We start from the raw sequence: 288358 nt of genomic DNA, 5'->3' as shown, positions 1-288358 counted from the left end.
TATGTTCGCCATCAATTTGATGTAGACTAAAAGTGTACCAGTAAACAAACGCAATAATAGATAATAGTCTAAAACCGATAATAGTTTGAGTCAAAGACTCGTCTTCCAAGTGGTCGACATAAACATATACAATATTTACAACATGGAATACTCGTAAAAATCGGAGTACATATATAATGTGCGCTATTTACGCTCGCGGAAACGCTTCTTTTACATAGAAAAATGTCTTCTGGGGAGCGTACGTTCACGAAATCCAAAAATGCAAGTAGCCCACGGAACAGAAGAGTTATTCACCATTGCGTAGAAGTAAAATTGATGTTTTATTGTATAATACTTTGTCCTGTATTTCGTGCACAGTATAGACGGGTATGTCATATCATGGTTGAAAAGTGTTGATTTTTGTTACATATTCAAACAGATATATATCTAAACGAGAGACAGAGATGAAACTGGATTCAGTTTATAAAATTATCACAGATTTCAATGATGAGTTGACTTTTTCTTGATTTTGTTTGATTCATTAATAATAGTTTAATTAAGAAGATAAAAGAACGAAAAAGTGATGAGTTTACTTAAAATGTTAAGAAGCAAATGATACAGTGATTATTAAGATACATGTAGAAAGTAGGACGGCCGACAGCGGCTGGCAAAAACAACTCCTACAAAATGTTTTTCGTACCTAACCATCCATTGGTATTTAAGTAAAATTGTATTTTCTAAAAATATGTTTAGTCATGACAAATGATTAGGTACAAATAATTATGTAAAAAAAAACCCAGGTCTGATGCTAAGACCTTTATGTAAATGGGATCCTCCAATTCTCAGGTCTGACATACAGCAGGTTAAGCTCTTCCCTCGAAGAGCAATGAAAAAAAATTCATCGTCATTTTAACCATCAAAATCAGCCAAAAAAGGAAACTTACCGATTTGGCCGGTGTTACGTTGAAAATGGACCTCCGTTGAAATTGACTTCGGGTCATTTTTCAATATTGAAAATGGACCCCGAATGCCGTTGAAAATTGAACTTGCCGTTGAAAATTGACAGCGTCTAGGGTCAATTCTCAATGGCAGGTCTGTCGAAAAATGACCTTGGCAAATTCTCAACGGATCGTCTGTTGAAAAATGACCTTAGTATATGTATACACATATATAGTTGTTGCATAAACATTTTTTTTTTTTTTTATTTTTTTAAATTATTTAAATTACGTAATCACCTCGATGTGAATTGAAATTTTGTATTGTTATCATCGTAACAAATACCTCATTTAATTTATTGTTAGTGTTGTGTGTTGTTGGGTTGTGTGTTGTTTTTGTGTGATGTGTTGTTGTGTTGTGTGGTGTTGTAGTGTTGTGTGGCTGTATAGTGTTGTTTTGTGTGTTGTTGTGTGTTTTTGGTGTGTTGTTATGTTGTGTGTTTTTTGTGTTTTGTTGTATTGTGCGATGTTGTGTGGTTGTGTGGTGTAGTGTTGTCGTATTTTGCGTTGTTGTATGGTGTTCTGTGGTTGTGGCGTGTGTTGTTGAATGGTGTTGTATTGTTGTGTGAGGTTTTGTTGTGCTGTGTGATGTTTTGTTGTGCAGTGTGATGTTGAGTTGTGCTGTTGTTTTGTTTTGTGAGGTTGTGTGTTATGCTGTTGCTCTGTGATGTTGTGTCGTGTTATCGTATGATGTTGTTGTGTGTTGTATCATTATGTATTGCGTTGTTGTGTTGAACATTGTGTGTTGTGTTGTTGTTTGTTGTGGTGTTGTTGTGTGTTGTGGTGTTGTTGTGTGCTGTGTTGTGTGTTATTGTATGTTGTTGTGTTATTGTATAATGTTTTGTTGTGTGTGTGATGTTGTATGTTGTTGTGTGTTATGCCGTTGTGTGTTATGTTGTTGTGTTGTGTTGTTGTGTGTTGTTGGTGTTTGTTTGGTGTTGTTGTGTTGCGTGTTGATGTGTTGTGTTGTCGTATGATGGTGTTGTGGTGTTGTTGTGTATTGTGTTTTGTGGTGTGGTGTGGTGTGGTATGTTGTGTGGTATGGTGTGTTGTGTGGTGTGGTTTTTCTCTAGGTACTCTGGCTTTCCACTACCTCCTAAACCTGGCACGTCCTGAAATGACCCTGAAAAAAAATCGAAAAAAAACGATAAAAATGTACAAAAAAAAAATAATCTTGGCTTCTGATAAAAATAACGACCTGGCATTTTGGCATTCATTTTTCCCAAAGCAAGATAGATACATAGTCGACTGAGGCCAGTCATCGGGAAAGTTGGGTTACGTAATTTAAAAAAAACGAGTTCTTATGGGGTCACCTTTCAACGGGGTCCATTTTCAACGGGTCGATGTGAAAAGTGCGCTTAATGTTCGGTTTTCAACGGTTTTTGTGGTCATTTTTCAACGTTGAAAAATGACCCGAGGTCAGTTTTCAACGGGGGTCCATTTTCAACGTTACACCGGCATCCATCTTTGGTATATTACGGTCACCAGTGTACATAGTGCACAGTAACCAATGAGGTTTTATTTCCCTATCAATGTAGATAGATAAATGTGTATTATTTCTGCCTGTACGAACCCGGCTTAATTTTAATGCATTTACTTTTATATAATACCGGCTCAAATTTAGTTAATGGATATTTAAGGCAATTTTGATGTCTATATTTCTTTTGGTTTTAATTCTGTTAACCCGGATAATTTGGCTATATTTTACCGTAGTTTTATGATTTTCTCAAAACATATGTTTTCACTTTTTCGAAGTAACCTATTTCTAATTTTTCTTTTGATTCTATCAATAAGCTCATTCACCGCAGTAATACTCAATAGGGCCATTCAAGCTGACGTCACACTGGTCAGAACAACAGTTTAGGCCACCAGTGGGCGGACCTTAACTGGCCATTGTGACGTATGAATGGGCTTATAAGTGGCGTCACAATGGCCAGTTAAGGTCCGTCCACAGGTGGTCTTACAAACTTTGGTGGTTTGGCTTTGTATTACTATATAGTGTCATTTTTTGATTAACAGGTTTTTCCTTATTTTCCGTCCGATCCTTAAATGTCACACACCAAAATGGCATGAGATGAGATTATTCCTTTTCCAAGGCTGATTGTTGTCTTCTACTGTTCGTTGACATTTCTGTGTCGATAGTTATCAACTTAGGCCATAGTTGTGGGTTTTTTTTCTCTGTTTTGCGTCCGTGTGCTGGTAGGTTTTAGGGCTCTTGATTGAAAAAACAAACACAAACGGTTTTTTTTCCGAACTGGGCAATAAAAGAGGTGTGTAACAGGGTAAGTAATGCTTCCCACAATTTCCATAGATACAATATCTATAAAATGAAAACCCTTTTTTAAATTTTATCATTTGAAATGAAATAACTTATTTTTGTAGAAAAAATGTACGAAATCAGTATCAATTTGAACCCCCATAAAACATTTATTCCTTACTGAAACACTGTCTTGCTGGCTGGAAATTCAAACTTGAAATTCAAAATGACGCAAAACGGAAACAAAAGGATCATGGGCCTTAACGATCATCTGAAAATCATCTCCACAAATAAAAACAAGAGGGAGGCGTGGTCAGAGCCATCATTTATACAAAATCTGTTCACATTCCCCCAAAGATGTTATTGGCCAAATTTGGTCAAAATCCTGAACTTTATGACTAGTAGCGTTTTGAAGGAATTTTCCTCTATTTCCCCTCTTGGGCACCGCCCCTTCTGCCCCTGGAGGGTCAGAGTAACCATTTATACAAAATCTGTTCCCCTTGCCATAAAGATATTTTAGACCATATCTGGTTGAAATGCATTCAAAACTTTATGACAAGTAGCGTTTTAAAGAATTACCAAAATTTCCCCTATTGTGTCCCGCCCATCCTGCCCCAGAGGGGTCAGAGTCACCATTCATACAAAATCTGTTCTCTGTCCCCTAAGAATGTTTCTGGCCAAATATGGTCAAAATCCAATAAGAAATTAATAATAAAAAGCGTTTTGAAGGAATTTTCCTTTATTTCCCCTATTGGGCCCTGTCCCTCAGGCCCCAGGGGGTCAGAGTCACCATTTATACAAAATCTGTTTCCCTTCCCCTAAGAATGTTTCTGGCCTAATTTGGTCAAAATCCAATGAGAACTTTATGACAAGTAGCTTTTTGAAGGAATTTTCCTTTATTTCCCCTATTGTGCCCCGCCCCTCAGGCCCCAGGGGGATCACAGAGTCATAATTTATACAAAATCTGATCCCCTTCCCATAAAGATATTTTAGACCATATCTGGTTGAAATTCTTTCGAAACTTTACGACTAGTAGCATTTTGAAGGAATTTTCCTCTATTTCCCCTATTGGACCCCGCCCCTTCTGCCCCAGAGGGATCAGAGCCATCATTTATACAAAATCTCTTCACATTCCCCCAAAAATCTTTCTGACCAAATTTGGTCAAAATCCAATGAGAACTTTATGACTAGTAGCGTTTTAAAGAATTATCAAAATGTCCCATATTGGGCCCCGCCCATCCTGCCCCAGGGGGGTCAGAGTCACAATTTATACAAAATTTGTTTCCCTTCCACTTAGAATGTTTCTGGCCAAATTTGGTCAAAATCCAATAAGAACTTTATGACAAGTAACGTTTTGAAGAATTTTCCTCTATTTCCCCTATTGGGCCCCGCCCCTCAGACCCCAGGGGGATCAGAGTCACCATTTATACAAAATATGATCCCCTTCTCCAAAGAATGTTTCTGGCTGGCCAAATGTTTAAAATCTGTTAAAAACTTTTTGACAAGTAGCATTTTAAAGAATTAACAAAATTTCCCCAATGCATGGGCCCTGCCCCTCAAGCCCCATGGGGGTCAGAGTCACCAGTTATACAAAATCTGTTCCCCTTCCCTGAGGATGTTTCTGGCCAAATTTGGTTAAATTCCATTCCAAACTTTTTGACAATTAGCGATTTAAAGGAAAAGTTTACGCACGGCGCACGACGGACGGTGCACGATGACAATAGGTCATCTTGACCCTTCGGGTCGAAATTCGAAATTCGAAATTCGAAATTCTTTATTTCCGTAAGTATACAACTTATTGGAATATTAACATAAAATATACATATATACAATCAACAAGGGTAAACATTAAATTATCATAGACCAATTGAAATGCACATATGTGATTAAGTGATTCTGCTGTTGTTTGCCTCAATTATGTACTTGCCTAATAAATTAAGATCTTTTATGTTATGTGTATTTAGCAATTCAATAACTTTGTAAACAGATGGCTTTACCCAAAAATAGTTTTTAATATATTTTCTCCGAATATCTGAAAATTTTGGACAAATAAATAAAAAATGATATTCATCTTCTATTTCGAAGAGTTCACAGTTTCTACATAATCTATTATTCCTTTCAACCTTTCTATATCTACCTGTCTCGATTGCAAGATTATGAGCTGAAAGACGGAGTTTGGATACAGAAATTCTACGTTGTTTTGAAAGAGACTTCGTTAAATAAAATTGTAATGTTACGTCATCTACTAGATATCTAAAGAGATCACATTTACTGGAAGTGCTTATTGATGCCAACAACAGTTGTTTAGCCTGATCATCAATTCGTTGTTTAATTAACGGAAGTAAAATGATATCAGCAGGAGACTGCCTTAACCATATATAACCTAACCCAAGTTCAGATAGTTTCTGTTTAATAAACACTAAAAAATTATGTTTTGGAAGTACTTTTTCAGTTTCCTTAAAAAAGAACTGATATATTTCCTTCAAAATACAGTTATTACTATTCAATAGTTTAAACCAATACTTGAAGGCTTTGAAGATTTGTTGATTTACCAAAGGAAAACGACCAAGTTCATAATAAACCATTGCATTACAAGTTGATTTTTTTACACATAAAATATTTTTACAAAATTCTAAATGAACCTTTTCAACTTCATCAGCTTTAAATCCCGCCCATGTTTCACAAGCATAATGAAGGATGCTAACAATATATGTATCAAATAAATGTAATAAAGTTTTAATATTGAAATTTACTTGATTGCACTTTGCCCGCAAGGCAAAAACGGCCTTGCGAGCTTGACTAGCTACGTGTTTAATAGTGGTTTTGAACTTGTTATTAAATCGTAGTAAAACGCCTAAATAACAAAATTCATCAACAACTGAAATACCGTTTCCATCATATGTCCATGATTCCGATTCCTTAATAATCCCCCCATTTCGAAAAACTACAATTTTGGTCTTTTCAGTGTTAACAGTTAGCTTCCATCTTTTAGTGTAGTCACATAAACAATTAAGCAAACTTTGTAAACCTTCGACAGATTCAGAGAAAAAAACCAAGTCATCGGCATATAAAAGTAAAAATAGACTGAGATCACCGAATTCGTATGTACTTGCACCATTTTCAATAAAACTATTTTCAAAATCATTTATAAACATGGAAAAGAGTAGAGGGGATAAAATTTCCCCTTGCATCAATCCAATATGACTAGTAAAAAAATCAGAACATTTCCCATTCACAAAAACACATGATTTTACTAATGAACACAGACCCTTAATAACTTTCAAGAATTTCCCTCTGATGCCCAGTTTGATTAACTTATACCATAAACTTACTCTATCAACAAAGTCGAATGCTTTCCGAAAATCAACAAAACAGCAATATAATCTTTTTTTGGTTGATAAAGATTTGGAAATTATAGATTGTAAAGCAAAAATTGCATCAACTGTACTTAAACCCGATCGGAAACCAAACTGCGCATCCGTAAGAATGTCTTGATTAGTCCGCTAAACCTGCCTATATTATTAGGCTTTTTTATTTATTTTTTTTTTTTTTTGCCTAATATATAGTCTATATATTAGGCAAAATTTTTTTTTTAAAAAAGCCTAATAATATAGGCAGGTTTAGCGGACTATGTCTTGATCAGAACAAACATTTGCAAGTCGTTTGTTAAGAATAGAAGTGAATAATTTACACAAACAGCTTATTAAACTTATTCCTCTAAAATTGTTAGGGTCTGTAGTAACACCCTTTTTATGAATAGGGACAATAAGTGCTGACGACCAGTCTGCTGGAAAGCATTCAGCTTCTAAGATATTATTGAAAAGAGTGTGTAATGATGGAATCAGCATATTTTTACAGAAGATAAAACATTCGTTGAGCAGACCATCCGGACCATGAGATTTACCCTTCTTAAGATTAGAAATTGCAAGCGTTATTTCTTCCATAGAAATTGGAGAATCTAATTCATTATAGATGACGTCATTTTCGCAATCGCTGTTATCAGTATCGGATACGAAATTACCATCTCCATTACCGTGACCTGCTACGTTTTTGAAATGATCAAAAAGTTGATCCATTGGCATTTGAGGAGCTTTTGTTTTTTTCTTTGCAAAAAGTTTGTAGAAGTATTTTGGATTATTTTTTTCTTAAGTACTCCATCATGTCACCCTCTTCACACACATATTGACGCTTTAGTCTACATTCCATTACTTTATACTGCTTTTTCTTAGTTTTGAGTACATCGTGAGTTAAATAATTTTTATCATAATTGAAATTATATAGGGCGTCAAGATATTGCGTTCGTAAAAATTTTAATTCGTCGTTAAACCATGGTTTGTCTTCTCTTGTCATTAACCTTTGCCTCTTATCACAAGTATTTTTTCTAGTATCATAGCACGATTTCATAAAAAAAGGTTTCATTATACTTTGTAGTTCAAGCGTAAAATTTTTAACACTTTCATCAATGGAAATCTGATTCAGGTCACCTCTTATCAGTACATGATTATGCAGCCTGTCTAAATTTACATTAAATGACTCCATAAATAAATGTTTTGATTCATCGTTCCATACAAATTTAGGACGATCTACGCCATTATAAGAATCATTTAAGATATCAGCATTAACATTACGTTTAGCACATAACTGAATATGCAAAGGTGAATGGTCCGAGAATTCAGTAAAATTACCAACAATAAATTTCTTTACCACTGGAAACAAAGACAAGAGGCCCAGAGGGCCTGTATCGCTCACCTGGTTTGTAATGTCAAGTCATGTTCTGAATACAGGTTCATTGTTTCTTTTCTGAAGGAATTTGAATATTTACCTCTTATTTCCCTATTGGGCCCCGCCCCTCCTGCCCCCGGGGGGGTCAGAGCCAAAATTTATACAAGTTCTGTTCCCCTTCCCCGAAGGATATTTGTGGCCAAATTTGGTTACAATCCATGCAGAACTCTAGGACAAGTAGCGATTTATAGGATTTACCTCTATTTCCCCTATTGGGCCCCGCCCCTCCTGCCCCCGGGGGGTCAGAGCCAAAATTTATACAAGTTCTGTTCCCCTTCCCCCAAGGATGTTTGTGGCCAAATTTGGTTACAATCCATGCAGAACTCTAGGACAAGTAGCGATTTATAGGATTTACCTCTATTTCCCCTATTGGGCCCCGCCCCTCCTGCCCCCGGGGGGTCAGAGCCAAAATTTATACAAGTTCTTTCCCCCTTCCCCCAAGGATGTTTGTGGCCAAATTTGGTTACAATCCATGCAGAACTCTAGGACAAGCAGCGTTTTATAGGATTTACCTCTATTTCCCCTATTGGGCCCCGTCCCTCCTGCCCCCAGGGGGTCAGAGCCAAAATTTATACAAATTCTTTCCCCCTTCCCCCAAGGATGTTTGTGGCCAAATTTGGTTACAATCCATGCAGAACTCTAGGACAAGTAGCGTTTTATAGGATTTACCTCTATTTCCCCTATTGGGCCCCGCCCCTCCTGCCCCCAGGGGGTCAGAGCCAAAATTTATACAAGTTCTTTCCCCCTTCCCCCAAGGATGTTTGTGGCCAAATTTGGTTACAATCCATGCAGAACTCTGGGACAAGTAGCGATTTATAGGATTTACCTCTATTTCCCCTATTGGGCCCCGCCCCTCCTGCCCCCGGGGGGTCAGAGCCAAAATTTATACAAGTTCTGTTCCCCTTCCCCCAAGGCTGTTTGTGGCCAAATTTGGTTACAATCCATGCAGAACTCTAGGACAAGTAGCGATTTATAGGATTTACCTCTATTTCCCCTATTGGGCCCCGCCCCTCCTGCCCCCGGGGGGTCAGAGCCAAAATTTATACAAGTTCTGTTCCCCTTCCCCCGAGGATGTTTGTGGCCAAATTTGGTTACAATCCATGCAGAACTCTAGGACAAGTAGGGATTTATAGGATTTACCTCTATTTCCCCTATTGGGCCCCGCCCCTCCTGCCCCCGGGGGGTCAGAGCCAAAATTTATACAAGTTCTGTTCCCCTTCCCCCAAGGATGTTTGTGGCCAAATTTGGTTACAATCCATGCAGAACTCTATGACTAGTAGCGATTTAAAGGAAATGTTGACGGACGGACGACGGATTGACGACGGACGACGGACGCCGCGCCATGACATAAGCTCACCGGCCCTTCGGGCCAGGTGAGCTAAAAAAGGCAAAATTAAGTAATCAATAACACTCATTCCATTTGACCCACAAAATGTTAAATCATTCGAAGTACCGTCAGGATCTCTGCCGTTCATAATACGAAGGCCAGTCGATTTACATAAACTGATCAATCTGTTTCCGAAATCGTTAACAGTTGTATCCGGGTTAATTCTACGGGGTAAATCTTTAACATCATCACACAAATAATTAAATACAGAGGCTATGTGATTCTGGATTCGATCAACCAGTGTCATTTGCAATAAAATCGTCATTTTCACGAGTACGACTATTTAAATCATTTGCAATAAAATCGTCATTTTCACGAGTACGACTATTTAAATCTCCAATCAACATAACATTGTGACGTTCCATAATGACAGACAGCAGACCTGAAAACTCAACTATGGCCTTACCTGTATTTTTCTCACGGTTTAGACACCAGTAGGCGTGGCCTAATCTATCATTCTAACCCGTGAGTCGGAATGGCCCTATATATAGATCTTGACAGGTAGATTCTAGACTAGTTACATCCCCTGATACATGTGTGCAGTAGATTGATCGGCAAGTGTGCAGTTCGGCGACATTGTGATACAACTTTATACCGGTGAGGTATTTCAAACAAACGCTTTGTTTTAAACAGGTATGGTAGCAGAGGTCCATTATCAAGTGAGAAATGTTGCTTTTAGTAAATGTTTCGGCTAGAGGCTTGCACTAGGCCAAATCAACGTCAAGATTTTGACCTAGATTTTACCAGGGATATATGTACATTTATGTACGTAGGCCGACGGCAGTCCCGCAAGTGTAAGATTTGATTTTAGGGTTAGGTATACCACTGTTGCTCAGTTAGGTTGCCTAATCAAATTATGATTGAAAACATGCCTGGGGTCAGTTAGATGTAACAATTACGTGTGTGACGTCATTAGTTTGTTAGCGAAAATTTAATTGGCTGGTGGTCTAGTGGTTCGATCCCCAACACAAAATGTCACAAAGGTCACTTGAGTTTTCCCCGGGCACTCCGGTCTACTCCCACTCACATGCTTACATCTGGGCCACAGTTATATATTTTGTTTCACAATCTATGTAAAATCAGTTAAGTACATAGAAAGATATGCTGTGTCAGTCACAGACTGTGATGGTCTCACATTATAACACATAAATATAACACATGACGTAATTATAACATATGATGTATATACAACACATGACATAAATATAATACATGAGGTAATTAATTATAACACATGATGTTAATATAACACATGAAGTAATTACAACATAATTATAACACATGACATAATTATAACACATGACATAATTATAACACATGACATAATTATAACACATGACATAAATTTAACACATGATGTAATTACAACATAAATACAGAGGCGTAGCTAGAGGCTTTTACAAGTCCAGACAAGGGGTCTGGGGGCCACCTAGGGCCCCAGCAGGTCCAGGGCAGCGCCCTGGTTTGGGGGTTCAGGAGGGGAGGGGCGGCGAAGCCCACCGACGGAAAACGGTTTTTAGGAATTGTTTAGCCCCGAAAATGATGTTTGATAATACTTGGTATTGCTAAACTAGAGTTTTTAAAATTAAATGAATAGGTCTGTTTTCTACATGTACCTGATAATTATGCGTTAATGTTTTACTCGCTTCTGTTTCATTTGCAAATACAAAGTGTATGAATTCATGATTCATGATAAGTCCTATGTATCTTGAGTAACTCTAAGGGGATTTTAGGCTAGATGGACGGAACTTTCTTACGTTACGAAATGTTTTCATGTGTAAAAATCGAATTTTGAATATGTGAAAAAGTGAATGAATATAAAAACAGCGCCTCGTATTATAGAGCATAAAAGTCGCACTGATAGAAAAATACAGTATACAAAATTATGTCTTCATAAAGTCTATCTTGACAGGAAGTTTCATTTCTCTATATCGTACAAACAAGAGTACGTGTCAGTAGATTGTGCATTTACTCTGGGTTGGGATTTTGAAACCATAATCCATATGGAGATGATCAGTTGGCCTATTCCTATTTAGATGACTGAATAGAATCTTGTTCCGAAACTGCACGGGTATATATTTCAGTATCATTAAATTTAGATAAATCATGTACGTTTAGGTTATTTTTTACTTTGAGTTTACATTACATTCAAGACTTTGACGGATTGACATAGATGTTTTGCCTTTACAAGACCACAAATAACTCATACTAAGATTTTTATGTGCAAGCCCGGGCTTTTTTTTTATAGAGCAAGCTACGCCCCTGATAATACACGAGATAATTATAACACCTGATGTAATTACAACACATGACGTGAATATAACACATGATGTAAATATAACGCATGACATAGATATAACACATAACATGAATATAACACATGATGTGAATATAACACAACATAAATTTTAACACATAACATAAATATAACACATGATGTGAATATAACACATAACATTAATATAACATGTGACATAAATATAACACATGACGTGAATATAACGCATGACATAAATATAACGCATGACATAAATATAACGCATGACATAAATATAACACATGATGTAATTATAACACATGATGTAATTATAACACATGATGTAATTATAACACATGATGTAATTACACGATAAATATGATACATGACATAATTATAACATGTGATGTAATTACCACACATGACGTAAATATAACACATGACATAAATAAAACACATGACATAAATAAAACACATGACATAAATATAACACATGACATAAATAAAACACATGATGCAAATTCCAACATAAATTTGATACATGACATTATTATAACATGTGATATAATTACCACACATGACGTAAATATAACACATGACATAAATATAACACATGACATAAATAAAACACATGACATAAATATAACACATGACATAAATAAAACACATGATGCAAATTCCAACATGAATTTGATACATGACATTATTATAACATGTGATATAATTACAAGACATGACGTAAATATAACACAGGATGTAAAGATGAAAATATAACATGTGATTTAAATATAACACAGGATGTAAAGATGAAAATATAACATGTGATGTAAATATAACACAGGATGTAAAGATGAAAATATAACATGTGATTTAAATATAACACAGGATGTAAAGATGAAAATATAACATGTGATTTAAATATAACACAGGATGTAAAGATGAAAATATAACATGTGATTTAAATATAACACATGATGTAATACAATAGTTCTGAGATCCCAAAACAACGTGGGTTAAGAACAATTTACCGTCGATTAGTCTCACCATCCTGTGATTATGATGTCATCATTTGATGTGAGTTTTGTAATGGAAGGTGGGACTAATCAACAGTAAATTGTACTTTACCCACGTCATTTTGGGATCTCAAAACCCCTGTATTTTAACATATAAATGTAACACATGATGTAAATATAATATAACACATGACATAACATGGTGTAAATATAACACATGACATAACATGGTGTAAATATAACACATGACATAACATGATGTAAATATAACACATAACATAACATGATATAAATATAACATAACATGATATAAAATATAACACATGATGCAAATTCCAACATGAATTTGATTATTATAACATGTGATATAATACAAGACATTACGTAAATATAACATGTGATATAAATAATTAACAGACATGAGTAAATATAACACAGATGTAAAGATGAAAATATAACATGTGATTTAAATATAAACACATGATGTAAAGATGAAAATATAACATGTGATTTAAATATAACACAGATGTAAAGATGAAAATATAACATGTGATTTAAATATAACACAGGATGTAAAGATGAAAATATAACATGTGATTTAAATATAACACAGATGTAAAAGATGAAAATATAACATGTGATTAAATATAACACATGATGTAAAGATGAAAATATAACATGTGATTTAAATATAACACAGGATGTAAAGATGAAAATATAACATGTGATTTAAATATAACACAGGATGTAAAGATGAAAATATAACATGTGATTTAAATATAACACAGATGATGTAAAGATGAAAATAAAACATGTGATTTAAATATAACACAGGATGTAAAGATGAAATATAACATGTGATTTAAATATAACACAGGATGTAAAGATGAAAATATAACATGTGATTTAAATATAACACAGGATGTAAAGATGAAAATATAACATGTGATTTAAATATAACACAGGATGTAAAGATGAAAATATAACATGTGATTTAAATATAACACAGGATGTAAAGATGAAAATATAACATGTGATTTAAATATAACACAGGATGTAAAGATGAAAATATAACATGTGATTTAAATATAACACAGATGTAAAGATGAAAATATAACATGTGATTTAAATATAACACATGATGTAAAGATGAAAAATATAACATGTGATTTAAATATAACACAAGATGTAAAGATGAAAATATAACATGTGATTTAAATATAACACATGATGAATAACATAATTGAAATGTGATTAAATATAACACATGATTAAACAAAACAACGTGGGTTAAGAACAATTTACCGTCGATTAGTCACACCATCTGTAAATGATGTCAACAATTTGATGTGAGTTTTGTACTGGAAGGTGGACTAATCAACAGTAAATTGTACTTTACCCACGTCATTTTGGGATCTCAAAACCCCTGTATTTAACATATAAATGTAACACATGATGTAAATATAACACATGACATAACATGGTGTAAATATAACACATGACATAACATGGTGTAAATATAACACATGACATAACATGATGTAAATATAACACATGACATAACATGATGTAAATATAACACACAACACAACATGATGTAAATATAACACATGAAATAACATGATGTAAATATAACACGAAATAACATGACATAATATGATGTAAAATATAACACATGAAATAACATGATGTCATTATAACACTTGACATAACATGATGTAAATATAACACTTGACATAACATGATATAAATATAACACTTGACATAACATGATGTAAATATAACACATGACATAACATGATAATATAACACATGACATAACATGATGTAATATAACAATATGACATGAATACATGATAACATGATGTAATCACTACATAACATGATGTAAATCACTGACATAACATGATGTAAATATAACACATGACATAACATGGTGTAAATATAACACATGACATAACATGATGTAAATATAACACATGACATAACATGATGTAAATATAACACATGACATAACATGATGTAAATATAACACATGAAATAACATGATGTAAATATAACACGAAATAACATGACATAATATGATGTAAATATAACACATGAAATAACATGATGTCATTATAACACTTGACATAACATGATGTAAATATAACACTTGACATAACATGATATAAATATAACACATGACATAACATGATGTAAATATAACACATGACATAACATGATGTAAATATAACACATGACATAACATGATGTAAATATAACACATGACATAACATGATGTAAATATAACACATGACATAACATGATGTAAATATAACACTTGACATAACATGATGTAAAATATAACACATACAACATAACATGATGTAAATATAACACATAACATAACATGATGTAAATATAACACATAACAGACACATAACATGATGTAAATATAACACTTGACATAACATGATAAAATATAACACATAACATAACATGATTAAATATAACACATGACATAACATGATGTAAATATAACACTTGACATAACATGATATAAATATAACACAACATAACATGATGTAAATATAACACTTGACATAACATGATATAAATATAACACATGACATGATATAAATATAACACATGACATAACATATGTACATATAACACTTGACATAACATAAATATAATATAACACATACATAACATGACACTAACATAATGATAAATATAACACATGACATAACATGATGTAAATATAACACATGACATAACATGATATAAATATAACAAACACATAACATGATGTAAATATAACACATGACATAACATGATGACATAACATGATATAAATATAACACATAACATAACATGATGTAAATATAACACATAACATAACATGATGTAAATATAACACATACATAACATGATTAAATATAACACATGACATAACATAAATATAACACGATAAACATGATGTAAATATAACACAATAACATGACATAACATGATGTAAATATAACACATGACATAACATGATGTAAATATAACACATGACATAACATGATGTAAATATAACACTTGACATAACATGATGTAAATATAACACATGACATAACATGATGTAAATATAACACATGACATAACATGATGTAAATATAACACATGACATAACATGATGTAAATATAACACATGACATAACATGACATAAATGATGTAAATATAACACATGACATAACATGATATAAATATAACACATGACATAACATGATGTAAATATAACACATGACATAACATGATGTAAATATAACACATGACATGACATAACATGATGTAAATATAACACATGACATAACATGATGTAAATATAACACTTGACATAACATGATGTAAATATAACACATGACATAACATGATGTAAATATAACACTTGACATAACATGATGTAAATATAACACATGACATAACATGATGTAAATATAACACATGACATAACATGATGTAAATATAACACATGACATGACATAACATGATGTAAATATAACACATAACATAACATGATGTAAATATAACACTTGACATAACATGATATAAATATAACACATAACATAACATGATATAAATATAACACTTGACATAACATGATGTAAATATAACACAATGACATTACATGATGTAAATATAACACACAACATGAGTAAATATAACACTTGACATAACATGATATAAATATAACACATGACATAACATGATGTAAATATAACACATGACATAACATGATTATATAACATGATAAACACATAACATAACATGATGTAAATAAATATAACACATGACATGACATAACATGATATAAATATAACACATAACATAACATGATGTAAATATAACACTTGACATAACATGATATAAATATAACACATAACATAACATGATGTAAATATAACACATGACATAACATGATATAAATATAATACATAACATAACATGATGTAAATATAACACATAACATAACATGATGTAAATAATAACGATAACTCTGTAATACAGAATAATTATGGTACTAATGTATGATGCAGTGACAGTTTAGGTACAAAAATTCAGATCCAGTAGGGATGGGTGCCCACTCCACATTTATGCAGCTGGTGACTGAAAAATTTGTCTAAAATTAAAGAAACCCTCCATAATTATCATAGAGTAGATTATTTGATAAATTTGTTATCAATATACAAGGGAACATATTTGTATAAGGGGAATTCTGATATATCCCCTGGACAAAACCAAGTTTCTAATAATGTTTCCCAATTACGGCAATAACAATGCGGTCCAATAGGGAAAATACATGGAAATCCTTTGAAGTGGCTACCCAGTCTAGCTTCCTCTATACTCCAATGGTTACTATCACTGACATTATATCCATCCTTGAACTATCTCTTATTCAAACTGGAGGCAACAGAAGATGCATGTAATTTGATATTTTGAAGTCTGTGACTTTAACTTTTTTCATTGCTAGTCATTTTGACTAGTAAACCCCACAATTTTACTAGTCGGACTATTTAATCACTAGTCCAAATGAAATATACAGCTGTTTTGCTTCAGCAATTCAGTCGTGATAAGTTTACGAGTTTTGACAAAAATTACAGCCTGGATGCGTTCATTAACACAAATTTTAACAAAATGATATATCCGGACTGAAATAATTGGATACACTATGCACTCAAAATGTGTTTAAAAATGCATTTGACGACCCGTCTTGTAAATATAGTACAGTTTTGTATATTTACCGATTTTCATCGGGTGGAGAGCCACTTGTCCAATTGGACTAGTTAAGTTCATTACAATTGGCACTAGTCTGGCTGTAAAATTACTAGTCATGGGCATCAGACTAGTGCTTAAAGTCACAGACTGATTTTGATGTACAATTGACTTACAGTACATTGTGTGTTGACTGTTGTGCTTTGAAGTTGGATGTCCTGTCTCTGTAAATCTTCAAATTAAGACTCTGCAGGCCTGTGATTGGTCAGTTTTTTTCTCTCCTGAAACCGTCTACCAGTTTTACTATGAGATAGTCTAGAGGTGGATATTATATCGGTGATAGTAACCCTTGGAGTATCGAGGGTGTAAGCACAGTGGCTTCATAGTTTGTAATTCACTGAATGGTGTTTAATCAAGATCCTTAGGGAAGAAGGGGAATTTATTTGGAAGGTGAGTGACAGGAGTAGGGGTTGGGGGGATGGGGTTGTGTTCCAAAATAGAGATTAGTCAGTAAAATATTATCCAGGGGGTGTCAGGCCACATATAGACCCATAGAACGAATATACGTACCTGGCCTACTTACCTTTCGGCCGGGTACGAATTGGTTCCTATGTGTCGTAGTGGAGCACTGCCTCAGAAAATCACTCGGGCACAGTTTTCTATACTTTTTTGTAGGTTTCTGATTTTTTATGCGTATGCATGCATTTACATATTATTTTGTCCAAAACAAACATAAATTCCATTCTTTATATCTACCGTACCGCTCACAAGACGTCAAATTCACAATTTGTGGACTTGCCGTATACATTTCCTTCAGAAAGACCTTCATATGTATTATGTAAAAAAATAATGCCTCAATGGGAATTTGATATTCTATGTGGTTCAGTTTTATCGTTGAGTAGGTAAGCGATATCAAACAAGTACGATATAATGCAAACAGACGTTTTATAATGGTTTGCATAATCATTACTTTGCTCCATTAGCAGTAATAGGCACAATTGTAGCTCTAAAGACAACATCATTTTCTGTCTAAAAGTCTTTTGAGCTACAATATTGCAGCTAATAGACCCACAAAGACCTATCCTTGATAGGAAGGAACAAAAGCTTCTGTTTCACACAATTTGTACTTACCTGGATCAATATATGTTTTCTTTCTCCATACAGATTCAATAAGATGGAGCTTATTTACTTTCCATTAAAAGGTAAGTGAATTTTCTACTAGCCTCTAACTGATGCATGGAAGGGGTGGAAGGTCTCTACTGGTACTAATGAAGAGTGAAATGTTCTTAGTCTCTACTGGTACTACTGAAGAGTGAAATGTTCCTAGTCTCTACTGGTACTTCTGAAGAGGGAAATGTTCCTAGTCTCTACTGGTACTACTGAAAAGTGAAATGTTCCTAGTCTCTACTGGTTCTACATAAGAGTAAAATGTTCTTAGTCTCTACTGGTACTACTGAAAAGTGAAATGTTCCTAGTCTCTACTGGTACTTCTGAAGAGTGAAATGTTGCTAGTCTCTACTGGTACTACTGAGGGATAAAATGTTCCTAGTCTCTACTGGTACTAATGAAGAGTGAAATGTTGTTAATCTCTACTGGTGTAAAATGTTCCTAGTTTCTACTGGTACTACTGAGGGGTAAAATGTTGCTAGTCTCTACTGGTACTACTGAGGGGTAAAATTTTCCTAGTCTCTATTGGTACTAATGAAGAGTGAAATGTTGCTAGTGTTTACTGGTACTGCTGAAGAGTAAAATGTTCCTAGTCTCTACTGGTACTACTGAAGAGTAAAATGTTCCTAGTCTCTACTGGTACTACTGAGGGGTAAAATGTTCCTAGTCTCTACTGGTACTACTGAGGGGTAAAATGTTCCTAGTCTCTACTGGTACTACTGAAGAGTAAAATGTTCCTAGTCTCTACTGGTACTACTGAAGAGTAAAATGTTCCTAGTCTCTACTGGTACTACTGAAGAGTAAGATGTTCCTAGTCTCTACTGGTACTACTGAGGGGTAAAATGTTCCTAGTCTCTACTGGGAGGGGTACTACTGAAGAGTAAGATGTTCCTAGTCTCTACTGGTACTACTGAGGGGTAAAATGTTCCTAGTCTCTACTGATACTACTGAGGGGTAAAACGTTGCTAGTTTCTACTGGTATTACTGAGGGGTAAAATGTTCCTAGTCTCTTCTTGTACTAATGAAGAGTGAAATGTTGTTAATCTCTACTGGTACTACATTAGAGTGAAATGTTCCTAGTCTCTACTGGTACTACTGAAGAGTAAAATGTTCCTAGTCTCTACTGGTACTACATAAGAGTAAAATGTTCCTAGTCTCTACTGGTACTACATAAGAGTAAAATGTTCCTAGTCTCTACTGGTACTACTGAAGAGTAAAATGTTCCTAGTCTCTACTGGTACTACTGAGGGGTAAAATGTTCCTAGTCTCTACTGGTACTACTGACGGGTAAAATGTTCCTAGTCTCTACTGGTACTACATAAGAATAAAATGTTCCTAGTCTCTACTGGTATTACTGAAGAGTAAAATGTTCCTAGTCTCTACTGGTACTACTGAAGAGTAAAATGTTCCTGGTCTCTACTGGTACTACTGGTACTACTGAAGAGTAAAATGTTCCTAGTCTCTACTGGTACTACATAAGAGTAAAATGTTCGTAGTCTCTACTGGTACTACTGAAGAGTAAAATGTTCCTAGTCTCTACTGGTACTACTGAGGGGTAAAATGTTCCTAGTCTCTATTGGTACTCCTGAGGGGTAAAATGTTGCTAGTCTCTACTGGTACTACTGAAGAGTAAAATGTTCCTAGTATCTACTGGAACTACTGAAGAGTAAAATGTTCCTAGTCTCTACTGGTACTACTGAGGGGTAAAATGTTCCTAGTCTCTACTGGTACTACATAAGAGTAAAATGTTCGTAGTATCTACTGGTACTACTGAGGGGTACAATGTTCCTAGTATCTACTGGTACTACTGAAGAGTAAAATGTTGCTAGTCTCTACTGGTATTACTGAAGAGTAAAATGTTGCAAGTCTCTCTTGGTACTCCTGAGGGTAAAATGTTGCTAGTCTCTACTGGTAACTTACTGATAGGGGTAAAATGTTGCTAGTCTCTACTGGTACTACTGAGGGGTAAAATGTTGCTAGTCTCTACTGGTATTACTGAAGAGTAAAATGTTGCTAGTCTCTACTGGTACTACTGAGGGGTAAAATGTTGCTAGTCTCTACTGGTACTACTGAGGGGTAAAATGTTGCTAGTCTCTACTGGTACTACTGAGGGGTAAAATGTTGCTAGTCTCTACTGGTACTACTGAAGAGTAAAATGTTGCTAGTCTCTACTGGTACTACTGAGGGGTAAAATGTTGCTAGTCTCTACTGGTACTAATGAAGAGTGAAATGTTGCTAGTCTCTACTGGTACTACTGAGGGGTAAAATGTTCCTAGTCTCTACTGGTACTACTGAGGGGTAAAATGTTGCTAGTCTCTACTGGTACTACTGAAGAGTAAAATGTTCCTAGTCTCTACTGGTACTACTGAGGGGTAAAATGTTCCTAGTCTCTACTGGTACTACTGAAGAGTAAAATGTTCCTAGTCTCTACTGGTACTACTGAGGGTAAAATGTTGCTAGTCTCTACTGGTACTACTGAAGAGTAAAATGTTCTAGTCTCTACTGGTACTACTGAAGAGTAAAATGTTGTTAATCTCTACTGGTACTACTGAAGTGAAATGTTGCTAGTCTCTACTGGTACTACTGAGGGGTAAAATTGTTGCTAGTCTCTTCTGGTACTACTGAGGAGTAAAATGTTCCTAGTCTCTACTGGTACTACTGAGGGGTAAAATGTTCCTAGTCTCTACTGGTACTACTGAGGGTAAAATGTTCCTAGTCTCTACTGGTACTACTGAAGAGTAAAAAATGTTCCTAGTCTCTACTGGTACTACTGAAAAATGTTCCTAGTGTAAAATGTTCCTAGTCTCTACTGGTACTACTGAAGAGTAAAATGTTCCTAGTCTCTACTGGTACTACTGAAGAGTAAAATGTTCCCTAGTCTCTACTGGTACTACTGAACTGAGGGTACAATGTTCCTAGTCTCTACTGGTAAAAATGTTCCTAGTCTCTATTGGTACTACTGAAGAGTGAAATGTTCCTAGTCTCTACTGGTACTATCCTGAGGGGTAAAATGTTCCTAGTTCTACTGGTACTACTGAGGGGTAAAATGTTGCTAGTCTCTACTGGTACTACTGAGGGGTAAAACGTTGCTAGTCTCTACTGGTACTAATGAAGAATGAAATGTTGCTAGTCTCTACTGGTACTACTGAGGGGTAAAATGTTGCTAGTCTCTACTGGTACTAATGAAGAGTGAAATGTTGCTAGTCTCTACTGGTACTACTGAGGGGTAAAATGTTGCTAGTCTCTACTGGTACTAATGAAGAGTGAAATGTTGCTAGTCTCTACTGGTACTACTGAGGGGTAAAATGTTGCTAGTCTCTACTGGTACTACTGAGGGGTAAAATGTTGCTAGTCTCTACTGGTACTACTGAGGGGTAAAATGTTCCTAGTCTCTACTGGTATTACTGATGAGTAAAATGTTGCTAGACTCCACTGGTACTACTGAGGGTAAAATGTTCCTAGTCTCTACTGGTACTACTGAGGGGTAAAATGTTCCTAGTCTCTACTGGTACTACTGAAGAGTAAAATGTTCCTAGTCTCTACTGGTACTACTGAAGAGTAAAATGTTCCTAGTCTCTACTGGTACTACTGAGGGGTAAAATGTTCCTAGTCTCTACTGGTACTACTGAAGAGTAAAATGTTCCTAGTATCTACTGGTACTACTGAGGGGTACAATGTTCCTAGTATCTACTGGTACTACTGAATAGTTAAAATGTTCCTAGTCTCTACTGGTACTACTGAGGGGTAAAATGTTCCTAGTCTCTACTGGTACTACTGAAGAGTAAAATGTTCCTAGTCTCTACTGGTACTACTGAGGGGTAAAATGTTCCTAGTCTCTACTGGTACTACTGAAGAGTAAAATGTTCCTAGTCTCTACTGGTACTACTGAGGAGTAAAATGTTCCTAGTATCTACTGGTACTACTGAAGAGTAAAATGTTCCTAGTCTCTACTGGTACTACTGAGGGGTAAAATGTTCCTAGTCTCTACTGGTACTACTGAAGAGTAAAATGTTCCTAGTCTCTACTGGTACTTCTGAAGAGGGAAATGTTCCTAATCTCTACTTGTACTACTGAAGAGTAAAATGTTCCTAGTCTCTACTGGTACTTCTGAAGAGGGAAATGTTCCTAGTATCTACTGGTACTAACTGAAGAGTAAAATGTTTCCTAGTCTCTACTCTGGTATTACTGGTAAGAGTAAAATGTTCCTAGTCTCTACTGGTACTACTGAAGAGGTAAAATGTTTCGTAGTCTCTACTGGTACTACTCTACTGGTAACTGAAGAGTAAAATGTTCCTAGTCTCTACTGGTACTACTGAAGAGTAAAATGTTCCTAGTCTCTACTGGTACTACTGAAGAGTAAAATGTTCCTAGTCTCTACTGGTATTACTGAAGGGGTAAAATGTTCTAGTCTCTTTGGTACTACTGAAGGAGTAAAATGTTCGTAGTCTCTACTGGTACTACTGAAGAGTAAAATGTTCCTAGTCTCTACTGGTACTACTGAAGAGTAAAATGTTCTAGTCTCTACTGGTACTACTGAGGAGTAAAATGTTCCTAGTCTCTACTGGTACTACTGAAGAGTAAAATGTTCCTAGTCTCTACTGGTACTACTGAGGGGTAAAATGTTCCTAGTCTCTACTGGTACTACTGAAGAGTAAAATGTTCCTAGTCTCTACTGGTACTACTGAGAGAGTAAAATGTTCCTAGTCTCTACTGGTACTACTGAAGAGTAAAATGTTCCTAGTCTCTACTGGTACTACTGAGGGGTAAAATGTTCCTAGTCTCTACTGGTACTACTGAAGAGTAAAATGTTCCTAGTCTCTACTGGTACTACTGAGGGGTAAAATGTTCCTAGTCTCTACTGGTACTACTGAGGGGTAAAATGTTCCTAGTCTCTACTGGTACTACTGAGGGGTAAAATGTTGCTAGTCTCTACTGGTACTACTGAAGAGTAAAATGTTGCTAGTCTCTACTGGTACTACTGAAGAGTAAAATGTTGCTAGTCTCTACTGGTACTACTGAAGAGTAAAATGTTGCTAGTCTCTACTGGTACTACTGAGGGGTAAAATGTTGCTAGTCTCTACTGGTACTACTGAGGGGGTAAAATGTTGCTAGTCTCTACTGGTACTACTGAGGGTAAAATGTTGCTAGTCTCTACTGGTACTACTGAAGGAGGGAAATGTTCCTAGTATCTACTGGTACTACTGAAGAGTAAAATGTTCCTAGTCTCTACTGGTACTACTGAAGAGTAAAATGTTCCTAGTCTCTACTGGTACTACTGAAGAGTAAAATGTTCCTAGTCTCTACTGGTACTACTGAAGAGTAAAATGTTCCTAGTCTCTACTGGTACTACTGAGGAGTAAAATGTTTCCTAGTCTCTACTGGTACTACTGAAGAGTAAAATGTTCCTAGTCTCTACTGGTACTACTGAGGGGGTAAAATGTTCCTAGTCTCTACTGGTACTACTGAAGAGTAAAATGTTCCTAGTCTCTACTGGTACTACTGAGGGGTAAAATGTTCCTAGTCTCTACTGGTACTACTGAAGAGTAAAATGTTCCTAGTCTCTACTGGTACTACTGAGGGGTAAAATGTTCCTAGTCTCTACTGGTACTACTGAAGAGTAAAATGTTCCTAGTCTCTACTGGTACTACTGAGAAGGGTAAAATGTTCCTAGTCTCTACTGGTACTACTGAAGAGTAAAATGTTCCGTAGTCCTCTACTGGTACTTCTGAAGAGGGAAAATGTTGCTAGTCTCTACTGGTACTACTGAGGGGTAAAAATGTTCCTAGTCTCTACTGGTACTCTTATTAACTGAAGAGTAAAATGTTCCTAGTCTCTACTGGTACTACTGAAGAGTAAAATGTTGCCTAGTCCTCTACTGGTACTACTGAAGAGTAAAATGTTCCTAGTCTCTACTGGTACTACTGAAGAGTAAAATGTTCCTAGTCTCTACTGGTACTACTGAAGAGTAAAATGTTTCCTAGTCTCTAACTGGTACTTATGTTTGTTCTAAGTCCTCTACTGGTATACATAAGTAAAAATGTTCCTAGTCTCTACTGGTACTACTGAAGAGTAAAATGTTCCTAGTCCTCTACTGGTACTTACTGAAGAGTAAAATGTTCCTAGTCTCTACTGGTTTACTGGGGGTACATGTTGCTTAGTCTCTACTGCCATACTGCGGGGGTAAAATGTTGCTAGTCTCTACTGGTACTACTGAGGGGTTAAAATTGTTGCTAGTCTCTACTGGTACTACTGAGGGGTAAAATGTTTGCTAGTCTCTACTGGTACTACTGAGGGGTAAAATGGTTTGCTAGTCTCTACTGGTACTACTGAAGGGTAAAATGTTGCTAGTCTCTACTGGTACTACTGAGGGGTAAAATGTTGCTAGTCTCTACTGGTACTACTGAGGGAGTAAAATGTTGCTAGTCTCTACTGGTACTACTACTGAGGGGTAAAATGTTGCTAGTCTCTACTGGTACTACACTGAAGAGTAAATGTTGCTAGTCTCTACTGGTACTACTGAAGAGTAAAATGTTCCTAGTCTCTACTGGTACTACTGAAGAGTAAAATGTTCCTAGTCTCTACTGGTACTACTGAAGAGTAAAATGTTCCCTAGTCTCTACTGGTACTACTGAAGAGTAAAATGTTCCTAGTCTCTACTGGTACTACTGAAGAGTAAAATGGTCCTAGTCTCTACTGGTACTGCATAAGAGTACAAATGTTCCTAGTCTCTACTGGTACTACTGAAGAGTAAAATGTTCCTAGTCTCTACTGGTACTACTGAAGAGTAAAATGTTCCTAGTCTCTACTGGTACTACTGAAGAGTAAAATGTTCCTAGTCTCTACTGGTACTACTGAGGGGTAAAATGTTCCTAGTCTCTACTGGTACTACTGAAGAGTAAAATGTTCCTAGTCTCTACTGGTACTACTGAAGAGTAAAATGTTCCTAGTCTCTACTGGTACTACTGAAGAGTAAAATGTTCCTAGTCTCTACTGGTACTACTGAAGAGTAAAATGTTCCTAGTCTCTACTGGTACTACTGAAGAGTAAAATGTTCCTAGTCTCTACTGGTACTACTGAAGAGTAAAATGTTCCTAGTCTCTACTGGTACTACTGAAGAGTAAAATGTTCCTAGTCTCTACTGGTACTACTGAAGAGTAAAATGTTCCTAGTCTCTACTGGTACTACTGAAGAGTAAAATGTTCCTAGTCTCTACTGGTACTACTGAAGAGTAAAATGTTCCTAGTCTCTACTGGTACTACTGAAGAGTAAAATGTTCCTAGTCTCTACTGGTACTACTGAAGAGTAAAATGTTCCTAGTCTCTACAATGGGATACTACTGAGTGGGTAAAATGTTCCTAGTCTCTACTGGTACTACTGAAGAGTAAAATGTTCCTAGTCTCTACTGGTAACTCAGTGTTCAATCTCCGATATTTTTATTTTTCGTGGGTCCTTTTTCAATGGTTTTTATACAACTGGATAAAATTGGATAAAAAACAATGGGTCCCCCAACTGAGTGTTATAGATACCCCTATTCCCAGAAATTTCATGGGTCCTTTTAAAATTCTGTGAGTCCAGGACTCGGGATGTGCATGTAGATTGAACACTGCTGGTACTACATAAGAGTAAAATATTGTTAATCTCTACTGGTACTAACTGAGAGTAAAATGTTCACTAGTCTCTACTGGTACTACTGATTTTAAAAATCTCTACTTCATTCCTGATCAGGGATTTATAATTTACCAACTTGTGTTTGTAAAAATGTAAATGAAATGTAAATGATCATAGTAAGATGATGATGGTGGTGTGCACATGCTGTCGTACTTTGTTTTGAACAGGGAGAGGTGAGACCGCTCGTCTGATTATGGTAGATCATGGTGTCAAATACACTGAAACCAACTGTGCTAATAATTGGATGACTGAATGGAAACCTAAAATGGTAAGAATGATTTATACATGTAGCCATGGTAAACACTAGCTTAGGGAGATCTTCTATTTAATTTACAATTGTAATAGGTTGATAGTAAGACTAGTAAACCAGAGACTTGATCGAGTTCAGTCTCTAGTAGAGGTAGCCATTTAATACAGTAAATGAGATAATTTGCACCTGTATAATAAATTGTACATATTACATTTTGTTTTGGACAGTTGCTGCCTTACTGTACCTGTTTTATTTATACAGAGTTTTGGACAGTACATATTACATTTTTGGACAGTTGCTGCCTTACTGTACCTGTTTTATTTATACAGAGTTTTGGACAGTACATATTACATTGTTGGACAGTTGCTGCCTTACTGTACCTGTTATATTTATACAGAGTTTTGGACAGTACATATTACATTGTTGGACAGTTGCTGCCTTACTGTACCTGTTATATTTATACTGAGAGTTTTGGACAGTACATATTACATTTTTTGACAGTTGCTGCCTTACTGTACCTGTTTTATTTATACTGAGTTTTGGACAGTACATATTACATTTTTGGACAGTTGCTGCCTTACTGTACCTGTTATATTTATACAGAGTTTTGGACAGTACATATTACATTTTTGGACAGTTGCTGCCTTACTGTACTTGTTTTATTTATACAGAGTTTTGGACAGTACATATTACATTGTTGGACAGTTGCTGCCTTACTGTACCTGTTTTATTTATGCAGAGTTTTGGACAGTACATATTACATTTTTGGACAGTTGCTGCCTTACTGTACCTGTTATATTTATACTGAGTTTTGGACAGTACATATTACATTTTTGGACAGTTGCTGCCTTACTGTACCTGTTTTATTTATACAGAGTTTTGGACAGTACATATTACATTTTTGGACAGTTGCTGCCTTACTGTACCTGTTTTATTTATACAGAGTTTTGGACAGTACATATTACATTTTTGGACAGTTGCTGCCTTACTGTACCTGTTTTATTTATACAGAGTTTTGGACAGTACATATTACATTTTTGGACAGTTGCTGCCTTACTGTACCTGTTATATTTATACTTAGTTTTGGACAGTACATATTACATTTTTGGACAGTTGCTGCCTTACTGTACCTGTTTTATTTATACAAGTTTTGGACAGTACATATTACATTTTTGGACAGTTGCTGCCTTACTGTACCTGTTTTATTTATACAGAGTTTTGGACAGTACATATTACATTTTTGGACAGTTGCTGCCTTACTGTACCTGTTTTATTTATACAGAGTTTTGGACAGTACATATTACATTTTTGGACAGTTGCTGCCTTACTGTACCTGTTTTATTTATACAGAGTTTTGGACAGTACATATTACATTGTTGGACAGTTGCTGCCTTACTGTACCTGTTTTATTTATACAGAGTTTTGGACAGTACATATTACATTTTTGGACAGTTGCTGCCTTACTGTACCTGTTTTATTTATACAGAGTTTTGGACAGTACATATTACATTTTTGGACAGTTGCTGCCTTACTGTACCTGTTATATTTATACAGAGTTTTGGACAGTACATATTACATTTTTGGACAGTTGCTGCCTTACTGTACCTGTTTTATTTATACAGAGTTTTGGACAGTACATATTACATTGTTGGACAGTTGCTGCCTTACTGTACCTGTTATATTTATACAGAGTTTTGGACAGTACATATTACATTGTTGGACAGTTGCTGCCTTACTGTACCTGTTATATTTATACAGAGTTTTGGACAGTACATATTACATTTTTGGACAGTTGCTGCCTTACTGTACCTGTTTTATTTATACTTAGTTTTGGACAGTACATATTACTTTTTGGACAGTTGCTGCCTTACTGTACATATTATACGAGTTTGGACAGTACTATACATTACAGTTGTGCCTTACTGTACCTGTTTTATTTATACAGAGTTTTGGACAGTACATATTACATTGTTGGACAGTTGCTGCCTTACTGTACCTGTTTTATTTATACAGAGTTTTGGACAGTACATATTACATTGTTGGACAGTTGCTGCCTTACTGTACCTGTTTTATTTATACTGAGTTTTGGACAGTACATATTACATTGTTGGACAGTTGCTGCCTTACTGTACCTGTTTTATTTATACTGAGTTTTGGACAGTACATATTACATTGTTGGACAGTTGCTGCCTTACTGTACCTGTTTTATTTATACTGAGTTTTGGACAGTACATATTACATTTTTGGACAGTTGCTGCCTTACTGTACCTGTTTTTATTTATACTGAGTTTTGGACAGTACATATTACATTTTTTGGACAGTTGCTGCCTTACTGTACCTGTTTTATTTATACAGAGTTTTGGACAGTACATATTACATTTTTGGACAGTTGCTGCCTTACTGTACCTGTTTTATTTATACTTAGTTTTGGACAGTACATATTACATTTTTGGACAGTTGCTGCCTTACTGTACCTGTTTTATTTATACAGAGTTTTGGACAGTACATATTACATTTTTGGACAGTTGCTGCCTTACTGTACCTGTTTTATTTATACAGAGTTTTGGACAGTACATATTACATTGTTGGACAGTTGCTGCCTTACTGTACCTGTTTTATTTATACTGAGTTTTGGACAGTACATATTACATTGTTGGACAGTTGCTGCCTTACTGTACCTGTTTTATTTATACTTAGAGTTTTGGACAGTACATATTACATTTTTTGGACAGTTGCTGCCTTACTGTACCTGTTTTATTTATACTGAGTTTTGGACAGTACATATTACATTTTTGGACAGTTGCTGCCTTACTGTACCTGTTTTATTTATACTTAGTTTTGGACAGTACATATTACATTTTTGGACAGTTGCTGCCTTACTGTACCTGTTTTATTTTATACTGAGTTTTGGACAGTACATATTACATTTTTGGACAGTTGCTGCCTTACTGTACCTGTTTTATTTATACGAGTTTTGGACAGTACATATTACATTTTTGGACAGTTGCTGCCTTACTGTACCTGTTTTATTTATACTAGTTTTGGACAGTACATATTACATTGTTGGACAGTTGCTGCCTTACTGTACCTGTTTTATATTTATACTGAGTTTTGGACAGTACATATTACATTGTTGGACAGTTGCTGCCTTACTGTACCTGTTTTATTTATACTGAGTTTTGGACAGTACATATTACATTTTTGGACAGTTGCTGCCTTACTGTACCTGTTATATTTATACAGAGTTTTGGACAGTACATATTACATTGTTGGACAGTTGCTGCCTTACTGTACCTGTTTTATTTATACAGAGTTTTGGACAGTACATATTACATTGTTGGACAGTTGCTGCCTTACTGTACCTGTTTTATTTATACTGAGTTTTGGACAGTACATATTACATTGTTGGACAGTTGCTGCCTTACTGTACCTGTTATATTTATACATGAGTTTTGGACAGTACATATTACATTTTGGACAGTTGCTGCCTTACTGTACCTGTTTTATTTATACAGAGTTTTGGACAGTACATATTACATTTTTGGACAGTTGCTGCCTTACTGTACCTGTTATATTTATACAGAGTTTTGGACAGTACATATTACATTGTTGGACAGTTGCTGCCTTACTGTACCTGTTTTATTTATACAGAGTTTTGGACAGTACATATTACATTTTTGGACAGTTGCTGCCTTACTGTACCTGTTTTATTTATACAGAGTTTTGGACAGTACATATTACATTTTGGACAGTTGCTGCCTTACTGTACCTGTTTTATTTATACAGAGTTTTGGACAGTACATATTACATTTTTGGACAGTTGCTGCCTTACTGTACCTGTTTTATTTATACAGAGTTTTGGACAGTACATATTACATTTTTGGACAGTTGCTGCCTTACTGTACCTGTTATATTTATACTGAGTTTTGGACAGTACATATTACATTTTTGGACAGTTGCTGCCTTACTGTACCTGTTTTATTTATACAGAGTTTTGGACAGTACATATTACATTGTTGGACAGTTGCTGCCTTACTGTACCTGTTTTATTTATACAGAGTTTTGGACAGTACATATTACATTTTTGGACAGTTGCTGCCTTACTGTACCTGTTTTATTTATACAGAGTTTTGGACAGTACATATTACATTGTTGGACAGTTGCTGCCTTACTGTACCTGTTTTATTTATACAGAGTTTTGGACAGTACATATTACATTTTTGGACAGTTGCTGCCTTACTGTACCTGTTTTATTTATACAGAGTTTTGGACAGTACATATTACATTTTTGGACAGTTGCTGCCTTACTGTACCTGTTTTATTTATACTGAGTTTTGGACAGTACATATTACATTGTTGGACAGTTGCTGCCTTACTGTACCTGTTATATTTATACTTAGTTTTGGACAGTACATATTACATTGTTGGACAGTTGCTGCCTTACTGTACCTGTTTTATTTATACAGAGTTTTGGACAGTACATATTACATTGTTGGACAGTTGCTGCCTTACTGTACCTGTTATATTTATACTTTTTGGACAGTTTATTACATTTTGGACAGTTGCTGCTTACTGTACTGTTTTGGACAGTTTTCTTTACAGTTCCTGTTTTTTATTTATACAGAGTTTTGGACAGTACATATTACATTGTTGGACAGTTGCTGCCTTACTGTACCTGTTTTATTTATACAGAGTTTTGGACAGTACATATTACATTGTTGGACAGTTGCTGCCTTACTGTACCTGTTATATTTATACAGAGTTTTGGACAGTACATATTACATTTTTGGACAGTTGCTGCCTTACTGTACCTGTTATATTTATACTGAGTTTTGGACAGTACATATTACATTGTTGGACAGTTGCTGCCTTACTGTACCTGTTTTATTTATACTGAGTTTTGGACAGTACATATTACATTGTTGGACAGTTGCTGCCTTACTGTACCTGTTATATTTATACTGAGTTTTGGACAGTACATATTACATTGTTGGACAGTTGCTGCCTTACTGTACCTGTTATATTTATACAGAGTTTTGGACAGTACATATTACATTGTTGGACAGTTGCTGCCTTACTGTACCTGTTTTATTTATACAGAGTTTTGGACAGTACATATTACATTGTTGGACAGTTGCTGCCTTACTGTACCTGTTTTATTTATACAGAGTTTTGGACAGTACATATTACATTGTTGGACAGTTGCTGCCTTACTGTACCTGTTTTATTTATACTGAGTTTTGGACAGTACATATTACATTGTTGGACAGTTGCTGCCTTACTGTACCTGTTATATTTATACTGAGTTTTGGACAGTACATATTACATTTTTGGACAGTTGCTGCCTTACTGTACCTGTTTTATTTATACTTAGTTTTGGACAGTACATATTACATTTTTGGACAGTTGCTGCCTTACTGTACCTGTTATATTTATACAGAGTTTTGGACAGTACATATTACATTTTTGGACAGTTGCTGCCTTACTGTACCTGTTTTTATTTATACTGAGTTTTGGACAGTACATATTACATTGTTGGACAGTTGCTGCCTTACTGTACCTGTTATATTTATACTTAGTTTTGGACAGTACATATTACATTTTTGGACAGTTGCTGCCTTACTGTACCTGTTATATTTATACAGAGTTTTGGACAGTACATATTACATTTTGGACAGTTGCTGCCTTACTGTACCTGTTTTATTTATACAGAGTTTTGGACAGTACATATTACATTGTTGGACAGTTGCTGCCTTACTGTACCTGTTATATTTATACTGAGTTTTGGACAGTACATATTACATTGTTGGACAGTTGCTGCCTTACTGTACCTGTTTTATTTATACTTAGTTTTGGACAGTACATATTACATTTTTGGACAGTTGCTGCCTTACTGTACCTGTTATATTTATACTGAGTTTTGGACAGTACATATTACATTGTTGGACAGTTGCTGCCTTACTGTACCTGTTTTATTTATACTGAGTTTTGGACAGTACATATTACATTGTTGGACAGTTGCTGCCTTACTGTACCTGTTATATTTATACTGAGTTTTGGACAGTACATATTACATTGTTGGACAGTTGCTGCCTTACTGTACCTGTTTTATTTATACAGAGTTTTTGGACAGTACATATTACATTGTTGGACAGTTGCTGCCTTACTGTACCTGTTTTATTTATACAGAGTTTTGGACAGTACATATTACATTGTTGGACAGTTGCTGCCTTACTGTACCTGTTATATTTATACTGAGTTTTGGACAGTACATATTACATTGTTGGACAGTTGCTGCCTTACTGTACCTGTTTTATTTATACAGAGTTTTGGACAGTACATATTACATTGTTGGACAGTTGCTGCCTTACTGTACCTGTTTTATTTATACAGAGTTTTGGACAGTACATATTACATTGTTGGACAGTTGCTGCCTTACTGTACCTGTTATATTTATACAGAGTTTTGGACAGTACATATTACATTTTTGGACAGTTGCTGCCTTACTGTACCTGTTTTATTTATACTGAGTTTTGGACAGTACATATTACATTGTTGGACAGTTGCTGCCTTACTGTACCTGTTATATATTTATACTGAGTTTTGGACAGTACATATTACATTTTTGGACAGTTGCTGCCTTACTGTACCTGTTTTATTTATACAGAGTTTTGGACAGTACATATTACATTGTTGGACAGTTGCTGCCTTACTGTACCTGTTTTATTTATACAGAGTTTTGGACAGTACATATTACATTTTTGGACAGTTGCTGCCTTACTGTACCTGTTATATTTATACAGAGTTTTGGACAGTACATATTACATTGTTGGACAGTTGCTGCCTTACTGTACCTGTTTTATTTATACTGAGTTTTGGACAGTACATATTACATTTTTGGACAGTTGCTGCCTTACTGTACCTGTTTTATTTATACAGAGTTTTGGACAGTACATATTACATTGTTGGACAGTTGCTGCCTTACTGTACCTGTTATATTTATACAGAGTTTTGGACAGTACATATTACATTTTTGGACAGTTGCTGCCTTACTGTACCTGTTTTATTTATACTTAGTTTTGGACAGTACATATTACATTTTTGGACAGTTGCTGCCTTACTGTACCTGTTTTATTTATACTGAGTTTTGGACAGTACATATTACATTGTTGGACAGTTGCTGCCTTACTGTACCTGTTTTATTTATACTGAGTTTTGGACAGTACATATTACATTGTTGGACAGTTGCTGCCTTACTGTACCTGTTATATTTATACAGAGTTTTTGGACAGTACATATTACATTTTTGGACAGTTGCTGCCTTACTGTACCTGTTTTATTATTTATACTGAGTTTTGGACAGTACATATTACATTGTTGGACAGTTGCTGCCTTACTGTACCTGTTTTATTTATACTGAGTTTTGGACAGTACATATTACATTGTTGGACAGTTGCTGCCTTACTGTACCTGTTTTATTTATACAGTACATATTACATTTTTGGACAGTTGCTGCCTTACTGTACCTGTTTTATTTATACAGAGTTTTGGACAGTACATATTACATTTTTGGACAGTTGCTGCCTTACTGTACCTGTTTTATTTATACAGAGTTTTGGACAGTACATATTACATTGTTGGACAGTTGCTGCCTTACTGTACCTGTTTTATTTATACAGAGTTTTGGACAGTACATAATTACATTGTTGGACAGTTGCTGCCTTACTGTACCTGTTTTATTTATACAGTTGGTTTTTGTTATAATTATTTCTCAGCCCACCATCCATCAACAGTTTTTGTTATGATTATTTCTCAGCCCACCATCCATCAACAGTTTTTGTTATAATTATTTCTCAGCCCACCATCCATCAACAGTTCTTGTTATAATTATTTCTCAGCCCACCATCCATCAACAGTTCTTGTTATAATTATTTCTCAGCCCACCATCCATCAACAGTTTCTTATCATTATTTCTCAGCCCACCATCCATCAACAGTTTTTGTTATCATTATTTCTCAGCCCACCATCCATCAACAGTTCTTGTTATAATTATTTCTCAGCCCACCATCCATCAACAGTTTTTGTTATAATTATTTCTCAGCCCACCATCCATCAACAGTTCTTGTTATCATTATTTCTCAGCCCACCATCTATCAACAGTTTTTGTTATAATTATTTCTCAGCCCACCATCCATCAACAGTTTTTGTTATAATTATTTCTCAGCCCACCATCCATCAACAGTTCTTGTTATAATTATTTCTCAGCCCACCATCCATCAACAGTTCTTATTTATTTCTCAGCCCACCATCCATCAACAGTTTTTGTTATGATTATTTCTCAGCCCACCATCCATCAACAGATCTTGTTATAATTATTTCTCAGCCCACCATCCATCAACAGTTCTTATCAATATTTCTCAGCCCACCATCCATCAACAGTTCTTGTTATAATCATTTCTCAGCCCACCATCCATTCAACAGTTCTTGTTATCATTATTTCTCAGCCCACCATCCATCAACAGTTTTTGTTATAATTATTTCTCAGCCCACCATCCATCAACAGTTCTTGTTATAATTATTTCTCAGCCCACCATCCATCAACAGTTCTTGTTATAATTATTTCTCAGCCCACCATCCATCAACAGTTCTTGTTATCATTTTTTCTCAGCCCACCATCCATCAACAGTTTTTGTTATAATTATTTCTTGTGAAGGGGTCTGCCTGATATTTGATATGTATATGTAGGTTTTCCTGGAGCCCAAGTTGTGCATATCTTTCTTTGGTGGGTGCCGAGATCCCTCAAGGATCTCATGTTTATAGAATATGATTGCTTGTTTATTCTAATTATACGTATACAACGTATATTAAGTGATAAAGATGTCATCCATCCGGGAATGTATGTGACATCAGTATACTGTTCTGCTAAAAGCAAGTACTCCACTTAGTAAGCAGTAGAATTACTGAACTTGTCAACATTAAAGTACTGACAGCAGGTGAACATGTTGGATCTTTATACAGATTTGTATGGAGATTGTGAAAAGGAAGCCTGCCGTGCCGATATAGTTAACGACAGTGTAGAGGATCTCCGCAGTGGTTATGTTAATCTCATCTACAGGAATTATGTAAGTAGAAACAATCCACATAATATACAGGAATAATGTAAGTAGAAATATTCCACATCATCTACAGGAATTTTGTAAGTAGAAACAATCCACATCATGTACATGAATTATGTAAGTAGAAACATTCCACATCATCTACAGGAATTATGTAAGTAGAAACAATCCACATAACATACAAGAATAATGTAAGTAGAAATATTCCACATCATCTACAGGAATAATGTGAGTAGAAATATTCCACATAATCTACAGGAATTATGTAAGTAGAAACAATGCACATCATGTACATGAATTATGTAAGTAGAAACATTCCACATCATGTACAGGAATTATGTAAGAAGAAACATTCCACATCTTGTACATGAATTATGTAAGTAGAAACATTCCACATCTTGTACATGAATTATGTAAGTAGAAACATTCCAAATCTTGTACATGAATTATGTAAGAGAAACATTCCACATCTTCTACATGAATTATGTAAGTAGAAACATTCCACATCATCCAGGAATTATCTAAGTAGAAACATCCACATCATTACAGAATTATGTAGTAGAAACAATCCACATCTGTACAGAATTATGTAAGAAGAAACATTCCACATCTTGTACATGAATTATGTAAGTAGAAAACATTCCACATTATGTACAGGAATTATGTAAGTAGAAACATTCCACATCATGTACAGGAATTATATATGTAAGTAGAAACAATCCACATCATTTACAGGAATTATTTTAGTAGAAACAATCCACATCATGTACAGGAATTATGTAAGTAGAAACATTCCACATCTTGTACATGAATTATGTAAGTAGAAACATTCCACATCTTGTACATGAATTATGTAAGTAGAAACATTCCACATCTTGTACATGAATTATGTAAGTAGAAACATTCCACATCTTGTACATGAATTATGTAAGTAGAAACATTCCACATCATGTACAGGAATTATGTAAGTAGAAACAATCCACATAATTTACAGGAATTATGTAAGTAGAAACATTCCACATCATTTACAGGAATTATGTAAGTAGAAACATTCTTCATCATGTACATGAATTATGTAAGTAGAAACAATCCACATCTTGTTCATGAATTATGTAAGTAGAAACATTCCATTTCATGTACATGAATTATGTAAGTAGAACATTCCACATCATGTACAGGAATTATGAATGTAGAAACATTCCACATCATGTACAGGAATTATGTAATTAGAAAAAATCCACATAATCTACATGAATTATGTAAGTAGAAACATTCCACATCATGAACAGGAATAATGTAAGTAGAAACATTCCACATCATGAACAGGAATAATGTAAGTAGAAACATTCCACATCATGTACAGGAATTATATATGTAAGTAGAAACAATCCATATCATTTACAGGAATTATTTTAGTAGAAACAATCCACATCATGTACAGGAATTATGTAAGTAGAAACATTCCACATCTTGTACATGAATTATGTAAGTAGAAACATTCCACATCATCTACAGGAATTATGTAAGTAGAAACATTCCACATCATGTACAGGAATTATGTAAGTAGAAACAATCCACATCATGTACAGGAATTATGTAAGTAGAAACATTCCACATCATGAACAGGAATAATGTAAGTAGAAACATTCCACATCATGTACAGGAATTATATATGTAAGTAGAAACAATCCATATCATTTACAGGAATTATTTTTAGTAGAAACAATCCACATCATGTACAGGAATTATGTAAGTAGAAACATTCCACATCTTGTACATGAATTATGTAAGTAGAAACATTCCACATCATCATTCCTGATTGAATATGTATTTATGTAAGTAAAACAATCCACATCATAATACTGTAATCATCCTGTTGAATATGTAGAAAGGAATTATTCACATATCATAACTGTAATAATCCTAAGTAGAACATATTTATCATCTACAGGAATTATGTAAATAGAAACAATTCTGTACATTCATCTACAGGAATTATGTAAGTAGAAACATTCCACATCGTGTAAGGGAATTATGTAAGTAGAAACATTCCACATCATGAACTGTAATAATTCCTAATTGAAGAAATATTCCGACTTAACAATAGTCGAATGCCCACAGCTAGCAATTTTCCAGCCATTGTACTAGTGCCAATTGTAATGACGTGATAGATAGTATTTATGTACAGGAATTATGTAAATATCATAATTCTGTAATCACTCCTGATTGAATATGTATTTATGTACAGGAATTATGTAAATATCATAATTCTGTAATCACTCGTGATTGAATATGTTTTATGTACAGGAATTATGTAAATATCATAATTCTGTAATCACTCCTGATTGAATATGTATTTATGTATAGGAATTATATAAATACAAAATGTAATATCATAATACTATAATCACTCCTGATTGAATATGTGTTTATGTATAGGAATTATGTAAATATCATAATACTATAATCACTCCTGATTGAATATGTGTTTATGTTTGTAGTCATAATCTATATATAAGTATGGTTTAGTCATGTAAAGTATCATATTCTATAATCACTCCTGATTGAATATGTGTTTATGTACATGTTATGTAAGTATCATAATTCTATAATCACTCCTGATTGAATATGTGTTTATGTACATGTTATGTAAGTATCATAATTCTATAATCACTCCTGATTGAATATGTGTTTATGTACATGTTATGTAAGTATCATAATTCTATAATCACTCCTGATTGAATATGTGTTTATGTACATGTTATGTAAGTATCATAATTCTATAATCACTCCTGATTGAATATGTGTTTATGTACATGTTAATGTAAGTATCATAATACTATAATCACTCCTGATTGAATATGTGTTTATGTACATGTTATGTAAGTATCATAATTCTATAATCACTTCTGATTGAATATGTATTATAATTCCATGAACATTCAAGACAAATAATTCTTTTATAGTTCTCATATGTTGTAGAAAAACATTTTGCATGTGGTACATGTACTTTTAACTTCATGATAATTGTTTTATTCCTGATCCTAGGAGGCTGGCAAAGAGGAATATATTAAAGGACTTCCCGCAAAATTTGGCTACTTTGAGGTAGGTTCAAAACCATTTCTTCGAAAAATCAGAACTATGCTTTATTAAAGAAGTACATTAAAGGGGCAATTTAGTCAACAAGTTCAGTGAAATTCCAATTTACATAGGAAGTAATCCTATTCCAATGAAAGTTGGGAATCATAAGGGTATCACTTTTATATGTCCCAAAGTGTCCACTACATTCTTGTCAGTGTGTGCCAAAGCTAGCTTACTCTCCACCAGTATGCATTGATGTGGCTACGTTGTAGACCAAACCCAAATTTGCACCAGTGGAGTAAAGTAACATTTATAGGAGATTTCAGAAAAGATGGCGTGACGTCACAGAAAGTTTACATCCGGGTCCTCAAAGGTACAAACACAGTATGGCGACTGATAAAAACAATAACAGATACGTACATCCCTGCTTCATAATCGATACTTTGACAAAAGTTTATACTTTCATACTTGCAAATTCTGATTTTGAAATGGTTTCTTATTGTTTTACATGTTACGGATGTTAACATTTTTATATTTTCATTTGTTTATTGCTAAATATAACAAGTGTAGATTTAATGTCGAAGCCACCTATCGAAGCGCTGCCGGGCCATCACACGTTCCCGATTTTGTTCATACGTATAAATTGAGGTTGTGAAAAAGGTGTTTATGAATAAATGATTTATTTCAATGTATCATGTTTCTGTTAAACATGAAAAAGCTGTTCACAACACGAGATGATATAAACAAAACGTGAACCACCTGACCAGACCACGGCCGCTCGTGTATGGCTTCATCGCTGGTAGATCACCGCAGGCCACAGCATTGTTGGGGAAATAAATCATATGAATGATTACCAACACTTTTATCTAAAAAAGTACTTGTTTAAGATATATATGTTTCGTTATTTAATATGTACATGTTGTTTTGATGGAATGCCCTTGTATCAACTACTGTGTTACACCAGAGATTTATATAATTAATATTACTATTTAAATCTCTGGTTACACGTACACGTACATGTATGGCTGCCGATCTCGAAAAATAATATATGGTGAAATCGTTCAGTTTTCATGCTGCATATTTCATTTTTAATATTTCATTTTCAGCCGCTTTTATGCCATGGACTGCTGTGTTAAGTCTCCAATTGAAATGGTATTAATTTTATATAATTTGAATACATATTAGGTAGACTTCATTTAAATTGAACGTAAATGCCGACCAGGATACATTGCGCAAGGCTTCGAGAATCCTAAATACTCAAAGTTTTGTTTAAAAATATGATATAATGAACCTACAAACTGACTCATTTGTATGTTATAAACTAAATCTTAAAATTGATGACAAAAATATTAACCAGAATACGTAATTTTATGACACTGAAAACGGACGAAATTCGGGTTCTCGGTTGTACTGTAATGGCTGCCGTGGGCTTGGGGTAATCTACGAAAGCAAATGTTTAATTTTGTACTAATCACACATCGTAAGGTGTTTTATCAAGAAACCCTTCGAAAACAGTAATTGCTTATAATTATATTTTGGATGACTTTGAATTTAATTTGTAATTTCAAATTGATATTTGCAATATATCTGTCAATGTTTATACGTAATGGCGACCGTGTTTTCTCGTGGCGGTCGAAAATGGAGTATAAACAGAGTAAAATATATGAATACCATATGTTTAAAATTGTAAATTATTGTAAAATATTTTTATTTACACTTTTCGAAATGTAAATAGCGCAATAGTTCTCGGATTGTCGTACTATTTATTACAATAAAATGTAAACAAACATCGCAAGCGGCTGTGTTCCCTCAATGTTTATGTGTACAGATATAGGAGTTGTACCTTTGAGCGCCCGGATGTACCTTTGTGTGACGTCATCGCCATCTTTTCTGAAATCTCCTATAAAGACAGAACAAGAGGCCCATGGGCCTTAACGGTCATCTGACTCATGGCACTAAACAACAAAGTCACAATATAAAGTATTGGTGAACGATTAATATAAACAATACAAACAAGGAACTCCTTAGTTGAATATGTAAGTTTCTGAAATAGGTAAATGTCGTTTGTTGAACAAACTTGGTAGCCCTTCATCCATATATGGTCGAAACCCATTCAAGGATTAATATAAGGAGGAGTCATATTTTAAAGCCAATTTTCAGCAAAGCTCCCATTTTGGACCTCGGTCATACTATCCCCATGGGTCTAACCTCGGTCTTTTATAAAATATGATTGTCCTTACCTAAAGTTCCCCTTTCTGAATCAATTAAAACCCCTATAGACCAATTTTCATTGAGATCAGAGACTGAAAACAGGAAGTGGGCCAGCGGCCATCTTGGAATACCAAAATCTTTACGAAAATGTTTGCATGTTGTTGGGCATCAATTAAAACCCCTGTAGACCAATATTCATTGAGATTGGAGACTGAAACCTTAAAACAGGAAGTGGGCCAGCAGCCATCTTGGAATACCAAAATCTTTACGAAAATGTTTGCATGTTGTTGGGCATCAATTAAAACCCCTATAGCCCAATTTTCATTGAGATCGGAGACTGAAACCTTAAAACAGGAAGTGGGTCAGCTGCCATCTTGGAATACCAAAATCTTTACGAAAATGTTTGCATGTTGTTCGGCATCAATTGAAACCCCTACAGACCCATTTTCATTGAGAATGGAGACTGAAACCTTAAAACAGGAAGTGGGTCAGCTGCCATCTTGGAATACCAAAATCTTTACGAAAATGTTTGCATGTTGTTCGGCATCAATGAAAACTCCTATAGACCAATTTTCATTGAGATCGGAGACTGAAACCTGAAAACAGGAAATGGGCCAGCTAAAATTAAGAAAATTTGCCCTTTTGGAGCCCCACTCTTCAGCCCCTAGGGGTCTGACCAGACTCATTTATATAAAATATAATTGTGTTTCCCCAATGATGTTTCACAATAAATATGGATAAAATTCATCCAAGGATGAAGGAGGAGTAGGATTTTAAAGCTAAAATTTAGAAAATTTCCCCATTTGGGGCCCCACCCCTCAGCCCCTAGGGGTGGGACCAGGCTCATTTATAATATGATTGTCCTTCCCCAATGATGTTTCACACCAAATATGGATGTAATCCATCCAAGGATGAAGGAGGAATAGGATTTTAAAGCTAAAATTATGAAAATTTCCCCATTTGGGGCCCAACTCCTCAGCCCCTATGGGTCGGACCAGGCTCATTTATATAAAATATAATTGTGTTTCCCCAATGATGTTTCACACCAAATATGGATGTAATCCATCCAAGGATGAAGGAGGAATAGGATTTTAAAGCTAAAATTATGAAAATTTCCCCATTTGGGGCCCAACTCCTCAGCCCCTATGGGTCGGACCAGGCTCATTTATATAAAATATAATTGTGTTTCCCCAATGATGTTTCACACCAAATATGGATAAAATTCATCCAAGGATGAAGGAGGAGTAGGATTTTAAAGCTAAAATTTAGAAAATTTCCCCATTTGGGGCCCCACCCCTCAGCCCCTAGGGGTCGGACCAGACTCATTTATATTAAATATGATTGTCCTTCCCCAATGATGTTTCATACCAAATATGGATGAAATCCATCCAAGGATGAAAGAGAGCTAGATGTAGGATTTTAAAGCATAAAATAGAAAATTTGCCCTTTTTGGCCCCCCCCCCCTCAGCCCCTAGGGGTCGGACCAGGCTCATTTAGATAAAATATGATTGTCCTTCCCCAATGATGTTTCACACCAAATATGGATGAAACCAATCCAAGGGTGAAGGAGAAGTAGGATTTTAAAGCTTAAAATAAGAAAATTAGCCCTTTGGGGGCCCCACCCCTCAGCCCCTAGGGGTCGGACCAGGCGCATTTATATAAAATATGATTATCCTTCCCCAATGATGTTTCATTCCAAATATGGATGAAATCCATGCAAGGATGAAAGAGGAGTAGGATTTTAAAGCTTAAAATAAGAAAATTTGCCCTTTTGGGGCCCCACCCCTCAGTCCCTAGGGGTCGGACCAGGCTCATTTATATAAAATATAATTGTCCTTCCCCAATGATGTTTCACACCAAATATGGATGAAACCAATCCAAGGATGAAGGAGGAGTAGGATTTTAAAGCTTAAAATAAGAAAATTAGCCCTTTCGGGGCCCCACCCCTCAGCCCCTAGGGGTCGGACCAGGCTCATTTATATAAAATATGATGAAATCAATCCAAGGATGAAGGAGGAGTAGGATTCTAAAGCTTAAAATAAGAAAATTTGCCCTTTTGGGACCCCACATCTCAGCCCCTAGGGGTCGGACCAGGCTCATTTATATAAAATATGATGAAATCAATCCAAGGATGAAGGAGGAGTAGGATTCTAAAGCTTAAAATAAGAAAATTTGCCCTTTGGGGGCCCCACATCTCAGCCCCTTGGGGTCGGACCAGGCTCATTTATATAAAATATGATTGTCCTTCCCCACTGATGTTTCATACCAAATATGGATATAATCCACTCAAGAGTTAAGGAGGAGTAGGCTTTTGTATAAATAGTCTTACGCACGACGCATTGCGCACGATGACGGACAAAACATGATGACAATAGGTCATCTGACCGAAGAAGGTCAGATGACCTAAAAATGGTACTTTATCTATCTTTGATAGTCTAGAAATCATTTCTACAATCACATTATATTTAGCTGTGATAGTCTATATAAATAGAATTTCTAATTATTTTCTAAGTGAAATTATGAATAATCTATTTCAGAATTTCATCAAAGACACAAAACCCTATATACTTGGAGATAAGGTAAGTGGTATTGTTTCACCCTCTCCCGTTTTATCTGTCATTTATAGAAATTTTATCATTTTTCACTAAACCATTGATTATTTAAATGTTCCATAATACTCCTCATGTCAACATAATCTTTCAACAATTTCTGAGGGAAATCTAAATGTCCATAGTTCTTCAATACTAATTTTAGTTCTTGTAAGATCTAGTATAGGTACTAGAACAAGAATTAGTGCACCTTTTTGCTTATTTTGAATTAGAAACAAAAGATAGTGTTGAAATCAGTCACAGTATATATATTGTATATTTCAGATCTGTTTTGCTGACTACAGCCTATTTGATGTTCTCGACATCCATTTGATTTTGGCACCATCCTGTCTTGATGGTTTCTCCGCCCTCCAGGCATTTTATAAAGCAGTGGGGTCACGTCCTAAGATCAAAGCTTATAGAGAAACAGATGCTGTCAAAGCAATGCCAGTGAATGGCAATAACAAGCAATAGACATTCCAATATCCATGGAAATAGTCTTGTAGACACCAAAGTACTGGTGTTCAATGGAGAATAGACAAGTAATGTTTGACAGATATGGTGATAGTCCTAGTGTAATTATGATAAGAAATTTCATCATTAATAATCATGTTTCTGATTAAACTGACCACTTGTACAATCAATCATCCCTTTATTCAATCTTGCCAGACAAAAGTCGCCTGACTGGATGACCAACTTATGTGTGTGCCTTGTTAACTGACTAGTTACTAAATGTAGGATTTGAACATCACTTGTCTTCTGGACTACAATTATGTGTAAAACATATGTTCTTTTTGACTTTGTTTTGTTGTTGAAAAACTATAACAATTAAGAAATTGTCAATTACTTTTAGTTTCACATTAATGTCAACACTAATAAGAGGTCAATTTATTTTGTAATTATTATAGACTAATTGGTACATTTGTACTTGTTTTTAGGTCACCTGAAACGAAGTCTCAAGTGACCTATTCTAATCACCTTTTGTCCGTCGTTGTGCGTCGTATGTCCGTAAACAATTTACATTTACGACTTCTTCTCCAAAACTGCTGAAGCAATTTCAATGAAATTTTGCACAAACCTTCTAAGGTATAAGGCCAATCAAAATTGTGAATTATATGGTCCCCACCCCCCAGGGGGCTGTGGGAGGGGCCAAAAGGGGTAAAATTGGGTAAAATTTCAAAAATCTTCTTCTCTACTCACAGATGTGGTAGAATCAAATACTCTTCATAGATAGAAAGGTCTTAAGGTCCTTTACAAAAATTGTGAATTATATGACCCTGGGGTCTCTAGTTTCCCCCTGGGGAGGGGGTTAAGTTTACTATAGTTTATATTGGGAAAACACATTTTTGCGCATTATTTGGTCATTTGTAATAGGAAATGAGTCAAATGTTGTCAGAATTATCAGTATGAGAAGGCCATTTCATCATATTAACAAATTTTCAATGACTGACCCCCAGGGGCCTTAGGGGCAGGGTCAAAATGGGTCAAATAGGCTAAAACTTCAAAAATCTTCTTCTGAAATTCTGGAAATGGTAGAATCAAATACTTTTCATAAATAGAAAGGTCTTAAGGTCCTTTACAAAAATTGTGAATTATATGACCCTGGGGTCTCACGTTTCCCCCCTGGGGAGGGGGTCAAGTTTACTATAGTTTAGATAGGAAAAACACATTAATAAGCATGTTTTGCTCAATTTTCATTGGATACGAGTCAAACTTGGTTAGAATTATTAGCCTGAGATAGCATTTTAATATCATATCCACATTGGTCCTGGCCGACCCCCTGGGGGCAGAGGGGCGGGGCTAAAAAAAGGGTCAAATAGGCTAAAACTTCAAAAATCTTCTTCTGAAATTCTGGAAATGGTAGAATCAAATACTTTTCATAAATAGAAAGGTCTTAAGGTCCTTTACAAAAATTGTGAATTATATGACCCTGGGGTCTCGCGTTTCCCCCCTGGGGAGGGGGTCAAGTTTACTATAGTTTAGATAGGAAAAACACATTAATGAGCATGTTTTGCTCAATTTTCATTGGATACGAGTCAAACTTGGTTAGAATTATTAGCCTGAGATAGCATTTTAATATCATATCCACATTGGTCCTGGCCGACCCCCTGGGGGCAGAAGGGGCGGGGCTAAAAAAAGGGTCATAACCCTGTCAGTAACTAGTCAGTGGTATTCTGACTACCTCCACTTCTAAACCTAGCATAAACATACTAACCCTGTCAGTAACTAGTCAGTGGTATTCTGACTACCTCCACTTCTAACCTAACATAAACATAACCCTGTCAGTAACTAGTCAGTGGTATTCTGACTACCTCCACGTCTAACCTAGCCTAAACATAACCCTGTCAGTAACTAGTCAGTGGTATTCTGACTACCTCCACTTCTAACCTAACATAAACATAACCCTGTCAGTAACTAGTCAGTGGTATTCTGACTACCTCCACTTCTAAACCTAGCCTAAACATAACCCTGTCAGTAACTAGTCAGTGGTATTCTGACTACCTCCACTTCTAAACCTAGCCTAAACATAACCCTGTCAGTAACTAGTCAGTGGTATTCTGACTACCTCCACTTCTAAACCTAACATAAACATAACCCTGTCAGTAACTAGTCAGTGGTATTCTGACTACCTCCACTTCTAAACCTAGCATAAACATAACCCTGTCAGTAACTAGTCAGTGGTATTCTGACTACCTCCACTTCTAAACCTAGCATAAACATAACCCTGTCAGTAACTAGTCAGTGGTATTCTGACTACCTCCACTTCTAAACCTAGCATAAACATAACCCTGTCAGTAACTAGTCAGTGGTATTCTGACTACCTCCACTTCTAAACCTAGCCTAAAACATAACCCTGTCAGTAACTAGTCAGTGGTATTCTGACTACCTCCACTTCTAAACCTAGCCTAAACATAACCCTGTCAGTAACTAGTCAGTGGTATTCTGACTACCTCCACTTCTAACCTAACATAAACATAACCCTGTCAGTAACTAGTCAGTGGTATTCTGACTACCTCCACTTCTAAACCTAGCCTAAACATAACCCTGTCAGTAACTAGTCAGTGGTATTCTGACTACCTCCACTTCTAAACCTAACATAAACATAACCCTGTCAGTAACTAGTCAGTGGTATTCTGACTACCTCCACTTCTAAACCTACTAAACATAACCCTGTCAGTAACTCAGTCAGTGGTATTCTGACTACCTCCACTTCTAAACCTAACATAAACATAACCCTGTCAGTAACTAGTCAGTGGTATTCTGACTACCTCCACTTCTAAACCTAGCATAAACATAACCCTGTCAGTAACTAGTCAGTGGTATTCTGACTACCTCCACTTCTAAACCTAGCCTAAACATAACCCTGTCAGTAACTAGTCAGTGGTATTCTGACTACCTCCACTTCTAAACCTAACCTAAACATAACCCTGTCAGTAACTAGTCAGTGGTATTCTGACTACCTCCACTTCTATACCTAGCATAAACATAACCCTGTCAGTAACTAGTCAGTGGTATTCTGACTACCTCCACTTCTAAACCTAGCCTAAACATAACCCTGTCAGTAACTAGTCAGTGGTATTCTGACTACCTCCACTTCTAACCTACATAAACATAACTGTCAAACCCTGTCAGTAACTAGTCAGTGGTAATATCAGACTACCTCCACTTCTAAACCTAGCATAAACATAACCCTGTCAGTAACTAGTCAGTGGTATTCTGACTACCTCCACTTCTAAACCTAACATAAACATAACCCTGTCAGTAACTAGTCAGTGGTATTCTGACTACCTCCACTTCTATACCTAGCATAAACATAACCCTGTCAGTAACTAGTCAGTGGTATTCTGACTACCTCCACTTCTAAACCTAACATAAACATAACCCTGTCAGTAACTAGTCAGTGGTATTCTGACTACCTAGACATCTATACCTAGCATAAACATAACCCTGTCAGTAACTAGTCAGTGGTATTCTGACTACCTCCACTTCTAACCTAACATAAACATAACCCTGTCAGTAACTAGTCAGTGGTATTCTGACTACCTCCATTTCTAAAACTAGCCTAAACATAACCCTGTCAGTAACTAGTCAGTGGTATTCTGACTACCTCCACTTCTAAACCTAGCATAAACATAACCCTGTCAGTAACTAGTCAGTGGTATTCTGACTACCTCCACTTCTAACCTAGCATAAACATAACCCTGTCAGTAACTAGTCAGTGGTATTCTGACTACCTCCACTTCTAAACCTAGCCTAAACATAACCCTGTCAGTAACTAGTCAGTGGTATTCTGACTACCTCCACTTCTAAACCTAACATAAACATAACCCTGTCAGTAACTAGTCAGTGGTATTCTGACTACCTCCACTCTAACCTAGCATAAACATAACCCTGTCAGTAACTAGTCAGTGGTATTCTGACTACCTCCACTTCTAACCTAACATAAACATAACCCTGTCAGTAACTAGTCAGTGGTATTCTGACTACCTCCACTTCTAAACCTAGCCTAAACATAACCCTGTCAGTAACTAGTCAGTGGTATTCTGACTACCTCCACTTCTATACCTAGCATAAACATAACCCTGTCAGTAACTAGTCAGTGGTATTCTGACTACCTCCACTTCTAAACCTAGCATAAACATAACCCTGTCAGTAACTAGTCAGTGGTATTCTGACTACCTCCACTTCTAAACCTAACATAAACATAACCCTGTCAGTAACTAGTCAGTGGTATTCTGACTACCTCCACTTCTAAACCTAACATAAACATAACCCTGTCAGTAACTAGTCAGTGGTATTCTGACTACCTCCACTTCTAAACCTACATAAACATAACCCTGTCAGTAACTAGTCAGTGGTATTCTGACTACCTCCACTTCTAAACCTAGCCTAAACATAACCCTGTCAGTAACTAGTCAGTGGTATTCTGACTACCTCCACTTCTAAACCTAACATAAACATAACCCTGTCAGTAACTAGTCAGTGGTATTCTGACTACCTCCACGTCTAAACCTAACATAAACATAACCCTGTCAGTAACTAGTCAGTGGTATTCTGACTACCTCCACTTCTAAACCTAGCATAAACATAACCCTGTCAGTAACTAGTCAGTGGTATTCTGACTACCTCCACTTCTAAACCTACCATAAACATAACCCTGTCAGTAACTAGTCAGTGGTATTCTGACTACCTCCACTTCTAAACCTAGCATAAACATAACCCTGTCAGTAACTAGTCAGTGGTATTCTGACTACCTCCACTTCTATACCTAGCATAAACATAACCCTGTCAGTAACTAGTCAGTGGTATTCTGACTACCTCCACTTCTAAACCTAACATAAACATAACCCTGTCAGTAACTAGTCAGTGGTATTCTGACTACCTCCACTTCTAAACCTAGCCTAAACATAACCCTGTCAGTAACTAGTCAGTGGTATTCTGACTACCTCCACTTCTAAACCTAGCCTAAACATAACCCTGTCAGTAACTAGTCAGTGGTATTCTGACTACCTCCACTTCTAACCTAACATAAACATAACCCTGTCAGTAACTAGTCAGTGGTATTCTGACTACCTCCACTTCTAAACCTAACATAAACATAACCCCTGTCAGTAACTAGTCAGTGGTATTCTGACTACCTCCATTTCTAAACCTAGCATAAACATAACCCTGTCAGTAACTAGTCAGTGGTATTCTGACTACCTCCACTTCTAAACCTAACATAAACATAACCCTGTCAGTAACTAGTCAGTGGTATTCTGACTACCTCCACTTCTAACCTAACATAAACATAACCCTGTCAGTAACTAGTCAGTGGTATTCTGACTACCTCCACTTCTAAACCTAACCTAAACATAACCCTGTCAGTAACTAGTCAGTGGTATTCTGACTACCTCCACTTCTAAACCTAACATAAACATAACCCTGTCAGTAACTAGTCAGTGGTATTCTGACTACCTCCACTTCTAAACCTAGCATAAACATAACCCTGTCAGTAACTAGTCAGTGGTATTCTGACTACCTCCACGTCTAACCTAACATAAACATAACCCTGTCAGTAACTAGTCAGTGGTATTCTGACTACCTCCACTTCTAACCTAACATAAACATAACCCTGTCAGTAACTAGTCAGTGGTATTCTGACTACCTCCACTTCTAAACCTAGCCTAAACATAACCCTGTCAGTAACTAGTCAGTGGTATTCTGACTACCTCCACTTCTAAACCTAGCATAAACATAACCCTGTCAGTAACTAGTCAGTGGTATTCTGACTACCTCCACTTCTAAACCTAGCATAAACATAACCCTGTCAGTAACTAGTCAGTGGTATTCTGACTACCTCCACTTCTAAACCTAGCATAAACATAACCCTGTCAGTAACTAGTCAGTGGTATTCTGACTACCTCCACTTCTATACCTAGCATAAACATAACCCTGTCAGTAACTAGTCAGTGGTATTCTGACTACCTCCACTTCTAAACCTAACATAAACATAACCCTGTCAGTAACTAGTCAGTGGTATTCTGACTACCTCCACTTCTAAACCTAACATAAACATAACCCTGTCAGTAACTAGTCAGTGGTATTCTGACTACCTCCACGTCTAACCTAACATAAACATAACCCTGTCAGTAACTAGTCAGTGGTATTCTGACTACCTCCACTTCTAAACCTAACATAAACATAACCCTGTCAGTAACTAGTCAGTGGTATTCTGACTACCTCCACTTCTAAACCTAACTAAACATAACCCTGTCAGTAACTAGTCAGTGGTATTCTGACTACCTCCACTTCTAAACCTAACATAAACATAACCCTGTCAGTAACTAGTCAGTGGTATTCTGACTACCTCCACTTCTAAACCTAGCCTAAAAACCCTGTCAGTAACTAGTCAGTGGTATTCTGACTACCTCCACTTCTAAACCTAGCATAAACATAACCCTGTCAGTAACTAGTCAGTGGTATTCTGACTACCTCCACTTCTAAACCTAGCCTAAACATAACCCTGTCAGTAACTAGTCAGTGGTATTCTGACTACCTCCACTTCTAAACCTAACATAAACATAACCCTGTCAGTAACTAGTCAGTGGTATTCTGACTACCTCCACGTCTAACCTAACATAAACATAACCCTGTCAGTAACTAGTCAGTGGTATTCTGACTACCTCCATTTCTAAACCTAGCCTAAACATAACCCTGTCAGTAACTAGTCAGTGGTATTCTGACTACCTCCACTTCTAAACCTAACATAAACATAACCCTGTCAGTAACTAGTCAGTGGTATTCTGACTACCTCCACGTCTAACCTAACATAAACATAACCCTGTCAGTAACTAGTCAGTGGTATTCTGACTACCTAGACATCTATACCTAGCATAAACATAACCCTGTCAGTAACTAGTCAGTGGTATTCTGACTACCTCCACTTCTAAACCTAACATAAACATAACCCTGTCAGTAACTAGTCAGTGGTATTCTGACTACCTCCACTTCTAAACCTAGCATAAACATAACCCTGTCAGTAACTAGTCAGTGGTATTCTGACTACCTCCACTTCTAAACCTAACCTAAACATAACCCTGTCAGTAACTAGTCAGTGGTATTCTGACTACCTCCACTTCTAAACCTAACATAAACATAACCCTGTGTCAGTAACTAGTCAGTGGTATTCTGACTACCTCCACTTCTAAACCTAACATAAACATAACCCTGTCAGTAACTAGTCAGTGGTATTCTGACTACCTCCACTTCTAAACCTAGCAAAACATAACCCTGTCAGTAACTAGTCAGTGGTATTCTGACTACCTCCACTTCTAAACCTACATAAACATAACCCTGTCAGTAACTAGTCAGTGGTATTCTGACTACCTCCACTTCTAAACCTAACATAAACATAACCCTGTCAGTAACTAGTCAGTGGTATTCTGACTACCTCCACTTCTAACCTAGCATAAACATAACCCTGTCAGTAACTAGTCAGTGGTTATTCTGACTACCTCCACTTCTAAACCTAGCATAAACATAACCCTGTCAGTAACTAGTCAGTGGTATTCTGACTACCTCCACTTCTAAACCTAACATAAACATAACCCTGTCAGTAACTAGTCAGTGGTATTCTGACTACCTCCACTTCTAAACCTAACATAAAACATAACCCTGTCAGTAACTAGTCAGTGGTATTCTGACTACCTCCACTTCTAAACCTAGCATAAACATAACCCTGTCAGTAACTAGTCAGTGGTATTCTGACTACCTCCACTTCTAAACCTAGCCTAAACATAACCCTGTCAGTAACTAGTCAGTGGTATTCTGACTACCTCCACTTCTAAACCTAACATAAACATAACCCTGTCAGTAACTAGTCAGTGGTATTCTGACTACCTCCACTTCTAAACCTAGCATAAACATAACCCTGTCAGTAACTAGTCAGTGGTATTCTGACTACCTCCACTTCTAAACCTAACATAAACATAACCCTGTCAGTAACTAGTCAGTGGTATTCTGACTACCTAGACATCTATACCTAGCATAAACATAACCCTGTCAGTAACTAGTCAGTGGTATTCTGACTACCTCCACTTCTAAACCTAACATAAACATAACCCTGTCAGTAACTAGTCAGTGGTATTCTGACTACCTCCACGTCTAAACCTAACATAAACATAACCCTGTCAGTAACTAGTCAGTGGTATTCTGACTACCTCCACTTCTAAACCTAGCATAAACATAACCCTGTCAGTAACTAGTCAGTGGTATTCTGACTACCTCCACTTCTAAACCTAGCCTAAACATAACCCTGTCAGTAACTAGTCAGTGGTATTCTGACTACCTCCACTTCTAAACCTAGCATAAACATAACCCTGTCAGTAACTAGTCAGTGGTATTCTGACTACCTCCACTTCTAAACCTAGCCTAAACATAACCCTGTCAGTAACTAGTCAGTGGTATTCTGACTACCTCCACGTCTAACCTAACATAAACATAACCCTGTCAGTAACTAGTCAGTGGTATTCTGACTACCTCCACTTCTAAACCTAACATAAACATAACCCTGTCAGTAACTAGTCAGTGGTATTCTGACTACCTCCACGTCTAACCTAACATAAACATAACCCTGTCAGTAACTAGTCAGTGGTATTCTGACTACCTCCACTTCTAAACCTAAACCTAAAACATAACCCTGTCAGTAACTAGTCAGTGGTATTCTGACTACCTCCACTTCTAACCTAACATAAACATAACCCTGTCAGTAACTAGTCAGTGGTATTCTGACTACCTCCACTTCTAAACCTAGCCTAAACATAACCCTGTCAGTAACTAGTCAGTGGTATTCTGACTACCTCCACTTCTAAACCTAACATAAACATAACCCTGTCAGTAACTAGTCAGTGGTATTCTGACTACCTCCACTTCTAAACCTAGCATAAACATAACCCTGTCAGTAACTAGTCAGTGGTATTCTGACTACCTCCACTTCTAAACCTAGCATAAACATAACCCTGTCAGTAACTAGTCAGTGGTATTCTGACTACCTCCACTTCTAAACCTAGCATAAAAATAACCCTGTCAGTAACTAGTCAGTGGTATTCTGACTACCTCCACTTCTAAACCTAGCATAAACATAACCCTGTCAGTAACTAGTCAGTGGTATTCTGACTACCTCCACTCTAAACCTACATAAACATAACCCTGTCAGTAACTAGTCAGTGGTATTCTGACTACCACCCTGTCATACTAGTCTAACTACCTCACTAAACTACTAAACATAACCCTGTCAGTAACTAGTCAGTGGTATTCTGACTACCTCCACTTCTAAACCTAGCCTAAACATAACCCTGTCAGTAACTAGTCAGTGGTATTCTGACTACCTCCACTTCTAACCTAACATAAACATAACCCTGTCAGTAACTAGTCAGTGGTATTCTGACTACCTCCACTTCTAAACCTAGCCTAAACATAACCCTGTCAGTAACTAGTCAGTGGTATTCTGACTACCTCCACGTCTAACCTAGCATAAACATAACCCTGTCAGTAACTAGTCAGTGGTATTCTGACTACCTCCACTTCTAAACCTAGCCTAAACATAACCCTGTCAGTAACTAGTCAGTGGTATTCTGACTACCTCCACTTCTAAACCTAGCCTAAACATAACCCTGTCAGTAACTAGTCAGTGGTATTCTGACTACCTCCACTTCTAAACCTAGCATAAACATAACCCTGTCAGTAACTAGTCAGTGGTATTCTGACTACCTCCACTTCTAACCTAACATAAACATAACCCTGTCAGTAACTAGTCATGTATTCTGACTACCTCCACTCTAAACCTAGCCTAACATAACTACCTGTCAGTAACTAGTCAGTGGTATTCTGACTACCTCCACTTCTAAACCTAGCTAAACATAACTTGTCAGTAACTAGTCAGTGGTATTCTGACTACCTCCACTTCTAACCTAACATAAACATAACCCTGTCAGTAACTAGTCAGTGGTATTCTGACTACCTCCACTTCTAAACCTAGCATAAACATAACCCTGTCAGTAACTAGTCAGTGGTATTCTGACTACCTCCACTTCTAAACCTAGCCTAAACATAACCCTGTCAGTAACTAGTCAGTGGTATTCTGACTACCTCCACTTCTAAACCTAGCCTAAACATAACCCTGTCAGTAACTAGTCAGTGGTATTCTGACTACCTCCACTTCTAACCTAACATAAACATAACCCTGTCAGTAACTAGTCAGTGGTATTCTGACTACCTCCACTTCTAAACCTAGCCTAAACATAACCCTGTCAGTAACTAGTCAGTGGTATTCTGACTACCTCCACGTCTAACCTAACATAAACATAACCCTGTCAGTAACTAGTCAGTGGTATTCTGACTACCTCCACTTCTAAACCTAGCCTAAACATAACCCTGTCAGTAACTAGTCAGTGGTATTCTGACTACCTCCACTTCTAAACCTAGCATAAACATAACCCTGTCAGTAACTAGTCAGTGGTATTCTGACTACCTCCACTTCTAAACCTAGCATAAACATAACCCTGTCAGTAACTAGTCAGTGGTATTCTGACTACCTCCACTTCTAAACCTAGCATAAACATAACCCTGTCAGTAACTAGTCAGTGGTATTCTGACTACCTCCACTTCTAAACCTAGCATAAACATAACCCTGTCAGTAACTAGTCAGTGGTATTCTGACTACCTCCACTTCTAAACCTAACATAAACATAACCCTGTCAGTAACTAGTCAGTGGTATTCTGACTACCTCCACTTCTAAACCTAGCATAAACATAACCCTGTCAGTAACTAGTCAGTGGTATTCTGACTACCTCCACTTCTAAACCTAGCATAAACATAACCCTGTCAGTAACTAGTCAGTGGTATTCTGACTACCTCCACGTCTAACCTAACATAAACATAACCCTGTCAGTAACTAGTCAGTGGTATTCTGACTACCTCCACTTCTAAACCTAACATAAACATAACCCTGTCAGTAACTAGTCAGTGGTATTCTGACTACCTCCACTTCTAAACCTAACATAAACATAACCCTGTCAGTAACTAGTCAGTGGTATTCTGACTACCTCCACTTCTAAACCTAACATAAACATAACCCTGTCAGTAACTAGTCAGTGGTATTCTGACTACCTCCACGTCTAACCTAACATAAACATAACCCTGTCAGTAACTAGTCAGTGGTATTCTGACTACCTCCACTTCTAAACCTAGCCTAAACATAACCCTGTCAGTAACTAGTCAGTGGTATTCTGACTACCTCCACTTCTAAACCTAACATAAACATAACCCTGTCAGTAACTAGTCAGTGGTATTCTGACTACCTCCACTTCTAACCTAGCATAAACATAACCCTGTCAGTAACTAGTCAGTGGTATTCTGACTACCTCCACTTCTAAACCTAGCATAAACATAACCCTGTCAGTAACTAGTCAGTGGTATTCTGACTACCTCCACTTCTAAACCTAGCCTAAACATAACCCTGTCAGTAACTAGTCAGTGGTATTCTGACTACCTCCACTTCTAAACCTAACATAAACATAACCCTGTCAGTAACTAGTCAGTGGTATTCTGACTACCCCATTTCTAAAACTAGCCTAAACATAACCCTGTCAGTAACTAGTCAGTGGTATTCTGACTACCTCCACTTCTAAACCTTACATAAACATAACCCTGTCAGTAACTAGTCAGTGGTATTCTGACTACCTCCACTTCTAAACCTAGCCTAAACATAACCCTGTCAGTAACTAGTCAGTGGTATTCTGACTACCTCCACTTCTAAACCTAGCATAAACATAACCCTGTCAGTAACTAGTCAGTGGTATTCTGACTACCTCCACTTCTAAACCTAACATAAACATAACCCTGTCAGTAACTAGTCAGTGGTATTCTGACTACCTCCACTTCTAAACCTAGCATAAACATAACCCTGTCAGTAACTAGTCAGTGGTATTCTGACTACCTCCACTTCTAAACCTAACCTAAAAAACATAACCCTGTCAGTAACTAGTCAGTGGTATTCTGACTACCTCCACTTCTAAACCTAACATAAACATAACCCTGTCAGTAACTAGTCAGTGGTATTCTGACTACCTCCACTTCTAAACCTAGCATAAACATAACCCTGTCAGTAACTAGTCAGTGGTATTCTGACTACCTCCACTTCTAAACCTAACATAAACATAACCCTGTCAGTAACTAGTCAGTGGTATTCTGACTACCTCCACTTCTAAACCTAGCATAAACATAACCCTGTCAGTAACTAGTCAGTGGTATTCTGACTACCTCCACTTCTAAACCTAGCCTAAACATAACCCTGTCAGTAACTAGTCAGTGGTATTCTGACTACCTCCACTTCTAAACCTAACATAAACATAACCCTGTCAGTAACTAGTCAGTGGTATTCTGACTACCTCCACGTCTAACCTAACATAAACATAACCCTGTCAGTAACTAGTCAGTGGTATTCTGACTACCTCCACTTCTAAACCTAGCCTAAACATAACCCTGTCAGTAACTAGTCAGTGGTATTCTGACTACCTCCACTTCTAAACCTAGCCTAAACATAACCCTGTCAGTAACTAGTCAGTGGTATTCTGACTACCTCCACTTCTAAACCTAACATAAACATAACCCTGTCAGTAACTAGTCAGTGGTATTCTGACTACCTCCACTTCTATACCTAGCATAAACATAACCCTGTCAGTAACTAGTCAGTGGTATTCTGACTACCTCCACTTCTAAACCTAACATAAACATAACCCTGTCAGTAACTAGTCAGTGGTATTCTGACTACCTCCACTTCTAAACCTAGCATAAACATAACCCTGTCAGTAACTAGTCAGTGGTATTCTGACTACCTCCACTTCTAACCTAACATAAACATAACCCTGTCAGTAACTAGTCAGTGGTATTCTGACTACCTCCACTTCTAAACCTAGCCTAAACATAACCCTGTCAGTAACTAGTCAGTGGTATTCTGACTACCTCCACTTCTAAACCTAACATAAACATAACCCTGTCAGTAACTAGTCAGTGGTATTCTGACTACCTCCACTTCTAAACCTAACATAAACATAACCCTGTCAGTAACTAGTCAGTGGTATTCTGACTACCTCCACTTCTAAACCTAGCATAAACATAACCCTGTCATAACTAGTCAGTGGTATTCTGACTACCTCCACTTCTAACCTAACATAAACATAACCCTGTCAGTAACTAGTCAGTGGTATTCTGACTACCTCCACTTCTAAACCTAGCATAAACATAACCCTGTCAGTAACTAGTCAGTGGTATTCTGACTACCTCCACTTCTAAACCTAGCATAAACATAACCCTGTCAGTAACTAGTCAGTGGTATTCTGACTACCTCCACTTCTAAACCTAGCCTAAACATAACCCTGTCAGTAACTAGTCAGTGGTATTCTGACTACCTCCACGTCTAACCTAACATAAACATAACCCTGTCAGTAACTAGTCAGTGGTATTCAGACTACCTCCACTTCTAAACCTAACCTAAACATAACCCTGTCAGTAACTAGTCAGTGGTATTCTGACTACCTCCACTTCTAAACCTAGCCTAAACATAACCCTGTCAGTAACTAGTCAGTGGTATTCTGACTACCTCCACTTCTAAACCTAACATAAACATAACCCTGTCAGTAACTAGTCAGTGGTATTCTGACTACCTCCACTTCTAAACCTAGCCATAAACATAACCCTGTCAGTAACTAGTCAGTGGTATTCTGACTACCTCCATTTCTAAACCTAGCATAAACATAACCCTGTCAGTAACTAGTCAGTGGTATTCTGACTACCTCCACTTCTAAACCTAACATAAACATAACCCTGTCAGTAACTAGTCAGTGGTATTCTGACTACCTCCACATCTATACCTAGCATAAACATAACCCTGTCAGTAACTAGTCAGTGGTATTCTGACTACCTCCACTTCTAAACCTAACATAAACATAACCCTGTCAGTAACTAGTCAGTGGTATTCTGACTACCTCCACTTCTAAACCTAACCTAAACATAACCCTGTCAGTAACTAGTCAGTGGTATTCTGACTACCTCCACTTCTAAACCTAGCATAAACATAACCCTGTCAGTAACTAGTCAGTGGTATTCTGACTACCTCCACTTCTAAACCTAACATAAACATAACCCTGTCAGTAACTAGTCAGTGGTATTCTGACTACCTCCACTTCTAAACCTAGCCTAAACATAACCCTGTCAGTAACTAGTCAGTGGTATTCTGACTACCTCCACTTCTAACCTAACATAAACATAACCCTGTCAGTAACTAGTCAGTGGTATTCTGACTACCTCCACTTCTAACCTAACATAAACATAACCCTGTCAGTAACTAGTCAGTGGTATTCTGACTACCTCCACTTCTAAACCTAGCCTAAACATAACCCTGTCAGTAACTAGTCAGTGGTATTCTGACTACCTCCACTTCTAAACCTAGCATAAACATAACCCTGTCAGTAACTAGTCAGTGGTATTCTGACTACCTCCACTTCTAAACCTAGCATAAACATAACCCTGTCAGTAACTAGTCAGTGGTATTCTGACTACCTCCACTTCTAAACCTAGCATAAACATAACCCTGTCAGTAACTAGTCAGTGGTATTCTGACTACCTCCACTTCTAAACCTAACATAAACATAACCCTGTCAGTAACTAGTCAGTGGTATTCTGACTACCTCCACTTCTAAACCTAACATAAACATAACCCTGTCAGTAACTAGTCAGTGGTATTCTGACTACCTAGACATCTATACCTAGCATAAACATAACCCTGTCAGTAACTAGTCAGTGGTATTCTGACTACCTCCACTTCTAAACCTAACATAAACATAACCCTGTCAGTAACTAGTCAGTGGTATTCTGACTACCTCCACTTCTAAACCTAGCCTAAACATAACCCTGTCAGTAACTAGTCAGTGGTATTCTGACTACCTCCACTTCTAAACCTAGCCTAAACATAACCCTGTCAGTAACTAGTCAGTGGTATTCTGACTACCTCCACTTCTAAACCTAACATAAACATAACCCTGTCAGTAACTAGTCAGTGGTATTCTGACTACCTCCACGTCTAACCTAACATAAACATAACCCTGTCAGTAACTAGTCAGTGGTATTCTGACTACCTCCACTTCTAAACCTAGCCTAAACATAACCCTGTCAGTAACTAGTCAGTGGTATTCTGACTACCTCCACTTCTAAACCTAACATAAACATAACCCTGTCAGTAACTAGTCAGTGGTATTCTGACTACCTCCACTTCTATACCTAGCATAAACATAACCCTGTCAGTAACTAGTCAGTGGTATTCTGACTACCTCCACTTCTAAACCTAAACTCTAACCATAACCCTGTCAGTAACTAGTCAGTGGTATTCTGACTACCTCCACTTCTAAACCTAACATAAACATAACCCTGTCAGTAACTAGTCAGTGGTATTCTGACTACCTAGACATCTATACCTAGCATAAACATAACCCTGTCAGTAACTAGTCAGTGGTATTCTGACTACCTCCACTTCTAAACCTAACATAAACATAACCCTGTCAGTAACTAGTCAGTGGTATTCTGACTACCCCATTTCTAAACCTAGCATAAACATAACCCTGTCAGTAACTAGTCAGTGGTATTCTGACTACCTCCACGTCTAACCTAACATAAACATAACCCTGTCAGTAACTAGTCAGTGGTATTCTGACTACCCCCATTTCTAAACCTAGCCTAAACATAACCCTGTCAGTAACTAGTCAGTGGTATTCTGACTACCTCCACTTCTAAACCTAACATAAACATAACCCTGTCAGTAACTAGTCAGTGGTATTCTGACTACCTCCACTTCTAAACCTAGCATAAACATAACCCTGTCAGTAACTAGTCAGTGGTATTCTGACTACCTCCACTTCTAAACCTAGCCTAAACATAACCCTGTCAGTAACTAGTCAGTGGTATTCTGACTACCTCCACTTCTAAACCTAACATAAACATAACCCTGTCAGTAACTAGTCAGTGGTATTCTGACTACCTCCACTTCTAACCTAACATAAACATAACCCTGTCAGTAACTAGTCAGTGGTATTCTGACTACCTCCACTTCTAAACCTAGCCTAAACATAACCCTGTCAGTAACTAGTCAGTGGTATTCTGACTACCTCCACTTCTATACCTAGCATAAACATAACCCTGTCAGTAACTAGTCAGTGGTATTCTGACTACCTCCACTTCTAAACCTAACATAAACATAACCCTGTCAGTAACTAGTCAGTGGTATTCTGACTACCTCCACTTCTAAACCTAGCCTAAACATAACCCTGTCAGTAACTAGTCAGTGGTATTCTGACTACCTCCACTTCTAAACCTAACCTACAAAACATAACCCTGTCAGTAACTAGTCAGTGGTATTCTGACTACCTCCACTTCTAACCTAACATAAACATAACCCTGTCAGTAACTAGTCAGTGGTATTCTGACTACCTCCACTTCTAAACCTAGCCTAAACATAACCCTGTCAGTAACTAGTCAGTGGTATTCTGACTACCTCCACTTCTAAACCTAACATAAACATAACCCTGTCAGTAACTAGTCAGTGGTATTCTGACTACCTCCACTTCTAAACCTAGCCTAAACATAACCCTGTCAGTAACTAGTCAGTGGTATTCTGACTACCTCCACTTCTATACCTAGCATAAACATAACCCTGTCAGTAACTAGTCAGTGGTATTCTGACTACCTCCACTTCTAAACCTAACATAAACATAACCCTGTCAGTAACTAGTCAGTGGTATTCTGACTACCTCCACTTCTAAACCTACCATAAACATAACCCTGTCAGTAACTAGTCAGTGGTATTCTGACTACCTCCACTTCTAAACCTAGCATAAACATAACCCTGTCAGTAACTAGTCAGTGGTATTCTGACTACCTCCACTTCTAAACCTAGCCTAAACATAACCCTGTCAGTAACTAGTCAGTGGTATTCTGACTACCTCCACTTCTAAACCTAACATAAACATAACCCTGTCAGTAACTAGTCAGTGGTATTCTGACTACCTCCACTTCTAAACCTAACATAAACATAACCCTGTCAGTAACTAGTCAGTGGTATTCTGACTACCTCCACCTAGACATCTATACCTAGCATAAACATAACCCTGTCAGTAACTAGTCAGTGGTATTCTGACTACCTCCACTTCTAAACCTAACATAAACATAACCCTGTCAGTAACTAGTCAGTGGTATTCTGACTACCTCCACTTCTAAACCTAGCCTAAACATAACCCTGTCAGTAACTAGTCAGTGGTATTCTGACTACCTCCACTTCTAAACCTAGCATAAACATAACCCTGTCAGTAACTAGTCAGTGGTATTCTGACTACCTCCACTTCTAAACCTAGCATAAACATAACCCTGTCAGTAACTAGTCAGTGGTATTCTGACTACCTCCACTTCTAAACCTAGCATAAACATAACCCTGTCAGTAACTAGTCAGTGGTATTCTGACTACCTCCACTTCTAAACCTAACATAAATAACCCTGTCAGTAACTAGTCAGTGGTATTCTGACTACCTCCACTTCTAAACCTAGCATAAACATAACCCTGTCAGTAACTAGTCAGTGGTATTCTGACTACCTCCACTTCTAAACCTAGCCTAAACATAACCCTGTCAGTAACTAGTCAGTGGTATTCTGACTACCTCCACTTCTAAACCTAACATAAACATAACCCTGTCAGTAACTAGTCAGTGGTATTCTGACTACCTCCACGTCTAACCTAACATAAACATAACCCTGTCAGTAACTAGTCAGTGGTATTCTGACTACCTCCACTTCTAACCTAACATAAACATAACCCTGTCAGTAACTAGTCAGTGGTATTCTGACTACCTCCACTTCTAAACCTAGCCTAAACATAACCCTGTCAGTAACTAGTCAGTGGTATTCTGACTACCTCCACTTCTAACCTAACATAAACATAACCCTGTCAGTAACTAGTCAGTGGTATTCTGACTACCTCCACGTCTAACCTAACATAAACATAACCCTGTCAGTAACTAGTCAGTGGTATTCTGACTACCTCCACTTCTAAACCTAGCCTAAACATAACCCTGTCAGTAACTAGTCAGTGGTATTCTGACTACCTCCACTTCTAAACCTACATAAACATAACCCTGTCAGTAACTAGTCAGTGGTATTCTGACTACCTCCACTTCTAAACCTACATAAACATAACCCTGTCAGTAACTAGTCAGTGGTATTCTGACTACCTCCACTTCTAAACCTAGCATAAACATAACCCTGTCAGTAACTAGTCAGTGGTATTCTGACTACCTCCACTTCTAAACCTAACATAAACATAACCCTGTCAGTAACTAGTCAGTGGTATTCTGACTACCTCCACTTCTAAACCTAGCATAAACATAACCCTGTCAGTAACTAGTCAGTGGTATTCTGACTACCTACCTCCACTTCTATACCTAGCATAAACATAACCCTGTCAGTAACTAGTCAGTGGTATTCTGACTACCTCCACTTCTAAACCTAACATAAACATAACCCTGTCAGTAACTAGTCAGTGGTATTCTGACTACCTCCACTTCTAAACCTAGCCTAAACATAACCCTGTCAGTAACTAGTCAGTGGTATTCTGACTACCTAGACTTCTATACCTAGCATAAACATAACCCTGTCAGTAACTAGTCAGTGGTATTCTGACTACCTCCACTTCTAAACCTAACATAAACATAACCCTGTCAGTAACTAGTCAGTGGTATTCTGACTACCTCCACTTCTATACCTAGCATAAACATAACCCTGTCAGTAACTAGTCAGTGGTATTCTGACTACCTCCACTTCTAAACCTAACATAAACATAACCCTGTCAGTAAATAGTCAGTGGTATTCTGACTACCTCCACTTCTAAACCTAGCCTAAAAATAACCCTGTCAGTACCTAGTCTGGCATTCTGACTTCCTCCATTTCTGAACCTAACATAAACATAACCCTGTCAGTAACTATTCAGTGGTATTCTGACTACCTCCACTTCTAAACCTAGCATAAAAACATAACCCTGTCAGTAACTAGTCAGTGGTATTCTGACTACCTCCACTTCTAAACCTAACATAAACATAACCCTGTCAGTAACTAGTCAGTGGTATTCTGACTACCTCCACTTCTAACCTAACATAAACATAACCCTGTCAGTAACTAGTCAGTGGTATTCTGACTACCTCCACTTCTAACTACTAAACATAACCTGTCAGTAACTAGTCAGTGGTATTCTGACTACCTCCATTCTAACCTAAATAAACATAACCCTGTCAGTAACTAGTCAGTGGTATTCTGACTACCTCCACTTCTAAACCTAACATAAACATAACCCTGTCAGTAACTAGTCAGTGGTATTCTGACTACCTCCACGTCTAACCTAGCCTAAACATAACCCTGTCAGTAACTAGTCAGTGGTATTCTGACTACCTCCCCACTTCTAAACCTAACATAAACATAACCCTGTCAGTAACTAGTCAGTGGTATTCTGACTACCTCCACTTCTAAACCTAGCCTAAACATAACCCTGTCAGTAACTAGTCAGTGGTATTCTGACTACCTCCACTTCTAAACCTAACATAAACATAACCCTGTCAGTAACTAGTCAGTGGTATTCTGACTACCTCCACTTCTAAACCTAGCATAAACATAACCCTGTCAGTAACTAGTCAGTGGTATTCTGACTACCTCCACTTCTAAACCTAGCATAAACATAACCCTGTCAGTAACTAACTAGTCAGTGGTATTCTGACTACCTCCACGTCTAACCTAGCATAAACATAACCCTGTCAGTAACTAGTCAGTGGTATTCTGACTACCTCCACTTCTAAACCTAGCCTAAAAATAACCCTGTCAGTAACTAGTCAGTGGTATTCTGACTACCTCCACTTCTAAACCTAACATAAACATAACCCTGTCAGTAACTAGTCAGTGGTATTCTGACTACCTCCACTTCTAAACCTAGCATAAACATAACCCTGTCAGTAACTAGTCAGTGGTATTCTGACTACCTCCACTTCTAACCTAGCATAAACATAACCCTGTCAGTAAACTAGTCAGTGGTATTCTGACTACCTCCACTTCTAACCCTAACATAAACATAACCCTGTCAGTAACTAGTCAGTGGTATTCTGACTACCTCCACTTCTAAACCTAGCTAAACATAACCCTGTCAGTAACTAGTCAGTGGTATTCTGACTACCTCCACTTCTAAACCTAACATAAACATAACCCTGTCAGTAACTAGTCAGTGGTATTCTGACTACCTCCACTTCTAAACCTAACATAAACATAACCCTGTCAGTAACTAGTCAGTGGTATTCTGACTACCTCCACGTCTAACCTAACATAAACATAACCCTGTCAGTAACTAGTCAGTGGTATTCTGACTACCTCCACATCTATACCTAGCATAAACATAACCCTGTCAGTAACTAGTCAGTGGTATTCTGACTACCTCCACTTCTAAACCTAACATAAACATAACCCTGTCAGTAACTAGTCAGTGGTATTCTGACTACCTCCACTTCTAAACCTAGCATAAACATAACCCTGTCAGTAACTAGTCAGTGGTATTCTGACTACCTCCACTTCTAAACCTAGCATAAACATAACCCTGTCAGTAACTAGTCAGTGGTATTCTGACTACCTCCACTTCTAAACCTAGCCTAAACATAACCCTGTCGGTACATAAACATAACCCTGTCAGTAACTAGTCAGTGGTATTCTGACTACCTCCACTTCTAAACCTAACATAAACATAACCCTGTCAGTAACTAGTCAGTGGTATTCTGACTACCTCCACTTCTATACCTAGCATAAACATAACCCTGTCAGTAACTAGTCAGTGGTATTCTGACTACCTCCACTTCTAAACCTAGCCTAAACATAACCCTGTCAGTAACTAGTCAGTGGTATTCTGACTACCTCCACTTCTAAACCTAGCCTAAACATAACCCTGTCAGTAACTAGTCAGTGGTATTCTGACTACCTCCACTTCTAAACCTAGCATAAACATAACCCTGTCAGTAACTAGTCAGTGGTATTCTGACTACCTCCACTTCTAAACCTAACCATAAACATAACCCCTGTCAGTAACTAGTCAGTGGTATTCTGACTACCTCCACTTCTAAACCTAGCATAAACATAACCCTGTCAGTAACTAGTCAGTGGTATTCTGACTACCACCACGTCTAACCTAACATAAACATAACCCTGTCAGTAACTAGTCAGTGGTATTCTGACTACCTCCACTTCTAAACCTAGCATAAACATAACCCTGTCAGTAACTAGTCAGTGGTATTCTGACTACCTCCACTTCTAAACCTAACATAAACATAACCCTGTCAGTAACTAGTCAGTGGTATTCTGACTACCTCCACTTCTAACTAGCCTAAACATAACCCTGTCAGTAACTAGTCAGTGGTATTCTGACTACCTCCACTTCTAAACCTACATAAACATAACCCTGTCAGTAACTAGTCAGTGGTATTCTGACTACCTCCACTTCTAAACCTACATAAACATAACCCTGTCAGTAACTAGTCAGTGGTATTCTGACTACCTCCACTTCTAAACCTACTAAACATAACCCTGTCAGTAACTAGTCAGTGGTATTCTGACTACCTCCACTTCTAAACCTAGCATAAACATAACCCTGTCAGTAACTAGTCAGTGGTATTCTGACTACCTCCACTTCTATACCTAGCATAAACATAACCCTGTCAGTAACTAGTCAGTGGTATTCTGACTACCTCCACTTCTAAACCTAACATAAACATAACCCTGTCAGTAACTAGTCAGTGGTATTCTGACTACCTCCACGTCTAACCTAACATAAACATAACCCTGTCAGTAACTAGTCAGTGGTATTCTGACTACCTCCACGTCTAACCTAACATAAACATAACCCTGTCAGTAACTAGTCAGTGGTATTCTGACTACCTCCACTTCTATCTAACCTAACCTCTAAACATAACCCTGTCAGTAACTAGTCAGTGGTATTCTGACTACCTCCACTTCTATACCTAGCATAAACATAACCCTGTCAGTAACTAGTCAGTGGTATTCTGACTACCTCCACTTCTAACCTAACATAAACATAACCCTGTCAGTAACTAGTCAGTGGTATTCTGACTACCTCCACTTCTAAACCTAGCATAAACATAACCCTGTCAGTAACTAGTCAGTGGTATTCTGACTACCTCCACTTCTAAACCTAACATAAACATAACCCTGTCAGTAACTAGTCAGTGGTATTCTGACTACCTCCACATCTATACCTAGCATAAACATAACCCTGTCAGTAACTAGTCAGTGGTATTCTGACTACCTCCACTTCTAAACCTAACATAAACATAACCCTGTCAGTAACTAGTCAGTGGTATTCTGACTACCTCCACTTCTAAACCTAGCATAAACATAACCCTGTCAGTAACTAGTCAGTGGTATTCTGACTACCTCCACTTCTAAACCTAACATAAACATAACCCTGTCAGTAACTAGTCAGTGGTATTCTGACTACCTCCACGTCTAACCTAACATAAACATAACCCTGTCAGTAACTAGTCAGTGGTATTCTGACTACCTCCACTTCTAAACCTAGCATAAACATAACCCTGTCAGTAACTAGTCAGTGGTATTCTGACTACCTCCACGTCTAACCTAACATAAACATAACCCTGTCAGTAACTAGTCAGTGGTATTCTGACTACCTCCACTTCTAAACCTAGCATAAACATAACCCTGTCAGTAACTAGTCAGTGGTATTCTGACTACCTCCACTTCTACCTAGCCTAAACATAACCCTGTCAGTAACTAGTCAGTGGTATTCTGACTACCTCCACTTCTAAACCTAGCATAAACATAACCCTGTCAGTAACTAGTCAGTGGTATTCTGACTACCTCCACGTCTAACCTAACATAAACATAACCCTGTCAGTAACTAGTCAGTGGTATTCTGACTACCTCCACTTCTAAACCTAACATAAACATAACCCTGTCAGTAACTAGTCAGTGGTATTCTGACTACCTAGACATCTATACCTAGCATAAACATAACCCTGTCAGTAACTAGTCAGTGGTATTCTGACTACCTCCACTTCTAAACCTAACATAAACATAACCCTGTCAGTAACTAGTCAGTGGTATTCTGACTACCTCCACTTCTAAACCTAGCATAAACATAACCCTGTCAGTAACTAGTCAGTGGTATTCTGACTGACTACCTCCACTTCTAAACCTAGCATAAACATAACCCTGTCAGTAACTAGTCAGTGGTATTCTGACTACCTCCACTTCTAAACCTAGCATAAACATAACCCTGTCAGTAACTAGTCAGTGGTATTCTGACTACCTCCACTTCTAAACCTAACATAAACATAACCCTGTCAGTAACTAGTCAGTGGTATTCTGACTACCTCCACTTCTAAACCTAGCATAAACATAACCCTGTCAGTAACTAGTCAGTGGTATTCTGACTACCTCCACTTCTAAACCTAGCATAAACATAACCCTGTCAGTAACTAGTCAGTGGTATTCTGACTACCTCCACTTCTAAACCTAGCCTAAACATAACCCTGTCAGTAACTAGTCAGTGGTATTCTGACTACCTCCACTTCTAAACCTAGCCTAAACATAACCCTGTCAGTAACTAGTCAGTGGTATTCTGACTACCTCCACTTCTAAACCTAACATAAACATAACCCTGTCAGTAACTAGTCAGTGGTATTCTGACTACCTAGACATCTATACCTAGCATAAACATAACCCTGTCAGTAACTAGTCAGTGGTATTCTGACTACCTCCACTTCTAACCTAACATAAACATAACCCTGTCAGTAACTAGTCAGTGGTATTCTGACTACCTCCACTTCTAAACCTAGCCTAAACATAACCCTGTCAGTAACTAGTCAGTGGTATTCTGACTACCTCCACTTCTAAACCTAACATAAACATAACCCTGTCAGTAACTAGTCAGTGGTATTCTGACTACCTCCACTTCTAACCTAACATAAACATAACCCTGTCAGTAACTAGTCAGTGGTATTCTGACTACCTCCACTTCTAAACCTAGCATAAACATAACCCTGTCAGTAACTAGTCAGTGGTATTCTGACTACCTCCACTTCTAAACCTAGCATAAACATAACCCTGTCAGTAACTAGTCAGTGGTATTCTGACTACCTCCACTTCTAAACCTAGCATAAACATAACCCTGTCAGTAACTAGTCAGTGGTATTCTGACTACCTCCACTTCTAAACCTACATAAACATAACCCTGTCAGTAACTAGTCAGTGTGGTATTCTGACTACCTCCACTTCTAAACCTAACATAAACATAACCCTGTCAGTAACTAGTCAGTGGTATTCTGACTACCTAGACATCTATACCTAGCATAAACATAACCCTGTCAGTAACTAGTCAGTGGTATTCTGACTACCTCCACTTCTAAACCTAACATAAACATAACCCTGTCAGTAACTAGTCAGTGGTATTCTGACTACCTCCACGTCTAACCTAACATAAACATAACCCTGTCAGTAACTAGTCAGTGGTATTCTGACTACCTCCAAGAACCTAACATAAACATAACCCTGTCAGTAACTAGTCAGTGGTATTCTGACTACCCCATTTCTAAACCTAGCATAAACATAACCCTGTCAGTAACTAGTCAGTGGTATTCTGACTACCTCCACTTCTAAACCTAACATAAACATAACCCTGTCAGTAACTAGTCAGTGGTATTCTGACTACCTCCACTTCTAACCTAACATAAACATAACCCTGTCAGTAACTAGTCAGTGGTATTCTGACTACCTCCACTTCTATACCTAGCATAAACATAACCCTGTCAGTAACTAGTCAGTGGTATTCTGACTACCTAGACATCTATACCTAGCATAAACATAACCCTGTCAGTAACTAGTCAGTGGTATTCTGACTACCTCCACTTCTAAACCTAACATAAACATAACCCTGTCAGTAACTAGTCAGTGGTATTCTGACTACCTCCACGTCTAACCTAACATAAACATAACCCTGTCAGTAACTAGTCAGTGGTATTCTGACTACCTCCACTTCTAAACCTAGCCTAAACATAACCCTGTCAGTAACTAGTCAGTGGTATTCTGACTACCTCCACTTCTAAACCTAACATAAACATAACCCTGTCAGTAACTAGTCAGTGGTATTCTGACTACCTCCACGTCTAAACCTACTATAACTAAGATAAAACATAACCCCTGTCAGTAACTAGTCAGTGGTATTCTGACTACCTCCACTTCTAAACCTAGCATAAACATAACCCTGTCAGTAACTAGTCAGTGGTATTCTGACTACCTCCACTTCTAAACCTAGCCTAAACATAACCCTGTCAGTAACTAGTCAGTGGTATTCTGACTACCTCCACTTCTAAACCTAACATAAACATAACCCTGTCAGTAACTAGTCAGTGGTATTCTGACTACCTCCACTTCTAACCTAACATAAACATAACCCTGTCAGTAACTAGTCAGTGGTATTCTGACTACCTCCACTTCTAAACCTAGCCTAAACATAACCCTGTCAGTAACTAGTCAGTGGTATTCTGACTACCTCCACTTCTAAACCTAGCTAAACATAACCCTGTCAGTAACTAGTCAGTGGTATTCTGACTACCTCCACTTCTAAACCTAACATAAACATATAACTGTCAGTAACTAGTCAGTGGTATTCTGACTACCTCCACTTCTAAACCTAACATAAACATAACCCTGTCAGTAACTAGTCAGTGGTATTCTGACTACCTCCACTTCTAAACCTAGCCTAAACATAACCCTGTCAGTAACTAGTCAGTGGTATTCTGACTACCTCCCACTTCTAACCTAACATAAACATAACCCTGTCAGTAACTAGTCAGTGGTATTCTGACTACCTCCACTTCTAAACCTAGCATAAACATAACCCTGTCAGTAACTAGTCAGTGGTATTCTGACTACCTCCACTTCTAAACCTACATAAACATAACCCTGTCAGTAACTAGTCAGTGGTATTCTGACTACCTCCACTTCTAAACCTAGCCATAAACATAACCCTGTCAGTAACTAGTCAGTGGTATTCTGACTACCTCCACTTCTAAACCTAGCATAAACATAACCCTGTCAGTAACTAGTCAGTGGTATTCTGACTACCTCCACTTCTAAACCTAGCCTAAACATAACCCTGTCAGTAACTAGTCAGTGGTATTCTGACTACCTCCACTTCTAAACCTAACATAAACATAACCCTGTCAGTAACTAGTCAGTGGTATTCTGACTACCTCCACTTCTAAACCTAACATAAACATAACCCTGTCAGTAACTAGTCAGTGGTATTCTGACTACCTCCACTTCTAAACCTAACATAAACATAACCCTGTCAGTAACTAGTCAGTGGTATTCTGACTACCTCCACTTCTAAACCTAGCATAAACATAACCCTGTCAGTAACTAGTCAGTGGTATTCTGACTACCTCCACTTCTAAACCTAACATAAACATAACCCTGTCAGTAACTAGTCAGTGGTATTCTGACTACCTCCACTTCTAAACCTAGCCTAAACATAACCCTGTCAGTAACTAGTCAGTGGTATTCTGACTACCTCCACTTCTAAACCTAACATAAACATAACCCTGTCAGTAACTAGTCAGTGGTATTCTGACTACCTCCACTTCTAAACCTAACCCTAAACATAAACCCTGTCAGTAACTAGTCAGTGGTATTCTGACTACCTCCACTTCTAAACCTAACATAAACATAACCCTGTCAGTAACTAGTCAGTGGTATTCTGACTACCTCCACTTCTATACCTAGCCTAAACATAACCCTGTCAGTAACTAGTCAGTGGTATTCTGACTACCTCCACTTCTAACCTAGCCTAAAACATAACCCTGTCAGTAACTAGTCAGTGGTATTCTGACTACCTCCACTCTAAACCTAGCCTAAACATAACCCTGTCAGTAACTAGTCAGTGGTATTCTGACTACCTCCACTTCTAAACCTAGCATAAACATAACCCTGTCAGTAAACTAGTCAGTGGTATTCTGACTACCTCCACGTCTAACCTAGCATAAACATAACCCTGTCAGTAACTAGTCAGTGGTATTCTGACTACCTCCACTTCTAAACCTAGCATAAACATAACCCTGTCAGTAACTAGTCAGTGGTATTCTGACTAACCTCCACTTCTAACCTAACATAAACATAACCCTGTCAGTAACTAGTCAGTGGTATTCTGATACTACCTCCACTTCTAACCTAGCATAAACATAACCCTGTCAGTAACTAGTCAGTGGTATTCTGACTACCCAAAATCCTTTGGTATTTCAACATAAAATTGTAGCCAAATGTAAATATAAGCATTGAACGTCTTTCAGTTGGCATTCATAGCCAATATGAATGCCAACTCGACAGCAGCAAATTCCATGAAGCACGCTAATGCCACAAACGGCTTCATTGACACCATCAACTATCCACTATATATGATCCTATAAAATACTACCAACCACTCCAATGACACCCCGGCCGTCTGCTATATCCTGTATAATGCCACAGACGACTTCAATGACTCTCGACTGTCCACTATCCTATACAAGAGGCCCAGAGGGCCTGTATCGCTCACCTGGTTTTTTGTTAGTAATTATCACAAGACTCTGACAATTAGAACAAGAGGCCCAGAGGGCCTGTATCGCTCACCTGGTTTGTTATGCCAAGTAATGATCTGAATACAGGTTCATTGTTTCTTTTCTGAAGGAATTTTAATATTAACCTCTAAATCCCCTATTGGGCCCTATTTATAGGATTTACCTCTATTTCCCGTATTGGGCCCCACCCGTCCTGCCCCCGGGGTGTCAGAGCAAAAATTTATAAAGTTCTGTTCCCCTTCTCCCAAGGATGTTTGTGGCCAAATTTGGTTACAATCCATGTAGAACTCTATGACAAGTAGCGATTTAAAGGATTTCCCCTATTGGGCCCCGCCCCTCCTGCCCCCGGGTGGTCAGAGCCAAAATTTATACAAGTTCTGTTTCCCTTCCCCAAAGGATGTTTGTGGCCAAATTTGGTTTCAATTCATGTAGAACTCTATGACAAGTAGCGATTCAAAGGAATTACCTCTATTTTTACTATTAGGCCCCGCCCTTCCTGCCCCTGGGGGACCAGAGCCAAAATTTATACAAGTTCTGTTCCCCTTCCCCCAAGGATGTTTGTGGTTTACATTTGGTTACATTCCATTCAGAACTCTATGACTAGTAGCAATTTAAAGGATTTACCTCTATTTCCCTTATTGGGCCCCGCCCCTCCTGCCCCCGGGGGACCAGAACCAAAATTTATACAAGTTCTGTTCCCCTTCCCCCAAGGATGTCTGTGGCTAATTTTGGTTACAATCCATGCAGAACTCTAGGACAAATAGCGATTTAAAGGATTTAGCTCTATTTCCCCTATTGGGCCCCGCCCCTCCAGCCCCCGTGGGGCCAGAGCCAAAATTTATACAAGTTCTGTTCCCCTTCCCCTAAGGATGTTTGTGGCTAAATTTGGTTACATTCCATTCAGAACTCTATGACTAGTAGCGATTTAAAGAATTTACCTCTATTATCCCTATTTGGCCCTGCCCCTCCAGCCCCCGGGGGGCAAGAGCCAAAATTTATACAAGTTCTGTTCCCATTCCCCCAAGGATGTTTGTGGCTAATTTTGGTTACAATCCATGAAGAACTCTATGACAAGTAGCGATTTAAAGGATTTACCTCTATTTCCCCTATTGGGCCAAGCCTCTCCTGCCCCCGGGGGTTCAGAGCCAAAATTTATACAAGTTTTGTTTCCCTTCCCCCAAGGATGTTTGTGGCCAAATTTGGTTACAATTCATGTAGAACTCTATGACTAGTAGCGATTTAAAGGATTAACCTCTATTTCCCCTATTGGGCCCCGCCCCTCCTGCCCCCGGGGGACCAGAGTCAAAATTTATACAATTTCTGTTTCCCTTCCCCCAAGGATGACTGTGGCCAAATTTGGTTACATTCCATTCAAAACTCTATGACAAGTAGCGATTTAAAGAATTTACCTCTATTTCCCCTATTGGGCCCCGCCCCTCCAGCCCCCGGGGGGCCAGAGCCAAAATTTATACAGTTCTGTTTCCCTTCCCCAAAGGATGTTTGTGGCCAAATTTGGTTACATTCCATTCAGAACTCTATGACTAGTAGCGATTTAAAGAATTTACCTCTATTATCCCTATTGGGCCCCGCCCCTCCAGCCCCGGGGGCCAGAGCCAAAATTTATACAAGTTCTGTTTCCCCTCCCCCAAGGATGTTTGTGGCCAAATTTGGTTACAATTCGTGTAGAACTCTATGACAAGTAGCGATTTAAAGGATTTACCTCTATTTCCCCTATTGGGCCCCGCCCCTCCTGCCCCCCGGGGACCAGAGCCAAAATTTATAGAAGTTCTGTTTCCCTTCCCCCAAGGATGTTTGTAGCCAAATTTGGTTACATTCCATTCAAAACTCTATGACTAGTAGCGATTTAAAGAATTTACCTCTATTTCCCCTATTGGGCCCCGCCCCGCCCCTCCTGCCCCCGGGGGGTCAGAGCCAAAATTTATACAAGTTCTGTTCCCCCTCCATCAAGGATGTTTGTGGCCAAATTTGGTTACAATCCATGCAGAACTCTAGGACAAGTAGCGATTTAAAGGATTTACCTCTATTTCCCCTATTGGGCCCCGCCCCTCCTGCCCCCGGGGGATCAGAGCCAAAATTTATACAAGTTCTGTTCCCCCTCCCCCAAGGATCTTTGTGGCCAAATTTGGTTACAATCCATGCAGAACTCTAGGACAAGTAGCGATTTATAGGATTTACCTCTATTTCCCCTATTGGGCCCCGCCCCTCCTGCCCCCGGGGGGTCAGAGCCAAAATTTATACAAGCTCTGTTCCCCTTCCCCCAAGGATGTTTGTGGCCAAATTTAGTTACAATCCATGCAGAACTCTATGACTAGTAGCGATTTAAAGGAAATGTTGACGGACAGACGGACGACGGACGGACGGACGGACGGACGGACGGACGACGGACGGACGGACGGACGACGGACGACGGACGACGGACGCCGCGCCATGACATAAGCTCACCGGTCCTTCGGACCAGGTGAGCTAAAAAATAAGCAAAATTGACTCCCAAAGTTTAATTTTGAATCACAACCATACAATGATGCTATTGATACCATACAAATATGCTATCCAATACATAGGTTCAGAGACAAAGTAATTTATATGAAAATAGTAGCCTAATTGACCTTTTTGACCTCGCATATATTGCCTTTTAAGGCCAGGGGTAAGCCCTATCATTTGTACAATTTCAAATCCCAACCCTATAAGGATGCTACCATTGCATTATAAGTGCTCTTCCATTCTTAGTTGCAGAGAAGAAGTCGTTTATATGGAAATAGCTAAATTGACCCCTTTTGACCCCACCCTTCAGGCCCCCGGGGAGTCAGCCCCATCATTTGCAAAATTTTGAATCCAAACCCTATAAGGATGTAACCATTGCATTATGAGCGCAATCCCATGTTAAGTTGCAGAGAAAAAGTCATTTATATGGAAATTGACCCCTTTTGACCCCGCCCTTCAGGTCCCCGGGGGTCAGCCCTATCATTTGCTCAATTTGGAATCCCCAGCCTACAAGGATGATGCTACCATTGCATTATGGGTGCTATACCATGCTTAGTTGCAGAGAAGAAGTCATTTATATGGAAATAGCCAAATTGACCCCTTTTGACCCCGCTCCTCAGGCTCCAGGGGGGAGGGGGGTGGGTCAGCCCTATCATTTGCACAATTTTGAATCCCCACCCTATAAGGTTGCTACCATTGCATTATGGGTGCTATACCATGCTTAGTTTCAGAGAAGAAGTCGTTTATATGGAAATAGCCAAATTGACCCCTTTTGACCCCGCCCCTCAGGCCCCCGGGGGGTCAGCCCCATCATTTGCACAATTTTGAATCCCCACCCTATAAGGATGCTACCATTACATAATGGGTGCTATGCCATGCTTAGTTGCAAAGAAGAAGTCATTTATATGGAAATAGCCAAATTGACCGCTTTTGACCCCGCCCCTCAGACCCCCGGGGGGTCAGCCCTATCATTTGTGCAATTTTGAATTCCCACCCTACAAGGATGCTACCATTGCATTATGGGTGCTATACCATGCTTAGTTTCAGAGAAGAAGTCGTTTATATGGAAATAGCCAAATTGGCCCCTTTTGACCCCGCCCCTCAGGCCCCCAGGGGGTCAGCCCCATTATTTGTACAATTTTGAATCCCCACCGTATAAGGATGCTACAATTGCATTATGGGTGCTATCCTATGCTTGGTTTCAGAGAAGAAGTCGTTTATATGAAATAGCCAAATTGACCCCGCCCCTCAGGCCCCGCAGGGGTCAGCCCCATCATTTGTACAATTTTGAATCCCCACCCTATAACGATACTACAATTGCATTATGAGTGCTATCTCATACTTAGTTTCAGAGAAGAAGTCGTTTATATGGAAATAGCCAAATTGACCCCTTTTGACCCCGCCCCTCAGGCCCCCCGGGGGTCAGCCCCATCATTTGTACAATTTTGAATCCCCACCCTATAACGATACTACAATTGCATTATGAGTGCTATCTCATACTTAGTTTCAGAGAAGAAGTCGTTTATATGGAAATAGCCAAATTGACCCCTTTTGGCCCCGCCCCTCAGGCCCCCGGGGGGTCAGCCCCATCATTTGTACAATTTGGAATCCCCACCCTATAACGATACTACAATTGCATTATGAGTGCTATCTCATGCTTAGTTTCAGAGAAGAAGTTGTTTATATGGATATAGCCAAATTGACCTCATTTGACCCTGCCCCTCAGGTCCCCGGGGGGTCAGCCCCATCATTTGTACAATTTTGAATCCCCACCCTATAAGGATGCTACCATTGCATTATGGGTGCTATCCCATGCTTGGTTTCAAAGAAGAAGTCGTTTATATGGAAATAGCCAAATTGACCCCTTTTGGCCCCGCCCCTCAGGCCCCGGGGGGGTCAGCCCCATCATTTGTACAATTTTCAGTTAGTAGCCCATAAGGATGCTACCAGTCAAATTTTGTTGAAATCCGACCAGCAATTATGGAGAAGAAGTCGATTGTTGACGGACGACGGACGCCAGACGCCGGACGAAGGACGCCGGACGCCGGAAGCCGGACGCTGCGGTATCCCATCAGCTCACCTCGGTCCTTTGGACCAGGTGAGCTAATAATACTACCAACAACTCCAATGACACCCCGACAGTCCATTATCCTATAAAATACTACCAACCACTCCAATGACACCCCGACTGTCCACTATCCTATAAAATACTACCAACCACTCCAATGACACCCCGACTGTCCACTATCCTATAACATACTACCAACCACCCCAATGACACCCCGACTGTCCATTATCCTATAAAATACTACCAACCACTCCAATGACATCCCTACTGTCCACTATCCTAAAACATACTACCAACCACTCCAATGACACCCCGACTGTCCACTATCCTATAACATATACTACCAACCACTCCAATGACACCTCGACAGTCCATTATCCTATAACATACCACCAACCACTCCAATGACACCCCGACAGTCCACTATACTATAACATACTACCAACCACTCCAATGACACCCTTACTGTCCACTATCCTATAACATACTACCAACCACTCCAATGACACCCCGACTGTCCATTATCCTATAACATACTACCAACCACTCCAATGACACCCTTACTGTCCACTATCCTATAAAATAATACTACCAACCACTCCAATGACACCCCGACTGTCCATTATCCTATAACATACTACCAACCACTCCAATGACACCCCGACTGTCCACTATCCTATAACATACTACCAACCACTTCAATGACACCCCGACTGTCCACTATCCTATAACATACTACCAACCACTCCAATGACACCCCGACTGTCCACTATCCTATAACATACTACCAACCACTCCAATGACACCCCGACTGTCCACTATCCTATAACATACTACCAACCACTCCAATGACACCCCGACTGTCCACTATCCTATAACATACTACCAACCACTCCAATGACACCCTTACTGTCCACTATCCTATAAAATACTACCAACCACTCCAATGACACCCCGACTGTCCACTATCCTATAACATACTACCAACCACTCCAATGACACCCCTACTGTCCACTATCCTATAACATACTACCAACCACTCCAATGACACCCTACTGTCCACTATCCTATAACATACTACCAACCACTCCAATGACACCCTGACTGTCCTCTATCCTATAACATACTACCAACCACTCCAATGACACCCTTACTGTCCACTATCCTATAACATACTACCAACCACTCCAATGACATCCCGACTGTCCATTATCCTATAAAATACTACCAACCACTCCAATGACACCCCGACTGTCCATTATCCTATAACATACTACCAACCACTCCAATGACACCCCTGACTGTCCATATCCTATAACATACTACCAACCACTCCAATGACACCCCTACTGTCCACTATCCTATAACATACTACCAACCACTCCAATGACACCCCTACTGTCCACTATCCTATAACATACTACCAACCACTCCAATGACACCCCGACTGTCCACTATCCTATAACATACTACCAACCACTCCAATGACACCCCTACTGTCCACTATCCTATAACATACTACCAACCACTCCAATGACACCCCGACTGTCCACTATCCTATATAACATACTACCAACCACTCAATGACACCCCGACTGTCCACTATCCTATAAAATACTACCAACCACTCCAATGACACCCCGACTGTCCACTATCCTATAAAAATACTACCAACCACTCCAATGACACCCCGACTGTCCACTATCCTATAACATACTACCAACCACTCCAATGACACCCCGACTGTCCACTATCCTATAACATACTACCAACCACTCCAATGACACCCCGACTGTCCACTATCCTATAACATACTACCAACCACTCCAATGACACCCCGACTGTCCACTATCCTATAACATACTACCAACCACTCCAATGACACCCCGACTGTCCACTATCCTATAAAATACTACCAACCACTCCAATGACACCCCGACTGTCCACTATCCTATAACATACTACCAACCACTCCAATGACACCCCGACTGTCCACTATCCTATAACATACTAACCAACCACTCCAATGACACACCCGACTGTCCACTATCCTATAACATACTACCAACCACTCCAATGACACCCACTGTCCACTATCCTATAACATACTACCAACCACTCCAATGACACCCCGACTGTCCACTATCCTATAACATACTACCAACCACTCCAATGACACCCCGACTGTCCACTATCCTATAACATACTACCAACCACTCCAATGACACCCCGACTGTCCACTATCCTATAACATACTACCAACCACTCCAATGACACCCCGACTGTCCACTATCCTATAACATACTACCAACCACTCCAATGACACCCCGACTGTCCACTATCCTATAACATACTACCAACCACTCCAATGACACCCTTACTGTCCACTATCCTATAACATACTACCAACCACTCCAATGACACCCCGACTGTCCACTATCCTATAAAATACTACCAACCACTCCAATGACACCCCTACTGTCCACTATCCTATAATAATACTACCAACCACTCCAATGACACCCCGACTGTCCACTATCCTATAACATACTACCAACCACTCCAATGACACCCCGACTGTCCACTATCCTATAACATACTACCAACCACTCCAATGACACCCCGACTGTCCACTATCCTATAACATACTACCAACCACTCCAATGACACCCCGACTGTCCACTATCCTATAAAATACTACCAACCACTCCAATGACACCCCGACTGTCCACTATCCTATAACATACTACCAACCACTCCAATGACACCCCGACTGTCCACTATCCTATAACATACTACCAACCACTCCAATGACACCCCGACTGTCCACTATCCTATAACATACTACCAACCACTCCAATGACACCCCGACTGTCCACTATCCTTAACATACTACCAACCACTCCAATGACACCCCCGACTGTCCACTATCCTATAACATACTACCAACCACTCCAATGACACCCCGACTGTCCACTATCCTATAAAATACTACCAACCACTCCAATGACACCCCGACTGTCCACTATCCTATAACATACTACCAACCACTCCAATGACACCCCGACTGTCCACTATCCTATAACATACTACCAACCACTCCAATGACACCCCGACTGTCCACTATCCTATAACATACTACCAACCACTCCAATGACACCCCGACTGTCCACTATCCTATAACATACTACCAACCACTCCAATGACACCGACTGTCCACTATCCTATAAAATACTACCAACCACTCCAATGACACCCCGACTGTCCACTATCCTATAACATACTACCAACCACTCCAATGACACCCCGACTGTCCACTATCCTATAACATATACTACCAAACCACTCCAATGACACCCCCGACTGTCCACTATCCTATAACATACTACCAACCACTCCAATGACACCCCCGACTGTCCACTATCCTATAACATACTACCAACCACTCCAATGACACCCCGACTGTCCACTATCCTATAACATACTACCAACCACTCCAATGACACCCCGACTGTCCACTATCCTATAACATACTACCAACCACTCCAATGACACCCCGACTGTCCACTATCCTATAACATACTACCAACCACTCCAATGACACACCCCGACTGTCCACTATCCTATAACATACTACCAACCACTCCAATGACACCCCGACTGTCCACTATCCTATAAAATACTACCAACCACTCCAATGACACCCCCGACTGTCCACTATCCTATAACATACTACCAACCACTCCAATGACACCCCGACTGTCCACTATCCTATAACATACTACCAACCACTCCAATGACACCCCGACTGTCCACTATCCTATAACATACTACCAACCACTCCAATGACACCCCGACTGTCCACTATCCTATAACATACTACCAACCACTCCAATGACACCCCGACTGTCCACTATCCTATAAAATACTACCAACCACTCCAATGACACCCAGACTGTCCACTATCCTATAACATACTACCAACCACTCCAATGACACCCCGACTGTCCACTATCCTATAACATACTACCAACCACTCCAATGACACCCGGACTGTCCACTATCCTATAACATACTACCAACCACTCCAATGACACCCCGACTGTCCACTATCCTATAACATACTACCAACCACTCCAATGACACCTGACTGTCCACTATCCTATAACATACTACCAACCACTCCAATGACACCCCGACTGTCCACTATCCTATAACATACTACCAACCACTCCAATGACACCCCGACTGTCCACTATCCTATAACATACTACCAACCACTCCAATGACACCCCGACTGTCCACTATCCTATAACATACTATACCAACCACTCCAATGACACCCCGACTGTCCATTATCCTATAACATACTACCAACCACTCCAATGACACCCCGACTGTCCACTATCCTATAACATACTACCAACCACTCCAATGACACCCCGACTGTCCACTATCCTATAACATACTACCAACCACTCCAATGACACCCCGACTGTCCACTATCCTATAAAATACTACCAACCACTCCAATGACACCCCGACTGTCCACTATCCTATAACATACTACCAACCACTCCAATGACACCCCGACTGTCCACTATCCTATAAAATACTACCAACCACTCCAATGACACCCCGACTGTCCACTATCCTATAACATACTACCAACCACTCCAATGACACCCCGACTGTCCACTATCCTATAAAATACTACCAACCACTCCAATGACACCCCGACTGTCCACTATCCTATAACATACTACCAACCACTCCAATGACACCCCGACTGTCCACTATCCTATAACATACTACCAACCACTCCAATGACACCCCGACTGTCCACTATCCTATAACATACTACCAACCACTCCAATGACACCCCGACTGTCCACTATCCTATAACATACTACCAACCACTCCAATGACACCCCGACTGTCCACTATCCTTAACATACTACCAACCACTCCAATGACACCCTTACTGTCCACTATCCTATAAAATACTACCAACCACTCCAATGACACCCCGACTGTCCACTATCCTATAACATACTACCAACCACTCCAATGACACCCCCTACTGTCCACTATCCTATAAAATACTACCAACCACTCCAATGACACCCCGACTGTCCACTATCCTATAACATACTACCAACCACTCCAATGACACCCCTACTGTCCACTATCCTATAACATACTACCAACCACTCCAATGACACCCCGACTGTCCACTATCCTATAAAATACTACCAACCACTCCAATGACATCCCTACTGTCCACTATCCTATAACATACTACCAACCACTCCAATGACACCCCCGACTGTCCACTATCCTATAAAATACTACCAAACCACTCCAATGACACCCCGACTGTCCATTATCCTATAACATACTACCAACCACTCCAATGACACCCCGACTGTCCACTATCCTATAACATACTACCAACCACCCCAATGACACCCGACTGTCCACTATCCTATAAAAATACTACCAACCACTCCAATGACACCCCGACTGTCCACTATCCTATAACATACTACCAACCACTCCAATGACACCCCGACTGTCCACTATCCTATAACATACTACCAACCACTCCAATGACACCCCGACTGTCCACTATCCTATAACATACTACCAACCACTCCAATGACACCCCGACTGTCCACTATCCTATAACATACTACCAACCACTCCAATGACACCCCTACTGTCCACTATCCTATAACATACTACCAACCAGTCCAATGACACCCCGACTGTCCACTATCCTATAACATACTACCAACCACTCCAATGACACCCCGACTGTCCAACTATCCTATAACATACTACCAACCACTCCAATGACACCCCGACTGTCCACTATCCTATAACATACTACCAACCACCCCAATGACACCCCGACTGTCCATTATCCTATAAAATACTACCAACCACTCCAATGACACCCCGACTGTCCACTATCCTATAACATACTACCAACCACTCCAATGACACCCCTACTGTCCACTATCCTATAACAATACTACCAACCACTCCAATGACACCCCGACTGTCCACTATCCTATAACATACTACCAACCACTCCAATGACACCCCGACTGTCCACTATCCTATAACATACTACCAACCACTCCAATGACACCCCGACTGTCCACTATCCTATAAAATACTACCAACCACTCCAATGACACCCCGACTGTCCACTATCCTATAAACATACTACCAACCAACCACTCCAATGACACCCCGACTGTCCACTATCCTATAACATACTACCAACCACTCCAATGACACCCCGACTGTCCATTATCCTATAACATACTACCAACCACTCCAATGACACCCTTACTGTCCACTATCCTATAAAATACTACCAACCACTCCAATGACACCCCGACTGTCCATTATCCTATAACATACTACCAACCACTCCAATGACACCCCGACTGTCCACTATCCTATAACATACTACCAACCACTCCAATGACACCCCGACTGTCCACTATCCTATAAAATACTACCAACCACTCCAATGACACCCCGACTGTCCACTATCCTATAACATACTACCAACCACTCCAATGACACCCCGACTGTCCACTATCCTATAAAATACTACCAAACACTCCAATGACACCCCGACTGTCCACTATCCTATAACATACTACCAACCACTCCAATGACACCCCGACTGTCCACTATCCTATAAAATACTACCAACCACTCCAATGACACCCCGACTGTCCACTATCCTATAACATACTACCAACCACTCCAATGACACCCCTACTGTCCACTATCCTATAACATACTACCAACCACTCCAATGACACCCCGACTGTCCACTATCCTATAACATACTACCAACCACTCCAATGACACCCCGACTGTCCATATCCTATAACATACTACCAACCACTCCAATGACACCCCGACTGTCCACTATCCTATAACATACTACCAACCACTCCAATGACACCCCTACTGTCCACTATCCTATAACATACTACCAACCACTCCAATGACACCCCGACTGTCCACTATCCTATAACATACTACCAACCACTCCAATGACACCCCGACTGTCCACTATCCTATAACATACTACCAACCACTCCAATGACACCCCGACTGTCCACTATCCTATAACATACTACCAACCACTCCAATGACACCCCGACTGTCCACTATCCTATAACATACTACCAACCACTCCAATGACACCCCACTGTCCACTATCCTATAACATACTACCAACCACTCCAATGACACCCCGACTGTCCACTATCCTATAACATACTACCAACCACTCCAATGACACCCCGACTGTCCACTATCCTATAAAATACTACCAACCACTCCAATGACACCCCGACTGTCCACTATCCTATAACATACTACCAACCACTCCAATGACACCCCGACTGTCCACTATCCTATAACATACTACCAACCACTCCAATGACACCCCGACTGTCCACTATCCTATAACATACTACCAACCACTCCAATGACACCCCGACTGTCCACTATCCTATAACATACTACCAACCACTCCAATGACACCCCGACTGTCCACTATCCTATAACATACTACCAACCACTCCAATGACACCCCGACTGTCCACTATCCTATAAAATACTACAACCACTCCAATGACACCCCGACTGTCCACTATCCTATAACATACTACCAACCACTCCAATGACACCCCGACTGTCCACTATCCTATAACATACTACCAACCACTCCAATGACACCCCGACTGTCCACTATCCTATAACATACTACCAACCACTCCAATGACACCCCTACTGTCCACTATCCTATAACATACTACCAACCACTCCAATGACACCCCCACTGTCCACTATCCTTAACATACTACCAACCACTCCAATGACACCCTTACTGTCCACTATCCTATAAAATACTACCAACCACTCCAATGACACCCCGACTGTCCACTATCCTATAAAATACTACCAACCACTCCAATGACACCCCGACTGTCCACTATCCTATAACATACTACCAACCACTCCAATGACACCCCTACTGTCCACTATCCTATAACATACTACCAACCACTCCAATGACACTCCGACTGTCCACTATCCTATAAACATACTACCAACCACTCCAATGACACCCCGACTGTCCATTATCCTATAACATACTACCAACCACTCCAATGACACCCCGACTGTCCACTATCCTATAACATACTACCAACCACTCCAATGACACCCCGACTGTCCATTATCCTATAAAATACTACCAACCACTCCAATGACACCCCGACTGTCCACTATCCTATAACATACTACCAACCACTCCAATGACACCCTACTGTCCACTATCCTATAACATACTACCAACCACTCCAATGACACCCCGACTGTCCACTATCCTATAACATACTACCAACCACTCCAATGACATCCCTACTGTCCACTATCCTATAAAATACTACCAACCACTCCAATGACACCCCGACTGTCCACTATCCTATAACATACTACCAACCACTCCAATGACACCCCGACTGTCCACTATCCTATAAAATACTACCAACCACTCCAATGACACCCCGACTGTCCACTATCCTATAACATACTACCAACCACTCCAATGACACCCCGACTGTCCACTATCCTATAACATACTACCAACCACTCCAATGACACCCCTACTGTCCACTATCCTATAACATACTACCAACCACTCCAATGACACCCCGACTGTCCATTATCCTATAACATACTACCAACCACTCCAATGACACCCCTACTGTCCACTATCCTATAACATACTACCAAACCACTCCAATGACATCCCTACTGTCCATTATCCTATAACATACTACCAACCACTCCAATGACACCCTGACTGTCCACTATCCTATAACATACTACCAACCACTCCAATGACACCCCGACTGTCCACTATCCTATAAAATACTACCAACCACTCCAATGACACCCCTACTGTCCATTATCCTATAAAATACTACCAACCACTCCAATGACACCCCGACTGTCCACTATCCTATAAAATACTACCAACCAGTCCAATGACACCCCGACTGTCCACTATCCTATAAAATACTACCAACCACTCCAATGACACCCCGACTGTCCACTATCCTATAACATACTACCAACCAGTCCAATGACACCTCGACACGTCCACTATACTATAACATACTACTAACCACTCCAATGACACCCCGACAGTCCACTATACTATAACATACTACCAACCACTCCAATGACACCCCTACTGTCCATTATCCTATAAAATACTACCAAACCACTCCAATGACACCCCGACTGTCCATTATCCTATAAAATACTACCAACCACTCCAATGACACCCCGACTGTCCACTATCCTATGACATACTACCAACCACTCCAATGACACCCCTACTGTCCACTATCCTATAAAATACTACCAAACCACTCCAATGACACCCCGACTGTCCATTATCCTATAACATACTACCAACCACTCCAATGACACCCTGACTGTCCACTATCCTATAACATACTACCAACCACTCCAATGACACCCCGACTGTCCATATCCTATAACATACTACCAACCACTCCAATGACACCCTTACTGTCCATTTTCCTATAAAATACTACCAACCACTCCAATGACACCCCGACTGTCCATTATCCTATAACATACTACCAACCACTCCAATGACACCCCGACTGTCCACTATCCTATAACATACTACCAACCACTCCAATGACACCCCGACTGTCCACTATCCTATAACATACTACCAACCACTCCAATGACACCCCGACTGTCCACTATCCTATAACATACTACCAACCACTCCAATGACACCCCGACTGTCCACTATCCTATAAAATACTACCAACCACTCCAATGACACCCCGACTGTCCACTATCCTATAAAATACTACCAACCACTCCAATGACACCCCTACTGTCCACTATCCTATAAAATACTACCAACCACTCCAATGACACCCCGACTGTCCACTATCCTATAAAATACTACCAACCACGCTAATGACACCCCGACTGTCCACTATCCTATAAAATACTACCAACCAGTCCAATGACACCCCGACTGTCCACTATCCTATAACATACTACCAACCACTCCAATGACACCCCGACTGTCCACTATCCTATAACATACTACCAACCACTCCAATGACACCCCTACTGTCCACTATCCTATAAAATACTACCAACCACTCCAATGACACCCCGACTGTCCATTATCCTATAACATACTACCAACCACTCCAATGACACCCCGACTGTCCACTATCCTATAAAATACTACCAACCACTCCAATGACACCCCGACTGTCCACTATCCTATAACATACTACCAACCACTCCAATGACACCCCGACTGTCCACTATCCTATAAAATACTACCAACCACTCCAATGACACCCCGACTGTCCACTATCCTATAACATACTACCAACCACTCCAATGACACCCCGACTGTCCACTATCCTATAACATACTACCAACCACTCCAATGACACCCCGACTGTCCATTATCCTATAAAATACTACCAACCACTCCAATGACACCCCGACTGTCCACTATCCTATAACATACTACCAACCACCCCAATGACACCCCGACTGTCCATTATCCTATACAAGAGATCCCAGAGGGATCTTGGCACCCACCTAAGAACGCTCTTTGTCTGACAAAGAAAAGAGGGATCTTTTCTCTGCTTTTCAAGCTTTTACTACATATTACTACACATGAAATTTGAGAAAGATCCTTTGACTACTTTCTGAGATATATAACAGTAACAAACTTCAATTATCAAAATCCAAGATGGCTACCTGTCGGCCATCTTGTTCACCATTTGGTCCTAAAATGCAATATGCACAACTAGACCCCTAGAAGAACCTGCACATACAATTTGAGACAGATCCCTTCAGTACATTCTTAGACATAGCGGAAAAATTTTAATTGTTAAAATCCAAGATGGCGTCCTGTCGGCCATCTTGTTCATCAATCGGTACCAAAATGCAATATGCACAACTAGCCCCCTAGAAGAACCTGCACATACAATTTGAGACAGATCCCTTCAGTACATTCTTAAACATAGCGGAAAAAATTTTAATTGCCAAAATCCAAGATGGCGTCCTGTTGGCCATCTTGTTCACCAATCGGTCCGAAAATGCAATATGCACAACAAGGGCCCTAGGCGAACCTGTACATGAAATTTGAGAAGAATTCTTTTGGCACTTTCTGAGAAATAGCAGTAACAAACTTTAACTATCAAAATCCAAGATGGCGGCCTGTCGGCCATCTTGTTTATCGATCAGTCCCAAAATGAAATGTGCACAACTAAGCCCCTAGGGGAACCTGCACATGCAATTTGAGACAGATCCCTTCAGTGCTTTCTGAGAAATAGCTGTAACAAACTTCAATTGTCAAAATCCAAGATGGCGGCCTGTCGGCCATCTTGTTCATCGATCAGTCCCAAAATGAAATGTGCACAACTAAGCCCCTAGGGGAACCTGCACATGCAATTTGAGACAGATCCCTTCAGTGCTTTCTGAGAAATAGCTGTAACAAACTTCAATTGTCAAAATCCAAGATGGCGGCCTGTCGGCCATCTTGTTCACCGATCGGTCCCAAAATGCAATATGCACATCTTGGGCCCTAGGGGAACCTGTACATGAAATTTGAGAAGAATTCTTTTGGAACTTTCTGAGAAATAGCGGTAACAAACTATAAACTATCAAAATCCAAGATGGCGGCCTGTTGGCCATCTTGTTAACTGATTGGTCCCAAAATGCAATATGCACAACTAGGCCCCTTGGGGAACTTACATGTGAAATTTGAGAAAGATCACTTCAGTACATTCTGAGAAATAGCGGTAACAAACTTTAACTATCAAAATCCAAGATGGCTGCCTGGCGGCCATTTTGTTGACCGATTGGTCCCAAAATACAATATGCACAACTATGGCCCTAGGGGAACCTACATATGAAATTTGAGAAAGATCCCTTCAGTACTTTCTGAAAAATAGCGGTAACAAGAATTGTTAATGGACGGAAGGACGGACGGACGGACGGACGGAAGGACGGACCACGGACAAAAAGCAATTTGAATAGCCCACCATCTGTTGATGGTGGGCTAAAAATACTATCAACCACTCCAATGACACCCCGACTGTCCACTATCCTATCACATCCTACCAACCACTCCAATCACACTCCCACTGCCCATTATCCTATATAATAATACCAACCACTCCAATGACACCATGGCTGTCCATTATCCTATATAATGCTACCAACCACTCCAATGACACCCCGACTGTCCATTATCCTATAACATACTACCAACCACTCCAATGACATCCCGACTGTCCATTATCCTATAAAATACTACCAACCACTCCAATGACACCTGTCCATTATCCTGTCCAATGACACCCCTATGTCCATATATATAATGCTACCAACCACTCCAATGACACCCCGACTGTCCATTATCCTATAACATACTACCAACCACTCCAATGACACCCCGACTGTCCATTATCCTATAAAATACTACCAACCACTCCAATGACACCCCGACTGTCCATTATCCTATAAAATACTACCAACCACTCCAATGACACCCCGACTGTCCATTATCCTATAAAATACTACCAACCACTCCAATGACACCCTAACTGTTCACTATCCTATATAATGCTGCTAGCTTCTCCTCATTTATCAAACAAAAATCTAGCGTATACCTGGTTTCTCGACCAGTCCACTAATATGTTAATCAATATATTCTTTAAGAGGGATAAAAGCTTTTTGATCTTCTGACATCTTTGTTCTGTTAATCTTTATAAAGAATTACTGAATCCTTACCCCCAGCTGTGAATATCTTGTTCCAAGAGCATAAAACAGGTATGTTAGAACTCCAAAGCCTACACATTCTCTTTTAATCATATCAGCTTCGGATTTTGCACTGTAAATAAAAAAACATTAATAATTAATGAGATTTAAAATACTTTACATTCAAGTAACAAGTTATACAATACAACTGCTCAAATGTGTTTATAAACTTAAAAGGGGGGGGGGGGGGGGGCAAGATTCTAACATGAAGATATGTATAGTAAGAGCGCAGTTCTCTGCATGGCCGATTATCAGCACGATAATTCTCATTATCAGCACGACGAGATTTGAAATTTTCTGTACTAGACGAAATGTGTCATCGGGATACGCTTTAAAATTACTGTGAGTAGTTTTAATTAACACAAATACAAGAACAACGCAATAAATGTACTGGTCCAATATATACTCTGTATGTTTTCAAGTGCACAGTACCGTCAGCAGTGATGCACAAAAACAGACGTCAAAGATGACGTCACAGATTCCTGCGTAACATGATAACATGGCATATTGCCAAGTTTTCTCTGCATCTGATAAAAACAAGATTGAAGTATATTGAACTAGATTCAATTTGGATTATTTCGAATTCTCTCTAACTTTTGGTTTTATTAGTTTAACGTCCTATTAACAGCCAGGGTCATTTAAGGACGTACCAGGTTTGTTGGTGGAGGAAAGTCGGAGCACCCGGAGAAAAACCACCGACCTACGGCCAGTACCTGGCGTCTGCCCCACATGGGATTCAAACTCGTGACCCAGAGGTGGAGGGCATGTGGTATTATGTCGGTATATCTTAACCACTCGGCCACCGCGGCCCCAAAACTTTCTAACTATTGATATTATGTGCATGTCAATGAAATATATTTTATTGTTAATCTCGTAGAAAAATGTAGACAATATAAAGTTTTTATGTTATAATCTTTTACATGTAGCTGGGCTCTTCTGAGGCTTTGTCTTAAATTCATATTATATATACGATTATACGTATCTGTAATTGACAGTGAAACCAAAGGGTGGGAGGTACATGCAATATTTTGATACCTGCTGTACTTATAAAGATAACAGGATATCCTACATTGATTTTTTTGCCCACGGTAGAACCATTGAAGTAAGTCAAAGGAAAGAAGGATCATGATGTGCTTTCCCAACTCATTTTTTTCTAAACGATTTGTCAAATATATAGCTATAGGAAACCCATTACAAAAAGTGAAGGACTGGAGAATTTTTAATTTTTCATGTACAGACTTTTAAGGTAAAGAATTCATTAAAGTTATTGATTTTGATGATGCTTAAAGGCAAGAGTTTTGAAAATTTAGGTGAATTGGACATGATCAATTACCTAATCCGGTTATTCCAGATCTAGAATAGGTTCAAATGTATAATAAGGGCGCAGCCCTTCGTGCCCAAAGCACTTCTAAGGTAACAGATACATGAAAATATAAGAACAAGAGATCCCAGAGGAATCTTGGCGCCCACCAAAGAATGATCTATGTCTGACAATGGAAAGAGGGATCTTTTCCCTGCTTTTCAAACTTTTTCAAACACACTACATATAAAATTTGAGACAGATCGCTATAGTACTTTCTAAAAAATAGTGGTAACAAACTTCAACAATGAAATCCAAGATGGCGGCCGTTCAGCCATCTTGTTGACTGATCAGTTACAAAATGCAATATGCACAACTAGGGCCCTAGGGAAGCCTACATTTAAAATTTGAGAGAGATCCCTTCAGCACATTTTGAGAAATAGCGATAACAAACTTTAACTATCAAAATCCAAGACGACTGCCAGGCGGCCATTTTGTTGACCGATTGGTCCCAATTAAAGACACAATATCCACAACTAGGGCCCTAGAGGGACCTACATATGAAATTTGAGAAAGATCCCTTCAGTACTTTCTGAGAAATAGTCCTAACAATCTTTAACTATTAAAATCCAAGATGGCCATCTTGTTGACCGATTGGTCCCAAAATGCAATATGCACAACAAGGGTCCTCAAGGGGTACCTATATATGAAATTTGAGAAAGATCCCTTCAGTACTTTTTGGGAAATAGCGGTAACAAACTTTAACTATTTAAATTCAAGATGGCTGCCTGGCGGCCATATTGTGGACCGATCAGTCCCAAAATGCGTTATGCACAACAAGGGCCCTAGGGGAACCTACATATGAAATTTGAAAAAGATCCCTTTAGTACTTTCTGAAAAATAGCGGTAACAAGAATTGTTAACGGAAGGACGGACGGAATGACGGACAACGGACCATGGACGAAAGGTGATTCAAAAAACCCACCATCTGATGATGGTGGGCTAAAAAACACAATCTTCAAAATTCAATCCTACACACTGACAGCTTGTTTGCTCAGTTTGCGGCCGCCATTTTTTCATACATATGGGGAGGTTGTGCGTTGCTCCGGTACTGCTCTCCCAAGTAAATATACATTTAACTAATGCAAATGCATAACAGGGGTAATTAAACATTTTTTATTATTCTTTAAATATTTATTATAACACTTTGAAAATTAAAAGCTATAGAATGCAGTCAAAATATCCACCAAGGCAAAGATGAGCACAAGGAATCATAACCTCACATAACGTCAACAAATGGTGCAAAATCATAGGATTCGCATATGCGGCACTCCAGGCCTTGAATAGACACAGAGAAATCCGAATCTTTGAGTTCATTTCTTTAAATTTATGCTAGACAATTATTACATCATATACTTCTATAGTTTAAAGTGTGTCCTTTTATTTCTAAATGATGTCTTCTACATGAACTAGAAAATAAAATAAACAAGTAGAGCTTCGCTCTTCCTTTGCCGTACAGGATTCATATTAAAACATCTGGCTGCGCCCTTTAACAGGTTGGGCACAACCCTGCATATGGGTATACAGTTACCCATTTGAGTAACAGTTACCTGTTTGCAGTAATCAATAAGTTACCCAATTGACTAATTATGTGAAAAGCAAACGCATAATGTTGTTTTAAAAATTATTATCGAAAAAGGGCGTCATAATTTTTAGAATGCCTTACAACTGGTCAAAGACTTTATGTTTCTGTGGGTGAAATATCAAATTCTGTTGTCTAACTTTGTTGTAAGATGAAAATTTAGGTGCTCTCATTGACTTTAGTGTATAGCTATCAGGGAAATTCAGTGCAAATGTCATCGTTGATTGAGTTTAACCTGTGTTCTATTTTTGGCACCATAGTAAGCAATGGAGGTGGTTTATTTTGTGACTTTTACCAAAATTGAGACAATGAAATTTGTCCCATTTTGATTAATAAAGTACTATGTTATGTTAGTATTGGTGCCATATGTCAAAATTATTACGCCCTTTTTTGATATAAAAGTTTAAAACAACTTCATGCATTTTTCTTGAACAAAATTCCTCATTTGGGTAACTTATTGATTACTCAAACAGGTAACTGTTACCCATATGCAGGGTTGTGCCCAACCTGTTTAAGGCCTTGCCTTCAGTCATATTATATGATGGCACATTCAATTTTGCTACTGTATGAAACTAGGCATCGAATGTCACTAGTAGTAGTAGTAGATTCCTGCTCTATTAGGAGAACCATCCACATGGCTGATGTATATGGACATCAAGGTTATTTAACTATACAAAGAAAGGCATTATTTACAGCTCATGTCACTGTAATTTCTATTTCTAGCTCGACCACATCTCAAGTTAATTCATAAATTGTAACGATGACGGCATATATCTACCTATTTCATAACGCAAAACCACAATGCTTTACAAAAATCACATTGTCCACTTACAATTTGGTGGCATTGGCCATAGTAAACGCCGATTTCGTTACTGAAGCCATACCCTTTGCGGCGGACGACGCCATTTTGTCAAGGACAAATATGTAGCGCAGTTTCGTACGATGCTAAACGATGTTGTTTATTAAGGTTTCCTAATATCAAGAACCTTATCGATACAGTCAGATATTATATGAAAAGGTACACATTTAGCAAAAGTAATTGAATGTGTCATTTAGAAATAATTATACGAAACTAATATCATAACTCCTAGCTCTCGATGAGACTTCCTTGACAACTACATAACAGGTGCTTGTTCTCTGCTGTAAACGGTGTCACTGATAAATATGGTGTCTTCTTACACGATGTAAATGCACCGACATTAAAGGTAAAGCTTCCCTTTTTCAGCATAAAACTTACTATGGTAAATGATAATGTGATCGAATGAAAATTAATAGTTTGGTTTTAATTTGAAACGTTTGCGTCGGCTTATAAGATCAGATAAATACAATGTTGTTTGAATGCCTGACCCCTAAATACATGTATACCTAGAAATATCTATTCAAATATTGAAATATGATATAATCACAAAGAAAAATTTAGGACTTTCAAATCATTTTTTTACATGCAGTGCGGGTGTCCTTTTAAATACGACAGCATATGCATAATACAATTTTCTTGGTCTCATGTTTGACAATAATGAACCTAATTAAACCCTACACTGCTCCAATAAGACTTAACACTATCATCACTGTCATGTCTGGAGAAGTTCAAACCATACAGTATATTATAAAAGTATATATTTTAAACAATTTCTGTGAAACTGATCTGCATGTTTTTTATACATTGACTGCTGAGCTAACACTATAATGCTGACCACAGCAAAACAATTTGATGTGCTCATATTCAAGAACTATGTATGTGAAAGTTGTAACTGTAGGTCATGTTAGTAGCCAAGATTTGTAGATATTTCTTGAGTCAGTTGATGAGATGTGTCATACTTATATCAAATATAATGCTCCTCCCCCTATAAGTGCCCTTCCCATTTTTTGGAGAAAAGTTGAAGTTGTACAAACACACCAATTCCATGGATTTAACAATGTTTTACAACATGTAATGCCTCTAACATTAGCGTTGTATCCCATATTACATGAAGTTGTGAATTTTTTACATGTAAATCATGACAATAATGGGTCTTTAACGATAAAAGGCATATATGCATGTTTACTGTAACAGATTAATGTATCATAAGTACAGAAAAATTTAAATCATGGCTGCAATATTTTCCCACAACTTACATTTTGGTTCACTAATAAGTGTCCCCCTTTGTTACAATTATTTAAGTGCCCTGGGCGCTAATTACGGCAAATACAGTAAGTCCAATTAAAGTAATTATGATCAATATGGGAATATCGATAAGTTTTAAACACAAACATTGCTCACTTCAGCTATGTATGAATATGAAGCTAAACTTCTTTTCAATTGTTTATATTTTTCAGATTTAGGGTAAATCCAGCTGAATATAACAGGCAAAATGGCATTAAAAATAAAAGGAATCCCCACAATCTTTGGGGAAACTTTTGAGAAGAATGTAACGTTCTGTGTGGATACATCTGGCAGCATGTTTAAAGGTCTGGATGTGGTCAAAGAACACTTGGTGGAAACCTTACTAAAGCATGCACAGAAAAGTCAGCCAACTTCATTTAATATAATTGAGTTTAATTCTGAGGTGACACAGTGGGCAGATAAGATGGTGAAGTGTAGTGCTGAAACTGTGGAGGTTGCTGCAGAATGGGTTAAAAGACTTAGTGCAAAAACTGGCACGAATACCCTGGATGCATTGCTGACAGGGCTGGAGGATAGAGGGTGTGATGCTGTCTACCTTGTAACTGACGGACTTCCAGACCAACATCCTGTGGATATCTTGGACCAAGTGACGAACGCTGTGAGGGGACGCCCCATCCACTGTATCTATCTGTGTACAGAAGAGGCCATGGATACAGCCGCCATAGAGTTTTTGGAAGATTTGTCAGTAGAGTCGTACGGATCTTTCCATATCGTCACGTTAACACAGCACGGCTGTGTAGAACGGATCACTCCAATATATAGAGCGGATCATGCTCATGAACGTATCATCAGGACCTTGAATGGAACAATTCATAACCATGCGAAACAGTGTTCAGTTGCTACAACTCTAAAAGTCGACCCAGAAGAGTCCCTCGCCCTGACCCCACGTGTTTCCTTCTTTAACCAGTACCCAATGCACCCCTACCAACCCTTTGTACACCCAGCCTGGGGCAGCTGGTTCATGCAGCCATATCGTTATTACTTTCCTAATGGATGGAGTCGATATCGTCCCGCAAAGGGATGGTTAAAGTCACAGGAGACAATGTTAGATCACATAGAGAATTGTGGTGTTTCGCCAGCTGCTGGGGCGCTTGTCATTGGAAAGAAGGTTCTGGCACGACGCATTGATGATGGATATTTCTACCTTGGAACAGTCAAAAGTCAGGTATGTAAAATCTAAACACTGTATGGTATAGAATATGTATATATATATACACATGTATAATTATCTTATATATTTTATCTTAAAAACTAAACAACTAGCCATGCAGGTGTGGAGGCATATTCTACCTGCTCTGTTGGTCATCTGTAACAGTCATGGTTTTGCTATAAGTTTCTGTGCTTCAACATTTTCTAAAAACAAAAGATAAACGAGCTGCATGATAAAGTATCTGATTGTTAAGTCTGAGTTTGTGTATTTGTTTTTCTCTAGTACTACACATCAGATATTATGATTGATGTATCTTATGTAAAATTGGACATTAAATCTGTGATGCACATGGCAGTGACTGTTACTAGTAACAAGGATCTCATTTTAGTGTTTAAATTTATGCAGAAGTTCATGATTGTGTTAATTCAACTTCTTTGGATTATCAAAATGATGACAATTAAATGTAAGCAGGTATCTAAACTTTGCAAACTCATCATCATGCGTAATTAACATTGTTTATGCTTAGATAAGCAAGTAATACTTTGATGAATTATATAGCATCATTTTTATTGTGTGACCAGTTAACTATCTACATGACTTTACCTTGTTAGCATTAGTAATAGTACATTAGTGTGGAATGAAAGACATTGATAATATCTAATTATGTACCTTGTTTTTGAAGCAATTGTCAATATGTATATATAATCTATGTCAGCCCATGACAACTGTACCAGTAATAGAACAATGCTATCCAGACAACAATATCTGGTTACCATAGCGATGGTGATGTTGCTTCTGTGTAATTACGTAGTACATACAGATATGAAATTCTAACTATATCCACACAGTAATTATGTACATCATGGACACAGATAATTGTTTCATTAATTGTTCCATGTTAAACTTTATAGATGTCAGTAAACCGATAGCAGTCTATCCCAATAAAGTTATATAGAAATTATGTTTTAATATCGTACAAATGCCTTTTAATTCCAAAATTATAGATAAATTTCTCCTTGTGAGACTAAATTATGATTATTTTTACTTACCATGCAATTTATACATGTACATATATTCCCTAAAACTATTGTATTATTTACTAGCATAAGATATCAATGACATTCATTTGTATAATGATATGTAATTGAATGATGAGAGATATTGATTTTATCTATGTCTGTCACTGATTAGAAAAGCTTTTTGTAATGTAGTCAACACATAGTACATTGAGTTGCTTGCGGATCAGTGTATTTTGGAAACATGCATAGATATGCATACAGATTGTGGATATACAGTGTAGTTTCATAGATTGTTTAAAATGTGTATGTAATCTATTGACTTATATGTGGATAGTCAGTATCTTTTTATGGGGATATGGTGGAAAGGGTTTATTTGTGGGTATAGAGCTTATTGTGGAGAAATGGTTAGTTGTGGGTAGCTTATATATAAAGAGGAGTGTATTTGTGGGTATAGAGCTTATTATATAGATGAGGTTATTTGTGGATATATAGCTTATTGCGGAGAGATTGTTATTTGTGGGTATATAGCTTATTCTATAGAGAGGAGATTATTTCTGGGTATACAGTTTATTATGGAGAGGTGTTTATTTGTGGATATACAGTTTATTATGGAGAGGTGTTTATTTGTGGGTAAACAGTTTATTATGGAGAGGTGTTTATTTGTGGGTATACAGTTTATTATGGAGAGGTGTTTATTTGTGGGTATATAGCTTATTATATAGAGAGGAGATTATTTGTGGGTATACAGTTTATTATGAAGAGGTGTTTATTTGTGGGTATACAGTTTATTATGGAGAGGTGTTTATTTGTGGATATACAGTTTATTATGGAGAGGTGTTTATTTGTGGGTATACAGTTTATTATGGAGAGGTGTTTATTTGTGGGTATACAGTTTATTATGGAGAGGTGTTTATTTGTGGGTATACAGTTTATTATGAAGAGGTGTTTATTTGTGGGTATACAGTTTATTATGGAGAGGTGTTTATTTGTGGGTATATAGCTTATTATATAGAGAGGAGATTATTTGTGGGTATACAGTTTATTATGGAGAGGTGTTTATTTGTGGGTATACAGTTTATTATGAAGAGGTGTTTATTTGTGGGTATACAGTTTATTATGGAGAGGTGTTTATTTGTGGGTATACAGTTTATTATGGAGAGGTGTTTATTTGTGGGTATGCAGTTTATTATGGAAAGGTGTTTATTTGTGGGTATACAGTTTATTATGGAGAGGTGTTTATTTGTTTGTATATAGCTTATTATATAGAGAGGAGATTATTTGTGGGTATACAGTTTATTATCAGTTTATTATGGAGAGGTGTTTATTTGTGGGTATACAGTTTATTATGGAGAGGTGTTTATTTGTGGGTATACAGTTTATTATGAAGAGGTGTTTATTTGTGGGTAAACAGTTTATTATGGAGAGGTGTTTATTTGTGGGTATATAGCTTATTATATAGAGAGGAGATTATTTGTGGGTATACAGTTTATTATGGAGAGGTGTTTATTTGTGGGTATACAGTTTATTATGGAGAGGTGTTTATTTGTGGGTATGCAGTTTATTATGGAGAGGTGTTTATTTGTGGGTATACAGTTTATTATGGAGAGGTGTTTATTTGTTGGTATATAGCTTATTATATAGAGAGGAGATTATTTGTGGGTATACAGTTTATTATCAGTTTATTATGGAGAGGTGTTTATTTGTGGGTATACAGTTTATTATGGAGAGGTGTTTATTTGTGGATATACAGTTTATTATGGAGAGGTGTTTATTTGTGGGTATACAGTTTATTATGGAGAGGTGTTTATTTGTGGGTATACAGTTTATTATGGAGAGGTGTTTATTTGTGGGTATACAGTTTATTATGGAGAGGTGTTTATTTGTGGGTATACAGTTTATTATGGAGAGGTGTTTATTTGTGTGTATACAGTTTATTATGGAGAGGTGTTTATTTGTGTGTATATGGCTTTATATAGAGAAGGGCTTATTTGTTGGTACATGTATATAATTTTTTATAGGGAAGAGCTTATTTGTGGGTCTATAGCTTTATATAGAGAAGAGATTATTTGTGGGTATAGAGCTTATTATGGAGAGATGGTTATTAGCCCTATATCCACAAATAACCCCCTCTCTATGATAAGCTCAATACCCCAAAATAACCTTCTTGGGCTTAATTATTTTGAAGAATGGGTTATCTGTGTTAGGAAATAATGATCAAGGATTTCCAGAATACACGATAAGATCATTTGACTGATGTACAGTATAACCCTCAAAAGGCATGGAAACATATCATGGGAACATGGGGTTTTCAAAATATAGTTTTGTAGAATAACCACTAGGTGTTTATTTGCTTCAGATTTTGGCTGATAAATTTCTGGTGGCGTTTGGTCCCTGTAAACACGGTAAATATAAGGAAACTACGTATCAGGATACATTTGTTTATGACTTAGTGGATTACGAGGATGCTAAACGTCACACCATCCTCACCTCTGACAAAGTGCTGGCCCCGTGGGAGCCAGAGGGAGAGAGATATGGGCCTGGAATCGTCATAGAGGGACATGAGAAACGTTGCTCTGAGGGTATGTGGATTTTATAGGATTATTTTGTTCGCATATAATATGGTATAATATCTAGTTATGTATGTTTTATTGTACATCTATGTTTCTCTATCTGACTTTTATCGGTACCTATACAGAATTTTTCTGTACCAATTTAGTGGAATGCTAGTGACATATTACCGGTACACCTAATATTGTGATACTTTAAATGTAAGAAATTTATAATGGTTTCCAACTGTTCATGTTTATAATCACTTTGCACATGATTTTCATTACCAGAAAGAAAGAAATATACTTCATCAAAAGTAAATGCCCGTGTCTAGTAAGTTTAGGAACTTAGAATTAGCTGTGTCGCAGATGAAAATTTTAATTTGAAATGATAAATGACTTGGTAAAAACAGCACAGTGATTGCCTTTGTGATATAGGGATATGCCTATTAGTCTACCAATACAAATGTAAATTTATTGAATTCAAAGTTTAAACACCTGAAGCTTTTTATTGCTATGATAATCAGGGACTTGAATGTTAAGATTTTTATTACCTGATAGTGTACAATGTGTATATTGTATCAAGGTAATCTAACTTAATATTTTACCTTCCTGTCGAAATGTCGATGAAAGTTACACATGCAATATCTTACATGGCATTAATATAAATAATAAGCAGTTGTTACTATGTACAGTACCTAATAGAGTCTTGTGTTTTTAGGTCACCTGAGACGAAGTTTCAGGTGACCTATTCTAATCGCCTTTTGTCCGTCGTCGTGCGTCGTCGGTTGTATGTCCGTAAACAATTTACATTTTCGACTTCTTCTCAAAAACCGCTGAAGCAAATTCAATGAAATTTTGCACAAACCTTCTGAGGCATAAGGCCAATCAAATTGTGAATTATATGGTCCCCACCCCCCTGAGGGCTGTGGGAGGGTCCAAAAGTGGTAAAATTGACTATAATTTCAAAAATCTTCTTCTTCACTCACAGATGTGATGGAATCAAATACTCTTCACAGGTAGAAAGGTCTAAAGGTCCTTTACAAAATTGTGAATTATATGACCCTGGGGTCTCAGGTTTCCCCTTGGGGAGGGGTTAAGTTTACTATAGTTTATATAGGGAAAACACATTTTTGAGCATTATTTGGTCATTTGTAAAAGGAAATGAGTCAAATGTTGTCAGAATCATCCCTATGAAATGGCCATTGAATCCTATTAACAAATTTTCCATGACTGACTCCCAGGGGCCTTAGGGGTGGGGCCAAAAGGGGTCAAATAAGCTAAAACTTCAAAAATCTTCTTCTGAAATTCTGGAACTGGTAGAATCAAATACTCTTCATAGATGGAAAGGTCTTAAGGTCCTTTACAAAAAATGTGAATTATATGACCCTGGGGTCTCATGTTTCCCCTGGGGAGGGGGTCAAGTTTACTATAGTTTATGTAGGAAAAAACACATTTATGAATGTTATCTGCTTATTTTTCATAGGAAATTAGTCAAACTGTGTTAGAATTATTAGCCTGAGATAGCATTTTATCGTCATATCCATATTGGTCATGGCCGATCCCCAGGGGCCTTAGGGGCGGGGCCAAAATGGTCAAATAGGCTAAAACTTCAAAAATCTTCCTCTGATTTCACAGATTTGATGGAACCAAATACTCTTCATAGATTGGAAGGTCTTAAACCCCTTTACAAAAATTGTGAATTTCATCTTCCTGGGATCTCAGATTTTCCCCTGGGGAGGGCGTCAAATTTACTATAGTCTATATAGGAAAAACACATTTATGAACATTTTTTGCTTAGTTTTAATAGGAAATGAGTCAAACTGGGTTAGAATTATTAGCCTGAAATAGCATTTTAACACCATATCCATATTGGTCCTGGCTGACCCCTAGGGACCAGAGAGGCGGGACCAACATGGGTCAAAATGGCTAAAATTTCAAAAATCTTCTTCTGAATTCACAGGTTTGATGGAACCAAATAATCTCCATAGATTAAAAAGTGAAATTTATAAAATCACTGACACTGACTGACTTCTAGTTTGGTTTTGTTGTTTAACGTTAGCAAAGCAAATTGGAATTTTAAGCATAAGGTTTGGTAACATAATACACTAACTATCAGAATGAAAAACAAAAAATCAAAATTCTAATACAAAAGTTCAACTTTAAAGTTTATTTTAATTCGTAAATAATTTTTATAGATTTGAACCAACTTTGCAATGCAGCACTCAGGTGACCGTCAAGGTCTCTTGGCCCTCTTGTTTAATAAGATACAATAAACTATGTAATTTTGCTTTTGCTTTAAAGAAGAAGAAAAAATTAGAAAGAAGTCATGTATAACCATACAAACAAACATTAAATAAATCAAGAAGATACATTTGTATAAGAATGATAAGTAACCATTAAATATGTTCAATCAAAATGATAAATGAAATTAGGGATTTTATAAAAAGGAATATGAATGATAAAGATAAAAATAAAATGTAGATTCTTTATATCATTAATTATGTACAAAATGTACTCTTTAAATATGGGATATATTTAGCCTACATCTGAGGGCTATTGGTACATACCATACATTATATATCCTTTTTCTCTTTTCAGTCAAGAGATAGCTCTAAATAATATATAAGGACATAGAAATATTGATCCCATTGATTTCCTAGCCCTACATGTATCTCGTGTCCATGGTTCCCGACGGGGTGTTTATTAATGTCAACAAACTTCACGATTTACTCCTACAAACCAGTCAGGGCAAACATATCAATATCAGTCGTCTTTTTTGTTCTCAGTTATATATTTGGAACAACAGCAAGTCATGTCGAAATCATTCTGTACTTTAAATCACTTTCAGAAGGGCCAAAGAATTTTTACGGTGCTAGTTTAAATGGCATATGACAGGAACTTTAAACATCTATTCGGTACTTCAATTTGTTCTGTGAATCTTTCACATCATATTTACCTTTCTGAGTGAATAGGCTATTTCTTATTCCAATTATATGGGGCAAGTCTAAAATTAAAATTTCACAAGTTTAAATGTACTTGAGAATAAATAGTTCTTTGCAACAGTAGATATGTAATCACTTTTCCTTTTGCTCTTTATTATTTTGTTTACTTTAGGTTGATTATGAGATTATCCTATCAGAACTATCTGATAATATGACCATGTTCAGTATTAAGCCCCCTCCCACAGGTGTATAACACTCACTCTTGTTTAATTGCTGCACTGTAAGTCTATCTTTGATTTACATGTATACACAGCTTTTTGAAGCAAAATGGTTGAAGTTTGGTTTAGTTTACAAACTCCCCTGTAAAAACGATTATAGAATTTAAACCTGATCAGTAATACCGATAATAAGATGTCAGTGAAAGCAAAAATGATTAACATTTTTATCATAACCATGATTTTATTGAATGGTTTCTTGTTGATTACATAACTACAATTGTATTTGAGAATTGAAAAATGGTGACCCATCAGGACCCCCAGGGATCCATCAGCCCCTAAGTCGTTATGTCATCTCGTCATCTACTGGTCAGCAATATAACATGATATAAAGATGTGATGCTACAATACAACAAAGCATATCAATGTAATGCAAGTTACATACCTACAAAAAATTTTGGTCTTCAATCTTATGGAATTAATGGTAACTGAATCGGTGATTGTGATATCAGATGTGCTTACATGAATCAATGATTACGATATTAGATTTACTTACATGAATCAGTGATTATGACATTAGAGGTACTTGAATCAGTGATTATGATATTAGATGTACTTGAATCAGTGATTATGATATAAGATGTACTTGAATCATTGATTATGATATTAGATGTACTTAAATCAGTGATAATGATATAAGATGTACTTGAATCAGTGATTATGATATAAGATGTACTTGAATCAATGATTATGATATAAGATGTACTTGAATCAGTGATGATGATATAAGATGTACATGTACTTGAATCTTTGATTATGATATTAGATGTACTTGAATCAGTGATTATGATATAAGATGTACTTGAATCATTGATTATGATATTAGATGTACTTGAATCATTGATTATGATATTAGATGTACTTGAATCAGTGATTATGATATTAGATGTACTTGAATCATTGACATGATATTAGATGTACTTGAATCAGTGATTATGATATTAGATGTACTTGAATCATTGATTATGATATTAGATGTACTTGAATCAGTGATAATGATATGAGATGTACTTGAATCATTGACATGATATTAGGTGTACTTGAATCAGTGATTATGATATTAGATATACTTGAATCAGTGATTATGATATTAGATGTACATGTACTTGAATCAGTGATTATGATATTAGATGTACTTGAATCAGTGATTATGATATTAGATGTACTTGAATCAGTGATTATGATATAAGATGTACATGTACTTGAATCTTCGATTATGATATTAGATGTACTTGAATCAGTGATTATGATATTAGATGTACTTGAATCAGTGATTATGATATAAGATGTACTTGAATCAGTGATTATGATATAAGATGTACTTGAATCAGTGATTATGATATAAGATGTACTTGAATCAGTGATTATGATATTAGATGTACTTGAATCAGTGATTATGATATTAGATGTACTTGAATCAGTGATTATGATATAAGATGTACTTGAATCAGTGATTATGATATAAGATGTACTTGAATCATTATTTGAGTGATTATGATATTAGATGTTTGGTTTGTTGTACATTACAGGCCCTCAGGACCAACAAATTACTGTCACTTTCTCTAATGGCAAGACAGAGCGCGTGTCCTCTGACACTGCCCTGTGGGTCCCAGAGGATGTGTATGAACGCCTCGTTCTGGAACTGAAGATGCCGCGAGAGGCTAGGGAGACCCTACAGACTAACCCCCACTACCCACTGGAGAACCTCCCGGGCTACCCTACGTCTGGTCCGCATGCTGAGCCACGGGTATATGAACAGCCTCACCCTGTGACGTTTGACGTGAACAGTACTTTGGGGACGGTATCATGGCAGTATCCCTACACTCCAGGCTACCCTGTACAGCTCAAACAGAGGCAGACCAGTGTCAAGGCCGCCGTCAATAGTGACGATATGAACCAACTGGTACCAGGTAAAGATCAACCTAACAGAGTCTAGCCAGGTAGCCTAACGTGTTGTCGTCCAATGGTCTAAAAGTTATTTTGAGGCTCAGCAGTCACTAGTTATTTTTAGAAAAAATATTGGAAGAAATTCAAATTCTGGAAAAAACTTTAAAAAATGAATGTACATGTAATATTGTAACAAAATCTACATCTTAGTTCGTGTAAAATTTGAATTATTGAAGAATAGCAATTACTTTAAGCTGATAAAGCATTCATTATTTACATTTATAGAATCGGTTCTGAAAAAATAACTTCATATCAAGTAAAATAGAATAGCTGTTATAATTTCAGAATAACAATTAAAATAACTTTTACCAACAGTAAGTATGGTATACATTGTTTGTGTTGTAGGTACAGACCTGACGCGGGGTCAGCTGAACGAAAAAATCACAACACAACTCATGGAACATCAGTTAAGTATATCAGACAAACAGAACGAGGAGAAGGCTGCTCGAGAGGAAAAATCTACAGACGAGGAAGAGAAGGTTTCAAAGGACGAGAAACAACTGATGGAAGAAAGTGAAAAGGTACTGATCATGGCACAGGAAAAGGAACGAACAGAGGAAGAACTCGCACAAAGAATTCAACTACTGGAGCAAGAGCTGGAAAGGGAACGACAGAAGGAGAAAATGCGACAAGAAGAAAAAGATTTACAATTAAGACAACAGATGGAGGCAGATCAATTGGAATATGAAAGACAGATAGAAAGAGAACGGTTACTGAGGAAGAGGGAGAAACAAGAGGAGAACTTACTGAGGAAGTCTGTTTCCTTTAAAGAAGATGTCTTAGTGGAGGATCTCGACAAGTCAGCTGAGGAGGCGATCACAGATCAACAGACGGAGGAAAGACAAACAGGTGATGGACAAATCTTTCTTTATACCCATCAAAGTCTTAAATTTATATTGTCTGGTAAACACAATTTCAGTTTCAATTCCAACCTGTTTTTTCATATTTCTGTATTAAAAAATTCTATTTGTAGAAACCCCTCCCATGCCAAAAGAAAGTTTTGATTACAAATTCTTCGGCGGTGAAGATAAAAGATATACTGAAAATGTTCACTCAGGCCGTCCAAGATGTCGAAGACAATCTCCGACGCGGAGCTCCCATTCTCCACGCCAAAGATCTTTGTCCCCACCTAGAAGAAACAGATCACCTGCAAGGGATTTCAATGTATTATATCGCCGTCCAGGATCAGCAAAGAGGAGCCAGAACAAGGCCCCATGGATAAAGTACTGGGGCAGTGATTGTGCCCCAGAGATGATCAGCCCTAACAGGCCTGGACCTTTTAGGGAAACAGCCCTTCAAGCTCCCTTAGAGGCCAAAGACCACAGTCGAACACCATCGTATAGTGGTATGTGAAAATATAAGCTACAGATACATATTAAATAGTGTGTAAGAGTGATCTCCCCTTGAAAAGCAATATGAAATGAAGTGTAGTAGGGATATTAACTGTGGTTGTTTCAGGGAATCAGAATGTCAAAAAGGCCCAACTCAGCATCCTTACAGTGAATAACAGCCACTTGTTAATTGAAATAGAAATTGGTCCTAGAACTGTATGAAAGCTAATTTTTGATATTCATGACACATATTTTAATTTGATGTTTCTTACAGTTGAATGGACCAATTCTGCATTCAAGTATGTTGATCCATATGCAAAACACAGCCACACATCCTGTGTGGAGACCCTATTGAAACCCAAGTTCCAGAATGGGATGTTCCCTCCCCATCGACCTTCCCAGCCTCAGGTTACCCGCACCATGTCTGCCGATACAAAGGAGGCAGCCAGAAGGGATTTCAGGTCAGTAAATACTGTGTCTGTTTGTTTTTCATACTTTACAGTGTGTACTCACCAAAGCATGGAATTTTCAATTTTGGAACGAAAAGGTCCTTTATCTGGATCACTTGAGTTTCCTATGAAATTCAAATACTAGTAAATACTAAATAGCTTTATAACCTAACTATTTTTACTTCCAGGAGGAAGAAAGTGGTTCAACGTCAGGTTGACTGGAACCAGCGACTTTACCAACAAGACCGGATGAAAGAACTAATGCAGGACAACCATCGGAAGCGTATCGTCGCTCAACTGGAACATGATCGCCAACGTCAAATCAACGAGGAGAGGATGGTTCAGCAGTCAAGAGAAGCTAAAAAACAGATCAGTGCAGAACTTAGGTCAAAACGAGAGGAAGTAAAGAAACAGCAGGAAGAACTACGAATTAAACGAATAGCAGCAATGAGAGAAAGACGAGAAAAGAGAGAAACAGAACATGTGAAGAGAGAGCAGGAGGCCTTAGCTATATCAGAGCAAAGACAGGTATGTCAGACAAAACAGAACAAAGACAGGTACGTCAGACAAAACAGAACATACAGGTATGTCAGACAAAACAGATCATACAGGTATGTCAGACAAAACAGAACATAAAGGTACATCAGACAAAACAGAACATACAGGTATGTCAGACAAAACAGAACATACAGGTACGTCAGACAAAACAGAACATACAGGTATGTCAGACAAAACAGAACATACAGGTATGTCAGACAAAACAGAACATACAGGTATGTCAGACAAAACAGAACATACAGGTATGTCAGACAAAACAGAACATACAGGTATGTCAGACAAAACAGAACATACAGGTATGTCAGACAAAACAGAACATACAGGTATGTCAGACAAAACAGAACAGACAGGTATGTCAGACAAAACAGAACATACAGGTATGTCAGACAAAACAGAACAGACAGGTATGTCAGACAAAACAGAACAGACAGGTATGTCAGACAAAACAGAACATACAGGTATGTCAGACAAAACAGAACATACAGGTATGTCAGACAAAACAGAACAGACAGGTATGTCAGACAAAACAGAACAGACAGGTATGTCAGACAAAACAGAACAGACAGGTATGTCAGACAAAACAGAACAGACAGGTAGTCAGACAAAACAGAACAGACAGGTATGTCAGACAAAACAGAACAACAGGTATGTCAGACAAAACAGAACAACAGTATGTCAGACAAAACAGAACAACAGGTATGTCAGACAAAACAGAACATACAGGTATGTCAGACAAAACAGAACATACAGGTATGTCAGACAAAACAGAACAGACAGTATGTCAGACAAAACAGAACACGTAGAACAGGAAATGTCAGACAAAACAGAACAGACAGGTATGTCAGACAAAACAGAACAACAGGTATGTCAGACAAAACAGAACATACAGGTATGTCAGACAAAACAGAACAGACAGGTTTGTCAGACAAAACAGAACAGACAGGTATGTCAGACAAAACAGAACATACAGGTATGTCAGACAAAACAGAACAAAGACAGGTACGTCAGACAAAACAGAACAGACAGGTATGTCAGACAAAACAGAACATACATATATGCCAGACAAAATAGAACAGACAGGTATGTCAGACAAAACAGAACATACAGGTATGTCAGACAAAACAGAACATACAGGTATGTCAGACAAAACAGAACATACAGGTATGTCAGACAAAACAGAACATACAGGTATGTCAGACAAAACAGAACATACAGGTATGTCAGACAAAACAGAACAACAGGTATGTCAGACAAAACAGAACAACAGGTATGTCAGACAAAACAGAACATACAGGTATGTCAGACAAAACAGAACATACAGGTAGTCAGACAAAACAGAACAGACAGGTATGTCAGACAAAACAGAACATACATATATGCCAGACAAAATAGAACAGACAGGTACGTCAGACAAAACAGAACATACAGGTATGTCAGACAAAACAGATCATACAGGTATGTCAGACAAAACAGACAAAACAGAACATACAGGTATGTCAGACAAAGCAGAACATACAGGTATGTCAGACAAAACAGAACATACAGGTATGTCAGACAAAACAGAACATACAGGTATGTCAGACAAAACAGAACAGACAGGTATGTCAGACAAAACAGAACATACATGTATAATGGACAAAACAGAACAGACAGGTACATCAGACAAAACAGACCATAAAGGTATATCAGACAAAACAGACCATAAAGGTATGTCAGACAAAACAAAACATATAGGTAGGTCAGACAAAACAGACCATAAAGGTATGTCAGACAAAACAGACCATAAAGGTACATCAGACAAAACAGAACATACAGGTATGTCAGACAAAACAGAACATACAGGTATGTCAGACAAAACAGAACATACAGGTATGTCAGACAAAACAGAACATACAGGTACGTCAGACAAAACAGAACATAGACAGGTACATCAGACAAAACAGAACATGCAGATATGTCAGACAAAACAGAACAAAGACAGGTACATTAGACAAAACAGAATTTACAGGTACAATTTGATTGAGACAAGCCATTTCATTTTTCAATGAAATTGTACTAGCAATACTTACATGTGCATATGTATACAATGTACATATAATTAGTAAGAGGCACAACGAGGTTGCTAGGGATGAGCAGTAGTCATTTACAAACATTTCAGTACAATACAGCTCATGTTCACTTGTTCAAAGATGGTTTTTATCTGTTTTTATAGCAAGTACGAGTTCTTAACTCCCAAAAACGATGGGATCAGCATCAGCAAGGCATGGAAGTTGAGGAAATTCAAAACAGGCAGCATCAGTCACAGGTCCTTAACGCTAAGGTGAACAGAATCGAACACTTCAGGAATCTTGAGGAGGAAGGACAACGAAGAAAAGATTTGCGTGTAGCTGTCTCCGAACAACACTTAGCAAACTATCGCTCCCAGGTTTTCCCCTGAGCTTCATATCAATTTTTTTTTGTTTTTTAGTCATTTTTAATTTTTAAATATTCTTTTTAGCAGAAGTAATGAAACTGCTTGCTCAATTCTCAAGCGAAGGAAATCTGTTTAGATGGTGACGGTTAGGCTATTTATCATTCCATCTTATACATCATAAAAACCCATCTCTGTATAACTGCTAGTCAATCTGCTTCCTTGTGAAAACAATACCTGTGAGTTTTCTGTTATAAGTCTGTTATGTATATGTTTAATGGTTAAACTGTCGGTAATCGTTAATGAGTACTCTACTGAACTGTTAGGAGGATGTACCTAGGATGTAGATCTATCAGTCAATCCAGCCATAAAAAATCACCAGTAATTATCAATATCACCACACTTCTCTGATTGTGAATTACCAGGGGATCTCTCTAGAAATCTTACTAGGAGATAATCTAGTGCATAGTAGAATTCAGCTGAGAAACTTCAAACGTCACCAACTTTGGGTCCAGTGTTTTATACAGTTGGGTCCTATAACCAGTTCACTATCATCATCATTGGTCAATCTTTTGGTGTAACTTTGTGATGATGTTGACTTAATTTTCGTGAGCTTGGATCGTGATTGATGTTTCTACAGTTTCCAACATTCATTTTACTGAAGACACAAAATTGTAATCAAATACGACCTGAATGTTAATTGATTCCATTGTTTGCTGTTTTAGGGTCAGATTATATATTCTCAAGCTACTTTTTATTTCAAATTTAAGCAAAAATTTTAATTTGTAATGGTAAAAAAAATCACCATTTATTAACCTGTACTAATATTTTGATGAAACAGTACCATGTGAACTTCTGAATTACATGTATAGTGCCAGAAAGGATATGTCTCTGATAGTGCTGCGGAACTATCTAACGTATGAAATCAGAACTAACAACCAGTTGGTGAATAGTGTGTCAAAACCTTGGTGAAATATTCATATTGTTATATGTTAAACTGTTGTGTAAGTTATAAATATTGTTTTCTCAAATATCTTCCTGTTCATGTAGATTTATGTTAAATATTAAAGTGCCAACTGGTTTGTTAAATTACCAAGTATGATCTTGGAACATTGCCTTAATATGAGTTAGATTGCTGATAATTCTACCTCAGGGTAATTAACTGTTTTTACATCAAATTTTAAACCAATATTTATGTTATACTCCTGTACTCAGAAATCAGGTTATATTTGAGAGGTGATTATTGCTGGAGTTTTTTTTATCAAAAAAGTATTTTCCAAAACTTAAACTCAGCAAAACCTAGCTGTAAATTGTGTCATTGTTTCTGTTTATTTGTTTTGTTTCTTGTTGTTATTGATTCATAATTTATCCTATAGATAATCACAGATGGTCTAATACAAACTGTTTAGCCCAAGTAGTTTACTGGAACACTTTTGTGTTGTTGATATTTTTTCTTGATCTTTTCTGAAATTTTTGTTTATTAGATAGCCTAAATTTTCTTTACGATGTAAGGTAGAAATTGTATTGACATTCATGTATTCTGGGGGTATTAAATTTAATATGATCATGTGATATGTATTTTCTTTATGGCTCAATTTTTGCAGTGAACTTTGAAAATGAATAGATTTATAATGCAGTAGATATAAATATCAGAACATGGCTCTAAAATGAAATAATCAAATGTTCATATTAATTGACTTTTAAATACCTGTATGTCTGCTTATTTGTATGTCGATCAGAGATAATGTCAGCTACCAGTTAATATCAAACTTTGATGACAAATTTAAAATTTGTGTGATGATTAGAACGTAAAAGTGATAAATGCATTGTAGTAGGAGTACAGTTGTTGAACCTTTAGAACCAATAGCCCGGTTGTAGATTGATGGACCATTGTACCCTAGTAGGACTCTCCAGCTGTATCATTGATGTATCTGTCCGTCCAAGTCACAGAGTATTGTATAATTCTCAATTGTTACAGACCCCTGTGATTCTATTACTGTCTTTCTTTGTATATCATGCAGTTATTGTGCTCAAAAATCTACCAAATAAACCATTCTGAATTTAGTGAGTGGAAAACTTTGCACCGATTTCATGATTTAATTTTTTTTTTGTAATTTAATGCTTTGTTGTGTTATATATATATATTATGTAAATTTAGAACTACATGTAGATTAATTAGTTTTTTTAAATGTCTAAATAAAACACCAAAGTTATGACATGCTAAGTCGGCTACTTACGGTATATACATTTGTACAGCAGTTTTAGTATATGTTTTATGATTAAATGTCTACAATTTTACATAGTTGTAATTAGAGTTTCCTCCCTTCTCAAGGAAAAAGTTCTGAATCCCACCCCAAGTAGTACCGTTTCCTCAGTATACAAAGACATTGAACACAGGATCTCCCACTTAATGATAAAGATTCCTTGTGTGGTGTGAATGTGCTCGTGGACATCTAATTTTTTTTTTTTTTTTTTTTATAATTTTTTTTATTTTTGAAATCATTTTCATTTTTACAGACAAAACAGACAAAGACAATTAATTTAACATCATAAATACAAAAACAAAAGTATTTCATTTGTATCAATTTTACATGACATTCACATTTATACTTTTACACACACAAACACACACCCTCACACATACACCAAAGAGTTTACTTAAATTATTATATACATTCAAAGGTTTCCATACACCCACATTCGTTCAGACATACATGACATTTATAAGAGGTTAAGAAAGATAGGTTAGAGAGGAAAAAGTTGTAATCTAACTTGGACATCTAATTTTACTATTTTTATTGTGAGGAGAGTCTCATCTTCCTTTAAATCATTTTTTTCAATTAAATTTTATGAAATTAGTAGATCTACATAAAGAACAATATTTAAGCTGTTTTAATTAATTTTTCACATTAGAATATATTTTGTCCATTCATACCCTATATTTCTAATTCATGAAATCTATGTACATGTGTATCTGTGATATATTTAGTAATTCTATTAAATTCTATTGCATTCTTTGTTACTACTGCATCTAGATGTGACATTTGTTTTGGTTAGAAATGAAGGGTAATTATGTGTGATAGAGATGTGGGATATAACGGTCATCCCTCATGGCTATCTTCCATTCCAATATTTTATCTGGATTAGAACTCAATACTACTAGAGGAGACCGTATAGTGGTAAATTGTCAAAGCATTTTTTTTAGTTTTTCATCATTTGTATGGCTTTTACATTTTTCATTTTTACATGTAACAAAAGAAGGAAATTTTTCCTACATGTTTAAATAGAATTTATAGGAAGATTTAACTGAACAATTCTGTTAACACTGGAAATGCATATTTGCTTTCTTGTGTCTGCAGAAAACATTTAAGAGAGTATTTCTAAAATAACCTAGTTATCTAGAAAAACATTTAAAATACCAATGACCCATTAGATTCATTTTAGCTTTCATACATATAGTTGATACAGTATCCTGTTATGCCCTAATCAAAATGTTTCCCTGTACCGGCTTTAACACTGTTGTATTAGACGTTTTAGACTGTTTTATAAGGAGAGATTTACGTAATGCAATATTATTCTGTGTAGTCTACTGACTGTGATATATCCTGTTGTCTGTTTACTAGACGAGTCGGCTTTCTACAGCAGCTGTAGTGAAACAAATAAAACATCCATCTACATGGAGCATAAAGAGTTGTTGTTTATTCATCAGCATTACCAGATGTTGACTCAATTAGTACCATTATCATTCTGCTTCTCGACCGTCCTCAACAGAGACAGAATGAGTGACATTCCAAGATTGCGGAGCAGATTGTTCTAGATAGAAATCGCATAGGTTCAGTACGTCACAAAAAGCGAAAGTTAGAGCCTCTAATAACTTTATCTTTATGGTTTCTTCAATATTAAAATCAAATGAAGGACTCTATCAACACCGTTACTCTCGCTTTTTGTCAAAACATTTTTATAGTACACCATATCTGTTAACATTCTGTTTTCTGGATTACATTTGCTGGTATCCTACCATTCTGTAAAGGCATTCCTCTTCGAGAAGGGTGCTAATGGAGATGACCTCTACACAACCAGTCACCAAACGTTTACAATGTAAAGCCTAATCCTGGAACTATAATCTTGGGATGACGGTGATCAACTCAATGGCTGTAATGGGTAACTCTTGATCTTCTTTCTTTAGACAGCACACACACCCAAATCTCTGCCCATCACCACCACCAAACATCTATTATACTTGAAGCTTAGAAAGTGCTACCATTCCACAGGAAACGGAAAGTCATCCTTTCTTCTTGCATTATTTTATGAGGTAAAAATACTTCCTAAAATTGGCACATTGTGATTCTTCCTTGTGTTAGAGGCGATTTGGAGCTTGTGTCTCATATAGAAACGTCTTACAATCTAGCAATATCAATAACCAGTTCTGTTATTGTAAAGAAGCTCTCCAGGGATTTTCCAAAGCATCTTTAACCATGCATCTTTGAACAGATGTCAACGTCTAACAAGGTTTAACAGTGTTTCACCTCAGAATGTCCATTCATGTGAACAGTCAATATTAACATTTTTAAATCTGAACACTAATTTTGTTCACACACTGAGAAAGAAAGACAAAGACAATTTTTTATTCTTGAGTCTTTAATGATATATATAGAGCAATATATTATTTACTTTTCATTCACATGATTGTTTTTTGTTTATTTACAATTATGCCCCACAGTCTCACAAGGAGAATCTCCTTGATAAAAAATACATTAAAAATTTGGCTTACATCCTGGTTTTGACCCACAACCGAAGTAGCTAAGGTTTTTAATTTCTATCAGAAACCTGAATAGCAATAACAGCCACAAAAACAATGTCACTGGCTGTAACATCTAACACAAAATAATGATATCATGATTGGTGATGGAAAGAATCCTCAAAAAATATATGGAAACATTTCTGGATGCAGAGGGAATTGTGATGTCCGATTCTATGTGTTAGATGTTACAGACAGTGACACTGTGATCTATATACAGATTGACTAGTGGTGATGAAGGGGAGTAAAACTACAGCTACATGAATAAATAAAAGGATGAAGAGGTGCAGTAGACATTACTACTGACACATGAAATGCACTCTTGCCGACTTGCCAAGAAATCCATATTTTCCTTTCATGGATTCTAAAAAATAAATTGCAACTATATATATATATATATGTTAACTGTAAACATATACAAACAATAAACAAATAAGAACCTGCAAACTATTTATTTGCAAGGTATAAAACAAACAAAAAATCAGAAATCTTCTTAAGGTGTTATATCAATGGGAGTAATCAAGGGCTAAAATTAAACATAATCTGTGGCAGGGTTAATTTTCACATCTTTCATAAACAGATTCACCAAAAACAATAACAACTGTTGTATCACAGCCTCTCCGTCACATCTCCAATAACAAGATAAAATTTCTTAACAAGAAAATAAGTCTTATTGAACAAATTCTTGAATAACAAATAAACCAAGAATAGAGACTTGGTATCAAACACATCAAAATGGTCATTTTTTTGCAAAAAAAAATCTCACAATGAAACTGAAATTTAATCTTCAATCAGAAAACAATTAATGAAAACCAAGAAACCAGCCCCATTATATCTATGTATATCCCGAAGGCTGAAGGTGTTTTATTTTAAATAATACATGTATATTTTACGATATACATGTACACGGACAACCTGAACAGAAAATTTCTGAATTTTACACACAAACACATAAACAAGTTTATCACAATAAATCACATGTATTTATATCTGAACTGGCAGCGACTTTTGGATTAGCATGCAATTTAAAATTGTCCTTACATAATAGCGAAGCTGCTCCTTTAACAAAAACTATACTGACCAATAGTAACAAAGCAATATATAAAGTTTTGCGGAAATCTTAAATGATTCTCTAAATTGGATGCTTTTGGTGATTTAGCTTTAAAAACACCACCACTTTAACTTTGTTTTGTTTGCATTTTTAAAGAACTATATACGGGACATTTTTAATGGAATGAATCGAGATTCAAATAAGCCCAGTTTACAGCTGGTCAAAGCACCACCAAGTTGACCTATAGGAAGACTCCCATCGATTAAGCCAGCATGCTGTCAAGGTCAATACAACTCCTTAGCAACACGCACATCTTTTTGTCATTTTTTGTTGGGTTTTTTTATATAAAAAAATATAATAAGTACGAGACAAAACGTGGACAATTTTCCCATACCAGTTGCACATTGTCAGGTTTCAAGGGACATAACTCTGTAAGTGACAAAGATGGAACGAGACAATGTGATAAAGAAAGAGATGAAGGAGAGAAGAGAAAAAGGACATGTAATTTAAGGGTCTCCAGCTTTCTATGATTTGCATGCTTATGAATGACATGAATATGAAAATGAAGCAATGTAAATGTGTCAAAATTGGTCCATCAACTTCATAAAATTTCCCAAAATGACTTAATAATTAAAAAAAAAAAACAGCAGAAAATTTCATTTTCAATAGCTGAATATAATAATAATTATAACATTGAGTCAACATTCTTTTCAAGAATCCTACTGTATATACACCGATAGGGAGGACTCCCCAGTAGAAGTAAGAATCCTACTGTATATACACCGATAGGGAGGGAGGACTCCCCAGTAGAAGTAAGAATCCTACTGTATATACACCGATAGGGAGGACTCCCCAGTAGAAGTAAGAATCCTACTGTATATACACCGATAGGGAGGACTCCCCAGTAGAAGTAAGAATCCTACTGTATATACACCGATAGGGAGGACTCCCCAGTAGAAGTAAGAATCCTACTGTATATACACCGATAGGGAGGACTCCCCAGTAGAAGCACTAATCCTACTGTATATACACCGATAGGGAGGACTCCCCAGTAGAAGTAAGAATCCTACTGTATATACACCGATAGGGAGGACTCCCCAGTAGAAGTAAGAATCCTACTGTATATACACCGATAGGGAGGACTCCCCAGTAGAAGCACTAGTAAGTTTTACACATTTCCCCTCAACAAACTTTCAACAAATGTCCTTCGGCATCATAACAACGTCTTTCAGCGTACACAAACGTCCTTGCTTATAAATATATCCCATACGGTGTCCATATGGCTCTAGGTATTGCCAATTAAAATCTCAATTCACTTTTATCAGGTATAGAAATTGAATTTGCCAAAAAGCAATATTTTAACCAAGTTCCATTTTGTGGAGTTGGTATCCTTGTATCAGTAGGATTTTTCTGATATTTAGGAGGTTTCCACGATATTCTCCATCTGTGAATGGAAGCCCGCTGTGGCTTGAATGTCCGGATGGAGCAGCGATTGGTCCTGGGCTTTCTCCGTGTTATTTGGTTGATGTACACGATGGTCCACTGTCACGACCTCCATGACCTTTGACTCTTCACCGGATGTCATATCCAAGAGTGCTGGCTTGGTCGTCATGGTATTCTTCTCTTCAGGAACATCCTCCTGAGGTTCGTACTCCTGCATGGCATACGGCGCGTACGGTTCATACCATGTAGAGTCTTCGCTTTCTTCTCGCAAAGATAATAGCACTCTTGATTTCACTGAAAACAAAAGACAGTTTTATTAGTCACAAAATTTACATAATTTGATATTCAAATTTTTTTTTTTTTTTAAATAAAAGCAGGAAAATAAATCGCTGCACTACCATACAAACAACAAATAAGTCCCGTTCTTCTTGTATGAAGAGTATTTTTATCAAATGCATTTGACATAATACTCAACATTAAAGAACAAGGCGGACTTGCAATTGAGAATAATGGTATAAGATAATGTATACATATAAAGTTTTCGCGTAACATCATCATCAGAATTGAAATCATGTCGTGGAGTCGACACTTACTATTTGGAGTGGAGTAAGCGTCCACTTTAGCATCCTGCAAGGGTGGGCCCATCCGGGGGGAGGGCTGCATCATGCGAGGATTACCGAAGAAAGCCGCAGTGTGCATGGCACGAGAACCAGAAGAATAACCCACATTTAAAGAGGAAGGGTTCCATCCACCTAGGAACACCGCGAAACAAAGAACCAACACCTGCCAAAAACAAACATGCAAGCATTTAGCCTTAACAGTGCCAAAAATGGTTTATTCTTACAAAAATATTCTCTTAAACTAAATCTAAAACCTTGTACTTGTATTTCGGCTGCAAACTCTTAACACGATGAAGTTTCAAACTGAACAACTATTATCAGGGAATAATTTGGTAACTTTGCATCCCTATTCAATTCTAATGAAATTGTAACATTGATAAGTGGCTTTTTAAGTTGATATTTCTATCTGCTTTTTTTCTCTCTTAATGACAAAAATCATCAAAAAAAATAGATATTATGATGGGGAAATCCAGTAAAAACATTTATATCAATATTGTTTCATTCATATATCTTCTATCTCATATATCTATATCTATTTTACTTCACTAAGAAATTATAGGCTTAAAGTGTTGGTAAGTTTATGTTGATTTATTGTAAGTTTTTATCAGTTTAATTACACCAGTAGAGAACCATATGTGCACATTGTAATCAACACTTTAACTACATTTGATTGGGAGTTGAGATTTCCAACAGATAACAAGCTTTTAAAACAAAAGTTTTTTTATGAATATTATCTGTGAATCTCAACTCTGAATCATTTACCACACCTATTGATATACAACCAATCAGAAAATCTAGCATTGTTAAACTACATTTTTTTTTTTTGTAATGTAAAAATTTTAAATCTTCCCAGATAATGCTGAATGTCCCATCATGAAGAATTGATGTGGTATATTTTGGTGAAAAGATATCTACTATGGTCTGATATTATAATTGGTTGTATTTCAGTATTTGACCAACAAACATGCGCAAGTTAATATTAGTTATCTCCCTTGTGCAATTTTTACCATCAACACGGTGCCGCCGGTCTGTGACGTTGCAGGGCGAGCCACTTTGCCCACTAGTGACTGTAACTTGTGCAGTTGGCCCAATAATGATTGGTTGTTGTGTTCCAGTGAATTCACTTTCTTTTTCAGATCATTATTTTCCTGAGAAAATGCTTCAACTCTTTTTTCTAGCTGTTCTAAATATTCTTTCTTTTTTCGTCTGCTTTCTTGCGCTGAAATCTGCAATGGAAAAATTAAGTTAGTAATAAGCATATTACTGGCGATCTATAAGCCATTTTTAAGCCAAGTTTCAAAATGATCATGTTTTTACTTTGAGAAAAATAAAATAAAAATCTATTATTTTTTCCAATAAATATACTTACTTTGTTTTTAATTTTCCGTCTGATTTTCTTTAGGTTTTTCTCTTCCTGTTTTGTGAGGGGGAGTTTACCAGGTATGGGATAACCCTCCGATACAAGTGTTCTCTTTTCTTCTTCCGTTAGTAATAATATTCCTGATTGTGGGATCTGTAAAACATGAAACAAAATCTTACTACGTATAATACAGCTAATATTTCTCATAGAATATTTTTAGGATGTACAATTTGTTATCTTCTGAACTTCTGAAAATGTTACTCGTTACACAATTACATACATAACTTTAAAACATTTACAACAATAGATCAAAATGCATGTAGACTAGAGAACTTACAGGGTTAGTAAATAGCGGTTGTGAGAATGATTTGGATGAAGGTGAGGTGGCGTATGGCAGTTGACGTACTGGACTAGAAGGAGCAGAGCGTGATGGACTAAGACTGCCATCACTGTCGCTCGAGGCACTGCTGGGGGGTGTGGGGGGCATCATCAGCGAGTCCATGTTTACTACAAATATAATTACAACACATTATATACTTCAACAACAAACTAAAATAGCTAAATGGAAATATCAGTCTCCAGAAATTCTCAGTTATCACCCTGTCATTTTTGCAATTATAATCACCAACGGTTATTTTTATTAATGTTTTGATAACAGAATACCTTTAAATTTACATAATGAAATGACTTGTACCTGTTTGCTCCATCTGATTATCGAGGAGTTCGAATGGCTCTGCTTTGATGGTTACTGTTGGGGCGAGGACTGATTGAGCTGCCTGAGTGATGACTGGGGTCGACGAATCACTAGTATACTGGATCTTCGATGCCGATGATGATGTAGTAGCAAGTATAATCGTTGGTTGGCGAGTGGAAGTCGAGGTTCGGGTCGTCATGGTTGTTACCGTGGTGAGCATTGGATCGGCGGCAAGCTCTAGGGATTCAGACTTGAGGGGTGACTGTGTTGTGGCTATGGTAGATAGACAGGGAGTTTTACTACTACTCAGGTCAAGGGCCTGGGTCGTACTGAAGAACGTCGAGTCCAAATCTGTAAAAACAAAATTAGTAATGTTACAATTTTCGAAAATGTATTCCAGCCATGAAAGATGTATTGTCTGATATGTATATATTTATTTGGACTTGAAGTAAACCACCTAATTATAACATATCTTATATCACATTATTTTAGTGTTCATGTGTTTGTGAGTTAAGTTGATTTGAAAGGTTCAGAAATACCTTGGACATTATGATACATTCTAACATATATTAGAACTACAATTACCCCCACTACCCCTTAACCCCCCCCCCACACACACACACACTACCCCTTACTCTCCTCCACCCCCCTACCCCTTATCCCAAGACTTCCTCTAGTGGTGGTGTAATTTTCTGAATTTGTGTTTATCATCATATACAATACAAATGACGTCCAAAATTAATTGTGACATCAACATCTGAGGTAAATGCTGATATTTTATAAAAACTAATTGGTTAGAGATGACCAATAGGTTAATGCATGATCAGATTAAATATATTTTAGCGTCACTGTTTGATTTCTGACAACAAACATGAGTAGTTTGTGTCCATCAGACGTCATTCCTGTCCTCTGTACACACTCGTTACAGGTATCTATCTGGTATACACTCGTTACAGGTGTGTAGGCGATAGCCCAAAGGGTCAATTATATTACTCTCATTCTTATTTAAAAGTCACTCAACTGGAATCAATATCAATAGCAATCAGCACTCTCTCCATATCACTTCTCAACTGGAATCAATATCAATAGCAATCAGCACTCTCTCCATATCACTTCTCAACTGGAATCAATATCAATAGCAATCAGCACTCTCTCCATATCACTTCTCAACTGGAATCAATATCAATAGCAATCAGCACTCTCTCCATATCACTTCTCAACTGGAATCAGTATCAATAGCAATCAGCACTCTCTCCATATCACTTCTCAACTGGAATCAATATCAATAGCAATCAGCACTCTCTCCATATCACTTCTCAACTGGAATCAATATCAATAGCAATCAGCACTCTCTCCATATCACTTCTCAACTGGAATCAGTATCAATAGCAATCAGCACTCTCTCCATATCACTTCTCAACTGGAATCAGTATCAATAGCAATCAGCACTCTCTCCATATCACTTCTCAACTGGAATCAATATCAATAGCAATCAGCACTCTCTCCATATCACTTCTCAACTTGAATCAATATCAATAGCAATCAGCACTCTCTCCATATCACTTCTCAACTGGAATCAATATCAATAGCAATCAGCACTCTCTCCATATCACTTCTCAACTGGAATCAATATCAATAGCAATCAGCACTCTCTCCATATCACTTCTCAAGCTCATGCTCAATTCATTCTCTCTAAAAGTAAAATTTAAAACCCATATTCAGTTTCCTTTATAATGTACAATTATCAAACATTCAATCAATTCAAGAGGTTTTCTGAGGTGAACAGTTCTGTGTAAATTCGAGGGCATTAAGCTTATTTTTAGGTCTTTCTCTTTTCTTTTTCCTGAAAGAGCCAAAGCCATGAACCTTTCTATGCGACAATCTTTCTGTTTTAATAAAATAATTTCTTTCAGTTCAATAATGATGTATACCCTGTTTCTGTTGATTTTACAGTTATGAAAGGTACATGCCTAGACATACATTAGAGGTCAAAGGTCAACACACACAAACAGATAGGTCACTTTATCAAAAGATATTTAAGCAGTTCTTATTACCGGTACACTATCCGTAATGTCCACAAATACTGCACGTATCATCTGGACAAACGGTGCTCCTTTGTATTGAGGCTTTACTATGTATTACAGATAAGGACCTGTATGTCCTGTATCTGTTTTATTCATCATCATAGGAGACATTTGATGGTAGTAGTGAAGTTTTGTGTATGTGTGACAGCCAATCAACATCTGCTATCAGCCATTTTGTTTACATAAAATTTCCTGGCATATACAAATCTGTTCATGTGTAAGTTGCAGAAAGGAGGGGGTCACTGCAGGGGCAATAGATGGGAGGGGGTTGGCTGTTTACATTACTGGGAGGATGAGCGGTCAGTAGATTAGGACAAAGATCACCTTATCAACCTTTGGTCAAATGTCAGTCTTACCTACTAGAAGCCAGGCTATACACCTTGACCCTACAGTCTGTCCTACTAGAACCCAGGCTACACACCCTACCACTAACAGGAGATTAGAACATGTGTTACTAACACTAGCTTATAGAGATTTACCTCATATCATTCTCAAATAAAAAGGTGAAGAGCAACAGTGTTGAGAAAGATGACAAGAGAGAATGAAAGTGGAGAAGGGCTGAGAAAGTTGAGAAGAGAGGGAGAAAGTTGAGCCATTAAAAGTGAGGCTTCTTATCTACTAAGTCTGAGGCAACTCCTTAAGTCAACAGTCTTAGAGAGATGATGTATCAGAGCTGTCAGATCAGCTACTGTGTATGCGAGTCTAACCTGAGATAACATTCACACTCACACTATACACTCTCTCTCATAATGAGTACACCCTACATCTTTTATACTCTAAAAGCACACTTACTGCAATCTTTTCAAAATTAATCTTGAAATTGTTTGAGTGAGGAAGGGTTACTTTAAAAGGTAAAAAATAGAAATGTTTTTGTTTACTAATACTTTATCTCCATTACAACCAGGAGATTTTAACACAGTGTATGTACACCAAAGGTGTTTCAGTGCATCAGTTCCATCACCAACAGTGATCTGTAGGCCTTGGCAGCGGTTCAAACAGGTGATCAATGCTCATTGTTATGTAGTTGTGTTTTTGTATGAAATAAATGTATCATTATACTAAATTGTGATCTCTTACATAATGGATCTAACAAGGCCAGAAATATTATAAATCTTTTTTTTTACGACAACTTTTCAATACAACTTGAATCAATTTCTGTTTCAATTTCGATAATTATTGAGCTTTATATATTGCTCAGGTGTTTCACATATCTGGACGACCTTTAGTAGAGGTGACTCCTCTGGTCCATATCAAATCCCATTATAATGTACACAAAGGCAGAGAAAGACATACTGTCCTTGAATGTATTGTAATTAAAAGTCTGAATACGTCTGCCAACTCGCCACAGGGCCGTTCAAAGAGAAACATTGGGTATACAATATAAGTTTAGTTAGAACATGTCGTGTTTAAACATCTACTTGATCTCAGTATATTAACATCACCTACAGTACTTCAGCCTGCTACAGTGGCCTTGTAATTCTCATTATTTTACAACACAAGTGTCACTTCAAATTTTGTAGTTTTTCACCATCACACACACATGTCAACTGTACGAGAATCTAATCAAGCTTGACTTAATTAAGCTCACAGAGGAAATGAAGCGAGAAATCATTACAAGTTCATTATCTGTCATTCTACAGCCTTTCTGTCTTCAGGGCAACATCTTACATATACTCATCTGTTCACTATCCAGCCATGTTTCTATTTATTTAACAAAATCTATCTGTCTGTAGGGACCAGATTCTAACAGCTATTCAAAACTATTTTCAAGTTATTATCACCAGACACAAAAATGTAAGTTGTGCATTAATCAAAGTTCAAATGGAGTGTATCAGTACTGTTGGCACTGTGTATATATCTACTATCACTAGTCGTTGACATACAAAGTGTAATTCCATCCGTCATCTCTATCTCGATTTAATTAAACACCTGTCTTACTAGGAGCATGTAAAACAGATGATGTCAATCTTATTCCAAACATTATTTTAACTTTGTCATCAAATTTTACCTGACTATTTTAACATATGCTTTGTAGATTTAGCAATTCAATATGTCCCATCATGATCATAATACATTATTTCTATGTGGAGCACACAAACCTTCCATATTTGAGTCCATATTTGGTAGTCCAAGGGGTGATTGGGGCAGTTCATTGTTGATAGAATAGCTGTGTTCTGACTGAATCCTTGGTGATGGAACAGCCTCTGTGATCATCTTATCGTTGAGGACAGGATCCTCAAATAAACTGTTTAACCAATCGTCCATGTAGCCTCCTTCTGAGCTCTGGAAATAGACAATAGAAATATTGTAACAAAGCCAGTTAGTATAGAGAGTCATTTGTGGTGTAACATAAGTCTCATAAACGTTAATAATTAATTACACAACTTACATAATTCCTCACATATGGGAAATCTATTTCGCTTTTTTCAGCAAAAGAAATAGCATGATGTGACCATTTTTTAGACTAGAGCTGTCGATACCGTCGGTACTTTGTCTTCTCACCTGCAGATATCTTTATAGATAGCCAGTCAATAGATACGTATGGTAATATCATTTACACCCGTCTCACACTTAACAACCACATGTACAGATATATTAATGCTACAGTTTCATTATATATTGATTAATTTGAAGACAAGTGTATCAATTCCACACCTGTACAAAATTTACATTGAATAAATAAATAAATATCTTGTACCTTGAATCAGAATAAATATACTGATAAAATCCAAAACCAACCTAACAGAAAGGCTATAAATAATAGACGATGCTTGCCTGAGATCGTCATTCCAAGACTCTGATCAATCAATCGAACCTACATTTTACATACTAGTTGCTATAACTATACACCTCGTGTGTTTTGGGTGTACTAGTACTGAAGACCACATGATCAGGTGACGGACAAGTTTGATTTATCGATCGCGAGGGTCAGACTGATCAAGACAAAATAAACAATAATATATAGCATATGTTTTTATAAAAGAGCAATCACTACAATTACAGACACAGCTGGTCCTCTATAGGTAATGAAACAGGTGTTAATGACATACCCCAGCAGTCAGGTAAGACACACCATATCATCTATCTCTAAAAGGTGTTCAAACTGATAATGTATCTAAATAACCTATATAGACCAGTATCTATGTAGTTAAGATAAATATATACTGATCTAAATATCACCTGAATTTCCTTTTTTATCAGATTACATGACCTAAATACAGTTCTATCTACCATTTCTAGTTGTAAATATATCATATTAGAGCTTTCCGTAATCAGACAGTAACACTTTAATGATAAGTTATTCATAATTGTTTGTTGTTGTCTACAGATTTTAGGCCGACAAATCTCCGAGACATCCATAGTATTATGTAAGTTCTGTCAACAAGTATTTCTACATGTAGTAATTATGTAAACACCAAAAAATCTGAAATGTAAGATTTGGTGGAAATTTAATGTCTTTATGAGCGCCATTACCCCATATAAACTTTAAATAAATACAGCAGGTCGAGGTCAGCGATGTTAGGATCATTAGCAAGACTTGCCGTTCACAACAGTCAGGGATTGATCTAAAACCATATGACGTCATTTTAAGTGTCCAACATAATGACAGGGAAAATATGTCCATAGGACACTCATAATAACAAAGGCCTCCTTCATGACTCGCCTGTGTGTGAAGAGGAGCTACATTCTACTTCTAATATAATGAGTTCACTTAGAGCTATACAGACATTTAAAATTGACAGCTTACTGTTACAAATTCTGGATCTGCCAGCCTTGTCCTTTAGTTGTAAACAAGTGTTTGTTAAGTTGTACAAGATGTGCTAATTATATAATCTGTAGTTATACTTCAATCAACATTTCAGACTGGACTGATTCACCGTGACAATGATGACCTTGGATTTTTATTTTTTATTTTATGACAAGGAGTCTGCACACTTCATTATTATATGTTAACAAACAACAGAAAACTAGCTATAGGGTGAGCTAGAAACTGTCACAAAAACAAGAGCCGTCCCGACCTGATCATTACTGTCATGGCGGTGTCATCAACATATAGGACTAAACTTGTATATTGTTGTTCCCCACAGAAACACTCAAAATGCAAATTTATAGTGTAATGTCACATCTCTAGGTGGTGACAGTACAAGTGAACTCTATCACTGCATCTTGCCTATTGACAGATATATACTAATTACCACATGGATATCTAAGTTCCTTTATCTAAAACATTTTTTACAAACATTTTAAAGATGTTGCCCTGTTTATGTATTCTCACTCTGATAAATTAACATAAATATTTCATGTCAGTTATGACAGGCAAATTTTTTCCTATTTGACATGTAATTTGTTTATTAGTTATGGCTGGCCTTTTATTTTCTATATAAACCCACCCTACTATATAATGAATCCTTAAGGACACGCTTAAATCTGTATTAAACTGATGGTACATAACTTGGTCACGCTCTCTCGCATCTGACACACCCTACATATTATTAAAAGGGTACATTTTATCCCAGTCTCATGCATCGCTGACGACTCAATATGTTGTAAATTGTGCTACCCAATGCCACACCCTCCTCTCGGTAGTGTCCAACCTCACGACCCTTACTTTGACATTTCAAGTTTCACTGTTGTTTAAGTATGCGTATAACCTAATCCACCCATCTCTGTGATCAGCTGTATAAAATTACCTCGCCATTCAGGGGCAGACAAGTCTTACTTTGTATTGTCATACTCCTGTCTGATAATCCCTCATCTAGAAACCTCAAGTCATCCACAAGAAGTGTAAATATGTTTATCATGAAGTTCAAGGTGATGCCTAATCATTTTCACCAACAATTGATGCAGTGATCGGAAAGAGGAATTTGTAGATGACACAGCTAACTGATATTGCTCCGTCAGTCCATTATACTGCCCACTGATGTGAGACTTGTTTTATAATATCTCACCTCAAAGATATGTTAACATATACCATACCTGTGTGTGCCCCGATTCCCACCAGTGTACCTAGAACGTCCCCTCCACACCCGAGACTAACCCAACCCCCAATCCTAATGTACACCCCTCCCTCCATCCACATCTATATCTAGACAGGACCTACCAGGATTTAAGTAACTGAACTGATTATGCAACATTTACAGCTAAACCACAAGTGTTTTACTACCATTTTATAACTTTTTACAATGTATTATATTACATAATCAAGTGTACATGTTTTATACACCAAAGACAATATACTTCCATAATGATTTTATACTAAACCAGTTTTGTTTTTAGAGTGTGTATAATAAGTACCCTTATAATTTTAACCAAGATAACAGACATTCTTGTCCTCCTAAACACATCAGTATATATATATATATTGTACATATCCCCCCTCAATGGTCCCCCTCCATAACAAGCCTACCATAACATAAAATCCTAATTATGCACTATGCATGCTATTAGTGACAATTACTTTGATAATCTAGAGGATAATTAGCCAGTCAAAGTGGAGCATGTCTCAAATTACTGTTACTATGGCTACTAGCCTACTGCCTAAAACTACCAGAATCCACTTAAAACCAGGAACATGTTAAGGGTTTATGTTACATTAAAGATCTGTATTAAAGTTATCTTCCCTTGAAATACAAATGTAGGATTCTTTTTAAAATTTTGTAATAAATCAGACAATATAAACAAACAGGCTTTCAATGAAATTTGGCAATTAAATCTTTGAAATTTGTCTCACTTCCTTAAACTGTTTACCCATATGTTATAAATCACAGTTTTAGATATTAATTACCAGTACTTTGAAAAATCTTCAAAGTTTTAATTATTTGTATGATTGCTATAGAGAACTCCGTTTCAGAGGCTTGTTTTGTCAGCCAATTCAGAACTGCAAGCCAAGACTATTGTGTCAGTTTTTTAAATCTTTTCTGCTGTGACAGCATTTTTGCTTCCCAGCTGATGAAACTGGGGTTTGATTTGCATCATGTGTAAATAAAAGGCAAGTCATCGAAAAGAACTTTCATCAAAAGTGTATCCGATACTTGAAACGCTCCGTCCATGCTTTCCCACAGAAATCAAAGTTTTATTAAATTTTTGGCAGTGAGTGGTTTTTCATCTGTAATTGCAATTCTCGGTACACAAATCATGAAGAGGAAACATGATACGACTCTCTGCTATGGTCCTATATGTAACATGCTTTACTGTTTCACTGAAAAAAGATAAACTGCTTCGTCTGTCTGAACACACATGTTTTAAATAAGTGTCGGTGTAAATTTGACAGAAACGTGCTAACATGAAACACAACACTGGTTACTGGGGAGCACTCAACTTAATAACAAAATGATGATAAAGGTGTTCTTTTAGAAAATATAAAACCCAACTCAAATGAAATATTTGTGTTACAATTTAGAAAAGAAAACTGAGAGGTAATTCATCAGAGTATGTAAATCTATACAAATAGACATGGGTCCTCTTACAAAATCAAACATACGATATAAATGATTGTTGGAGAACAAAACAGCACTATGGCCTCTGACCCTGAACATCAACCTCTGACCCTGAACCCTGACCTTAGGTTTAGAGGTCATTGTTCCCCAGGGCTATTGCCCTCTAACAGACTCCCATCAATACACAACACCCGTCCTGTACCAATCAAATCTCAAGGTTGTCAAAACAACACATTTATATAAACAACTGTATAAACTGTGCCTTGTTAAAAATGTATCTTTTTTGTTGTAATACAAGATTTGTTATATTTGTTTATGATAGCTTGAAGGTAAATATTATTTACACATTTTATCTTGTTTTAATTTGTTTTTCTATTTGGTGTATAAGCTCTTATAAACACATATACATATTATTCTTGTATGGACAAAATCAACAGAAATACACACATTAAAACAGCATTTCTCTGTCAGTCGATCCTTAGCTGTGCCTCTTATGAATATCTAAAGGTGTAAATCATTGATGTAGCATTTATCCTCAGAATGTCAAGCAAGGGATTGCTGACTGGTCGGACAGACAAAACTTCTCATTGTTCAGTGCTAATTATCACATATACAACAATACATCACCAGAACACTATCTCTCAAACTCCTCCCTAAAACAGTAGATCTTTATACAACACCCTGACCAGTTAATTATCCACTAAAACTCTTCCATCAGTTTACTGTCAGACTTCAACTCTGTCCCATCAAGTATTGTCCACATATTCAGTGATGCTTAATATCAATTAGCACAACTTATGTTAATTGTTTAATAAGTCATTGTATGGTTTTATACCTGATGTGAGCTGGCCAACAGGAAGTCCTGGGCCAAGGTAAAATAGACAGCAATAGACAGGGTCAAATGTTCTACAACTCCTATCAATATTTCATTGACACATGTTTGTGGAGCATTCTTATAGATTTTACACTACTTCTGTAGGGAACCTCAATCACTATACCATGACTCAAAAGCATCAGGGAATATCAGGTCGAATGCTCCACATACAGAATGTAGTTACAGATAACTGAAATAAAACGGTGTCCCATCTTACAAACATCATCAAGTATCAGCTACATCTTTCATTTAATGTTGCCTAGCTAATAATGTTGTGCTTTCTTACCTCATGATCAGTATATGGTCGAGTTGTTTGATTGACGTCCTTGTTCCAGTTATGGTATATACAAAGGGTCCTATATATATTACAAGATAAATCTATCATAAACAGGACATAACATTGTAGCTGGTCTATGACATATGTTTTCATTAAGTAGATTTTACCTGCTGATGTAGTGATAATGAACAATTTAAATATGTATGACCTTATTATTGATCCCTACAAAAAACAGCTGCTTCAAGGGTAGATAACTCCTGTCATATATCACAGATCTATTATTTACTAGAGGAGACACCCTGCACAACAAAAGGAATGATCTATTAAAGAAAGCTTCATTAATTGTTCTAATGTCTACCTTTATTGGTTACCAGTTGGATCAAACTACTAGACTTGTCTATATCAAAGTAATTAGCAGGCCCAAACTTTAAGTACACTTTAATTTGAAGTAGTTTTCAGTGTCATTCCGGACTTTCAAAAACAGTGAGGTTATTAATTGACATACGATACATTAAGTGCTTTAAAACTCTATCAGCAAATCATTAATTATGTAAAGCTATTCTTTGCATCCAGGAGCTGAACTAACAATCCCTAATGTCCCCTACATGGTTAACCTTTTACTTTTACAAAGAAGACAATCTTTTGATTATATCAGTAAAAGGATGTAAACATTCCTGATACCACAAAGTACTTCATGGGCCAAAAACAAAAGGAGCATTAATGTTTGTACTCAATGTATACATAATATATACAGAATGAATACTGAGGGACCATTTGTTAATACACATACAAGAACGTACTTGGAAATTTGTCTGAAATATAAATCTATAGACATCACACAAGTGGATAATACCAGACTCCATTTATAGTTTAAATCAGACTCAATTTTCTAATCACCTAAAAATACACTATCATGTTTCCATGTATCAGAATTGTAAATAATGTTTGGGGTTGTTTCAACATGACAATATCATGTGACCGTGTCAGCATAAGACAAATGTCATCAACTCATTTCTCCTCTAACACCTTTCTGGTTCTCAGGGTCCCGGCCTCCTTGTGGGAGTAACTATCAAGCTTGGAGGAGGTCCTTGTCTGTCACCCACAGGTTCTGACATCTCAGTGGACCAGAATAAAACTTTGTACTTACTTTCATAAGAGGTTACCATTTAGATCTGAGATTTTACACTTACAGACGCTGAGTTTTGAGATTGGTAGAGATATTTTCGGTACTTCCATGACATGTTGCACAGCTTCCAAGACTTTCTTTGGATAGTAGAAGATTGACTTGGGTGGGGAGTGTGGCAGGAAATAGTGTGATTGATATAGACAATACAGAACCAAATAAAAATCACGAGACACAGCTTAGACAGTGCCGACAAAACTAAGACAACGATTCGACCTGAACAGCTGGCACCGGTATCTGATGATTTCAGACCATCGTTCACATGATGTACAATCAAAATTTGTAACCATACACTTTTATCAACCACACAGTTTCACAATATAAAACAAACAAAAAAACACACAGAAAGAGAGAAAAATCAGATATATTCTCTTGCAAAATTAATGAAATATTCCTTTTAATGAAATTGAACTCATGTTTAGCCTCTCTTTGGATTTAAAGCTAACCAATCAGAATTTAGTCTCGAAGACATGTGTTTCGTTCCCAGGTATTTCGACATGACTAGATAGTAACATATATTCCTTAAACTGTATTGATACCAGCCAAACTTTAGATAAACACATGCCTTCTCACTGATAAACCAACAACCAGTTCCACAGTGTAACTGCACGGCCCGATTCATTTCCAGAACTTTCCCCTTACAGATTTCATCAGATCTTGAGAAAACAAAGGAGACTATAGAATGATATACAATATGGAATCTTATCTTACAATCTTTCACAAAATCACCGATTTCTGCTATTTTAGTCTTCATAGATATACTGTAGTAATTGTGATCATTATAAAATACATGTGTAAATGATTTATTGGCAGTTTGTCTGATCAGTTAAAATTGATATCTATACAGTACAGAAAAAATGTAATTGCTTTTCAACTTAAGCTTTTAATATCAGGAAGTTTTAATGTATCATTGACTAATATATGTGCAATTTATCTTAGGTTTAAGAATTAAATGGTCTCCCACATATTGAAATCTTTTAAGATTTTAAAAAGTTTAAAATGACAACTATAAATCCATCAAGTTTTCAATATACCAATCTCATTTACTATTAATATTGCATTGAATTTAATCTTGCAAAACTCATTCTGTAGCTTATTCAGGTAAGACTTTATAAATGGGCAAACATCAGTTTAGTTAACAACGAAAGATTTTTCAAATTTGGCAACAAAAAGGTTCGCAATGTTGCAAACAATCTGAAATAGGTGCTTTTGTAAATTCTGTTGAACAGGACTAGAGGTAGAAAGGGAAATGTGCTGGATATTAATGAATGCAGAGTTAACAGGCACATCCGATCAAAAAAAAAAACAGTCCACAATTGTAAACAAACTCTTAAGGGACCAGGATTAATATTGCTAATTTTGGTTCAAAGAGGCTAAGATGACTCGCTCAGGTAAAGTAGCATATCCTGCTCCAGTAAGATTAATGGCCATGTTTATGGGGCCTGCTACCTGACAGTTTCCACTAATACGTGATGTAATAACTTATAATGGCTATATATCACCAAACAAGGTCTAGAAAGCATGTGTCCTATTCTCAGTAATCATCAACACTACAGGTAATGTGTGTGGAGTTACCTGGACCATATTTACCTGTCCAATCACAATCAAAACCTCTCACCCAGCACACAGACAAGAATCAACTCCCAAAGAGTACACAGACCAGAATCAAACCTGGGCCTTTGACCTTACCATTTGGGTCCCAGAATAAGAAAATAGGAGCGAGCTTGTGCTTCTTGTTGTAGTACCAACATGGACCCCAGTTTTCTGTCCTGTAACATTACCTAATAGTATACCAATACCTTTGTTGAGGACTGTACATGACAGTGTCAATAATCCAGTCAGTAAATATCGGGGTAGGAAAGGTTACTACAACAGATTAACCCCATGGAGCCAGGGACACCCATCATGTTACACGGCAGCTTAGCGATCTATAACTTTACATTTCTATATACATAACAGTGAAATCTATTGTTTGTGCTTACAATATCATACTTACTAAATTATCTCCCTTTTCCCTAGTTCATAAAGAATTGAAGAAAATCTAAGGCCAGTTTAAATAGTTAGGTGTAAGTTTGTAGATCTAACACCTACATACCTATATCCACACAGATCTAGATTTCCTTGTATAAGTTCATACGTACATTCCCCTAACAATTTCTCCTAAAATATACAGAAAATGAAGTAAAATATTACTTTCTTAATTCACATTTTGCACAGTTAATTGAAAATCTTCCCTTCTGATTCATGATTAATTTCATGTTTTCAAGTTGTATTTCATAAAATCATTACAATCAATTCAATTTTTACAAGAATTCAACGTATACACCAATGAATGAAAACTAAACAGGAATTTCTACACCTTGTTTAGGGATTCTACTAGACTGTCTACATATGAAAGTATACCGGTTATAATCACAGGTGTTCTAATGATAGGTCAACACCCTAAAAGTGAATATATACATGACACTGTTGACCCAAGTCAAGGTTCAAAATATCAACATAAATTTGTACAGAGTACATCCTAGTAAACACTACAGGGATTGCCCCTGGACTTTGGTGATTACACTGTACAGACTTTGTACAGTGATGTAAGCTGCTTACATACACATATGGAGTTAATTCAGAAAATATACAAATATTGACATCATGTAGGTGTGGGTTTGCTGATAAGCACATGTTACATAGCTATATTACATACATATTATATACTCTCAGGTAAAAATGGCAATAAAATCAATAAAGTCTACTAATTTGATACAAGTAAGCATATATACACGAAACAGACCAATCTGTATACCAGTGATGTAGTTTTGGGTTCATCTCATTATCTATATATTAGTGACACAAAATTCAAATTTGGATACAGGAGAATGTCTATACCTGGGCCCCGTCTCTCCCACAGACAATCATGATCAGGAACAGGTGCTTCCTGTTGCAAAAGAACTTGATTTGACAGGAACACGTCTTTTATAAACCGCCCATCTCTTCCGTTATTATAAATAACATAACATCATCAAATGAAGTTAGAATTAACAAACATTTGTCACATTTAATCATTAACAAACTAAGATTTTAAATGTATTTTTAATTCTAACTACCATTCAAAACAGCCAAAGTGACACTGCTGGTATGCATGGCAAATTATGTTAATATAAATAGAAAAATAATTGCTTCATTAAAATTTTTTTTTTTTTTTATATATATTGAAAATTCCACTTTCTCAATTAAGTCAACATTCGTTTCCAATTATTTGCTTTAAGTACACGAGTTTGACTAACTAAAAGAATGTCACAAATGGTATCTATAATTCAATTTCATCAAGGTGACTACAAGTTTCTACATCATAACCAGTATGTTGAGGAAACAGTAGACATGGGGATGTTTTATTGTTAAAACCGGAACCTCCAGCTGGTGATAGGAGGAAGGGAGTATATCATTGGAGCTGATCAGGGGGCTGCCATGTTATGATTCATTACCCTCTACACTAGGGCCTGTCAGCCTCAACAGCTACTGATGCCGACAAATAAAGGAAGCTTTGACAAACAACCATGTGTTGATATCATACTCCGACACAACAGGGGCCATATAGGTGCTTCAGGTTTTATCTCTAGGAGGGTAGAAACACCTGTCCTGTCTCGTTAGGGAATACAAAGGTACGCAAAGGTATATTATACCTGTCTGATTTTGTAAGGGGATCCAAAGGTATGCAAAGGTATATTATACCTGTCTGATTTTGTAAGGGGATCCAAAGGTATGCAAAGGTATATTATACCTGTCTGATTTTGTAAGGGGATCCAAAGGCATGCAAAGGTATATTATACCTGTCTGATTTTGTAAGGGGATCCAAAGGTATGCAAAGGTATATTATACCTGTCTGATTTTGTAAGGGGATCCAAAGGTATGCAAAGGTATATTATACCTGTCTGATTTTGTAAGGGGATCCAAAGGTATGCAAAGGTATATTATACCTGTCTGATTTTGTAAGGGGATCCAAAGGTATGCAAAGGTATATTATACCTGTCTGATTTTGTAAGGGGATCCAAAGGCATGCAAAGGTATATTATACCTGTCTGATTTTGTAAGGGGATCCAAAGGTATGCAAAGGTATATTATACCTGTCTGATTTTGTAAGGGGATCCAAAGGTATGCAAAGGTATATTATACCTGTCTGATTTTGTAAGGGGATCCAAAGGTATGCAAAGGTATATTATACCTGTCTGATTTTGTAAGGGGATCCAAAGGTATGCAAAGGTATATTATACCTGTCTGATTTTGTAAGGGGATCCAAAGGTACGCAAAGGTATATTATACCTGTCTGATTTTGTAAGGGGATCCAAAGGTATGCAAAGGTATATTATACCTGTCTGATTTTGTAAGGGGATCCAAAGGTATGCAAAGGTATATTATACCTGTCTGATTTTGTAAGGGGATCCAAAGGTATGCAAAGGTATATTATACCTGTCTGATTTTGTAAGGGGATCCAAAGGTATGCAAAGGTATATTATACCTGTCTGATTTTGTAAGGGGATCCAAAGGTATGCTCAGAAATATATAAGGAAGATCTAAACACTATCTAAGTTTATACATATCAAATCGTAAAGATGACAAAACCGCTATAACAACCGCTATAAAAATAATCATTACCGGTACCTATTTCTGTATGTACAAGGCCACATATTCACACAAATCTAACACCCGAAAAGTCTTTTATAAATAGTTGATGACATGAGGCCTACTGAAACTCTAGAAACTGCCTTAATGTGTGTGTAAACCCCAGATCAGGAAGTATTACTAATCGACTTCCTCTAAAAATATCCAGCTTAGTTATCTGGAAGATATCATTGAACAAATGTCAGCTTTTTAAAAAAAAATTCTCACCAAAACTCTGTTATTAGTCCATCATGTTTGTTTTTAACAAACAATAAAATAAAGATAAAATTTATCAATTGTATGTTTTCTGATATAAGGTATCTTTTATGTATATTTTTCTAATGCTTCCTTAATTCTTATAATCATTAAAGCAGCAAAAATTCAAGAATTTGTCTCGTTTTCATTTCATATGTAATCATACATACCATATATATAAGAAATATATGACCAGAGGATGACAATGTTTGCTATGCTATAAATAGGAACAGAGGTAGCTATCTAGTCTACCTAACACATCTATCTGTACACCTGTCAGTAAAACCTGTCAACATTACATCACCCAAACAAAAACATTAACAAAGGCCACAGCAGCAGGGCCATGAAGGTGTCATCAACTGCCTCTTACTGACCCACTGGTCATCAGAGGAATGACCTCAGGTCACTGTGGTCAAGATGATAGAGGTTATTATTGGAAATAACAGTTCCCTGTCCCCCCAGGCTTATACATGTCAGGAAAATGTAAACAAAAAACATCACCTGTCATAACTTCTATCAACGCCTTCAACTCAGCTATTGTTGGTGTAAAATTTAAACCATATTGAGGTTTGCCAATTACATGTTAAATGTTGATATTTTAAAACTTAATTTTCACCAAATCTATTATGTCTACCTACTATGAACTTCAGAAATGATCAATAAAAAATTTATTTAAATATTTTGTGTTGCCTAGTAAAATATAACATGCATGGAATAAAATTCACAACCCAGCACATACAAGATGCACATAGACATAGGTTTCTGTAGAGATATACAACCTTTAAACAAACCTTTATGATAGCTCTATAAGGAACTCAAAATATGTTTTATCTTAAATAATATGGCATTAAAATATAATTTACTGCTAGACTATAAACGTGGCTATTGCCTACAACTTTCTAATGTACCAGATATGTATATACTCTAATCACAATAAAAGTATGCACATCACCCCAATGCACACTGCAGATTTTTGCAAATTCACTATTTTACAGCATAATTATCTGTAAAAATATTGTAACATGGTTGACTCTGGGAATAATTTATATTTAAGCAAGCTATGTGGTCGAGGTAAATAGAGCAGGCCTGGTCGACTGGGCTTTAACCACTATATAAACAGAAGCACGTAGAAACATGAAAATGATAATACATTAGATATTTATAGTACGTGAGCTGGTATATGGATAGAAAGTATCGCTTCACTGCACCCATGATTGCGAAAGGACGTTACTAAAGCAGAAGACCAAACACGGGTGGAACGATTCACAACTCACACACGATTCTTTTCAACTATTTAGTTTAGTGTTTTATTTTTGACTGAATGGAATTTTAGACAGACGTCAGTTTGAACTTGATTATGTACACATTAAGCTCATTTCCAGAGCATAATGTTTAAACTGAGCAATGAAAAAGTAGTCAAGAGTTAATTTGGTTCTCATAATGAGGAAAAACGGTATAAAGCTAGTATATTAATAATCCAAAATAAAAGGCCAAAATAAATTCAAAGTAAAATCAAAATCATTTCTATGGAATATATATTCAGCCACTATAGGGCCTTATTCAGTCCGAAATAACACTAACACAACGTGTTCGTCTAATTTGGTTCTCCATCTTACAATATTAAAATTTCTTGGTTCTCCATCGTACAATATTAAAATTTCTTGATTCTCCATCGTACAATATTAAAATTTAAAATATAATGTTAATTACTGAACAAGTTAATTTATCTGTACCAATAACAGATAAATCACATTTATTATATAAAGAAATCAGGCTAAGTAAACCAAGATCATTTAAAAGTCTCTTCACAAGGAAAATACATAACATACTGAAATGGACACCTGTTCATTGTTTCTGCCCATTGTTATTTAATGCTGATGCATTGTTATCTACAGGTAAGTAATTAAGTAAAGCGTCTCCTGGGGAGGCACACACTATACAGACCAGGGTTTGCCTTAATATCCCTACAGGTTTGTTTTATTTTACAACATTGTACCAGTATATATACTTCCTTTTTATAAAGGTTTAACATATATTTAACAAATATTGTAGTATAAACATTAAATATTTATCAGCCTGGACACATGTGCCAGACCTCTAGAGTAGAAACTACTGGGAAATCCCTAAGTATCCGCCATGTGACACATTAGTTGGTGACAGCAAGGTGAAATAATTTATAGCTATTTTTACTACCTGGTCCAAACTTACCTGAAGAAATATTGATTAAAAAAGTGATAAGTTACCAAAGAATTATCAATAATTAAAATATAGGCCACTGTCTGTAAAAGCAACAATGTATGACCCAGTCAATATAGAGTGACATTGTTATACAATGTTGTACAATACTATTGGTAACTTTGTAGTCCATATAAACACTAATATATGTAGTATCATTCTTTGTAATACAAAGTTGTAAGTTTCCAAATATGAGAAAACCATATTAAGATTGTTAAATATTAATTTAAAACTATGTCTATTGAAACTTTAATTTTATCGTCTTTATTATACCATGCTACAAGTTGAACTGATAACCTTAAAAATCCCACTGTGGGAATGTTTTGGTTTGGCTGCTGCAGCTGGCCTGGTTGGTGGCGTGTTATCAAATTACACAGCCAGACCAGAACCACTAGACTGAGGTGGTTTATTTTATGTCAAGTCAGGAGAATTTTCAAAAATCAGCTGACGGAACAAAACATTTCTCTCGGAAGCTACTAAATCAACAGATATTAATTGGTATTTTCCAGTCAAACTTTGAAATAGTTTTGTTAATTAATGCAGTAAAATATATGTACGGTACATGAGTATATTAAAAGTGTGCAAGCCAGTTATCACGAACTCTGAATAATTTAGAAATCATTTCTATAACGGTTAACACACTGACATAATGTATAAATAGCTGTCTTCATTTATAACTGTGTATTGGCTCCTAGCAAAGTCACGCATGGTTACATTCACGTGAGCGTCCAACAGATAGGAAACCATGCTGGGTCTGTCCACTTCAGTATTCAAGCATTAACACCGGAACTAAATGTTTAAATAAAATCTCTTGACATGGCCCCACCCGACCAACACCCCTCAAACGGGTAGTGACAGGGTTACCCATCCGAAACCTAACGAGTGGGCGTGGTGAATTGAAACATGAAAACATATGGTCGTAATGTCAGATTAAAATTCACAAGTTCAAATTTACACAATAAAAGGGACAATACAAACTGACAACAATATAAATAAAGTTTAAATTAAAGTTGAATTCTTAAGTTTCTGTCCATAATTTAAAACTTCAATAAAACTTTGAAATTTTAACTCCATATGGGAAACACCCATCAGTATTATTGTAACTTACAGTTGATGAAGGGGAGTGAAATGCGTCGTTATCCAATATTTCGCCCATATCTGGGTCTTCCAAGTCGCAAATGTTATGGTCGCTTTCGTATAGCAGGTCCATGGTCGTTTGTCCCGATAGGGTTCGTTAAAACCCCGAGGGATGGGTCAGAAATCCCGTGGGTCAGACAGTTGAAAAAGACTTCTTTTCCTCCACCTTGTGTCAGTGTAAGTGGGTTCGCATAAGGACCGAAGCACACAGACGTAATATATGAGTACGCACAAAAGGGACTATTTTAGTAAATGTAACCTTTTAAATTTTCTTGTATAATCCACTGAATTATATATCCAAAAGCATCATATTCACAACAAATGCCACTAACTTATTATTTTTTGCTTTTTTTTCTAACGTCACATTACTGCTTAATGTGTGTGTAAACCCCAGATCAGGAAGTATTACTAATCGACTTCCTCTAAAAATATCCAGCTTAGTTATCTAGGAAGATATCATTGAACAAATGTCAGCTTTTAGAAAAAAAAAATTCTCACTAAAATCGTTATTAGTCCATCATGTTTGTTTTTACAAACAATAAAATAAAGAGATAAAATTTATCAATTGTATGTTTTCTGATATAAGGTATCTTTTATGTATATTTTTCTAATGCTTCCTTAATTCTTATAATCATTAAAGCAGCAAAAATTCAAGAATTTGTCTCGTTTTCATTTCATATGTAATCATACATACCATATATATAAGAAATATATGACCAGAGGATGACAATGTTTGCTATGCTATAAATAGGAACAGAGGTAGCTATCTATCTAGTCTACCTAACACATCTATCTGTACACCTGTCAGTAAAACCTGTCAACATTACATCACCCAAACAAAAACATTAACAAAGGCCACAGCAGCAGGGCCATGAAGGTGTCATCAACTGCCTCTTACTGACCCACTGGTCATCAGAGGAATGACCTCAGGTCACTGTGGTCAAGATGATAGAGGTTATTATTGGAAATAACAGTTCCCTGTCCCCCCAGGCTTATACATGTCAGGAAAATGTAAACAAAAAACATCACCTGTCATAACTTCTATCAACGCCTTCAACTCAGCTATTGTTGGTGTAAAATTTAAACCATATTGAGGTTTGCCAATTACATGTTAAATGTTGATATTTTAAAACTTAATTTTCACCAAATCTATTATGTCTACCTACTATGAACTTCAGAAATGATCAATAAAAAATTTATTTAAATATTTTGTGTTGCCTAGTAAAATATAACATGCATGGAATAAAATTCACAACCCAGCACATACAAGATGCACATAGACATAGGTTTCTGTAGAGATATACAACCTTTAAACAAACCTTTATGATAGCTCTATAAGGAACTCAAAATATGTTTTATCTTAAATAATATGGCATTAAAATATAATTTACTGCTAAACTATAAACGTGGCTATTGCCTACAACTTTCTAATGTACCAGGTATGTATATACTCTAATCACAATAAAAGTATGCACATCACCCCAATGCACACTGCAGATTTTTGCAAATTCACTATTTTACAGCATAATTATCTGTAAAAATATTGTAACATGGTTGACTCTGGGAATAATTTATATTTAAGCAAGCTATGTGGTCGAGGTAAATAGAGCAGGCCTGGTCGACTGGGCTTTAACCACTATATAAACAGAAGCACGTAGAAACATGAAAATGATAATACATTAGATATTTATAGTACGTGAGCTGGTATATGGATAGAAAGTATCGCTTCACTGCACCCATGATTGCGAAAGGACGTTACTAAAGCAGAAGACCAAACACGGGTGGAACGATTCACAACTCACACACGATTCTTTTCAACTATTTAGTTTAGTGTTTTATTTTTGACTGAATGGAATTTTAGACAGACGTCAGTTTGAACTTGATTATGTACACATTAAGCTCATTTCCAGAGCATAATGTTTAAACTGAGCAATGAAAAAGTAGTCAAGAGTTAATTTGGTTCTCATAATGAGGAAAAACGGTATAAAGCTAGTATATTAATAATCCGAAATAAAAGGCCAAAATAAATTCAAAGTAAAATCAAAATCATTTCTATGGAATATATATTCAGCCACTATAGGGCCTTCTTCAGTCCGAAATAACACTAACACAACGTGTTCGTCTAATTTGGTTCTCCATCTTACAATATTAAAATTTCTTGGTTCTCCATCGTACAATATTAAAATTTCTTGATTCTCCATCGTACAATATTAAAATTTAAAATATAATGTTAATTACTGAACAAGTTAATTTATCTGTACCAATAACAGATAAATCACATTTATTATATAAAGAAATCAGGCTAAGTAAACCAAGATCATTTAAAAGTCTCTTCACAAGGAAAATACATAACATACTGAAATGGACACCTGTTCATTGTTTCTGCCCATTGTTATTTAATGCTGATGCATTGTTATCTACAGGTAAGTAATTAAGTAAAGCGTCTCCTGGGGAGGCACACACTATACAGACCAGGGTTTGCCTTAATATCCCTACAGGTTTGTTTTATTTTACAACATTGTACCAGTATATATACTTCCTTTTTATAAAGGTTTAACATATATTTAACAAATATTGTAGTATAAACATTAAATATTTATCAGCCTGGACACATGTGCCAGACCTCTAGAGTAGAAACTACTGGGAAATCCCTAAGTATCCGCCATGTGACACATTAGTTGGTGACAGCAAGGTGAAATAATTTATAGCTATTTTTACTACCTGGTCCAAACTTACCTGAAGAAATATTGATTAAAAAAGTGATAAGTTACCAAAGAATTATCAATAATTAAAATATAGGCCACTGTCTGTAAAAGCAACAATGTATGACCCAGTCAATATAGAGTGACATTGTTATACAATGTTGTACAAATACTATTGGTAACTTTGTAGTCCATATAAACACTAATATATGTAGAATCATTCTTTGTAATACAAAGTTGTAAGTTTCCAAATATGAGAAAACCATATTAAGATTGTTAAATATTAATTTAAAACTATGTCTATTGAAACTTTAATTTTATCGTCTTTATTATACCATGCTACAAGTTGAACTGATAACCTTAAAAATCCCACTGTGGGAATGTTTTGGTTTGGCTGCTGCAGCTGGCCTGGTTGGTGGCGTGTTATCAAATTACACAGCCAGACCAGAACCACTAGACTGAGGTGGTTTATTTTATGTCAAGTCAGGAGAATTTTCAAAAATCAGCTGACGGAACAAAACATTTCTCTCGGAAGCTACTAAATCAACAGATATTAATTGGTATTTTCCAGTCAAACTTTGAAATAGTTTTGTTAATTAATGCAGTAAAATATATGTACGGTACATGAGTATATTAAAAGTGTGCAAGCCAGTTATCACGAACTCTGAATAATTTAGAAATCATTTCTATAACGGTTAACACACTGACATAAGGTATAAATAGCTGCTCATTTATAACTGTGTATTGGCTCCTAGCAAAGTCACGCATGGTTACATTCACGTGAGCGTCCAACAGATAGGAAACCATGCTGGGTCTGTCCACTTCAGTATTCAAGCATTAACACCGGAACTAAATGTTTAAATAAAATCTCTTGACATGGCCCCACCCGACCAACACCCCTCAAACGGGTAGTGACAGGGTTACCCATCCGAAACCTAACGAGTGGGCGTGGTGAATTGAAACATGAAAACATATGGTCGTAATGTCAGATTAAAATTCACAAGTTCAAATTTACACAATAAAAGGGACAATACAAACTGACAACAATATAAATAAAGTTTAAATTAAAGTTGAATTCTTAAGTTTCTGTCCATAATTTAAAACTTCAATAAAACTTTGAAATTTTAACTCCATATGGGAAACACCCATCAGTATTATTGTAACTTACAGTTGATGAAGGGGAGTGAAATGCGTCGTTATCCAATATTTCGCCCATATCTGGGTCTTCCAAGTCGCAAATGTTATGGTCGCTTTCGTATAGCAGGTCCATGGTCGTTTGTCCCGATAGGGTTCGTTAAAACCCCGAGGGATGGGTCAGAAATCCCGTGGGTCAGACAGTTGAAAAAGACTTCTTTTCCTCCACCTTGTGTCAGTGTAAGTGGGTTCGCATAGGACCGAAGCACACAGACGTAATATATGAGTACGCACAAAAGGGACTATTTTAGTAAATGTAACCTTTTAAATTTTCTTGTATAATCCACTGAATTATATATCCAAAAGCATCATATTCACAACAAATGCACTTATTATTTTTTGCTTTTTTTTCTAACGTCACATTACTTCTTAAGTGAATATTTCATCATCTGTTCCGCACGCGAGTGAACTAGCGAATGAATTCTCCATTGTAGAGTGATAGAAGACTATATCGTCATAAGGCTTCAAATCGACCAATCAGAATCCTCGGTCTAAAAATAATGCGTTCCCCATCAGAAACCACCTGTTACGCCGGGCCTCCCGAGGCAGTAGGGGCTGACACCGAAAGGTGCTATCGCTTCAAGGGTTAGTCCACCAAATTATGTTTGTTTATCAAAATAATCTGAAACTGGAAATATTTTACCTGCCAAGTGATAAGTGTTTTTATTTATATTTGAGATTGATGAATATCATGTTCATGTGTCTTACAGACGGCCTTTAATAAACTTACAAGTTATTATATCAGAGACATAGATACACTTATATACTATCTACGGCGCGGATAATTTTAGATTTATTTATAAATAAGTCTCTGGAAATGTTTACAACTCCGACAAGATTGTTGATTCCTGCGTGTCTTTATACAATATATCTGTGTTTGCCTGTGATTATTGACAATCATTAAACTTTTAAATCCTCGTGCAACTTCTGTCGACTCTGTGGTACGTACATCTGTCCATGATTTACGATCGTTATATCGTATTGTATTGTACAATGACATGTACTTTGATTTTATTACTAAGTACGCGTATTTTTATCATTAAAAAGCATACAGTAATCAAAACATCTTAATTACAGTAGGCTTTCTGGATTTTTTTCGCATCAATTAAAATAATATAATACATCCATTCAATGTAAGTTTTTTTTTAGCCATCTAATTTCTATATTCCTTCAAATTAGTTGTCGCTTGTTTCCTTTTGTTGCAAAGTTTTGAGGATGATGTTTTTCTGAGAGTCATCCTCAAGTGGAAAATTTTCAACTAACGAAACGCGCCTTCTGGACTCATTCCAATGAGCTGGGAACAAACTGTGAATAATATTGTATTCATATTTCCTTTTTTCTTTACAATGACATTCGGTTTTTTCTCGAATTTGTTGTATTAACTAATCTCCGTAAGGGGAAATAAAGATTGATTGACTGATTGATTGATTGGTTCTCACAACTGCATTATATCATATCAATAGGAATGATATACTTTGTAGATAGTACCATGAATATTGTATTTGTGGCCCACTATAGGGCCATGCACTAATGAGTCAGTATAACACAGAAACATCTATACATCTAATATATATATACTATAGACTCTAATTCATAGTTATACAGGAGACCGCAGTTGGCCAGCCTGCGACAGACATCTTTCTCGGTTAAAATATTTCATAAAAAGGGAAATGAACCACTTGGTACCATGAGAAAAAGAAGCCATTCATATAGGATATAAGTTCGGTAGTACTTTCTTTATCAGGTGTCTGTCCCTGCCGATTTGCGACAGAGCTAATATTTCTAGTTTGATAAACACCCACGACACTGTCACCGAAAGCTCAAGTCGTGATTTTGTTAAAGATGTATCTCTATCTACCCTACATAGTAAATATAAAAATATAATTCTACGTCATGACCATTAAAAGCGTCACGCACGACTGGAGGCGTGTTGAAATATACTTGATACTGATCAGGAGACATCATAATCTAATACTGAAGGAAAATGAGATGACACAAGAAAATGAGGATGCTGCAGCAAGAGTTAGATTGCAGACAAAATTAAATATTGAAACTTCCCGGGGTCTTTTTTCACGAAATCTTGCATGAATTTACAACAAAACTAATAAATCATTGATTGTATTCATTTAAGAATGGTAAGCCGTCTTGATGTAATAGGTCATTTTGAAATCATCAGTATTAATACTGTAGAACGTGTACTTCTACTTCCCAATTCTTTAATCAATGTTTTCACATTAGGTATTACCAAGGATTATAAATCACTTATACATCCTTGGTAGTGCGTACTCGCGTCACTTGTAGTTAATGATACCACGCGCTTTGGAAATGCTGACATATATATATATCTGGAAAATGCAAGTAATTTTGAAAGTTACATATTTTGACAAGTTTTTCTATCGCGAGTCGTCTGAAGTTTGTTTCTGTTATTTGATGTTTGCATCGATTCGTATCCCGTTTATCGGTATTTGGTCATCTTCATCACTTACCAGCCATAAGGGCAACCCTTTGTGAGGTTGTCCGAAGTTCTGAGCATTCCACAGTTATCTCCCCTGAGAACAGCCATCCTGGCATCTGATTAACGATTTTGGTTAAAGTATACAAATTACACAACTGCGTCATTAACATTTTATTAACGGGTTTAGTCAAATTAAATCAGAAAGGCCATGCAGATAACAGTATATTCTAATATTCACCTCGGATATCTATAAAATAAGAAGAAGTAGGCTTTTATATGATTTTTGCTTGATTTGTCTGTTGCCGCCATATATTCTCACTGTAATTAATTATGTTTCGATATGAAGAGCAGACTTAACCAAATAACTCTGTATGATACGTAATCACAGACTTATATTTTCCTACTCTTTTCGTCCGTCTGACCGTCCGTTCTATCAATACGACAATATAGCTATCTAGATCAGGTCGAGATGTTTTATATTTCACAATACTTTATATAGTGCAATACAACATTGGGAAATTCGAAGGCGGCCGTGTCTGTAATCTACGGTGGCTGATTTGTGCCATTTCGTCTTTTCGTCTTTTCGCCCCGAAAAGACGAGAATTAAGAAACCTTAAATTTCGTCTTTTCGCCCCGAAAAGACGAAATTTAACAAATTTAAATTTCGTCTTTTCGCGGCGAAAAGACGAAAAGATGAAAAACTCAAACACGAAAGACGAAAGTGATACACGCTAATTAGCGACTTTAATTCTCGTCTTTTCGTCTTCAAAAATCTCGTCTTTTCGTCTTTTCGCCCCGAAAAGACGAAAATTAACAAACCTTAAAATTCGTCTTTTCGCCCCGAAATGACGAAAATTAACAAACCTTAATTTTCGTCTGTTCGTCTTTTCGTCTTTTCGCCCCGAAAAGACGAAAATTAACAAACCTTAATTTTCGTCTTTTCGTCTTCCGGTCGGGTGTGGAAGTCATTTTGAAATCTTTTTATCTTAATATTGACTTAATTGTTCAATATGGAAGCATCAACGTAGTTTATGATAACAATCGATTTATTAAATTGATAGTATTACAAGTATGTTTACAGCAGTTACGTAGATTTCTCACACGTGGCATATGCCACGTGCCACTAACAGATTCATCATTCCGCAAATCTTTTAGCGTGATTGATACATTTTCTAAAATTCATTAATATCTTATTTTTTGTGTTCTAATCGCCCTATTTAGCAATTACGCTTATCAAAACATTGCCGTGTATATGTTAGGACATAATGAACTTAAGATGCTAAACATGGTACTTACAGGAGTTGCCTCCCCTACACAACTTGAAAAAAGTTGTCGGCGGGTAATATTTGAACGCGTTTGAACCACGGATCAACTTGTTAACAAAATATTTTTATGAAAGACAACTCGTGAAGACTTTGAGTTTAAAGGAAGGACTTGAACCAAGAAATTGCTCAAATACAGTTAATTATAACAGTCAATCAGTAGGTATAATGTACTGTATATTATTTGAAAAGACATTTTGACTACATACATGACATGGTCTTCATCATAATTGTACATTAGAAATTACATTATAATCTCCGTCGTATATGAAAGATGACAAAGTATATCTGTAATTTGTAATTTTTTCGGAGCGAAAAGGCGAAAAGACGAAAATTAAGGTTTGTTAATTTTCGTCTTTTCGGGGCGAAAAGACGAAATTTAAGGTTTGTTAATTTTCGTCTTTTCGCCACGAAAAGACGAAAATTAACAAACCTTAAATTTCTTTTTTCGCCTTTTCGCTCCGAAAAGACGAAATTTAAATTTGTTAATTTTCGTCTTTTCGGGGCGAAGAGACGAAAAGACGAGAATTAAGATATTTAATTTTCGTCTTTTCGCCCCGAAGACGAAATGGCATAAATCAGTCACCGTAGTAATCAAATTAGTATATTCATATTTGTGTGTCTGTCACAGTAACTGAACAATCTGCATTTAAAATGCATTAACTATAATGTGTTAAGGATATGTATGCTATTCGAATGAATTAAAATCACGTAGATTACCAGTTAAACCACGATTTACGAGACTGAATTAGAACTACTTATTAACTATTCATAATTATATACCACAACTACGGCTTGTAATGGTTATATCAATTACAATAAAACATGTTTATAATTACTTGCTCCAGTTACACACCAAGGCAAATTAAAGGCAGTTACTTATTTATGTATGATAGTATACCAAACAGACCATTTATCTTTACTGTTACGATGTTGTAACACTGTATTTAGTATACCGACAAAATTTCTGTCAGAAGTCGACAAATATTAGCATACGCCTTATCAAAATAATTCAAATCCTTTCACGGAAATGAAAATATTGTTGGAGCGGTCTAAATTATGACCCGAGGACGGTAGCTACCGGCACTGCGGCTAACACACTGAACTGATGTCAAAGAAGAAGAAGAGAACGCTAAGTTCATTACTGTATATAGATAGTATAAGATATGGTAAATAAACATTATTCAATTAAGGTGTTCTAGCCCCAGGTGTGTCCAATAAAAGGACCGCCGATGCATTCAACCATATTATCGGTATTAATTTACATTATATCGTAATCAGAGAAATATACCGACATAGACAGAGACCTACATGAAGTGATAATGATAACAATTTAGTCCGTAACATGGAATTACGTTATGTCGTGAAATTATTCATTTTCAAATTTTCTTAACAGCTGTCTCGCTGACGAGCTTTACATTTAACAGTTAAACCTTGATCTCCTTGTGAACCTGTTCGGGTTTTAACGGACTGATAATTTGGTAGTTAACTTCAATATCCTCTGGCGTTCCTTCCCAATATTGTTTAGCAACATGGTTACATATGTTTATTTTAACTCCCCCTATTCTCTCTCTAATTTTGTACATGTTATCTCATGCTGTTATCATATGGTTTTTCCCCCATATACATTTGTATTATCATTAAAGATAATAATAACATCCCAATAAGGAGTGGCCTCAACAAACTAACATATTATGTGTCCGACTTTGTTTCATTGTTTGTTTGTGATTTCCTCGGTGAATACATCCTGTTCCAGTTATAACATTTTGCATTTGATAAAGTAAAAGGTTTGCTAGATTTGACATAAACATTTAAGTACAAGATACCAAATCACAGGTCGTCACTGACACACGGCTGTTTCTAGTCCACATTTTGAGCACAGGACCTGGCACGAATTTCTAACCAACGGTACTATAATATAAATAAATACTGTTGGTTAGAAATTCGCACCAAGACCCTTTGGTTTCGAGTAGGCCTATATACCCTTTTAATTTTAAGATTTGACCTATGGTCGCGCTGTTGAAACAATACGCTTCTCAACACCCAAGGGTTAAGGAGTTCCCTGAAAAATCTGTTATTTCAGACAGAAACATATAAGGTCTAAAAATTAAAAAAAAATGCTGATCAGTTCATTGAATAAGCGGCTGTATGGAAAATCGTTCAGCGATTCTGTCGTTGATCACCCGAATTTTATAATTTTCAAAGTCGGCTGCCTCTGGGAGGCGCACTGTATATCATATACAGGATGACAGAGCGTTACATTATGGGAAGTCTGGTGGCGTATGAACGTTGATATGATGGTGATTTGTTTAAAAATTCGAACATGATATCTTGTACCCGTAGATCACTCAATGGTGGACAAGAACGCGACATCTGGTACACCCTTGATCACTCAATGGTGGACAAGAACGTGACATCTAGTACCCATAGATCTTCCAATGGTGGAAAAGAATGTGAAATCTAGTACCCATTAGTTTCCCAATGGTGGACAAGAACGCAACATCTAGTACCCGTAGATCTCTCAATGGTGGACAAGAAAGTGATATCTAGTACCCATAGATCTCCCAATGGTGGACAAGAATGTGATATCTAGTACCCATAGATCTCCCAATGGTGGACAAGAACGTGACATCTAGTACCCAAAGATCTCCCAATGGTGGACAAGAACACGACATCTAGTACCCATAGATCTCTCAATGGTGGACAAGAACGCGACATCTGGTACCCATAGATCTCCCAATGGTGGACAAGAACGTGACATCTAGTACCCATAGATCTTCCAATAGTGGACAAGAACACGACATCTAGTACCCATAGATCTCTCAATGGTGGACAAGAACGCGACATCTGGTACTCATAGATCTCCCAATGGTGGACAAGAACGTGACATCTAGTACCCATAGATCTCCCAATGGTGGACAAGAACGCGACATCTAGTACCCATAGATCTCCCAATGGTGGACAAGAATGTGATATCTAGTACCCATAGATCTCCCAATGGTGGAGAAGAACGCGACATCTAGTACCCATAGATCTCCCAATGGTGGACACGAACACGACATCTGGTACCCGTAGATCTCCCAATGATGGACAAGAACGCTACATCTAGAACCGTAGATCTCCCAATGGTGGACAAGAACGCGACATCTAGTACCCATAGATCTCCCAATGGTGGACAAGAACATGATATCTAGTACCCATAGATATCCCAATGGTGGACAAGAATGTGATATCTAGTACCCATAGATATCCCAATGGTGGACAAGAATGTGATATCTAGTACCCATAGATCTCCCAATGGTGGACAAGAACATGATATCTAGTACCCATAGATATCCCAATGGTGGACAAGAATGTGATATCTAGTACCCATAGATATCCCAATGGTGGACAAGAACGCGACATCTGGTACCCGTAGATCTCCCAATGGTGGACAAGAACGCGACATCTGGTACCCGTAGATCTCCCAATGGTGGACAAGAATGTGATATCTAGTACCCATAGATCTCCCAATGGTGGACAAGAACGTTATATCTAGTACCCATAGATCTCCGGATGGTGGACAAGAATGTAACATCTAGTACCCATAGATCTCCCAATGGTGGACAAGAACATGACATCTAGTACCCATAGAGCTCCCAATGGTGGACAAGAATGTGATATCTAGTACCCATAGATCTCCCAATGATGGACAAGAACGTGACATCTAGTACCCAAAGATCTCCCAATGGTGGACAAGAATGTGATATCTAGTACCCATAGATCTCCCAATGGTGGACAAGAATGTGATATCTAGTACCCATAGATCTTCCAATAGTGGACAAGAACATGACATCTAGTACCCATAGATCTCTCAATGGCGGACAAGAACGCGACATCTGGAACCCATAGATCTCCCAATGGTGGACAAGAACGTGACATCTAGTACCCATAGATCTCCCAATGGTGGACAAGAACATGATATCTAGTACCCATAGATCTCCCAATGGTGGACAAGAACGCGACATCTGATACCCGTAGATCTCCCAATGGTGGACAAGAACGCGACATCTAGTACCCATAGATCTCCCAATGGTGGACAAGAACGCGACATCTAGTACCCATAGATCTCCCAATGGTGGACAAGAACGCGACATCTGGTACCCGTAGATCTCCCAATGATGGACAAGAACGCTACATCTAGAACTGTAGATCTCCCAATGGTGGACATGAACGTGACATCTAGTACCCATAGATATCCCAATGGTGGACAAGAACGCGACATCTGGTACCCGTAGATCTCCCAATGATGGACAAGAACGCTACATCTAGAACTGTAGATCTCCCAATGGTGGACATGAACGTGACATCTAGTACCCATAGATATCCCAATGGTGGACAAGAACGCGACATCTGGTACCCGTAGATCTCCCAATGGTGGACAAGAATGTGATATCTAGTACCCATAGATCTCCCAATGGTGGACAAGAACGCGACATCTGATACCCATAGATCTCCCAATGGTGGACAAGAATGTTATATCTAGTACCCAAGGTTCTCCCAATGGTGGACAAGAACGTGACATCTAGTACCCATAGATCTCCCAATGGTGGACAAGAACGTGACATCTAGTACCCATAGATCTCCCAATAGTGGACAAGAACGTGACATCTAGTACCCATAGATCTCCCAATGGTGGACAAGAACGTGACATCTAGTACCCATAGATCTCCCAATGGTGGACAAGAACGCTATTTTCAGCTCAGTAGTATCAAATTGTTTTTAATCATGGTCCATTCTCTTTAGATATGTTAACAATTCTTGTTACCGATATTTCTCATAAAGTACCAAAGGAGCTCAAATTTCCTATGTAGGTTGTCCTTGGGGCCTAGTTGTGCATATTGCTTTTTTGGATCTACCAGTCAACAAGATGGCCTACATGTCGACATCTTGGATTTTGATAGTTTAAGTTTGTTACCGGAATCATTATATCTCATTCATATGTTTCCTTAGGACCCTAAAGTGCATTTAACTGAATAGAGACAGATTGGCAAACAAGATATGGCCAAAAGTCTGCCATCTTGGATTGTGATAGTTGAAGTTTGTTTAGTACATAAAGTACTGTGGGGATCTGACTCAAATTTCATATGTAGGCTCTCTATGGGGCCTTGTTATGCATATTGATATGTGGAACAATTAATATGACTGAGAGATAGCTATCTTGGATTGTGTTAGTAGGAATTTGTTACTGTGATTTTTTGAAAAGTGCTGAAGGGATGGATCTCTCTGAAATTTCATAGGTTTCTCTTTGTCCCTTTAGATTGTCTTTTGTATTCTGTACATGAAAAACACTACCACCGATAAGCAGCCCTGTTGGAAATTGTCACTTTCTCAGAAATTACACATATTTAAAAGGGAGAGGGGAAAAGAGAAAAGCAGAGAAAACGTCCTTAGCATTGAAAGACATAGATAATTCTTCGGTGTGTGCCAAGATCCATGGCCATACCATGGAGGTGCTATATGGACAATAGCCTTTAGAAGTTTAGAAAGTAACACACACCAGACTGGTCTGTGTTTTAGGGCTTCCATCAATGTAGATCTTTTAATTCTGAATTTTAGAAAAGAGATACAGTATCCAAGGAGGACTCACTATCAGTAGGAACCACAGCACAATAAACACATTTAATTTTATGTTTTTTATTCAATTTTTTATCTATTTTTTTTTCAAAACAAATCAACAAGTTATAACATTTGTGAATTTGTATAGCTATGTGTATGATTGTAAATAAATAGCTATTTAGAATTTTTTGGTATAAATAGAAATTATCATTTTCATGATTGCTAAATAAAAATTGCAATAAACATATTTGAAATATTTCTATAAAATAACAATATGGACGGATCTCCAGTTACGCTTTTGGAAGAAATTGGTATTAAATATAAACATTTTTTGGACGGAATGTTTCAATACTCCATTAGAAGAACATCTTACTACCATCAAATCTCTATTATACTATATATCTTATGTACTTAACAAACCAGGCAAATGATGAAAATATGTTACAGATTAACTTGAAAATAATTTCTTATGTAATGTAAAGAAGCATTTGGTTTTCTGGAAGGAAGTTCTGTCATTATACAAAAAGTATCTGCAGTGTAAAAATGAAAACTATCTCAATTTTGCAAGAGAGTACAGGTATTATACATTTAATAGGCAAAATTGACAAAGAAAAAACTGCTGATTTTATCCTATTTTAATCACATGGTGATTTATGAAGTAAATATTCATGAAAATGTCTTGAGAATATGATGACATGAATGTGCCATTTGCATCATATGTTTATTCTATACATTGATTTACTCAGCAAAGCTGTGACACGAGATTATAAACAGTCTGGTAAATCACTGTAGGGCTCAGCAACAGATGGACAACAAAATCACTTTAAACCATATCTATTAAAAAAAGATCAATATTCTATTTGTTAACCTCTTCTTCTGTACTTTGTTGAGATATTGATATACACTGAAGGTAAATAGTGTAATTATTTTGGTGAAAAGGCATATTTCTGTACTACCACTAACAAGAATCTGTTCATCTCTCTTGTACATAGAACAATTATTGGACACAAATATATATATTCAAATCCAAAATTAATCTTTTACTTCACAAAAATGTTAGAAAACCATAATTTACTTGAAATAATACTGTTATATTTCGAAGTGTATATTTCAAATGTGAGTTTTTTTAGAAACACTTTCTTCCACAATAATAACCAAAAGACTAGTAGGCACTGTCAACATAAAATTATGCAGCAATATGAAACCAGAATAAAATAAGCTTAGAGATATTTGGCAAAATAGTTTGTGAGTTTCAAGGCCAATCTTTAGTAAATACATGTTTATCATCACATAATATATCACAGTTTATAAGTATTATAAAAATAACACATTACATACACTTAACCATTTATCTGATATTCCTTTTTGTTGTTTTTCGTCTGCTATATATATGCAGAGTTCGGTATAAGATCATTGTATGTATTTGTAGATTTTTTCTTCTGTCCTTTCATTTAATTAAATATCCATGAATAAATAAATATCACAATATGTGTATTCCCCTTGAAGGGGGAGACAATCCAAGGGAGATAATCAGTAGTTGAGAGCACACAACATGGCCACCCCCCGTTTGATCCAGTGGTTCTGTATTTTGTCTGTAGGTAACTCTACAGAAAACACAAAGTTGGTAGAGTGACCGGTAGTGGACAGAGTACCTGAAACAGAAATGGAATGGTCAGTGTCTTCATACAATTACACATTTTACATGGAGTACATTCTGTCGGATGAGTACAGATATGTATTTCTGTCCAAAGTAGGAAATTACTTCAATTTTTAAACCTTCACCATAATCTGATATCATAGATATCTCCTGACCTCTTATATATGGGTCTTTCTACAGAAATTGCTATATTCTTGTCCGCTGTGGTCCCTGTAGAAAGGGACCAGCTAGAGTAATGCAATTGATGTTAATAACAGCAGATCATAGTCTTCTTCAATGGTAAATCAAGACATATGTGATTTTTGTTGAAATTTTTCATTTTACAGCAACTTTAACACCTATAAATGACCAATTCCTAATGTCCGTATTGCTATATAACTTTTTAAAGCTTTACAAAAAGTATTTATAAGACAATCTACAAATAGGTAACACATTTGAATAAAATGCAGTGATGCAGGGATTTTAACAAAATATAAAAGATATTGTCAAGGATTTTTCTATATACATTTTTTTCTGCATTTATATCTGTCTGCAATATTGCAGTCATTCCTGTTACTGTTTTTTAATAGTCCATAACAGAAAAGTTCCCCTCCCTTAGAACTGTTTTATGCTAGTACTGAGTAGTGTATGCACTCCCTCTCTAGAAAATAAGATAATCTTAGATGTAGATGAAAGTGCTTTGAAAGGAGGATTTTGATTAGATAAAGTCAGATAAGGAAAGAATCACTTTTATATGTCAGTCCTGTTACTATGGGCATCTCATAAACATATGTAGCTAAACTATGAAATTTACCATTATCATTTTCAGATTTGGTTATATTTTCAAGAAATATAACTTAATTTGATATGACATGTGAAGATTATATTAGAATGAGTGAAAATGTTAAGATCAGTTATTCCTGTTACTGTCATTCCTGTTACTGTCATTCCTGTTACCATTGGAAAGGTAACAGGAATTACACAATGTGGTAACAGGAATGATAATTGATATGTAAAAGTTCCATACCTTTCTTGTTTATGAAATGATCTTGTTGATCATTATACTGTTTTGACTTTTAAAGTCTTTATTTCAAATTTGAAATGCATAGTAATGTATAAGAAGTTGTTTGGGTCAACTTTTCATCCATGGTAACAGGAATGACAAGAAGTTGGTAACAGGAATGATTATTTCTATAAAATTAACTTTTATTGGTCTAGTTTGATATCATTTTGTTAAAATAATATTCTTAAATTAAAATTAGTAATAATCATAACCAAATGATAGCAACAAAAATATTTGTACAACTGTATGACTATGAAAATATTCAGAATTGAAACCAGGTAGCAGGAATGACATTTGGTAACAGAAATGACAAAGTAGCAACAAAAATAGTTTAACTGATATAAAAACACATTTTTTCTACAATACTAGAGACTTAACATTAAGAATTACTTAATAAAATAGATATTTCTATTTTTTTGAAAGGAGATGAGGATACTTTAAGTACAATCTATCACTCCTGTTACTGGATATCATTCCTGTTACCAATATCATTTTTAAGATAAATAGTTAGTTTCATAACAGAGCTATCACCTTTCTTCATTTATTGCAAAAAGATAACAAAATTGACAATCTATATGCTTTTTATCAACCATTTGACAATTATTTATCAAAAATATCCTAAATGTAACATCCTAATTTTCAATTTAAAATCAATTTCTAACATTAGAATGATAAAAATTGACATTATATCTATTTTAATTGAGCTTTTTTGGTATCCTTTGATAAGTTATGTTGAAATTTTATGGAAAACAGTTTAAAGATTATATATTGAACTATCTGCATAATTTCTCTCGTCATTTAAAAAGCAGTAACAGGAATGATATTTTTACTGACCTTGCATAACATAATTTGTAATATAGTAAAAATTAATTTTTGGCCTTTTAGGCCTTTTTCAATTAAATTAAATGTATTCCTTCTACTGTGATAAAAGCAATTAAATTGCTTCAAGTTTTAAATTTCCATTTAGCTATGCTTAAAAGTGTCAATTTCTGTAGAATGAAACATATATATATATATACAATATCTGATTCTGTGAAGTCAATAAATGTAAGAGAAACTAACAATGTAAATCAGAACAAGAGGTCCATGGGGCTGAACAATCATCTGACTATTGGTACAATACAACACAGTATAAATTGGTGGAAACAAACATAGGATAAAATAAACAAGAGGTCCATGGGGCTGAACAATCATCTGACTATTGGTACAATACAACACAGTATAGATTGGTGGAAACACACTTAGGATAAAATAAACAAGAGGTCCATGGGCCTGAACAATCATCTGACTATTGGAACAATACAACACAGTATAGATTGGTGGAAACACACTTAGGATAAAATAAACAAGAGGTCCATGGGCCTGAACAATCATCTGACTATTGGTACAATACAAAACAGTATAGATTGGTGGAAACACACTTAGTTGTTAGTTTCCAACATATTTTACCACTGTTACCTTGACTTGAAGATGGTAAAAAAATTCATGTAAAAAATAGATTTGAAAGTGTTTCATCCAGCATGCTACAGGCCTAATATTGATATCTTTTAGGCCTTTCACTTTCTCATATTTGACCTCTGTAAGTATGCTAGCTCTGTAAGTATGCTAGCTCTTCTTCCTATACTACAGGCCTAATATCTTTTAGGCCTTCTACTATCTCATATTTGACCTCTGTAAGTATGCTAGCTCTTCCTCCTATACTACAGGCCTAATATCTTTTAGGCCTTCCACTTTCTCATATTTGACCTCTGTAAGTTTGCTAGCTCTTCCTCCTATACTACAGGCCTAATATCTTTTAGGCCTTCCACTTTCTCATATTTGACCTCTGTAAGTATGCTAGCTCTTCCTCCTATACTACAGGCCTAATATCTTTTAGGCCTTCCACTTTCTCATATTTGACCTCTGTAAGTATGCTAGCTCTTCCTCCTATACTACAGGCCTAATATCTTTTAGGCCTTCCACTTTCTCATATTTGACCTCTGTAAGTATGCTAGCTCTTCCTCCTATACTACAGGCCTAATATCTTTTAGGCCTTCCACTTTCTCATATTTGACCTCTGTAAGTATGCTAGCTCTTCCTCCTATACTACAGGCCTAATATCTTTTAGGCCTTCCACTTTCTCATATTTGACCTCTGTAAGTATGCTAGCTCTTCCATCCTCCTACACTACAGGCCTAATATCTTGAGGCCTTCCACTTTCTCATATTTGACCTCTGTAAGTGTGCTAGCTCTTCCTCCTATACTACAGGCCTAATATCTTTACGGCCTTCCACTTTCTCATATTTGACCTCTGTAAGTTTGCTAGCTCTTCCTCCTATAGTACAGGCCTAATATCTTTACGGCCTTCCACTTTCTCATATTTGACCTCTGTAAGTTTGCTAGCTCTTCCTCCTATAGTACAGGCCTAATATCTTTACGGCCTTCCACTTTCTCATATTTGACCTATGTAAGTATGCTAGCTCTTCCTCCTATACTACAGGCCTAATATCTTTTAGGCCTTCCACTTTCTCATATTTGACCTCTGTAAGTATACTAGCTCTTCCTCCTATACTACAGGCCTAATCTCTTTTAGGCCTTCCACTTTCTCATATTTGACCTCTGTAAGTATGCTAGCTCTTCCTCCTATACTACAGGCCTAATATCTTTTAGGCCTTCCACTTTCTCATATTTGACCTCTGTAAGTATGCTAGCTCTTCCTCCTATACTACAGGCCTAATATCTTTAGGCCTTCCACTTTCTCATATTTGACCTCTGTAAGTATGCTAGCTTTTCCTCCTATACTACAGGCCTAATATCTCTTAGGCATTCCACTTTCTCATATTTGACCTCTGTAAGTATGCTAGCTCTTCCTCCTATACTTCAGGCCTAATATCTTTTAGGCCTTTCACTTTCTCATATTTGACCTCTGTAAGTATGCTAGCTCTTCCTCCTATACTACAGGCCTAATATCTTTTAGGCCTTCCACTTTCTCATATTTGACCTCTGTAAGTATGCTAGCTCTTCCTCCTATACTACAGGCCTAATATCTTTTAGGCCTTTCACTTTCTCATATTTGACCTCTGTAAGTATGCTAGCTCTTCCTCCTATAGTACAGGCCTAATATCTTTTAGGCCTTCCACTTTCTCATATTTGACCCCTGTAAGTATGCTAGCTCTTCCTCCTATACTACAGGCCTAATATCTTTTAGGCCTTCCACTTTCTCATATTTGACCTCTGTAAGTATGCTAGCTCTTCCTCCTATAGTACAGGCCTAATATCTTTAGGCCTTCCACTTTCTCATATTTGACCTCTGTAAGTATGCTAGCTCTTCCTCCTATGCTACAGGCCTAATATCTTTTAGGCCTTCCACTTTCTCATATTTGACCTCTGTAAGTATGCTAGCTCTTCCTCCTATAGTACAGGCCTAATATCTTTAGGCCTTCCACTTTCTCATATTTGACCTCTGTAAGTATGCTAGCTCTTCCTCCTATACTACAGGCGTAATATCTTTTAGGCCTTCCACTTTCTCATATTTTACGGACAAGTCTAAGTTAATATTTAAGCCAACCTGGCTCCTGTGTTCTTGAAAGAAGTCCAAGTCATTCATTTGAAGAGACTGTTTAAAGTAGCCATTTATCTCTGCATGCTTCAAGCATAATATCAGTACTATGATCTTTTTAGTTATCGAGAAGAAATTGTTTAAATGAAAGGTTTATGAACTGTGAACAATGCATGAGACTATGAACAAAGCATGAGGACTATACAGATGACCTAAAAATCAGGCATATTCCTTTCCTATTCAAATGACGATCAACTGAAATCACAAGCAATCCCTTTCCCTAGACAATCAGATTAGAGTCAGATATCAGTATATAATTGAACATGTCCCTCCGGTCCTATAGTGTTGACATGAAACAGTGATAAACTTCAGGTTGTGGTGGAGCCTCACTGTGTGTGATACCCCATTACCAGGCCATTACAAAGCTCAGATCTACCTGTCCAGGCCCTGTGGTGGAGCTTCACTATAGTGTGTGATACCCCATTACCAGGCCATTACAAAGCTCAGATCTACCTGTCCAGTCCCTGTGGTGGAGCTTCAATATAGTGTGTGATACCCCATTACCAGGCCATAACAAAGCTCAGATCTACCTGTCCAGAGCCCTGTGGTGGAGCTTCACTATAGTGTGTGATACCCAATTACCAGGCCATTACAAAGCTCAGATCTACCTGTCCAGGCCCTGTGGTGGAGCTTCACTATAGTGTGTGATACCCCATTACCAGGCCATTACAAAGCTCACATCTACCTGTCCAGGCCTGTGGTGGAGCTTCACTATAGTGTGTGATACCCCATTACCAGGCCATTACAAAGCTCACATCTACCTGTCCAGGCCTGTGGTGGAGCTTCACTATAGTGTGTGATACCCCATTACCAGGCCATTACAAAGCTCAGATCTACCTGTCCAGGCCCTGTGGTGGAGCCTCACTATAGTGTGTGATATCCCATTACCAGGCCATTACAAAGCTCAGATCTACCTGTCCAGTCCCTGTGGTGGAGCCTCACTAGTGTGTGATACCCCATTACCAGGCCATAACAAAGCTCAGATCTACCTGCCCAGTCCCTGTGGTGGAGCCTCACTAAAGTGTGTGATACCCCATTACCAGGCCATAACAAAGCTCAGATCTACCTGTCCAGTCCCTGTGGTGGAGCCTCACTACTGTGTGTGATACCCCATTACCAGGCCATTACAAAGCTCACATCTACCTGTCCAGGCCCTGTGGTGGAGCTTCACTATAGTGTGTGTGATACCCCATTACCAGGCCATTACAAAGCTCAGATCTACCTGTCCAGGCCCTGTGGTGGAGCTTCACTATAGTGTGTGATACCCCATTACCAGGCCATAACAAAGCTCAGATCTACCTGTCCAGTCCCTGTGGTGGAGCTTCACTATAGTGTGTGATACCCAATTACGAGGCCATTACAAAGCTCAGATCTACCTGTCCAGTCCCTGTGGTGGATCTTCACTATAGTGTGTGATACCCCATTACCAGGCCATTACAAAGCTCAGATCTACCTGTCTAGGCCCTGTGGTGGAGCCTCACTATAGTGTGTGATAACCCATTACCAGGCCATTACAAAGCTCACATCTACCTGTCCAGTCCCTGTGGTGGAGCTTCACTATAGTGTGTGATACCCCATTACCAGGCCATTACAAAGCTCACATCTACCTGTCCAGTCCCTGTGGTGGAGCTTCACTATAGTGTGTGATACCCCATTACCAGGCCATTACAAAGCTCAGATCTACCTGTCCAGGCCCTGTGGTGGAGCTTCACTATAGTGTGTGATACCCCATTACCAGGCCATTACAAAGCTCAGATCTACCTGTCCAGTCCCTGTGGTGGAGCCTCACTATGTGTGATACCCCATTACCAGGCCATTACAAAGCTCACATCTACCTGTCCAGGCCCTGTGGTGGAGCTTCACTATAGTGTGTGATACCCCATTACCAGGCCATTACAAAGCTCAGATCTACCTGTCCAGGCCCTGTGGTGGAGCTTCACTATAGTGTGTGATACCCCATTACCAGGCCATTACAAAGCTCAGATCTACCTGTCCAGGCCCTGTGGTGGAGCTTCACTATAGTGTGTGATACCCCATTACCAGGCCATTACAAAGCTCAGATCTACCTGTCCAGTCCCTGTGGTGGAGCTTCACTATAGTGTGTGATACCCCATTACCAGGCCATTACAAAGCTCAGATCTACCTGTCCAGTCCCTGTGGTGGAGCTTCACTATAGTGTGTGATACCCCATTACCAGGCCATAACAAAGCTCAGATCTACCTGTCCAGGCCCTGTTGTGGAGCTTCACTATAGTGTGTGATACAACATTACCAGGCCATTACAAAGCTCAGATCTACCTGTCCAGGCCCTGTGGTGGAGCTTCACTATAGTGTGTGACACCCCCATTACCAGGCCATTACAAAGCTCAGATCTACCTGTCCAGGCCCTGTGGTGGAGATTCACTATAGTGTGTGACACCCCATTACCAGGCCATAACAAAGCTCAGATCTACCTGTCCAGGCCCTGTGGTGGAGCTTCACTATAGTGTGTGATACCCCATTACCAGGCCATTACAAAGCTCACATCTACCTGTCCAGTCCCTGTGGTGGAGTTTCACTGTGTGTGATACCCCATTACCAGGCCATAACAAAGCTCACATCTACCTGTCCAGTCCCTGTGGTGGAGCCTCACTATGTGTGATACCCCATTACCAGGCCATTACAAAGCTCACATCTACCTGTCCAGGCCCTGTGGTGGAGCTTCACTATAGTGTGTGATACCCCATTACCAGGCCATTACAAAGCTCACATCTACCTGTCCAGTCCCTGTGGTGGAGCCTCACTGTGTGTGATACCCCATTACCAGGCCATTACAAAGCTCACATCTACCTGTCCAGTCCCTGTGGTGGAGCTTCACAATAGTGTGTGATACCCCATTACCAGGCCATTACAAAGCTCACATCTACCTGTCCAGTCCCTGTGGTGGAGCCTCACTGTGTGTGATACCCCATTACCAGGCCATTACAAAGCTCACATCTACCTGTCCAGTCCCTGTGGTGGAGCCTCACTATGTGTGATACCCCATTACCAGGCCATTACAAAGCTCACATCTACCTGTCCAGGCCCTGTGGTGGAGCTTCACTATAGTGTGTGATACCCCATTACCAGGCCATTACAAAGCTCAGATCTACCTGTCCAGGCCCTGTGGTGGAGCCTCACTGTGTGTGATACCCCATTACCAGGCCATTACAAAGCTCACATCTACCTGTCCAGGCCCTGTGGTGGAGCTTCACTATAGTGTGTGATACCCCATTACCAGGCCATTACAAAGCTCACATCTACCTGTCCAGGCCCTGTGGTGGAGCTTCACTATAGTGTGTGATACCCCATTACCAGGCCATTACAAAGCTCACATCTACCTGTCCAGGCCCTGTGGTGGAGCTTCACTATAGTGTGTGATACCCCATTACCAGGCCATTACAAAGCTCACATCTACCTGTCCAGTCCCTGTGGTGGAGCCTCACTGTGTGTGATACCCCATTACCAGGCCATTACAAAGCTCACATCTACCTGTCCAGTCCCTGTGGTGGAGCTTCACAATAGTGTGTGATACCCCATTACCAGGCCATTACAAAGCTCACATCTACCTGTCCAGACCCTGTGGTGGAGCTTCACTATAGTGTGTGATACCCCATTACCAGGCCATAACAAAGCTCAGATCTACCTGTCCAGGCCCTGTGGTGGAGCTTCACTATAGTGTGTGATATCCAATTACCAGGCCATTACAAAGCTCAGATATACCTGTCCAGACCCTGTGGTGGAGCTTCACTATAGTGTGTGATACCCCATTACCAGGCCATTACAAAGCTCAGATCTACCTGCCCAGTCCCTGTGGTGGAGCCTCACTGTGTGTGATACCCCATTACCAGGCCATAACAAAGCTCACATCTACCTGTCCAGTCCCTGTGGTGGAGCCTCACTGTGTGTGATACCCCATTACCAGGCCATTACAAAGCTCACATCTACCTGTCCAGGCCCTGTGGTGGAGCTTCACTATAGTGTGTGATACCCCATTACCAGGCCATTACAAAGCTCAGATCTACCTGTCCAGTCCCTGTGGTGGAGCTTCACTATAGTGTGTGATACCCCATTACCAGGCCATTACAAAGCTCAGATCTACCTGTCCAGTCCCTGTGGTGGAGCTTCACTATAGTGTGTGATACCCAATTACGAGGCCATTACAAAGCTCAGATCTACCTGTCCAGTCCCTGTGGTGGATCTTCACTATAGTGTGTGATACCCCATTACCAGGCCATTACAAAGCTCACATCTACCTGTCCAGTCCCTGTGGTGGAGCTTCACTATAGTGTGTGATACCCCATTACCAGGCCATTACAAAGCTCACATCTACCTGTCCAGTCCCTGTGGTGGAGCTTCACTATAGTGTGTGATACCCCATTACCAGGCCATAACAAAGCTCAGATCTACCTGTCCAGTCCCTGGGTGGAGCTTCACTATAGTGTGTGATACCCCATTACCAGGCCATTACAAAGCTCAGATCTACCTGTCCAGGCCCTGTGGTGGAGCTTCACTATAGTGTGTGATACCCCCATTACCAGGCCATTACAAAGCTCAGATCTACCTGTCCAGGCCCTGTGGTGGAGCTTCACTATAGTGTGTGATACAACATTACCAGGCCATTACAAAGCTCAGATCTACCTGTCCAGGCCCTGTGGTGGAGCTTCACTATAGTGTGTGATACCCCATAACCAGGCCATTACAAAGCTCAGATCTACCTGTCCAGTCCCTGTGGTGGAGCTTCACTATAGTGTGTGATACCCCATTACCAGGCCATTACAAAGCTCAGATCTACCTGTCCAGGCCCTGTGGTGGAGCTTCACTATAGTGTGTGATACCCCATTACCAGGCCATTACAAAGCTCAGATCTACCTGTCCAGGCCCTGTGGTGGAGCTTCACTATAGTGTGTGATACCCCATTACCAGGCCATTACAAAGCTCACATCTACCTGTCCAGTCCCTGTGGTGGAGCTTCACTATAGTGTGTGATACCCCATTACCAGGCCATTACAAAGCTCAGATCTACCTGTCCAGGCCCTGTGGTGGAGCTTCACTATAGTGTGTGATACCCCATTACCAGGCCATTACAAAGCTCACATCTACCTGTCCAGTCCCTGTGGTGGAGCTTCACTATAGTGTGTGATACCCCATTACCAGGCCATTACAAAGCTCACATCTACCTGTCCAGTCCCTGTGGTGGAGCTTCACTATAGTGTGTGATACCCCATTACCAGGCCATTACAAAGCTCAGATCTACCTGTCCAGTCCCTGTGGTGGAGCTTCACTATAGTGTGTGATACCCCATTACCAGGCCATTACAAAGCTCAGATCTACCTGTCCAGTCCCTGTGGTGGAGCTTCACTATAGTGTGTGATACCCCATTACCAGGCCATTACAAAGCTCAGATCTACCTGTCCAGTCCCTGTGGTGGAGCTTCACTATAGTGTGTGATACCCCATTACCAGGCCATTACAAAGCTCAGATCTACCTGTCCAGTCCCTGTGGTGGAGCTTCACTATAGTGTGTGATACCCAATTACCAGGCCATAACAAAGCTCAGATCTACCTGTCCAGTCCCTGTGGTGGAGCTTCACTATAGTGTGTGATACCCCATTACCAGGCCATTACAAAGCTCAGATCTACCTGTCCAGTCCCTGTGGTGGAGCTTCACTATAGTGTGTGATACCCCATTACCAGGCCATTACAAAGCTCAGATCTACCTGTCCAGGCCCTGTGGTGGAGCTTCACTATAGTGTGTGATACCCCATTACCAGGCCATTACAAAGCTCAGATCTACCTGTCCAGTCCCTGTGGTGGAGCTTCACTATAGTGTGTGATACCCCATTACCAGGCCATTACAAAGCTCAGATCTACCTGTCCAGACCCTGTGGTGGAGCTTCACTATAGTGTGTGATATCCAATTACCAGGCCATTACAAAGCTCAGATCTACCTGTCCAGGCCCTGTGGTGGAGCTTCACTATAGTGTGTGATACCCCATTACCTGGCCATTACAAAGCTCACATCTACCTGTCCAGTCCCTGTGGTGGAGCTTCACTATAGTGTGTGATATCGCATTACCAGGCCATTACAAAGCTCACATCTACCTGTCCAGTCCCTGTGGTGGAGCTTCACTATAGTGTGTGATACCCAATTACCAGGCCATAACAAAGCTCAGATCTACCTGTCCAGGCCCTGTGGTGGAGCTTCACTATAGTGTGTGATATCGCATTATCAGGCCATTACAAAGCTCAGATCTACCTGTCCAGTCCCTGTGGTGGAGCTTCACTATAGTGTGTGATACCCCATTACCAGGCCATTACAAAGCTCAGATCTACCTGTCCAGACCCTGTGGTGGAGCTTCACTATAGTGTGTGATACCCCATTACCAGGCCATTACAAAGCTCAGATCTACCTGTCCAGTCCCTGTGGTGGAGCTTCACTATAGTGTGTGATACCGAATTACCAGGCCATTACAAAGCTCAGATCTACCTGTCCAGGCCCTGTTGTGGAGCTTCACTATAGTGTGTGATATCGCATTACCAGGCCATTACAAAGCTCACATCTACCTGTCCAGTCCCTGTGGGGGAGCTTCACTATAGTGTGTGATATCCAATTACCAGGCCATTACAAAGCTCAGATATACCTGTCCAGTCCCCCGGGACAATCAGAAAACAATTATTAAATACTGATAATGAAGATTTGGGAAAGATAAACTGCTCTGTCAATTATCCTATGGCCCTGCCCAGTCTGTGAGTAGGTGGCATTAAGGCCAAGGTCCAGAGTATATATACAAGTATATAGTTATGCAAGCCATCCCAAATAGCATTTTAACGGCCAGTAATCCTATAAGAGTTGGGATATCAGGCCTGTGGAAATGATCAGCCTACCAGCCCTGGTCAGTGTCTTGTAAACTGGACAATCATAAAATCCAGTATCTTTGAGTTTTCGATTAGTGATGGGTTTGAGCCAGATGATGGGGACCTCAGTGAAGAGTTCTTTGGGTCGAGACTCGCCCAGCTGGTGGGTGGTACTGTCCCATCGAGCACCCTCCAGGTACAGCCCTCGAATGTAACATCCATCCTCAGGACTACCCTTCAGTTCCTCCACTGTCTCACGCATCACCTGTCATCAAAATATAAATATAATAAATCATCACCTGTACATCAAAATATAAATATAGTAAATCATCACCTGTACATCAAAATATAAATATAGTAAATCATCACCTGTACATCAAAATATAAACATAGTAAATCATCACCTGTACATCAAAATATAAACATAGTAAATCATCACCTGTACATCAAAATATAAATATAGTAAATCATCACCTGTACATCAAAATATAAACATAGTAAATCATCACCTGTACATCAAAATATAAACATAGTAAATCATCACCTGTACATCAAAATATAAATATAATAAATCATCACCTGTACATCAAAATATAAACATAGTAAATCATCACCTGTACATCAAAATATAAATAAAGTAATTTTTTTTTTTCAATTGTCCAACCCACACATAGCTTGACAATTGTACAATCCCCATATAGTTTGACAATTGTAAACCCACACATAGTTTGACAATTGTACAATCCACACATAGTTTGAAAATTGTACAATCCTCACATTGTTTGACAATTGTAAACCCACACATAGTTTTACAATTGTACAATCCACATATAGTTTGACAATTGTACAAACCTCACATTGTTTGTCAATTTTGTTCAATCCTCACATAGTTTGACAATTGTAAACTCGCACATAGTTTGACAATTGTACAATTCACACATAGTTTGACAATTGTACAATCCACACATAGTTTGACAATTGTAAACCCAAACGTTTGACAATTGTCCAACCCACACATAGTTTGACAAATGAAAACTCACACACAGTTTGACAATTGTACAATCCTCACATAGTTTGACAATTGTACAATCCTCACATAGTTTGACAATTGTACAACCCACACATAGTTTGACAATTGTACAATCCACACATAGTTTGACAATTGTTCAATCCTCACATAGTTCCACAATTGTACAATCCACACATAGTTCCACAATTGTACCACCTACACATAGTTTGACAATTGTTCAATCCTCACATAGTTTGACAATTGTATAACCCACACATAGTTTGACAATTGTTCAATCCTCACATAGTTCGACAATTGTAGAATCCCCACACAGTTTGATAACTGTACAACTCACACATAGTTTGACAATTGCACAATCTCCACACAGTTTGACAATTGTACAACCCTCACATAGTTTGACAATTGTACAATCCACACATAGTTTGATAACTGTACAACTCACACATAGTTTGACAATTGTACAACCCACACAGAGTTTTACAATTGTACAATCCACATATAGTTTGACAATTGTACAAGCCACACATAGTTTGACAATTGTACAACTCACACATAGTTTGACAATTGTACAATCCTCACATAGTTTGACAATTGTACAATCCACACATAGTTTGACAATTGTACAATCCTCACATAGTTTGACAATTGTACAATCCTCACATAGTTTGACAATTGTACAACCCACACATAGTTTGACAATTGTACAATCCTCACATAGTTTGACAATTGTACAATCCACACATAGTTTGACAATTGTACAACCCACACATAGTTTGACAATTGTACACATAGTTTGACAATTGTACAATCCTCACATAGTTTGACAATTGTACAACCCACACATAGTTTGACAATTGTACAATCCTCACATAGTTTGACAATTGTACAATCCCCACATAGTTTGACAATTGTACAATCCACACATAGTTTGACAATTGTACAATCCACACATAGTTTGACAATTGTACAATCCTCACATAGTTTGACAATTGTACAATCCACACATAGTTTGACAATTGTACAACTCACACATAGTTTGACAATTGTACAACCCACACATAGTTTTACAATTGTACAATCCACACATAGTTTGACAATTGTACAAGCCACACATAGTTTGACAATTGTACAATCCTCACATAGTTTGACAACTGTAAACCCACACATAGTTTGATTATTGTACAATCCTCACATAGTTTGATAACTGTACAATCCTCACATAGTTTGATAATTGTACAACCCACACATAGTTTGACAATTATACAATTCTCACATAGTTTGACAATTGTACAACCCACACATATTTTGACAATTGTACAATCCTCACATAGTTTGACAATTGCAAAATCCACACATAGTTTGACAATTGTATAATTCACACATAGTTTGACAATTGTATAATTCACACATAGTTTGACAAATGTACAATCCTCACATAGTTTGACAATTGTACAATCCACACATAGTTTGACAATTGTACAATCCACACATAGTTTGACACATCTGTACAACACACACATAGTTTGACAATTGTACAACCCACACATAGTTTGACAATTGCACAATCCCCACACAGTTTGACAATTGTACAATCCTCACATAGTTTGACAATTGTACAATCCTTACATAGTTTGACAATTGTACAATCCCCACACAGTTTGACAAATGTACAATCCTCACATAGTTTGACAATTGTACAACCCTCACACATAGTTTGACAATTGTACAATCCTCACATAGTTTGACAACTGTACAATCCACACATAGTTTGACAATTGTACAATCCTCACATAGTTTTACAATTGTACAATCCACACAAAGTTTGACAATTGTACAATCCTCATATAATTTGACAATTGTACAATCCTCACATAGTTTGATAACTGTACAACTCACACATAGTTTGACAATTGTACAACCCACACAGAGTTTTACAATTGTACAATCCACATATATTTGACAATTGTACAATCAACACATAGTTTGACAATTGTACAATCCTCACATAGTTTGACAATTGTACAATCCTCATATAATTTGACAATTATACAATCCTAACATAGTTTGATAACAGTACAACTCACACATAATTTGACAATTGTACAACCCACACAGAGTTTTACAATTGTACAATCCACATATATTTGACAATAGTACAATCAACACATAGTTTGACAATTGTACAATCCTCACATAGTTTGACAACTGTAAACCCACACATAGTTTGACAAATGTACTATCCTCACATAGTTTGACAACTGTAACAATCTTGACATAGTTTGACAATTGTACAACCCACATATAGTTTGACAATTGCACAATCCCCACACAGTTGGCAATTGTACCATCTTCACATAGTTTGACAATTGCACAATTCCCACACAGTTTGACAATCGTACAATCCACACATAGTTTGACAATTGTACAACCCACACATAGTTTGACAATTGTTAACCCACATATAGTTGTACAACCAACACTTTACCATAGTTTGACAATTGACCACAGATATACCACAGGTATGATTCTATACAGTATGACCATAGATATACCACAGTATGACCATATACAGTATGACCATATACAGTATGACCATATACAGTATGACCATATATACAGTATGACCATAGATATACCACAGTAAGACCATAAACAGTATGACCTTAGATATACCACAGTATAACCATATACAGTATGACCATAGATATACCACAGTGTAACCATATACAGTATGACCATAGATATACCACAGTATGACCATATACAGTATGACCAGATATACCAAAGTATGACCATAGATATACCACAGTATAACCATATACAGTATGACCATAGATATACCACAGTATGACCATATACAGTATGACCACAGATATACCAAAGTATGACCATAGATATACCACAGTATAACCATATATATAGTAATATACAGTATGACCATAGATATACCACAGTATGACATAGATATACCACAGTATAACCATAGATATACCACAGTATAACCATATAGAGTATTACCACAGTATAACCATAGATATACCACAGTATAACCATATTAACTAGTATGACCATAGATATACCACAGTATGACCATAGATATACCACACGTATGACCATAGATATACCACAGTATAACCATATACACTATGATAATATACAGTATGACCATAGATATACCACAGTATGACCATAGATATACCACAGTATGACCATATACAGTATGACCATAGATATACCACAGTATGACCATATACAGTATGACCATAGATATACACAGTATGACCATATACAGTATGACCATAGATATACCACAGTATGACCATATACAGTATGACCATAGATATACCACAGTATGACCATATACATATACCATAGATAATACCACAGTATGACCATAGATATACCACAGTATGACCATAGATATACCACAGTATGACCATAGAGTATAACCACAGTATGACCATAGACATACCACAGTATGACCATATACAGTATGACCATAGATATACCACAGTATGACCATATACAGTATGACCATAGATATACCACAGTATGACCATATACAGTATGACCATAGATATACCACAGTATGACCATATACAGTATGACCATAGATATACCAATAGAATACCACAGTATGACCATATACAGTATGCCATAGATATACCACAGTATGACCATATACAGTATGACCATAGATATACCACAGTATGACCATATACAGTATGACCATAGTATACACAGTATGACCATAGATATACCACAGTATGACCATAGATATACCACAGATATACCACAGTATGACCATATACAGTATGGCCATAGATATACCACAGTATGACCATATACATTATGACCATAGATATACCACAGTATGACCATAGATATACCACAGTATGACCATAGATATACCACAGTATGACCATATACAGTATGACCATAGATATACCACAGTATGACCATATACAGTATGACCATAGATATACCACAGTATGACCATATACAGTATGACCATAGATATACCACAGTATGACCATAGATATACCACAGTATGACCATAGATATACCACAGTATGACCATATACAGTATGACCATAGATATACCACAGTATGACCATAGATATACCACAGTATGACCATATACAGTATGACCATAGATATACCACAGTATGACCATATACAGTATGACCATAGATATACCACAGTATGACCATATACAGTATGACCATAGATATACCACAGTATGACCATATACAGTATGACCATAGATATACCACAGTATGACCATATACAGTATGACCATAGATATACCACAGTATGACCATAGATATACCACAGTATAACCATATACAGTATGACCATAGATATACCACAGTATGACCATAGATATACCACAGTATGACCATATACAGTATGACCATAGATATACCACAGTATGACCATATATACAGTATGACCATAGATATACCACAGTATGACCATATATACCACAGTATGACCATAGATATACCACAGTATAACCATATACAGTATGACCATAGATATACCACAGTATGACCATAGATATACCACAGTATAACCATAGATATACCACAGTATGACCATATACAGTATGACCATAGATATACCACAGTATAACCATATACAGTATGACCATAGATATACCACAGTATGACCATAGATATACCACAGTATAACCATAAAATCATAGATATACCACAGTATAACCATATACAGTATGACCATAGATATACCACAGTATGACCATATACAGTATGACCATAGATATACCACAGTATGACCATATACAGTATGACCATAGATATACCACAGTATAACCATATACAGTATGACCATAGATATACCACAGTATAACCATATACAGTATGACCATAGATATACCACAGTATGACCATATACAGTATGACCATAGATATACCACAGTATGACCATAGATATACCACAGTATAACCATATACAGTATGACCATAGATATACCACAGTATGACCATATACAGTATGACCATAGATATACCACAGTATGACCATAGATATACCACAGTATGACCATATACAGTATGACCATAGATATACCACAGTATGACCATATACAGTATGACCATAGATATACCACAGTATACCACACCATATACAGTATGACCATAGATATACCACAGTATGACCATATACAGTATGACCATAGATATACCACAGTATGACCATAGATATACCACAGTATGACCATATACAGTATGACCATAGATATACCACAGTATGACCATAGATATACCACAGTATGACCATATACAGTATGACCATATACAGTATGACCATAGATATACCACAGTATACCATATACATATGACCATAGATATACCTACAAATTATACCATAGATATACCACAGTATACCATATATACAGTATGACCATATAGATATACCATAGAATACACAGTATGATATACCCATAGATATACCACAGTATGACCATAGATATACCACAGTATATATACAGTATGACCATAGATATACCACAGTATGACCATAGTATAACCATATACAGTATGACCATAGATATACCTCAGTATGACCATATACAGTATGACCATAGATATACCTCAGTATACCATATACACAGTATGACCATAGATATACCACAGTATTGACATATACAGTATGACCATAGATATACCACAGTATGACCATATACAGTATGACCATAGATATACCACAGTATGACCATAGTATATACCACAGTATGACCATATACAGTATGACCATAGATATACCACAGTATGACCATATACAGTATGACCATATACAGTATGACCATAGATATACCACAGTATGACCATAGATATACCACAGTATGACCATATACAGTATGACCATAGATATACAACAGTAAGACCATAGATATACCACAGTATGACCATATACAGTATGACCATAGATATACCACAGTATGACCATATACAGTATGACCATAGATATACCACAGTATGACCATAGATATACCACAGTATGACCATATACAGTATGACCATAGATATACCACAGTATGACCATAGATATACCACAGTATGACCATATACAGTATGACCATAGATATACCACAGTATGACCATATACAGTATGACCATAGATATACCACAGTATGACCATAGATATACCACAGTATAACCATATACAGTATGACCATAGATATACCACAGTATGACCATAGATATACCACAGTATGACCATATACAGTATGACCATAGATATACCTCAGTATGACCATATACAGTATGACCATATACAGTATGACCATAGATATACCACAGTAAGACCATAGATATATACCACAGTATGACCATATATAGTATGACCATATACAGTATGACATATACAGTATATGACCATAAGATATACCTCAGTATGACCATAGATATACCACAGTATGACCATATACAGTATGACTATATACAGTATGACCTTAGATATACCACAATATGACCATAGATATACCACAGTATGACCATATACAGTATGACTATATACAGTATGACCTTAGATATACCACAATATGACCATAGATATACCACAGTATGACCATATATAGTATGACCATATACAGTATGACATATACAGTATGACCATAGATATACAACAGTAAGACCATAGATATACCACAGTAAGACCATATACAGTATGGCCATAGATATACCACAGTATGACCATAGATATACCACAGTAAGACCATATACAGTATGACCATCTACAGTATGACATGTAGACATACATGTACTCTAATGCCGTAGTATGAGCATCATTCCTATTGCCTGGTACATATCTGCCAAATATTGACAGTTGTACGATGAGATAACATGTGTGGACCTCTTAGGATCAAAAGCTGTTTCATTAATGGTCAGTACAACTGCTGAGGTCAGTCAATGAAACTGACCAGCAGCTGATGTCTGGGGTCAAAAGGTCATCTATTTACCCAGAAGAGACCTAGATATATCAGTGAGAACAGCAGAATGTTTACTATAGAGATTCAATGTATACATGACAAAATCAAACAAACAAATTAGCAAGCATATATCCAGATAGCATACTTTAAAATGTTCAGAAAACAAAACAGTTAACTTATCAACTTTGAAATCAAATTGTGAACAATACTTTATCGTTTTCATTAAACTGAATCATCTGTCCAACCCAATGCTCCGTACTTGTTTATCATAATTCTGGGTCAAACTGTTGAGAAAAACAAGTTGTATATTTGTAAAAACAAGTTGTATATTTGTAAAATTCTCCTTTACATTGAAGTGACAGAATAAGATATTGATATATCAAGTGACACAGGACAGGCCCGTGATACTGGTCACAGGTGAAATTGATTTGGCTGTATGACGACAATTTACTGACGACAAAGCTCGGACAATCCTAAGGCTAATAATACACAACATATGTTACAGATCTATCTTTTCAGTGAGAAATACATCAATAGTATTATAACAGGATTAATACAGACCTACTGAAGTCAAAGCTGGCACATGTGACGGATTGTCTGTATAGATCTATGTGGAAATTGGAGATGATTTCTGATGAAATTTTTACATACATCATATGTAATATTCTGTCATCAGGAAAGTGTTTTACAGATTAAACGTTATTACAAATCTGGATAGATCACTTAACACATTCAACACATTGAAACTCTTTTTTTAATTTTATGGTTATCAAATATTTTTGTTTATTCTTAATCTGTTCCAATTTATTGATTTGTGTCTGTGTGTTTCCACTAATGTACTAAATTAAGACCGACCCCTTCTATGTGTCCCTATATTTAGCCAGTGTATCAAACCCTTTATATAGCCCCTTCTATGTGTCCCTATATTTAGCCAGTGTATTAAACCCTTTATATAGCCCCTTCTACGTGTCCCTATATTAAGCCAGTGTATCAAACCCTTTATATAGCCCCTTCTATGTGTCCCTATATTTAGCCAGTGTATCAAACCCTTTATATAGCCCCTTCTACGTGTCCCTATATTTAGCCAGTGTATCAAACCCTTTATATAGCCCCTTCTATGTGTCCCTATATTTAGCCAGTGTATTAAACCCTTTATATAGCCCCTTCTATGTGTCCCTATATTTAGCCAGTGTATCATACCCTTTATATAGCCCCTTCTATGTGTCCCTATATCTACCTAGTGTATCAAACCCTTTATATAGCCCCTTCTATGTGTCCATATATTTAGCCAGTGTATTAAACCCTATATATAGCCCCTTCTATGTGTCCCTATATTTAGCCAGTGTATTAAACCCTTTATATAGCCCCTTCTATGTGTACATATATTTAGCCAGTGTATCAAACCCTTTATATAGCCCCTTCTACGTGTCCCTATATTTAGCCAGTGTATTAAACCCTAAATATAGCCCCTTCTATGTGTCCCTATATTTATCCAGTGTATTAAACCCTTTATATAGCCCCTTCTATGTGTCCCTATATTTAGCCAGTGTATCAAACCCTTTATATAGCCCCTTCTACGTGTCCCTATATTTAGCCAGTGTATCAAACCCTTTATATAGCCCCTTCTATGTGTCCCTATATTTAGCCAGTGTATTAAACCCTTTATATAGCCCCTTCTATGTGTCCCTATATTTAGCCAGTGTATTAAACCCTTTATATAGCCCCTTCTATCCGTCCCTATATTTAGCCAGTGCATTAAACTCTTTATATAGCCCCTTCTATGTGTCCCTATATTTAGCCAGTGTATTAAACTCTTTATATGGCCCCTTCTATGTGTCCCTATATTTAGCCAGTGTATTAAACTCTTTATATAGACCCTTCTATGTGTCCCTATATTTAGCCAGTGTATCAAACCCTTTATATAGCCCCTTCTATGTGTCCCTATATTTAGCCAGTGTATTAAACCCTTTATATAGCCCCTTCTATGTGTCCATATATTTAGCCAGTGTATTAAACCCTTTATATAGCCCTTTCTATGTGTCCCTATATTTAGCCAGTGTATTAAACCCTTTATATAGCCCCTTCCACGTGTCCCTATATTTAGCCATTGTATCAAACCCTTTATATAGCCCCTTCTACGTGTCCCTATATTTAGCAAGTGTATCAAACCCTTTATATAGCCCCTTCTATGTGTCCCTATATTTAGCCAGTGTATTAAACCCTTTATATAGCCCCTTCTATGTGTCCCTATATTTAGCCCGTGTATTAAACCCTTTATATAGCCCCTTCTATGTGTCCCTATATATAGCCCTTTCTATGTGTCCCTATATTTAGCCCGTGTATTAAACCCTTTATATAGCCCCTTCTATGTGTCCCTATATTTAGCCAGTGTATTAAACCCTTTATATAGCCCCTTCTATGTGTCCCTATATTTAGCCAATGTATTAAACCCTTTATATAGCCCCTTCTATGTGTCCCTATATTTAGCCAATGTATTAAACCCTTTATATAGCCCCTTCTATGTGACCCTATATTTAGCCAATGTATTAAACCCTTTATATAGCCCCTTCTATGTGTCCCTATATTTAGCCAATGTATTAAACCCTTTATATAGCCCCTTCTATGTGTCCCTATATTTAGCCAATGTATTAAACCCTTTATATAGCCCCTTCTATGTGTCCCTATATTTAGCCAATGTATTAAACCCTTTATATAGCCCCTTCTACGTGTCCCTATATTTAGCCAATGTATTAAACCCTTTATATAGCACTTTCATTTTAATCCTCTTATAGACCAGACTGGCTTCTGCATTCCTTAAGACCTTTATCTCGATTCCTCCCTCCCCTAATCATATTTCCTCCAGTTCTCTAGATAACATCATATGACTCCTAATATTTGCTACCTGTTTACTTGTTGTGTGTTTAACATTCATCAATCAAATCCTAATGAACTTTACTAAATATGTTTTCTGCTCACCAATATCCTAGTCATCAATCTACCAATTTTCTGGTCACTGTAAACATTCTTTTCTGTTCCTCTCCAACATTTAAACTTGTACTAGATATTACAGCATATTAAGCCTCCACTAATTAGAATACTGGCAGCTTCATGTTATTATTATTGATCTTATGCAAAAACAAGCATTCAGAAAATAAAGACACACAAAAAAAAAATCAATAAAATAAAGCAACACACTTATCAAACAAATGTGCAAAACTTCTACAAACATGTTTCAATGTCATCAAACGTGCATATTGAACTTACTTGGCCTATCATGAATGCTCAACACAAATCCAAATCTCTTACATCAACCATCACACAGATAAAATTATGTCAAAGTAAATTGAGGATTTTGATGTGAGTGTATAAGGATAGCTAGAACATGTTGTACTTAATTCAATAAGATTTGACAAAGTCTCATTAGTCACAGATACAGAATACTATGTACACTGTATATCAATAACGTATGTCCTAAACACATTCATGACACTTGTCGACAACATATCTGTTCATTTATAAACAGCATACTTGCAAGAAATAGATTTAGGAATGTATTTCATATTTTTGACAAGTGCAACAACACGTGTGAAAAATATCAAAGTTTCCATCTCACAAGATGGAATATTACTGGTATTCATAAAGAAACAAGGAATATTTTATTGATTACATTTGTTTCCTCGCTTCCATTTACAGAATACCTTCACTTATAGTTCCGCCAAAGGTTATTTCGCCATTTTCACAAAGTAATGACATAACATTCAAAATGATATTTTCACTGTCAATGCTGCATTCTAATTGGTCAAAAGTGAAATTGATAATTCACTTGAGTGAAGTATATCACTTGTATGTTCACTGTAAAACAAAAAAAGTAATAAATAACCATAACAAACTAACCTAAAAAGTACAATAGATATTTATTAGTACTCAAATTATCCTTAAATGTTTGGACATATCCTTAACAGTTCACTTTGTGTCGGTAAACACTTTTTGAAAACTTGATTCTGACTAGCTGATGGCTAGTTTGGCCAGTGAGTAATGTGGATGTGTCTGGTGAATTGCATTGTAGTAGCTGGTTGCTAGTTTGGACAGTGGTTAGTCTGAGTGTTTCTGGTGAAGTGTATAGTAGTAGCTGGTTGCTAGTTTGGACAGTGGGTAGTCTGAGTGTTTCTGGTGAAGTGTATTGTAGTAGCTGATTGCTAGTTTGGACGGTGGGTAGTCTGAGTGTTTCTGGTGAAGTGTATTGTAGTAGCTGGTTGCTAGTTTGGGTGACATTGTGGCTGATAGTCTGAGTGTTTCTGGTGAAGTGTATTGTAGTAGCTGATTGCTAGTTTGGACGGTGGGTAGTCTGAGTGTTTATTGTATAGCTGGTGAAGTGTATGAAGTGGTGTCGAGTGTTTCTGGTGAGTGTATGTAGTAGCTGATTGCTAGTTTGGACAGTGGGTAGTCTGAGTGTTTCTGGTGAAGTGTATTGTAGTAGCTGATTGCTAGTTTGGACAGTGGGTAGTCTGAGTGTTTCTGGTGAAGTGTATTGTAGTAGCTGATTGCTAGTTTGGACAGTGGTTAGTCTGAGTGTTTCTGGTGAAGTGTATTGTAGTAGCTGATTGCTAGTTTGGACAGTGGGTAGTCTGAGTGTTTCTGGTGAAGTGTATTGTAGTAGCTGATTGCTAGTTTGGACAGTGGTTAGTCTGAGTGTTTCTGGTGAAGTGTATTGTAGTAGCTGATTGCTAGTTTGGACAGTGGGTAGTCTGAGTGTTTCTGGTGAAGTGTATTGTAGTAGCTGATTGCTAGTTTGGACAGTGAGTAGTCTGAGTGTTTCTGGTGAAGTGTATAGTAGTGGCTGGTTGCTAGTTTGGACAGTGGGTAGTCTGAGTGTTTCTGGTGAAGTGTATATGTAGTAGCTGATTGCTAGTTTGGACAGTGGGTTAGTCTGAGTGTTTCTGGTGAATTGTATTGTAGTAGCTGATTGCTAGTTTGGACAGTGGGTAGTCTGAGTGTTTCTGGTGAAGTGTTAGTATGTAGCTGGCTAGTTTGGACAGTAGGGTAGTCTGAGTGTTTCTGGTGAAGTGTATGTAGTAGCTGATTGCTAGTTTGGACAGTGGTTAGTCTGAGTGTTTCTGGTGAAGTGTATAGTAGTAGCTGATTGCTAGTTTGGACAGTGGGTAGTCTGAGTGTTTTCTGGTGAAGTGTATAGTAGTAGCTGATTGCTAGTTTGGACAGTGGTAGTCTGAGTGTTTCTGGTGAAGTGTATTGTAGTAGCTGATTGCTAGTTTGGACAGTGGGTAGTCTGAGTGTTTCTGGTGAAGTGTATTGTAGTAGCTGATTGCTAGTTTGGACAGTGGTTAGTCTGAGTGTTTCTGGTGAAGTGTATTGTAGTAGCTGATTGCTAGTTTGGACAGTGGGTAGTCTGAGTGTTTCTGGTGAAGTGTATTGTAGTAGCTGATTAGCTAGTTTGGACAGTGGTTAGTCTGGAGTGTTTATGGTGAAGTGTATTGTAGTAGCTGATTGCTAGTTTGGACAGTGGGTAGTCTGAGTGTTTCTGGTGAAGTGTATTGTAGTAGCTGATTGTTAGTTTGGACAGTGGGTAGTCTGAGTGTTTCTGGTGAAGTGTATTGTAGTAGCTGATTGCTAGTTTGGACAGTGGTTAGTCTGAGTGTTTCTGGTGAAGTGTATTGTAGTAGCTGATTGCTAGTTTGGACAGTGAGTTAGTCTGAGTGTTTCTGGTGAATTGTATTGTAGTAGCTGATTGCTAGTTTGGACAGTGGTAGTCTGAGTGTTTCTGGTGAAGTGTATTGTAGTAGCTGATTGCTAGTTTGGACAGTGGTTAGTCTGAGTGTTTCTGGTGAAGTGTATTGTAGTAGCTGATTGCTAGTTTGGACAGTGGGTAGTCTGAGTGTTTCTGGTGAAGTGTATGTAGTAGCTGATTGCTAGTTTGGACAGTGGTTATTCTGAGTGTTTCTGGTGAAGTGTATTGTAGTAGCTGATTGCTAGTTTGGACAGTGGGTAGTCTGAGTGTTTCTGGTGAAGTGTATTGTAGTAGCTGATTGCTAGTTTGGACAGTGGGTTAGTCTGAGTGTTTCTGGTGAAGTGTATTGTAGTAGCTGATTGCTAGTTTGGCAGTGTTGTGGTGTTTCTGGTGAAGTGTATATAGTAGTAGCTGATTGCTAGTTTGGACAGTGGTAATCTGAGTGTTTCTGGTGAAGTGTATTGTAGTAGCTGATTGCTAGTTTGGACAGTGGTTAGTCTGAGTGTTTCTGGTGAAGTGTATTGTAGTAGCTGATTGCTAGTTTGGACAGTGGTTAGTCTGAGTGTTTCTGGTGAAAGTGTATTGTAGTAGCTGATTGCTAGTTTGGACAGTGGGTAGTCTGAGTGTTTCTGGTGAAGTGTATTGTAGTAGCTGATTGCTAGTTTGGAAGGGTGTAGAGTGTTTCTGGTGAAGTGTATTGTAGTAGCTGATTGCTAGTTTGGACAGTGGGTAGTCTGAGTGTTTCTGGTGAAGTGTATTGTAGTAGCTGATTGCTAGTTTGGACAGTGGGTAGTCTGAGTGTTTCTGGTGAAGTGTATTGTAGTAGCTGATTGCTAGTTTGGACAGTGGTTAGTCTGAGTGTTTCTGGTGAAGTGTATTGTAGTAGCTGATTGCTAGTTTGGACAGTGGGTAGTCTGAGTGTTTCTGGTGAAGTGTATTGTAGTAGCTGATTGCTAGTTTGGACAGTGGTTAGTCTGAGTGTTTCTGGTGAATTGTATTGTAGTAGCTGATTGCTAGTTTGGACAGTGGGTAGTCTGAGTGTTTCTGGTGAAGTGTATTGTAGTAGCTGATTGCTAGTTTGGACAGTGGTTAGTCTGAGTGTTTCTGGTGAAGTGTATTGTAGTAGCTGATTGCTAGTTTGGACAGTGGTTAGTCTGAGTGTTTCTGGTGAAGTGTATTGTAGTAGCTGATTGCTAGTTTGGACAGTGGGTAGTCTGAGTGTTTCTGGTGAAGTGTATTGTAGTAGCTGATTGCTAGTTTGGACAGTGGGTAGTCTGAGTGTTTCTGGTGAAGTGTATTGTAGTAGCTGATTGCTAGTTTGGACAGTGGGTAGTCTGAGTGTTTCTGAGTGTTGGTTGCTAGTTTGGACAGTGGGTAAGTGTTTCTGGTGAATTGTAGTAGTAGCTGATTGCTAGTTTGGACAGTGGGTAGTCTGAGTGTTTCTGGTGAAGTGTATAGTAGTAGCTGATTGCTAGTTTGGACAGTGGTTAGTCTGAGTGTTTCTGGTGAAGTGTATTGTAGTAGCTGATTGCTAGTTTGGCCAGTGAGTAATGTGGGTGTTTCTGGTGAAGTGTATTGTAGTAGCTGATTGCTAGTTTGGACAGTGGGTAGTCTGAGTGTTTCTGGTGAAGTGTATTGTAGTAGCTGATTGCTAGTTTGGACAGTGGTTAGTCTGAGTGTTTCTGGTGAAGTGTATTGTAGTAGCTGATTGCTAGTTTGGACAGTGAGTAATGTGAGTGTTTCTGGTGAAGTGTATTGTAGTAGCTGATTGCTAGTTTGGACAGTGGTTAGTCTGAGTGTTTCTGGTGAAGTGTATTGTAGTAGCTGATTGCTAGTTTGGACAGTGGGTAGTCTGAGTGTTTCTGGTGAAGTGTATAGTAGTAGCTGATTGCTAGTTTGGACAGTGGGTAGTCTGAGTGTTTCTGGTGAAGTGTATTGTAGTAGCTGATTGCTAGTTTGGACGTGGGTAGTCTGAGTGTTTCTGTGTATGTATTGTTTTTGGTGAATCTGTATTGTAGTAGCTGATGATTGCTAGTTTGGACAGTGGTTAGTCTGAGTGTTTCTGGTGAAGTGTATTGTAGTAGCTGGTTGCTAGTTTGGACAGTGGTTAGTCTGAGTGTTTCTGGTGAAGTGTATTGTAGTAGCTGATTGCTAGTTTGGACAGTGGGTAGTCTGAGTGTTTCTGGTGAAGTGTATTGTAGTAGCTGATTGCTAGTTTGGACATGGTACAGTGTTTCTGGTGAATGTCTTGAGTAGTTGCTAGTTTGGACAGTGGTAGTCTGAGTGAGTGTATTGTAGTAGCTGATTTGCAGTGGTAGTTTGGACAGTATTGTAGTAGCTGATTGCTAGTTTGGACAGTGGGTAGTCTGAGTGTTTCTGGTGAAGTGTATAGTAGTAGCTGATTGCTAGTTTGGACAGTGGTAGTCTGAGTGTTTCTGGTGAAAATGTATTGTAGTAGCTGATTGCTAGTTTGGACAGTGGTTAGTCTGAGTGTTTCTGGTGAATTGTATTGTAGTAGCTGATTGCTAGTTTGGACAGTGGGTAGTCTGAGTGTTTCTGGTGAAGTGTATTGTAGTAGCTGATTGCTAGTTTGGGACAGTGGTAGTCGAGTGTTTCTGGTGAAGTGTATTGTAGTAGCTGATTGCTAGTTTGGACAGTGGGTAGTCTGAGTGTTTCTGGTGAAGTGTATTGTAGTAGCTGATTGCTAGTTTGGACAGTGGGTAGTCTGAGTGTTTCTGGTGAAGTGTATTGTAGTAGCTGATTGCTAGTTTGGACAGTGGTTAGTCTGAGTGTTTCTGGTGAAGTGTATTGTAGTAGCTGATTGCTAGTTTGGACAGTGAGTAAGTCTGAGTGTTTCTGGTGAAGTGTATTGTAGTAGCTGATTGCTAGTTTGGACAGTGGGTAGTCTGAGTGTTTCTGGTGAATTGTATTGTAGTAGCTGATTGCTAGTTTGGACAGTGGTTAGTCTGAGTGTTTCTGGTGAAGTGTATTGTAGTAGCTGATTGCTAGTTTGGACAGTGGTTAGTCTGAGTGTTTCTGGTGAAGTGTATTGTAGTAGCTGATTGCTAGTTTGGACAGTGGGTAGTCTGAGTGTTTCTGGTGAAGTGTATAGTAGTAGCTGATTGCTAGTTTGGACAGTGGTAGTTTGAGTGTTTCTGGTGAAGTTGTATTGTAGTAGCTGATTGCTAGTTTGGACAGTGGGTAGTCTGAGTGTTTCTGGTGAATTGTATTGTAGTAGCTGATTGCTAGTTTGGACAGTGAGTTAGTCTGAGTGTTTCTGGTGAAGTGTATTGTAGTAGCTGATTGCTAGTTTGGACAGTGAGTAGTGTGAGTGTTTTCTGGTGAATTGTATTGTAGTAGCTGTTGCTAGTTTGGACAGTGGTTAGTCTGAGTGTTTCTGGTGAAGTGTATTGTAGTAGCTGGTTCCTAGTTTGGACAGTGGGTAATGTGGGTGTTTCTGGTGAATTGTATTGTAGTAGCTGATTGCTAGTTTGGACAGTGGGTATAGTCTGAGTGTTTTCTGGTGAAGTGTATTGTAGTAGCTGATTGCTAGTTTGGACAGTGGGTAGTCTGAGTGTTTCTGGTGAATTGTATTGTAGTAGCTGATTGCTAGTTTGGACAGTGGGTTAGTCTGAGTGTTTCTGGTGAAGTGTATTGTAGTAGCTGATTGCTAGTTTGGACAGTGGGTAGTCTGAGTGTTTCTGGTGAAGTGTATTGTAGTAGCTGGTTGCTAGTTTGGACAGTGGTTAGTCTGAGTGTTTCTGGTGAAGTGTATTGTAGTAGCTGGTTGCTAGTTTGGACAGTGGGTAGTCTGAGTGTTTCTGGTGAAGTGTATAGTAGTAGCTGATTGCTAGTTTGGACAGTGGGTAGTCTGAGTGTTTCTGGTGAAGTGTATTGTAGTAGCTGATTGCTAGTTTGGACAGTGGGTAGTCTGAGTGTTTCTGGTGAAGTGTATTGTAGTAGCTGATTGCTAGTTTGGACAGTGGGTAGTCTGAGTGTTTCTGGTGAAGAGTATTGTAGTAGCTGATTGCTAGTTTGAACGGTGAATAATGTAGGTGCTTCCGGTAAAGTGTATTGTAGTAGCTGATTGCTAGTTTGGACAGTGGGTAGTCTGAGTGTTTCTGGTGAAGTGTATAGTAGTAGTAGCTGATTGCTAGTTTGGACAGTGGTTAGTCTGAGTGTTTCTGGTGAAGTGTATTGTAGTAGCTGATTGCTAATTTGGACAGTGGGTAGTCTGAGTGTTTCTGGTGAAGTGTATAGTAGTAGCTGGTAGAGGTGTTTCTGGTGATGTGTATTGTAGTAGCTGATTGCTAGTTTGGACGGTGGGTAGTCTGAGTGTTTCTGGTGAAGTGTATTGTAGTAGCTGATTGCTAGTTTGGACAGTGGTTAGTCTGAGTGTTTCTGGTGAAGTGTATAGTAGTAGCTGATTGCTAGTTTGGACAGTGGTTAGTCTGAGTGTTTCTGGTGAAGTGTATTGTAGTAGCTGGTTGCTAGTTTGGCCAGTGAAATGTAAACTGTCCTTCATTTTATATAGATGTTAGCTACCTATCTTCTAAATTTACTTTTTATATGGACATTAGTTTGTTGAATATCTACAGGCATTCACTGCACATTTATTTTACATCTCAAATCTCCTTAGCAAATTTTCTGCAGGATTTATTTTGTGATTTTTCTTATTTCAAGAACCTTAGATGTTGACAATTTAATACTCAGTCGAATTAGTGGAGAGAAAAATCCTTCATATATAGATTTTTTTTACATAAGGAACAGCTTGACTGACTCTAAACTGATTATTTGTTTTAAGCCGATTACTACCAATTTGAATCTATAAACTATGAAATGATCTACGTCTATCATTTTATATCAGATCTTACAAAAGTTGTTGTACTTCAGAAATTATCAATTTTCTTTCTTATTCTGATGTTTTGTAAAGGCAACTTATATATATATATATAGAATAAATAGATATAAAATTTCCTTGTGATAGAATTAAAATGTTAAAAAACAAAAATTGAATAGGTCTGCAATCTCTAGCGTTTTCGCAGCTTTGCTGCTCATCAGGAGATGTTTAATGATGATGTTAGCACTTTTGCAGTTTCGCTGCTCATCAGGAGATGTTTAATGATGATGTTAGCACTTTTGCAGTTTCGCTGCTCATCAGGAGATGTTTAATGTTGATGATGTTAACAGTTTGATGAAACTTTGGAATGGATGAAATGTAAACTATTTTCATCTTGGTAACAATGATATTAAGATTCCAAATTTAGTCGCCTTTCACAATCATGCAGTAGGGCAGCAGGCATAATTCTAACATCCTATCTCAGTGAAGACGTTGCTTGAAATTAAGCTCATAAAACAAGTCTAAATAGTTTAAAATCCTACTTAAAACATGGGAAAACAGCATATGCTTAGTGGATAGATGATACCATTAATTTAATATGACCCAATTTATGCACGTGACCTAGCCAATGTGACCCTAGGATGTAATCATCTTAAGCAGGTTATGTCAAGATCCTTATGCAGTACTAAACATTAATTTCAAGCTATCAAATCTTTGAAAAATTATAGTTTTCAGCAAAAATATTAACGTTTTTAATGCTAAAATAGAATAAATGCTTAACTAGGTCACTGTGACCTACTTTTTAAACTTTTCATTAGTCTTCACAAACCCAATATTTACAGGCAAAATCTGCAAAAAATGTTATCTCTATTCTAATATTTAATCAATTAGGACTTAAACAATGAAAATGTGAATTTTCACCCTTTGACCTCTGCAATTACCATGAGCGCAGAAAAAATCGGATATTCTGAATTGCATACAATAAGCAGCTGACCCTAAGGTATCTTCATGCAAAATATTTTGTTTATCAATGAGTGGCCGTCAAACGGCCCAAAGTGATACCTCTCCTTTGTTTTTCAAATTCAATCAATTTTTGCTATCGTTGAAAGTGTTTCAATTCATAGTTGAATATACCGGGGGTATCTTAAAAAACTACCACTGCAGTATAATTATTTTTCCCCTCAAATTTGATGCAAATATATGCATTTGAAACTATATGATAGCCTGTTCCTTTCCATATATATAAATGTAAATTCTATTCAAATTTTTTCTGTATAAATAAAATTCTCAATATTCAGTTCCTTTTAAATGACAGATTGATAGATCAAATTCTTCTGACAGTACCTTTAAGTACAATGGTTCAAAATAACTCCAACAATTAATTATCTAATCAGTAACCTAATCAGTGACAAATAATTAAAACATGAATTAAAATTCAAAAGTGGAATTTATAGTTTTCACTCTATTGTCTTCTAATGACAATTATATCATTAATTCTTGAATCTTATATTTGAAAATAGACTTGGTAACCATACAATATTTCAATGTGAAATTTGTTAACAATCAGTTAATTAATTCTACAATGAACTCAAAATACCGTTTCTGTATCGCCCCCAGTTTTAGTGTATTTTCCTCTCTGAAGCTACTACAGAGGTCTTTACAAACCACACTAGTTTTGGTGTATGTGTGTTTGTTAGATTGTGAGAACGTCAATAATAACTCTCATTAATCTGCCAGGCCTACATAATACTGTCAGGTGTTCACCTCCAAGTTATTGGCGGCCATGTTAAAGTGTCTGATGGCCTGAGGGCTAACCAACCACACTATGATCTCCTAACAGGTCCATGCTCGTCATTTTACCACCAAACATTTAACAGGAGTAGTTGTGGCTAAGGCAAACATTTACTCTAGCATGAAAATTGTATTTCTTAACACTTTCATAAATACATGTGTTGAAATCAAAAATTTATAAACTTTCTTATCAAAGTTTTATTTTCTCTGCTAGTCAATAATTCATACACTATGTTTCGAATTAAAGCTTTGAAACCTCATCATAAATATTCTGTACCCTAATTGAGTTTACTTAGCATCATTTTTAGCAGCACATCTGCTCTTTCTCCACAAAGTTAGTCTTTTTTGTCTTATATATGTTGGCCCCTAAAGCATATTTACAGGTTCAGTTTTAGAGGTAAATACATCACAGTTGTAGCTGACAGGGCAATTAAGATGTATTTTATTTCTGGCTTAATTATTAACCGGTCACTATCATCTACTGACATCAGTCAAATGATAATTAAACCTGTCAAGCAAGAGTCTGGGGATTCATTCCTCCAAGGTCAAAGGTCAATGTGATTACACCCATTTATTAATCTTAATTATGCACATCAATACTTGTGTATATAAATCACTGTATATTGATCAATCTTGTTTCTTTAAAAACATCTGATAAAAACAAAGAATGCCAGCATTCAAATTAAGTTAATATCAAATCAATTAGTCACAAGAAATGAATAATCAATTGCAATTTAAATTTAAATTCATGATTTTGAATTAATGAAATGTATCAAACTAACAACAGTGCTTTCCCCACCCCAATGATAATCTACTGTGGACAATGAACAGAAACTGGTGCCACTGTGATGTGACAGAAATAACAGTTAACTGGGGCAAGGGAGATAATTCAACTACAACAACTGCAAGAATTAATAATAAAATTAATAAAAAAAAATTGCACAAATTACTTGAGTATATGTTTAAATATAATTTATCTTCTCTGGAAATCAGATGGTTCTGACTTTAATGAGCTATTCTGACCTATGACCTTTGAACTGGGTTTCAGATGAACTTACTCACCTCGAAATCAAAGGCTATGATGTCGATAGAGGTGATACTTTTCCTGGCATAGTTCTGGAGAGTTCCAGTGAGGAAAGCTTGTGGGAAGAAAAATCCAGAAATCCAATATACCTGCAAGAAAATGCACCAAAATAAGTGGTCTGTGGAATATTGTTGGTGTAAAATTACACACCATTCTTATTTTTATAGACATTTTGTTTTTTTCTGTATACAGTAGAAATTAAAAGAGAAGAAAAGTACAAAAAAAGGCCCACTTACTTTGGGCATTCCTTGGTCGATCCAGTTGTTGATAAAAACCATTCTAGTCTGGAGATCAATTACCCAGGCAGCTAGAGGCTTCAGTGAAGGGTAGGCCTACAACAGATATATCTAATTAGGCATTGTAGTGACGGGTAGGCCTACAACAGATGCTATCTAATTAGTCATTGTAGTGACGGGTAGGCCTACAACAGATGCTATCTAATTAGGCATTGTAGTGACGGGTAGGCCTACAACAGATGATATCTAATTAGGCATTGTAGTGACGGGTAGGCCTACAACAGATGATATCTAATTAGGCATTGTAGTGACGGGTAGGCCTACAACAGATGATATCTAATTAGGCATTGTAGTGACGGGTAGGCCTACAACAGATGATATCTAATTAGGCATTGTAGTGACGGGTAGGCCTACAACAGATGATATCTAATTAGGCATTGTAGTGACGGGTAGGCCTACAACAGATGATATCTAATTAGGCATTGTAGTGACGGGTAGGCCTACAACAGATGATATCTAATTAGGCATTGTAGTGACGGGTAGGCCTACAACAGATGATATCTAATTAGGCATTGTAGTGACGGGTAGGCCTACAACAGATGATATCTAATTAGGCATTGCAGTGACGGGTAGGCCTACAACAGATGATATCTAAATAGGCATTGTAGTGACCAGTAGGCCTACAACAGATGATATCTAATTAGGCATTGTAGTGACAGGTAGGCCTACAACAGATGATATCTAATTAGGCATTGTAGTGACGGGTAGGCCTACAACAGATGATATCTAATAAGGCATTGTAGTGATGGGTAAGCTTACAACAGATGATATCTAATTAGGCATTGTAGTGATGGGTAGGCCTACAAAAGATGCTATCTAATTAGACATTGTAGTGACGGGTAGGCCTACAACAGATGATATCTAATTAGGCATTGCAGTGACGGGTAGGCCTACAACAGATGATATCTAATTAGGCATTGTAGTGACGGGTAGGCCTACAACAGATGATATCTAATTAGACATTGTAGTGACGGGTAGGCCTACAACAGATGATATCTAATTAGGCATTGTAGTGATGGGTAGGCCTACAACAGATGCTATCTAATTAGGCATTGTAGTGACGGGTAGGCCTACAACAGATGATATCTAATTAGGCATTGTAGTGACGGGTAGGCCTACAACAGATGATATCTAATTAGGCATTGTAGTGACGGGTAGGCCTACAACAGATGATATCTAATTAGGCATTGTAGTGACGGGTAGGCCTACAACAGATGATATCTAATTAGGCATTGTAGTGACGGGTAGGCCTACAACAGATGATATCTAATTAGGCATTGTAGTGATGGGTAGGCCTACAACAGATGATATCTAATTAGGCATTGTAGTGACGGGTAGGCCTACAACAGATGATATCTAATTAGGCATTGTAGTGACGGGTAGGCCTACAACAGATGATATCTAATTAGGCATTGTAGTGACGGGTAGGCCTACAACAGATGATATCTAATTAGGCATTGTAGTGACGGGTAAGATTACAACAGATGATATCTAATTAGGCATTGTAGTGACGGGTAGGCCTACAACAGATGATATCTAATTAGGCATTGTAGTGACGGGTAAGCCTACAACAGATGATATCTAATTAGGCATTGTAGTGACGGGTAGGCCTACAACAGATGATATCTAATTAGGCATTGTAGTGACGGGTAGGCCTACAACAGATGATATCTAATTAGGCATTGTAGTGACGGGTAGGCCTACAACAGATGATATCTAATTAGGCATTGTAGTGACGGGTAGGCCTACAACAGATGATATCTAATTAGGCATTGTAGTGACCAGTAGGCCTACAACAGATGATATCTAATTAGGCATTGTAGTGACGGGTAGGCCTACAACAGATGATATCTAATTAGGCATTGTAGTGACGGGTAGGCCTACAACAGATGCTATCTAATTAGGCATTGTAGTGACGGGTAGGCCTACAACAGATGATATCTAATTAGGCATTGTAGTGACGGGTAGGCCTACAACAGATGATATCTAATTAGGCATTGTATAGTGACGGGTAGGCCTACAACAGATGATATCTAATTAGGCATTGTAGTGACGGGTAGGCCTACAACAGATGATATCTAATTAGGCATTGTAGTGACGGGTAGGCCTACAACAGATGATATCTAATTAGGCATTGTAGTGACGGGTAGGCCTACAACAGATGATATCTAATTAGGCATTGTAGTGACGGGTAGGCCTACAACAGATGATATCTAATTAGGCATTGTAGTGACGGGTAGGCCTACAACAGATGCTATCTAATTAGGCATTGTAGTGACGGGTAGGCCTACAACAGATGATATCTAATTAGGCATTGTAGTGACGGGTAGGCCTACAACAGATGATATCTAATTAGGCATTGTAGTGATGGGTAGGCCTACAACAGATGATATCTAATTAGTCATTGTAGTGACGGGTAAGCCTACAACAGATGATATCTAATTAGGCATTGTAATGACGGGTAGGCCTACAACAGATGATATCTAATTAGGCATTGTAGTGACGGGTAGGCCTACAACAGATGATATCTAATTAGGCATTGTAGTGACGGGTAGGCCTACAACACATGATATCTAATTAGGCATTGTAGTGACGGGTAGGCCTACAACAGATGATATCTAATTAGGCATTGTAGTGACGGGTAGGCCTACAACAGATGATATCTAATTAGGCATTGTAGTGACGGGTAGGCCTACAACAGATGATATCTAATTAGGCATTGTAGTGACGGGTAGGCCTACAACAGATGATATCTAATTAGGCATTGTAGTGACGGGTAGGCCTACAACAGATGATATCTAATTAGGCATTGTAGTGACGGGTAGGCCTACAACAGATGATATCTAATTAGGCATTGTAGTGACCAGGTAGGCCTACAACAGATGATATCTAATTAGGCATTGTAGTGACGGGTAGGCCTACAACAGATGATATCTAATTAGGCATTGTAGTGACGGGTAGGCCTACAACAGATGATATCTAATTAGGCATTGTAGTGACGGGTAGGCCTACAACAGATGATATCTAATAAGGCATTGTAGTGACGGGTAGGCCTACAACAGATGATATCTAATAAGGCATTGTAGTGACGGGTAAGCCTACAACAGATGATATCTAATTAGGCATTGTAGTGACGGGTAGGCCTACAACAGATGATATCTAATTAGGCATTGTAGTGATGGGTAAGCCTACAACAGATGCTATCTAATTAGGCATTGTTGTGACGGGTAGGCCTACAACAGATGATATCTAATTAGTCATTGTAGTGATGGGTAGGCCTACAACAGATGATATCTAATTAGTCATTGTAGTGACGGGTAGGCCTACAACAGCTGCTATCTAATTAGGCATTGTAGTGACAGGTAGGCCTACAACAGATGATATCTAATAAGGCATTGTAGTGACGGGTAGGCCTACAACAGATATATCTAATAAGGCATTGTAGTGATGGGTAGGCCTACAACAGATGCTATCTAATTAGGCATTGTAGTGACGGGTAGGCCTACAACAGATGATATCTAATTAGGCATTGTAGTGACAGGTAGGCCTACAACAGATGATATCTAATTAGGCATTGTAGTGACGGGTAGGCCTACAACAGATGATATCTAATTAGGCATTGTAGTGACGGGTAGGCCTACAACAGATGATATCTAATTAGGCATTGTAGTAACGGGTAGGCCTACAACAGATGATATCTAATTAGGCATTGTAGTGACGGGTAGGCCTACAACAGATGATATCTAATTAGGCATTGTAGTGACGGGTAGGCCTACAACAGATGATATCTAATAAGGCATTGTAGTGACGGGTAGGCCTACAACAGATGATATCTAATTAGGCATTGTAGTGATGGGTAGGCCTACAACAGATGCTATCTAATTAGGCATTGTAGTGACGGGTAGGCCTACAACAGATGATATCTAATTAGGCATTGTAGTGATGGGTAGGCCTACAACAGATGATATCTAATTAGGCATTGTAGTGACGGGTAGGCCTACAACAGATGATATCTAATTAGTCATTGTAGTGACGGGTAGGCCTACAACAGATGATATCTAATTAGGCATTGTAGTGATGGGTAGGCCTACAACAGATGATATCTAATTAGGCATTGTAGTGACGGGTAGGCCTACAACAGATGATATCTAATTAGGCATTGTAGTGATGGGTAGGCCTACAACAGATGATATCTAATTAGGCATTGTAGTGACGGGTAGGCCTACAACAGATGATATCTAATTAGGCATTGTAGTGATGGGTAAGCTTACAACAGATGATATCTAATTAGGCATTGTAGTGACGGGTAGGCCTACAACAGATGATATCTAATTAGGCATTGTAGTGACGGGTAGGCCTACAACAGATGATATCTAATTAGGCATTGTAGTGACGGGTAGGCCTACAACAGATGCTATCTAATTAGGCATTGTAGTGACGGGTAGGCCTACAACAGATGATATCTAATTAGGCATTGTAGTGACGGGTAGGCCTACAACAGATGATATCTAATTAGGCATTGTAGTGACGGGTAGGCCTACAACAGATGATATCTAATTAGGCATTGTAGTGACGGGTAGGCCTACAACAGATGATATCTAATTAGGCATTGTAGTGACGGGTAGGCCTACAACAGATGATATCTAATTAGGCATTGTAGTGACGGGTAGGCCTACAACAGATGATATCTAATTAGGCATTGTAGTGACGGGTAGGCCTACAACAGATGATATCTAATTAGGCATTGTAGTGACGGGTAGGCCTACAACAGATGATATCTAATTAGGCATTGTAGTGACGACACATAGGCCTACAACAGATGCTATCTAATTAGTCATTGTAGTGACGGGTAGGCCTACAACAGATGATATCTAATTAGGCATTGTAGTGACGGGTAGGCCTACAACAGATGATATCTAATTAGGCATTGTAGTGACGGGTAGGCCTACAACAGATGATATCTAATTAGGCATTGTAGTGACGGGTAGGCCTACAACAGATGATATCTAATTAGGCATTGTAGTGACGGGTAGGCCTACAACAGATGATATTAAATTAGGCATTGTAGTGATGGGTAGGCCTACAACAGATGATATCTAATTAGGCATTGTAGTGACGGGTAGGCCTACAACAGATGATATCTAATTAGGCATTGTAGTGACGGGTAGGCCTACAACAGATGATATCTAAATAGGCATTGTAGTGACGGGTAGGCCTACAACAGATGATATCTAATTAGGCATTGTAGTGACGGGTAGGCCTACAACAGCTGCTATCTAATTAGGCATTGTAGTGACGGGTAGGCCTACAACAGATGATATCTAATTAGGCATTGTAGTGACGGGTAGGCCTACAACAGATGATATCTAATTAGGCATTGTAGTGACGGGTAGGCCTACAACAGATGATATCTAATTAGGCATTGTAGTGACGGGTAGGCCTACAACAGATGATATCTAATTAGGCATTGTAGTGACGGGTAGGCCTACAACAGATGATATCTAATTAGGCATTGTAGTGACGGGTAGGCCTACAACAGATGATATCTAATTAGGCATTGTAGTGACGGGTAGGCCTACAACAGATGATATCTAATTAGGCATTGTAGTGACGGGTAGGCCTACAACAGATGATATCTAATTAGGCATTGTAGTGACGGGTAGGCCTACAACAGATGATATCTAATTAGGCATTGTAGTGACGGGTAGGCCTACAACAGATGATATCTAATTAGGCATTGTAGTGACGGGTAGGCCTACAACAGATGATATCTAATTAGGCATTGTAGTGACGGGTAGGCCTACAACAGATGATATCTAATTAGGCATTGTAGTGACGGGTAGGCCTACAACAGATGATATCTAATTAGGCATTGTAGTGACGGGTAGGCCTACAACAGATGATATCTAATTAGGCATTGTAGTGACGGGTAGGCCTACAACAGATGATATCTAATTAGGCATTGTAGTGACGGGTAGGCCTACAACAGATGATATCTAATTAGGCATTGTAGTGACGGGTAGGCCTACAACAGCTGATATTTAATTAGGCATTGTAGTGATGGGTAGGCCTACAACAGATGATATCTAATTAGGCATTGTAGTGACGGGTAGGCCTACAACAGATGATATTTAATTAGGCATTGTAGTGATGGGTAGGCCTACAACAGATGATATCTAATTAGGCATTGTAGTGACGGGTAGGCCTACAACAGATGATATTTAATTAGGCATTGTAGTGACGGGTAGGCCTACAACAGATGATATCTAAATAGGCATTGTAGTGACGGGTAGGCCTACAACAGATGATATCTAATTAGGCATTGTAGTGACGGGTAGGCCTACAACAGATGATATCTAATTAGGCATTGTAGTGACGGGTAGGCCTACAACAGATGATATTTAATTAGGCATTGTAGTGATGGGTAGGCCTACAACAGATGCTATCTAATTAGGCATTGTAGTGACGGGTAGGCCTACAACAGATGATATTTAATTAGGCATTGTAGTGATGGGTAAGCCTACAACAGATGATATCTAATTAGGCATTGTTAACACACATACCACCATCATAAAGACAGTAACCATTTATAAAGTCAGATGTATAAAGTCTTTGCAGAAAGACTAATAGGACTTTTAACTCTACTATGGTGTACAGCTAGGTACTCGTTTTTATTGTCAATGAGTCTATCTGATGGTGTACAGCTAGGTACTTCGTTTTCTAATTCTATGTCAATGACATCTATCTGATGGTGTACAGCTAGGTACTTCGTTTTCTAATTCTATGTCAATGACGTCTATCTGATGGTGTACAGCTAGGTACTTCGTTTTCTAATTCTATGTCAATGACGTCTATCTGATGGTGTAGAGCTAGGTACTTCGTTTTCTAATTCTATGTCAATGACGTCTATCTGATGGTGTAAGCTAGGTACTTCGTTTTCTAATTCTATGTCAATGACGTCTATCTGATGGTGTACAGCTAGGTACTTCGTTTTCTAATTCTATGTCAATGACGTCTATCTGATGGTGTACAGCTAGGTACTTCGTTTTCTAATTCTATGTCAATGACGTCTATCTGATGGTGTACAGCTAGGTACTTCGTTTTCTAATTCTATGTCAATGACGTCTATCTGATGGTGTACAGCTAGGTACTTCGTTTTCTAATTCTATGTCAATGACGTCTATCTGATGGTGTACAGCTAGGTACTTCGTTTTCTAATTCTATGTCAATGACGTCTATCTGATGGTGTAGAGCTAGGTACTTCGTTTTCTAATTCTATGTCAATGACGTCTATCTGATGGTGTAGAGCTAGGTACTTCGTTTTCTAATTCTATGTCAATGACGTCTATCTGATGGTGTAGAGCTAGGTACTTCGTTTTCTAATTCTATGTCAATGACGTCTATCTGATGGTGTAGAGCTAGGTACTTCTTTTTCTAATTCTATGTCAATGACGTCTATCTGATGGTGTAGAGCTAGGTACTTCGTTTTCTAATTCTATGTCAATGACGTCTATCTGATGGTGTAGAGCTAGGTACTTCGTTTTCTAATTCTATGTCAATGACGTCTATCTGATGGTGTAGAGCTAGGTACTTCGTTTTCTAATTCTATGTCAATGACGTCTATCTGATGGTGTAGAGCTAGGTACTTCGTTTTCTAATTCTATGTCAATGACGTCTATCTGATGGTGTAGAGCTAGGTACTTCTTTTTCTAATTCTATGTCAATGACGTCTATCTGATGGTGTAGAGCTAGGTACTTCGTTTTCTAATTCTATGTCAATGACGTCTATCTGATGGTGTAGAGCTAGGTACTTCGTTTTCTAATTCTATGTCAATGACGTCTATCTGATGGCGTACAGCAAGGTACTTCGTTTTCTAATTCTATGTCAATGACGTCTATCTGATGGTGTAGAGCTAGGTACTTCGTTTTCTAATTCTATGTCAATGACGTCTATCTGATGGTGTAGAGCTAGGTACTTCGTTTTCTAATTCTATGTCAATGACGTCTATCTGATGGTGTACAGCAAGGTACTTCGTTTTCTAATTCTATGTCAATGACGTCTATCTGATGGTGTAGAGCTAGGTACTTCGTTTTCTAATTCTATGTCAATGACGTCTATATGATGGTGTAGAGCTAGGTACTTCGTTTTCTAATTCTATGTCAATGACGTCTATCTGATGGTGTACAGCTAGGTACTTCGTTTTCTAATTCTATGTCAATGACGTCTATCTGATGGTGTACAGCTAGGTACTTCGTTTTCTAATTCTATGTCAATGACGTCTATCTGATGGTGTAGAGCTAGGTACTTCGTTTTCTAATTCTATGTCAATGACGTCTATCTGATGGCGTACAGCAAGGTACTTCGTTTTCTAATTCTATGTCAATGACGTCTATCTGATGGTGTACAGCAAGGTACTTTGTTTTCTAATTCTATGTCAATGACGTCTATCTGATGGTGTACAGCAAGGTACTTCGTTTTCTAATTCTATGTCAATGCGTCTATATAATGGTGTACAGCAAGGTACTTGTTTTCTAATTCTATGTCAATGACGTCTATCTGATGGTGTACAGCAAGGTACTTCGTTTTCTAATTCTATGTCAATGACGTCTATCTGATGGTGTACAGCAAGGTACTTCGTTTTCTAATTCTATGTCAATGACGTCTATCTGATGGTGTACAGCTAGGTACTTCGTTTTCTAATTCTATGTCAATGACGTCTATCTGATGGTGTAGAGCTAGGTACTTCTTCGTTTTCTAATTCTATGTCAATGACGTCTATCTGATGGTGTACAGCTAGGTACTTCGTTTTCTAATTCTATGTCAATGACGTCTATCTGATGGTGTACAGCTTGGTACTTCGTTTTCTAATTCTATGTCAATGACGTCTATCTGATGGTGTACAGCTAGGTACTTCGTTTTCTAATTCTATGTCAATGACGTCTATCTGATGGTGTAGAGCTAGGTACTTCGTTTTCTAATTCTATGTCAATGACGTCTATCTGATGGTGTACAGCTAGGTACTTCGTTTTCTAATTCTATGTCAATGACGTCTATCTGATGTAGTACAGCTAGGTACTTCGTTTTCTAATTCTATGTCAATGACGTCTATCTGATGTAGTACAGCTAGGTACTTTGTTTTCTAATTCTATGTCAATGACGTCTATATAATGGCGTACAGACCTTGCTGGACCACATGGTGGGCACCATGTTGTTGTAGAGACTGTTGGCCATCTCCTCCAGGGCCTGAGACATCACCACCAGACCTTTCAAGGCCTTCAGCATGTCCCTCAAACTCGTGTGGATTGTACTCAGCAGACGATTATACCTGGAAACAAGAATTCACCAGAATCAAAACAAGTCTCTAGAAAGCATTCATGTCCCTCATGATGCTAGGAGAAAGCACTGTAAGGAAGACTTTAGAAGGAAATCTCCAAAAATGAGCCCTCAATGATTGCCTTCCTCGATTTTCTCAAAATATCTCCTTGTGATACCTCCAGAAAAAGTATTCCTTTAAAAAGAAGCATTCTAATTAAGATCTAAGAACCTGCAGCCATTATGTCTATTGATGAAGGTCTGAGCCCTAAAGTACAACCTCTGTGCAGAAGGTGTCCTATACCTGATAACTTCCTGGATGATGACGGTGTTCATGGACTGTTCGTATATGACCGGATATTTCTCCATCACCATGTTGATATCCACAGTCTTTGGTACTTTTTCCTGAATACTCTTGGCTGTTTCCTCCATTACCTAAATACAAACAATAAACAATGATTTCCTAAACCAAGCTGACAATGAGCTTAGTGAAGCATGTTTATTACAAACTCGCTTACAACAAATTCATGGTTATAATGGAGCACTTGTCATTCCTGGACGAGGTTCATTTAGGATATTTGTAACATGTTTATAACAAAACATTCTTATAACAAAGAAATTTTATTTTTAGTTGTGCCTTAAATACATAATGGAGAGTCACACTAATGCACTCTGGGATATAATTGGTGGAGAGTAAAATTATTTCGTTTGAAATAAGTTATGGACCCTGTCCTAAACCTCTCACCTCCTCTCGGGATTTGCCGCCCCCGCTGGCCGTCTTGGGCTGTAGTTTGAGCAGTCCCTCCAACAAGTTGGCTGTTTCGTTGTTGGCGAAGGTGATGTTGGCGTTGTCATGGAGCGAGAACATCTCAGGGTTGTCGTTGATAGGTAAACTTTTGATATAAGCCATGTATCCCTGTGGAGAGAAAGGTTTGTAATGTCTAGCACTACCTAACTATATTAGGAGCTCAGCACACACTTTATGCAAACTCAACTTAACAAATCAATCTTTAACCTTACATAAAATCCTGAATTGGGAACTCATTTTATGAAATCTTGCCTTCTTTTAATACTTTTTAGGTAATCTATTAGGTAATGAAATTAATATATGAATTGTGAAAAAATATAATTATTAAAAAATATTATCATTAACAGATTTTTTTCCATTTCTAAAAAACTGGTATTTGCCTTTTTTTCTATTTTCAATTATGGTTAGTTTGAAATTTGAAGGTTGTAAAGGAATTGAAAATAAAAGTCACAAAAACTGTAGCAATTATGTAGTGATATGTGCATAGCCAGGAAAAAGAAACAACCACAGACAGATGAAATTGGCCTTGCCTGTTGATAGGCAGACCTGATACTGATGGTTGGACGATTCCTAAACCACACACATATAACTAGCAGACTGTTGTATATAAAACACACAGGCATTTGTTGGATTAGGATGTTAGCCAAACCAAATCACACATGAAAACCAAACAGGAATAGGTCTATCTTAATCCCATGGCCACTTGGTAACCTAACAAATACCTCACTCTCGGCAATCTTATCTCACCGAGTTACCTCTCTACTTCAATTTATAATAAGTTAGGTTTTAATTGTTTATATCTAATGACTTGAGACTTCAATATAGTATTGATGTCATTGTTAAAGTTAAAGATTAATTCTATAATGTCTATCAATACAAAATGACTTTAATCTTTCCAGCTCTGTTAACTGTAATTGCAATGAAATACATGCATTATCATTAATAGTTATTAATTGAAAAAATCTTCCTTGGCTATCACTTGTGTGATCAATATCCATACTTAATATATTACCTGTTGTTTGTCCACACTCTAGGACACAATCATTTACATACTCATTTACATACTCATTTGCATTTAATACTCATTTACATTTCTCATTTGCATGCTCTAATTACTGTTGGAGTAATAAATCCTAAGACTAATGTATTCTAAACACATAGAAGATTTATGATATAACAAGGATTTCCTACTACATACTGACTATATAGACACATACAGAGAATGAAGTACAAATGTTCTACACAGTGAACATGCATCTGTTTATCTCGTGACTAGATCAAATTCTAGAAATAATGTAAGTTTGGATCTACTGGTCATTTAAAGATGCTCCATCGCTGACAAATGGTATTTTTACACGATCAAAATCAGGAGCAGAAAATTTAGTGGGTTTTTTCAATTGCAGAAGTTACTTATTTTACACCACTACCACCTTTGGAAAGTTTGAGATTATAATTTTACTTCAAGTTAAAATTACAAAAAATATTTAATTGCATCCCGAAAAAATTCTGTGACACTACATCTTATATGGAATAAAGTACTGATTGCGCATGCATCAAAGGCAAAATAAATTATTTTATATTATTCTTTGCGTTATTTAGACACATATATACACCATAAAACATCAATTATTGTTCAAATGATATATACCCTTTATGCTCTGCAGGCGGTGGAGCATCTTTAAGATTCATGTTTATAGAATAGAAATATATTTGTGTTTACATCAAAGAGATCAATCAGTAAACTGATAAAACTTATCTCTATCAAGTTACTCTGTAAAGTGTTTATAACCATCAAGTTACTCTGTAAAGTGTTTATAACCATCAAGTTACTCTGTAAAGTGTTTATAACCATCAAGTTACTCTGTAAAGTGTTTTATAACAATCAAGTTACTCTGTAAAGTGTTTATAACCATCAAGTTACTCTGTAAAGTGTTTATAACCATCAAGTTACTCTGTAAAGTGTTTATAACCATCAAGTTACTCTGTAAAGTGTTTATAACCATCAAGTTACTCTGTAAAGTGTTTATAACCATCAAGTTACTCTGTAAAGTGTTTATAACCATCAAGTTACTCTGTAAAGTGTTTATAACCATCAAGTTACTCTGTAAAGTGTTTATAACCATCAAGTTACTCTGTAAAGTGTTTATAACCATCAAGTTACTCTGTAAAGTGTTTATAACCATCAAGTTACTCTGTAAAGTGTTTATAACCATCAAGTTACTCTGTAAAGTGTTTATAACCATCAAGTTACTCTGTAAAAGTGTTTATAAACCATCAAGTTACTCTGTAAAGTGTTTAAAACCATCAAGTTACTCTGTAAAGTGTTTATAACCATCAAGTTACTCTGTAAAGTGTTTTATAACCATCAAGTTACTCTGTAAAGTGTTTATAACCATCAAGTTACTCTGTAAAGTGTTTATAACCATCAAGTTACTCTGTAAAGTGTTTATAACCATCAAGTTACTCTGTAAAGTGTTTATATAACCATCAAGTTACTCTGTAAAGTGTTTATAACCATCAAGTTACTCTGTAAAGTGTTTATAACCATCAAGTTACTCTGTAAAGTGTTTATAACCATCAAGTTACTCTGTAAAGTGTTTATAACCATCAAGTTACTCTGTAAAGTGTTTATAACCATCAAGTTACTCTGTAAAGTGTTTATAACCATCAAGTTACTTGTAAAGTGTTTATAACCATCAAGTTACTCTGTCAAGTGTTTATAACCATCAAGTTACTCTGTAAAGTGTTTATAACCATCAAGTTACTCTGTAAAGTGTTTATAACCATCAAGTTACTCTGTAAAGTGTTTATAACCATCAAGTTACTCTGTAAAGTGTTTATAACCATCAAGTTACTCTGTAAAGTGTTTATAACCATCAAGTTACTCTGTAAAGTGTTTATAACCATCAAGTTACTCTGTAAAGTGTTTATAACCATCAAGTTACTCTGTAAAGTGTTTATAACCATCAAGTTACTCTGTAAAGTGTTTATAACCATCAAGTTACTCTGTAAAGTGTTTATAACCATCAAGTTACTCTGTAAAGTGTTTATAACCATCAAGTTACTCTGTAAAGTGTTTATAACCATCAAGTTACTCTGTAAAGTGTTTATAAACCATCAAGTTACTCTGTAAAGTGTTTATAACCATCAAGTTACTCTGTAAAGTGTTTATAACCATCAAGTTACTCTGTAAAGTGTTTATAACCATCAAGTTACTCTGTAAAGTGTTTATAACCATCAAGTTACTCTGTAAAGTGTTTATAACCATCAAGTTACTCTGTCAAGTGTTTATAACCATCAAGTTACTCTGTAAAGTGTTTATAACCATCAAGTTACTCTGTAAAGTGTTTATAACCATCAAGTTACTCTGTCAAGTGTTTATAACCATCAAGTTACTCTGTAAAGTGTTTATAACCATCAAGTTACTCTGTAAAGTGTTTATAACCATCAAGTTACTCTGTAAGTGTTTATAACCATCAAGTTACTCTGTAAAGTGTTTATAACCATCAAGTTACTCTGTAAAGTGTTTATAACCATCAAGTTACTCTGTAAAGTGTTTATAACCATCAAGTTACTCTGTAAAGTGTTTATAACCATCAAGTTACTCTGTAAAGTTGTTTATAACCATCAAGTTACTCTGTCAAGTGTTTATAACCATCAAGTTACTCTGTAAAGTGTTTATAACCATCAAGTTACTCTGTAAAGTGTTTATAACCATCAAGTTACTCTGTAAAGTGTTTATAACCATCAAGTTACTCTGTAAAGTGTTTATAACCATCAAGTTACTCTGTAAAGTGTTTATAACCATCAAGTTACTCTGTAAAGTGTTTATAACCATCAAGTTACTCTGTAAAGTGTTTATAACCATCAAGTTACTCTGTAAAGTGTTTATAACCATCAAGTTACTCTGTAAAGTGTTTATAACCATCAAGTTACTCTGTAAAGTGTTTATAACCATCAAGTTACTCTGTAAAGTGTTTATAACCATCAAGTTACTCTGTAAAGTGTTTATAACCATCAAGTTACTCTGTAAAGTGTTTATAACCATCAAGTTACTCTGTAAAGTGTTTATAACCATCAAGTTACTCTGTAAAGTGTTTATAACCATCAAGTTACTCTGTAAAGTGTTTATAACCATCAAGTTACTCTGTAAAGTGTTTATAACCATCAAGTTACTCTGTAAAGTGTTTATAACCATCAAGTTACTCTGTCAAGTGTTTATAACCATCAAGTTACTCTGTAAAGTGTTTATAACCATCAAGTTACTCTGTAAAGTGTTTTATAACCATCAAGTTACTCTGTAAAGTGTTTATAACCATCAAGTTACTCTGTAAAGTGTTTATAACCATCAAGTTACTCTGTAAGTGTTTATAACCATCAAGTTACTCTGTAAAGTGTTTATAACCATCAAGTTACTCTGTAAAGTGTTTATAACCATCAAGTTACTCTGTAAAGTGTTTATAACCATCAAGTTACTCTGTAAAGTGTTTATAACCATCAAGTTACTCTGTCAAGTGTTTATAACCATCAAGTTACTCTGTCAAGTGTTTATAACCATCAAGTTACTCTGTCAAGTGTTTATAACCATCAAGTTACTCTGTACAGTGTTTATAACCATCAAGTTACTCTTAAGTATAACAAGTGTATTTAAGTGTTAAACCATCAGTTACTCTGTAAGTGTTATCCATCAAGTACTCTGTCGGACATCAAGTTACAGGTCAAGCCTAAAACATGTCTGGGAATCACAAGGTTACAGGTCAAGGCCTAAACATGTCTGGGAATCACAAGGTTACAGGTCAAGGCCTAAACATGTCTGGGAATCACAAGGTTACAGGTAAGGCCTAAACATGTCTGGGAATCACAAGGTTACAGGTCAAGGCCTAAACATGTCTGGGAATCACAAGGTTACAGGTCAAGGCCTAAACATGTCTGGGAATCACAAGGTTACAGGTCAAGGCCTAAACATGTCTGGGAATCACAAGGTTACAGGTCAAGGCCTAAACATGTCTGGGAATCACAAGGTTACAGGTCAAGGCCTAAACATGTCTGGGAATCACAAGGTTACAGGTCAAGGCCTAAACATGTCTGGGAATCACAAGGTTACAGGTCAAGGCCTAAACATGTCTGGGAATCACAAGGTTACAGGTCAAGGCCTAAACATGTCTGGGAATCACAAGGTTACAGGTCAAGGCCTAAAATGTCTGGGAATCACAAGGTTACAGGTCAAGGCCTAAACATGTCTGGGAATCACAAGGTTACAGGTCAAGGCCTAAACATGTCTGGGAATCACAAGGTTACAGGTCAAGGCCTAAACATGTCTGGGAATCACAAGGTTACAGGTCAAGGCCTAAACATGTCTGGGAATCACAAGGTTACAGGTGAAGGCCTAAAGTGTTATAAAATTAGAAAGTAAAAAGCAATAATGTCAAGCCTAAACATGATGGGATAAAGAGAACTCATACACAAGGTTAAAGTCAAGGCCTAAAATGTCTGGGAATCACAAGAGTTAAAGGTCAAAGGCCTAAACATGTCTGGGAATCACAAGGTTACAGGTCAAGGCCTAAACATGTCTGGGAATCACAAGGTTACAGGTCAAGGCCTAAACATGTCTGGGAATCACAAGGTTACAGGTCAAGGCCTAAACATGTCTGGGAATCACAAGGTTACAGGTCAAGGCCTAAACATGTCTGGGGATCACAAGGTTACAGGTCAAGGCCTAAACATGTCTGGGAATCACAAGGTTACAGGTCAAGGCCTAAACATGTCTGGGAATCACAAGGTTACAGGTCAAGGCCTAAACATGTCTGGGAATCACAAGGTTACAGGTCAAGGCCTAAACATGTCTGGGAATCACAAGGTTACAGGTCAAGGCCTAAACATGTCTGGGAATCACAAGGTTACAGGTCAAGGCCTAAACATGTCTGGGAATCACAAGGTTACAGGTCAAGGCCTAAACATGTCTGGGAATCACAAGGTTACAGGTCAAGGCCTAAACATGTCTGGGAATCACAAGGTTACAGGTCAAGGCCTAAACATGTCTGGGAATCACAAGGTTACAGGTCAAGGCCTAAACATGTCTGGGAATCACAAGGTTACAGGTCAAGGCCTAAACATGTCTGGGAATCACAAGGTTACAGGTCAAGGCCTAAACATGTCTGGGAATCACAAGGTTACAGGTCAAGGCCTAAACATGTCTTGGGATCACAAGGTTACAGGTCAAGGCCTAAACATGTCTGGGACTCACAAGGTTACAGGTCAAGGCCTAAACATGTCTGGGAATCACAAGGTTACAGGTCAAGGCTTAAACATGTCTGGGAATCACAAGGTTACAGGTCAAGGCCTAAACATTTCTGGGGATCACAAGGTTAAAGGTCAAGGCCTAAAGATGTCTGGGAATCACAAGGTTACAGGTCAAGGCCTAAACATGTCTGGGAATCACAAGGTTACAGGTCAAGGCCTAAACATTTCTGGGGATCACAAGGTTACAGGTCAAGGCCTAAACATTTCTGGGAATCACAAGGTTAAAGGTCAAGGCCTAAACATGTCTGGGAATCACAAGGTTACAGGTCAAGGCCTAAATATGTCTTGGGATCACAAGGTTACAGGTCAAGGCCTAAACATTTCTGGGAATCACAAGGTTAAAGGTCAAGGCCTAAACATGTCTGGGAATCACAAGGTTACAGGTCAAGGCCTAAATATGTCTTGGGATCACAAGGTTACAACAATAATAAAACAGTCAAACTAAATGTTTCTTTTTTGTTTATCGAACAGGACTTAGAATTGGAAAATCTCTCATCTTCAAACCACTACCAGTGTTGTGGTACTAGCCTGAACAAGAAACTTCACGGTACTGCCAATATACAGTCATTTTGATTGGAGTGATAATTTAATAAATCCTAAATATTTCATCCTTTAAAATTGTATAAAATCAGAATTGTCTTCAGTCAGATTTCAAATTCATTATTGGTAAATATAAAGTTAACTGATATTTTTAAAGGATGGAGTTCAACTTTTTCTATTTTCTAAAGAAAGCATGGAATTAGATGTATAAGGTTAAAGCTACAATGATGGTATAATTATCAATCTGTATTAAATAAAAAATACAGAAATATCTGCAACATCTGAATACTCCTACATTCATTTTAAATCTAGACAGTATGAGACAGATGGGACTATGTTGTATGGTGGGACAGAAATGGACTACGTTGTATATCCCCCCACCCCCATTCCATGGTGGGACAGAAATGAACTACGTTGTATCTCCCCATCCCATTCCATGGTGGGACAGAAATGAACTACGTTGTATCTCCCCACCCCATTCCATGGTGGGACAGAAATGGACTATGTTGTATGTCCCCACCCCATTCCATGGTGGGACAGAAATGAACTACATTGTATGTCCCCATCCCATTCCATGGTGGGACAGAAATGAACTACATTGTATGTCCCCATCCCATTCCATGGTGGGACAGAAATGAACTATGTTGTATCTCCCCACCCCATTCCATGGTGGGACAGAAATGGACTATGTTGTATGTCCCCACCCCATTCCATGGTGGGACAGAAATGGACTATGTTGTATCTCCCCACCCCATTCCATGGTGGGACAGAAATGAACTACGTTGTATGTCCCCATCCCATTCCATAGTGGGACAGAAATGGACTACGTTGTATATCCCCACCCCATTCCATGGTGGGACAGAAATGAACTATGTTGTATGTCCCCACCCCATTCCATAGTGGGACAGAAATGGACTACGTTGTATATCCCCACCCCATTCCATGGTGGGACAGAAATGAACTATGTTGTATCTTTGTATCTCCCCACCCCATTCCATGGTGGGACAGAAATGGACTACGTTGTATCTCCCCACCCCATTCCATGGTGGGACAGAAATGAACTATGTTGTATCTTTGTATCTCCCCACCCCATTCCATGGTGGGACAGAAATGGACTACGTTGTATCTCCCCACCCCATTCCATGGTGGGACAGAAATGGACTATGTTGTATCTCCCCACCCCATTCCATGGTGGGACAGAAATGGACTACGTTGTATCTCCCCATCCCATTTTCTAATGATGAACAGCAGACAAGAATCTTTATCATAGTAAATTAATTATGTAGTAGGTTGATTAGCAGACTTTAATTGTACCATCATTACAGAATGATATATAAACTATTTAGGCCATTGTTACAGATAACAATGACCTTGAGGATTAGAACTACAAACACAAACTCTCTCAGACAAACGCTTCATCAAAGAACACATTTCATAAACTGTCATAAAATGTCAGTTTTCAGCATTGTGAAATCCCAAGCAATTAAAAACAATTTGTTGACTTGGTAAGGAATGACATTTTTGATGCATGTGAAAAATCTCATTTCTAGATAAAGTGATAATTTCACTCTCATTCTGTGTCGAAAATGTGTTCTTTGTTAGAAAGCTAGCATCAACATTCACTCAAATCTCTCGCTCCAACGTCCATAAGTTAACTGTGATACACCCAGTGTAATGGGCATGTGCTACCTATCCTACTACGGCCGGGACTGACACATCGTCAGCGTTTGGCTGTAGCTAGACTAAACGCATGCACTAATGATGTATCACGTAATTACATTATGGTCGTTAGATGTGTCGATTTGATAGTAGATTCCTGATTCCGAGAACTTGTGCCCATCCTCAAGGACCATGGGTCTGTAAAAGTCGCCAAGAATCGTCATCATACAGCGTCTGTCCCAGTCGTCAGTGACACGGCCTCCATAGTTAATGTGTCCCGCGGTGTACACAAGCACCTGTGAGAACCCACAAAACAATCAAGGGACACAGTAAAACAAAAATCAGAGATTTCAAAACAAATTTTCCTTTCTAACAATTGGGATTTTATATACTTTTTCATTTATTTTTTACAACATATGTTAATATTTGAACTATACCTTGTATGGGATATCAGAGTACTCCATTAAAAACATCTTCAGCTGGCTCACGCAGATACGCAAATCACCATCAGTAAACTCGTATGGAATGTTGAAACCAAGAGCTCCAAACTTCCTCCTCTCAATCACCACACCATGATAGACACAGAGTGAGAACAGCAGCATTTTAAATGTTGGTGTCTGAAATCAGATCAATTACACGTTTCAATATGTTTAACATATAATGTATTGTTTTAAGCATATTATTGTTTTATGAAATGAATTTGATTAATAAATAAATAAACAAAATTCAAATTTAAAATTCATGAAATCTAATCAATTGGTACTAATAATCCATTAAGTAAAAATAATAACTCTAAATGATATATATATAATATTAAATCGGAATTCAAACCTTATCCCCACAGGCATTGAGCATATCGTCTGAGAATCCTGTGTAGGACTTGAGTAGGTTGGCCTTTAAACCACGTGGTGGCTCCACGGTCATCTTGGACCCATTCTGCAAGATGTAGACTGGGAACATGGCACTCGGCATACTGGTCAGCCATAAACGGAAGTCTCGGTGCACCTGTACCCAGAAAAACAATTTTAGTGACACTATATATACTGAAGTGCAGAAGAAAATGCAGAAATTTTCAATTCTATATGTCTCTTTGTTGAAAGTATTAAGTTCTTTCCAAATTTTCTTACATTATTTCTCTTTAATATCATTTATCTAAACAAGTAAATACTTCATATACAAAAGGAGATATCAATGTGTACAAACCTTATCTGGGTCTATCTGTTCGATCAATCTCTCTAGTGTGGGCATCCAACTGGGGGCCAAGTGACAGTTCTGGAAGAAGACCCATTTACCTCTCTCCATAGCACTCCTCATCATCGCCTCAGCTCGGGGACCCTACAAACATCACAATGAGCATTTGTATAGTAAAAGCCAAGTAAGCAATGAATCAAACATATATATTAACATCTATATGATAAATGTTTATTAAGCTCTATTTAAGCTATAATTTTTACAATTACATTCCCAAACTCTTTGGGTTATCAAGGGATGTCAATTACCTGTGAATAAATTTCATAACAGTAATTAGCAAACCCAGAGACATTTGTTCACTCACCTGGCCTTGACCTAGAGAAATAGCACTTAGTTTCTTTGTGAACCTCATTTCTTCTGCGAACTTATACAGATCAGCAGCAGGATCGGTACCCGTGGACAGAACGAAGATGAGCGGTGTCGTAGGGGAGGAATCCTTGTACACAAGGTGAAGGTCAGCTGTCTGTAAGTAAAATATCAAGTTCATGTTGATACTTTCTTTGTGTGAAAGGCTTATAATAACAAAATTAGAAATTTTCAAGAACAAATGAATTTTGGGTTTTTTTTGTAACGCAATCAATTTATTCATCCATTGGTTTGAATTTTAACCTACCTGTTTTAATGTACCTATTCATTGCATAACCTGGTAACATATATCTATTTATAAAATGACCTACCTGTGGCTCTATAAATCTCTGGCCAAGGTTACTGGCCACATATTCCTGCATGGCATTGGTTATTTTATCAGGTCGCAGACACTTCAGGACAATCATCTTCTGGAAGGAGTCTAAGCTGTCATTCCATTCTCCTGGCAAATCTTCCCTGTAAGACAAAACGATGATCCTCAGAAATTACAGTAAATTTCATGTGGAATAAAAAGGAATATCACATCGTGTATTGGTATGATCAGGTAGGTATGACCTTGACATTTAGTGTTATAGTCCAGTAAGTGATAACACAATGCAAATTGTAAATTAAATTGTTCCTACTTGTGTGGATCACTGCTGTCAAAGATCCTCTTAAAACCATCTACATTGTTCTTGAAGTCATCAGCATATGTTTTGAATTTGTCGAGGACTCCAGTGGTAAGGATATCACTCCAGGATCGTGCTGATATCCACTCAGGAGCTGGGTTGTCCAACACCTTTGGTTTGATAATGCCACCCGCCAACATAAAACGCCATTCATCCTACAGACAAACATTGTAACATCATAAAACAGGATTCTCATCATCAACATCATGTGATCATTCAAGATAAGGTTAATCTACCATATTGATGTCAGAATATGTTCTACGATAACAAAGTTTCAGGACAATATCTACCATATTGATGTCAGAATATGTTCTACGATAACAAAGTTTCAGGACAATATTTACCATATTGATGTCAGAATATATTCTATGATAACAAAGTTTCAGAACAAAACCTACCATATTGATATCACAATATGTTCTTTGATAACAAAGTTTCAGAACAAAACCTACCATATTGATGTCACAATATGTTCTATGATACCAAAATTTCAGAACAAAACCTACCATATTGATGTCACAATATATTCTAAGATAACAAAGTTTTAGAACAAAACCTACCATATTGATGTCACAATATGTTCTATGATAACAAAGTTTTAGAACAAAACCTACCATATTGATGTCAGAATATATTCTATGATAACAAAATTTCAGAACAAAACCTACCATATTGATGTCACAATATATTCTAAGATAACAAAGTTTTAGAACAAAACCTACCATATTGATGTCACAATATGTTCTATGATAACAAAGTTTCAGAACAAAACCTACCATATTGATGTCAGAATATATTCTATGATAACAAAGTTTCAGGAACAAAACCAACCATATTGATGAGTCCTTTGTTCATCTTGATTCTGGTGCACAGGAGGAAAGAGAAGAGCAGTTTGTGTTTCTCAAACAGGGAGCGGCACACATTACTGTACAGACTGAAGGTGAAGTATTCATTGATGTTCTTCACTCTCTGGGGAAGATTGTCTGCAAATTCAAAAAAGTTTTATTTTAATTCAAAAGAAATAAAGACTTAATTGTTGCTACCACAAAAATATACAAAATCACGCTTTTTGACCCCAAATGTTTTTGGAAGAAATAATACATGTGACTTTGTTTATAAATGAAACTTTAGTCACTGTAAATGTGTGCTACAGGGCTTGTTCCTTGCTAACACCTGATTGAATAATTTAACTTTTATAAGCAACTACTGTAACTTTACCTTATTTTCACACAAAGAGGAGAACAGATGGCACACAAATGTTTAACTTAGATGGAGCTCCTTCTGTATTACCTGCTCGTTCTGCATGTGTGATTCCACCAAGGAAAATGTTGATGAACCACTCGAGGGAGTACTGGTACATGGGATCAATGTTGGCCATGTCAGCCACACAGAAGAACAGTATCTGTGTGTTAACAGCGACAGGAATGTACTGACTTCTTGTTACATCAATGTCCTTCTCAGTCTGCTCAGCTACGATCACCTTTGCCTATAACAGCACATTTGTTATATCACTACACAATTTAGGAAAAATGATATCTAAAATCAGAGGCTAGTTTAAAATTGTGTATTACCTAAAATCACACATGACATGATATTAACTAAAACCTGTTGGCTGTTCAGCACTAACCTTGATTTCCTGTGATTTAATCTTGGAGGCCTCCAGTGTTGCAATGAGGTCGACATCGTCTACAGGGCTACCTTCTGAGGTACTCAGCTTAAACAGGATTTTATCCTCAATCTCTTTCAGTTCCTGCTTCATCTTAGCATTACTGACAATCAAATGGTTCTTGGCTTCCTCTAGATCAGGTCTCTCTTCAGCCACCACGATACCCAACATCTGGTCTTCAAGGCCACTGTGGGAGGGTAAGGTCAAAGTCATTTAACTTTAATATCTGATAAGATTCTTTACTCCGAATTAATCAATAGGTCAATATATGACATATAACTTTATATTTATCTAGATGTTTGGCTACTAATAGGTCAATACATAACATGTAATTTTATATTTATCTAGATGTTTGGCTACTAATTAATAGGTCAATATATAACATGTAACTTTATATTTATCTAGATGTTTGGCTACTAATAGGTCAATACATAACATATAACTTTATATTTATCTAGATGTTTGGCTACTAATGTCAATATATAACATGTAACTTTATATTTATCTAGATGTTTGGCTACTAATAGGTCAATACATAACATATAACTTTATATATATCTAGATGTTTGGCTACTAATGTCAATATATAACATGTAACTTTATATTTATCTAGATGTTTGGCTACTAATAGGTCAATACATAACATATAACTTTATATTTATCTAGATGTTTGGCTACTAATAGGTCAATATATAACATTTAACTTTATATTTATCTAGATGTTTGGCTACTAATAGGTCAATATATAACATGTAACTTTATATTTATCTAGATGTTTGGCTACTAATGTCAATATATAACATTTAACTTTATATTTATCTAGATGTTTGGCTACTAATGTCAATATATAACATGTAACTTTATATTTATCTAGATCACAAATTTGACTGGTTTCCCAAAACATTAAATATAAATTAAAGGAAACAATCATAATGTCTGCCAGAATTCACAACTACACTGTGTGAATGACAAAGTTAAAGTCTCATCACAAGATTATAACTCTAACAGTAAACAGAACAACAATGATTGGTTGTTACCTTGGTGACAGTGTGAAGTTGACCAGCGTGACCTTTGTTGAGACCTCTGGGGTGTAGTGAGGATTGGGAAGTTTGGTAGTGATGTAAAACTTAAAGTCGTCGTGGTAAGGAATCACAGCATCACCAAGCTTGATTACCATACTTCCTTGTTGTTTGAAAACCTGAAGAAATAAAGTTATAGACAGGAAATGATAACAACAAAATCACAGCAATTTGGCTAGCATATCACAGACCTGAAGTCGTGTAACTCAGTCAGGAAAAAGACACAAGTTAGATGAAAAAAGGTTGCCTACTGTCACAATATGCTGAAAAATAAGGCCACACCAATTTGAAAAATAGTTCTTCAGGAATTTGAAATTAAAAACTGGAGCAAGAGGGTGGAATTTTTTTTAACTTTTTTTTTCTTCATTTTTTTTTTCTTCCTTTTTTTCACTCAGATCAGAGAATATTCGCTGTTTTGAGCAGTACACAAATCAGTCTTTTTGTCTTATTTATTTTTATACATTTAGTACATTCCTTCTCACAAACATAAACATAACGATTATACATATGCACACACATCCTCACATATAACATCACACCCATACTATTTCTATATCAATGCCCACACCCCTCACTCTCCCTCCTTTATACTCACCACCACATGTATGTATATATGGTACACACAGACATTCATCACACTATTACCCCACCACTCACACACAGATGCATCCTCATGAATGCAAAAGACACCCACCTACACACCTTCAGACACACTTTCACCCGTACGCCATCACACAATCACTCACGCATACGCAAGCACCCACACCCACACACACACCCACACCCACACACCCACATTGTTGTTTTTGAACTTTTTATATCTCATTTTGGGAGAAATCAGAGCGAGCAGGATGTAAAATGCTATATTTCAATATATGTAGGATTTAACAAGTTCCAATTCATTATATTTAGGTGATATTTGTACTTGAAATGTTTTGCTAGCTTTTTATAGTAGTAGAAATGAATATAAGGGTAGTTTATAATATTCTTGTTGATCTTGTATGTTCACATCATATGACATCTACATTGTCAATATTGTCAGTTTTATATAACATCTAAATAGTATAAATATAAAATAAATATTTAGGATGGGGTGGTAATTAATTATCATTTTAACTATTGCTAAACATCATTAAATAAATCTCATGCATGTCATAGGAAATTGAAGTTGTTTCACTTAGAAAAAAATGTTAACAACCAATTTAGGCTAGATTTTCATTTTAAGCCCATGCATGGACTTAAAATGATTCAGATATTTCTCCGATATATGATTCAATAATAATTGATGTTTCTCATGTAAGTTTCACTTAACTGTGACAATACCACAACAATATTAAATATTATAAAAAAGCACCCCTCACTAATCTACAATTATGATATGATATTTTAATGAAAAATAACACAAACAATTAACACTTAAAAATAAAAAAAAATAAAAATGTCCGCTTCATTTATCACCAGAAGGCTTCAAAGTAAGTGAAAGTGTTTTTCTTGTGTTCATCATAATACCAAATGCTAATTTTCTACAAGATTCTAGGCCTAAAAATATATAATAATCAAGATCGTTTTCTCCCGATTACGTGCTAATTTCCATATATTCAATGATTTTCATACCAAACTCATCATATTATTTTACGTCATATAATGAGAAGCAATTTCGAAACAACCTTTAATTGGTGGTTTTGAAGAATGCAATGTTATCATACGTTCAAAATATCACCGTCAATCACTGTCAACTCTAGCAAAACATTGAAAGACATCTTCTGCCGTGCAGAGGACGTCCCCTGTTCCTGATTTAACTTTCACAACAGAGAATTTTGTCTTTCCTATTGCTTTACTTCGGCTATAAAATTACATTTGTAGAAAGCATGTTTACATCCCACGCCATTGATGTTTTTCTTTTGTTTTTCGATCGATTCAAGCGTTTATGCAACCAAAATAGGAGAAAAATAATATAAAACTTAAAATTTGTTCGTCAAAATCCGGAACTCGGAAAATAGCAGCGGGATTATTTTTTTATATATTTTTTATATTTGATGATGCTGTACCTGTTTGAGAAGGATAGGTTCCAATGCTGGGTCAAGCTCTGTACTGATGTTCTCCAGTAGGCAGGGTTTACCAAATCTGATGGCATTCTCCAAACTACGTAGGAAATCTTTATCAGACAACTTGATCACATCCAGAGTGTTGTCTTTCTCCTGCAATAACAAGGTCACAAAATTATGTTATTTAAGTGTACAGGCAAGGATTGTAATCCAACAAGGATCATAATCCAACAAGGATCGTTATCCAACAAGGATTGTAATCCAACAAGGATCGTTATCCAACAAGGATTGTAATCCAACAAGGATCATAATCCAACAAGGATCGTTATCCAACAAGGATTGTAATCCAACAAGGATCGTAATCCAACAAGGATCGTTATCCAACAAGGATTGTAATCCAACAAGGATCGTAATCCAACAAGGATTTTAATCCAACAAGGATCATAATCCAACAAGGATTTTAATCCAACAAGGATTTTAATCCAACAAGGATCATAATCCAACAAGGATTGTAATCCAACAAGGATCGTAATCCGACAAGTATCGTTATCTGACAAGGATCTTAAACATTTCAGAAGTTAAAGTCATGTACAAAGTTGAAGACAACTTAATGTTGGAGTACATACCATGTTTTTAACCCATCTGTTGGCCTGGCCCTGAGGATCAATGAAGAGTGGCCACCTCTGTGCATATTGGACAATGACACCATTCTCCACAGACAAGTTGTCCTTGGGTAGACCAGCAATCTGCCAGCTCCGGATTTTCACTGGGTCACTAAGACAAGAAACAATGGTAGGATCTTCTGTCCTCGGTACTTTGAATTCATCTAGCTTTACTACCCACTCCTTCTCCATGCTCTGTCTGTATTCACCCTAAATAAGATAATGGAATGTAATGTTTCCCACTCTTTGTGTGCCCACTGACACTTAGGGAATGTAATGTGTCCCACTCTTTGTGTGCCCACTGACACTTAAGGAATGTAATGTTTCCCACTCTTTGTGTGCCCACTGACACTTAAGGAATGTAATGTTTCCCACTCTTTGTGTGCCCACTGACACTTAAGGAATGTAATGTTTCCCACTCTTTGTGTGCCCACTGACACTTAAGGAATGTAATGTTTCCCACTCTTTGTGTGCCCACTGACACTTAGGGAATGTAATGTGTCCCACTCTTTGTGTGCCCACTGACACTTAAGGAATGTAATGTTTCCCACTCTTTGTGTGCCCACTGACACTTAAGGAATGTAATGTTTCCCACTCTTTGTGTGCCCACTAACACTTAAGGAATGTAATGTTTCCCACTCTTTGTGTGCCCACTGACACTTAAGGAATGTAATGTGTCCCACTCTTTGTGTGCCCACTGACATTTAAGGAATGTAATGTGCCCCACTCTTTGTGTGCCCACTGACATTTAAGGAATGTAATGTGCCCCACTCTTTGTGTGCCCACTAACACTTAAGGAATGTAATGTTTCCCACTCTTTGTGTGCCCACTGACACTTAAGGAATGTAATGTGTCCCACTCTTTGTGTGCCCACTGACATTTAAGGAATGTAATGTGTCCCACCCTTTGTGTGCCTACTGACACTTAAGGAATGTAATGTTTCCCACTCTTTGTGTGCCCATTGACACTTAAGGAATGTAATGTGTCCCACTCTTTGTGTGCCCACTAACACTTTAGGCACAACTTTCTTAAATGTTATACAACAAACTTGAAGTAATTATTTTTTATTTTTTCTTCACTTCTTTTAAAATAGATTTTTTTTAAAATTTCCTCTAAAAATAGCAATTTGTAATAACAAAACATTAGTATCTATTAATAATTGCAAAAAAAGTTGTAATGGATTTATGTTACTGAAGAAGATTTCACATAAGAATATATCTATTGTGAAGGACGAAAGATAAATCATCTAACCAGAGATATGACTAAAGGCTTTACAGTATTTCAGATTTCATTATAAGGATATATTTACTGTGAAGGGTCCAAGATAAGCTACATATCCAGCAGACACTAGAACATCCCCAACATAGTTGTCAATGATTTTCTCCAGCCTAAGTACTGACTCCTTCCATCGCTCCTTCTCATCTGCCAGACCGCCAATCAGCTAAAATGAATGAAGCTATTAATTTGAAGGAATGAAAAATATTTTTCTCTTATTCATTATTTTTTTACAAAACAACTACAGAAATAATTTACTCCTAAAAACAAGATAAAGAAATTTTGCCGATGCCAGTTTATGATGATAAACTGACCTTGTCTGCTCTGCCGAGTCGTCCTTCACACTCAGTACATTTGTTCTCAAGTTCTTCCTTCTTGCGAACGCAGTCATCATATTTGGCCTGTAGAGTGCGGATACCCTCCTGTACATCGTGGAGTCGAGCCTTGGCCTCGTCTAGAATCTTCTGAGTTATGGCCAGTTCTTCCTGTGCCACTCTCAACTTCTCCCTTTTAGGGGCCACTCCCTTAGCAACGAAGTGGTACTTGTGCATGGCCCTGACCCACATACACAGAGAGGTACATGCTTTAGATACCTGTATAATACAGACAAAGATACTCAAAATCAACAGAAATTGGAAAAAAATACCACTTGATACCTAAAGATGTTATTCAGAGCAAATAAACATAATACTTTACCTTTGCAATAGCTGCTGGTGTGAAGTTCTCATCGTCGATGTATGACTGGATCTTTTTGATGGTATCATCACCGATGTTGTCCTTGTCGTATTTAAACAATCCTTCTAAGAACTTGCCAGGGTCGCTGAGCATACCTTTACCAGGCTCCCAGTAGTCATCAATTTTCTGACCAGGCTATAAACAAATATAAGCATAACTAATTGACAATTACATTGAACTTGGTCAGAACTGAGATTATAATTACCTATCTGATATTTTTCTCAAAATCTCATGTTAGAATACAGAAGATAACCATCGAGTATCCTATTCTCATCTTTTCTGGCCAGAATACAGATGACATTGATTAAGCATCTGATACTATTCTCATCTTTTCTGGTCAGAATACAGAAGATACTGATCAAGTATCTGATACTATTCTCATCTTTTCTGGTCAGAATACAGAAGATACTGATTAAGTATCTGATACTATTCTCATCTTTTCTGGTCAGAATACAGAAGATACTGATCAAGTATCTGATACTATTCTCATCTTTTCTGGTCAGAATACAGAAGATACTGATTAAGCATCTGATACTATTCTCATCTTTTCTGGTCAGAATACAGAAGATACTGATCAAGTATCTGATACTATTCTCATCTTTTCTGGTCAGAATACAGAAGATACTGATTAAGTATCTGATACTATTCTCATCTTTTCTGGTCAGAATACAGAAGATACTGATTAAGTATCTGATACTATTCTCATCTTTTCTGGTCAGAATACAGAAGATACTGATTAAGTATCTGATACTATTCTCATCTTTTCTGGTCAGAATACAGAAGATACTGATCAAGTATCTGATACTATTCTCATCTTTTCTGGTCAGAATACAGAAGATACTGATTAAGCATCTGATACTATTCTCATCTTTTCTGGTCAGAATACAGAAGATACTGATCAAGTATCTGATACTATTCTCATCTTTTCTGGTCAGAATACAGAAGATACTGATCAAGTATCTGATACTATTCTCATCTTTTCTGGTCAGAATACAGAAGATACTGATCAAGTATCCTACTCTCCTTTTTTCTGGTCAAAATACAGAAGACATTGATTAAGTATTCTTTTCTCACCTTCTCTCCAGGAACCTTCTTGGGTTTGATGGCCTTCATAATACACACGGCCTCCATCACCATCTTGACACCATCTGGTGGTCGGGTCATGGCACGCACTTCAACCACGTCATTCTTGTTCAGGGACTTCAGACTCGCCACAGCAGCTTCCTGTACGGGGTCAAAGGTTAACAAGGTAATGACAAACATAGAGGTAAAAGGAAGAGCACATCAGATAGTCTCATCAGCACAATCTTTTTTTATCTTACAATTCACAATTTCATTGTAACTAGCATGTGTGCTTACAATGTAAATCCTACATATTTAAACCTTCTTAAGTTATGAAATGACATATAAAAGCTGAAAATAAGACCTACCAGAGCAGGAAGGGCCTCGTTAAGGTCCCTCTGCGCATCATCAGCGATGGCTTGTGTCTCCTTAGCTTTGATTGTAGCTGCCTCTTCCTCCTTTGTTACTGTCTCCATGGTTTCATTAGCGACCACCTGGAAATAATCAACATTGCTAATCATTATTAATGTTTGTTTGGTGTATTATTGCCCTATAGCAAGGGTAGTTCTAATTAAGGAAGCTTCCTACCTCAACAACATACAAGGAATGAATGAACTAATACAGAAATAACTTCTGACAAGAGATGTGGACCTGGACATATAACTTACCGTATCCTTGGAGATTTGCTCCATAGTTTGGATGGACTCCTTGACAGCATCCTCCAGAAGGGGTTTCATAGTGGCCAGTTCAGATGACAGTTTGTCAACCTCATCCGCAGTAGTCAGCAGCTGTGAAATGTCAAGGTTGTGATATTATTCCATAACACCAAAAGGTCAAGGTCTTGTTAGAATTTAAAATTAAATAACAATTCAATTAGTTAAGTTTGAACAAGTTTACTTATGTTATACTATGATAACATGTCCCATACATCAGATCTACTATGTTCTGTATTAATGTAAACATACCTTATCCAGACCAGTTTTGAGACGTTTGCGCGCTGTGCTGAGTTCTGTTTTTTTCATCCCGACAAGTTTGGAGAAGATGCTGAGCAGTTCTAGGTAGCTTGTTGGTGTGACGTAGTTGTGACGAGACAGCTCCGACAAAAATTTGTGCGAGTGCGTCGTCACGCTCATCTGTATTTCCTGACACATAATCACCTACAATAGGAAAAAACAAACAATTACTGACTTCTGATAGGGTTTGTGGGTTTAACAATCTCAAAGGTAGATAAATAATAATAATGTGCCTTTCTTCAACCACTTCAGTTGCTTACTTCATCTTGTGTGTGTTTCTATGCCTGCATTGGCATTTCTCATCATTTAGGATTGCTTCAGTATTTTCTTTTTATCAATATAGGATAATAAAGATCACATTTATGATATCATTTTACCAGATTTATAAGACGTCAATAAACACTGTTGTTATGTGAGAGCCTGGATCTGGCCTTACCAAGCCTTCCATCACTTGATCTGTGGTATCTAACTCTGGAATGTCAGTGAGGAACCTCATGGCTACAGAACGCAAGGCATCAGCCGGCCACTCACTGAACCAGTCGATAGTGCAACAGTTGACCAGGGCGGGGAACATTCTCAGTCGAGCTCGGAAAACTTCTCCCAGAGGACTGCAGATAGATATCATTAGGTGTAATCACAAAACAAGTTCAGTCCAAGTCAGTAGCAAACATTGGACTATTCTAGTTCAGTCCATTACATATCATAGGCAAATAGTTACAAAATGTTATGGAAAAACTGGTTTTATGAAATGGCTATTCTTAAATAAAAATATTTTTCCTTTTTCTTTTCATCATTAACCTTTATGACCTTGTCAAGGACCATACTGACATGTAGTTTTACATAAAGGGTGATAACTCCTTACCTCATGGTGATGACGGTATGAAGGTTACTGCGGACACGCTTGGTGTAACAGGCGAAAAGGTTAGTTTTGGTAGGCTGTAGTTGTAGATCCTGGACGATAGGTTTCATGGCCGTGTAGATCTGGTCCTGCTCGTCAAAGCCATAGATGTTGGGGACATCACCAGCGTTCAGGATATTGTTCAAGTCCTCAAGGAAGGACTCGTTCTTAATCTATAATTAAACAAGATCAAAGCTTCATTGACTTTCTGGACAAACATAATACTATAAAAGATTGTCTACTCAATGTTTCACTGATTGTTTTACATCCTATTTAGTTATTTATGGATATGCCAGGTTGAGGAGGTAAAAGGAAGGATATGCCAGGTTGAAGAGGTAGAGGAAAGGATATGCCAGGTTGAGGAGGCAAAAGGAAGGATATGCCAGGTTGAGGAGGTAGAAGAAAGGATATGCCAGGTTGAGGAGGCAGAAGAAAGGATATACCAGGTTGAGGAGCAGGTTGAGGAGGTAGAAGAAATGATATGCCAGGTTGAGGAGGCAGAAGAAAGGATATGCCAGGTTGAGGAGGTAGAAGAAAGGATATGCCAGGTTGAGGAGGTAGAAGAAAGGATATGCCAGGTTGAGGAGGTAGAGGAAAGGATATGCCAGGTTGAGGAGGCAAAAGGAAGGATATGCCAGGTTGAGGAGGTAGAAGAAAGGATATGCCAGGTTGAGGAGGCAGAAGAAAGGATATACCAGGTTGAGGAGGTAGAAGAAATGATATGCCAGGTTGAGGAGGCAGAAGAAAGGATATGCCAGGTTGAGGAGGTAGAAGAAAGGATATGCCAGGTTGAGGAGGAAGAAGAAAGGATATGCCAGGTTGAGGAGGCAGAAGAAAGGATATACCAGCTTGAGGAGGCAGAAGAAAGGATATGCCAGGTTGAGGAGATAGAAGAAAGGATATGCCAGGTTGAGGAGGCAGAAGAAAGGATATGCCAGGTTGAGGAGGTAGAAGAGATTTGCTATTTTGAGAAGGAAGAAGCAAGGATATGCCAGGTTGAAGAGGTAGAAGATAGCAAAAGTAAAATAATGCATCTTACTACCACTTAACTTTTCGATATACCCTTGAAATATTTTGAAAGCAAGATTATTGGAAAATCATATTTTTTATTCTAATTAAAGTTCTTTTAAATAATCAATATACATATGTATGGCCTTTTTGTCTCGTTTTATATTGGTGAGGTCAAACAGTGTTATACATACCTGTGTATCAGAGAATAAAAACACCACTGGTTTGTTCTCCAAACCAGCCTTCATCATCACTTTCCTCAAATCTTCTCGCCATTCATTTACTCCATAATTCTTGGCCAATTCGATTTGGAAGCATTCAAAGTCCGCACTAGATTTAAAACAAGGAAAACACAATTTCAGCAAACTTACCTACCCTAATCAGCTTCCACATTTTTATTCATACTGAAAATGATCTCAAAATCAACAAATTTAATTTTGATATTAAAGCCTAAGTTGCATATAAAATTTGATTTTTTCAATTAAAAATTTTCAGTAACCTCATGTAAAGTTTTGATACCATCCATAAGATGTGTTAATTCTATTGTAACAGAGAACTATCACTTACATGTGTGATGCGAGTCTGGTCAAACTCTGTCGTCCACTGCCACCCATACCCAGCAGCAGGGCGTTACCCATTGGCTGTCGGATAATACGACTGATACGGCTCACATGTTTCACAGCATCCATAAACAGTACAAGTTTCATCTGAGCTGTTGTGATCTGATTGTAATCCTCCAAACTCTCTTCTAGAACCTTCACCATCTGTAAACAAATCACAGAGTGTTAATTTTCATCTGTCATTTTATACATAACTTGAATTACTGGGGAGCAGCTGTAAAATCTACATGTCAGCTGTAACTACTGGGGAGCAGCTGTAAAATCTACATGTCAGCTGTAATTACTGGGGAGCAGCTGTAAAATCTACATGTCAGCTGTAACTACTGGGGAGCAGCTGTAAAATCTACATGTCAGCTGTAATTACTTGGGATCAGCTGTAAAATCTACATGTCAGCTATAATTACTGGGAATCAGCTGTAAAATCTACATGTCAGCTGTAATTACTGGGGATCAGCTGTAAAATCTACATGTCAGCTGTAATTACTGGGGATCAGCTATATAATCTACATGGCAGCTGTAATTACTGGGGAACAGCTGTAAAATCTATATGTCAGCTGTAATTACTGGGGATCAGCTGTAAAATCTACATGCCAGCTGTAATTACTGGGGATCAGCTGTAAAATCTACATGTCATCTGTAATTACTGGGGAGAAGCTGTAAAATCTACATGCCAGCTGTAATTACTGGGGAGAAGCTGTAATATGTAAATGTCAGCTGTAATTACTGGAGAGCAAATGTAAAATCTACATGTCAGCTGTAATTACTGGGGAGCAGCTATAAAATCTACATGTCAGCTGTAATTACTGGGGAGCAGCTGTAAAATCTACATGTCAGCTGTAATTACTGGGGATCAGCTGTAAAATGTACATGTCAGCTGTAATTACTGGAGAGTAGTTGTAAAATCTACATGTCAGCTGTAATTACTGGGGAGCAGCTGTAAAATGTACATGTCAGCAGTAATTACTGGGGATCAGCTGTAAAATCTACATGTCAGCTGTAATTACTGGGGATCAGCTGTAAAATCTACATGTCAGCTGTAATTACTGGGGATCAGCTGTAAAATCTACATGTCAGCTGTAATTACTGGGGATCAGCTGTAAAATCTACATGTCATCTGTAATTACTGGGGAGAAGCTGTAAAATGTACATGTCAGCAGTAATTACTGGGGAGCAGCTATAAAATCTACATGTCAGCTGTAATTACAGGGGATCAGCTGTAAAATCTACATGTCAGCTGTAATTACTGGGGATCAGCTGTAAAATCTACATGCCAGCTGTAATTACTGGGGATCAGCTGTAAAATCTACATGTCATCTGTAATTACTGGGGATCAGCTGTAAAATCTACATGTCAGCTGTAACTACTGGCGAGCAACTGTAAACTCTACATGTCAGCTGTAATTACTGGGGAGCAGCTATATAATCTACATGGCAGCTGTAATTACTGGGGAGCAGCTGTAAAATCTACATGTCAGCTGTAATTACTTGGAATCAGCTGTAAAATCTACATGTCAGCTGTAATTACTGGGGAGCAGCTGTAAAATCTACATGTCAGCTGTAATTACTGGGGAGCAGCTATAAAATCTACATGTCAGCTGTAATTACTTGGGAGCAGCTGTAAAATCTACATGTCAGCTGTAATTACTGGGGATCAGCTGTAAAATATACATGCCAGCTGTAATTACTGGGGATCAGCTGTAAAATCTACATATCATCTGTAATTACCGGGGAGAAGCTGTAAAATCTACATGCCAGCTGTAATTACTGGGAAGAAGCTGTAAAATGTAAATGTCAGCTGTAATTACTGGAGAGCAGCTATAAAATCTACATGTCAGCTGTAATTACTGGGGATCAGTTGTAAAATCTACATGTCAGCTGTAATTACTGGGGAACAGCTGTAAAATCTACATGTCAGCTGTAATTACTGGGGATCAGCTGTAAAATCTACATGTCATCTGTAATTACTGGAGAGCAAATGTAAAATCTACATGTCAGCTGTAATTACTGGGGAGCAGCTATAAAATCTACATGTCAGCTGTAATTACTGGGGAACAGCTGTAAAATCTACATGTCAGCTGTAATTACTGGGGATCAGCTGTAAAATCTACATGCCAGCTTTAATTACTGGGGATCAGCTGTAAAATCTACATGTCATCTGTAATTACTGGGGAGAAGCTGTAAAATCTACATGTCAGCTGTAACTACTGGCGAGCAACTGTAAAATCTACATGTCAGCTGTAATTACTGGGGAGAAGCTGTAAAATGTACATGTCAGCTGTAATTACTTGGCAGCAGCTGTAAAATCTACATGTCAGCTGTAATTACTGGGGATCAGCTGTAAAATGTAAATGTCAGCTGTAATTACTGGGGAGTAGTTGTAAAATCTACATGTCAGCTGTAATTACTGGGGAGCAGCTATAAAATCTACATGTCAGCTGTAATTACTTGGGATCAGCTGTAAAATCTACATGTCAGCTGTAATTACTGGGGATCAGCTGTAAAATGTACATGTCATCTGTAATTACTGGGGAGCAGCTATAAAATCTACATGCCAGCTGTAAATACTGGGGAGTAGTTGTAAAATCTACATGTCATCTGTAATTACTGGGGATCAGCTGTAAAATCTACATGCCAGCTGTAATTAATGGGGATCAGCTGTAAAATCTACATGTCAGCTGTAACTACTGGGGAGCAGCTGTAAAATGTACATGCCAGCTGTAATTACTGAGGATCAGCTGTAAAATGTACATGTCAGCTGTAATTACTGGGGATCAGCTGTAAAATCTACATGTCAGCTGTAATTACTTGGGATCAGCTGTAAAATCTACATGTCAGCTGTAATTACTGGGGATCAGCTGTAAAATGTACATGTCATCTGTAATTACTGGGGAGCAGCTATAAAATCTACATGCCAGCTGTAAATACTGGGGAGTAGTTGTAAAATCTACATGTCATCTGTAATTACTGGGGATCAGCTGTAAAATCTACATGCCAGCTGTAATTAATGGGGATCAGCTGTAAAATCTACATGTCAGCTGTAACTACTGGGGAGCAGCTGTAAAATGTACATGCCAGCTGTAATTACTGAGGATCAGCTGTAAAATGTACATGTCAGCTGTAATTACTGGGGATCAGCTGTAAAATCTACATGTCAGCTGTAATTACTGGGGAGCAGCTATAAAATCTACATGCCAGCTGTAATTACTGGGGATCAGCTGTAAAATCTACATGTCAGCTGTAACTAGTGGGGAGCAGCTGTAAAATGTACATGTCAGCTGTAATTACTGAGGATCAGCTGTAAAATGTACATGTCAGCTGTAATTACTGGGGAGCAGCTGTAAAATCTACATGTCAGCTGTAACTACTGGGGAGCATCTGTAAAATCTACATGTCAGCTGTAATTATTGGGGAGAAGCTGTAAAATCTACATGTCAGCTGTAATTACTGGGGATCAGCTGTAAAATGTAAATGTCAGCTGTAATTACTGGGGAGCAGCTATAAAATCTACATGTCAGCTGTAATTACTGGGGAGAAGCTGTAAAATCTACATGTCAGCTGTAATTACTGGAGATCAGCTGTAAAATCTACATGTCAGCTGTACTTACTGGGGAGCAGCTGTAAAATCTACATGTCAGCTGTAACTACTGGGGAGCAGCTGTAAAATCTACATGCCAGCTGTAATTACTGGGGATCAGCTGTAAAATCTACATGTCAGCTGTAATTACTGGGGATCAGCTGTAAAATCTACATGTCAGCTGTAATTACTGGGGAGCAGCTATAAAATCTACATGCCAGCTGTAATTACTGGGGAGCAGCTGTGAAATCTACATGTCAGCTGTAACTACTGGGGATCAGCTGTAAAATCTACATGTCAGCTGTAATTACTGGGGAGCAGCTATAAAATCTACATGTCAGCTGTAATTACTTGGGAGCAGCTGTAAAATGTACATGTCAGCTGTAATTACTGGGGATCAGCTGTAAAATGTACATGTCAGCTGTAATTACTGGGGAGCAGCTGTAAAATCTACATGTCAGCTGTAACTACTGGGGAGCATCTGTAAAATCTACATGTCAGCTGTAATTACTGGGGATCAGCTGTAAAATGTACATGTCAGCTGTAATTACTGGGGAGCAGCTGTAAAATCTACATGTCAGCTGTAACTACTGGGGAGCATCTGTAAAATCTACATGTCAGCTGTAATTACTGGGGATCAGCTGTAAAATATCAGCTTAACCTTCTCATGGTCCTTCATCTCCATGTATGGCTTGCTGTCTCCAGCTCCAGGGGAGAGGAAATCACCAAACAAGATCGGTAGCTGATCAACGACCTTGTCAAACTCAAGGTTAAAGTCAGTTTTCATCTTCTCCTTCATCAGATTGTCAAACCAATTTCGATCTTCATCATTGACGAGACGATCCTGGAAGACTCGACAACTTTCATGGTACCACAGCTTCAGGATGTCATTGAGGCCCTATTGAACAACAGTGATGATTTAGGTAGACTAACACAAGGATATGATTATCATTGTGATTGAGGATATGAATGAGGATGAAGTAATGATAGCCATGTTATTGTCTACATAGTCTAGGTCTGATGTATAGAATTAAACAAAATATAATTTATTACAGGCACATAAAAGACGTTTAAATATATCAGTTTTATTGAAAAGGAAGACATTTTGATTGACTAATGATTTTTTTTTAATATCTGTTTGAAAATACATTGTATATCAACCAAATTCATAAAGTGAAAAGTTGGATAAAAATATTCCACTCTCAATCGATAAAATGAAAGTTAATATTGGTGTGCTGTGACTGATATTTGGCTAATGTGATTGCAAAACAAAATTCCAATGACATATATAGTTTTTAAAACTAACTTGACTGAAAAGCAAAAACATTGCAAAATCCATAACCTTTTGAATTTTGAAAATGGAAAGCATCCCCGTAAAATAATAAGAAAATGGTTTAGTAATACATGTTTATATAAGTGAAAAATATCGTGTAAATTACAAGTAATCAAAATATAGTAACATAACATAAACTTTAAATTCTTTTAATAAGGAAACAAAAAACTTAACATTAAAATAAATCTACAAAACAATTGTCATCAATAAATACTATATACTTACTATGGTGAACTGAAAAAGTCATATGATCATTGAAACTAGTGATACTTTAGAAAGCAAGTTATGAAATCAAATTCTCATGTGCCAGTTAAAAAGACAAATATGAGTTTAATTTTTAAACAGAAGAAATTGCTTGAGTCATTTTTCAATTATCTTAAAAGGAAGGATTTTTGATGTCATAAAATAAAATAGAAGAAAAAAATGATACAAATATGTAGATTACCTCAATCTTGCCAGGCTCCATCATGAGCATACCCTGGAAGACACGTGACAAGTCACGCAGGTTGAATGTGTAATGGGACTTTGCAGGAGTGGGCAGGAGTTGTGAGCTGATCTCATTGTACACGTTGATACAAGTGTCCACAAGTACATCTGAGTGTGACATCAAGGCATTGGCTGTAACATATAGATAATAGCATATCATAAATAGATAATTAACACACAGAAATATTACATTAACAGAAGTATTACATAAACAGAAATATAACATTAACAGAAATATATTACCATAGGAATATCTGACAAACAGGAGAACCAAAACATGAACAGTAACATCACACCAGGACCAAAACATGAACAGTAACATCACACTAGGACCAAAACATGAACAGTAACATCACACCAGGACCAAAACATGAACAGTAACATCACACCAGGACCAAAACATGAACAGTAACATCACACTAGGACCAAAACATGAACAGTAACATCACTAGGACACATGACAGTAACATCACACAGGACCAAACATGAAAGTAACATCAAAGGACCAAAACATGAACAGTAACATCACACTAGGACCAAAACATGAACAGTAACATCACACTAGGTACCAAAACAACTGAACAGTAACATCACACTAGACCAAAACATGAACAGTAACATCAACTAGGACCAAAACATGAACAGTAACATCATCACACAGGACCAAAACATGAACAGTAACATCACACAGGACCAAAACATGAACAGTAACACACAAACAAAGTTCACACCAGACAAAATGAACAAGTAAATCACACAGGACCAAAACATGAACAGTAACATCACACCAGGACCAAAACATGAACAGTAACATCACACCAGGACCAAAACATGAACAGTAACATCACACTAGGACCAAAACATGAACAGTAACATCACACCAGGACCAAAACATGAACAGTAACATCACACTAGGACCAAAACATGAACAGTAACATCACACTAGGACCAAAACATGAACAGTAACATCACACCAGGACCAAAACATGAACAGTAACATCACACTAGGACCAAAACATGAACAGTAACATCACACCAGGACCAAAACATGAACAGTAACATCACACCAACAGGTTCCACACACTAGGACCAAAACATGAACAGTAACATCACACTAGGACCAAAACATGAACAGTAACATCACACTAGGACCAAAACATGAACAGTAACATCACACTAGGACCAAAACATGAACAGTAACATCACACTAGGACCAAAACATGAACAGTAACACCAGTAACAAAACATGAACAGTAACATCACACCAGGACCAAAACATGAACAGTAACATCACACCAGGACCAAAACATGAACAGTAACATCACACTAGGACCAAAACATGAACAGTAACATCACACCAGGACCAAAACATGAACAGTAACATCACACCAACAGGTTCCACACACAGGACCAAAACATGAACAGTAACATCACACAGGACCAAAACATGAACAGTAACATCACACCAGGACCAAAACATGAACAGTAACATCACACCAGGACCAAAACATGAACAGTAACATCACACAGGACCAAAACATGAACAGTAACATCACACCAGGACCAAAACATGAACAGTAACATCACACCACAAAACATGAACAGTAAATCACACCAGGACCAAAACATGAACAGTAACATCACACCAGGACCAAAACATGAAAGTAACATCACCCAACAGTTCACACACTAGGACCAAAACATGAACAGTAACATCACACTAGGACCAAAACATGAACAGTAACATCACACCAACAGGTTCCACACACTAGGACCAAAACATGAACAGTAACATCACACTAGGACCAAAACATGAACAGTAACATCACACCAGGACCAAAACATGAACAGTAACATCACACCAGGACCAAAACATGAACAGTAACATCACACAAACATGAAGTACACACCAGGACCAAAACATGAACAGTAACAATCACCACGACCAAAACATGAACAGTAACATCACACTAGGACCAAAACATGAACAGTAACATCACACTAGGACCAAAACATGAACAGTAACATCACACTAGGACCAAAACATGAACAGTAACATCACACCAGCACCAAAACACACCAGGACCAAAACATGAACAGTAACATCACACTAGGACCAAAACATGAACAGTAACATCACACTAGGACCAAAACATGAACAGTAACATCACACTAGGACCAAAACATGAACAGTAACATCACACTAGGACCAAAACATGAATAGTAACATCACACCAACAGGTTCCACACACTAGGACCAAAACATGAACAGTAACATCACACCAGGACCAAAACATGAACAGTAACATCACACCAGGACCAAAACATGAACAGTAACATCACACCAGGACCAAAACATGAACAGTAACATCACACCAGGACCAAAACATGAACAGTAACATCACACCAGGACCAAAACATGAACAGTAACATCACACTAGGACCAAAACATGAACAGTAACATCACACCAACAGGTTCCACACACTAGGACCAAAACATGAACAGTAACATCACACTAGGACCAAAACATGAACAGTAACATCACACCAACAGGTTCCACCACAGGTTCCACACACTAGGACCAAAACATGAACAGTAACATCACACTAGGACCAAACATGAACAAACATCACACAGGCAACCAAAACATGAACAGTAACATCACACCAGGACCAAAACATAACACACACCAGACCAAAACATGAACAGTAACATCACACCAACAGGTTCCACACACTAGGACCAAAACATGAACAGTAACATCACACCAACAGGTTCCACACACTAGGACCAAAACATGAACAGTAACATCACACCAGGACCAAAACATGAACAGTAACATCACACCAGGACCAAAACATGAACAGTAACATCACACCAACAGGTTCCACACACTAGGACCAAAACATGAACAGTAACATCACACCAGGACCAAAACATGAACAGTAACATCACACCAGGACCAAAACATGAACAGTAACATCACACCAAGACCAAAACCAGAACAGTAACATCACACTAGGACCAAAACATGAACAGTAACATCACACCAGGACCAAAACATGAATAGTACAGGGGTGTAAAAATTTATTTCAAAGCACTAGCCCAGGGCTAGTAGACACCAAAATCTCACTAGCCCGGCCTAAATATCTACTAGCCCAGCCAGAAAAAAAAATGGAAAATTTATAATACCAGGATTTTTATACTGTATAAATTCAAATATTTTTAATTGAGTGAGTTTTTTTTATTATTTGCATCTACTTTTTTTATTTAAATTCAAATAAACATTAAGAAAATCTTTAATCTGTGATATTTCTAGAACACAATTTTTAGATTTTTTTTAATCCTGAAACCGGATTCTGGATTCCCGACCTTTGACCCGGATATTAGAGTAACCATAACAAATATGGCTGCCTGCTGCAGGCATGGCTTTGCTGCCGACTTTTTGAGGAATAGATTCCAGTTCTATAACATCGTTTTTGTAACTATTAAAATTTACTGATCTGATAGCTGAGATGACTTATTTGATGGTTTGTATATTGTTTTTCTAGAACTTGTGTTGCAAATTACGTAATTTTCACATGAAATGCTATGCATCACTTTTCACTGTGGCGATTGGGAGGTCTACTGTACCTGTCTACAGTTGTAAATAAATTAGACAACATGACTCCAGATTAAGATTTAAAGTTAGATACAAATATTACATTGAATTGCAATGTTTTAAAGTATTATTATGACTTAATATTGATGTTTTTCGTTTTGAATTATCTTTGAAAAAAGTCACTAGCCCCAGGCTAGTATGGCTAAAATTTCCACTAGCCCAAGCTGAAAATTTGGTAGCCCCGGGCGTCGGGCTAGTGGATTTTTACACCCCTGATAGTAACATCACACCAACAGGTTCCACACACTAGGACCAAAACATGAACAGTAACATCACACCAGGACCAAAACATGAACAGTAACATCACACCAGGACCAAAACATGAACAGTAACATCACACCAGGACCAAAACATGAACAGTAACATCACACCAGGACCAAAACATGAACAGTAACATCACACCAGGACCAAAACATGAACAGTAACATCACACCAGGACCAAAACATGAACAGTAACATCACACCAGGACCAAAACATGAACAGTAACATCACACCAGGACCAAAACATGAACAGTAACATCACACCAGGACCAAAACATGAACAGTAACATCACACCAGGACCAAAACATGAACAGTAACATCACACCAACAGGTTCCACACACTAGGACCAAAACATGAACAGTAACATCACACCAACAGGTTCCACACACCAGGACCAAAACATGAACAGTAACATCACACCAGGACCAAAACATGAACAATAACATCACACTAACAGGTTCCACACACTAGGACCAAAACATGAACAGTAACATCACACCAACAGGTTCCACACACTAGGACCAAAACATGAACAGTAACATCACACCAGGACCAAAACATGAACAGTAACATCACACCAGGACCAAAACCAGAACAGTAACATCACACTAGGACCAAAACATGAACAGTAACATCACACCAGGACCAAAACATGAACAGTAACATCACACCAGGACCAAAACATGAACAGTAACATCACACTAGGACCAAAACATGAACAGTAACATCACACCAACAGGTTCCACACACTAGGACCAAAACATGAACAGTAACATCACACTAGGACCAAAACATGAACAGTAACATCACACCAACAGGTTCCACACACTAGGACAAAAACATGAACAGTAACATCACACCAGGACCAAAACATGAACAGTAACATCACACTAGGACCAAACCCAGAACAGTAACATCACACCAACAGGTACCAGAATAGGATTACATTGACAGGAATATCATACAAACAGAATTTTTGTTCTACAAAAATATTAAAAAAGAACTACTGAATTCTTTATGAATCTATTTTGAATTTTTTTGGATTATTCATAAATGGTTTTTGCGTCTTGTAGATTTTTTTTAACCTATTGCATTCTGATCAGTAGGGTGTGTTTTTCTTTTTCTTTGGCGACTGGTTGTATAAACTTTCTGATCGGGCATTTACTTACGAATCCAGGACTTGAGGATGGCACTGAAAATTTTCTTTTTACTGATGTCTTCCATCTCTGTAAATGCCAGCAGGTTGAAGTGTCGGACTAGACGCGCTGAGATTGGGTTTCTGCCTCCTCCCGGGGGTCCCATAGCACAGCAGAAGTTTACATCCACCAACTTACGGAACTCACCTAGGAAATGAAAATGAAATTATTCTACAGTTTGGTTTAAAAACCTTCAATAATTCATATTTTTTCCCATGTGTCAAACAATACCATTATGAATAAATTCTTAAAATCTTCTCAACCAAAATGTGAAGCAATGATCTGATTAAATATCTATACAAAAGTCACCAGTGACATCTAACTATTTAATTCTGTTAGTACACAGTGATCATGGCTAGCTGTGTTTATCTTACACTGTAAAAGTTCCCTTACCGATAGCCTTCCTGTCATACCAGCCATTGAAGTCGAGCCACTGACGAATCAACTCGATTGGAGGTTGAGCACCATACACCTCTAGGGCAGGCATGTTGAGATCATCAATGAAGAAGATGAAGTATTTCCCTAATGGAGGTCCAAACACTCCCTTACGCCTATAACCAAACAAAACTTCATACACCTAGATTCTTACACTAAAAGCAATCAAAACAAAAATTCACATGAATATTAAAATATGATCTGCTAAAAACAAAACTTTATACCAGTTACTAATATGAATTTAAGTTCTGAAAAAGAAAGGTCAAACTGGAAAAACTAATTTTATTTCTTTTGACTGTATAATTTGACAGGTTTAAGACTGACCTTTTGTCCAACTTGCCATCAATCAAATCCTGTGTCTGATTGGCACTAGTTTTAGCTGAGAACACCATGAACTCTGGTACATATTCTTTAGGCATCTTTGTGGTCAGTTTGTCCGCAATCGTCAGAGTTTTACCAGTACCGGTCGGACCAACACACAATACCTTGAGGAAACATTACCATCATCAAATCAATCAGACAGATTCTATAACAATATGCCTAGTCACTTTAAATTGTATCTACTTTATAATAAATATATTCATGTCAAACCTATGTAATATAACTGGGATATCCTCAAGTCACTTTCCACATAAAAAGTAAAACTTTGACTGTCTCAAATTAAACAAAAGCGCATTAATTAACTTTCACTGAGGTATATTTAGCAGAGATAAGGAGAAGTAACTACTGTTTTCCCATTCAATAGAACTATTTGTTTAAGCAGAGATAAGGGGAGATAACTTTTGTTTTCTTACCCTGTAGAATTATTTATTCAACAGAGATAAAGGGAGATAATTACCGTTTTTCTGTTCAACAGAAGCCTTTCGATAATGGCTGCACTCCTAATGGTATCTATGGTCGGTACAATGATGTCAGCAAACTTCGTGTCTGGGGCAACAGAAAACTCTCCCAGGCCATAAAGCCAGTTTCTCCATGCCACCTGAGGTCAATAAATGTCACAATTTATAAACACTAATTAACTGTTACTCATTGGGATACCATTTATCACTACTACTTAATGGGATAGCATTCTTTTCTAGCAGTTGCTTCTGTTAGAGTTAGGTATCATTGTTTCAAGTTTTATAGGCGTATAATTCAATGAACATCTTTTGACAATACTTCTTATTCCTTTCAATTTTCAGTAGACTTTTTTTAGCTCCATATTTTGTATTATTCTTTGAAATTCTCTAGACTGAAATCATGATTTCCATCAAAGAGCTTCTAGGCATAGAAAAGAGAAAGTGGATTTTTTTTTCCATTCTGAATATAAGCTTTAAAAGAGAAATGAACACTGAGAAACAAAATGACAAAATATACATGCATAATGTTAAATATGCTTTCCTTTCCTATGATTTCATTTTTTTAAATTATTTAGCTTTCATCAATAAAAATTAGCATTTTTATAACAGAAATTCTGGTAACTGGTGATAATATTAAAGAATAGAACAATTCCACAACAAAGAATAAATGATAAGAATAACTTATTAATAACCAATCAGAAACATAATAACATATTAATGAAATGCCAAAACTTTGAATAATCTGGAACAACAAAACTCTCAAGTAATATAAACAGAAACAAACAATAATACCGATCCTAGCGGCTTCTTCTCCTAAAATAATATATCATGTATAAAAAAAAACATCACAAAACAGAAATCATCAGGATCACTACATCATCTCCTGTCACGCAATCATAGAATGATGTTAATATTAGGTTTTACTTGACGAGACTGACCTCCAGTTTCTTCTCATTTTCTTCCTCGTCTGGATCATCTGACTTCTTGTTATTGCTGAGGCCTCCATCGTCCAGGTAGTAATCATACACCAGTCCTTCTTTGGGGAAAACCATCTTGGTCTGAAAATCAAACATTCAAAGTGCTTACTTTAAATTGCAGATACATGTACATCCATATAATAACATTTTTTTTTTTATGAAGATATAACACATCAAGGAATAATTTTGTATGTCTCATGAATCACCTTGAGATTTTAGCACTAAGTAAATTGATCTGTAATTGGAATATCCGGTGTAACTTTGCATACCTCATTCTTTGCCATATGCTCGTGGAGCCACTCAGAGAATTTCATCCAGCTGTCATTGTCACCTGTACATCCAACAGACCACACGAGACTGAAGAAGAACCATGGCTCGATAAGGTCGCCGAGTCGGTCAAGGCTCTCCTGAGGAATGGCCGGGTCACCCTGTAAGTATAGGACATGTATCAACATTTTTACCACACAATGTGATCAATCATAACATCTTTATATATCTGGTACATATTTCTATACAGCTATGTATTTAGGGATGAACATATTTTATTATCCTTTCACTTGAAAAGATTGGGGTGCCAATAAACATAGTTTCAACTGATTTTTTTTATGATGAGATGAGAGATGTGTCATACATATTACCACATATATACAATCGACTGTATTACAGTCACCTTTAGTAGAAGGCCATTTTAAATTTGCCCTATAATAATGATATGATGAAAAGGATGAAACATACAGAATGATTTTACAAAGTGTTAATATACTTGTGAAATATAAATTCAAAATTAAGATATCCAGTGGTGTATACTACGATTTGATTTTAAAATCTTTATCAATTAATGTGAAAAAAATGTCTATATATATATTCGTGAATAAGTTAGCAAGCTGATTCTATGTCTATTTTGCTGTTCATAATATAAAGATTTTGTTAGTAAACTAACTGCTCTTTTTAACCCTACACCAAGTAGATGGCATTTCCAGTAGGCCACCATTTGTCCAACTAGTCCCTCACTCAGTGCTGTCCAGATCATGGTATCGACCAAGGTGACAGACAACACCACAGATTCTCAGGTAAAAGTTAGACGCTAGGGTATGATACAGCTTTAGATACTTATAAGTAAATCAACACGACCTTTTTGAATTAGATACAATACCAACTTAATCTCAGCCAATCAAACATTTTAAATCATAACATGCTAGCCATCTTTGAAATTCAATTTCTCTTAAAGCAGCTGGCAAATGATTTTACCTATTTAATTTTAATAGAATCTATATAAATGTGTACTAGCTGTAGGGTATGACTTCAAAAGCAAAGTAGCTGTAAGCAAAATAATAATAACATATAGATATATACATAGACATCATCAGAAATGCATGCATTCGAAAAATCTAGAAAAATCTAGTCATTGTTTTCTTTAATGAATTACAAATTAGACTTTCTTATCAAAAAAGACCATGGATGATAGATTAAATTTTCATTTGACAAAGTGCATTCAAATTTTTGAAATGTATTTAATTTTTATAAGAGACAGTTTAAAATAATACATTTCTGATGAATAGATTATCAACTAAAAGCACTTACACACAATATACTGTATCTCAACTTTTTCTTTTAACTTTAGGACCATTTTTTAAAGCAAAACAGTGATTGTTGATGTTTCAGCTAAAAAATTTAAAAGATTGCAACACTACTTATATATATATAGCTTGATTGAAGAGATAGATTTTTTTTTTTAAGATCATAGAGCCAATTGCTTTGATATAAACTTAGCAATGGCTTTCAGAGTTATTGAAATATTTTCTCATTTCCTGCAGGATTTCAACATTTTGAGAACATATATTGCAAATGTCAGGATAAAGAAATTGATGAAAACTTCGCTGAAAAGTTGTTTTGATACTAATGTGTAAGTGCCCCGTTAAGGAGTTGGGCCTGACCAATGCTACGTGCATGACCTGCTACGTGTTGCCACCACAGGTTTACCCCGACATGCAGCTTACCACCCGTCTTCGGCTAGGCTGTTAGATCAAACAGTGTTACCATGACAACAAGGCAGGATGGACATATCACACACACAATAACCCTAAAATTATTATCATACTTTCAAACACTGCTCATTTTGCAATATTGAACCCTCAAATAAACTACCGAAATTAATTTATGCATCTATAAGTCAACCTGTTAACAGCTTTTATTTACTAGTATTTAATATGGCATCTATAAGTCAACATGTTAACAACTTTTGTTTACTAGTATTTAATATGGCATATATAAGTCAACATTTTAACAGCTTTTATTTACTAGTATTTAATATGGTATCTATAAGTCAACCTGTTAACAGCTTTTATTTACTAGTATTTAATATGGCATCTATAAGTCAACCTGTTAACAGCTTTATTTACTAGTATTTAATATGGCATCTATAAGTCAACATGTTAACAACTTTTGTTTACTAGTATTTAATATGGCATCTATAAGTCAACCTGTTAACAGCTTTTATTTACTAGTATTTAATATGGTATCTATAAGTCAACCTGTTAACAGCTTTTGTTTACTAGTATTTAATATGGCATCTATAAGTCAACCTGTTAACAGCTTTTGTTTACTAGTATTTAATATGGCATCTATAAGTCAACCTGTTAACAGCTTTTGTTTACTAGTATTTAATATGGCATATATAAGTCAACCTGTTAACAGCTTTTGTTTACTAGTATTTAATATGGCATCTATAAGTCAACCTGTTAACAGCTTTTATTTACTAGTATTTAAAGTAAAGACTAAAGTAAAATCAATCTTAATCAAAATGCTTTCCACAAAATCTTAACAGTATCAAATATATTCATTGAAATCTCTAGACAGATATTTGCAAACTTATGTATATGTGTTTATCTAAAAAGTTTAGTTAACAAAATAATGTATTCTTAAAATCTTTTACTGAACATTTTATTATTGATAAAATATTCTCAACACAGTTTAACCAAATACTGAACTAATAACAGTCTACAATTGTCAACATGGTAAATACTAATCTAATTAAGGCTTAAATCATGTATGTTAAAATGATATTTTCACATAAGTAAAATATATATTTATCTTTAAAAATGCAACAACATTGAGAGGACTTCACAAAAAAAAAGTTTCAATTTGATCTACACACAAACTAAAAGAATGAATGAAAGACAAAAAGCGAATTTTCACAAAGCTTAAATCCACTAATGAACATCACGATAAACTGGGGATCATTGTTAAACTTAGTATGCATCAATAACAATAGATTAAAACACAGCACACAAGCAAAGGGAAGCTTTAATAGTTCCAATTAGAAACATAATATTAGCAGGAAATCTTTAAAAGAGTCTTAAAATATTAAACACTTTGAACACTCAAACATGAAAAAATTACATTTTTGATGTCTTTCAATTAATTACCAAACACATAATCAGTATAACACTGAAATATTTTCAAGGATAAAGACCAGATGATGGGTTAACCTTGAAATGACTAATAAAGGCGTATCTTACCTCCTGAGGCACAAACGGAGTGAAGAAGCTCTCCACCATCTTCAGCAAGCTAAACACCAGGTTACAATCAACTGTGGGGATGATTTCCTTCACATTTTTCCTCACAAACTTAATAGCAGGCTGTCAGAACAGAAACAAGTTATTTTGTACAAGGCATTAAAATGTGTATGATTTATGCAAGACATTATAATTAATGAAAATTATTTGACTCAAAAAATGGAAATAAAATAACGTAAGTTTAGATAAGCTACCTCCATGTAGGTTTCGAACAAGGCCTCCAGCTTCTCCTTGTGAGGGTAAATAGCATCTGGCAATTGTCGGAGCCAACATTCTACGAACGGTTTCAGGCCGATGTAACTTGGCTCTAGATACACCATACCACATCGGCTAACGGTGGCAGGGGAAGCAACTGCAAGATCCTGGACTTCAAACATCATGGTCATATCCTAAAACAGAAATCATTAGTAAGCATGTAATAAGCATGTAACTAAGGCCCCAGTTAGCATATAACTAAGGCCCCAGTTAGCATATAACTAAGGCCTTACTCATTTAGCATTAATTAAAGCCTCAGTTAGCATGTAATTAAGGCCTCAGTTACATTGTAATTGAGGCATCACTTACAATGTAACAAGGACATAGTCATTCAGATCCCCCGCCAATGGAGATATCAAAGCTGAAGTAAGTTTGATTGTGGAGACTTATGTGTATGAAAAAAAAACAGGAAAAAGTGCAAAAAATGAAAACCTAAAAATAGCAAAAGGTACTACTAGACCATAAAATGAATGTGTCTATGAAGTGGAAATATCTCTGCTGGTTTTAGAGTTATGCTCCGGAAATGAACCTGCTACAAAATTATGATATTTTCAGCAATGTTTCTATGGTTACAGAAAAAAGCACAAAGAGTGAAACCTAAAAATAGCAAAAGGCACTACTAGTGTCTATGAAGTTTCATGGAAATATCTCTGCTGGTTTCAGAGTTGTGCTCCGGAAACGATTCTTACACAAAAATCTGCCATTTTCAGCAATGTTTCCATGGTTACAGAAAAAAGTACAAAAAGTGAAAACCTTAACATAGCAAAAGGCACTACTAGACCATAAGACTAATGTGCCTATGGAGTTCCGTGCATATATCTCAACCGGTTTTCCAGTTATGCTGCGGAAACGAACCTGGTACAAAAATATGATATTTTCAGCAATGTTTCCATGGTTACGGAAAAAGTGCAAAAAATGAAAACCTAAAAATAGCAAAAGGCACTACTAGACCATAAGAACAATGTGTCTATGAAGTTTCATGGAAATATCTCTGCTGGTTTTAGAGTTGTGCTTCGGAAACGATTCTTACACAAAAATCTGCCATTTTCAGCAATGTTTCCATGGTTACAGAAAAAAGTACAAAGAGTGAAAACCTTAAAATAGCAAAAGGCACTACTAGACCATAAGACCAATGTGTCTATGAAGTTTCGTGGAAATATCTCTTCTGGTTTTAGAGTTGTGCTCCGGAAACGATTCTTACACAAAAATCTGCCATTTTCAGCAATGTTTCCATGGTTACGGAAAAAGTGCAAAAAATGAAAACCTAAAAATAGCAAAAGGCACTACTAGACCATAAGAACAATGTGTCTATGAAGTTTCATGGAAATATCTCTGCTGGTTTTAGAGTTGTGCTTCGGAAACGATTCTTACACAAAAATCTGCCATTTTCAGCAATGTTTCCATGGTTACAGAAAAAAGTACAAAGAGTGAAAACCTTAAAATAGCAAGAGGCACTACTAGACCATAAGACCAATGTGTCTATGAAGTTTCGTGGAAATATCTCTTTTGGTTTTAGAGTTATGCTCCGGAAACGAACCTGGTACAAAAATATGATATTTTCAGCAATGTTTCCACGGTTACGGAAAAAATACAAATACGTGGAAATATCTCTACTGGTTTTAGAGTTATGCTCCAGAAACCATTCGTACGGACGGACAGACGGACGGACGGAACCCATTTGTATATCCCCCGCCAACTTCGTTGGGTGGGGGATATTAAGGCGTCACTTACAATGTAATCAAGGCCTCATCTAGCATGTAATTAAAGCCTCGGTTACAATGTAATTAAGGCATCAGTTACGATGCAATTATGCAACGAAGGCCTCAATTAGCTTGTAATTAATGCCAAAGCATGTAATTAATGCCTCTTAGACCTCTTGTCTTGTAAATGAATTAATGTTTTTCTGTATTGCAAATTTTTTTTATAGAAATTTAATGAAATTAGAGCATAAGATACTTTGTTTTACAGTAACAAACCATTCCTGAATTAGAATACTTTTACTTAAAAAGATAAAATTACAATACTTTTACAGGAAATGAGAAAAATGTATCAACCATACCTCAGAAAGCTTGATGATTTCTCCACTACTCAGACAAAGTTTCTTATTATCGTCAAGGACAGTGTTCATGTTTTCGATCCACACGGCATCCACAGGTCCATCAAACACATACCATCTCTTCTTGTTGTCGGTGGCAGAGGCACCTCCACGGATCAGCGAGGACAGGATTCCGTCCGTCCTAAACACAAGGAAGGTAGAATGCAGGTCATATTGTAGAAGTTTATTGATATTTAGTTTTCAATGATAACCTCTGTTTATTGTTCTATTTATGCATGTTAATCAGGAAAAATTATAGGCCAAGGTCATATTAGTAATTTCTTTTTGTAAAACCCAGAAAGTAATACACAAAGTTATGAGGTCAAACACTTGATAATGGACAACTACTATTCGTGGGTCATGAGGTCAAACTTTTGATAATGGACACCTACCATTCGTGGGTCATGAGGTCAAACTCTCCATACAACTGACCCATGGTGATAGACTTGGGATTGAGGACAAATGTAGTGACAGTCTGGAACGGGAAGCCAGCGGGAGATTCCTCTCCCTGGAGGGCAGAACATGCCTGCTTCAGTACGTCGTAACACTGCAAAGGGGGAAATAAAATAAATATTATTGGTATCAAGGAAAGGACTCTAAAGTTTTATCAAAAGGTACTTAATCATGTCTACGAACATCACAGTTATAATTACCTTGGTTTTTCCAGATCCTGTCGGGCCGACCAACATAAGACCGTGACGTACGACTGTGGTCTCAAACAGCTGTATACACTTGTGGATAAAACCTGGAGTAAAGAATTATAATCATAGAAATAGCAGTGGAAACAATCCAAACACTGTACTGTTGTATAATATAATTATCTAGATCATTCCTCAAAACTATTTAGATTATAAGGATCTTACCTTCCACGTCCTTGAGACCATTCTTCGTGCATGTCTTCCTTAGTGAAGTGTCCATAGACCCATAGTCAATTGGCTGTTCCCTAGGATAGTAAATATATCCATGTCACCTTTCAAAATTTCAAATAGCTACCTTATTATCATATCTCACCGTTATTTCAATATTTGTTTTCTTTCCTATTCAATGTCATGCCATTCATTTATTCATTTCATTATTCATATCTGTTTCACTTCATCATCTAATTGAAATTTTAAACAATTTACATCTACAAACAAGTCAAATATGAATTTCATTAAAAAAAGGTACATACTTGATGTTGGGGAACAGATCTGAAACGATACCATTGAAGAGTTTCAAATCTTCCACCAAGAATTTAGGAACATTGACATCACGGATGGCTCTCAAAGCAATGAGTTCCTGCAAAAGTAAAATAAAAATAAAAAGATATTTTGATGACTTCTGGTTATAAACCATCAACAAAATCCAGGAGTGAAAACATGTCCAAATATTGTGTAGTACTTGACATCATTTTACAGTTTCACCACAGTTAGTCTTTATCATTTTCATGTTATCTTTTAATCAATATCAAATTTTGTTATCATGCAGCTGAAGAAAGAGAAATAAGAAGTTTGAAGAGGGTTTTTGTAAACCCATGCTGACTAATTTAAGAAATAAAAGGTAACTCAAGATGTGATGTGAAACACCTCCGGTAACTCACCTCATCCATGTCACCATACTGTCGCTTTAGGTTACCGGCCGCAGAAATCACAGATTTCACCGCTCGCATACCGAAATCATAATGATCCTGTAGTTAAAATAGATTGATCAGTGTATAATTCACTATTCACAGTGTGTAGGTCACTATTTTCAGTTCACTATTCTGGTCTATTCTTTTGATTAAAGTGGTTTAACATTTATTCCAATGGTACATACCCTCTATGACTTGCTATTGTTTGCCTTTAAAATAATGTATAATGTTTTGAATGTTGAGAGCTTACCTGAGAACTGAGCTGTTCAGAAGACAATTTGAATGTGGACACAATCTTCTTGGAAAGGACCCTGGCATCAGAGAAACCGAAGGAAAACAGACTGATCTCGGCAATGAGAGCGTAGTCTGGTACCATCATAGCCACAGGACGGAATAATGCCTGTAGGTCAAGAAAATAGTTAGTAGGGCATAGTTTGGTATTGAAAACCCAAGAGAACAACACCTTTAAGTATAACTGTTAGGATGTGAAGTTCCAAAGCAAATATCCTGTCAAAAACCTGATGTTGTGTTCACTCCGTCAAATTGTTTGAAGTCTACGTAGTAATGTTGAGGTTGTCTGGAAGCCAACGTACCTTGAGATTGTCAGGGAGCTCAGTTCGACCAGCGTATCCAGGGTTCATGGTGATGAAGACAGAGCAGGAAGGTTTGAGGCTAAGTTCTACTCCCTCAAAGATAAACCGGTCCACCTGGTACATATCATAGTATCAGAGATAGTTCTTTAGCACGTAATTATCAGAGATAGTTCTTTAGCACGTAATTCATACTTTAACATTCAATTTGATTACATAATTTTTAAAAGAGAATTGGATACAATATAATATAATTGTTGATTTTTTGTTTTTTGCTGGGTTTTTTTCTTCATTAAATCTTTGTCTTAAAATAACTAGCAAGAAACACATAATTGGATGAAATAAGATTTAAACAGAATGTCAGCTTTTGAAATCTGAAGATATTCTCTAGCCTTTTGTATATAAAATTAACTTCATTACAATGTAATTTAAAATTTTCATTGAAATTGTGGATTTGGAAAAATGGACAGTTATTGCACTTTTTTAAGAATAAATATTGAAGGATAAGAGGAGAGCTTAATGGCTATTGATAAGTAAAGGAAAGGTGTTATTCTATATAGATTACAGATGGTGAAGAATACATGGGAGGGGATTGATACAGAAACAAAAGGATTGCAGGTAGACAGGAATATCATTGTAGGTATACAGAAATGTCAAAATAAAAGCAAATACTAGATAGTCAATGTCATTATAATGCTATACTGACTTACGATTTGAGTTCAGTAACTGTTTCCTTCTTTGATATATAACACACCAATTCCTAGTTTCCTAATGATAGTGATACCGTAGATGTTATTGGAAGCATCATACACAAAATTCAACTTTGACCTTTGATATCTTGTAAGTTACCAAATAGGGGCCAGTCCATTTTCAGTTAACTGGTCAAATGAATAGATACTCAGTCAATTCCCCGAGGGGGTCTACATATCAAAATAGTAAATAAAAGATGGCTGCTTATTTTCTAAACAAAGATGACCACAAACTACTCGGAAATTTCAGTGAAAACTAATTTGATGAGGATTGAAGAAAAAAAATGAAAAAAAAAAATATTAATAGTATAAACAAAAAATGTGAAATGTTATCAGCAATTTGCACACATGACATCTAAAAGTGGTACCTACATTGGCTTCCAAAGCTTTTTGTATAGTAATGATCTGCATGGCCACGACGGATAATACTTCAATGTTTATTCTGTTGAACTCATCAAAACATGCCCAAGCGCCCGCACTTCATTGTGTAGAGAGACAGATAGAGAAAAAGATTATACATCTATTCTAACAACTACAGCTTGCCAGATAGCTGACGCTAGAATCTGGGCACTGATGGGCACCAACGTCTGCCACTAACATTATTCTGTTGAAAATCCAGACTTGAAAATTGATATATCAGCTGATATGTAATGCATTGCAAATATTGTAATAGAAGAAATCTTCAGTTAATATAATTTAGTAAGATATGTATAGAAGCAAGTAATTTCATGAACATGTACATATCACAAGAAAATCAATTTTCAAGCCTATTTCTCCAAAAAAGAAAAGATTTAATTGTGTATCAAAAATAATCAATGGGCACCACACCAGGATTATCTATCAAACAAATAACTTCTTACTGATAACACCAATAAACTTCAGGTGATGTTTAAACGATTTGCTCCTGGGCAACTTAAAGTCAGAGTAGGTCCCTTTGTTATATCTTAGATACACAATCAGAAGGCAGAATTCCTTTCAGCACTAAACATTTTTCTAAAGCAAAGTCTAAAAGTGATGTAACTTGAAAGATTTATATGTTTTTGTTGTTTTCATAAATTAATAAATACTTTCAGCTGTAAAAAAAGTTTTTGGGAAAATACTATTTGTTTTCAAGAAATTGTTTTTAAAGACCAAATATTATCAATAGAATCAAGATAATGATTTCATTGCACAAAAAAAGGAATAAAAAGAGTCATTTTAAACATTTTTTCCACAATGTAAACATGCAGAATTATAAAAAATAAATCAGAAAGTATTGTGCATATAAAAGAAAAAAATAAAAGATAAAAAATTTAACAATACACACAGAAAAACATTCTTATTTAATTCTAAAAATTGTTCTTAGTCAAATTTTACAAGAAATCTGCTAATCATAAGTACACCTTTACATGTACATATCTGTTAAAAAAATTCTGGCAATTTATCAAAATTAGCACTTGATTTTCACGGCTTAAAGCATGAACTATGTATTACATGAAGAAAGCTCTAAGACTCATCTAAATTGCACATAATAGATCAGATCTTACATGTTAAGAAATATCTAAATAAAGTGACAAAAAAGCACTATTACTAAGTAGTTATCCGAGTTATCAAAAGTTAGTTCTAAATATAATTTTAATTTCTAAGTTAGCAGCTGCTGAGCAGGCATATATCTGAGCTTAAAAGTAATAGATCCAGTAATCATACCAGCTAACGAACTGATAAATTGGGAAACAACTATAAACATTCTATATATTAACATACACTAACTTTAAAACCAATACAGACATTGAAATGAACTAGAAATGAGCTTATATGAGTACAACTATACAGAATTGATACTAGCTCTTGTATATTGTTTACAGTGATACTAAGTTTTTTTCCTTCTTTTTCCAATGGCTCAAATTTTGATTACAAGTCATCCTAAATCTATCCTTTTGTTTACATTGGAGTTGAGTGGTGGTCTGTTCCTGTTTCACTGTTACAGAATGATGAGGTAGAATAGCATTCACTGATAGGCCTGCCAGTGTGTACTGTTCTGGTAACCAATCGTGTAATAAATTCTGGTAGCCTGAACAAAACACAATGTTACGAGTCTGGCCTTAGCAGTCTGTTGAGATATAAAGTATAGAGTTCTAACTAAGGGATGTTATAACAGCACAACTTAAATCTCTGACAATATTTACAACTCCATACTAAAACATTCCCTCACTTCAAATTATTTTGTTCTAAAAGGAAAAATTATTCTGTTTGAAAATTAAGTACAATAAGTGAGTGAGGGGGAGTGGAGTAATACTGTGGAGCAGATAAGTTGTGTTGTTACAGAGTGTAGTGTATTTAGCCCTCGGTGACCTCTCACCCTCTGTTGTTGGGCCTTTTGTATCGTAGTGATTTGCTGAGCAACCACAGATAACACTTCAATATCGATACGGTTGAACTCGTCAAAACATGCCCACGCTCCAGCACTGAAAATCAACATTTAACCAACACACACATGAAATAGAATCAATGTAACCATAAATACAGTCTGGTTTGATATTCGTCAAATCTTAGATCCTGAAAAAGAATTTCCATTATGAAGCAAAATTATTACAAAGTATCTCACTGAATCAAATAAACACATCAGTTAGGAAATAATACCAAATGACAAATTCTCACTGAGTTTACACAATTCATGTTAAGTTAACAGTGGTGTAACTGGTATAATGAGTGAAAACCAACTTTGGAATGTTTATATGTATTACCTGGCCAATCCTTTGAAGAACTTTCCCATAGCCATAAAATCGAGTTGGTCGGAACAGTTGAACACCACACACTGTACAGCCATGGCCTTTGCCAAATCCTAAGGGAAGATAAATCATACAAACATATATATTATTTTCCATATCCAGAAATAGAAAAGAAAGTCCAATGTGTTACTCTGCATTAAAAAATTTCATCAAAAACTACCTAAGCATTGATGTCACTATTTTTTAGCTTCATCAGGCAATGAAAGAAATTTTGTTTGCAAACTGTGTGAATCCGCGTAGCGGATTCTCACAAAAGTTTGCAAACAAAATTGATTTCATAACCCGATGAAGTTAAAAAATAGTAACATCAATGCTTATAATTAATTTTTCAGACTATTTGATAATAAAAAATATTTTTAAACGTACGATTCCATTGATTTTCCAATGGATTATTTTTTATAAATCAATAAGCAATGTTGACGTCTCTATTGTTATGTCATGACAACTTCGGGTTTTCGCACCATTCTCGGATTTTTTCTCCATAGTATATGAAGAAAAAGTATCTGCCAATCAGAAAGTCGGATATAGTATGAAAACAAATAAAAATTCATTATAAACACATGATATTACCTTGGTTGTTTCAGTCTTTCCTGTTCCAGCAGGTCCAGCCGGAGCTCCACCAAACTTTAGATGAAGAGCTCCAGTCAAGGTGAGATAACACCTGTTAATATCACATAACTGTGTTAATATCTCACATAACTTGGTCAATATCACATAACTGGGTCAATATCACATAACTGGGTCAATATCTCACATAACTTGGTCAATATCACATAACTGGGTCAATATCACATAACTGGGTCAATATCACATAACTGGGTCAATATCTCACATAACTCGGTTAATATCACATAACTGGGTCAATATCTCACATAACTTGGTTAATATCACATAACTGGGTTAATATCTCACATAACTGGGTCAATATCACATGACTGTATTCATATCACATAATTGGGTCAATATCTCACATAACTGGGTTAATATCACATAACTGGGTTGATATCTCACATAACTGGGTCAATATCATATAACTGGGTCAATATCACATAACTGAGTTCATATCACATAACTGGGTCAATATCTCACATAACTGGGTCAATATCTCACACATAACTGGGTCAATATCACATAACTGGGTTAATATCTAACATAACTGGGTTAATATCACATAACTTGTTAATATCTAACATAACTGGGTCAATATCACGTAACTGGGTTACTATCTCAAATAACTGAGTCAACATTACATAACTTGGTCAACATCACATAAAACCTTGATGAGACTTTACCTGTCAGTGAGAGGAGTGATGACGAGACGGAATGTGTTTCCAAGGTACTCGTATCCATACGGGAACTGAGCATTCACAGCTCGGATATACAGGTTTTCATCCTCCAACCAGTAGTACCTGTACAAAGGACCAAAATTAAATTTCGATGTTAAATGGTAGATATAGACAATTTACCTGCCATCTTAACATTTAGGAATTGTTACTGGTATCAAATGCTAATAGAGACTTTTTAAACACAAACCTAATTTGACTGATCCATTCAAAGGCATTGGCGTTACTGACTTCCTCCTGCACGATCCTGGCCACGACGTCTCGGGCATGGACCTCTATGACAATGAGAGCAGACAAAGTGAGACGGCCGATCTTGGACAGGTCAGTCCTGACGAGAAGTCTCAGATCATCTAACTGTTTGAGTAAGTGTTCATACGTTTCCTTAATCTTGTTCTGTTCCAGTGCCTCAGTGACCTCCTGTGTCCAATATGTCTGGCAGCCAGCAATGACCACTTGACCGGGCCATTTCAATACCCACTCTGTTCTTGGGGTCTGTAAAACAAATGCTCTCTAATTTCTTCTCTTTTAATTTCCTAATATTATTATTCATTAAAGAAAACTTTACACAACCACATGAGACTGACTAATTCAGTTAAATTTTATTCCAAACAAATTTTTTGTTTTGATTTAGTTACAGTAAGTATGGTGTCTATATACAGGCGGTCCCAGACACAGAACTCACCACTTTGTAATCTGCAAGTGATTCCTTAATGATGAGGCGAAGACTTTCTCTCATGCAGCGTTCAATCTCCAACATCCAGTCCTCCACATTACCCGTCGGATAAAGAGTCTCCTTGAAATCAACACTTTCTCCTTCACCTGAGTACATCTTCGTGATCTTCAAATCATCCTCAAATTTAAGCTGAAATTGTAAATAAACAATGCAAGGCTGTAATCATATGTCAGAGACAAAAACCAGTCAAGAGAATGGTAAATTTTGTTTTGCACACAAATGCTATCATATAACAAACTTTTTCCTTAAGACCAAAAAGCCAATTCTGAAAGACAATTTACAAAAATGATGCTGAATTATGCTAATATTTGACTCTCATCAAATAAATATCATGATTGAATAAGAGATGCCCATGTCACTATATGAGATCTGAACGTGACAGGCATTGGACAGACATGGGTAACACAACTTCATTAATACTATTGTCTTAATTAATCTGAGAAACACTTATGACTTCCAACAGTAAATCCAGATGTCTCATTGGGCTTCATTATCTAATTTATGACAGTACATGTTACCTACCTTAGCAACATTCTCGAAGCACTTCCTTAGATGGGGCTGTACGGCCTTTGGATCTTTGGTTTGTGAAAGGATTTCTAGCAGTTCATCATCAGACAGGAAGTAGAATCGTGGGAAGGCATTCCTCTTTGTCTCCAGGTATTCACTGAGACCTTTCTGTACCTGTTCCAGCAGTTTGTTACACTCTCTCAAGTTGTCCAGCAGACGATTGTCAGGGCAAAGGGAGATAACCTACAACAATGTGTTACCACATGTCAAATACAGCCAGAGAGACATGCCAAGTAGGAGAAAGCCATTTGATTTCAACTGAATAATGATCAAATAAACAACTTGATGAGTAATTCACTAACCTGAACAGATAATTCTCCTTTTCAACTTGATTAATGATGAAATGTAAGTGACACTGCTTAAAAAGTATTTCAGGTTTTACTATATTAATAGTACTGTCCTCTAAGTTTCAGACTATACTATAAATAGTAATGTCCTCTAAGTTTCAGGCTATACTATAAATAGTAATGTCCTCTAAGTTTCAGGCTATACTATAAATAGTACTGTCCTCTAAGTTTCAGACTATACTATAAATAGTACTGTCCTCTAAGTTTCAGACTATACTATAAATAGTAATGTCCTCTAAGTTTCAGGCTATACTATAAATAGTACTGTCCTCTAAGTTTCAGGCTATACTATAAATAGTACTGTCCTCTAAGTTTCAGACTATACTATAAATAGTAATGTCCTCTAATTTTCAGGCTATACTATAAATAGAACTGTCCTCCAAGTTTCAGGCTATACTATAAATAGAACTGTCTTTTAAGTTTCATGCTATACTATAAATAGCACTGTCCTCTAAGTTTCAGGCTATACTATAAATAGCACTGTCCTTTAAGTTTCAGGCTATACTATAAATAGCACTGTCCTTTAAGTTTCAGGCTATACTATAAATAGAACTGTCCTCTAAGTTTCAGCCTATACTATAAATAGTACTGTCCTCTAAGTTTCAGGCTATATTATAAATAGCACTGTCCTTTAAGTTTCAGGCTATACTATAAATAGCACTGTCCTCTAAGTTTCAGGCCATACTATATATAGTACTGTCCTTTAAGTTTCAGGCCATACTATAAATTGCACTGTCCTCTAAGTTTCAGGCTATACTATAAATAGAACTGTCTTTTAAGTTTCAGGCTATACTATAAATAGCACTGTCCTCTAAGTTTCAGGCTATACTATAAATAGAACTAAGTTTCAGGCTATACTATAAATAGAACTAAGTTTCAGGCTATTCTATAAATAGCACTGTCCTCTAAACAATCATCTTTTTATACCTGAGGATTCTCACGAGCATTCTTCATCAGCTTCCTCCAGATTCTTTCCATGGTCTGGTACCTCTTACTCTCCACAGGGAGCTGTCTGTTGATGTCCTCAGAGCTGAAAATTGGCTCCAAGTACAACCATGATCTCTGACACACCAGCCACTCATCAAGCACATCCTGTAAACACATTCATTGTGAGTTGTATCACTTGATACAGTAAAGAGTACATCGACAGATAAACAGAAATTAACAAAAAAGTTATACAGAACACTTAATTCATACAAATATATATTTTGTACTATTTTTACGTATGTATTTGTAGGTTTATACCAATTTCGATTGATTTGTATTCTTCTTAATTATGTACATGTTGACCGTGGGAATTTAGTAGGGGTACACACTGGACCATTCCTTGATAATGATTTAATTACCTTGATCTGTGGCTACTGCGTGTCTGTATGACAGTGTTTAGGTTTATGGCCCCGTAGTCGAAGAGGTATTAATTGCCTCTTAATTGATGTACAGGCACCCTGAGGGTTCGCCACTCTGGGGGTCCTTTATAGTGTCCCTGACTACCTTACCCACGGTCATCATAATCTCATTCCTAATTACTTTCTAAATGTTTACTTGTATGTGTATCCTCGTAATTAGGTTGGTTTGCCCGACTGCTCCGACAGGATCCTACAAGTTATGTAAGGTCACATAAGGATACGTTTGTCCGATCGGGCAAACCTTGCCCGACAGGCTTTAGTATATAAGAAGGAGTGAGAGAGAGTTCTGAGAGTTCGTTTCTTGAGGTGCTAGGTGTTGCTGCGTTTGTATGTACTGTGGATTGATATTGAATACAGAAGTCAGGAAACTTTATGACTGTGTTGGATCATTTCTTCTCTCGACGACCCACGACTATTTCTCTATAAAACTCGGGTATTGTGGCGGGTGTCCGGCGCTACCACAAAGGGCACTTAGACCGAGGGCCACTCGCAGATAAGTACAGAAATACGTATACACTGCAGTGGCTGTCCGCGCCAGTCCACGACCGGCGGGGATACAAAAAACGCTACAATTTTTTAAATAAACTTTTTGTCCCCATTTCATATAAATTGAGCAAAAATATAATAACATTTTGTCATTAAGCCTCTCCCATACAAAACTGTATACCGTACCTGAGTTGTCTTGAGTTTGTTTTCCCAGTTACTGATGCGGTCCTCAAATGGTTTTTTGTACGGTGAGAAGGACATACTCTGTGTCATCACGATGTGATCATCCAGTAACTGTGAGGTGTCCTCTGAGGCCCGGATGATGTAGGTACCAGTTTCTTTGTATGATAAAATCTCAAAGTTCACTGGCTCCCATTCCTTCTCCATTTTGTCTAAGGCCTACATAAAAATGGATAACAAGTGATCTCTCTTAGAATCTTACCCGAGAACAGTTTCATTTTTCTTTGTAGTAACCAATATTCCTTAATCTATAATTATACATGTACAGGTTTATTTCTCTTTGCCATAAACAGCCTCTAAACCTGTGTATAAAGACCACCTGGCAATAAAGACTATTTTTCCTCTGTCCCTTAGATGATCTTGTTAGACAGGTTTGACTGTATTTGTATTTGGCAATACCATTGGTCGTGTATATTACCTGTTCTATGGAGTACTCCTTGCCTGCAACCTCTGCAACCTTTGTGATGGTGGCGATGTGGTCCTGTAAGTTCATCTCGATACACTTACTAAAGGTCAGGTTGGCCTTTGGTCTGATTGGGAAGCCAAGATCTGTTGACAACTGGGAAAATAAACAAACTTTCACTTTAGAAATAAGATTTTTACAGAAAAATATCACCAGTGATAGCTTTGAAATCTGATCAAAACTGATATACCATATTAAAGGAGTATGTATGAGTTTGAAGGCATATATGTACCTGTTCCCAATGTCTGTTCCTCATTCCAGGATTACGGAGACCTTGGATGAGGGGGATGTATGGTTTGAAGTCCTCCACATTGCCTTTGATTTCAGATGCCACATTCTGTACACCTGTAATAGACACAATACTCAAGTGATAAAGGTATCACCAAAAAGATTAAATTGAACATGGTCAAAGGCTGAATCTAGTTCCCCTGTTGTAACTCTCTTGTCGCCCCTAATTGTATAACACCCTCGTCACCTCCATTTGTACTTTAGACTTTAGCTCTGTTAATCATTTCTGTTTCTTACTGGTTATTTTTATCTGTATAATATCAGAACACTTTACTGTATGTCAAACAAAAGGATTATTTGTCAGTTATAAAATCATAGATAAAAATAATTTACCAAAATCAGACTATTCATGTAAAAAGTTAATTACAAGTTTTAAACCTTAAATCAACATGTCACGTTTGCTGAACTCTGATAGAAATGGAAGATTTTTAAGCTTTATTAAAATGTGGTAGCCTTACTTGGCATCTCATTGAATATCCGGACAGACTTGTGCATGGTTTTATAGGCCTCGTTGACATTCTTCTCCACATCCTCAGCGTTAATAGATGTCAACGGATCGTTCATCCAACTCTCCTGCCATCTCTGCCAGTCTGACACTGTGAGCCAGAGATTTCTGAACGGCTCAAAATCCTTGACAAGTTGTGCCAGCTTATCATACTATAAATAACAAGGGCGCACACTGTTGGGCATCATGCACAGCTACCAAGGTCACATGACCTCTGTTAAGATGCTAAAAATGTGCAGCACATGCAGAACACAATAAAAGCTAGATGGTACGGTCATATGCTGTCTGAGTATGGTATGGTCATATGCTGTCTGAGTATGGTATGGTCATATGCTGTCTGAGTATGGTATGGTCATATGCTGTCTGAGTATGGTATGGTCATATGCTGTCTGAGTATGGTACGGTCATATGCTGTCTGAGTATGGTATGGTCATATGTTGTCTGAGTATGGTATGGTCATATGCTGTCTGAGTATGGTATGGTCATATGCTGTCTGAGTATGGTACGGTCATATGCTGTCTGAATATGGTATGGTCATATGCTGTCTGAGTATGGTATAGTCATATGCTGTCTGAGTATGGTATGGTCATATGTTGTCTGAGTATGGTATGGTCATATGCTGTTTGAGTATGATACGGTCATATGCTGTCTGAGTATGATACGGTCATATGCTGTCTGAGTATGGTATGGTCATATGCTGTCTGAGTATGGTATGGTCATATGCTGTTGGAGTATGGTATGGTCATATGCTGTCTGAGTATGGTATGGTCATATGCTGTTGGAGTATGGTATGGTTATATGCTGTTGGAGTATGGTATGGTCATATGCTGTTGGAGAATGGTATGGTCATATGCTGTTGGAGAATGGTATGGTCATATGCTGTTGGAGAATGGTATGGTCATATGCTGTTGGGAGCATTGCTGCTTATTCTTTAGAATAGAAAGAGGTTCATGCATGAGTTTAAGATTGTATTAGAGATAATTAAAGACGTCCATTTTCTAATAAAATTCCATAGTATAAGAGACAGCCATAGGAGACTGTCAAGTCATAAAAACAAAAGTGGGATTTCAACAGCAAATTTATAGTTTTGCTAAAAGAACAAAACATTTCTTAAATAAAACAATTTCAATAAGGAACCATGCTACACTAAGACAAAATGTACATCTTTTTCCACAATGACCATACCATGCCAGACCCGTACCTAAAAACTGAAATGTAGCAAATAAAAACAGCTAAAACAGCAAAAAACAAAAATACACAGTCTATAAAAGCAAGATAAAAGGTCAATATCACATTAATTGTTGCCACAGCTCTTAATGTTACAAATATTATACTGGTGAGTCAGAAACTAATAAATTAGGAACAAGGATGGTTATCTCCCTTTAATAATCCAGAATAAGGATGGTTATCTCCCTTTAATAATCCAGTTTATCTGATTAAATGTTTCGTGAATCTCATCACTGTGCTAAGATATTAAGCTGGAATAACTCAATTAAATATTGACCATTCATAGCCCTACATGGTAAAGGTTTTAACCAAGGAATTAGGGCAACTGTGTGAAGAAAGGCATGATTACATTCTCTACAATCTAAACATCAAGAAATTGATCTGAAAACTTGTTTATGATATTGTTCAAAGTAAATTGGTACCATTATATTTATAGTTATTTTGGGTAGAGTTCCAATTTCGTCAAAGATTGATAACTTTCTTTCAGCAAAGAGTTTGTTCAATCTATATTTATTTATCATTTTAATTGATGTAGGTACATAGCAGTGTGCTAGGTTCCATCCATTCCTTCATCTGTTAACATTCTTAAATTGACATGAAGAAAAGTACATTATTTGGGCATTTTCCACCAGTCAATATAAATGAACATTGAAGACCAACATTAAGTTGTTTAGGTGATTCAAGGTAATTAACAATTAATCAAAAGTACACATAATAATCCCAATTTAATTATGTCGGTATCACTAATTCGTGATCAGGTAACCTATAGCAATAACTTTGTAACACTAACTTGGTATCAAAGATTTTAGAATTACCTCCCCTTGCACACATGATTTGAATGAATATTGTAGTTTTTTGGGGTTTTTTTTACATAAAATTAAGCACACAGGATCTACATTGAAATCTACGAAGACTAACGACAAGAATGTCAATGGCAAAAGTGAAAGTAAACTGGAAAATAGATTTCTAGCAGTGGTGAAACTACATTGTTTGGCATGCATGTTCTTTTCTAGGTTAGATGCAGGAAACAACTAGCAGAAAAAATAGCAAAGTTCTATAATAGAGATTTCAGCTGTTTGGCATGCATGTTGTTTTATAGCTTAGAGGCAGAAAAAGACTTAAATCATGCAATGGTGCAGTCTGCCGAGGAATGGCAAATAAGATTTGTCAGGTAGAAGACAGGTGAAAGTAAGATAAGCTACTAAAGCAGATGATGCATCACAGCACCAAGGAGAATGTTCGTCACCAGATAGAATTGTATTGGTCTGATCATAACCAACTTCTATAAAAATCATCTACTTCTCCAAAATCTTTCTGCTTGATTTAATAACCATGGCTTATGGCATTAATAATATTTCTGTCAACATTGCTATTTTTACTTTCGAATAAGAAAAATAACATTTTGTTGTGAAGTATAATTCAAAAGTGTTTGGATTATAGAAAAACTTTTCAATGAATTCTTAATTCAATTAATAACGTGAATTTTGTAGCATTGTTATCTTGCTTGGGTTGATAGTTCTTTATATAACTTAATAAACATGATAGAATACCTATCCAGGATATACATGTTATATACAAGGCTTGATCAGATCACACTACACACCGCTCTGTGTAAATGAGCAGAAATTTGGTATCATGTCCAATATCTCTGATATCAAAGATCAGGTGTGCCAACTCTATCCAGGTGTAAACAACTCAAGTTACACCAAGCAGCAGATACGTGTGTGCCTCAGGCTTTACACCATGATAAAATGACAGACTTGACGAGGGTTCCGAGATAAAATCAGAGCCAACACCAGTTGTGTAGAGAAAACAGCAAGACCCACGGTGGAGCTGCATGCAGGGAATTAGATTCTGGTGGTGTGTCAACTGAAAATAAAACTTCCACAAACATGCAACAATGTGTGCAGAGAAAAATCGCTTGGTCAAGAGATCATCTGCTTTTTATGTTCACAAGCGTTTCTAATTTTCTGATAAACTGCTAAAAATAAAACCCTGACAGAGATATTTGACCTTGAAATTGTACTTGACCTTGTGTTTTAGGCCTCTACGGCCTTGACCTCTGGATGAAGTTTGTAAGAGACAATACAGGAATCTCATGAAATGATTCGTTTCTAAAATATTTGTTAAGAGTAGGACCTTAAAATCACTCCCATTTTGATCCGATAGGCCTATCTATTCTGTCATTTGGTAAAAGAATATAAATGTCTTATTCATTTATTTAGAAACCTCCACCATATTAAAAGATGAATTATTGCAATATCAAATTCTTGGAGGAAACCTTATATATATAAAACTGCCAAATTGAACTGTATTATGAGAAACAATTCAAACTTGTCAGCATGATTATTTTGCCACCAATTATTGTCACAAGCTATACTTCTATTCTGAGTAATTTCTAATTAAATCCAGAATACATTTTAGGATTTCTGAATTTGATATTGCAGAAATTCACAAAACATAGAGCCAACACCTTACTATAAATGTGAGTTAAGGATTACACAGGTTTGATGTTACAAGAACTTTATCTCCTACTGATTGATTCACTTGTTTGGTGCATAACAGACCTATTTTGTTTTAGGTATATCCTATATCAAGAATGGGACTATTGTTTCTATTAGTAAAAAAAAACAAATCCCAAACATTAAAGAAACAAAAACTTTCAACAGTAACATAATTTGTTACGAGTGCTCCATCAATACGTACATTCGTGACAGGCAGACCAAATAATCTCTCTCTGTTGTTGTAGGTAGAAGCCAATCCCTGAGCTTCTTTCAGTTGCTTGTTGATACGGCGTACCTCATTGGCTATTTCGTGAGCTTTACTGATGTCAGTGTGAGCAGCCATGCCAGCCACCACCATCTGTAAACCAAATCAATAGTAAAGGCTGCATTTATACAACAAGAGGCTCATGGGCCTATTGGCACAATACAACATAGTTGTTTAAAGATTTTAGACATTTTGACCTCTGTGATCTTGAATGAAGATCAAGGTCATTTCTTTTAAAAACAAATATGGTAGCCCTTCATCTCAGCATGTCCAAGGCCCAATATCAGGTCTCCAAACTCTTACTTATTCACAAAAAGTTATTTCAAGATTTTAGCCTATTGACCCCTGTGACCTTGGATGAAGGTCAAGGTTATTCATTTGAACAAATTTGGTAGCTCTTCATCCCAGCATGTCACAGGCCCAATATCAGGTCTCTAGGGCTCCTAGTTATTCTCAAGAAGTCGTTTAAATATTTTGACCTTTTTTGACCCCTGTGACCTTGAATGGCAGTCAAGGTCATTCATTTGAACATACTTAATAGCCCTTCATCTCAGCATGCCACAGGCCCAATATCAGTATCCTGGGCCTTTCAGTTCTTGAGAAGAAATCGTTAAAAAGATTTTAGCCTACTTGACCCATATGACCTTGAATGAAGGTCAAGGTCATTCATTTGAACAGACTTGGTATCCCTTTATTCCAGCATGCTGCAGGCCCAATATGAGCAACCTGGGTCTTTTGATTCTTGTAAAGAAGTTGTTTAAAGATTTAGCCTATTTGACCCCTGTGACCTTGAATGAAGGTCAAGGGCATACATCCCAGCATGCTGCAGGACATTATATGAGCATCTTAGACCTTTCAGTTCTTGAGAAGAAGTTGTTTAAAGATAATAGCCTATTTGACCCCATGACCTTGAATGAAGGTCAAGGTCATTCATTTGAACAAACTTGGTAGCCCTTCTTCCTAGCATGTCACGGGCCCAATATCAGGTCTCTAGGCCTCTTAGTTATTCACACAAGAAGTTGTTTAAAGGATTTTAGCCTATGTGACCTTAAATGAAGGTCAAGGTCATTCATTTGAACAAACTTGGTAACCCTTCATCCCAGCATGCCACAGGCCAAATATCAGTACCCTGGACCTTCTGGGTCTTGAGAAGAAGTCGTTTAAAGATTTTAACCTATTTGACCCCTGTGACCTTGAATGAAGATCAAAGTCATTCACTTGAACAAACTTAATAGCCCTTCATCCCAGTATCACAGGCCCAATACCAGGTCTCTAGGCCTCTTAGTTATTCACAAGAAGTTGTTTAAATGATTTTAATCTATTTGACCCCTGTGACCTTAAATGTTCGGGTCAGATGACCTAAAAATATGAAGAAAATATCTCCTACCCATTTTGTTGCTGAAATCGTTCCATCATTCTATAACTTAATATTACACATTACATAAAGTTTCATATCATACTCTTTAAGCATTGTACCATAAGTGTGTCAGAACCTCCAAAAACACTTTGAATGTATGATTTTTCTAAAATCAAACTAAATCACGAGTCTTCTCCAACAATTATAAGATCGCTAATATACAGATATTTCAGGGTTTATGTGAAAGAGAAAAGCTTCTGTTTTACAGATTACAAACCTGCAGTGTGTCCATGCGGTCGTTAAAGTTGGCCTGGTCTGAGGTTTGGAGTTTACGGAAACGTTCTTCATCCTCGTCCAGTTGTTGGTATGTAGCCTCCATCTGAACCTCGATCTTGTGGGGCCAGCCAATCGCAGTCCACCTGTACAAGGGACAATGAGCAGTGCAATAAACATGCACACTATAAACATATACATTCAATTCAATCTGGCCCCATTTTGTATTTTCCTTCCAAAAGATAATGAAGCTGAAAACATGTTAAAATCACTGTCATGATTTACATGGCCATTGCCCAACAGAATAGTAACTTTGATAGACTTACTTGGCATTGAAGTCATCAGCAGATAAGTTGTAGTAGAACTCCTCGATCAGTTCATAGTCATCCATAGCTTTGTCAATCAGCTCCTGTACAATTTAACATAGGACAAAATACAAAATCCTAGAAAATTAGTGATGAGATTCGATTATATGCTTAAAACAACAATTCAAATTTTGTTGTTTTGACGCTGCAAGTTTGATTTCAGTCATCAGTTGTTAGATATTATTTTGGAAGTTAAGGTTATTCTTGATTTACAAAGTTCTGACCTGGTGCTCCTTGAGCTTGTCGGGGATGCCTTTCATCCATTCCCTCATCTCTGACAGTTCTTCTACACAGTTAGGTTTGTCATACAGTTTCCTGCTGATGGCCTTGAACTCCTCACAAGCCTGGTGGTATAGCAATTATAGAAATATTCAAGATACTCCATCGTGGACAGTGCATAAACGATACTCACCAATTTATCAATAATAAGTATTTAATCGTGTATATATATGTCTAATTAAAATAAAAAATAATATAAAATAATATATTTTGCTTTTGATGCATGCCCAATCAGTACTTCATTCCATATAGGACATTGTGCCACAGAATTTTTTCGGATACAATTAATTATTTTTCAATATTTTTATATTGAAGTGAGAAGTTCAAACTTTTTAATGGTGGTAATGGTGTAAAGTAAGTAACTTTTGTAACTGAAGAAAAATACTTATTCGTCTGTTCCTATTTTGACAGAGAAAAATTACCATTCGTCGGCAGTGGAGCATATTTAAAGAGGTAGTGTAATGTGGAAGCAAACCTTAAATAAAATCATTAATTAACCATAGAAAATACTATAACACGAAGCAAAAAATTTTCCTGTGCATCATTTCACATATAAAAGGCATAAAAGTAATCTCCGTTCAAAAACATACCTTTAGAATTTTCAACTTTAGGGAATTCCCCTTTTTACCGGAAGTGACGTACTGTGAGCAACAGATTGCATCTGTGACAACACGATGGCTTCGTGCTCGATGCGTATCCATTTGAAAACATTGCACTATAACTCATCGCCTCTTTATATTTGAATTTATGGGTAAATTTCGATCTTGAATATCTAGAAGATTTCTTGATCGATTTTCATAATTATTTTTTTGTTTTTGTTGGATTAAAATTTTCTTTCTGAATAAATGAAAAAACATTTCCATTACACTACCTCTTTAAATATTCCAAATAAACATATATCAAAATCATTTGTTTAAGTAATATGACAATATGACAATAATCATAAACCTTTGATGTCTAAAGTAAAAACAAATTCCCAATTATTTTGAATATTTACCAAAGATATCTCTAACAGAATTGTCATGCTATTTGTCTAAGTATCCAGAAAACAATCAATATATATAATTTATGTTTATTTGGTGTTAATTGTTACACATAGTCCCAGAATACTCACATCGTCGGCCTGTTTCCTAAGCTGTCTGGCCAGAAGTTCCAGTACAACATTACTCAGGTTCTTGCGTTTCTTGGACAGATTCTGTTTGACAGAGTCTGTAATGACCCAGAAAGGACCAATAATGATGTTACTGGGAATAGTCGCCTCGATGAACTCCTTCTCCTTAAGATGCATTTCCACTTCATTTTTCACCTCCTGAGCTGTGTGTTCTGTGGCCTGGTACTCCCTGACAGAATTACATCAAAATTCATCATGTTATAGAATCAGAGACTAGAATGTAGTCTTGTCCCAATGATCTTTTATAATCCATGTCTAATTGACCTAATTGTTACATTTACATTGACATGAGACAATCCGATAATAAATTAGAATAAAAAACTATGCAAAATGAAGCTAGTATGAAAACAAAATGAATTAATGGCAGCCATCAATATTGTGAAGCTTTTATTTCATATAGGCTTGCATTTATATTGTTTCACTGATATTAAATTTTAAAAGTCATTATTATCAAAGTTTGTTAATTGAATTTGAAAATAATTGTATTTTTGCTTTTTGTCAAGAATTTTGTGAATAGTTCTTTTATTGGGTAACATCTTATACAACTGAAAATATGAACATGTTTAAAATTAAAAAAATAAAAGGCTGTTTAGGGTATGTCCAAATATGAAATTTTGATAAGTAATATCAATAAAATTCATGCCATAGTTGAAAATAACTAACATTTCTATGAAATTTAACAAAAGAGTAAGTGATTTATAATCGAAAATCGATCGGTTGATACTAACTGATTTTATACGATCATCGATGATGATATCTTAACCGATTCCCAACACTACTAGAATGGATGCCTATTTATACAAGTTCATTATCTGAGTAAAAAAAGAGCCTGAATAAATCTGTCCACAGACTCCAGACAGGTCACAGTTGACGTATACAATGATGAATATTTTACTGGATGTATTATTTTATTGATGTCTAGGATTGTGACACTTTACTTGATATATTTATATTAATTTCTAAATTCATGACTCCACATTTGAAGTAGATAACTTACTGGATGTACTTATTAATGTCTAGGTTCATGAGTTCCAGATGTTTCTCATACTCTCGGGCGTACGCTTTGAGAGGGATGAGAGCTTTGTTGATGGCATTAATGATGCTGTTGCGCAGTTCCTCTACCGGTGGTTCATGTTCTCCGACTGACTCTAACAGAGGGGTTCCAGACCAGAAAATGTCCTCCAGAATGTACTGTAACAGTAACATTAACTTTGATACAAATTTGTACTTATACTAACTGATCATTTTATATGGTCCTCATTTATTAATATATATATTTTTTTTTTAATTGAAAGCATATTTTGTTAAGATTTTGCTCCCAAGAATTCAATGAAATTCATGATTTCCCAATGCTTTCATCTTTAAGAAATAAGCAATACATGAAGACTTGTTTCATGACAATAATACTTGAAGCAGCACATCAAATATTCATACAAAATGACTATACTATCTGTCAGCCTGACAGTCCCTAGATGATCAAATATTCATACAAAATGACTATACTATCTGTCAGCCTGACAGTCCCTAGATGATCAAATATCCATACAAAATGACTTTACAGTATACTATCTGTCAGCCTGACACTCCTTAGATGATCCATCATCCATACAAAATTACTATACTAACTGTCAGCCTGACAATCCCTTGATGATCAAACATCCATACAAAATGACTATACTATCTGTCAGCCTGACAGTCCCTAGTTGATCCAACATCCATACAAATGACTATACTATCTGTCAGCCTGACACTCCCTAGATAATCAAATATCCATACAAAATGACTATACTATCTGTCAGCCTGACAGTCCCTAGATGATCAAATATCCATACAAAATGACTATACTATCTGTCAGTCTGACAGTCCCTAGATGATCAAATATTCATACAAAATGACTATACTATCTGTCAGCCTGACAGTCCCTAGATGATCAAATATCCATACAAAATGACTTTACAGTATACTATCTGTCAGCCTGACACTCCTTAGATGATCCATCATCCATACAAAATTACTATACTAACTGTCAGCCTGACAATCCCTTGATGATCAAACATCCATACAAAATGACTATACTATCTGTCAGCCTGACAGTCCCTAGTTGATCCAACATCCATACAAATGACTATACTATCTGTCAGCCTGACACTCCCTAGATAATCAAATATCCATACAAAATGACTATACTATCTGTCAGCCTGACAGTCCCTAGATGATCAAATATCCATACAAAATGACTATACTATCTGTCAGTCTGACAGTCCCTAGATGATCAAATATCCATACAAAATAACTATACTATCTGTCAGTCTGACAGTCCCTAGATGATCCATCATCCATAAAAAATGACTATACTATCTGTCAGTCTGACAGTCCCTAGATAATCAAATATCCATACAAAATGACTATACAGTATACTATCTGTCAGCCTGACACTCCCTAGATAATCAAACATTAATACAAAATGACTATACTATCTGTCAGCCTGACACTCCCTAGATAATCAAACATTAATACAAAATGACTATACTAGCTGTCAGTCTGACAGTCCCTAGATAATAAAATATCCATACAAAATGACTATACTCTCTGTCAGCCTGACAGTCCCTAGATAATCAAACATCCATACAAAATAACTATACTATCTGTCAGCCTGACAGTCCCTAGATGATCAAATATCCATACAAAATGACTATACAGTATACTATCTGTCAGCCTGACACCCCCTAGATAATCAAATATCCATACAAAATGACTATACTATCTGTCAGCCTGACAGTCCCTAGATAATCAAATATCCATACAAAATGACTATACAGTATACTATCTGTCAGCCTGACACTCCCTAGATAATCAAACATTAATACAAAATGACTATACTATCTGTCAGCCTGACACCCCCTAGATAATCAAATATCCATACAAAATGACTATACTATCTGTCAGCCTGACAGTCCCTAGATAATCAAATATCAATACAAAATGACTATACAGTATACTATCTGTCAGCCTGACACCCCCTAGATAATCAAATATCCATACAAAATGACTATACTATCTGTCAGCCTGACAGTCCCTAGATAATCAAACATCCATACAAAATAACTATACTATCTGTCAGCCTGACAGTCCCTAGATAATCAAATATCCATACAAAATGACTATACAGTATACTATCTGTCAGCCTGACACCCCCTAGATAATCAAATATCCATACAAAATGACTATACTATCAGTTAGTCTGACAGTCCCTAGATGATCAAATATCCATACAAAATGACTATACTATCTGTCAGCCTGACACTCCCTAGATAATCAAATATCCATACAAAATGACTATACTATCTGTCAGTCTGACAGTCCCTAGAAGATCAAACATCCATACAAAATAACTATACTCTCTGTCAGCCTGACAGTCCCTAGATGATCAAATATCTAACGAAATGACTATACAGTATACTATCTGTCAGCCTGACAGTCCCTAGATGATCAAATATCCATACAAAATGACTATACTCTCTGTCAGCCTGACAGTCCCTAGAAAATCAAATATCCATACAAAATGACTATATTATCTGTCAGCCTGACAGTCCCTAGATGATCAAATATCCATACAAAATGACTATACTCTCTGTCAGTCTGACAGTCCCTAGATAATCAAATATCCATACAAAATGATTATACTATCGGTCAGCCTGACACTCCTTAGATGATCCATCATCCATACAAAATTACTGTACTAGCTGTCAGCCTGACAGTCCCTAGATGATCCATCATCCATACAAAATGACTATACTATCTGTCAGTCTGACAGTCCCTAGATAATCAAATATCCATACAAAATGACTATACTAGCTGTCAGCCTGACAGTCCCTAGATGATCCATCATCCATACAAAATGACTATACTATCTGTCAGTCTGACAGTCCCTAGATGATCAAATATTCATACAAAATGACTATACTCTCTGTCAGTCTGACAGTCCCTAGATAATGAAATATCCATACAAAATGATTATACTATCGGTCAGCCTGACACTCCTTAGATGATCCATCATCCATACAAAATTACTATACTAGCAGTCAGCCTGACAGTCCCTAGATGATCCATCATCCATACAAAATGACTATACTAGCTGTCAGCCTGACAGTCCCTAGATGATCCATCATCCATACAAAATGACTATACTATCTGTCAGTCTGACAGTCCCTAGATAATCAAATATCCATACAAAATGACTATACTATCTGTCAGCCTGACACTCCTTAGATGATCCATCATCCATACAAAATTACTATACATACTGTCAGCCTGACAGTCCCTAGATGATCAAACATCCATACAAAATGACTATACTAGCTGTCAGCCTGACAGTCCCTAGATAATCAAATATCCATACAAAATGACTATACTATCTGTCAGTCTGACAGTCCCTAGATGATCCATCATCCATACAAAATGACTATACTATCTGTCAGCCTGACAGTCCCTAGTTGATCCAACATCCATACAAATGACTATACTATCTGTCAGTCTGACAGTCCCTAGATGATCAAATATCCATACAAAATGACAATACTATCTGTCAGCCTGACACTCCCTAGATAATCAAATATCCATACAAAATGACTATACAGTATACTATCTGTCAGCCTGACACTCCCTAGATAATCAAATATCCATACAAAATGACTATACTATCTGTCAGTCTGACAGTCCCTAGATAATCAAATATCCATACAAAATGACAATACTATCTGTTAGCCTGACAGTCCCTAGATGATCAAATATCCATACAAAATGACTATACTATCTGTCACCCTGACAGTCCCTAGATGATCAAATATCCATACAAAATGACTATACTATCTGTCAGCCTGACAGTCCCTAGACGATCAAACATTAATACAAAATGACTATACTCTCTGTCAGCCTGACAGTCCCTAGATGATCAAATATCCATACAAAATGACTATGCTATCTGTCAGCCTGACAGTCCCTTGATAATCAAATATCCATACAAAATGACTATACTATCTGTCAGCCTGACAGTCCCTAGATGATCAAACATCCATACAAAATAACTATACTATCTGTCAGCCTGACACTCCCTAGATAATCAAATATCCATACAAAATGACTATACAGTATACTATCTGTCAGCCTGACACTCCCTAGATAATCAAATATCCATACAAAATGACAATACTATCTGTCAGCCTGACAGTCCCTAGATAATCAAATATCCATACAAAATGACTATACTAACTGTCAGCCTGACACTCCCTAGATAATCAAATATCCATACAAAATGACTATTTTATCTGTCAGCCTGACAGTCCCTTGATGAATGCCTTACCTTCTCAAGCTGAGGAATGTTCTGAGTCGACTGTATCCCCTTATCAAACAGGCCGATGAGCATGGACTCAAAGCTGTTCAGGTTAGTGCTGTAGTGGACACCCTGAGTGTCCAGGATAAGGTCTACCAGGAATAGGGCATTCTTCTTAGGCCTGTAATATAGGGAACTTTAAATAAGCACAGCTTCAGTGTCCTTTTTACATATATATACTAAAATCAATTTTGAACTCTTTGAAGTAAGATTGTAACTACCAAGTGTTCATTAATTAAAAGAATTTCACCAGGAAACAAAATAATCAGTAAAGGCATTTGAGGTAGTGCCACTATTCAGTCAAGTAACAAAATAAGTAACTACACATATACCATAAATCTTATAAAGATAACTCTTTGGACATAGTGAATTTTGAAATAACTCAATGGTACCTGCAGACAAACATAAGATAACCAGTGACACAAACCTGTATGTACTTGTGATGTAGTCTGGCCCCCACACAAAGTCGTCCTCCAGTTTGAGAGTTGAGTGACAGGCATCCATCACCATCTGAGTAAAGTGGACGAGAGAATCCTGGACAAGGTACCTCATTGAGTCCTGCATGATAAACTTGACCATCTCCATGAAAGCCTTGAGCTTGGAGATCTGGTACACTTCAAAATTGGTCTCATGAATGTTAAACCAACCCTTACCTACATCACGCAAGGAAGTCCTGATAGCATTTCTCAGAGTGGAAATCCAGCTGTCTTTTAAGAACAGCGACACCTGGAAAAATCATAGGTTAATTATTATAATGACATCTAAGATACAGAATGCCAATTTCAGATATAAAAATTGATAGGGCTGTTACGAGTACCCGAGTACCCGGTTACGGGTCGGGTTGGGGATGTAACCGGGTCAAAAAATGTGTACCCGGGTACCCGTCAAAATAGGACAATTCGTCTGGATGTACGTAAACAAGTCCAGAACTTATATTAAAAGTATTACAAAATCCAACTCATTTGTTTTTGTTTTCACTCACCAAGGATGAAACCTTATCTTTTCAATACATTTTAATTCTCATGACCGTCTTTTGATGCGAGAACAATCTACTTGACGGACATGTGCACTTAAATAGGTCACACTATAGTCATATCCGATAACACAAGAGACCGTCCAAATGTAGTACTTCCTGTTGCGCATGTGCAAAAACATTTCCTCTGGGACTGGTATAGCTACAGACACGCTGGCCAGACTGACACTTTACGGCAGCTCATTAGCAATTATGAATGTCAAATAGAAATGAAGTAGACACTTAACGACTGAAGCTATCTTTACTGAACCCACATATGATTTCATCGAATCTCCGTCCATCAACCAATCTTTCCAAACAACAAACACAACGTAACCCAATTTGTTACAAAAGCAGTAGATCTGTGTCGAGTACCTGGGTACGGGTCGGGTACTAAAATTCGGGTACCCGGGGACAAAATTTAGTACCCGTGACAGCCCTAAAAATTGATCATTATTTTCAAATGAACTCAAAGCCAAGTTAATTTCATTAAATGATTATTGGGTGATATTTGTTTTCAATCAATTATTTTTGTGCATTTCATTATATACAATGAATTTTGCTCTAACTCAATGTCTCTCATGCATCTACAATTCTCAACCTGAACCTGAATCTACAATAGCTATACCATGCCCTTATGCCTAATATGTACCTGTGATGTGGCCTGTGATTGTGTAGCTATATTACTGCCGTTCTATCATAAGATTGCACGATTGTGTTACAGTACTAGTGTATCGACTCACTGCAGTAGATTACATCGCTACATGTTACAGGTGAAGTGTCTATGTAACATGCATTGTGATTGGCTGATGTGTGTATAGAGTCTACACGTTCCACAACCTAGTTGTACATCCGGGGTAAACAATTACAAATGTTCAAATAGATAAACATCTGAAAAATTAATAGTTGTAAAATAGAAGTATTATGCTGTAAAATAAATAACACTGATATATAGAATTCGCGCTGTAAAAATATACATGACTGTTTTGATCCGGGGTGTTTTTTCCGTAGTACACCTAGCACATGTGACGAACTTGACGGACCAAGTTTCCTGAAATAGCTGTTGTAAATATATAAATAATATGATTGCAAAAAAAAATCAAACATAGAAAGAGATAACACACAATCAGGTTATTACGCAAGCCGTGAGGGGACATTCTGACTTACGGCTTCCATAGGTTATACTAGATAATCTAGCTGTAGAAGAATACATAAACATAATAATACTGGTAATGAATAAATATGAAGGTCAGGAAGAAAGTATCTGCTAAAACATAACTGTTCAGTTTCATAATTATGGTAAGGTACATGTATATCTAAAATGTTAAATTAACTCTTAAGTTGAACTTTATACTGAATAATAAAGTGTGGAAGTACTAAAAATCGTCGATCACCAAGCTGTCAACGCATGCATATTATAAGTTACTGGTACATGTGTGTTTGCACAAGTGTATGTTACTATTTTAATATCTCACTAAAATTGCGCCAAAATTAGAAGCAGTTCAACCGATCACAGCTAAAATTAGAAGCAGTCCCTAATCGATCATATGTCGACATGTCAAAGCCATGAACCGATCTAAAAGTACGCGAAAGGGTAGTGAAAATGTACAATGATGTGGTGTTATAACGAAATATATCTAAAGCGGTCGGCGTTTGTAAATCCACCTGCCGAAACATCGTGAAGTTGTACGAGAAACAGCAAGGTTCTCTGCTTCCACGTGTTCGGCCTATCAAGACACCAACAAAGGTCAGTGAAGAAGTTGTTAAATTCGTTGAACATCAGAAGAAAATGAAAACAAGCATTAATGGTCGTGAAATTCGAAAGAAACTTATTGAGGCAAACGTAGGTACTTGCATGTAAATGAAAATGTGTCTGTTCTGTCGCAGAGCAGGTGAACAAATGATAACAAACACGCTTGAACAACGTGGACTAAAATTTGTCTTCCAACCACCATACTCTCCTCAGTACAATGTTGCCAAGTACGTATAATATTTCATGCCATGAAATACAGGCTTCGTAACATCCGAGTTCACAGAATTAGCTATCATCGATGTCCTGTCTGACATTCCTGGTTCGGAACTAAGTCGCTATTATGGACTGTGTGGTTATGTTTGAGATTAGGCCTAACATATGACAGAGAAATCTCTGGTAAAAAGAACTGTTTTATATTTCGTATTTCACTGGGAAAAACAGCTTTATTGTGCACACACGTTTTTCTCTTCTATTTTTAGATCAACTCAGCCAATCACAATACATGTTACATAGACACTTCACCTGTAACATGTAGCGATATAATCTACTACAGTGAGTCGATACACTGGTACTGTAACACAATCGTGCAATCTTATGATAGAACGGCAGTAACTGTGATGTGGCCTGCGATTGTGTAGCTATATATACTTGTGATGTGGCCTGTGATTGTGTAGCTATATTTACCTGTGATGTGGCCTGTGATTATTTACCTGTGATGTGGCCTGTGATTGTGTAGCTATATTTACCTGTGATGTGGCCTGTGATTGTGTAGCTATATTTACCTGTGATGTGGCCTGTGATTGTGTAGCTATATTTACCTGTGATGTGGCCTGTGATTGTGTAGCTATATTTACCTGTGATGTGGCCTGTGATTGTGTAGCTATATTTACCTGTGATGTGGCCTGTGATTGTGTAGCTATATTTACCTGTGATGTGGCCTGTGATTGTGTAGCTATATTAACTGTGATGTGGCCTGTGATTGTGTAGCTATATTTACCTGTGATGTGGCCTGTGATTGTGTAGCTATATTTACCTGTGATGTGGCCTGTGATTGTGTAGCTATATTTCCCTATAATGTGGCCTGTGATTGTGTGGCTATATTTACCTGTGATGTGGCCTGTGATTGTGTAGCTATATTTACCTGTGATGTGGCCTGTGATTGTGTAGCTATATTAACTGTGATGTGGCCTGTGATTGTGTAGCTATATTTACCTGTGATGTGGCCTGTGATTGTGTAGCTATATTTCCCTATAATGTGGCCTGTGATTGTGTGGCTATATTTACCTGTGATGTGGCCTGTGATTGTGTAGCTATATTTACCTGTGATGTGGCCTGTGATTGTGTAGCTATATTAACTGTGATGTGGCCTGTGATTGTGTAGCTATATTTACCTGTGATGTGGCCTGTGATTGTGTAGCTATATTTACCTGTGATGTGGCCTGTGATTGTGTAGCTATATTTACCTGTGATGTGGCCTGTGATTGTGTAGCTATATTAACTGTGATGTGGCCTGTGATTGTGTAGCTATATTTACCTGTGATGTGGCCTGTGATTGTGTAGCTATATTTACCTGTGATGTGGCCTGTGATTGTGTAGCTATATTTCCCTATAATGTGGCCTGTGATTGTGTGGCTATATTTACCTGTGATGTGGCCTGTGATTGTGTAGCTATATTTACCTGTGATGTGGCCTGTGATTGTGTAGCTATATTAACTGTGATGTGGCCTGTGATTGTGTAGCTATATTTACCTGTGATGTGGCCTGTGATTGTGTAGCTATATTTACCTGTGATGTGGCCTGTGATTGTGTAGCTATATTTACCTGTGATGTGGCCTGTGATTGTGTAGCTATATTTACCTGTGATGTGGCCTGTGATTGTGTAGCTATATTTACCTGTGATGTGGCCTGTGATTGTGTAGCTATATTTACCTGTGATGTGGCCTGTGATTGTGTAGCTATATTTACCTGTGATGTGGCCTGTGATTGTGTAGCTATATTTACCTGTGATGTGGCCTGTGATTGTGTAGCTATATTTACCTGTGATGTGGCCTGTGATTGTGTAGCTATATTTACCTGTGATGTGGCCTGTGATTGTGTAGCTATATTTACCTGTGATGTGGCCTGTGATTGTGTAGCTATATTTCCCTATAATGTGGCCTGTGATTGTGTGGCTATATTTACCTGTGATGTGGCCTGTGATTGTGTAGCTATATTTACCTGTGATGTGGCCTGTGATTGTGTAGCTATATTTACCTGTGATGTGGCCTGTGATTGTGTAGCTATATTTACCTGTGATGTGGCCTGTGATTGTGTAGCTATATTTACCTGTGATGTGGCCTGTGATTGTGTAGCTATATTTACCTGTGATGTGGCCTGTGATTGTGTAGCTATATTTACCTGTGATGTGGCCTGTGATTGTGTAGCTATATTTACCTGTGGATGTGGCCTGTGATTGTGTAGCTATATTTACCTGTGATGTGGCCTGTGATTGTGTAGCTATATTTACCTGTGATGTGGCCTGTGATTGTGTAGCTATATTTACCTGTGATGTGGCCTGTGATTGTGTCTGTTCGAACTCCTCCAGCCTCATTGGTTTGGTGGTAGGGATGTGGAACAGAGACATGACCGCTACTTTGTTACACTCCGTACGAACCTTACCACATGCCTGAATACTCTCCACCAATGTCAACAGAGACTTAAAGGCAAACTGATCATACTGGTCATCATACTCGTATGGTTCTATGTCCATACAGCAACCTACAGGGTGGCAGAAAAAGTATGGCATCACAAACAAACACTTCAACTTTTCACAGCCTACAAATATTGAAATATAATATCAGCAAACATGCAAAGCAACTTTCCAAGCAATCTTCTCCAAAGTTTTGTCAAGCTAAACAAATGTAATACAAAATGATGTATTTCTTCTCCTTTGAGGTTATGTTATCTCTATTTACCTTTCTCTGGCACTGGCTGGACATTGGTTTCTGGTTTGGTGATGAATGCAAATGTAACTGGATCATCTTCAACAGTTTGATCAAATATGATTCTGTTCATGGAACGACAGAAGTCAATGTTGACTTCCTTCTCTAGTACTTGTACATAGTCCTCCAGTCTGGCAAACAAAAATCACATTATCAAATTTAATTGTTCTCAGGAAAAATGTTGTTGATACTGTAGTTAATACAATCCACCAACAACCGTCTTACCTACACTGTTAATAGCTAAGTGATGTGAAGGTTTTTCAGTCTTGATATTAATAACCATAAAAGCATATTTTAAAGTAAACAATTACTCCTGTATTAACAGAAAATATGTTTCAAATGAGTGCCCTGTGATTTTCTTTCAAAAAATTGTTCTAGATTTTTAACCATTTATTCAATTTCCCCTTCTTTAAGGATATGAAAAGTTCTGTAAATACCCTTTGTCCTTGCCAAGTCCCGGTGAATTTTTGGCACAGTCAATCATCCTCTTGAGAGAAGCTTGGTCTAATTCTCCAACACCATCCATCGGCATACAGTCGATATAGAGGTTATACCTCAGTAGGGCCTCAGTCTCCTTCCTCAGACGAAACGCTGAATTTACACGACGGGCAAACACACGTGGATCCTCGCCTTTAAACATGACACGCACCCTTGGAATCATATACTGTTGAGGCAAGTTCAAACGAGTTCCTAAAAGCAAAAGAAAAAAATCATAATGATAAATCATTATGGTATCAGAGAATGTAGATAATTTTGGTGAAAATTAGGGTTAATATTTGTATGGGTACAATATGGAGAAGACAACATCACACTGTATCACTCACCATCTGCCTGTACTCCACCGTTGACAACAGGCTTTCCAGAGTTGTCCAGGATTCGACCCTGACCATTGACTTTTTGCACGAGATAGTGTTTGTTAACGTCATCATAGTCGAGGACTCCAACTTCAAACCAATCATATACAATACTGGGGTCCATTGGATCCACTGTAACAACAAACCAATCATATACAATACTGGGGTCCATTGGATCCACTGTAACAACAAACCAATCATATACAATACTGGGGTCCATTGGATCCACTGTAACAACAAACCAATCATATACAATACTGGGGTCCATTGGATCCACTGTAACAACAAACCAATCATATACAATACTGGGATCCATTGGATCCACTGTAACAACAAACCAATCATATACAATACTGGGGTCCATTGGATCCACTGCAACAACAAACCAATCATATACAATACTGGGGTCCATTGGATCCACTGTAACAACAAACCAATCATATACAATACTGGGGTCCATTGGATCCACTGTAACAACAAACCAATCATATACAATACTGGGGTCCATTGGATCCACTGCAACAACAAACCAATCATATACAATACTGGGGTCCATTGGATCCACTGTAACAACAAACCAATCATATACAATACTGGGATCCATTGGATCCACTGTAACAACAAACCAATCATATACAATACTGGGGTCCATTGGATCCACTGTAACGACGTCATAAGTTCAGATATTTGAGAAATAAATCAGCAGTAGAGTACATGTATTGGGGTAGTTTTCTATTCACTATACTTACAATCTTTATGTTTATCATCTGTGGGTAGAAGTGCCATTCCTGGTACAGGTTTTCTCACGCCATTCTCAATTCCCATCGCTATCCATTCTGATGGTTGACGACAGTCAAACTCTTCATTATCAAAAATGTCCAAGGGCAGGTAGGGTGGAAAAGGGGCAGGGTCTTCCTGGTCAGAGTTCAACTGTACCGGCCCATTTTGGGTTTTTGGCATTAACAGTTCTGTTTTGATTGCCTCCTCCACTAGTAGTGTTTGTAACTCTAAATCATTGTACTGTCGTCTTCGTCTGAAATATTTAAACAAGTCTGTAACAATAACATAATTACACTCAACTAGCACTGTCATTCTAAATAAAAAAAAAATTATTATTACATATTGAAGAAAAGTAAATACAAAATATTTATTTGCTTTTCTTTATTATGCATTGAAGAAAAGTAAATACAAAATATTTATTTGCTGTTGTTTATTAAGCATTGGAGAAAAGTAAATACAAAATATTTATTTGTTTTTGTTTTTTCTAAACCTTTTCTTCAGGTTTGAAATTATCATTATGTAAGCATATTTGTTAGACAACCAATGTTCCTAGTGTAATTTTATGGTGACTAGTACAATGTGTTTATGGTCATCTACATCAATATGCAATCCCCCCCCTTTCTGTATAAAACCAAACGTAGCTGACCTTTCAATTTCGATCTTCCTGGGACATTCTCCAGGCTTTGTGTAAAAAGGCAACTGCACCTTTGGCTCAGATGCCTCTCTGGGAAAATCCTAAAAAAAAGTGATACAGATAAAAAATTAATCAATACAGCATTTAATGGTAAGAAGTGGGGACTTCTGGCTAAAATGGAATCAATAGTATACATCTAAGAGCACTGTAACTTTCCCATTAGGAAATATATATATAATGACTAGAAAATCAAAAGCAAAGAAATTAATTAATGAATCTCAAAGACATCCACTTAGGACTATTTCAATCTCAATATTAACACTTTTACACAGATACATAAAGCTTGGCCAAAATATGGTTGTGATTTCAGACTTACCGATATTGTTGTAATCTCAGAGCTAGGCCCATAAACTTGCTTCTGTAACTTCTTCAACACATCTGTATTCTCTTCAAATGTAGTAACTATAAAAACAATAATAGATGAAATCACTTTCTGTATTAATCATGAGTGACAATAATAGCAAACTTATGGAGGCCTTCATCTAGCCACCATCCCCGGTTATATAGGAAATATCATAACAGTACCCTGGGTGAAAGACCAGCACATTAATCAATATACCGAACAGGTCATAGAGTATCAATATATAGGAGGATGGGGTTGTTAAAAATCAAAAACAGGACACTGCTTATCTTGTCAATGTTTACCTAAGTACATGTCATTACTATATAAAACCATTGGTCTATAACAATAGTACCCACCTCGGGGAGTGTGTTTTTCCTTGGCAACATTCCAGAGTGTGTCCTGAGCTGTGAGGGGTCCATTCTTGACATTCTGTGCAGTAAATTAAATTTGATTACCACCAGACACTCATTTAACTTCTTGGCAATTGGACAAGAATACAATTACAACCTAATTATAGAAAAAATTGTACGTTTTTACTCTTTAAAAAGAAATACTTGAGTAGAGAAATTATAGTTCATATACATTAAATCTCCTCGAATGTCAATACTTCAATATGTAAAAGCAAAAACTATTTATTTTGATTCCTAGAACGAACTACCTCTAATCTTCCATCGCTGGCATCAGTGCCTATAATATCAGAGTAGTACCCGACTTGTTTAATTTCAGGGTATCTTTGACCGTCGGCTGTAGTCTTCACACCGCTGTCCAGCCTCGCAGAAAAAGGCTTCCCTCCATGGGAACTTTTACTTTGTCTTGATGCAGACATTGTATCTTCCTAGTAAACAAAACATCATTGAGGTCCAAATTATCACAAAAAAGTAATGAAATAGGGAGGAAATGGTCTCTATATCAGAATCATTTTCAAATCAGATCCGCTGTTACTGCACAGGAACCGACGTTCTGTCAATAATGCATAGATATATATATAAATAACCCCTATATACTGACATATACCATTAAAGGCCCATTACCTTTCCAAAACATCTTTTAAAATGGGAATGTAAAACGAGACTGATAATTTTGTAGAGTCACAAAAGTTATTAGCTTAAAGGCTTTGTGCAGTCAAAAATGATCATTTCAGTTTATGCTGGAAATGGCTTTATTAGCACGTGTAGAAACCTATCCGTACCGCGCGCGACCGGAATAACATGTAAGCCGCCAATATCGAGGTCAAATTTTCTGACCACCTGATTATGCATATTTTCTAGCTTTAGACAGTGTGACGTCATAATCGTCGTGGCTTATAGCTGTACTATAACTGATGTGCTATCACTTACATCGACGGTCACAGGAAAAGCCGATCAACGATTTTTTATGATTACTTTTGAGTGAAGTTAATCGTACAATAACTTTGGCTCGAATGTAAATAATTAAAAGAGTGAAATTTGATGTTTCAAATACTCTAATTTATGCTCTAATAGCAGGTATCTTCGTGTAATTATGAAAGAAAATCCATACAAAAATAAAAGTTTTGGATTTTATGTCGAGGAGTTCAGCAATGAATACGGTAAGCTTTAATCAGATTATATTTTCCTGTAGTCTGTATCTTTGATACATTGTGAATTGCAAAGTTTGTGACTCTAAAATGAAATTTTACGTAACAATTTAAGAAAACTTTGATTAAAGCATCAAGGATATGATGCCTGAGGTATGTACACACCGATGATTGATCATTACAAACATTGTGTTGTGTGTTGCTAACCGAATAAATTGAGATACATTTATTACAATACCATAAAACGTTTCAACATGTGGTAGAAAGAATTTATTTTTGATATTATAAAAGATCAAAATATTGAGATATTAAGCAAAATAAACTATATTTTTCAGACCATGCGGTTGCTTTCAATTTTTAATTGATAAACGAGTAGATACACTGATATAGATATATAATTAGCCATGCCTTTGGTTTAATGGTTATGTAATACCTTGACCAGGATGTTGTTTACCTGTACACAAAGGCACCAATCATCGAACTCACATGTAATTACCTGACCGCGGGCAATTTGCTATTCAGAGGACTACATCGGGTATTTGCTATTGTCTTACTGACAACCAGGTAAGGACATCTGTTAATTGGATTGTGATTTGAATTATGGAAACCTCGTACATCTATGCTCTTTAGGTTATTTTAAAATGAAGATGTAAAAGCAAATGGAAATAAAATATCCCTGATCATACCTAGGAATATATATTAGATATATAAATGTCGTACACAGGTAAAACAATAATGGAAGTTGACTTGTTCAGAAATAAAAATGGTTCTAAGAACTATTTCAACTAAAGGTTTAACCTTGAAAATTATATCAGTCTAGTACTGTAATTATGGAATCGTGGCATATAGCAATCTTCCTTAATCTCTAAGGTATTAGTAAAAATTCTAAGCATGTATTTTCACCGTTTCGAATCTACATGTACATGTATAGTCATACAAGTAGGGTTACAACATTACCAGACTAAATATACTTATTTAAATATCACTAAGTATATTTTTAAAAAGGTATAAGATATTATATCTATTTATAATGCCTGTATACATATATATATTTCATTTTTCATTTGAACACTATATGTGGTTACTTTTTGGATTATATGATAAATGTTCATATATCATTCTATTAAATCTCGGCATGATATACAAAAGGATCGACAATGAATATACTATTTTAAGGATTTAGTATAATTTTGAAATAATGAATTTAAATTTACACTTATACTGTAATTTAGAAACATATATCACAAATATTATTGATTTATTTCTGCTTTTTAGTAAACGTTATGGATAAATTTTCGAAGGCAACAATATAGATATACATATTATTTTCGGTATAAGATCGGTACTGTTACTCCAATATCACATAACTGATAACCGTCCACATTCTAATTTTACTCAAAAACTGTGCCGTGTTTGTAGAAGTTCGTAACAAAAACATTGATTCTAAATATATTTATGCTAATTTTTGGGATTCTACTCGTAAAAAGATTGTGTTAATTTATACTGTTTTTTTATTACACAGAAATTTACATAATATGCTATCTAAATCTCAGTCCAGACTGATCTGAACATCATTTTGATATCGGTCATTGACGGTAAACTTCGTGTAGATAATATAAATAAATTTGTGTAACAACTTTACTTTCAACTTCTAACACATCGCTAGCAAAGAACTGTTGTACACGTTCTTCATCACTTCGATCTATAGGAGCGGCCATTTTGACGAGTCAGTATACCATTCGAATTCCTCCACACCTGTGGTTATTTTTAGGATATAATCCAGAGAATATCGAATGTAATGACATTAGAACCAATCGGAAGCATTCTACTTTCGTTTTCAGTCATAATTTCAGCAACAGGAGGGAGATATGACGATTGGACCGCCGGTTGAAAACTCAGAGTAAAAAACCGTCTTTTTACGAATGTAGCTTTGAGGGCCATTTAAACCAACGCATATATAGCGTATGTAGCAGTCTAAGGGTTAAATGTTAATTTTCATAATGCAGGTTGTCTTATTTTCTCCCTGTCGTCCTAATTACCGCACATAAGATGACAATTACTGTGCCAGATGGCAAAACAGCGAAACAAATCTTCACTGTTAACATATTAGCTAGATTATGCAGAAAAACTTGCAATTGTTAGTGTTTTAATCCCGCCTTCGGCCAGGGTTGTATATTTTTGTATGGTATTATTTTTTCAAACTGGTCAGCGACCAATTTTCAGGAAGTACCAAATCTCGCCATCCCATTTGTATTTGTATGATTACACACGGATTTTCAAGCAATATTTTATGGAAACCTGCATGACAGCGTCTTCTATCAGAATACGACTTTACTAATAAAAATTTGTGTGTAACCATTCAAATACACATACGATTTCGAGAAAAAGTACTTGGCCGAGGACTGGTCACCTGACAGTTAGTGGTGGGTCGATCATCGGATATAATCGATTGACAACTTTTTAGAGCCTTCCGATGTCGATGATCGGTTCTTGTTTCCCGTAACCGATTAATCGGATAAAGTTCTCAGCCAGGGGACAGAACCCAGAGCCTTCCTCACAGGGGAGAACGCTGATCATGAACTCAAGGCCAAAAGTAAGGCGGTGCCAAGGAAGGCATTAGGACAGATAGCTTCAATATTGTAGCTCAAAAGACTTTTAGACAGAAAATAGTGTCGTCTTTAGAGCTACAATTGGTGCCTATTACTGCTAATGGAGCAAAGTAATGATTATGCAAACCACTATAAAAAGTTTGTTTGCATTTTATCATACTTGTTTGATATGACTTACCTACTAGGCAATAAAACTGAACCACATAAAATATAAAATTCTCATCGAAGCATTATATTTTTACATAATACATATGAAGGTCTTTCTGAAGGGAATTTATACGGCAAGTCCACAAATTTCGAATTTGACGTCATATGAGCGGTACGGTAGATATAAAGAATGGTAGTTATGTTTGTTTTGTACAAAAATAATATGTAAATGCATGTATACGCATAAAATAGTTGGAAACCTACAAAAAAGTATAGAAAACTGTGCCCAGGTGATTTTCGGAGGCAGTGCTCCACTACGACACATAGGGACCAATTCGTACCCGGCCGAAAGGTATAGCAGGCCGGGTACGTATATTCGTTCCATAGGAAAGATAAAGTCAGTTAGGAAGAAGAGAAAAGATAAGATCCTAAATTTAGTCGCCTTTTACGATCATGCAATAGGGGCAGCAGGTACAATTCTTACGCCCTACCTGCAGGGCCAACTACCAGTCTACCACAACACTACTGTACTATAGGATTATATAAAATATAGTGTGCAAGTCTACTAGCTGACGTAGCTCTGAACGACGGACGGAAGATTTCTGACAGATGGTCGTCGTCAGAGCTACAATTCCGTCCCATTGCCCGTAGTGTTGCAAAACATCCAGCAGTGAAAATGTTGCATTTCATGTGTGTCATGTAATTTTTTAATTAAATTCAACAATATCAAACATTTTTAACATAAAATGATTATTTATTTACCCACCTCCTTGTCAAAATTATGTTTTGAAGCACTTTTGAATGGCTCGCATCTCCGACACGGCTCACTTGGCCGCCATGATGCTTCTCGTTAGAAAGTCTCGCGCTCCAAATATGGCACCTAGTACCATATATGGAATGACCTACAAATTTTCACTACGAAAGAAATAAATGTTACAAAGTTTTTAACATGAACTTTAAAAATTCTTTTTTGCTTAATTCTTAATAATACTTACATTTGTTCAGTTTCACCATATTTATTCTTAGTTTGTTGGCTTTTTAAAACTTTTAAACATATTTGTTTCATTTCGTCACGGTTTCCGGTAAATCAAACATGGCGGCGTATTTGAACAGAATTATACATGTGTTGTGTTTGCCGTCGATTTTACCACTAATAGTTGATGAAAGATTATAATCGAAAGGTTTGTGAATTGAATATTGATCATAGTTGTCAGAACAATACAGTTACATAAGGATAATACCCGAAAAATATATTTTTATCAGTCTCAAAGTGCCTGATGTGGATCACATCGGGGCTTGCAACACTAGCGGCAATGGGGTGGAATTCATACCCTGCCGGGAACGGAGTGGAGGCAGGGTATGATTATTCGTTCTACAAGTCTACCACAACACTACTGTACTATAGGATTATATAAAATATAGTGTGCAAGTCTACCACAACACTACTGTACTATAGGATTATATAAAATATAGTGTGCAAGTTCATGCAAGTGTTCTTAAGTACTAGTGGTACTTAAATTAACAAAAGTGAGTTAGGGTTTAATATTGATATACAGTTTATATACAGTAACAGAGTACCACAATATCAATAATGATGTAAGCTATATATGAAAAAATGAAATAGCAAAATAAGTGAGAAACACGCACACAGCAAATTAAGTAGTGTTGGACCCATTCTCGATTTTAATCGATGATCGATCGATTATGACTTTTCCAAAGACTATCGATTATGAAAGGTAATAATCGATTATTAAAATGGGAGATAACTCATGCTTATCTTATACTGTTCTGAACCTTTATTATTTATATATCAGTGCAAAATCACATATCAAAATATTTTAAACATCATAGATACTCAAGAGTTTGAATTAAAAAAAATACTTCTTCATGACTGTTGGTTCAGTGGATATCTTTCTAAAATTCTTCAGAAAAACTAAAAGGTGAAATATATAAATACAGGAGAGCTTTCTATAAATAGTATCCGATTATAAAATCGATAATTAGTAAATTGTCCTAAACCGATGATCGATTACCATTTTACAACCGATTCCCAACACTAAAATTAAGCAACTTGTAGTAGTTTGAGGGCAATCAAATAACACTGCAGTTTGTCGTGGAAGACATTCTTGAAACCGATTAAATAATCGCTAAACGACATCGGCAGCATTAACCGATCCGATCATCGGATCGGTTTGAATCCCCAACCGATGTCCCACCACTACTGCCAGTAGTGGGCACAATAATTTTGACAAAACGGCCATTTCGAATTAAAAGAAATGTTGTGCTGCATGGTTTCCTTCCAAAAATATTCACAACAAAATCTGAAGTATTTTGCAAGATAGATATACTACTCATACGCCTAAGGCAATTTACGAATCAAGCTGGAGACGCAGTAACATATTTTATTGTTTTGTTACAGTAACTCATCTACCGAGCACCTTGTGTTTTGATTTGGCAAATATTCAAAATTGAATGTCAGCGTTTAAACCGATATTTCTTTCACCATGCTTTACTACCAAATACATGATTAAAGGTTATATATACGTTAAAATGAATTACTTACACACTAGATAAACATTGATACAGATTTTGATATTTCTTATATCTCTAGCATCCAGGTCTGCCACTCTGCGCCGACTTCTTTCGTTACAGTTTACATTCAATATGGCGTCGTAGCTAGGCAATAAACAGAGCAAAAATGATGATAATCAATACTAACAAACAAAAGTTAAGAAGATAAGTTGATATTTTTAATCCAACACTAAAAAGTTTATAGTAAATTATAGAAGACTGTAAATAAGTGCAAATAAAACATTGATTGTGCACGGAAATTTATTGACAAATGTTTGAAATAATATTATCGACTATAATGGCCTTACTTACAAAGGTAGAAACGTTGCATTGCGCTACCGTTTTATATAAGATAAGTTTATTTCTGGTTCAGGACTCAGACAAAATATAGAGTTTACAGTTAATACATTTTTATCCGGTAATAATAATAAATTAATGATGTATAAAGGCTTTGTAGTTGTATAAGAGTTCTTGTTCTTTCCAATGTTTGTCTAACGCATTTTTGAAGGAGCTTATATTTGGCGCCATCACTACATTTTCTGGTAGATCGTTCCATATCTTAGTAGCTCTTGGTGAAAAAAAGTTTCTCCTAATCTCATAGTTAGATCTTGTATGGAATCATATGCTCCCTGCTGCTCGCGGTCCGTTGCATCTTTCCATAAAGATAAAATGTTACAACATTCGGAGTCATAACACGTACGTTATACTCCATCTAAAATTTTGATGTAGATTCATGTCAGAAAAAAGGTTCGAACCTCAGTGACGGCACGTGTATAACAATAAAAAAAATCAAACAGCCCTATATTTTTTCGAAGTGCATTGTTATGTTGTTTTATCCCAGCATTTTCATTGACCTATTTATTAAATTTACTAAATCCACATATTTATCTGTACATATTCGCCTTTATAACATATTAGTCCACTAAACCTTCCTATATATAATTCAATTTTGCTTGTTACGAGCATTTTTCATTGGCTTAAAAGTTTACTTTATCAGCCCATCAAGGAAAAAATGGCGTTGCCGTTTATAACGTTGCTTCTGATTGGCCGAGATGACGGCGTAATGATTTCATAGACAAAAGAGTCCCAAAATGAATTTTGAATATTGAAGAGATTATCTTTAGTAAATTGAATTATAAGGATTAATTTGAATATATTTTTTATGTTATGGAGATATAACACAAAAATCTGAGTGTACTCTCATCATAAACCGCTTCGCGGTTTATTTAGAGTACACTCAGATTTTTGTGTTATATCTCCATAACATAAAAAATATATTCAAGTTAATCCTTATATATTATTAGGATTTCCCTATGCAATAATAAAAATACTTATAATATATGCAGGTTTAGCGGACTATTATAACATGTACTGTCAGTATATAAGTAAAAATTCCTTATTAAAAATCGAGCATGAAATATCTGTATATTAGCCTAATATACGATAGCAACTCGGGTAAAATGATTATATATGCAAGTTAAAATATATTAGACCTTAAAGGCCCACTACCTTTCCGAAACGGCTTTTAATTTTTAAAATGGGAATGTAAAAAAACAAGATCGATAATTTTGTAGAGTCTTAAAAATTATTAACTTACCGTTAATACTACATTTATCATCACCTTCTGAACGATTTGATTAAAATAAATAAAATGTTTATTTTCATAACGCGGGTCGTATTATGTTTCCCGCCGTCGTCCTAAATACCGCGCGGTAGTTGATTATCACTGCGCCAGACGGCAAAACAGTGAATTGACTCTCCACTGTTTTCATATATTACAGGAAATCTTGCATATGTTTGGTGTCGTAACCTTATTTTAGGTCATCGGTATGCATTTTCTTATGTTATTAATGTTTTTTAAGAAACCTTTATATTTTGCTCCGGAAAGGTAATGGGCCTTTAAAGGCCCACTATAAATTGGAATGTAAAACAAGATCAATAATTTTGTAGAGTCGCAAAAGTTATTAACTTACCGTTAATTATACTAAACTAATCACCATCTTCTGAAAATTTTAATAAAACAAATTAAATGCTAATTTATGTTTCCCGCCGTCGTCCTAAATACCGCGCTATATACATATGTAGTTGACTATCACTGCGCCAGACGGCAAAGCAGCGAAATTACTCTCCACTGTTTGCATATTTGGTGTTGTAGCCTCATCTTAGGCCATCGGTATATATTTTCTGATGTTATTAATATTTTTAAGGAACCTTTATATTTTGCTCCGAAAAGGTAGTGGGCCTTTAAATGGTATCTTGTATTAAAATGGGTGACCGCCGTGTAGTTACAATATCCCACGGTGATCGCCGTGTAGTTAAATTACAATATCCAACGGTGACCGCCGTGTAGTTACAATACCCCACGGTGACCGCCGTGTAGTTAATATTATCCCACGGTGACCGCCGTGTAGTTACAATATCCAACGGTGACCGCCGTGTAGTTACAATATCCCACGGTGACAGCCGTGTAGTTACAATATCCCACGGTGACCGCCGTGTAGTTACAATACCCCACGGTGACCGCCGTGTAGTTACACTATTTCACGGTGATCGCCGTGTAGTTAAATTACAATATCCCACGGTGACCGCCGTGTAGTTACAATACCCCACGGTGACCGCCGTGTAGTTACATTATCCCACGGTGACCGCTGTGTAGTTACAATATCCCACGGTGACCGCCGTGTAGTAACAATATCCCACGGTGACCGCCGTGTAGTTACACTATCCCACAGTGACCGCCGTGTAGTTACATTATCCCACAGTGACCGCCATGTAGTTGCAATATTTCACGGTGACCGTCATGTAGTTACAATATTTCACGGTGACCGCCGTGTAGTTACAATATCCCACAGTGACTGCCGTGTAGTTACAATATTTCACGGTGACCGCCGTGTAGTTACAATATCCCACGGTGACCGCCGTGTAGTTACAATACCCCACGGTGACCACCGTACAGTTGCAATACCCCGCGGTGACACGCATGTAGTTACAATACCCCACGGTGACCACCGTACAGTTGCAATACCCCACGGTGACCGCGTGTAGTTACAATATCCCACGGTGACCGACATGTAGTTTATACACTATCCCACGGTGATCGCCGTGTAGTTACAATATCCTACGGTGACCGCCGTGTAGTAACAATATCCCACGGTGACCGCCGTGTAGTTACACTATTTCACGGTGACCGCCGTGTAGTTACAATACCCCATGGTGACCGCCGTGTAGTTACAATACCCCACGGTGACCGCCGTGTAGTTACAATATCCCACGGTGACCGCCGTGTAGTTACAATATCCCACGGTGACCGCCGTGTAGTTACAATATCCCACGGTGACCGCCATGTAGTTACACTATCCCACGGTGACCTCCGTGTAGTTACAATATCCCACGGTGACTGCCGTGTAGTTACAATACCCCACGGTGACCGCCGTGTAGTTACACTATCCCACGGTGACCGCCGTGTAGTTACAATATTTCACGGTGACCGCCGTGTAGTTACACTATCCCACGGTGACCGCCGTGTAGTTACAATATCCCACGGTGACCGCCGTGTAGTTACAATATCCCACGGTGACTGCCGTGTAGTTACAATATCCCACGGTGACCGCCATGTAGTTACACTATCCCACGGTGACCGCCGTGTAGTTACAATATCCCACGGTGACCGCCGTGTAGTTACATTATCCCACAGTGACCGCCATGTAGTTGCAATATTTCACGGTGACCGTCATGTAGTTACAATATTTCACGGTGACCGCCGTGTAGTTACAATATCCCACAGTGACCGCCGTGTAGTTACAATATCCCACGGTGACTGCCGTGTAGTTACAATACCCCATGGTGACCGCCGTGTAGTTACACTATTTCACGGTGACCGTCGTGTAGTTACAATACCCCATGGTGACCGCCGTGTAGTTACAATACCCCACGGTGACCGCCGTGTAGTTACAATATCCCACGGTGACCGCCGTGTAGTTACAATATCCCACGGTGACCGCCGTGTAGTTACAATATCCTACGGTGACCGCCATGTAGTTACACTATCCCACGGTGACCTCCGTGTAGTTACAATATCCCACGGTGACTGCCGTGTAGTTACAATACCCCACGGTGACCGCCGTGTAGTTGCACTTTCCCACGGTGACCGCCGTGTAGTTACACTATCCCACGGTGACCGCCGTGTAGTTACAATATCCCACGGTGACCGCCGTGTAGTTACAATATCCCACGGTGACCGCCATGTAGTTACACTATCCCACGGTGACCGCCGTGTAGTTGCAATATCCTTCGGTGACCGCCGTGTAGTTACAATATCCCACGGTGACCGCCGTGTAGTTACAATATCTCACGGTGACCGCCGTGTAGTTACAATATCCCACGGTGACCGCAGTGTAGTTACAATATCCCACGGTGACCGCCGTGTAGTTACAATACCCCACGGCGACCGCAGCGTAGTTACCCTTTCCCACGGTGACCATCGTGTAGATTCAATATCCCACGGTGACCGCCGTGTAGATTTATCTAAATGATTTAAAAGACTTTTTTCACGAAAATGATGCCAGTTGTCTCCAAACTATGCAAAGCTTGAGTGATGATATTGGATTTTTCATTAAGATGTTTCTTATCCTTTATGCTGATGACACTGTTATTTCCGAATCAGCAGAAGGACTACAGTCTACGGACTTTATTGAATATGTTTGAATATACTGTAATGAGTGGAAACTTAAACTAAACGGTTAATAAGCAAAAAACTGAAGTTTTTGTATTCTGTCAAACACTTTTGCGTTTTTTTTATTTTGCAACGAATAATTAGAAATATTGTAATCAACCATACTGGTACATTTTCTAAAACAAAAAGTAAATTAGCGGAACAGGCGAAAAAAACCTTTATTTTCTGTTTACAAAAAAAAAAAAAAAAAAAAAATGAATATTTCTCTGCCAGTTAACTTACAACTAAAGATTTTTGAAACTTTTGGACAACCTATCCTTTTATATTCTGTTGAAGTATGGGGTTTTGCCAATATTACTTTTATTGAAAAAAATCACTTGCAAATCTGTAAACGTATTTTAGGTTTGAGACGTAGTACACCGAAATTTATGGTCTATGGTGAATTGGGTAGATATGAGTATTGAAGTGAAATGTAGAATGGCCACGTATGTATCATGTATGTATCAACGTAAATTCCTACGGCATCGGAGCACCCGCCTATATGACGGTACAACGAAGTCAGATACACTCCACAAGGGATTACTGGGTTTAGTGTCTATGGCACCCAACAACCAACTCTACCAACGCAAACTAACTACAACTTATATACAAAAATGCACATGTAACCATACACAGAGAAAATTAATTTAACTATTACCATATATATATATATATCATATACGCACTTATTTGTAGCAAATGCTCAGATTTTTACATTGGTCAGACAGGAATGGAATTGAGAAAGAGGGTTACATTACACCGACAACAAACCAAAACAGACCATCTCAGATATTTAACAGTAAACGAACATTGTCATATGTGTGCTAGGCCTAATGATAACTTTTTTATTTTACCAATATATCAAATGTCTAATTCAGATCTTTTAAAAAGAGAAAATAAAGAAATGTATTTCATTCAACTTATGAAACCTGTGTTAAATTCAGAACGGGACAAAGGAACTTCATATTAGTTTTTATTTTGTCCTCATGTTTTTGTTAGTTTCTTCCAGAACCATTCACAATATCTTTATGTACCATGTCATGACGTAATCTTACTATGACGTCATTGTACTATGACGTCATGTTTTACAAATAAAAGAATTCAAACCCGAAGACCGGCATGAGCCGAGAAAGCGCTAGGGAGAAAAAAACTGTTTTAAAGTTGTGTTTTCTTTTTATGTATATATATATATATACAGATATACAGAGAGAGAGAGATATTTCGAGTCGACGCTTTCCCATAAAACTACTTTTATCAAATATCCGGATTGTGCGACGGTTCTCTATATTATACTAAAACACAATCAAGCGCTTTGTTGACATCGACTGAGATTCGGGGAATATTGCCGCCAAATTTGTGTGTTGTAATGAAACTTTGAAAGAAAATTATCTTCGTGTGGAATCTTTAGGAGGCTTACAGCCACTGAAGACAGGGTAAACAAAGTCTGATATTGTGATGATCTATTTCTGATATAGATTGCATGTTTTTCTTCTTGAAACGCCCATAAAATTCATGCCGTTGATCTCTTGATCGTTCTATGAGCAACTGGTCAATTTCAGTTATCAGCTGTTTACTTTTAAGATTCGAGTATCTGTAAGTCATTGTCACATGGTCTATTTTTCTACCTTTTCTCCTCATTTCGCTTTTATCAAACGTTGTTGTCGACTGTAACAATGTTCCATTGATTTGACACCCGATGATGTACTCGGAAAATTGGAAAATGAGGGATCGTGAGAGGAAAAAATGCTTTGTTTAATAGCAATACACACAATCAGGTCTAGAGATGTAAAATGAGATAATCAGTTTTGATTTAGATGTTAAGTTTTTTCCAGGTGTACTCATGGCATATATATATAGACTAATACTAATATATATATATATATATATGGGTTTGTTGGTAAAATTATAGCTACTGACTGTTGTAGCGGAAAAGATATCACCTTCTGACAGACTTTTCCGCTACTGTATGGTCGATCCTCTATGAAGGTGTGGGAAACCAAATCAGGAACGACCGACCATTGATTATGTCTTATCAAAAGTAATTCTGATCAAACACGGCTTTGGCACATACCTGGATGCTAGTAGGGGAAGTTATTCTAGCTGTAGACGTCAAGTTTTTGATGCAGCAATTGCTGTGAAACAGCATTCTTATGTAGGCTCGGCGAGCCTGTGCACATCAAAACAATAAAAACACTCTACGATGAAAATTAAAAGTTGCTTTGTTAATTTCACGTAATACTTTATGGTATGAAAAATTAGGGCTGAAACGAATAATCGGAGGCGATTAGATTAATGAAGCTAATTGCTGATAATCGATTAAAGATTTTATTAATCGTTAATCGTAACATGCATAGCCAGTGCATTGTAAGCTGACTAAACACGTTGACAGACCATGGATTTCTGAGTAAGCCATTCCGACTGGAGTTTCATCTCTTTTTGTACATGTTTTGAACTCAACAAAGCATATATGATGTGAGAAATACTTGTTAAATTACATCTCTGTGGAAGTTAAAATCATTAATCAATGAAAAAGTGGATGTCATGAGAAAGCTTGCAACACGCTGTTCGCCAATTTTCACTAGCGATCGACTCCATGTTGTTACGTCACGGAGGCCTAATCGCCGCCGGGACGCTCGGGAGCGGAAGGAGCAGTAATCTTGAACATTTAGATTTTACTATTGCATGTGTTTATCATTTAAAAAGAATGTTTTTGTTCATATTCTAATTGAATATAAGAGTTGTTGATTTATTTTTGTTTTTTGGTCACGGAAATAAAAAAGTTCATTGACGAAAATTTGGTCATGTTGCTCCGTGGCGATCCACATTTGGTTGATTAGTCGTACGTGTGAAGGTCACGTCAAAACAGCGGGTTAGCAGACTTGATTTAAACGATGTTACGGAAGACAATACAGGAACGGAATTCAGAGCTTATTTGGGATAAAATATGTTTGTTTTGTCAATAAATCTATTCTTATTTGTTGGTAGGCTTATATTATATAAGGCATGTCCTCTGTCATATTATACGGTAGGTGTTATTATTAGTTGATAACAAAACATGGCGGACGTTTTCAGTAGTCAGTAGTGAAACAATATAGTTGCCTTCAATTCAAACGATTAATCGATTAGTAATCGATTACATGTGACCGAATAATCGAATACAAAAATTACTAATCGTTTCAGCCCTATGAAAAATAAAACTCCAATATTCAAAACCACAGACATTGAATTTGTACATACGTATACACCATGGATGGAGTGTTTTAAATGTTCAGTTGGGACTCTATGATATTGGTATATCTCCGAGATAATAGTCCCCCGAAAATCACGAACAACGCCTTCTTCGCTGTCTTCCTCCGGGGCAGACTTTCCGTGGATTTTGGATTGTGTATGTTTATTTAAATTTTACGTAGTTCATGCTACTGATCGATTATTGTAATCAAATGTTAGGATGGTAACTACAAAAGAAAGTTCTTAAAACGCTTATAAAGTTTTTTTTGTGTTGGTTGCATTGACAAACTATATCCGATGACATTATTGCGCAGTAAAAGTAAATAGTTTTGAGTATGTGTTTCCTCTCTTGATCTGTCACTGGAAGTTGTGTCTTTGGTTTTTCAACAACTGCGTTATATTGAAAGGGGAAAAGTACAAAATTTCTCAACATAAACTTACAAAATATAATGATAATATAGATCTATATATGTACTAGCAACTTAAAGTGACAAATGAACTTATATTGCCGTGTAATGAACGGTAGCCTTATGAAGACTTGCTAAAGTCCGATGTATTGCATGAAGCCTTTTTAGCCCACCATCATCAGATGGTGGGCTATTCAAATCGCCTTTCGTCCGTGGTCCGTCGTCCGTCCGTCCGTCCTTCCGTCCGTCCGTCCTTCCGTCCGTCCGTTAACAATTATTGTTACCGCTATTTCTCAGAAAGTACTGAAGGGATCTTTCTCAAGTTTCACATGTAGGTTCCCCTAGGGCCCTAGTTGTGCATATTGCATTTTGGGACCAATCGGTCAACAAGATGGCCGACTGGCGGCCATCTTGGATTTTGATAGTTAAAGTTTGTTACCGCTATTTCTCAGAAAGTTAAAAAGGGATCTTTCTCAAATTTCACATGTAGGTTCCCCTTGGGCCCTAGTTGTGCATATTGCATTTTGGGACCAATCGGTCAACAAGATGGCCGACTGGCGGCCATCTTGGATTTTGATAGTTAAAGTTTGTTACCGCTATTTCTCAGAAAGTACTGAAGGGATCTTTCTCAAATTTCATATGTAGGTTCCCCTAGGACTCTAGTTGTGCATATTGCATTTTGGGACAGATCGGTCAACAAGATGGCCGACTGGCGGCCATCTTGGATTTTGATAGTTAAAGTTTGTTACCTCTATTTCTCAGAAAGTACTGAAGGAATCTTTCTCAAATTTCATATGTAGGTTCCCCTAGGACCCTAGTTGTGCATATTGCATTTTGGGACAGATCGGTCAACAAGATGGCCGACTGGTGGCCATCTTGGATTTTGATAGTTAAAGTTTGTTACCGCTATTTCCCAGAAAGTACTGAAGGGATCTTTCTCAAATTTCATATGTAGGTTCCCCTAGGGCCCTAGTTGTGCATATTGCATTTTGGGACCAATCTGTCAACAAGATGGCCGACTGACGGCCATCTTGGATTTTGATAGTTAAAGTTTGTTACCTCTATTTCTCAGAAAGTACTGAAGGGATCTCTCTCAAATTTCATATGCATGTTCCCCTTGAACCCTAGTTGTGCATATTGCATTTTGGGAGCGATCGGTCAACAAGATAGCCGACCGGCGGCCATCTTGGATTTTGATAGTTAAAGTTTGTTACCGCTATTTCCCAGAAAGTACTGAAGGAATCTTTCTCAAATTTCATATGTAGGTTCCCCTAGGACCCTAGTTGTGCATATTGCATTTTGGGACAGATCGGTCAACAAGATGGCCGACTGGCGGCGGGGCGGCCATCTTGGATTTTGATAGTTAAAGTTTGTTACCTCTATTTCTCAGAAAGTACTGAAGGGATCTTTCTCAAATTTCATGTGCAGGTTCCTGAAGGGGTCTAGTGCACATTGGGACTTATCGGTCAGCAAGATGATCGACAGGTAGCCATCTTTGATTTTGATAATTGAAGTTTGTTACTGCTACATATCTCAGAAAGTACTGAAAGGATCTTTCTCAAGTTTCATATATAGTATGTAGTTAAAGTTTGAAAAGCAGGGAAAAGATCCCTCTTTCTGTTGTCAGACATATAGATCATTCTTTGGTGGGCGCCAAGATCCCTCTGGGATCTCTTGTTGATTTTAGCGTTCTTAGGAAGTCAAAAGAAATTTGAATGTTATAAGTAACCAAATAATGTACCTTTTACTTGGCAAAAGTATATGGCCAGGTTTTATTATGAGTCAAAAGTCGGCAAAGCACAACTCTTGGTATAATGTTCTGCACAATAATATCTTGCCAACCAGT

General features: G+C 37.2%; 6 protein-coding genes across 11 annotated transcripts in view; 3 read left to right on the top strand and 3 right to left on the bottom strand.

Moving 5' to 3' along the window:
• Positions 1 to 5020: 5020 nt before the first annotated feature.
• Positions 5021 to 6386, bottom strand: LOC138311138 (uncharacterized). The gene has a single exon (XM_069252631.1). The coding sequence runs from the start codon at positions 6384 to 6386 to the stop codon at positions 5118 to 5120; it is 1269 nt and encodes a 422-aa protein (XP_069108732.1). The 3' UTR covers positions 5021 to 5117.
• A 3481-nt stretch (positions 6387 to 9867) lies between these two features.
• On the top strand, positions 9868 to 45632 carry LOC138311058 (glutathione S-transferase P 1-like). The gene is made up of 8 exons (XM_069252525.1): positions 9868 to 9997; positions 18579 to 18616; positions 26417 to 26517; positions 29948 to 29953; positions 35493 to 35621; positions 38664 to 38720; positions 43445 to 43486; positions 43781 to 45632. Exons 2-8 carry the CDS (start codon positions 18589 to 18591, stop codon positions 43967 to 43969), a joined length of 552 nt encoding a protein of 183 aa, XP_069108626.1. The 5' UTR covers positions 9868 to 9997; positions 18579 to 18588; the 3' UTR covers positions 43970 to 45632.
• A 47675-nt stretch (positions 45633 to 93307) lies between these two features.
• On the top strand, positions 93308 to 112416 carry LOC138306944 (uncharacterized). Its single transcript, XM_069247533.1, has 9 exons — positions 93308 to 93417; positions 94529 to 95541; positions 98902 to 99124; positions 103841 to 104221; positions 104604 to 105107; positions 105232 to 105603; positions 105864 to 106050; positions 106227 to 106566; positions 108809 to 112416. Exons 2-9 carry the CDS (start codon positions 94564 to 94566, stop codon positions 109031 to 109033), a joined length of 3210 nt encoding a protein of 1069 aa, XP_069103634.1. The 5' UTR covers positions 93308 to 93417; positions 94529 to 94563; the 3' UTR covers positions 109034 to 112416.
• Positions 112417 to 114241: 1825 nt separating this feature from the next.
• Positions 114242 to 138324, bottom strand: LOC138306951 (cyclic AMP-responsive element-binding protein 3-like protein 1). Its single transcript, XM_069247546.1, has 8 exons — positions 138076 to 138324; positions 123156 to 123339; positions 118973 to 119323; positions 118616 to 118785; positions 118288 to 118431; positions 117926 to 118144; positions 116892 to 117081; positions 114242 to 116592 (listed from the first exon to the last, which is right to left on the bottom strand). The coding sequence occupies exons 1-8, from the start codon at positions 138175 to 138177 to the stop codon at positions 116273 to 116275; spliced, it is 1680 nt and encodes a 559-aa protein (XP_069103647.1). The 5' UTR covers positions 138178 to 138324; the 3' UTR covers positions 114242 to 116272.
• Positions 138325 to 151437: 13113 nt separating this feature from the next.
• LOC138306911 (dynein axonemal heavy chain 1-like) lies at positions 151438 to 278276 on the bottom strand. 6 transcript variants are annotated; one of them, XM_069247488.1, is made up of 81 exons: positions 278159 to 278276; positions 271943 to 272119; positions 271641 to 271713; positions 271258 to 271343; positions 270894 to 270982; positions 270217 to 270500; positions 269438 to 269599; positions 269051 to 269303; positions 268587 to 268744; positions 268175 to 268389; positions 263295 to 263593; positions 262838 to 262988; positions 258476 to 258669; positions 257422 to 257647; positions 256253 to 256372; positions 255990 to 256072; positions 255668 to 255809; positions 253971 to 254126; positions 249991 to 250189; positions 249477 to 249589; positions 249200 to 249340; positions 248728 to 248940; positions 247577 to 247741; positions 246258 to 246485; positions 245685 to 245864; positions 245193 to 245494; positions 244952 to 245068; positions 244230 to 244320; positions 243615 to 243712; positions 243230 to 243335; positions 240146 to 240259; positions 239803 to 239952; positions 239523 to 239609; positions 239115 to 239221; positions 238807 to 238886; positions 238597 to 238688; positions 238336 to 238490; positions 237908 to 238085; positions 235788 to 235982; positions 235537 to 235656; positions 234016 to 234033; positions 232288 to 232446; positions 231980 to 232099; positions 231834 to 231854; positions 231041 to 231181; positions 230527 to 230687; positions 230161 to 230318; positions 229741 to 229914; positions 224605 to 224777; positions 223488 to 223724; positions 219201 to 219397; positions 218828 to 218963; positions 217590 to 217798; positions 217164 to 217335; positions 216680 to 216871; positions 216383 to 216502; positions 216083 to 216208; positions 215727 to 215876; positions 214614 to 214787; positions 214232 to 214510; positions 213952 to 214083; positions 212607 to 212852; positions 211984 to 212133; positions 209894 to 210054; positions 208818 to 209043; positions 208481 to 208676; positions 208022 to 208173; positions 207146 to 207345; positions 206834 to 206978; positions 206461 to 206619; positions 206109 to 206240; positions 205737 to 205910; positions 205343 to 205522; positions 205025 to 205201; positions 196344 to 196514; positions 195903 to 196033; positions 195467 to 195611; positions 186226 to 186321; positions 185968 to 186078; positions 164577 to 164811; positions 151438 to 153027 (listed from the first exon to the last, which is right to left on the bottom strand). In XM_069247488.1, exons 2-81 carry the CDS (start codon positions 272108 to 272110, stop codon positions 152906 to 152908), a joined length of 12648 nt encoding a protein of 4215 aa, XP_069103589.1. In that variant the 5' UTR covers positions 272111 to 272119; positions 278159 to 278276; the 3' UTR covers positions 151438 to 152905. The 6 variants fall into 6 exon arrangements, with proteins under 6 accessions (XP_069103589.1, XP_069103581.1, XP_069103606.1 ...); XM_069247480.1 differs by lacking the exon at positions 243230 to 243335 and adding an exon at positions 241264 to 241369; XM_069247505.1 differs by lacking the exon at positions 234016 to 234033.
• A 5732-nt stretch (positions 278277 to 284008) lies between these two features.
• The window catches only part of LOC138306876 (chromatin assembly factor 1 subunit B-like), a 53601-nt gene continuing 49251 nt past the window's right edge, over positions 284009 to 288358 (top strand). Inside the window, exon 1 of the mRNA XM_069247393.1 lies at positions 284009 to 284310. The gene's annotated coding sequence lies outside the window, so the exon portion shown is untranslated. The remainder of the gene's footprint in view (positions 284311 to 288358) is intronic.

This window comes from Argopecten irradians, chromosome 1 (assembly GCF_041381155.1).
Source record: "Argopecten irradians isolate NY chromosome 1, Ai_NY, whole genome shotgun sequence".
Taxonomy (NCBI): domain Eukaryota; kingdom Metazoa; phylum Mollusca; class Bivalvia; order Pectinida; family Pectinidae; genus Argopecten; species Argopecten irradians.
The sequence above is the reverse complement of the archived record's forward strand: the minus strand, read 5'-3'. Positions and strand labels throughout refer to the sequence as shown.

What these genes read in the sequence shown, in the direction of transcription:
- LOC138311138 (XM_069252631.1), bottom strand. Translation starts at nt 6,386, where the DNA reads ATGTTTATAAATGATTTTGAAAATAGTTTTATTGAAAATGGTGCAAGT.
- LOC138311058 (XM_069252525.1), top strand. Translation starts at nt 18,589, where the DNA reads ATGGAGCTTATTTACTTTCCATTAAAAG. An exon ending in TATTTACTTTCCATTAAAAG is followed by an intron (nt 18,617 to 26,416) that starts GTAAGTGAATTT and finishes TGTTTTGAACAG; the next exon opens with GGAGAGGTGAGACCGCTCGT. An exon ending in CAAAATTTGGCTACTTTGAG is followed by an intron (nt 38,721 to 43,444) that starts GTAGGTTCAAAA and finishes AATCTATTTCAG; the next exon opens with AATTTCATCAAAGACACAAA.
- LOC138306944 (XM_069247533.1), top strand. Translation starts at nt 94,564, where the DNA reads ATGGCATTAAAAATAAAAGGAATCCCCACAATCTTTGGGGAAACTTTT. An exon ending in TTGGAACAGTCAAAAGTCAG is followed by an intron (nt 95,542 to 98,901) that starts GTATGTAAAATC and finishes TATTTGCTTCAG; the next exon opens with ATTTTGGCTGATAAATTTCT. An exon ending in GCAGCCAGAAGGGATTTCAG is followed by an intron (nt 106,051 to 106,226) that starts GTCAGTAAATAC and finishes TTTTACTTCCAG; the next exon opens with GAGGAAGAAAGTGGTTCAAC.
- LOC138306951 (XM_069247546.1), bottom strand. Translation starts at nt 138,177, where the DNA reads ATGGACCTGCTATACGAAAGCGACCATAACATTTGCGACTTGGAAGAC. An exon ending in AACCGCTATTTACTAACCCT is followed by an intron (nt 118,432 to 118,615) that starts GTAAGTTCTCTA and finishes CATGTTTTACAG; the next exon opens with ATCCCACAATCAGGAATATT. An exon ending in GACGGAAAATTAAAAACAAA is followed by an intron (nt 118,145 to 118,287) that starts GTAAGTATATTT and finishes TTTCCATTGCAG; the next exon opens with ATTTCAGCGCAAGAAAGCAG.
- LOC138306911 (XM_069247488.1), bottom strand. Translation starts at nt 272,110, where the DNA reads ATGTCTGCATCAAGACAAAGTAAAAGTTCCCATGGAGGGAAGCCTTTT. An exon ending in GGAAAAACACACTCCCCGAG is followed by an intron (nt 271,344 to 271,640) that starts GTGGGTACTATT and finishes TTGTTTTTATAG; the next exon opens with TTACTACATTTGAAGAGAAT. An exon ending in TCGACCAAGGAATGCCCAAA is followed by an intron (nt 186,079 to 186,225) that starts GTAAGTGGGCCT and finishes ATTTTCTTGCAG; the next exon opens with GTATATTGGATTTCTGGATT.